Source organism: Clinocottus analis, unplaced genomic scaffold, assembly GCF_023055335.1.
Source record: "Clinocottus analis isolate CAN_PGR_092001 unplaced genomic scaffold, fCliAna1.0.p SCAF_6, whole genome shotgun sequence".
In the NCBI taxonomy this organism is placed as follows: Eukaryota; Metazoa; Chordata; class Actinopteri; order Perciformes; family Cottidae; genus Clinocottus; species Clinocottus analis.
The window spans coordinates 6,305,244-6,590,090 of NW_027176218.1; the positions used below are offsets into that span (position 1 = coordinate 6,305,244).

General features: G+C 42.5%; 18 protein-coding genes and 1 non-coding gene across 32 annotated transcripts; 13 read left to right on the top strand and 6 right to left on the bottom strand.

Annotated features, from left to right (window-relative positions):
- Positions 1-1,948: 1,948 nt before the first annotated feature.
- ucmab (upper zone of growth plate and cartilage matrix associated b) lies at positions 1,949-5,322 on the bottom strand. Its single transcript, XM_068603806.1, has 5 exons — positions 5,265-5,322; positions 5,081-5,143; positions 4,890-4,985; positions 2,111-2,209; positions 1,949-2,028 (listed from the first exon to the last, which is right to left on the bottom strand). The coding sequence occupies exons 1-5, from the start codon at positions 5,320-5,322 to the stop codon at positions 1,949-1,951; spliced, it is 396 nt and encodes a 131-aa protein (XP_068459907.1).
- Positions 5,323-6,809: 1,487 nt separating this feature from the next.
- On the top strand, positions 6,810-33,794 carry LOC137803875 (cyclin-dependent kinase 17-like). Its single transcript, XM_068602694.1, has 17 exons — positions 6,810-7,197; positions 16,849-16,997; positions 21,619-21,783; positions 22,539-22,672; positions 26,202-26,327; positions 27,979-28,035; positions 28,166-28,280; positions 28,928-29,022; positions 29,214-29,276; positions 29,673-29,796; positions 30,045-30,165; positions 31,221-31,318; positions 31,479-31,584; positions 32,035-32,077; positions 32,270-32,360; positions 32,539-32,616; positions 33,359-33,794. The coding sequence occupies exons 2-17, from the start codon at positions 16,871-16,873 to the stop codon at positions 33,394-33,396; spliced, it is 1,581 nt and encodes a 526-aa protein (XP_068458795.1). The 5' UTR covers positions 6,810-7,197; positions 16,849-16,870; the 3' UTR covers positions 33,397-33,794.
- A 2,751-nt stretch (positions 33,795-36,545) lies between these two features.
- Positions 36,546-45,537, bottom strand: LOC137804000 (ETS domain-containing protein Elk-3-like). Its single transcript, XM_068602920.1, has 5 exons — positions 45,169-45,537; positions 41,370-41,578; positions 40,252-41,052; positions 38,266-38,388; positions 36,546-37,462 (listed from the first exon to the last, which is right to left on the bottom strand). The coding sequence occupies exons 2-5, from the start codon at positions 41,574-41,576 to the stop codon at positions 37,364-37,366; spliced, it is 1,230 nt and encodes a 409-aa protein (XP_068459021.1). The 5' UTR covers positions 41,577-41,578; positions 45,169-45,537; the 3' UTR covers positions 36,546-37,363.
- Positions 45,538-47,385: 1,848 nt separating this feature from the next.
- Positions 47,386-53,705, top strand: hal (histidine ammonia-lyase). The gene is made up of 20 exons (XM_068603499.1): positions 47,386-47,632; positions 47,826-47,886; positions 48,136-48,163; positions 48,247-48,321; positions 48,427-48,499; positions 48,613-48,679; positions 48,779-48,816; positions 48,945-49,070; positions 49,220-49,359; positions 49,536-49,583; positions 49,801-49,948; positions 50,045-50,140; positions 50,551-50,609; positions 50,847-50,927; positions 51,092-51,157; positions 51,251-51,416; positions 51,664-51,798; positions 53,031-53,139; positions 53,259-53,328; positions 53,467-53,705. Exons 1-20 carry the CDS (start codon positions 47,386-47,388, stop codon positions 53,596-53,598), a joined length of 1,965 nt encoding a protein of 654 aa, XP_068459600.1. The 3' UTR covers positions 53,599-53,705.
- A 1,959-nt stretch (positions 53,706-55,664) lies between these two features.
- trnay-gua (transfer RNA tyrosine (anticodon GUA)) lies at positions 55,665-55,752 on the bottom strand. The gene is given in 2 exon segments: positions 55,665-55,700; positions 55,716-55,752. It is a non-coding gene; the product is annotated as a tRNA-Tyr (tRNA).
- Positions 55,753-61,268: 5,516 nt separating this feature from the next.
- LOC137804431 (netrin-4-like) lies at positions 61,269-70,752 on the top strand. The gene is made up of 10 exons (XM_068603653.1): positions 61,269-61,360; positions 61,567-62,117; positions 64,262-64,534; positions 65,360-65,486; positions 65,746-65,934; positions 66,743-66,950; positions 67,089-67,201; positions 67,351-67,419; positions 68,131-68,304; positions 68,670-70,752. The coding sequence occupies exons 1-10, from the start codon at positions 61,300-61,302 to the stop codon at positions 68,810-68,812; spliced, it is 1,908 nt and encodes a 635-aa protein (XP_068459754.1). The 5' UTR covers positions 61,269-61,299; the 3' UTR covers positions 68,813-70,752.
- On the bottom strand, positions 70,504-76,674 carry LOC137804433 (methionine aminopeptidase 2-like). 2 transcript variants are annotated; one of them, XM_068603654.1, is made up of 11 exons: positions 76,506-76,674; positions 75,639-75,752; positions 75,358-75,420; positions 74,619-74,721; positions 74,170-74,331; positions 73,770-73,951; positions 73,434-73,528; positions 72,706-72,802; positions 72,508-72,611; positions 71,304-71,419; positions 70,504-71,183 (listed from the first exon to the last, which is right to left on the bottom strand). In XM_068603654.1, exons 1-11 carry the CDS (start codon positions 76,672-76,674, stop codon positions 70,931-70,933), a joined length of 1,458 nt encoding a protein of 485 aa, XP_068459755.1. In that variant the 3' UTR covers positions 70,504-70,930. The 2 variants fall into 2 exon arrangements, with proteins under 2 accessions (XP_068459755.1, XP_068459756.1); XM_068603655.1 differs by having other exon boundaries at positions 75,639-75,749; positions 76,506-76,644.
- A 375-nt stretch (positions 76,675-77,049) lies between these two features.
- LOC137803615 (uncharacterized protein C3orf20-like) lies at positions 77,050-85,682 on the top strand. 2 transcript variants are annotated; one of them, XM_068602247.1, is made up of 21 exons: positions 77,050-77,382; positions 77,464-77,540; positions 77,646-78,103; positions 78,946-79,002; positions 79,083-79,182; positions 79,490-79,699; positions 79,824-79,973; positions 80,280-80,397; positions 80,870-80,995; positions 81,084-81,203; positions 81,347-81,391; positions 81,541-81,594; positions 81,740-81,814; positions 82,060-82,201; positions 82,524-82,743; positions 83,085-83,165; positions 83,288-83,645; positions 83,981-84,100; positions 84,511-84,653; positions 85,270-85,374; positions 85,509-85,682. In XM_068602247.1, exons 1-21 carry the CDS (start codon positions 77,332-77,334, stop codon positions 85,609-85,611), a joined length of 2,913 nt encoding a protein of 970 aa, XP_068458348.1. In that variant the 5' UTR covers positions 77,050-77,331; the 3' UTR covers positions 85,612-85,682. The 2 variants fall into 2 exon arrangements, with proteins under 2 accessions (XP_068458348.1, XP_068458349.1); XM_068602248.1 differs by having other exon boundaries at positions 77,050-77,349.
- A 666-nt stretch (positions 85,683-86,348) lies between these two features.
- LOC137804095 (FYVE, RhoGEF and PH domain-containing protein 6-like) lies at positions 86,349-100,800 on the top strand. The gene is made up of 21 exons (XM_068603081.1): positions 86,349-86,548; positions 87,656-89,645; positions 91,662-91,794; positions 91,988-92,049; positions 92,404-92,434; positions 94,898-95,049; positions 95,475-95,631; positions 95,776-95,863; positions 96,389-96,439; positions 96,546-96,604; positions 96,694-96,765; positions 97,479-97,547; positions 98,001-98,084; positions 98,215-98,294; positions 98,419-98,521; positions 98,670-98,816; positions 98,943-99,048; positions 99,428-99,522; positions 99,603-99,731; positions 99,843-99,982; positions 100,079-100,800. Exons 1-21 carry the CDS (start codon positions 86,536-86,538, stop codon positions 100,113-100,115), a joined length of 3,798 nt encoding a protein of 1,265 aa, XP_068459182.1. The 5' UTR covers positions 86,349-86,535; the 3' UTR covers positions 100,116-100,800.
- A 654-nt stretch (positions 100,801-101,454) lies between these two features.
- On the top strand, positions 101,455-108,641 carry nr2c1 (nuclear receptor subfamily 2, group C, member 1). Of its 2 annotated transcripts, none has more exons than XM_068602857.1 (14): positions 101,455-101,608; positions 103,389-103,523; positions 103,911-104,144; positions 104,307-104,385; positions 104,474-104,653; positions 104,744-104,894; positions 105,329-105,425; positions 105,702-105,886; positions 106,251-106,404; positions 106,529-106,650; positions 106,819-106,961; positions 107,161-107,298; positions 107,478-107,583; positions 107,745-108,641. In XM_068602857.1, the coding sequence occupies exons 2-14, from the start codon at positions 103,452-103,454 to the stop codon at positions 107,914-107,916; spliced, it is 1,833 nt and encodes a 610-aa protein (XP_068458958.1). In that variant the 5' UTR covers positions 101,455-101,608; positions 103,389-103,451; the 3' UTR covers positions 107,917-108,641. The 2 variants fall into 2 exon arrangements, with proteins under 2 accessions (XP_068458958.1, XP_068458959.1); XM_068602858.1 differs by lacking the exon at positions 101,455-101,608 and adding an exon at positions 101,615-101,796.
- Positions 108,642-110,956: 2,315 nt separating this feature from the next.
- On the top strand, positions 110,957-122,675 carry LOC137803962 (transmembrane and coiled-coil domain protein 3-like). The gene is made up of 4 exons (XM_068602859.1): positions 110,957-111,153; positions 118,955-119,922; positions 120,014-120,149; positions 120,345-122,675. Exons 1-4 carry the CDS (start codon positions 111,088-111,090, stop codon positions 120,648-120,650), a joined length of 1,476 nt encoding a protein of 491 aa, XP_068458960.1. The 5' UTR covers positions 110,957-111,087; the 3' UTR covers positions 120,651-122,675.
- A 6,528-nt stretch (positions 122,676-129,203) lies between these two features.
- LOC137804184 (coiled-coil domain-containing protein 136-like) lies at positions 129,204-148,613 on the top strand. 6 transcript variants are annotated; one of them, XR_011080122.1, is made up of 10 exons: positions 129,204-129,301; positions 129,514-129,650; positions 136,242-136,553; positions 138,947-139,021; positions 139,988-140,290; positions 141,322-141,439; positions 143,109-143,385; positions 143,553-143,684; positions 145,376-145,439; positions 146,308-146,333. XR_011080122.1 is itself a non-coding variant. In XM_068603261.1 (10 exons), exons 2-10 carry the CDS (start codon positions 129,599-129,601, stop codon positions 146,318-146,320), a joined length of 1,395 nt encoding a protein of 464 aa, XP_068459362.1. In that variant the 5' UTR covers positions 129,204-129,301; positions 129,514-129,598; the 3' UTR covers positions 146,321-148,613. The 6 variants fall into 6 exon arrangements, 5 of the variants coding, with proteins under 5 accessions (XP_068459362.1, XP_068459363.1, XP_068459360.1 ...); XM_068603261.1 differs by having other exon boundaries at positions 145,327-145,439; positions 146,308-148,613; XM_068603262.1 differs by lacking the exon at positions 145,376-145,439 and having other exon boundaries at positions 146,308-148,613.
- A 2,790-nt stretch (positions 148,614-151,403) lies between these two features.
- Positions 151,404-174,181, top strand: LOC137803788 (filamin-C-like). 4 transcript variants are annotated; one of them, XM_068602516.1, is made up of 47 exons: positions 151,404-152,202; positions 154,884-155,132; positions 156,597-156,694; positions 157,798-157,948; positions 158,096-158,214; positions 158,357-158,434; positions 158,531-158,693; positions 158,814-159,014; positions 159,179-159,295; positions 159,938-160,075; positions 160,249-160,375; positions 160,471-160,607; positions 160,710-160,903; positions 161,015-161,128; positions 161,237-161,380; positions 161,532-161,655; positions 161,906-162,066; positions 162,187-162,277; positions 162,445-162,614; positions 162,730-162,847; positions 162,932-163,194; positions 163,325-163,922; positions 164,280-164,453; positions 165,311-165,473; positions 165,555-165,883; positions 165,980-166,103; positions 166,292-166,448; positions 166,537-166,726; positions 166,838-166,861; positions 166,977-167,218; positions 167,325-167,424; positions 167,530-167,670; positions 167,827-167,955; positions 168,076-168,249; positions 168,348-168,512; positions 168,654-168,857; positions 168,951-169,103; positions 169,201-169,323; positions 169,413-169,661; positions 169,793-170,062; positions 170,166-170,303; positions 170,461-170,576; positions 171,410-171,542; positions 171,641-171,817; positions 172,184-172,402; positions 172,768-172,995; positions 173,575-174,181. In XM_068602516.1, the coding sequence occupies exons 1-47, from the start codon at positions 151,827-151,829 to the stop codon at positions 173,760-173,762; spliced, it is 8,241 nt and encodes a 2,746-aa protein (XP_068458617.1). In that variant the 5' UTR covers positions 151,404-151,826; the 3' UTR covers positions 173,763-174,181. The 4 variants fall into 4 exon arrangements, with proteins under 4 accessions (XP_068458617.1, XP_068458616.1, XP_068458620.1 ...); XM_068602515.1 differs by having other exon boundaries at positions 165,555-166,103; XM_068602519.1 differs by lacking the exon at positions 159,179-159,295.
- An 18,056-nt stretch (positions 174,182-192,237) lies between these two features.
- On the top strand, positions 192,238-225,761 carry LOC137804154 (A-type voltage-gated potassium channel KCND2-like). Of its 2 annotated transcripts, XM_068603212.1 has the most exons (7): positions 192,238-192,697; positions 192,959-194,140; positions 219,399-219,561; positions 220,015-220,113; positions 221,049-221,147; positions 222,159-222,379; positions 223,837-225,761. In XM_068603212.1, exons 2-7 carry the CDS (start codon positions 193,029-193,031, stop codon positions 224,012-224,014), a joined length of 1,872 nt encoding a protein of 623 aa, XP_068459313.1. In that variant the 5' UTR covers positions 192,238-192,697; positions 192,959-193,028; the 3' UTR covers positions 224,015-225,761. The 2 variants fall into 2 exon arrangements, with proteins under 2 accessions (XP_068459313.1, XP_068459314.1); XM_068603213.1 differs by lacking the exon at positions 220,015-220,113.
- Positions 225,762-230,186: 4,425 nt separating this feature from the next.
- On the bottom strand, positions 230,187-233,015 carry parietopsin. The gene is made up of 4 exons (XM_068603451.1): positions 232,151-233,015; positions 231,429-231,757; positions 231,031-231,276; positions 230,187-230,870 (listed from the first exon to the last, which is right to left on the bottom strand). The coding sequence occupies exons 1-4, from the start codon at positions 232,497-232,499 to the stop codon at positions 230,715-230,717; spliced, it is 1,080 nt and encodes a 359-aa protein (XP_068459552.1). The 5' UTR covers positions 232,500-233,015; the 3' UTR covers positions 230,187-230,714.
- Positions 233,016-233,097: 82 nt separating this feature from the next.
- Positions 233,098-241,593, bottom strand: nt5dc3 (5'-nucleotidase domain containing 3). 2 transcript variants are annotated; one of them, XM_068603448.1, is made up of 14 exons: positions 241,221-241,593; positions 240,164-240,348; positions 239,498-239,572; positions 239,330-239,385; positions 239,035-239,125; positions 238,811-238,948; positions 237,901-237,961; positions 237,590-237,692; positions 236,767-236,868; positions 236,529-236,610; positions 236,348-236,434; positions 234,996-235,136; positions 234,837-234,901; positions 233,098-234,731 (listed from the first exon to the last, which is right to left on the bottom strand). In XM_068603448.1, exons 1-14 carry the CDS (start codon positions 241,504-241,506, stop codon positions 234,467-234,469), a joined length of 1,737 nt encoding a protein of 578 aa, XP_068459549.1. In that variant the 5' UTR covers positions 241,507-241,593; the 3' UTR covers positions 233,098-234,466. The 2 variants fall into 2 exon arrangements, with proteins under 2 accessions (XP_068459549.1, XP_068459550.1); XM_068603449.1 differs by having other exon boundaries at positions 241,149-241,232.
- Positions 241,594-243,621: 2,028 nt separating this feature from the next.
- On the top strand, positions 243,622-250,674 carry hsp90b1 (heat shock protein 90, beta (grp94), member 1). The gene is made up of 18 exons (XM_068603434.1): positions 243,622-243,765; positions 244,287-244,389; positions 244,729-244,870; positions 245,444-245,560; positions 245,648-245,979; positions 246,214-246,325; positions 246,437-246,565; positions 247,343-247,459; positions 247,563-247,700; positions 247,812-247,889; positions 247,992-248,057; positions 248,362-248,631; positions 248,755-249,000; positions 249,138-249,274; positions 249,413-249,491; positions 249,724-249,879; positions 250,172-250,282; positions 250,400-250,674. Exons 1-18 carry the CDS (start codon positions 243,717-243,719, stop codon positions 250,424-250,426), a joined length of 2,409 nt encoding a protein of 802 aa, XP_068459535.1. The 5' UTR covers positions 243,622-243,716; the 3' UTR covers positions 250,427-250,674.
- Positions 250,675-254,287: 3,613 nt separating this feature from the next.
- On the top strand, positions 254,288-261,716 carry LOC137804294 (cAMP-dependent protein kinase type II-beta regulatory subunit). The gene is made up of 11 exons (XM_068603435.1): positions 254,288-254,823; positions 255,949-255,984; positions 256,828-256,880; positions 256,966-257,049; positions 257,291-257,397; positions 257,555-257,708; positions 259,479-259,580; positions 259,665-259,739; positions 259,846-259,914; positions 260,015-260,150; positions 260,290-261,716. Exons 1-11 carry the CDS (start codon positions 254,559-254,561, stop codon positions 260,421-260,423), a joined length of 1,215 nt encoding a protein of 404 aa, XP_068459536.1. The 5' UTR covers positions 254,288-254,558; the 3' UTR covers positions 260,424-261,716.
- Positions 261,717-262,180: 464 nt separating this feature from the next.
- Positions 262,181-269,993, top strand: hbp1 (HMG-box transcription factor 1). The gene is made up of 11 exons (XM_068603901.1): positions 262,181-262,223; positions 263,439-263,587; positions 263,689-263,869; positions 264,176-264,296; positions 264,456-264,570; positions 265,151-265,269; positions 265,616-265,772; positions 266,018-266,162; positions 266,731-267,009; positions 268,740-268,881; positions 269,043-269,993. Exons 2-11 carry the CDS (start codon positions 263,509-263,511, stop codon positions 269,058-269,060), a joined length of 1,356 nt encoding a protein of 451 aa, XP_068460002.1. The 5' UTR covers positions 262,181-262,223; positions 263,439-263,508; the 3' UTR covers positions 269,061-269,993.
- The last annotated feature ends 14,854 nt before the right edge of the window (positions 269,994-284,847 follow it).

The window sequence follows — 284,847 nt, forward strand, 5'->3', positions numbered from 1 at the left end:
AAAAAACCTTGAATCATATTTGGATTTAAAGAATGTTGTGTTCATCAGTGAAGTGAGCGTAAAAATGTAAACTGACCAATGAATGCAGGCGTATCTTCATAACAATTTGCTCCCGCTGCAGAATTAATCAGTAGTGTTCAGTTCAGTCGTCGTGATATCGTGCGCTGCTTCCGCTCATGGAGCGGCTGGTTCTGAGAACAGCTCAGTCGCTCTGTGTTTAATCACTGTGCTTTCATACCAGCCTGTTGAATTTAGCGGAAAGACTCTCTTTCTCGCTCGAGAGACTTCCACACACAGAGAAAAGAAGGAATCTTTGTAGAATCTCCGTGGTACCTCTATTTAATTTTAAATCCCTCAACATGAACGGTAAAAAAAAAGAAGAAAGAAAAGACTCCATCAGAATATGCCCAATATCGAGGGCTGTGCCATCTTGATTTATCTAACGTTGTGGTGAATATTGACATCTACTTACCGGTACTGTAAATACAAAGCTCAACAACACAGTTAGCTTGGGTCTTGAGTGTTCATTTTTGTCTTCCCCTATTATTCCCGCCTCTCAGAAAAAACATCAGCAGAAAGCAGAATTCTGACTCCTTGCAAGCCGCTCAGTTTGCATGTATAACATATTGTTGCAGAAATGTGCTGTGGCGTTGTAGAGATTCATGTATTAAAAAGAAATGCATGCATGAGTTGTTGCTTCTTGAAGAGGGAGTAAATGGTCAACTTAGTTCTGTTTGTACATATTTATTACAATAAAAATACAGATTTTTCAAGGAATGTTTAAAGGCGTAATTTCATCACAAGGGACTAAATATAGAGTAAAAACTGTATATTCACAATTCATCTGGTCGTATCAAACCATTGCACATCTATTTAACCCAGGCCCTCCTTCACACCTAAAAAAACATACTCAATATTGTTTTATCATCTTGATACTTAATGACTTTTGAGAATTGCGTATAAACATGATGTTGAACTGATGGCGTGTGTGCTGCAGAAAATGGTGCATACTTCTGGTCAGGATTTAGAGGCCCCAGCTGTTAAACACAACGGATTTCCATCTGCTCTATAATTATGATTGGTGTTGACAGAACTCTTTATGCAGCACTCGCCCTCCGTAATCCTGAACAAGTCTGTTTGGATTTCTGTAATTGGACTTATATAACAGTTTGTTCCAACGGATATCTTTATGGTCCCTAAATGACCCTAAACACAAATGACTTCACTGTTCAGGACAGCATGCTGTTCAATTGTTTGTCTGTAAATTACGATATATTTTTTTTGCAAATCCTACTGTACGGTTGTTTATATTTTCTCATTCCACAATAATATTTAATAGACTATAATTGTTTTTTTGGCTGCTGGTTGGACAATGCAAGCAATTTCAATAGCTTTGGGTTTTGGGACAGTGGCTTTTCCCCACTGTTTTCTGATATTTTATACGGCAAATTGAAAATGGGTCAAAAATTGTATATATTCAATAGATTGATCAATGAATGTAATCCTTATGTACAGACCTAAATAAAGTAGATTAATTTTTTTATTAGTTTTTCTCTAAGCCATTACATAGACATCCCTTATGAGTAAAGACGATGTTTCATTGTCATTTCTGCCCAGTTTGTTGCAAAGATAAAGGCACTTCAATATTCTAAATATACATACTACATAGTGTGTTTTAATTCAAAAGTTCAAAAGAAAAGACAAAAAAAAGGGTGCGAGAAATTGAAAAATGTTTTGCAATCATTACTATTACTGTTACTTGAACAAACATCAGTCGGGTCTGTGATCCCAAACATGGAGGAAGTAAAAATCAATATCATCAACTGAAGGGTAAAAAACAAGCTGAAAGTAGCTGATATCTCTACAATACAAATGTCACGGTCAGGGGAGAAAGGTCTCACCGTGCACTTAAAGAGCATCACCTCTCTCCTCAGTTGGACTGGCGGTTTTACTCGTGAGGAGGATACATCCCGTCGTAGTGAAACTTCCTCCACTGCTCGGTGCTCTCTCTGCTCCTCTCGTCTTGTTCTGGAAGGATTATGAGAATTTGAGTGGATGAATGAGCTAGCAGATTGAATGAAATCATCCCTCTCAGCTACATCGGGTATACCATCGTGCTCCTCTTCAGCGAAGCTCTCAAATTCGTTCCTCTTTTCCTCGTGAAACTCTCTCTTCCGCTTATCTGCAGCCAGAATCTGCCTCTGCTCAGCTGCAAGCACAGAGGAGAAGGATGATGATGATGCGTTAACGGAGTGTAACATGATAAACATATTTGACTCTGTGTTTTTTTTTTGTGTGAGTAACTCATGAGGAGGATTTGATGATTTGAAATTCCTAAATACATTTTCTATGAAAACCTTAATCAGGTCAAGAGGGATTCTGCAGCAACTTTTGTAAGGCCCAACACACTTTAATCGACTCACTAAGGTTGAGTTAAGTACAAATAACTTTCCAACAAAATAGCACAACTCACAATACTCAATATGAAATACCATTGATATGGCATTGTTCTGGGAATAAACTGGATCATCAAAAAACAAAAGCAGTTTCCATTGAAAGCTCATCGACAAGTACAGACACACACACACACACTCAACACGATGACTGTTTGACATCTGAAAACTACAACCACATAAACGAATGAATCACTGTACGAGAACAAAAGCTGCTCTTTGCTTATAAAGCCGGTATTTGTGGTGAAGCTGTGACTCACAGGAGCTGATGGTTACCAAGGCCGACACTGCAAAACACAAAAACCTGGACCCCAACGTGGCAAAAGAAGTCTTATGTTGTCTTTTCTTCAGATACAAAAAGGTACATCTTCATACAAAACTCCCAAACACTCTGGCAATTGACAAATCAAGTGAGTATTTTGGAATATTACAATCTCTTAAATCAAGGATGGGTTCCACTTTGGATCTATTTCCAAGTCTGTCCTGATGTAGACTCAGAGAAGTGAGCTCGAGTGCGCATTCAAATACTCCTCTGTTATTGTCGGTGAAACTCAGATACTCACTGCTGCAACATCAGAAAGAGCCATTAGCTAAGATAAGAGAGGTTTGGGATAGCAATGCTAACCTTTACAAAGTAAGGTCACAACCTTTGACCTTTTAACTGGATTCCCAGCACAAGTCAGTGCCTGAATTTGGAGCTGGAGCGAATGCTGGGAATTCAAGTCACTTAGTTTTGTGTTACAGAGTTCATTGTTTTAAACTGGGACTCGATGATTTCTCAATGACCTGCAGATGAAAACATCTCAGGGCAACAACATATTACTTCACGTTGCACAGCAGCGTATAGTATCATCCATCATTTTTTTTACCCGACATACCACAGCAGACCTGCTTCTTACGGCGCACCAACTCTCACAAAAGGTCAAACAGCATCATTTAGACGAGAGACTGGCGTCTACGTTGTGATGCTCTTTGCTTCAGAAAATCACTGTACCCACCAGCTGAAACATGCAATACATTCATCAAATATTCACCTTTGCAGACTGAATCCACCTGCCAGCGAATTGTTGTTCTTTTGTGTCATCGTGCAGCAGGGGAGGCTCTTCAAAGTGAGCACAGTTTATTCGTCTCACTTTTTTTACTTGTTTTTTCTCTGACCCCTTTCTGCCTGTGTGTCAGCACATTCCACGTCCAACCGTGAGCCAACCGCTCACCCACTCGCTCTCCGTCCATCTCAGTCTTTTCACTGTGTTTTGTGTTCACTTTATCCCAGCTTCTAACGGCACAAAGTGTCTTGTTGTTACACACACACAGACCTCACGGCGCGTTACACAACTCCAGTTCAGAGCGTCGATCTAAGTGTGTGCTCTCACCTTCCTGTTGGCAGAACTGCACATGACAGGGCCGTTAAATCACTCGGGAATGTCAAACATTGTACAGTATGTGAATTTTCACAACACTTGCAAGGAGAATATTCACTGATTTACTTGTATGATGAGTGTGTGTGTGTGTGTGTGTGTGTGTGTGTGTGTGTGTGTGTGTGTGTGAGTCTGAGCTCCATGCTGCCCTGTGGCTCCTTTTGCAGCATCCAGCAGAGGTGGGAGAGCTGCTGTGTGACCAGACAGGTCTGAGGTTGTCTCCGGTCAAGCGGTTCACAAGACAGTTAACAGCTGCTAAATGCCATAAAAACATTCAGATGGTCATTAACGCGTTGGCTCATGGTTCATTTAAACTGGAAAAAAAGGGGCGGAAAGACTGTTCTTGTGCAACTTCTTCTCAGAGGAAGTAAATGTCTCATTCACATCAATTCAATCGAATGAAATCAACTTTTAGAATAAAGTATTGTTAATGCTCGTGCAGCAGTCGGCCCTCTCCTATCTTGTTTTCAAGGGAATTACAAATTCCTCAAGTATGTAAACCATCACTGGGTTTATCTACAGTCTTTAGCCGAATGTATTTAATTTTTGAACAGGTGACAATTGCAAAGCTTTTGGCACATTGTGCAGTTTTAAATACAAGTATGAAGGAAAGGCTTTTGACTGTGTGCAAACCAAAGACGCCCACATGGTGTTGATCACATATTAAATGATAATATTCACGTATAATAACGTGAGGACAATGAGTAAGGTATCCGTAGTGTGCAGTTTTTTTTTTTTAATATTTCAAATATTCAACGCTGACAATTAAAAGGAATTTTCTCAAAGGATGTTTTTCTATAATAAATTGTCAGTAATATTATCACCAATTGCAACGTGACAACTCGCATCGCAGCACGACAGTGGAGAAATTAGTACGAGTGAACCTCTGCTGACAAAATATCCTGTGTAATAAAACACAGATGCCTACAACTACCACAAACGCACAATCACACACACCACCTTGGCTGATCAGACCTCCGGTCAAACTGCCACAAACAAACCCAGTGAGTGAACTCACCGTTAATCTCATCCTGAGACTTTGCACCCCGTCTGCTGCGTTTACTGAAGAAGTTTAAGGCGTCTGCCTCCTTCATGAAGATCTTTTTCAACGGACCTGCAGTGGGGAGCAGGTGGAGGTTCAGCTTACAACATAAAGGGATAAAAAAAAAGAGGGGATGAAGAAGAGAAGCAGCTGATGCAGCTCCTCACCTTGTGGATCTTTAGCGCTGCCTGTGCTGCTGGGCACAGCTGCAGACTCGGCCTCTGGAGACCCTAGGACAAAATGTGAAGGCTCTAAATCAAAACACTTGTATTCTAGGCCGCATGGACACACACACACAAAAAAAAATAATAATCAAAAAACATCACATGAATGATTCTGCATTGGACTCACAGGAAAGTGCCAGAAGCACAGTGAGGAGAGCCAGCAGGGTTGCATACGTCCAGGCCATCTTCAGCTCTGTGTCTGAATTTGTTGCGCGATACGAGTGATGTGGAAGACCAGGAGGGAGAGGTGAGTATGTGAGAGGTGGGGTGGGAGCCTGCAGGAATATTGACTGCTCGTCAGAGTCGAGGTAGGGAGAGGCGGTAGAGATCTGATAGGAGGCTGAATCCAATAAACAGCAGGAAGGGTTTCCAAGTGACCGGACCGGAAGCTGATGATGATTTCATGAACCTGTGAGGGCTTGTTTCTTCAGTCATCGAGAAGGAAACGTATCGGCCTCACTGTAGAAAGTACACTCCGGGGCTGAATATACCCCACTTGCCCAGTTAATACCCGCACTTACTAGAGAAAATAGATCACAGACAACAAAAACACTTGATGTTTCTGGGGGGGAAAATGACCTGGAGCCAAGTTTTTCTTGCCAAATGTCTCCTTTCCAGGTGCAGTTGAAAGAGGCCCCTGGATAGGGCTGCTTTTTTGGGTTCTTGCATAAAGTCCTGTCGGAAAGTATGCAACCTTCTGTTTGCTTGAGTTTTTTTTTCTCCCTCCTGAATTCTGTTCATGCCCCAGAAAAGACTGAATGAGTTTAAATAAGTTTTGTGGGCCAATCCAAAGTGGAGGGATTGTTGCTCAGAAGTGAGAAGAAATTTAAGATAATGTTTCGGAATATGAGTATTATGTTTGTTCAGATAAACAAGGAAAACATGTAGAAGGGAACATTATAGTTACAGTGAAATATTACACATTACAAAATGCGAGTTGCATTGTTTGTTACTTAACAGGTTACATCAAATTTGGTGGGATGTAAAAGTGTTTATGTTTATGGAGCGCACTGTCTTTAAAAACTTTTGAGCAAATATTTTGTGGGATAACCTATTTCAGAATCACATATCAGAATCAGAGTCAGAGTGATTTATTGACCAATAACGTTGCACATACAAGGAATTTGACTCGTTGAAAGGTAGACAAACGTAGACAAAGAAAAAAGTGCAATAATAGATCAATATGATAAACAACAAACACATAGCAGCATTTTAGAACATGTATATATTAGAAAATATAAGATGTGCAAGGGTGTTTGAAATTCTGCCGAGTATATAAGACTCAGATAAAAATATTGAATTATATATGTTGATACATTAATGTGTACATATGTTGCAGCTGGTAAAGGTAGGGCTAATTTTGCCTGATCTGAAACCTGAAAATAATACATTTCATTTGTTGATTTATACTTAATATTATTAATCTGAAGTAACTGACGTGGAGTGGGGTAGATGTTTAAAGTAGTATATAAGTACCACAGAATTGTACTTCAGGACAGTTACTTTACGCCCCTGACTTTCATGATACTTTCACTTGAATGAAACGTTGTTTTTTTTACTCGCAACAGAGTGAAGCATTTCCTCCACTCGGGGCCGCTGTGAGGCCACTATGACAGTCACGCTGCAGTTCCCAGCACCAACAGTAAGGCGGCGCTGTTTCCCCGCTGACATTTTGATGACACGGCTGTGTGGCGGCTGCAGGCGGCGTCAGCAGGCAGAGAGGACACACTCAGATCAACCAGTAATCACCATCGTCTCTCACACTGCCATGGTCGAAAAAAACGACAACAGCGCTTCCTATTTTCGACCGGGAGTGAAACTTTAAAGCCTACCAAAAAAAAAAGAAAGAACTAGCCATGCAGCTGACCGTCACAACACCGCGGATGTAAGCGACATTGAAGAGCAGAAAGTAGTACCACCACACCGAAACCACAAAGAAGAAGAAGAAGAAGAATAACCAGCAGTCTTTTTTTTTCACGCTCGGAGGGAAAGACGGCATCCGGCCTGAGAAGAAGCTCCGAGGTCGGGGACTCCGGTCGGAGCAACGTTCGTCGTTTCTGGTGAGAGTCACTCTTTATTTTCGGGGTAGTTTCTGCGAATCCACCGACGGTTGGTCCGCCGGTGTGGCGCGAGACGCATTCACACCGCACTGCGTTGACATACGTCGGGCTTAACAATGTTTACTTCGCTGCCCCTTTCGGCGTGAACGCAGCCGGGGGTTGTTGTGCGAGCTGTTCAGTTCGTGCCATTCACAGGTGAATGGCCGCGTTTACGGAAAACACAACAACTAACTGCGAGGTGAGCTGCACGCAGCATAAATGAATGGCGAAGTAAGTTTAGACTGGTTAACGCAGCCCTCGCGGGGAAGCGTTTGAGTCAGCTTTGTTGTTGCATACAGAGGTCGGTTGGTGAGTTGTCGCTACATTGTGTCAAGGTTTGGTGGTACAAAGGAAAGTCTGCATGTATCGTCTTGCCTAGTTGCCACCAAAACATCCACTGACCCACATTTCAGAGGTGGACGGTCTTATGATCCATTTTTTTTCTTCTTCCCTCCAAACTATTTGGAAGCTTCGTGCAAACTGTACCAGCCTCTGATCTCTCACACAGTCAGTATTAACTGCTTTAAGCCGCCTCAGCTGTTTGTGGGGAAGGCAAGGCTCAGCAGACAGAAGCCTGCATGGGACACAGTTTGAGAAACACTCCAGGAATCTCAACCCCGAGAGGCAGCTTTCAATGAAATCCTGTTCGTATGTCTTCTTCCTGACCGAACTGGTTGTTAGCTTTGTGTTTGTGGGTGGGAGATAGACGTGAAGTTAGCAGGATGTCCAAAAGGAAGACATCATTGTTGTGTATGGGGGGAGGGGGGGGAGTGATGCTAATGGTAAACTCATGAGGAAGTTCATTTGGTGTGAATACACCCAGGAGCCTATGTGGTTACATTTTTATTGACACATTTATTGTTCTTATGTTGTCGACTGACTGATGCGATGTTCTTCTGTGTTACACTTTTCTCATGTGTAAAACAGAATTTTAAAATACCTTTTGTCAGCTTTTAATTATAGCATGCTCAGAAGATACAATAATAATGTGGATTATAATTAATGTATATATTTTGCTTATTGATTCATTGCTGTAATACAAATACTGGGAAATGCCCATAAGAACTCCCTAAAAAGCCTGTTTTTTTCTGATTAATAGTCAAAAATACCAAATATTCAATTAACCATCACAGAGGACCAAGAAAACTATGAAATGTTAACATTTGAGAAGTTGGAACTTTAACTTAAAAACAGTAGTTGGACAATTATCAACAAATTATGATTATAATACATTTTTGTTTGTATTCTACTGATAGTCAGTTATTGGTAATTTTTTAATTATCTCCCTGCATATTCTTTATATCATATAAAAAGTTATAGTACAGATAAAATGAAATGTTTTAGTACTTTTGCCAAAAATAAAAATAAGCAAGCTTTCAGTGAAAGCTTTTGACACTTTGTTTCCCCCAAACTTAATTTATTTGGTTTCCAGACAAATAACATGTAACAGAAGTGTACCAAGTTTCAAATTAGGCTTTAAGTACTTACGAAACGAAGATCAAGAAATAAAACAAAACCCATGTGATGCATAATAAAGTAAACAAACAAAACAAGACATACAATATAGCCTTTAATGCTTTTGATACTGTGCTATGGACACATTGTGGTCAATACTCCCCTCCCAGCCCTCATTCCCTCCTCCCAAAAAAAAAGTGTTGTGGTTCAATACCTACCTGTCACTCGCTCCAGTTTATACTGTTTTGCTGAATGAAAGAGTTGCCGAAGCACTTCCGCTCATTTCCTGTGAGCAGCTTTCAGTTTGACTGCCGAGCTTCCTTGAGAGATTTGCATCATTCAGAAGCTTCAGGAGGCGTGTCGACTATTATTATTTTAGGGCTTTAAATACCTTGTGTTGAGCCTGGTACCTGCAGGAAGGCAGGGAGCTGTCGGGGGACGCTGTCCCCGTGTGTGTTGGTTTGACGTGGGGTCGTTCCCTTGGTGAAGGCCTTGGGCACGGTGGTGGCGGTGCAACCCGACCCGCTGTGAAACAGCTGTAGCCATGCGGTGCTGATCCCTCGAGTCCCAGTGCGGATCAGATGATGGTCCAGTATGTGTATGGGTGTGTGTGTCTGTCTGTGTGAGAGCATACACATTAATAGATGTGTTTTAGCCAGAGATTCATTCTCTGCTTTTGGGCATCTAATTATACACAGAAGGACTTCAAAACAAAACTTCATAGACATCATAGATTTTTAATTAGTTTCACTAGGTTTTGCGTATTAAATGTGAGTTCCGAGTGTGGTTGTGTGCACATGTTCAAGCGGCAGTCCAAGACAGCTGGCTGAAGGTTAACGTGTCACCGCTCTCTGGGGAGCAGCTGCTATGTCACAGGCACCACACTCCTGTCTATAGATAGCCATGAATACAAACTCTTCCTTTTTTTTGCTGCATTAAAACAAGAACTCTGGCTCCGGCATGCAGCTCAGGCCCCTCGAATGCAGTTGCACCTCAAGACAAATGCTGCTGCTTGCAAGTTTGGCCGCCATCCACTCCCTCCGCTCTATCTCAGTCTGAATCTTGGAGTGTCTGGTGGTCGTAATGACCCCACTGCAGCTAGTGAGCCAGCTGGCTGAGAACCTGTTTGATCGAGTTTTCATGCAATACCTCACGCCACATATCTGGGTGGTCATCTGAAGTATTAATGTCTGAAACAGGTGAGGGACAAATATTGCCTTTTTTCCCTGTCCCTCTTGGCAGGATTTGCAGGAGCTGTCTGAACACTTGTCTGGTCTTTATTTGGAAACACACACACCCACACAGACCCCCACATACACACACTAACGTAATTACAGCCAGCATAGCTTCACATATTTGAGATGTGCTGAGTTGTTCATAATTAAGTTCTCACTGGTTTAATAAAAGACCACGTTAAATCCATGTGTTTGTTCTTTTAATTAGCTGATTAAAAAAAAAACAGGCCCCCTCTACCTTGGCGCAGTAGGGTTTCTCTAATCAGGGATTGAGAAAGTAGACCAATGTTTAGCTAAAAACAAGTTGTTTCCTCATAACATTATCAATTTTCTATTTGTTTCAAAGCTTTGTGAGTTTCTCACCACTTGCAAGCGGGGGGTAAAAAGGAGCACGAGGGAACAAAGTTTTTCCACATTTTTATTTTTTAATTCAAAAGCAGACAATTAATAAAAGATGAGACAACAAAGAGTTTTTATAATCATTCTTCAGACTAAAATCCCATCAGTTGATTGATTTATCACCAATAGTGTTGGTGTTGTTGTTCAACCAAATGAATAAAAAGATCATCTTGTGTTAAATGAAGACACAGACAAATACAATATAAACAAAGATACCACCTTTTGGTGATTTTCTCCGGCACATGACTGCATGCCGGCTGTCTGAAAGGACTACAAAGGCTGCTTGCTGGGAGCTGTTCGTGTTTGCAGTTTGATAGTGAAACTGATATTCTGATAACCTCGTACTGCCGTCTGCCCTTAGTTAGATAGCAGTTTGGCCTGTTGTTGCCTTTTAACTTCCATGAAAGGCTATCAAGACCTGCTGTGGCATCGATGAGCGCAGACGACCGGGGAGGGGAGGCTAATTGTCGCTCTCTCTGATGCTAATGTTCTGCTCACAAACGGACGCCAGGTGACTTAACTCAAGCTCAGATCAGATGAGTCCACGCCTGGGCGATTATCTCCATAATGAGTCAGACAGGAGTCAGTGATAATCATGCTGCCTTTTTATCTGGAATTAATGAAGGCTCTCAATATATTTAAATGGATATTATGGTGAGAAATAAACATAAATTCATTTTAGCCCGACCACTTTCAGGTTCCAGTCTGGAAAATCGTTTTATTTTACTTCCACAAAGGATTCTAACCACAACACTTGTGATGGAGGTTTTTTAAAGAATTAGAAGAAGAAAAAAACAATGTTTTACATTAGAGTGACACACACGTCTGCCACGGACCAAATGCTATCGGACCATATCCGTTGATCTCAGCTGGGTCCACAAGGCTTATCTGTCACGATTCATGCAGTCCTTTCATCTCATTCATAAACTGTTATCAGTTGAAGTGTGAGTGGCTCTTTAGATGTATCGTTTCCATATAAATGATGCGTTAAATTTTAAACTCATAGTTATTCATGACATATTTATAAAGGGCAGTTAATCAACTTATGTGAAGCCATGGGTTAGGCGCTGCTGCTTAGAGAGGAGCAGACCTGTCACTCAGGCCGCGTAACCATAGCAGCAGTGTTAATCAGCGAGGGTTGAATCTTGTCTGTGAGATCTGTGCCTGTGTGCGTCACTGGTTTGGCTTGGCCTCCTCCTTCGACCACTGGCTTCTGTTGTATTTCCCACACACACTGACACCCACACACACACACACGCACACCAGCACAGACCTGTCTGGCAGCACCAAACTTGCCCCGCGAACACAGGTGACACGTGTGACAAGTGGGAAAGCAGGGCGGGGAAAGCGTGTGCATGTCATTAAGTATGGGAAAAAAAAGAACAACTTTTTTTCATGAGCCTGGCTTTGGTTAAGTTAAGTAACGCATCTCACAGATAAATGAAATCCTCTCCCGCTGCAGTGCGTGGGGGAAGCATGCCGACCTGGTTGTCAAGCTCAGCTCATCTCGGCAACACGCAGCACTCCGCGTCCACCGAAAAAAAAAAAAGCCTACTTATTTTTTTTACTGTGCACAATGTAGCCTTTATGTTGGGCCCCCATAATGGAGCCAGCTCCTTCACTCATGTCCTCATTGTCTTGGCCAGGATGAGAAAAGGCTGCTCTTTAGAAACGCAAAGGCTGAGCTCACCCGTGAATCATGCCAACAGTCACACTTGTTCTTTGTCGTCTTCAATGTGCAAAAGCAGTCAGAGGAGGAGGAGGAGAGGCGGGCATTTTCTAGGACCCCTGTTCTCCAGAAGGCAGTGCTGTGAGGTGGTTTACTGAACCCTATCGGGGGGGTCACGGAGAGGTTTCAACCTTTCTTTTCCGGTTCCTGTGGGTGGCACAGAAAGCAGCTATCCTGTGGCAGTAATGGTGGCTGTGATGGTGGCTGTGATCTGGCAGATCTGGGACATTTGTACAGACTTCTGCGGTAATTGTGGCTTGTTGAGCATTAGTCTGTTATCACAGGGCTGCCGTGGGGGTTGGGGGTTTCTCACAGTAGGACCTCTTACACTTTTAGTAGCCCTCTGTTCATCCCCAACACAGTCTCTGTCTGCTCGCGGCTGCAGTGGGGAAAAAGGACAGAATCCATATGAAGCATATGTGTATTGTCATCACTGCAGCATCCAGAATGCTCCTCCTCTCTCCCTTGTTTCCCTGCATCCCCACCCTGCTGCCTCTTGCCTACCGAACTGCCAGGAAACCAGAGGTGGAAAATGCAATTTAACATACAGCAGGAGACGATCAATGAGGCGTGCGTTGTGTAATGTTGGGTTTTGATGGCTGGTTTAGGGGATAAAAATGCAGACGTAGTGGAGGGGGGTGAGAAGGTGCAGAAGAAGAGGGGGTGCTGGGGTTGCTATAGGTTGTGAGATGGAGGGAGACGGAAAATCAGCATGCATGCCGTCTCCTGTCGTGCTCTGCATTTTCAACATGGAAAAAGCAGTTGGGTTGCTGTGGTAACAAATCCAGAATCACGAACCTCGGGCCCCTCCACCCCACGTATCTCCCCCCTCCTGCTCCCTGGCCACCTCCCAGCAGATCTGGAGCTCAGACCTCAGACCGGCCTACTTAGGGGAGCAGGGATAAGGCTCGGAACAGGGATCATGTCCAAAGCGCCACACTCGATCCCACAGCAGGAACGTGGGCCAGCGGATACGGGGGCACGCAGACGGTTCTCTCTTCCTCCTCCCTACTGCTCTCTTAACTTTCCGTTGAACACTCAGAAAGTGATTTGTATCCATAAAGTCTGCAGGATAGTAGGTCAAATCCTTGTTATTTATGAGATGTTAATGCGCTCCCTCTTACACATTCATAAATTCATGGGGATTCTGCACGTCACCATGGAAACTTAAGACAGATTTACTGAAAAAAACAAACAGGGAATGGCCCGTCAATTTATCCCAATTTTGGTGCCGGATAATCCTTGTGTTTATCCCAATGATTCTAAACACAACACACTGATTTCAGTGCTATGACCAATGATTGTGTTTATTGTATATTAATCCGTCCGTTCTTTTTTCCATTACTCCTATACATTCATGAAAAGTTCACAAAATGGCGTGAATTGTCAATTTCAGGGTCCTAGATCCTGAAGTGAGTTCTTAAAATGTCTAATTTGTCAAATCAATAGTCCAAAAGCTTTAATAAGCTGGAACGAGGAAATATTTGGCATTTTTTATTTATTTAATGACTGGAGAATTGTTGCATTCACGTACATATTTTGAAGTATCATAAAGCTGTTTGTAAACGGCAAAATTAGATGGCACTGTCTCAATTGAAAACCTTTTTAAACTTGCTTGCCTTTGTCATAATAAAAGGTTAATGTTCTGAATGAGATATGGAAACATCTTTGCGGAATAAGTTGTGATGTGGCAAACATTTAACGCAATGGACTGATCAGCTGTTTCAACGCTGTCGTCTTACTGTATATTCTCATAACATGAGGATCCTTGTTTTTGTCTCCAGACAGCATGAAACATGGCCAATGCTAGCTGACCTGAAAAAATAATTATAATTTGCCTACTTGAAACAAATTCAGACCTCACCACTTTCCATCATGGGGTCGATGCCCAAGGCGACTTATTTAGTTTTTTTGGTTTGTAACCTCTTTATTCTTAACCTCTTAATAATAATTAGATTAAAGATTAAAACTGTGCCAAAAAGTAGATTATGGCTCCAACTCCTGATAAAGCTGCGCTGTAGTCTAGACTAATTGGTTTGTTGTGGGAAGAAAGACAGGAAATGGTCACTGCAAACTGTGAACTCTGATGAAGTTTGTCTGATGAGGGCACCCTTCAATAGCGGTTAATACAAAAGAAATTCCATTGGTATAATGAGTGTACTTATTCTATGTAGCGCGCATGTTGTAGGCTGAGTGTGATTCTGCAGCAGGAGAGTGGGTAATGCAGTGAGCTGTCAGGGAGATGACAGACTGCTCGCCCGTGCTGGAGCTGACGTGAAGCTGTTATGACAGTCAAGTTGACATTCTGCCTCATCTTGGATCCTGGAATAATTAGATTGATTGCTGCTTGACTGAGAGCACAGTAGGGCAGAGTGTGTATGTAGACAAGATGAGTATGTAAAATAAATACTTTAACCAGTCTGAATTGGACAACATCAAAGAAGAGCGCTCCCACCCCTTGTACGTATGACCCGGTAGATTTGCTCTATCTGCCAAAATGTAACTTTGATGTTGTGACAAAGATTGCTGACCAGAATCGAACCAGGAAGCAAGTACTCATCCCAAACTACTTAACAACAGGACGCCCATGGATGCATTTTACTGTTGCGCTACATGTTTTTTTTAGGTATTCAAGTTTTCAGCTAGTCCACCCGACTGCTATCAGAAGCAGTGGTTATATAAAGTTTCCTCGTGTAGTCGAGGTGCTCACGATCTACCGTTTAATATTTCGTCTTTGCACTGTCCCAGTTTGCTTTGGCCTGACGCCCAGTCAGTCCAGAGAGTTGTTGCTGCTGTGTAGAGGAAATGGGGGCAGGCTCTCTGCCTCTTTAAAACTCTATGTCCAAACTTTTTAAACCGGCCACTAACTTCCAGTTTGTCGGCTGCTAAATAGGCTACGTAGCTGCTGAATCGTCTATATCTTAAAGTTTTAAATCAAGGCATCATGTTTCTTTCCTTCACTGTTTCGCTGCCAATCTGTCAATCATTTAAGTCGGTTATCGAGCACAAATGCCAAACATTCTTTGTTAATGTTATTCTTGAATATGCTTGGATAAAACAAAGAATTTGGCAACGTGAGCCTGGATTCATGGAACTTATAATAATTTAAAAAAAAAATATTTTTAAAATTTTACACTAACTGCCAAAAGAAGAAATAACCAAAGATTGTTTAAGAAATGTTGTCGTCTGTCTTCCTCTTGTCCTCTGTTCTTCTGCATTCAATGAAACTGCCTAAATTCATTGCAAACTGTGGCTTTTTAAACGATTGGTTTACAGTTTTTCTAGTACGACTTAAAACATTGTAAAATATATATTAATATTATATAATATTCACATGCCGAGATTTACTATGCCGCTGTTGAGATCCCATTGCCATTCAAATGAACGTGCCCGCAAACAGCCCTCGTTCACTTCTTCTGTGAAGCATTACGTTCTAAAGCGTAGCCGTAGCTAACAGTAATGAGATTACACAAATCAACTGGGTCAAATTTGTCAAAAATATGTAGCTTTTAAGTATGAAAAAAATGGCGCTGCAGTGACAAATCCCCGCTTGAATCACTTGAAATCCCTGCAAAAGCCTCATATTTCCTTTTGCTGAACTTTTAATGTACTCCTTTCACATATTGAGGATTTGAGATTTCTTCTCCATGGCTTACATTGAAATCTTTTTGTGGTCAGAAGAATTACACTTAACAGAAACTGCACGTACAGCTTTGTGAGTATTGTTTTCAAGAAAGAGTCTGACCTTTTTAACTGATGATTCAAAGCATCAACACTTAAGACGGCAGCTTTAGTTTCAGCCGTACTCTGATTCACTACCATGTTCTCCTTATTTGGCTCCGGCTGTGTGAGTAAAATGTTACATCTCTGGACAGAAATCCGGTTGTGAGTGATATTTGGGAGACACAAGGCTGTCAGTGGGGAATCGCTGACAGGCGGCGAGCCCTGAGGGGCTCTACTACTACTCATGTTTTCATGTCTGGATTTACTCATCTCCGTCACAGACAGACACACACTTGTTCGTATCTGCAGTAGTAGTGGAGTCATGATCTCTGCATTTAGGTCACAGGGAGAGGCTGCTTGTAATCCGCTCCTGCCAAACATTCCTAAATATCTTGATGTCTTGATTTTGATCTCGTTTTCCTCTCCCACAGATTCTCTCGCTGATTTCCTCTGACACAAACACACACACACACAGACACACATATATACTGTCTCTAGCTCTCACAATCAGTTACTCTCATGTACACAGAAAGTGCAGCTGGAATGTGTGATGTGGACTTGATGCAGCCCAGGCTAGTCCGCCTCCATTCAGGAGCAAATCCCCCTGGTTTAGGATTTGCTTTTACAGTCCGGTAAGCCGGGGACCGTACTCCAAACTCACCCGTAAGAATCTCTCACCAACTTGTCATGTTTTTCCAGGATGAGGAATGCAAAGTAGTGTGCCTGAATGAGCTGAGTCATAATTAACGCCAGAGTGCTGGTCCGTGTCATTGTTCGCCCAGTGAGATACGTGGTGATTCAGCAACGTCTTTAATTTCAGTTTGACTCTTGATGTGGGATTGTGAAACTTGGCTGCAGGCGGATGAGGTGTATTCTTTTTCTTTTAAAGACAGTTTACAGACAGTACAGTTTTGTCTGTGAAATGTCAAGACCTGCGACAACAATACAGCTCACAGATAGTGCTGGCAGAGGACTCTTGTGTAAAAAAACCCAACATAACAAGCTGTATCTATTCATATCATTGTGTAACATGGGTTACCACCAACCACTGCTAAATTTTGTCATCCTCAGGCCTCCCCTTCCCGAGAGCTCCATGGAGAAAATGAAGCGGTTCAAGCGGCGTCTCTCACAGACGTTACGAGGCAGCCACACCATCGACGAGTCACTGTCTGAGCTGGCAGAGCAGATGACCATCGAGGAGAACGGCCTGAAGGACAGCGGTGAGGTTTAGGAGCACTTTCTAAAAGTTGATGCGGTACTTTATACGGTATCGAGTTGCAGAGTGGGAGGAGTCACTGTATCCAGAAGTGTTGTTCGCCTCAATTTCTCAATGTTCTTCAACATAACACAATGTAATCTAACAGTTGTGGGGTTATATATGTTCTGACCATTACTTTTTTCTTTCTATCAAATTGACAAATGGCTGCAACAATATTACAACAATCATTTGCCTCCGCTTTGTCATTCCTCTGCGCCATTATCGCTTCATATTTTGTGACATGCTGCTTCAGATTCTTTTCTCCGAAATGGCACCAAGTTACAGGAATTTTATCACTTAAACAAATCTATAAATAGAAGTATTCCAGGTTAAATCCAACTGGAAATTAATTGCACAATTTTGCACGTCTGACTTTTTTTTGAAGGATGAAGAACTTCCACATCGACGACCTGATTTGTGTGTGTCTGTACTGTGCTACAGCATTTTGTTTTGAAATGTATATACAGTAGGCATACCAATAGAAAGTAACACATGTAATGATGGACAATTGTATACATATCATCCATAACTACAGTTTATTATGCAAAGACGATTATTTTGGATTATCATGGCTCTATCATGGTTACATAAAGGGAGTGTTGGTGCTGGTGGAGAACAGTGGTGAGGTGGAAAATTATATGGAAAAAAAGGAAAAGTGTTCAGACCGGTTACATCAGTAAAGGATTTTAAAAATGTTTACTGCAGTTGAATAACTTTTTGTTTTCCATCACTAAGTAAATAAGAAACACTGTCGTGGTCTAACCATAACCAAGCCTCAGAGGTTTACTCAAACCAGATTGACTTGTTAAATTTCCATCATGTTTACGTAATGAAGTGCATGTCTGCAATGGGATTTAGCTGCTCTATTTAAATGGACTACTTTTACATAGCACATTTATCCAAAGCCAAATCCAATTATTATCCAACACTTATCAGAATCTGAAAGCCGACTGGGTTAAACTGCTGAATATGTCATCAGGTTTCTGCAAAGTCTAATCTACGCATCAGTTGCAGTTGGTGATTCTCCGACATAATTTTTAGCTCGATGTGTGGATATTTCTTACTGAAATGCCACTTGGTAGTTGTGGTTTACTTTTTGAAGACAGGTTGTATTCAATTCAGTATATTTTGTATCGCCCAAAATCAAAAATTACACACTTACCACAAAGGGCTTTACAATCTGAGCATGGACACTTTTTAGCCACCTTAAAATAATCTGTATTGGTCAAAGTGTATGCTATATGTAGAATATTTCCCATTTTTCTTTCCAACGGGGAACTGAAGCAGTTATCTACGCTCCCTTTAAAACCCCCAGACTATGGATTAAAAACAGTCATTTTACCCCAAACAACACGCACATTGCTTGTCTCCCGCTGCTTCGATTGGTTAGTGCATTTTGTGTTGTTAATAATAATAATAAGTACCTCCATACTAACCCACACAATCCAAACTATCCCTTCAAACTTTCATGTGTGTTGAAGAGTTAGAAATCCATTTTACTGCCACTCCCTTAACATTGATTACATCCAGAAATAATCTAATATTTACAATAACAATAACTCTGACATGACTTTTTGTTTATGTTACTGCAGACACACACTGCAGTCGCACAGCCGTAGATACTGTAGTCCGTCACCTCGTTCATCTGGATGCTGCTGAAGGTTGCGGCCTCAAAGGCGTCATAATAAAAGCAGAGCAGCATAGCAGCTTATCTCTGCTGATATTCACAAAACCTGCAGGGAGCGAGGGAGGGAGCATGACTCGGCGTGCTACCGTATCGTTGCTATGGTGCTCGGGATCTGGAAACATTCTAGAGTTCCCATGACATCGCCACGGCAACTTGGATGACTTGGTGAAAGCAGCCAGGCATCTTGATGCATTTTCCCCTTTTTTTCTTCAACCCTTCTTCCTCTCTTTCGGCCACCCAGAGGTCCTCTCCACCCCCCTCAAGCCTCTTTCAGCCCCGTCCTCAGTTTTCCTCTGTTGTCTTTTTGTCCAATTGGCAAGTTTTTTTTTTTCTCTCGCTCCCCTTCAATTAATCAGATCGTCCAAGTCCGACACCCCTTCCTTCCCCCGCTCCCCACCTTCCTCTGAGAACTAACTGGGCTTTGCAAAGAGTTTTTGTATAGTGATTAACACCAGGTTTGGCCAGAGTGGTGTGTGTGAGAGAGAGAGTGAGAAAACAGCCTGTCTAACAGTAAGTAGGGTAGAGAGGAGACAGAATGGAGTAGCCAGATGAGATGGGATCTGAAATCTGCGATTGGGAAAAGCGTTCTGGTCCTGATCTGATTATGTAACACTTATAACTCAGGCCAGCAGCTGCAGGGAGATAAGAGAGAGGTGGCATAAGGGCCGGGATGTTACATGTGGTGTTTGTTTTTTCAGTTTTCATAGGACATCTAGGAAATGCCTCATTGGTGTACAAGCGGAAACATAACAAATTGTGTACGTGGCTTGTAATATAGGACACACCAAAGTTTTGAAATTTGTGCTTACAAAACTGTTACGTGGTGAAATCTTTTTTTTTTGTATTGCTTTACACAATCTGCAAGTCCACAGTGCTCTGAACCCTGTGAGCTCAATTCTGTCAATGAGATTTGAGTCAAAAAATAGGCTGAGGATTGATTGACCCTGGAAACCAGAACCCAGACAAATGAGAAAACATCAATGACGTGGATTGCTAACCCCCAAACCACTCAAATCTTGTTCATTTTTTATTGTTATGCATCGATGATACAATATGAGTCATGACTCTCCAACGACATGTCTTATTTCCTTGGATTTTATTATGTTGAAGATAAATTTGACAGAACAATCACCTTGTTTTTCCAGCTTGAAAATCAGAGCCAATGGTTGATGACAGCCCAGTCAGGGGTGCATTTATCTAATCGGGTGTGGGAAGGGTTGCTATGACGTCTCAGTGAAGTGGAGTACATTCAGTCGTCTGTTATACAGCCCAAAGAAAATACACATTGAGGCCAGCAAGAATACTGTGACTAAATCAAACATCAGTGTTGGCTATGTAATTCCAACTCTATTAAATCATATTATTTTATTATGACCTTCGACCTTCAACACTTCCAACGTATGTAAATGAGAATACATTTGTCCTTTAATAAAAATGCAAATAAATCGATCATCTCAAGGACTGCTCTTTACACTAACTCGAACCACCCCGCCTCTGTTTGCATGTTTGGGTGGAGGGTTCATTATATTAAGGGCCAACCAAAACCAGTGATGAGTAAAAACATAAACTGTAAAACTGTCATGTAGATAAAACTTCATGAACACCTCACAACTTTCTCCCTGACCCTGTTTTCAGAGAAAAAAAACAATGTGTGTGTGTGTGTGTGTGTGAACTCCATAACAATCCTTCCTCTGTGTTGCTCGTAAACTGTTGTGTTTTGTCCTAATTGTCACTGCACTTGTTGCTCAAGTCCTACAGTATCCGTCTGTCTGAGGTCTGTTGGCCTGCAAAACAGCTTCTCTGGGGCTCCACAGTCTCCCCACTTCCACAGTTGGTGTTTTAGTTATTCCTCCTCTCTGCCCTATAAATCTTTCACCTCCGTCAGCTCCATTCTTGCGTTTGGACAAATGCTCCTCTGTAAGGCAGTTTTAGACCGTCCAGCCAAAATACACCGCCGTTGACATCACAAGACGTTTTGTTTATGTACTAGAGTTTCTCTTGTACACTGGTTACACTGGAGGAGACAGCAGACCACATTGTAACTGCCCCAGCTCTGGCTATGAAGTAACACAAGTTTCAAACTTTCAATGTGATATTCTGGAAACATCAAAGCTCATTAAACTGCACCAAATGGCAGTTTTTTTTTATTATCGTCAGGACCGTTACGTTTAAGCTGCATTGTGTATTTTTAAGATGTTTTCAGGTGTGCTGAAATCACAAATTATCCTGCTTATGTAACACATGAAAATACCCTGTAGTGTTACTATACACGACTAAATCTCCTGTGTAATATCCATTGTAATGGTGTTTAATTTTCTTTCATCAGTCCTTTGCTTTTTTTAATCCCAGTTTCTCTCTGTTTCTCTCTTTTTTCCTCGATGTTGGCAGCTTTATTCTCTCAAACGGCCTGTTTTCTTCGGTTTATTTTCAGATTTGTTTTTCTGTTTTTAAAGCTGTGGAAAAGATGGTTCAGTATTCTTGTTTCATTGTGGAAACATGTTCTATGTGGAATATCATTTATTCAGCATGTATTTGACAATCTTACTTAGTCACAGAAGTTAACTGATATTACATGCACATTGAATTATCAGTAGATTACGAGTTGCAACCTCTTATGTAACTTATGTAACTTTTCATACAGTCTGGTGTTATGCTATGTAATAAGTAATCTATAGTTTAGTGCTTCAGAAAGCTTTTAGTCTGTGGCCCAGCAAACGCCTGAAATCGTCACCACCTTACAAAAGTTCAGCCAGCTAGATTCACTCTGAATTCTATGAAAAACATTTTTTCTCTGTTTTCGTTCGTGTTTATGCTACCAGTGGCATTGATTTAAATTCTTGTTCGGACGTTTTATTTATTCTCATATTTAAACAACATGTTGTTTCTTCTTCTGCAGAGCCGATAGTGAGGAATGGTCGTCCTCCGTCGGCCCACAGTGTCCACTCCTTCCTCCACCAGTACACAGGCTCATTTAAAAAGCCGCCGCTGAGACGGCCCCAGAGCGTCATCGGAGGCGGCCTGGGCTCTCTCATGGTCATGCCTCGCAACGGCAGTCGTCTTGGTGAGAGAGAGAGAGAGAGAGAGACACAAACAGACACACACGCACACACTTACACACTGTAAGATTTAATTTAAATTTGGACGAAGGCTGCTTTTATAAATGTCCACATGTAGAATGCATTTCTACAGAGTCAGCTTAGCCTACACACACACACACACACACAGCCAGATATATTATGTGCTCAAACAAACCACAGCTTGAGGCTAATGTTGCAGACACACACATAAATATCAGTACAATCACTCCAGTATTGCGTTCAGTCTCACAATAAGCCATTTGTTAAAAAAAAGAGCCTAAAAATAATGACTTTGGACACTTCCAGCAAACCAGCTTGGATTCCTAACCCAGATACAATATTTAAAATATTCAGAACACTCCCTAATATAAACATGGAGCCTGGAGGAAATGGCAATGTGCTTCATATCAATGAAACCAGAGTTTGTTTAGGCATGGGAAGATTACAGTGATCATGATGTATGGGTTGGTCCTGTAAGGCCCCGTGGTAATGAAATCAATTAAATCTATCAGTCAGACTTATTAAACCTGATATACGTCTTGTGTAGCTCTTCACATATACACATCTGACAATGGCAGAAGATTTATAAGAACAGAGGGGCTCATAAAAGTGTCAAAAGTGTTTTTCTTTCCTGTTGAAGTCGTCAGTCGGCGTCGCGCACTGGTCTGTTTCCACTGACCTGCTTCATCTGTCAAACGCAACCTCTTATCCTATTTTTTGCTGTCTTTCTCTACTTCAGATATCGTCCATGAGAACCTGAAGATGGGGTCGGACGGGGAGAGCGACCAGGCGTCTGGGACTTCCTCCGATGAGGTGCAGTCGCCCACGGGTGTTTGTCTGCGGAACAGAGGGAACAGACGCATCTCTGCAGAGGTGGGGGTTATTTCTTTCAGATTTGATCCATCTTTACATAGCCTTTCTACTTTTTTTCTTCTTTTTTTTTGGTGAATACGTTGTGGGCGACATGAATCACTGCAACCTACACTACAACATTTGTTTTTTTAGCCTCTGCATTGTTTCAGAAGGTATGTTTTGATTAATTTACTGAAAAGTAAAGAAAACTGAGTGTTCGATTGCTGAATGAGTGTTGAATGAGGAGTTGGTGATTAATGATGTGTGCATCACTGCACCATGCTGTAAGTCGTAGGCGAATTCTCGCAGTGTGTCATTAAGACGCCAAAGTCTTCAGCTGCCCACAAAATCTCAGCAAGGGACACACATGCATACACACACATAGCACACAGCGACTCGGGATACTCTATTGCTGAAGTAAACATACTTTCAAAATCTGTTTTTAAAAAGGCTTCACGGCTGCGGCTGCTGCTGCTGCTGCTGCTGCTGCTGCTACCATCACCACCCGACCCCCTTACTCACTTTCAGCCTCTCTCTTTTAACACACTGTCAGTAAAGGACAGGCCAATTATGATCTTCCTCTGTCGACCAGTCACATAATGTCACTTAATGTCAACACATTATGGAAAGGCTGTGATTATTATTGTTATATATTTTTTTTTGTCGTCAGAGGGATTTCATTTTCATCAGCAGCATCTTTTCAATCAAGCGAGGTGATTTTCTTTTGTTGCACTTATTAAAATAAGTGCAGCATTGTTATTATCTCAAATTCATAAAGCATCCACTGTAGAGCCACAGTTGGCATGGCTTGATCCAAGCTAAGCACTTTTATTCAGCACAGCATATGGAAAGATGTGCACACGAAATGTAGAACGAGATCAAGAGTGAAAGCTTTAATCCAACCGGCTCGTTGGGACACACGAGATGGAATGTGAAGTGAAATCCTGCTGCTTTAGGTCACAGATAGTGTCTCATTGGGGATTTCCTGATTTCTGTATTTTTCCGAACATTTACTTGCATCATATTATTGTGAAGGTTTCAGTAGCAATTGAAGAGAAACATTTGGGGCTTTTTTCATTTGTTAAGTGTTCAACATTTTTAGTCAATACTTTTTGACATGTTTGTATTGTATTGAGGACTTTAAACAATATCTGAAACTATCTTTAAATCCACCTTAATAGCCATCAATAGGATTTTAGGGTGGATATTACATTACAAAACAAATGCATCAATAGGATTTAAGGATGTACAATTTACTGTTGAGCTTCATAGTGAAAGTGAACAAGGAAATTACTTCTCGACCTCTGCATTTCTATTTTCATTAGGTTTCATATTCTCAAACGAAGCACACCAACGATTTGTATTGGAAAGAAACTTTTCATAAACCTGTAATGATTTTGACAGTTTTGTTACTTCTCGTTCCATCATGGCTGCTTGAGCCTTGTATAATCACCGCTCTTTCGTCACCTCCATCTTCACATAGGCAGGTGAAGACGGAGTACTTAAATGTCCAGAGACTGTTCTCAAAATACTCGTTGAGATGAAGACATCTGGGTTTGGCTTTGTACTCTCTCTCACGCACACAATCACAGTTACATTAAATGTGGTCTAAAACTATTAAAACATGACAACCGACAAAGTAAAGATAAAAAGTTCATAAAAACATTTCTTAACAACAATTTACATTTCACAAAAAGAGCAGTTATCTCCTCCTTTTGCCCTTTTCTGTGTCTGTATTTCGCCGTGTGGTTGATGTCGACATCTTGCCGGTGAACCACATGTTGCACAGTACCTGCTGGGTGTTTATGCGAGCAAACGTCTGATTGAAGAACACACGCTTCCCTCTTTCCGACAGCGTTTATTAGTTGGTTTGATTGCAATCCTGGATATTTAGGAAAAGATACAAGTAGCTACACAGACAAACCCAACATGCAAGACTGCAATTAAAGAAAAAACATAAATGCGTAGTGAAGTAGCTTACTCCATTTGGGGCTACCCACACACATGGACGTGGCACACCATCTCTCGCTGTGCATCGACGACATGTGCAAGCAGCGCACCCCACACTTCCTGTGACTGTTCCACAACCTGAAGAGGTTTATTTGGACAGAAGCAAAACTGTTTCATACTTTCTCGCAGACCAACAAAGACTGTGTATTATTTTTGCTGGTATGACCAGTGTGATTGTTGTTGATGAACTGACACCAACTGCAAAATCACTGTGTGGTCGCCTTCTCTGCCTTTTTGCTGGTGTGACCCTTGGAAGGGGAGGGGGGGGGGGGGCAAGAGGAGGAGGAGGGAGGAGGAGGAAGAGTAAGGAAATCTCTGTCTGTGGTCAGGTAGAGGATTGTCCGTCTCTCACTGGAAGCAGTGCTGTTTTGGGATTACATCACAAGGATTAATTTAATACGGTCCAGATGGGCCCCTGTTGTAACAGATTAGGGCGGGTTGATTGGACAACTGGAGGAGAGGGGGCTAGCGGTGCAAAGGTCAGGTGATGGATGGCATCGTTTGCTCTTGGGACAAAGCAGCAAGACGAAACCAGACATAACAAAACCGGAAATGTTATTCAGAAATACAGATAAAGCAAAGAACATCTAGAACTTTATTTGGAGATTTATTCAAACACATTTGAGTATAGTACATTAATAAAATATACTTTACACAATTTTCTGAAATTTTAGTTTTGTTTGTTGATACATTGACTCTAATAATTTTATGAAAGAATACAAATACAATGTAAAATCTGTCCTGTTGTACATCAGAGTAACAATTCTGATAAACATGTTGCATGCTAACACATTTATTAACTTCCTATACAACTCAGCACGTCTGAATTCATCAGGTGGCGTCAACAGCAAAATCAAAAAGCTGAGTCACTGTTGCGGTTTGAATGCGAAGCTGACGGGGCGGTTCACTCGTTCACAAGTCAAGGCAACGTCAGTTACAGATTCATCAATGCGCTTGTTGTTGAAATGTGGAAAGTTCAAGTTCCATGTTGTTATATGCTGAAGAGGGGGGAGTGGTGTTACTAAGTGTCCAATGTTACCTCAGAGGGAGTGAAAGATTTAAAACGGCTAGAGAGAGAGGCCGGATTAACAGTAATCTAACAAATAGAGGAAATGCATGATGGGAAGGATCCAGACGTTGCATTGTGAGCGTGTGTTAGATTTTATATAACAAGTCGATAGGATCATGCTTTAATACTTTGTTTCTCTGGGAAAGACTTTACCTCGAACTCTTAAAGGCCTCCACGGGCCACAAAAAACCATAGCCCCATGCTGCTGCATGTGTATTTACACACAAACACACACACGCTCTCTCTCACACACACACACAGACACACACCTCTCTTTGTTGAGCAAGCTGGTTTGTCTATATTCTACTTGTTTACTTTGAGTTTTCACCTTTTTGTTGTCAATTGCTGGTATTTATTCAGAGCTTACGCTGTTTACTGAAGGCTTACTCCGTTTTTTTAAATGGTTTTACGTCTTGTTGACACAGTTTTTAAATTAGGTTTTCTGTTGTTTTTATCCGTGTGTGTGTGTAGGACCTGAACAAACGTCTGTCCCTGCCGGCTGACATCCGGATACCTGACGGTTACCTGGAGAAGCTGCAGCTGAGCAGCCCGCCCTTCGACCAGCCGCTAAGCCGGCGCTCCCGCAGAGCTTCACTGGTGAGCCAGAGAGAGAAATGAGCAAAAATCGATAGACGGAGTGATAGGAGGACAAGACAGAAAAGACATTGTGGTCTTAAAAAAAAAAAGGACAATTAGAAATTGTCTGTGAGTAGTCAGATGGATAGTTAACCTCACGATTGCGCCCAAATGCTGTGCCAACGATGTGTGAATGTGAATTAGTTTAGAGTCCTTTTGGGATCCAAGTTTTCGGAAAACAAATACAAAATTTCAGTTTGTTACAGTTTGGGCGACAACTTAATCTCCCTTTTTTTTGCCCTATATTTGTTTAAATGTGCCCTTATTAAGCATTATACCCATGGAAGTACAGACAACAATCACTGAATGCATCTTCTCTCTCTCTCCATCATTTTCTATGATTTCCAAGTGGATTTAATTCACTGACTCTAAAGATGTGTGTCATGTCTCTGTGTTCAGATTTGAGTCATGACATGGCGGAAATTAAAGCAGTCTTGCTCCTTGCTTTTCAATGTTGCCCGCAATTATCTAATACACCAAAAGACGATTGACACATTTAAAAAAAAAAAAATGTTTCAATTCATGGCTTTGAATCACTCTTACCCTTTTGTTATCTAACATTTTGCAGATATAATTGGGATCATGCAGGTAGCTCAAATCCATAATTGTCAGGTCAAGGGAGTGAAATAGAAACTAAAATGTTGCATTTGAAAACGAGACTAAAGTGCTGATGCCTCCAAACTGCTTATGTAAATGCAGAGTTCTTACTGCCCACGCCTGAGAGCGAGCAGGTCTGATGTGAGAATAAGCAGCAGAGTAGAATCGGGCCGAGGAAACAGAAAGGCTGTCAAGGACCCTGCAGAACGTAAAGATAGCTGTGAGAGTTATGTTTTATTTTAAGGCGGCGAGAAACAGAAGTGAGAGAGTGAGAACTCACACTTTGCCTTGTCTAATCTCATCCTCTCAGAGTTGTGTTTTTATTTTTCACCACAGCATTCACTTTGTCAGCAGCCTCAATAATTGGCTTGTGGGTTTACTTTGACTGTGCATCTGTCAAAAGTAGAACACAGAGCCTCACCAAGTCCGCTCTATTTGCATGCACGCTCCCCTGCACAGTTGGTTCTTTTCTCAATATGTATTGCACATTAGTTTTTTAAAGTTTGCATTTGTACTTTTTCAATTTGCATTCTGACGCCCTTAGAGATGCACCTAATGATTGTTTACATTATCAGTGAATCTGCTGATTATTTTCATTAATTGTTGTTTTTGTAAAATGTCAGAAAATAAGCAAAATGTTTCCATTCATACAAATTTATATAAAAAATTAGAAAGAAAAAAATAAATGAACAAAAGCCAGTACATTTTCTGTTCATTGACTTATTTATTAATTGACTAATTGTTACTGCCCTGAGTTTTCCAGTGTGTATGTAAACATGCATGTTAAATAAAGTTTACCTTCCCTTCCCTCTAAACAAACACATTGTAAAAGCCAAAAGCCAACAGTCAGTTGTCACAAGAGATTAGCTATGATAGCGCAGGCTGTGTGACCTCCTTACATCCCCCTCTGTTGCTGCGAGGCCGTCATAAGGATTTGTCGTAGTGTCTCTAAGCTTGTCAGTGCAAATAAAGACGCTACCCTTATTAATGCTGTTTGTCCTTTGCTCTTCTCCAGTCAGAAATTGGATTTGGGAAGCTGGAGACCTACATCAAGCTGGACAAACTGGGGGAGGTACGTCAGAGTGTTTACCTTTTGACTTGTTCACAGGTGCTGATGTTCTCAAAGAGAAATAACCCATGATGACACGGTTTAACCCCTGACAGTCTTGTCTCACCGCTACCCTCATCTTCCCGTCCTCCAGGGCACTTACGCTACAGTCTTCAAGGGTAGAAGTAAGCTGACGGACAACCTTGTGGCGCTGAAGGAGATCAGACTGGAGCACGAGGAGGGGGCTCCATGCACAGCTATCAGAGAAGGTAATAAAGGTTCAGTGTTGCACCATTAACCTCATACATTACCCACTGTTGCCTCCCAGTTAGTCCAGTTTTAAAATGAGAATTTACCAGGAATAGATCACTCCTGGGATTTCTCTTTGATTTCATAAATAGAACCCAAGATAATCATGAATCTTTATTGGATTTTTTTAATCGTTTCATATTCATTAGATGTTGTGGTGTTAGAATTCTTAAAAGTCTTTTAAAAGGAAAATAAATTGTACCCCAATCATACAGAATAATTTCATCAACTGTTTGAGGGATTTTCTCACAACAGTTTGGTTCAATGGGATTGTTTGACCATGTTAGTAGTGCTGGTCTGAAGTTATGACTACGTGCAATGATGGGGAAGAAAAATATATCGCATTCAGCTAATTTGTCGTTCTGTTTTGGTAGGTTGATGGAACGTTGTTCTTTCAGAGGTAGAAAGAGGTTATGTAAGGAGAGTTGTGCTCGTGCCTTGTGTTCTTATGTTTTGTTTTTTCTTTTGTTTTTGGTATTTTATCGGTTTGTAGTTTGAATTCGTTGATCATTTGTCTATGACGAGGCCTGGTGAATAAACCTCTCCTGGCTTAATAATTGTAAATTCATCCAGTCGTTACATCCGTGTTCTCTTTCTTTTCATCTAGTGTCGTTACTGAAGGACCTGAAACACTCCAACATTGTGACTCTGCACGACATCATCCACACCGAAAAGTCGCTCACACTGGTCTTCGAGTACCTGGTGAGACCAACTAAACCTTGACTCTCACTTCTGACTCACGGGTTTATTCTCTGCACGGACGCTAAAATGAATATATTTCACTTCATTATTATTCATGACCCGCTGCAGAGCGGAGGACAATAACACAAGAGCACAACTGTTGATGTGCCTGTAGCTTTTTCAACCCTTTTAATGCCCTTTCTCTCGTCCAGGACAAAGACCTCAAGCAGTACATGGACGACTGCGGGAACATCCTGAGCATGCAGAATGTCAAGGTGAGCCTCAGCAGGCACCATGCTGGCCATGACAACTTACCAACTGCCATGACTTTGTGGTTGCTGCTTGTGTCAATAGAGAAACACTATCAGCGTGCCCCCTGGTGGTGGAAAGTAGGCAATGAAATTGGTTTCCTGAGCCCTTCTTTTTTTTGTTTGTGTGCATTTTGTAGAAATTTGATGAAATGTCAATTAAGAAAAATGTGTTTTTGCAAATTGAAACTCAGCTTTTGTTGTTTGGAAGAAGAACGTAAATGTTTTCAGTCAGTCCAGAATGTAATGATTTTATTGTTGGGGATGTAAATGTAATGTAGCAACAGCATTTATCCAGCACCACTATTTGAAAAAGATTTTGCTAATATGATAGTTGCTGATCTAAAATATGTCTTTCCCTAGATTTTTCTGTACCAGATCCTGCGAGGATTGGCGTACTGTCACAGGAGGAAAGTTCTCCACAGAGACCTGAAGCCCCAGAATCTGCTCATCAACGACAGAGGAGAACTCAAACTTGCAGACTTTGGTAAAAAAAACAACAACTACAAACAGTATTTGCATCAATTATTAATCTGTGCAAGATTATAATTATTTTGTGACATTTGGTTGAAAAGGGACTCCTGTTTTTACAGTTCTCAAGCTGAAGCCAACATATATCATCTCTATTATTTCCATATTTAAAGGATGAATATTTGGTATTTTGGAATTAAACACATTTAAAGTTTCTACTAAATATACGATCAGTTTTTCATGTCTCACGTTTGTGCTCCACAGGCCTGGCGAGGGCCAAGTCGGTGCCCACTAAAACATACTCTAACGAGGTGGTCACACTTTGGTATCGGCCTCCCGATGTGCTGCTGGGCTCCTCCGAGTACTCCACTCAGATAGACATGTGGTGAGTGGGCCTCACTCGACAGGGATGATTACAACCGTTAGAACGTACTGATTAGTCTCCCGGCTTCAAACGCTTTATGTTCTTACGACTGCAGTGAAGGTGAGAGAAAGAATTTAGTCTCGGGCCGCTTCAATGATTGAGGGCATGAGCGCAGCTGTTTGGAGCTCCTTTCATTTAATTGATGCTTTTATGTTGAGCAACGTATGAAGTGCAGCAGGAGAACTGTGTCGTAATCTACAGTACCGAGACTTTGATGTGGAACACGGTCGTTGATATGGAATTTAAGTATTGGGCTTCGTGGGAAACCCCATGTCCCGCTGCTTGCTTTAAATGCCTCTTCCTTTGAGTTTTCTGCCTCAGCAAAAATATTTGCAGGTTGTCATTCGGTCCCATTCTCTGAAATGGGATAGTCCGGGAATGCCTGGAGGGAACTTCTACAAATTTGGCACAAACGTCCACTTAAAATACAGAACATCTATTTCTCTTTTATAGTATGTCAATAAAAATGTAGTCAAATATTCTAAACATAGTTTGCTATATAGTTAGTACACCATTTTTTTATGACATGCTCTAGTCTCTTTTATTTACGACATAATATACTGACATATTTATGACTTTTTAATGAGTTATTGCGTATTTTTCACTTTCAGGAAGTATCTTTTTATCGCAACGCCTTGAGAGAATTTTCCCACAAATGGATTCCACTTTGACCTCCAAACTGTAAATAATTTAGTTAATCTTTAAGTCAAAGGTCCGTGACCTCACAAAATCCAGAATGAATGTGTTAATTGTAACAATTTAACTCAGAAAGTGTTGGCGTTGTGGACAGACATGGATTTAAACTTGGCAGGCATTCAACTGCAGGGTGGAGTTTCTAGTTCCTTTATGGGACAGATTGAACCTGGCCAGTGACTCTACAATTAAGGGAGCTTGATCAAAATATTTTAGCGGGAGTATGAATACAGATGACTTGTCAATTTGAATCTTTGTTTCAGCCTCAGTCAGACATCTAACTATTTATGACTTGATCCCTCCTCTCTGTGTTGTTTTGTCAGGGGTGTGGGCTGCATATTCTACGAGATGGCTGCCGGCAGGCCTCTGTTCCCCGGCTCCACAGTGGAGGACGAGCTGCATCTCATCTTCAGGCTGCTAGGTCAGTGCTGCCCCCTGCTGACAGGGGACCACTCAAACTTTTTAGTATGAGCCTTTAATCGCATAAACCCTGGCATGTCGCCCCTGTGGCAGCGTGAAAAGTCCCTCCAGCTGCCATGGACACGCCTCACTAATAAGGTCGATTGAATGTCCCTCCACAGGCACTCCCACAGAAGACAGCTGGCCCGGAATATCCTCTATGGACGAGTTCAAGTCCTACAAGTTTCCCAAGTACAAAATTCAGCCGCTCATAAACCACGCGCCGAGGTAAGACTGGGACCCTTGTTGGATACTGAACGCCTGCTTTTACATGTGGATTGTCTTTTTATATTCCATCAGATCTAGTGCGCTGCGTCACCTGGGATTATTCCAGATGTTTAGAGAGCAATTTCTTAACACTGCCCCCCCCACACCTTTCTCGTTAGCCCTCTAATCACTGAAGACGGAAATGAGCACATGTTTCTCGTCCGACCCAGGTATTGGAGAAGTTACTGTGTACGGTTGTTGTTGTTTTTAGATTTGAGAGTGAGGCGTTCGTATCATTGGTTTGTTTAGTTAGGAGTGTGTGCTCTTTGTCACTTCCTGTAAGGAAATCCTGTGGAATATTTCACAGTTTCCTTCCTTACATTCGCCAGGATCTGTGAGTCACCCCACCTCTACTGACCTCTCTCTCTCTTTCTCTCACTCACTCTACCCCCCCCCCCCCCATCCTCGTAGGTTGGACACTGATGGCATCGACCTGCTGCTGTCATTCCTAAAAGTGAGTCTCACTTCATCTGCCGGGCATAACTGGGATGTTGAAAGCAGTGTGACACATCTTGTGTCAGGACTGCATTTTTTTTTTCTTTTTTTTTTTTTATAGAGAGAAGTGGCACAATCACACTTTGTTGATGCCATTTTGTTGCCGTTCTTTAATAACCAGCTTTCTTTTTTTTCCTGCCCTCAATTTCAGTACGAGTCGAAGAAGAGGATATCTGCTGATGAAGCAATGAGACAGCCGTACTTCAGGAGCCTGGGGCCACGTGTGCTCACACTGCCAGAGAGTGAGTAATGAAATGGCAATGCAGTAATGCAGACTTGGCAGACTCTGCTCGGTACAAGTTGGAGGATATTGCAGTGTACAGTGAGGATCAGTTACGGCCTCATAACAAAGACACTATTAACACTATTCTCCTGGCAAGATGGGATTTATGTTGCACTAACTGACTCTCTGTCTTGAAGGCATATCCATATTCACACTGAAGGAGGTTCAGATGCAGAGAGATCCCGGTTACCGGAACTCATCGTACCCAGAGTCAGGTGAGAGATGATGCAAGTATAAATACTTTGATTGCTTGTGTTTTTCCCTCATACCCTAAGGTATTCAAACTGTGAGATGCTCCTCCCTAGGGGGACACTTTTTTATTTTAAGTATTTTTATTGACATACTATTATAATATTTTTTATGGCATTTTTAATGACAAACCAAACTTGTCAGACAATCTTTTTTACCGACTTGCATGAATTTTATGGCATTTTTGTCGTATATACTATTGACTTTTAATAAACATTTTTAGGATTGTTTTTGTAAAAGATAATGAGGGACTATACTTTGACTTTTTAAATGAATACAATTTTTTTTAAAAATTAAAAATGTAAATCTCATTTTAAAGTATGATATTTAAGGGATATTTTTTTTTACTATAATATGACAGTCATTTTTAGTGCTTTTCAACTTTTACTGAAAATAAATAGTAACATTGCAAAAAAGAGCTGCTAATGCACACTTTGAATGTGCCAATTTTCCAAAAATGTGAACAAATATAGGCTTAAAGACGGGGGCTCGGGTTGTAGCCATAACATAACTCACAGAATCCGTTGTACTTCCTGTTTACAACCCTCAATGCATTATGGGAATTCTTCTTCCAAAACCTTCTGCCAGACTATCCCTCTATTTTGATGTTGTCCTTAAATTAAGGGCCCAGAGACTCTGGCTTTAACATCCATTGCTGTCAACTATATAAAAAAACTAAATTAATGCCTTTTCTTTTTCTCCCCGCAGGCAACGGAAAGAGCAGAAGACAAAGCATGCTGTTTTAGATTCTCTGGACTGTTTTTTTTATTTGAGAAGAGTCTAGCTGTACAGTCTCACCGATGGATCAGTAACCAGGAAAGGATGTCGGCGTGGAGCATCACCATCATCACTCCTCTCCCCAAGCTACTTGGGAAACTTGTCCACAGTGCCACCTACCCCCCTTTCCAGGTCTGGCCTGAACCTGGCCCAAAAGAGACATTTATATACTGTACATCTATATTTATTGAGAAGAGAATTTGCTGCTAAATCCAACTACTGTCTAGAATTCTAACTGGCTCAGTCACTTTAATGAATACATGCAATGTGTATAGATTGTTCTTTTTTTTTGAAGTGGTGGTATTTTCAGAGACCTTTTTTGTTATTTTCATTTTCATACATAAAAAATAAAAACCTCCATCTTAAAGCTCCTCGGTTTGTGTGTGTGTGGGTGTGTGTGTGTGTACGCCACACAGACAAACAGAGGGATGTTTCTGTAGCAACTCAAAAAGGTTTTGGATTTTCTGTCTCTGGTGGAGCGGTTCTCAGCTGCACCCATCATTTGTGACCGTTTACTCTGAAGGTTTTTCGAGGCCAGCTTTGATATAACTGATAATTTTATCCTAACTGGAGGCCAATATGAGAGCAGTCCTGCCAAGCTCTGTGCACAAAGATCAAATTCTAGTCAGATGCTGGCATAACATTCCAGGATGCTGCTGTCCCTGTCGGCACCAATGAACAAATAAATACAGGAGAAAAAGAAGGAAAAAAAAAAAAGAAGCAGCATGGAAGCAAATATGAGGGCATTACAGGATTAGCTACGCCTCCTAAATTCTTCAGAAAACCTACATATTTACCGACGGTGAACAATCCTCTCACCACCTCCAGTCTGTTACAAAGAGGTGGTGCAAAGTGAATCCCCAGGGTTGGAATCTGCTGCATTACAGATGTGTTCTCCTCTCTGCCATTCTCATCTCCATGAACCGTAGAACCTATCCTCTTTCTTTCTGGTTTGCCTCCCTCATTGTATTGCATGTCTGCTCTGTTGCACGAGGAAGCACACAGCAACCGGCCTCCTCCTGCAGAGAGCACGAGCTATAGTCCTCCCCCAGTGAAGATACCGAGTCACCGTCTATTTAACAGTGTTATAAGAGATGTTTTGTATGATATTCTTTGACTTTCTTTGTTGATGATTGTTATTGGTATGGGATTCATTGCAGATGCCCTCCCATGTGAGCTTCTTTTTCCAGGGTAAAGAAAATTAAATCTAAAGTTGAAACTAAAGTCATGTGATCTGTTTTTTGTTTTTTTTTGCCTCATAACATTTTGGTTTTAGTGACCGTTGATGCTCAAGCATTACATGATTTGCTGTTCATCACAATACTAAATTATACAGAATATAGATGTTTTTTAAAAAAAGATTTTCAAGTTTTTAAAGATATTTATGAATGACATACCCCATACTATGACTTTTTATGACATTTTTAATGTCACAGACGTATTATACAGTGACTTAAGACATTTTATCATGTGCTTATGTTTTTCACATTTTAATTGACATGACCTTTTTTTCTTGAAATTATACAATTTCTTTACTATGAATTTGTTATGACATTTTAAATGTCATTTTATACTATAACCTTTTTCTTGATGGACATTTGAATAACTTTTCACAAAAAACTTCACTGACATGATGTTCTGACATACTATGATTTTATATTTTAATGGAATTGTATCCTATTTCTTTGATAGCAATTTACACTATGACTTATGACTTTATTACTACATATACTATAACAGTTTGACCTTTTTATGACATTTTAATGACACTGGTGTTTTGTGAGACAGTGTGTCATTTTTATATACTGTACAATGAATTCTTAAATATCATTTCTAATGACATACTATTCCAGTATGACTTTCTTTTATTCTATACTATGTGGGATGGCTCCCTTTATTTCCATTTAGCCATATTTCCGTCACAATGAAACGTGCTCAGCAAGGTTTGGCTGGACTTACTCACGGCCTGTTGTCCAGCGGTGCTCAGGTAGAAGAAGCGTTTGGACGAATTAACAACATGAACTAAATACCGGATGTGACGCAGCAACCTAAAGCAAATAAACAGTTAACACACACACTGATGAACAAGTAGCTTAATTTATACAAACCAGTTGAAAAACTATTTTCGGCTCGTGGTGTGCACGCCCTGCGCACAGCTGGCACAGACGAGGCAATGACGCCATCAACAGGTGCCCATTCTTTAACAGTGTAATGCCATGGTTTACCACACGGGGCAGTGACACCAACCACAGTAAAGGATCCTGTTTCAACAAAACATTTCACTTTTCCTTTTACACTATGGTATGACGTTTTAACGATATTTTCAATCACATACTATTCTAAGTCTTTTTCTGAATGCTAATTTCATAATCTTCTCATTCTATGACTTCTTGTGGCATTTTTAATGACATGCATAGCATGTATTTTGTTTATTACATTGTTATGAAATACTAAATTCTGACCATAATATACTATGATGTTTTTAATTACATGCTAAACGTAATTTGTAAATGTTATTTCTATGACCTTTTTATTACATGAATTACCTACTATACTGATTTTTTTTTCACAACATACTATACTATGACACTAAAATTTGTATTATATACTATATTATGACATTTTGATGAAAATTGAACGACAGTATCATTTAATGATGAGATACAATCATTTATTTCTGACATTTTAAATTAAAAACTTTTATGACTTTTTCTTTTACTTTATTACTATATATTTACTATATTATGACTTATTGTGAAGTTCATCACAACATACTGTACTTTGACATTTTAGAGCTTTCTTTTGACTTTTTGGCATATACCATTACTTTTGTTGACATGCTATACTATACAATTACATTTTTTAACATATTATATTGAAATCTGCTGCATTACAGATGTGTTCTCCTCTGCTATTCTCAACTCCATGAACTTTAAAATCTATCAATTTTCTGGTTTACCTCCCTCATTGTATTGCATGTCTGCTCTGTTGTACGAGGAAGCACACAGCAACCGACCTCCTCCTGCAGAGAGCACGAGCAATATCCTCCCCCAGTGAAAATACAGTCACCGTCTATTTAAGTGTTATAAGAGATGTTTTGTATGATATTCTTCGACTTTATTTGCTGCCAATCGTCATTAGGTTTTCATTGCAGATGTGATCGTTTCTCCCAGAGTAAAGAACATTAAATCTACAGTTCAAACATGAATCACATGAACCGGTTTGTCTTCTAACATTTGGTTTGAGCTACTATGAAATCCTTAATTTAAAAAGGCAAGCATTCAATGCTTTGTTTATTGAAAATGACAAGACATTCTTCACAATACAAAATGATACAGAATACAAACTGTATACCAAGTCCAGTATAAAAAAAAAAAGAACATTACAAGTGTTAAAGGGTTTTCATTGATTTGAAATCTCGTCTTCATTAAAAGATTTAGGAAAAAGAAAAATAGGACAACAAGGCACAGCCGGTACTATCTGAGAAGCATAGTGCATACAATACCCCACAAGTGAAACAACTAGTTTCGCATTGTGATGAACACTGAAGGAAAAAAAAAAAAGTTTTTTTTTGTTGTTTTTTTTAACATGATGAAAACAAACAAGCTCTCTGCACAGAATTAGCGGCTGGCTAGCATGTTGCAGCTAGCTACACGTCACTACTGTCCATCGTGGAAAGGGTCATGTGGAAATGTGCTGTACTTCATCACAGAGAGCCAGACGTCTCACAGACATCGCGGCGTATGGCTTTAACCAAGTGCTTTCAACCACTGGAATCTGAAGCAACTCAAGTGCAAAAAAAAACAAGTGAGGTCACAAACCGTCTTGTGGGACTTTACTGAAGCAAAAATGAACAAGACGGGCAAGAGATTGCTGCTGAAAATGACGGTGAGGAGAAGAGATGGATGAAGATCGGAGGGGTCACCAGATCCTGGATCAGGATTTGTGAGCGGCGTGGGACAGGAGCAGGGAGGAGGGTGTTCCTTCCAGGTTTGGCAGGGGGACAGGCATGTGTCCGTTGATTAGGCTGGGGAACTGTGGCGGGGAGAGAAAGGAGCCGAGAGTTAGCGAGAAGGGGACGGAGGCTTCATGAAAGCGGCTTTCCGGTGAGGAACTGCAGCATTGTCACTGCTCTAGTTTCCTGTTTTTTTTTCTCATTTTTTTTTTCATTGTGCCTCTTCCTTTTCGCCTCTGTCCCCTGCACCTCCACAGCAGAGGGAGAAGTCGACGTTATTTGTGCACAAAGAATCCGGGATGGTGTGTGTGTTTTTGGCTGTGGCGTGTGTGTGTGTGTGTGTTTCACAAATGAGGAGCAGCCTTAAACCAGTCCACCCTGTTCAGACTGGCTCCCCTGGGCTCAAACAGGAAGTATTCACAGGATTTCCTCTCCCTCTCTGAAACAAGACACCTCTGCTGGACCTGCTTACCAAGTCTCAACTAGTTTCACAACTGTCTGCAATTTTTTAGTTCTCAAAACATATTGTCGTTAGGTTTTTATACATACTTCCTGTAAATACCGACATGAAAAATCTAGCAGGTCGAGGGTGGCACTTGCTTTACACATGAACTTCATTTTAGGACACAGAGGAGTAATGTTAATGTCTATGATTGGTATAAAAACAAATGATCCCAAATAGGATTCAAGTAGAGATAATAGTTCAGCATCGAGTAAACATTATGACAGAAGATTAATACCTGCTGGGAGAAATGGGTGCTTTGCACAGCCTCACAACTTCCTCCTCACCCACATTAAACAATAATCGTTTCGAGAACACCTTCCCTTTCCTTACTCTGCTAGTTTGTCACCTATGTGTCTACACCTGCGTGTGTTTTCTTACCTGGAAGAGGGAGCTGTGGCCCTGCAGACGGGCGGGGCTGAGCGGAGCTACGGGACTCAAACTGCTCCAGAAATGGATGCCTGACAACAGCGGACTGTGAGCCAACAGCAAACCAGAGGGAGTCTGTGAGGGGACACACACACACACACACACACACACACACACAGAGGGAGGGAGGCTTCATGTAAATAAGAGGAACCAGGAAAGTCAAAATAAAAACACAGATACCCACTGGTTGGAGAGCATTGCTCTGAGGCCTTCGGTAATGCGAAACATGCTGAAATGGTAAATGGACGTGTACTGGCGTTTGGAAAAACAAACTGACGGAGCAGGAAGGAAGTCTGTGGTTTCTCCCCAGAATACAGGGGTGAGGCGGGGAGGAGAGAAGGAGGTGGACAGTGGGGGTTGATGCTGAAGGAGGCGTGGGGGGGGGTTTGTGGGAGGGGGGTTGGGGTCCTCAAGCACTTGGAACGGCAACTCGAGAAAAAAACATGTGAAATCAATTTCTGCCTCTCTCCCCCGGTCTCGTCTCTCCCCCTCCCCCCCTCCTTTCCCCTGTGTCACCTCAGAGAAGTGAGCCAGTGTTGCGGAGGGACCCAGCCCTGCTCCCATTATTAATGGAATTATTGGAGCATATGGCATCACTTAGGGCCTCTTCCCCCCCCCTCTCATAGGTTGGACTTGCAGAAGATTCCTGTAAATTGCTTGTTTTCCTCTGATCTCACTCTTTGCCCCCTCGTAAACAGACAGTGTGAGTGTGGTAATAATGGCGCTCTCAACGTGCGGACACAACCTCTGATGTGGCACGTTCCTTTGGCTTTGTCACAACTCCAACGGACACGTTATTAACTGCAGTAGATTATTGAACAGCGGTTGGCGCTCGGAGCAGAGCATTTGGAGTTATCACAAAGAAACAAAATGTCACAGCTGGATTAATTTGGCTGAACACGCAGACATTGTGTTATCAAACCAGAATCCACCTTCGAGCAGTCGTGTCCTGTAAGACTGCACAACCAAAAGAGGTCAAAAGCAGCTCCTGGATTCACCAATCAAATGTGCATTTGCTTGTGTACTTTCATTTCTCTTGTATTTTTAGTATAGCCATACTTCGATAAGCCCTGTTATTTGCAGCACATAAACATTCTGGCAGTAATTTGGGCTTTTACCCCACAGAGCTGTTTACCGAAAGGATTTCGACGGTTTAAGCTCTAACCAAACACAGACAATGACTCATTAAATGTGTTTGAATTTGCATTTGTTCAAAAGTATGTCTAATTTCTATCTGACATGAAAGTGCCCTACGCACATAATACCCTAAAATCATGCCAATTTACCCTTTTCATACCTTTTCGCTGTCTGTTTCAAGTGACCATTTAAATAAATATAGCAGTAGTCTTTCCACCAACACATGCCAGACTGTGTCAGATGTCTCTTGCTGCTCTCGGACCGCTTTAGGGACACTGACATCATGCTCTGGATGGATCCATCCTCTCTCTGTGGCCACAGAGGGGACAGCAACAGATAGTGATGCTAAGATTTGATTATTATTGGCGCTTTAAATGTGGCTGGCTCAGAGGCACACGATCTCGAATATATCTTAAATTATTGAGAGCAGAAATAAACAGAGCTTGTAAACATGTGTCAAATGGTAGCGTTGGGTGTGCAAACATGTCTGGACGAGATACAGATGAGGCAGCTTCTAGAGGAGCCTCAGGGGCTTGCGGAGTGTGTCACGCTAACCTGGATTAACCCCATTCATCCCACTCCATCATTGAGCAATATGTTGGGTGACACCTTGAATAGTCTCCCAGCCTCAAAGGTGCTGACAATTATGACTTTGAGTCTCACACCACCGGCCTTCTCTCAGGACACACACACACACACACACACACACTCACACACTTCCCACACAAAGTGACATCATCATCTGTCGTGGCAGCGCTGCCGAGCGATATAGTTGCGCATCGTTCGGCGTAATCGTCTCACCTGTGCAGTGAAAAAAGCCGGAGTGAGGGAGCCAGATGGCAGAGCCGGACTGTTGAGGGCGATGGAGCCGATGTCGCTCCCCGCGAGCAGCAGGGACGGGGATGAGATCTCCAGAGCTTTGGGCTTTTTGTATTTCGGTGGGAGTCTGTCTCCTTGATAACTACTACTACTACTACTACTAGTCGAGCTACTTCTACCACTGCCGCTGCTCCTCTTCTCGGGAGGTTGCAGGGCTCGCTCCCTGTACCCGGAGGAGAGGTTGAGGGGCTGCGCGCTCTGGTCAGACTCCTCCTCTTCCTCCTTGACCGCGGGGCTCCAGCTCCGGCCGCGATGGGAGGGTTGGGTGAGGGGAGAAGACGGGGAGCGCAGCTTGGACGACCTGGGGGAGACGTAGGACTCGGGCTTGGCAGAGGGAGGGGAGCTCCTTTCGCCGGAGTTGGCGCCGAAGCGGATGACGGAGCGCGGCTCCTCCCGGTGCTCCCGCAGGGCGCGCAGCAGCTCGGGCTGGTTCTGCAGGGAGCTGATGCTGAAGGACGAGTAGAGTCCAGAGCGGAGGTAGTCGTTGCGGCACTGCTGCGCACCCAAGGCCGCCAGGGTCCTCCTCTGGGCCTCCTCCTCGACTTCCTCTTCCTCCTCCTCCTCCTCTTCCTCTACCTCCAGCTCGGACGCCTCTCCGTCCTGGAGGGGAAACCTTCCAGAAGCCAGGCCCATCTCTACCGCCTGAGGGTCCATCTTCAGGATCTCGGGGAAGGACACAAACTTATAGACGAATTTCTGGCCAATGACCTTCTTGATGATGTTCTGTAAAACAGATAAACAAGATAAATGAGGAGGAGGAGGAGGAGAACTCTTATGTTCAGCAAATGGATACTAAGCTGGAAAATATTAAAAGGACAAATGTTGATTAAAACCGGGACGATGACAGCATTGCAGCCCAGCGAAGATGCATTAACACAACTTTGCGTTCGAGTGCTACATTGCGGCCAGATTTCCATTGTGCGATTGCCAAGAAAGCGGAAGTGCACGTGTCTATCAGAGGGGATTGTGGTTGTAAGAGAACGTGACTACACTCCTCTCACATGCCAACAGGACTGTGCCACATAGCCAGTGAAAGGCACCTTGTCATAGTAGTAGCGCAGGGCTCTGCTCAGCTTGTCGTAGTTCATGTTGGTCTTGTTCTTGCGCAGCCCCCAAAGCTTGGCCACTTCCTCGGACTTGAGGAGCTTGAACTCTCCGTCGGTGGACGTCCAACATATCAGATGCTTGTGGCTTTGGTCAAGCAGCAGCTGCAGCAGGAACTGCCAGAGGGTGATGGCACTGTCCATACCTGCAAGAAGACACGGTCAGAGTGAGGGAAGTGGACATGGAGGGAGCAAAGTCATCATCAAAGCTCCCATTGGTTGTTTTTAAACTCACATCATAAGGGACGAGGTCGTCTTCTTAAATACTATACTATGACTTTCATGAGTTTTTTTGGCAGACCTTTTTTTTGACAATACTGTACTATGACATTTTCATGACATACTAAACTATGACTTTATATGAAATCTTTTTTTGGTATTCTATAATAATCACGATTAGGACATGCTATACTCTTATATCATTTTTGGTATACTATGGTTTTTTAAATGGCATTTGTAATGCTTTTTATACAAACAATGACATTCAATCCTTCATTCAATATTCATCACTATGCCATTTTTCTATGCAATATTATAATGCAACTCATGACATTTCTTTTCATACCATACAATGTCATTTTTTTGGATTTCATACTTTGACCTTTTTTTGCATGTTTTGTTTTATCATGACATACCCAACTATGGTTTTATTACCTTTTTCGGCATGCTATGCCATGACTTTACCACATTTTGTATCAAATATTGTACTATTCCATTTGTTATGGCATAATATATTTTGACTTTCCATGAAATTTAGACATTTTATATAAAATACATAATATACCAAGAATGTCTCATGGACATACTATTCTATGACTTTTGATAAGGTCGGGGTGTTCGATTTGACCTAAAATGTTTATATATTTTGTTTTGCTAACTATTATATCAGGATATGACAATAATTCAAATGGATACTCCATTAAAAAACACGATTCTCACAATTGTCAGTCTATTGGCCATGAGAGGGAACAAATCTTGTGAAAGGGGGAGAACTTTTTTAAAGAGGGATGTGTGTGTTTATTGGCTCCAAATAAGGTAAAATATAGGAGGTATAGACCTGCATGTGTTTTGGGAGGAGTAGCCGGCCCCTTTATGTAAACGTGATGTGATTTATTCAAAGTTAACAGGAACGACCATCCTGTTGTTAGGAGTCAATGCATTGCTGAGCAACCTGGATCTCAGCAATAGTTTTCTGTTCACCTCTTTTCACTCCTGCCAAAAAAAGATAACCCACATTATCATCATCATCGATCTGCGTAGGGGCAAACGTTATTTCTTATTTAGTTGTTTTTTGTGACTTGACATAAATGCAACTGATTGTATTAAATGGCCGTATGATATTGTGTCGTATAGCTTACAGGCCGCTGTATTGCTGTATTGAATTGACCTTCTGATATGAGCAACTATCTTTGTTTGTCCAAAGAATCAATATAATATCGTGTCATAATAAAGCCCGTGATTTACAGCACTAGTGCATAAAGACTTTATTAGGTTGAAGAGGAAGAGCCTGTAACACGTGTTATAAGGAAGAGTAGCCCGGTGATGAATAGAACAGTGTGTTTTAAAGAGTGTAGAGTAATGTGGCAGCACAAGAGAAAAAAAAATGTTAGGAGGAACAACAGCTCAAGCCAGAAATATGCTGCGGTTCAACCTGGCCCTCTCTCCACAGGAAGTATGACGGGCCCAGGGTGGGTTATTCCTTTAATAGAGGAATGTGCAGCCTCAAAACTTCTGTCTGCCTTCTAGGAGCTCACATATTAAAACTCTGTGTGTGTGTGTGTGTGTGTGTGTGTGTGTGTGTGTGTTGTTTCTGTCATAGACAGTCACACCAAAGTAGTAAAATGATTTCTCAATGAGTTAAAAGACATGATAAAGGTGCAAAAAAGTTGATGATTGGTTAATTGTTGAGTTATTTAATAAGCTATAATGACAAGAACCTTTGCTGTTGTCTACATCTCAAATCACTTTGTAATTCCAGAGACTTTGATGACCAATTAGGAGAGAAAAATGTGATCAATGATGAAAATAGTATTTGCAGACAGACACGCGTATGAATAGCCTCAAACGTAAATCCTTTTTTGTTTGAGACTGTAATTTGTCTGTTGCATTAAACAACTGTCAAGTAAAGCAAGTGGGCATTACATGCATGAGTAGGTTCAAATGTATATTCTTGACATATTCTTCAATCAGGTGTTTTTCACTTTTGAAATCAGAGTTTTGCAAATGTTACTTTTTCCCTCCAGCATAGTTCTTAGCTGCTTGTGTGAGCAGTTTTACTTCTTTAAAATACATCAAATGAAACATAAAGTAACCAAGTAATGAATACATGTATAACTAAGTTGTTTGGAATCACGCAGTCGCACATGCTGATGGACCTGACTGAGCCTCATCTCGTATACTTTGCCGTCTTATCCGTGGATGTGAGGAGCAATAGGTGTCTGATGCTAAAACACAATGATGACAGGCTGGCCTCTTGACCGCCGCATCTCTGTCCAGAGAGGAGGGAGGGAGGGCTGAAGTCATTTCCGATAAAAGCTATCCCCTGAGTTTTCTTACTGCCATGTGAAACTACAAACCTGTCAAAGTCAGGACTTCCTCCTATTCTACTTCCAAGGACAAATGTTGAGGAAAGGGGATCCCACAGCAGGGGAGAATTTCCCCAGTCCTGCCACACTTCCGACCAAAATCCCAGAGGGAGAGAGGGTCAAAAGATGAAATCAGTGTCCCCTTTTTCCACGGCTACACCCTTTAAAGTTCAAACCAATCTGAACCCAGACCCCGGCTCGGCTTTTAAACACAAAGGTAAACCTATACAGGGCCACTGAGCTGACAGGTCTACAATTAGGCCAGTGAGACTTATAAACATTAAACTTTGCAAGATGCTGCAAATAGCTCAGAGGGACTTTGAAGCGTGGAACAGAAATACCTCCAATAGAAATGAGCAGATTTTACAGCACAATCTAGCTATAACCCTACTACTGGTACTTTATTTGCATATTAGATTGATATGCCGACCGCACAGAGATGGAAGCCACAACCACGGACAGTTGCTGTCTGACCCACAGACATGGCATAAATCTTCCAAGGAATATTACATTATTATGATGGTTTCAGTCGGGGATCAGGAGCCCTGGTGCGGATGCTCGGACTGAGAAGTCTCGCTGTGCGCACAAAGCCATCCAGTGTTGGCTGAACGGAAACTGCTAATGAGATTAGATGGTGTGTGCAGACATTACTTAGCCATGACTAAATCTGCTCTCTTCCTGTTCGCAGACGGTGGAAAATGCAACAAGGGGCCCATAAAGAGCAGCATCTCCAACAAACAGCAGCCACGCGCCGTTGTTGCATTGCTCGTCTTTTGTTTGCCTCCCTTTTCTCGGGGAAGGCTACGTTTGTGTCCCGCGACTTGAAAGTTGCCGGAGCCTCACTGTTACGCACAGAGGGGTTTGGATCCCCATTCTGCCCCACTGACTCATTTTCAAGATGTTGCTTGGACCGGAAGACGGCACAATTGTGTCCTCATCTAAAAATCGGTAACGCTATTGTCCTGACTTTAAACTTTAACGAACACACCGGATTCCGACAAGTTCAACCAACACACGGCGGAAAAACTTCACGGCCAGGATCCTTCACGTGAATCCCGTCGCTTATAACCGCTAATCGTGCATTATTACGCGCTCTCTACGAGCCAACAAAGCGCTGTTCATAGAAAGATGTCCGTTTATTTCTACGTTACCTGCGATCTCCGACTCGGGGTGTTTTCCCTTCCGCGAAACTTTACGGCGAAGCCCGTGTGATTCCTTGTTTTTCCATGCTTACTTCTGGTCTACACAGTTGTGCTGGACTGAAATAGGATCCTGTGCTTTTTCTTCTTCTGAGCAGGAAGTTGGAGCAGGCAGACACAGAGCCGGCTGACTTCCTCTCCCCGACGGTTCCCCAGGCAGTTTGCCGTCTGTGTAAACACACTTTTCCTCCCCTCCTCTCCTCTCCTCTCCTCTCCTCTTCTCTTCTCCTCGGCTTGCCCGCTGACGGCCAGCAGTAGGCCTACTCCGACTCCGCGTCGGCACACATGGCGGTACAGAAACTCCTACAGCCCATAAACTGACATCATCCCGTTCCGCAGGCTATAGAGTGATGCTTTCAGGTTCGCCTCGTTAGTTAGAACACTTCCATTTACAGGCCAACGGTCACGTGATTTGAGGTCTTATCCCATGTCGTTTTCGTTTTAGGCCGTGACGGAAGATGTATTCAGGGTTCTACTTCGTGAAAGTGGTAGTATTACATTGTAAATATACTCTGTTGCAAGTTAAAGTATTGCATTCAAAATTACACTCAAGTAAAAGTACAAAAGTATGAGGCAACAAAACATATTTAAAGTAGTGAAAGTAAAATGACCCATTTCAGATTCATATTGAAATTGTGTGTATACCTTTAACAATGTAGCTGGTGAAGGTAAGGATGATCTTAACTACTTTATAGTGCTAAATAGTTAGTTATCCTGCAGCAACAGCTGATCGACTCAGACTGAAGGAGTAGGTATCAAATCCACGCCTGCCACCGACTGACAGTTATAACAAAACATGTCAAAACAATCCAACAAAACTGCAGCACTCAAACACTTCACACACAAGAGCACAAGCCGATCAGAACAAATGGTACTATACCTACCGTAAAATTCAACAACTTTGTTTTTCTTTTTTTCTCAACTTTGACTGGTGCAGCCGATATTTGGATTTTTCCGATTTTTCCGATTTTAAATTTAGCAGTAGTTGCATAGACGCCCCTGGCGGCCTGCCACCGCTTGGACCACTTGGCCCTGTGTGGGAAAGAAACTAAAACTTTTATGCAAATCAATTTAAATAGTTTTGGTAGCATTGTAGAACCCATAAGCTGTATTTATTAAATATGAGCCTTTGACATTAAACATATTTGAACTGAATAATTACAGTCTTTGATCGTCAGTTTGTAATGTGAGAGTATAGGATTCAGGAGACCAGCGGTAATACACAGATGATCTGATCTTATAAGACGTTACAGACATCTGACCAAATCATATCCAATCTAAAAAGAATAATTTGCATTACTTCAAAGTTTGGTATGTTACGGTCACGATTACATTGTTGATATTTTTACTAAATTAAGTGGATCCTCGAGAAAGCTGCTCAGGTTTTATTGACCCATGTAAGCCTTCAATTGCTATGAAAGCAATGTACAAAACACTGTCGGTTTGAGGTAAACTGCATCAAATTACAAAGTTTGAATAAATGAACACAAATGAAAAATTAAGGAACTGCATTGAGAGCTTGATTCTGCAAAGCTTAATAAAAGGAACTATTGCACCATAAATTGTTGCAAAATTATAAACTGTAAATAAGTGCCATTATTTGAGCACCATAGTGTAAGAACTGCATTAATAACTTATCCAAAAATATTTAGTTTTTTTTGTTGTTGAGCACTTTTTTGGAAGAATTCCTTTTACTACAATCCAGTTAAATTAAACTAAATTGTGTAGATTATGAGATTTAAAAATAAATAAATCATCATATAGGATTAAACTGTTGCACAACTACCAACTAACATCATGTTGAATCAACAAACTGACTTACACACGTTGATAGTATCATGTTACAAATTAGGAACATATTGGCTACCACCAGTCAACTTATAGATAAACAGCAGCACATACGTCACGTTTGCAAACACATGAAAGCAGCTCGCTTTTCGCCGCCAGTCCGTTCCTGTGGTTAAATCACGTGAGCGCGTTTGGGTCAAAGTGTCGTAACATCGATGTGACCAACCTGTGGAGGTCAATGGTCCTCAGAGGTGTGACACCGGCGAGGCGTGGCCCCTGGACGCACCGTCTGATTGGCGGCTGAGCTTTCGGTGGCTGAAAGTTGTACCTTGGGGATCAGCGAGCAGCGCGCAGTGCACCAAGAGACCCGCTGAAGCAGCAATGCCAGGTTTTACTGTCCATATCCGAGATGAGTGGCTGGCAGTGCCCTGCCGGGATGCCACCAACAACATCCAGTGGCTCGGACACGAGGCGCTCAAACGTTACATGAAGAACAAACCAGACAACGGCGGCATCACGGCTCTAAAGGACACGAGGTTTGTCGTGCGCAGGTGCCAGGGTTTGGGTTTGTTGGACGCGGATGACACAATCGAGGATGTACTGGAGGATAATGACTTTGTCGAGCTTGGTAAAGACCATCTGCATTTACAAGAAATAAGTTATTAAGATTATCATGTGACAGTTTGGGCACTTATTGTGCGTAATTGTGCATGGATTGTTATGTACCGACGATACGATACATTCAATTAAGCCTAGATGTTACATTCATTTACCAAGAGAAAATGTGTCCAATGTGTGTAATTATTGTCCTTTACTTACAGCCATTGAAGGCGACACCATGTCTCCTGACTTCATCCCCTATGAGCCTGGAGTTTCTCACCTGTATCCGAAAACTTGGGCATTGAAGTTGTTACTAAATAATATATTTTCTTCATCAGATTTGTATTTCGTTTATGCAAGTACATGGTCTTAAACTGTGGGCAGCACTGACCTTTTGAAAGAGTCAAATAAATATCAGTTTAACATTTAAAAAGATAAGACGTATTTTTGCTTCTATAATTTCTGTAATATGATAATACAGTAATGTGCAACATTGTATTGGACGTTATCCTTAATTGTTATGTGAACTAGCACCGCATTATACAAAGAACCCAGAGAGGTAAGTCTTTATATTACTCATTTTCTACTACTAAAAGAGATATGCTTTTTAACTGACTATTGTAACTTGTTCTACTTGTGCAGTATATTGACTTGGACGGTAACAGCCTGACATCGACAGATCTGGTCAATTTAGGAAAGGGACTCTACAAGATAAAGGTAATGATCAACAAATATTTTTTTCCACCACTGCGAGTCAGTGTAATCTTTGACTTTTTAAAAACTTTGACGTAACGCAACAATTTCCTTGACCAACATTTGCAGGTGACTCCAGAGGCAGAACAGAACGTTGTGAAATCCAGAGAGCTTTTGGACCGCATTGTCAAGGAAAACAAAGGTAGACTGACCACTTTAAACGCATTGATCCAACTGTTAATCAGCTGATAGAATCATGAAGTCAATGATCTCATGTATTGAGTTCTCTGTATCTCTCTCTCTCTGTTCCTCCAGTTGTCTATGGAATCACAACAGGTTTTGGCAAGTTTGCCCGAACAGTCATTCCTGTCAGCAAGCTCAAGTAAAGACAACATTTTACAGTTTGTTTATTTTGACAATGGTAGATCTTCTGTTGGAGAATAAGAGGTTTTTTTTATGCTGACATGTGCTTGTTCCTCAGGGAGCTGCAGGAAAACTTGGTTCGATCACACTCGGCAGGTAATAAAGCTCTCTGTAAAGCTTAATTATTAGTCTAGAACTTAAAATCTCAACACATTCAGTGCTCCTGACAAAGTGTTTCAGGTTTTGCTGTATTTATACCACCAATGCTATGCTGTGGTGTTTAGGTGTGGGAAACCCGCTAAGCCCAGAGAGGACCCGCATGCTTCTCGCTCTGAGGATCAATGTTCTGGCCAAAGGGTACAGTGGAATTTCTCCCGAAACCCTTCATGCCATGATCCAAGCCTTCAACGGTAAGCTGCCAGCCTCACTACAGATTCACAGACGTGGATATCAGCTGCAGCTGATTGCTGATACCATTATTTTTTTTTCCGGGATCAGTATTGGGGAAGCGGACAATCAAATGACTAATCTTCATCTCTAACTCTCTCCGACCCTGCAGCCTCCTGCCTCTCCTTTGTCCCAGAGAAGGGAACTGTGGGTGCAAGTGGAGACCTAGCACCACTTTCTCACCTGGCCCTGGGGCTGATGGGAGAAGGGAAAATGTGGTCCCCCAAGAGCGGATGGGCAGATGCCAAATATGTAAGATCGCACAGATAGAACTGTCATAATTACTTTTCCACGGTTGTACAACATGACTCGGGAGCCTCTGCTTGTAAAAGTGACAGGTAGCAAGGTCCAATAGGAAAACATGTTTGCATGACCCTTGAACTTTTACATGTTTTTTTTTTTATTCTTATCCTTTCATCACTGGCCAGGTCCTAGAGGCCCATGGACTAAAGCCAATATCACTAAAGCCTAAAGAGGTAACGTTTGAAACCAACCACGCTCTTATATTTAATTTGCCTGCACTAAAGAACCTGGATGTATTCCTTTGTGGTTTCTCCTCAGGTACAGACAAACAATAATAATAATGTTTATAATATAATTTAAACACAAGAGTGCAGACTGCATTGCTCTCCCAGTGGCTTCTTAAAGTGGAAAATATGGAAATATATCTCACTCCCAGTCTTTCCCTCACAGGGTCTTGCTTTGATCAACGGGACCCAAATGATCACCTCTCTGGGGGCCGAGGCCGTGGAACGGGCCCAGGCGATCGCTCGGCAGGCGGACATCATTGCTGCTCTGACTCTCGAGGTGCTGAAGGGAACCACCAATGCCTTTGACAGCGGTGAGCAGACACAGTAGCGAAGAATACATACTTAACTCAAGCTCCAAGATGCTGTGTCTGTTCCATCCTTCCTCATTTGCTTGTCTCATCCTGCAGACATTCATAAACTGCGGCCTCACCCCGGACAGATTGAGGTGGCCCAGCGCTTCCGCTCGCTGCTGGACTCTGATCACCACCCATCCCAGATTGCAGGTGAGAGAACAGGACCATATATTCAAACGGCCAAGTAGCACGTTATATCATCATCACACCAAGTTATTGTAATACACCTAACATCTGGCCTGAACCGTTGCCTCGCAGCGAGGCGTGTGTCCGGTGTTCAACCCTATCTATGGCTTACAGAGCTGAAGGGAGTAGAGTTTTATGTGACAGTAACGCCATATTGGTGGGGGTTTCCTCCCAACCAAAATATAATCTGTAAGGAGTATTTTCTACCACTCCACTGTGGCAGCCCACAGCTCCTAAATATTTAAAACGGTTCAAATGGAGAGGGTGTATCTCCTCATATGGATTAATAAAGTATAGCTTTTGGTACTATGGCTGCATTGACCTCTAAAACATGTAGTACTTTATGTTATCTGGTGTCGGTGTGTTTTTTGCAGAGAGCCACAGGTTCTGTGACCGAGTCCAGGATGCCTACACCATGCGATGCTGTCCTCAGGTAACCTCAAGTTTATTTACACATCCCAAAATCACAAGGTTCTCCCTGAGGGCTTTACAGTCAGTACGCCCTTAATCCTTACACGCTCAATTTGGAAAAAGAAAAAAGTGGATTCTCTTGTGGTGGAGCCAATGAGTACAGCAGGGCATGCAGGATTTTCTCTAAATTGGAGTAGGACTGTGCTTAAAGTGTTGTGTTGAGTTTTTACTGAGCATACCTTTACGTTTCTGTTCACAGGTTCATGGAATCACCAATGACACAATAACATTTGTCCAGAACATCATCAATACAGAAATCAACAGCGCCACTGACAATCCTGTATCCATCTCTGGCACTAAAAAGATGAACAAACTACACATGTTCCTTTAGTCTCTGTACTCAAAACTGTAAAGTGGTTAAACCACACATTTTAGCTTCTACTACAAAGTTGGATTTGTTATTTGATATCAGGGGAGATTTATTTTTCTTAACGGCCATACAAGATGGTATTTGCAGAAAGAGGTGAGACCATTTCAGGTGGGAATTTCCATGGTGAATACCCAGCTAAGGTAAGTATGTTTGTGACTCATGACATTGTTTTATTTTGGTATTTGTTGTACTTTCTGTTGTCATCTCTTTTATTGCCTCTACCTTTCTTTAAGGCTCTAGACTTTCTAGCCATTGGAGTCCACGAGCTGGCCTCCATCAGTGAGAGGAGGATCGAAAGGTTGTGCAACCCTTCACTGAGCGAGCTGCCCGCCTTCCTCGTCAATGAGGGAGGACTCAACTCGGGCTTCATGATTGCTCATTGCACCGCTGCTGCCTTGGGTTAGTGCGCAAAAAGATACAGTAAAATTAAGCATTAACATCAGTGAATGTGAGTTATTTGTTACTTTAAGTTGATTAAAACAGATGTTGGTTGAATTAATTGGGTTTTAATATTGACTGATGGATTGCAGGTAGAATATTTCACAAAAATATAACTGCTTTTATCACGTTTATTTTGTATTTACGTCCCGTTTTACACCGTTTTAGCATGAACTTTAACACTAATCTCTGTTTTTATACCGTCTAGTTTCAGAGAATAAAGTTTTGTGTCATCCATCGTCTGTGGACTCTTTGTCCACCAGCGCTGCCACAGAGGACCATGTGTCCATGGGAGGCTGGGCTGCGAGGAAGGCCCTGAGGGTTGTGGAGAATGTGGAGCAAGGTAACACAAATGTATTGCTGTTAGTATTTTGAACATCCTATTAAAGTAATCATAAGGCTCAGATAAGGGAAACATGCTAAACACAGCGAATACATTATCAAAATACAAGTAAATATATTGTATACCCTGTACTTTCTGCTGACATCAAATAAACTAAACGGTCAAATGGAAAAACAGGAAAAATGACTAACTTTAAAGGGATGACAAGATAAGTTACTCAAGCTGCTACATAGTTCAGTTATATAAAGTTCAATGGTCAATCGCTGTTTTTAAAAATAAATCTGATGACGACTTAACTTTTAAGTAAGATTAAAAAGTAACAAGCAGCTACGTCCAGTTTCTGGTGCCTCTGCCACAAATAAAGTTAAAAAGTTAACGGCTTTAAAAAACCCTGCAGTCTTCACCAACTAAGCATGACCACATTTCATCATGATTGTAAATCAAAGCTCATCAAGTGATTTTCCTGATTAACTGCAAACCTACAGGTTAAATCAATACCTCTCTTGATATAATTATCTTCATGTTTGTTGAGTACAATTATATAAACACAAGAAAACGATAAGATACAGTTACATTATGTGTTGGAATAGACTGAAAAGATGAAATCCAAAGCTAATTCTGAATTTTAACAAAAGTTTATTTTAGTGTATTCTGAGTTTTTAGTTCAGTGGCTAATATACATGGGCATATGACTTACATTATATTCCCTTATGATTTAAAATATATGACAGCTGGGATGGGCTCCAGCGCCCCGCGACCCTCATGAGGATAAGCGGTTAAGATAATGGATGGATGGATGCTGCGGAACAAATTGAAGGACTGAAGGATTCAACAGGCTCCACAATCTCTTCTTAAGGAAGACATAGATCAGAACATTCAGAACTGAATCCAAAGGAGCGGTGGAGTCTTTTCTAAATCCCCAATTGTAGAATGATAGTTCGACACAATTCAATGTCATACCTAAGATCTGGTCCAGTCCCTCACGCTGTATGATCCACTCCACTGTATTCAGCATGCAAAGCTGGCTCCAGCAACCTCACTGCAAACACAGGATCGTCATTCAACATACCAAAAGTACTGACATTCGATGTTGTGTCATGTTTACATTTAATGACTGAAATAGTTACCACAAAAAGATGACCTACTTAAAAAGACATTTTATAAAAACTATTTTTTTTGTAAATGAACTGTGCGATTATGCGATTGTCAAACCTACGTTTGGTTTTTATCAGTTCTCGCTATAGAGCTGTTGGCCGCCTGTCAGGGTATCGAGTTCCTCCGCCCACTCCGTACCACAACTCCACTGGAGAAGGTCTATGAACTTGTGCGCAGTGTGGTCAAGTAAGTCAAACAGTTGTGGCCAAGGTTCACAACTTTCAGTCCACTGAAATGATGTACAGGATAGTTAATATTTATCCACTGTTCCACTTCTGACCTCTTAACTTTTCTGCCATGAACAGACCATGGATTAAAGACAGATTCATGTCTCCGGACATTGAAGCTGTTCACCGTCTTCTACTTGACCAGAAGGCAAGTGACACACTTTATATGACGTATTATACAGCCACAGATAAAATGAACATCGCTTCCTATGCATGTACACGCAAGCTCCACATGGAAATGGAGAACATTTGATTTTCAATTAACATGTTTATATTTTCAACTCAGGTGTGGAATGTGGCCAAACCCTATATTGACAAGTATAAGACAGAGGTCATCCCCAGGTCCCGTCCCGTCTCCCCTACGGCCTTCTCTCTGGACACCCCTGCATCACCGAGGAAACGTGTTCGCCATGAGTGAAAACATGGCCGATTTTTGGTTATTTTTGAAATAATTATAATTAACAGCACCAATTACGGAGACGTTTGTTGCTTTTAATGAAAACGACAAAGATCACATATTTTTGAGGAGCCAATGTTGTTTTGACCCTTTTAAACTAAACTCATATTTGATAACCAACATTTTTAATCCTTCATTATATTTTGGTAATTTAAGAATTGGCTATTTCTCTAGTAATTATTGGATGTTTAACTTGCATATAGCTTTCCCCACACCACTGTGCACTAGAGTTGTGTTTATATAAACCTTTGTTGTTGTTTCAAATGTGCCTAATTGAGTTATTGCCACATGACTACCTCATCCAAAGGCTTTTTTTTCCTCGTGGAATTATGTGTAATTTTAAATGATTGTCATCTGTACATTTCCAGTTTAGAATACACAACAATAAAAGTTAAAAAAAAAAAAAAAATCAAATTCTTTCTGCACACTATATTGGCATTGAGGACTTATTTCTGGTTTGTTATTACAGAATGTCAAGATTACTTTTAGTTGTAGTCGTGGGTGAAGTACTGAAAGTATTAGTTGCAATAACAGTATATCTTTTATCATTTGTCATTTAAATGTTAATTTCCAACGCTGATATTATCTTTATATGTTCTATAACTGTACTGCACTTCAGTATAACTTTATGGTACTATCACAATTCTATTTTATGCTTTTTTATACTTCTACTCTAATTTGACTTATTTCAATACTCCCTAAAAGACACCATTCCCACCCGCAACTACTTTTACTTTAAGTATATTTCAACATATTTTTTTAAATATTTGTAACAATATTTTCACAAAGCAGTAATGCCTCTTTTAATTAAGTAAAACATACAAATACTTTCCACCACTGGGTAATTTTATCATATAAAACCTATGATCATAGATTACAGTAGACCTATAAAAGGGATTAACAATAGATCAAAGTGTAATGTAAAACATCATGATGATACATAATATGAAGAGGGATTGCAAACAAAACGCCATAGAATCAAAACAAGTAATTATATACATCTATTTCTAATTTAGGTGAGCATGAACAAACCGGTAAACAAACAGGATTGTGTCTTTGGGTTTACAGTCACACTGCTTTTGTTCTCTGTGTGCTGAACCTGAAGGAAGTATGTTTAACAGAAGCTTCCTAGTCCAGATAAACAACGCCTACCTGACTGAGAAGCCACTCTGCCACCTTGAGGTACTGTGATGAAAAACCAGAGGAAGATAACGTCAGGTGTCACAGACCTGCAAACGCAGCTTTGGTAAACATATTCAAATGTTACACAACCAACTCTTCACAGATAGTAGCACAGAGGCAGAAGTCTGTTGTGCCCAGAAATAGCCAGATTTTACAATAAATTGACATGACAGGTATGCTTAGTCTAACTGAACAAGTTAATGTGTTGCAATCTCAGCCTTTTCCAAACATATCCTCAAACTTAACAGCTGAAATTAGGTTTTAGACTTTTCTAATTAACAAATGCTTGACATTGAATTAACAGCAAAAATGTGTTCTACAGGCTACAAAACATACAAAAGGTTAAAGGTAACACAACATATTGCCAATATTTTATGTTAAGACCTGTATTCAAAATGTTGAATAAAACTTGAAAATTTACAGTAATTTACATTGAAATGCTCTCAGACGGAATACCAAAGCTGAGATTGTGGAAAAACATTAATTTGTCTATATAATCAATATAAATAAACCAATGATCATATTTAAAATGGTCACAGATCATAGAGGAGCACAATACACACTTTATAAAACATGTATAGTGGTCGTAGTTATGATATAACAAATTATCAATATGTGATGTTCATATAATGTTACAAACCGCATTAGGCTTTATAATTATCAGTTAGCCCTGCTTCGCTACGGGTAACGTGACTTACAAAACAATATAAAATCCCTTTCCAGCTACCGTAACTTTTAGCAGAAAGGGCAAGACGAAAAAGAAGCTAACATGAGGAACTAGGAGTAGTTGCAGAAACAACTTACATTTGTTACAAATTAAAGACTGGAGAAAAAAAAAAAAGGTCTCCTTCGAGCCGGATTTGAACCAGCGACCTAAGGATTTCAGCTATTAGCCACTACAGTCCTCCGCTCTACCAACTGAGCTATCGAAGGGACACTTCAAATGGAAAAACATTGAATTCTAATACTTAACTAGATTTTATCTAATTATTATACGCCACGGTGTTGACTGAAAGCCTCTTGGAAGAAATAAACTGAGTATAAATCATCTGTTTCCAGTATTTTAACTAAAGCCTTCAAATTGCACACAGACATTATTGCTACTCAAGTAACGTTTGAATTGGCGGCTAACGTCACACTGTGTTTAGTTTCGTTCATTTTATGGTACGAATGTGCACTTGTTTGCAACAAAAAGTAAGGAAAGCAATATATATGTATATAAACTGGTAGGATAGATATCGGAGTCATTTGAGGTGGGTTAATATGACGTCATCTGTCACACTCCGGAGGAGTTTGGGAATAGGAGCTTTTTCAAGCTGCAACGCAGCAGCGGTCATGAGAAGGGTTGCTTACTTCTCTTAACCTGCCGGGTGCAGGTACAACACCCTGTTTAATACTAATTGTATTGAGAGCTACTGTTCAACAAATACTTATGCACATGGCCATATTGCTGCATTGGTCCGAAATAGAGTATATTCGTTTAAAAAGCTATTTGTACCACTAGGTGGCAACATTCCCCTATTTTATCCTTTGATCACTGCACCTACCAGGCTGAGATATATAATTACTTTCTTGAGAAAATTAAAATGTGGGGTTAGTTCAAATAATGAACTTCACTTCATTTGATAGCACGAGTGTGTGTTTCACATTGGGACCTTGTCAAGGGTTTAAGTATTAGTTGAGAATCAGGACAGATGATTGCGTGTAATGTTGTATCACAATCCTCCTATGTTTTGGTCAAATTGACAAATCATGATTGCTGTTAGTTTAACTATGTTTCTCTGAATTCATTAACTGAAACAAAAAGAAAGTAATAATGGATACTTTAATCCTGAAGGGGACATTCAAACAAGTTTAAACTGCATTTACCCACATTGTTACATGACAGCACCAAGCCAGGGTGCATAATTAGCGTCACTAAACTCATTGTACGTTCACAAGAGGGGGAGAGGTACAATCTCAGAAGATATTAGTATCAGTAACAGAAGGAAACTGCACATTTACTTTATGTGATTATTTCTATTTCCTTCTACTTCCTGCTTCTACTTTACTATATTTCAGAAGAAAATATAGTTTACTCCAGGGGATTTATTTGAGTGCTTGAGTAGCTTGTTACATTGCAGACTTTGTTAGTAATGAGTCCTCCATTACAATTTTTCTTACACATTGATAATCAAATAATCTAGTACAATATTAAAACATTTTAAAGGAACATAGGACTGAAAGGACCATTTTGTATTATGATTTCTTTTACTTTTTATACTTAATAAATCAATTTTCTGATAAAATATGCAAATTTGTGTCTTGGTATTTCTACTTTCCCTAAAGGATTCTACTGCCGAGGATCATTGAGATGTAAACTGAAACGCAATGAGCGTTGAGCTAAAAAGTGACACTGATAATTGCTTTCAGCGAAGGTTTATTAAAGGCTTGTAATGTTAAACAGAAATGGTTGCTGTCAGCCAAAATGAAAACATAGTCATCTTGCCCTGACCTGTCAGACAGTGTGTTACATGTGTAGCTGCTTCAACATACAGTGCATTACAACAACATGGGGACAGACATGCAGCCGAAAGCAGATTAGTGAGGCGGCCGACATTCCTCTCATAGCGCAGGCAGGTTTGAATCTTCTCCATCCCTGACTGAGATTATCATCCTGTCTGCTCCTCAGCGGAGAATCATCTGGGAGCTACTTAACCTGACCCGCCTGAGGTAAAGAAAAGTGTAAAAGGTGGGTCTTTAAGACATGTTGCCATCAATCATAATCGCTAATAGACGCCTTCGCGAGACAAACTTCATGGTTATCCTTAATCTAGCACCAATTTTCCAATGTTTTACTGCTATTTTCTTTGTTAAAGTGTGTTTCAGAGCAGTAAATACTGGAAGAAAATGGAACAGTCGGTGGAATTTTCTCTCCATAATGGCGGTATTTTCTCCGAGCAAAGTTAAAGCTGGGAACAGCCCAAAGGCATCCTCATGATTAACAACTGCCAGCGGTCTTCAATCTGCTTCCCAAGGTCGCCATGTCTGTCACATCCTCATGAGCCAACCCATGTGACCCATGAGGCCCTGTGAAAGATTTACACCCTCAGTCTTTTTCATTGCCCCATACTGTGTACAATGGGAAACCGTTTCTTATGGGCTGTCTTGCACGGGCATTTCCTAATGAGCCCTGCACAATGAAGATCAAACAGTCACAACACTGACTTGTGCCAGCCGCATCTCTGTGTCCCATTTTAATACTGCATGCTAACGCTATAAAGTAAACTTTGAAGTATACACTATGAAGTATTTTTGAAAAGGTTAGTGTACAGAAGTTGTTTTTCTTGTGCACTTTTGAACCGACAGGAAATGACAGAACCTTGTGTGTGCTAATGAATGCCAATGTATTTGACTGAACTGCACTGTGTTGGTGGGGCTCGCACCACCAATAGCATGAGTGATGATACAAGTGATATCGCGAACAAATACAAAATAAGATAGGAAAATAAACACAATTTTGTTTAAACATGTTTAAAATGTCAACCACATTTGAAAGGTGAAATAAAGGCTAACTTTGCATTTGGTTATCTTCCTGTGTAACCTTCAAAATGTTCAAATAGTATTCAATACGCATCAGGGATACAGTGAGGACTTAACATATGTCCCATCCTCTATATAATATCATGTTATATGGAAACATGATCTGTAATATTCATAATTTCACCTTGTTTGACTGCAACTCTACTTTTTCAGCCATCACCTGTCGGATACAGGAACTCACACCTGCGTGTCTGTTTCCTCTCCCACTGTTCGTAATGCTGTATATTTAATTTGTCCTTTTTTTCATATCATGAGGCAGATGACATTAGACAGGTTCACTTTAACCCCCTGTGGCTTTTCCGTTCCGCTCCCATAACACTACTAAATAAACTGGGACACATCCGCCTGCCTGTCTTTTATGAAGGTGAAACTCACACATTTCCCCTATTTCTGTGTCCACTCTCAAAACTAGGCTGGTGCTCGGTCATCTGTTGAGTCTGTTCTGTGCGAGTGCGTCGAAAGGTGACGTGAAACGTAGAGCATAAACTTCCTGAAGTGTCTGGACGGAGTATAGGGTTGAGGTGGTGAGGGGAATGTCTGTGGAGGGCTAGTGGAGGCCTTTTGCTGTGCTACGAAGAATCAAAGGGCCTTTCAACTGTTATTGTATAAATAAATAACACTGCCATTGCCAAATGATCTCATCATGGGAAGAGTTGCATTTCAGGACTAATATTTACTGAACAAAGACCCTGTTTCATTTTTATGTCATTTCAGATCAAACCATCTGATAAAAGGAGGGGGGCGGGGGGAGGAGGGAGAATGTTATGGCTAGGAACAGAGCAGAGCAGGCAGACAGATAGCGGCGATAAACGTCGTAAAAATGGAATGAAGCGCAAGGAAAAGCAGTGACAGAAGGTGTTTGGAGCCTGTGGGCAAGGCACCGACCCTTCTGGCCTGGAGCATGTCTGGCTTTTTGTCTGGCTTTTACAGGAGAGTAGACAGATTACTTGCAAGGGTTGAGACGGTTCAGTGAGCTGAAGGTACTAGGTGACATGGCAGCTTGAGGAGAGGGGGGGGGCCATATCCTTTTACAGTCTGGAAATAAAGCAGGCCAGCGGCGGTGGAACGGCTCCACGTCTATCATCTTATTGGGCAATTAGATGACAATGTCACAGCAGCTCTGCTGATGTGGAGGTCCTGCACCAGACTGTTGCAGGCAGGAAGGTATTTTAGCACCAGAGGAGCATTTCTTCCCAATATTTCATGTGTTATTGAACTAACCCCTGCCTACCGTTATCATAACTTCCCTATTCTGCAGTATTCCCACATAGAAACATGAGCCAGTGGCTGTTCCATTGTAAAACACAAATAGGGTGAATTGGCACCGTCGAATTCAAGTTGTGTAATAACGAGAACAAAAAAGGAGAGAGTAAAGGGATTTCTTCTGTCACATGAGTTGCTTTCACCCTGCCAGGGGAATACATCACACGCTGGCCGACATTAGACATCCTTCCTCTGCAGCATTCTTCGCGGTGACTCCTGGGATTTGAGGATCGAAAAACATGCAAGTGACGTACAAAGAGAACAGCTCAAGGTGCATCACCCCTTGCCCCGGCGGATAATCGGGAGACAACCAAAATAACCCATGCAAATCTATAAACACCCGAGCATGAACCCTGTCCCCTTTAAACAGAGAAGACCCGTCACTGTGACGAGAGTAGCAGTATTCAAGGAATGTCCTGATCTGGGATGCCTTAGGGAAGAGACTGAGAATGCCCATGACTCCCCTTGTTGTGCTTTAACATATACACTCAATGAGTGGATGATTCATAAGACGGATAATATTCACAGTGAGGACAGATCACTCCTGACCTCATGCATTCACAGGTATGATGCAGATTCTCAATGACACTGTTCCCTTTTCATCCTCATCAGCCTGTCTTCAACCTGTCCTGTCTTTAGCAGTCTGCGTCCACATGTTAAGCTTTTACATGGTATCAAATCACAAAGTTACCTGTAGTGTCATATGAACATTACTGTTTTCTTCTTCTTGAAATGTGTCCATGGACTCAATGAGGTGACATCACTGTTGTAAGTTTTTTTTCTCTTCTTTTTAAATGGCATGCAACGGGATGATTATTGGGGTCAAGGGTTGTGTGACCCCCTCTCAAGGCCAAGGGCTGTTCTCTGTCTGACGGCGAGGCAGGTAAAGCGTGGTTAGTGAGCGGCAGTTAGAAATAAGTGGTGATATGTGGCAGGAATGCAACACAATGACGTGTTTGACGGCCAGCGCTCCAGTGCCTGGGTGGTTTGTCGAGGCAATCTAAATATCTCATTGTTTTGGACCACTGCTTTAAGACTCCACATCTGATGACAGCCAACTGCTTTCATCTGAGTGCAGAGGAAAAAAAGTGAACGCTTCCCAAAAAAAAAGAAAGAAATATGCAACTATTTCTTTAGAGGCTGATAAGAAATAGTCCGATGGTAAATGATGACAAAGTGTCACAGTCATAATCTTCATCATAATCACAACATTCCATTTAAAGCACTAGTAAACAAGTCTTCCAGGGTTTTGGTCTAGCTCTTTTTGAAAAGTCTGATTTTCGGTACCAGCGTGGGCGGGGACTGTGAGAAGACAAGAAGAGGAGGGCGGTGCTAACCTCTTCATATTCCCAAATGTCAATGAACTCACAGCAGATTGAACCCTGACGTGCGTGGGCTGGAATAATTCAGGGATGATGAGCGATCAGATAATATGAGTTAAATCTAGCGCGGCATTTCGACACCATGACCGACAGGATTAAGCTCACGTTGGAGTGTCTTGACTTTCTAAATAATTAGAACACTTTTCAAGATGTTGGATTATTAACTACTGGATATCCTTGGATAAAGCTGTTGAGGGCGCGTTCCAACTTTTATACCGGACAGGTAACTTCATAAGATAACAACTCCTTCAGGATGAGACTGTGGACTTTGCTCGTCATCATCCCGGTGTGCGCATCATCTCCTCTGCCAGCCGGTGAGTTTGAACTGTTACGCACGAACTTCATGAAGATCGGAATGAATAAAACGTTATATCCACGTGACGAGTGCACACCTTCATAGAAAGCAGGTTGGGGAAGCGGGACCTGAACTCACCACCTGTGTAGTAGTCTAACGGTTTGAACTCGTCTTCTCGCTTTCACTGACTTTATACTAACATGAACGCACCTGTTTTCTTACCAGAAACGACTAAATCCAAAGGTCCAGCTGTGGAGAGCCGCTGCTCAGGCCGAGCCTGCAACCCCCGCATGGGCAACCTGGCCCAGGGCAGATTGCTGAGCACCCAGTCGGTCTGCGGCTCCAACCTTTCGGAGCCCTACTGCGTCTTCAGAGAGACGGCATCGCCCCGCAGCAAGGAGTCCTGCCCTGCAGCCAAATGCAACAAGTGCAACTCTGCGAGCCCCGTCCAGGCGCACCCTCCCTCCTCCATGAGCGACTCTTCTTTCCGCTACCCGCACACGTGGTGGCAGTCCGCAGAGGGGGTGAAGGAGGAACTGCTCCAGCTCGACCTGGAGACGGAGTTCCTCCTCACCCACCTCATCCTGGTGTTCCGCTCCCCCCGCCCGGCTGCCATGGTGCTGGAGCGCTCCCAGGATCGAGGGCGCACGTGGAAAGCCCTCCGGTATTTTGCCGGAGACTGCGAGGAGCTGTTTGGCCTGGCAGAGGGGTCGCCAGTCGGGGGAGCAACGTGCACCTCCAAGTATTCAGGAGCTTCCCCTTGTACCAGAGGAGAGGTGAGTCCAGTGCCTTTGTTTTTGATAGTGTGTCTTTGGGGGCCACATGGAAATGCATATGTCACCACTTTTGCAGGTAAATGACAAAGAGAAGAAAGCTATCAACTAAAAACCTGTTTTACTTTTGACAGCTTTTACCCCCTTGTAGTTCCAACCTGAGTTTATCATTGTACAACAACACTGCAGGTGTAAATTCAACCCCCACCATCATCAGTTTGAATGAAACGTAACACATTTTCAGATGGACAGGACCTTGGTCCTGCAAGTCAAATGTAAAAGTTGGCACATCATTTTTAGGGAGCGAAGTACACTTAAACAGACAAGGATTTAAGTGTCTTCTCCTTGAAAATCTGTTGGCTGACATTTGAAAAGTGGTTTCTATATGATTTGATCGAAAATGGAAATTACAGGCAATACGATCATAGTGATGTTCTTCTGTGCAATACATCAGACAAACTTTAAGGTTTCCCGATGCGAAGGCCCAAGGTCAGAGGATGTGGTAGAATGTAAAGGTCCTACGAGGAAACTTTTTAATTTGTGATATTGGGCTATACAGATACATTTAATGGAAATTCAACATGATTTCACAGGAAGTTTGCGGACAATAATTACCATCCATCCCTAATCTTCATAAAATGGGAACTCTGTTATAGATGCACTTGTGTCAAGAGCCAATGACCAGTCCTCTTTGAGGTTGCTGTCGTTCATAGAAAAGGTTTAAATACTGGATGTGATTGTATTTCTCAGATCTGAGAGTGAGCACATCCAAACACACTGCCAGCACTTCACAGCAAAGTACGTTTCTTGGCACCGGTATGCACTATAAGCTGATATCACACAGCCAACTGAACACACAGCGGCTTTGTAAACTGACCTCCTCTGATGGGCCACGGAGACCTTTTTTTGTTAGGCCAGCCCTCTAAGCTGCAAACTGCTTTGACATGCACGGCTAGAATATCAATGTTTTACCTCTGATGTTCCCTCAAAGCATTTCTTTTTTTGAGCTGCTGCATCTTCACAGGGAGGTCTGAGCCAGATAACCAGCTATGATTAATTCATGAGCAGGCCATCCATTCACACAGATGGTGTGCGGACCACATTGGGAGGTTCTGGTTGAACGTCTTGAATGAATATGTGGCTTTGACTGATCTCATAATTGCAGTGTATTTGGAACAAGTATGTGTCAGCGCTCTTGTATGAGCCTGTCACCCTTTATAATTAGTGTATCTGTTGCTCAACATGCAAAAGACCCAAAATGTAGAGTTTCAATAAAGTACACGACAGGCATCATATACTTAGTTTAAACTCTCGGCTTGCTGTCATGAGACTGCAAATCAGAACGAGCTTGCAAGCTAGCTTTCGATCTGTCGAGTCGTTGTTGACTCATGACACTCAACAGATTATGTTTTAGTACAAAATATAGTATATTTATTTTGATACAGCATATGTCTCTCTTGTGTACTGAACAAATAATAAAGGATTTATTAAGGGTCGGTTGTACATGAAGCCAATTATAGTTTATCCCTTTACTGACACAACGAACTGCGAGATTTTAATTAAAAATGAAAACAAAGTGTATTTAGGATTTATAGTTTGTTTTTGTCCACATCTCATCCACTCCTTTTCTTTATGACAGATTTAATTCCAGATTTTTCCTGATATTTCTCATACTCGTATGTGGGAAAAAGTAGTATGTCAAAAAGAGTCATAATATAGTATGTCAAAAATAAGTAAAGAAAAATCATAGTTTCAAACAAAATCATAGCTTGTCAAAAAAAACAAAAGTCATAGAATAGTACTTTAGAAGAAACTAGCATGAAGCTCAAAAACAATAAAACTCAATCACTTCATCTTGCACCTGAAATGATTTCCTTGTTTTTCATCCCAACAGAGAGGCTATATCTGAAAGATCAACACAGACTTAGTGTCCATGTTTATATTGGAGCTAGTCAGATTTTCCAGGAGCTGCAGCTATTTGAGGCGCACAAAAGGCGAACCAGATTGATGCCTGTTTTTCATTCGGCAGACCGAGGAAAAAGAGAAACTGATATAATTTATGTTTGCGTCATGGTCTGTCAGATTCTCAAAGGTCCGTTTTCTTCCGCTTGTTATAGACACATATTTGAAGACATGTTCTCCTCCAGGTGATCTATCGAGCTTTGTCACCCTGGAACTCAGTGGATCCATATGGACCAGCCGCCCAGGACCAGCTCATGATCACCAACCTCAGAGTGCGTCTGCTGCAGCGCCAGCAGTGTCCCTGCCAGGCCAAACACCCTGAGGCTGCCGGCCTCCCCACAGACCACTACGCCATCTATGATTTTATTGTCAAGGGCAGTTGCCTTTGCAATGGACACGCTGACCACTGCGTCCCAGCCGGGGGCTACCGACCCGGCCAACAGAAGACCAGCAACATGGTGAGGGATTCTGAGCTGGATTTTGTGAGTTTACAGCTCGCAGGTGCACAATACTCCACGAAGAAAAAGCTCTTGTTCTTCTGTTGTGAAAACTTACTGAGATGTTGTGTCACGCTGAAGTCTGCCCGGTGGCTTTATTTCGTCTCCATCGCGATTTGTTTATGTGGTGAGATTGGGAGTAGAGGGTTCGGGGTTTTGTTCCCACCACTCCTTTGTTACTCAGCTGTGCGCTGGTATGTGCCGCTGAAGGCTGCAGTGAAGACTGGATATTAGGCCACGGCTTTACCTACCATTACAGGGATTTGAGTGTGTGGAAACCTTAATTATGGTATTCAGCCCGATGCGTTACCAGCCCATAGTCTCTGTTGGGTTACTCTCTTTACTGTAAATGGAGACAAGAAGAGCTTGTTTGATTTCAACATGGTCTAAAGAGGTGTAGACATGCTACACAGGCGGGAACACGCTGCACTGTGTGTACCCGCCGTGATTGTGCATGTAGATGTTAGTATGTTGCAATGCTTAAGAAGTGTTACACACATCACAGGCTCACTCAGCCTCAATGAACAGTGCACATTCACAACAGGCCCCACATTTATTTAAAAGGCTGAAGTTTCGATCTCAGTTGGACTATCTTTAGGCCCAAATGGTTTCAAATGGTTAACAAATCCACATTACATCAACGGGCTGGTTTAAAAGGAACACAATGAAAATGTACTACTCGCTCACTTTCCTCTCAGCATTGTTCTCGAGCCAATTGAAGACACGTACAGTCATTGAAAGAAGCATGCAGATACAATGATGTGAACATGTTTCTTTGCCTGGCAGGTCCACGGCAAGTGTGTTTGCAGACACAACACTGGCGGTGAGCACTGCGAGCGCTGTGCCCCTCTCTACAATGACCAACCATGGCAGGCTGCCAACGGCATCACAGGGACGCCACATGAGTGCCAGAGTGAGTGATGGAGCAAGAGAGTCAAATGCAGAGTAGGACACACAGCATGTCGACGTATCTTGAAAATGAATTTAGTTTCATAAATCACATGACCTTTCAGATGCTCAAGCGAGATTAATAATAGAGCAGTTCCTCTTTTTTTTATGTCAGCTATATGCTGTAAGAGTTATCACTGCTATCTCCAGGGCTTTGAGAGTTCATCGGAGCAAAGAACAAAACGCCTCAGTGTGTTTGATTGTGCATGTCCTTCCAAACACAGAGTGCAAGTGTAATGGGCACGCCAAGAGCTGTCACTTCAGCCGTGGGTTGTGGCTAGCGACCGGACGGCGGAGTGGTGGCGTGTGTGACGACTGCCACCACAAGACAGAGGGCCGTCACTGCCAGAACTGTGAGAGGGGCTTCTTCAGAGACCCCAGCCGACCAAAAACTGCCCCTGACTCCTGCAAAGGTAAATCTTTTTTTCTGCACAGTGGAGCTCTTTTCTTCTTCTTCTTCCTCAAACCATAACTCTGTATGGATGAATGCCAGCAGAGAATTCCAATTAAGAGAGAGAGTCTTTGGTATTTTTAAGACAGTAATGGAGATTAGATTTTTCTTTGGACTCTCCAGGCTAAAGCAGATTGAGTTATAATTTTCCCTCAGCACCTTTCTGAGTCATTGCCTCCCCAGCGAAGAGATAGTGGGACGACTGTAGTCCGCTCCTTAGCAGGAATGACGGAGACCGCACTGTTGTTGGAATGTGACTGTAATTGCAAACAATGGAGGAATTTCCCATGGACCATGCGAGCACATTTTTCTCATTCTTGCCCTTTCACCCCACAAGGTATGCTGAAGCATTTTTAAGACCAAACATGCCGTTTTTGGAAACAGATGAAGCAAGTCTGTAACAAAAAGTCCATCTGTCATCACGAGGGACCATCAGGCGGCAGGTCTGACAGCGTAGAGCGGGAGTGATTCACTGTTTGTTTTTTGCTGCAGCCGCTCAGAGCATGTTGCGGACAGACTCCCGGTGTGTTGCTTGTTAAAGGAGGATGATACAATACAGTACACTTTTTATATTGCCACCGGAGTTCACTGTGTGCAACTCTAAATGTGTTTGTTTGTGCTTCTACAAGTGTGTTTGTCCTTTGCATACATGCAGGCTCAAAATGTAAACTGAGTTCGTATAGCTCTGAGCCAGAGAAGCAGACATGTCTTTTGACCTACAAACAGAGATGTTAACACGCAGCCCTATTGCTCTGCTCTCTCCTCTGCAGCCTGTTCCTGCCACCCTGTAGGCTCCGTCCTCTCAGGAGGGAGCGCTCTCTGTAACCCCAGCAGTGGGGAGTGCACTTGCAAGCCCGGTGTCGGAGGTCCCCGCTGTGACAGCTGCATGCTGGGATACTGGGGGCTTCACGAATACGGCTGCCGTCCATGTGACTGCACGGGGGACTGTGACCCCTACACCGGTGACTGCATTTCTGAGTGAGAGCCAAGACTTCATACCATATCCATAAGTATTTTTCTACTTGAATCAAGTGATATATGGCTTAGAGGTGGAGTGCATTCTGGATGATTAACCGTAGAGCGCTGCCTCTGACTGGTTTTACCTCTGCGGCACAGCTCAGATGTGGAGGTCTTCTATACAGCCACTGGCCACATGGGACACAGCAGCAATACGAGGGAGACGGCACTCTTTAGGCTAGAGGAGCTTTTCTCTGCACTGCACCACTCTGGTAAGTCACAGGTCATATCACACAAAATACACTGCACACTCATCAGCCCACACAGAGGAAATGCAGCTGTTTTGATGGTGAAATCTATACATCATGAAGAAGTGATTGATCTGATTCATATTCATTACGTTTCATTTTTTTTTTTGCAGAGAAATGTGAGTGTGTAGAAGTTACACTTGGCAGCCCTAAACTCTTCTGTGCTGCAGAGTATGACTATGGTAAGTGCTATTGACAGAGGGAATGCATTCACTACGGTGTGAGCCTGTCATGGTGATGTCTATGATACAACTCAAAACGTTAGTTCCACTTCTATCTTGTCTAGTGATTCCATAAAGTTTTCTTCCAATAACATGTTCTTCTTACATTTGCTCTCCCTCACTAAAATACATCACGTTCATCACTGAGAGAGATCTATCAAATGCGTTGAACGCTTTTTCTTCCACATAAAAACATTGCGAAACCAATTGAAATTTCAATTGTTTACGTCCATGTTCACTTGCTATAAGTCTTCTTCTGGTGCATTGCTGCAGTTCTTGGCACTCAAATGCCACTTGTAGATCAGTGAGAAACCGTTGGCATCAGGACAAACAAAACAGGGACCCACTCACAAAAACATTGCTCAATAGCGCTTCCAGTGGTCAGAAACTCCACAAGGTATCTTTAAAAGAAATGTTGGATTGCACCTCAAGGTCAAAATTGATGCAGCAGAGGCAAAGATTTTTATCCTGACGTTTTATCCTGACGTCAACACTGGTTATTTTCTTCGACTTAAAAAGCCGATCCAGGACCAAAGAAGACTTTTACACAACTGTTTACAGAACATTAACTCGTCCTCTTCATGGCTACTAAACTGTAGTAAAAGTTTGAGAAGTGCAAATGTTATGTGGTAGTTTTCTTTTGTTGAAGATCTGTTTGTGTTCCCTCGGCAGTGCTGGTGGTGAAGGTAATGTCAGCTCACGATAAGGGCTCCCATGCAGAGGTAGAGGTCAAGGTCAAGAAAGTCTTGTACCAGAACCCCCAGATGAAGATACAGAGAGGAAGCGTTACCCTTTACCCGGAGTCCTGGACCACCCATGGCTGTACCTGTCCCGTCCTCAACCCAGGTCAGCTGCAGCCCCTTCCAGTGGGCAACGTTGAGAGAACAATCTGCCATCTTTGTGCTGAATAGAGGATCTTTGTTGCTGCTCATGCAGGCTTAGAGTCGATTCCCACGTCCCAGCATCACTCATTGAGATTGGACATTTACAGTTTAAAGATTAGAGCCAGCTCTCTGTTATGAGACTGTTTCACATCAAACACATTTACAATAATCATTTCTGGCAACACTCTTTCAAACCGACTATAACAGCACAGAAGTTAGCTGATTGATTATAGTTACATAATCTCCTTTTACATGAGGGGATTTTCTGTGGCATTCTTAGCAGACTTGAGATTCAGTAGGGTTTATGCTCTGCTCCTTCTTTTCCAGGATCTGAATATGTTGTGGCTGGTCATGAGGACTGGAAGACCGGCCGGCTGATGATCAACACCAAGAGCCTGATTAAATCATGGAAGTCAACCCTGGGGCGTAAAATTCTCCACATCCTCAGAAATGACTGTGGCCGCCGGTAGGGCAACGATAATGATCTGTGACAGAATGAACAGAGGGACTGATCGAATTAGGCATTGCTTTGACACTTAAATGAAAGCCGAATCTAATGCCCACTACAAGGATTTTACTGTTTCTTTTGTGTCTCAAGTGGAGTGCACATCCTCAGGAAACAGATTCAATGCCACAGTACTGCGGTTGTTAGCCTGAGGTAGAAGTAAGCACATACCTCACCAGACTCCAGTCACTTAAGAGTAGAAAAAGAACAAAGCCCTTCATCTGAACAAAGACAAAGCTTATGGTGAACCTTCATTCCTGTGTACAGTATCATATTATCCAGGTTATTTATAAAGAATAAGCGACGCATGTTTAAAAACTCCATTACACTTTATTTCCTGGCCAAACGTTCTGTCTGCGTTGACGAGCCAGTCACGTCCCACTGCATCAATTTCACTGAGAGCTGTTTACTTTGAAATCCTGAAAAAGGCGCAGAGTAAATTATCCTTGTCGTCTCACAGATATTGACGATAAATCATGAATGAAGTCAACATCCGAATGTGTGCGAGTGTGGATGTGTGCGTTCGCTTGATGTCCTTGGCAGGGAGTCGGGGACTGTGCAGGTCACAACAAGCAACTCCTGGTTGAGGGGAGAGGATGAAAAAAAACATTAAAGGAATCAGACAGCTTAATCTGAACAGCTCTGCTCAGCGCCGGCGAACTCGGCAGCCTGCTGTCTGACGAGAGCAAAGCACACACTCTGCTCCGCCATCTCAGGCCTGTCGAACAATTTACCGGCTCTAACACTTGGGATTGAGTTTGCTCTCCCAGCTGGTTCAGCTGCAAGAGTGGACCATTGTCAGCTCGCGCCAGTCAGATTCTGTGAGGATTTTCGGCTGTCCTCGTTCGAACCTGCTTCCTTGTGAGGAGAATTTACTTAACAAGGCCTCTCCAAACCCGACCCTGTGGGAGCCAGTGTCTGTATGTGTTTGTGTGTGTGTTTGTGTGTGTGTGTGTGCGTGAGAACGAGCACATTCCCTTCAACATATGCTCCTCTTTTTGGCCTGTGACTCGTGCCGCTCCAAAATAAACATGTATTAAAAGCGATTGACATCACAGTATATCAGCAGGTCCAGAGTCCACGGGTCCAGTTAAGAATAGGTCTGGCGCGCTGTCTCCAAGGAGAAGGACATACTCAGTGAGGAGACATAATGCATTCCTCCAACATGACATCAACGCTCATGTCCTTGTCCCAAAGACTTTACCAAAAATAAGAGAAATGGGCTGGAGATTTTCTAGTAAAAGACAAAGTCTTGATGTATTTAGCGTACATGAATGTATTCTGCCATCAATGTGATATTTATATTGCTATTTCTGTGTGTCCTATGTGGGGTTTTCTTTCATCTAAACTACAAACACAACAAATTAGTGTGCTCATTCTTGATGCTACAAAGGAAATCTGCTTCTTTCCGTGGTGACATGATGCTGAAGCACAAGTCTATGAATAGCTTGATATGTCTACCGGTAATATCTTCACTAGCGACTGATGTTTGACCCGTGTTTTAGTACCGCCCTCCTTTGGTTAAAGAAGAGAAATACACTTTCTTATCATCAGCTATTTGTCATGTAATTAAGTACTGGGAGCTCTTTTGCAAATATGCACACAGTAATTGATGCAAGATTTATAACAATTTATTTCTTACAAAACTGCTTCAAATTAAAATAGAGCAAAGAACTGTAGAAATATAAATATTTCATTTCAGTTTCCTCTCAAGGTCTTAACAAGGCATGAAGCTCAGCAACTTTAGGCGAGGTGGTCGACAAAACCTTTTTTGCATGTTTCTTTTGCATATATTTGTTTCGCATATTTCCTAAAAGCGGCACATACAAATGTGACTAAAATGGCAACACTACCTTTGTTACAGATATACCCTTTGTCTACTGGCTCGATCCTTTGGAAAATAAATACTAGTAAGCTACTGCCATGACACAAGTCTTTTGCTTTTGCCAGAATAATTACCTAATGGTATTTAAGCAGTGGACATTTAGGTCGGAGAATTATTGCATAATTGCTATCAGTCCGCAGAGGTTCGTTGTCTTTGAGCCGATGCTCCCCCTTGCTCGCCTTGAGTTTATGCGCATGATTAGAAGTCGTCTCCCCGGCTCACGACCTCCTTGTAGGTGGGCCTGAGTAGGATGGTGTGCTCGTATTGGGCGGTGTAGCTGCCCTTGATGTCACAGAGAGGCGGGTACGGGTCCATGATGCCAAGGTCACACAGATTCTTCAACGCCATCAGGTACTTGCTCTCACCCAGGCGGTCCAGCCAGCGCCGGCAGAATGCCAAAGTGCCAAAGTTCTCATTGATCACATTCAGCAGATGTTTAGCCCTTGGAAGTCTGCAGCACAGTGACAACAAAAAGTCCACATGCAGTGAGACAAACTGGAGATTAACTCTATAGATGTACACGATCATTCAGTGACGCTGTAGTCGCAATGATGGAAACAGCAGCGCCAACCTTATTGGTACGTGTCCAACGTTGAAGTTTTTCATGTAATGTGAGCACTCCATGTCATCGTGGACTGCACCTCTTCCCGTGCTGCCAAATGTCTCAATGGCGTAAGCTTCACCTTCCTGAGAGGCAACAAAAACAGATGGACCAATAACTTAATTTGCTGGTTGATGTAAAATGAAGAATAACTATGAAAATCTATGCACCATTATGCAGAGCTGAGTGGGTGTGACGTTACTGAAAGGACAGAAACACTCCAGGGGGACTCAGAGTAAATTTAATAAAAAAAAACCTCAGGATGTCAGCAGCTGACATATTCATGTGCAGTCTATTAAGGGCAGCAGTGTCCTTTGCAGGGCAGCGCCTTGTGCGAGTTGATTGGCTGGGTTTCATTGGCGTTTTGTGTCTCTACCAGCGCGTGGCTGTTGTTCGAGTCCCTGTGGCATTAGCTGATAACACTGCGACACCCCCTCTCACTGCACCGATAATCAGTCAAAGTGCGAGCAGCTCCGTGGCACGCCCAGCTGCCACTCTCTGATCACAAAGAGGGTAATGGCCCTGTTACGGCAACACACTTGAGCTAAAAATACAACACACAAATCTGCAACCTCAGCAGCGACCCCTCCCCACCCCCTAACCCTCCTGCAACCATCAAGTAGAATGCTCGACTCAGCAACTTGCCAATTAAAATGCTCAGTTCTGTCCAAATACAGTTGTGTGCCGCAGCTGTGCAGGTGCGAGGCGGGCGTGGATCTCAGCGGAGTCCTCGACAAACGCGAGGCAGTGCGGAGCCATGTTTATCCTTGGTGAAGGGCCAGCCTGTTAATGAGCTCTGGATGCCCACAAATCAGTACTCGTACGACGAAATGAGGAGCTGGAGTTTTAACAAGTGTTGCTACTCGATGCGGCTGGTAATTCCATTAAAGGTGTAATTAAAGTGCTGACGAAGGGTGACGAAGAAGCTGATAAAGCAGTGAATGGGAACACTTCTCTACACCCCGTCGTAACCCTAACCAAGCACATGTTCTCCCAATTACACTTAAGATTTAAAAGCGTTTATTTATATACAAGGTCAAGCAGCTATTATGACAAAAAGACAATACAAAATTTCAAAAAAAAGTCTTGTTTTGTGCTCCAGAATCTCATCACATCCACATTTGACAAAGATCAAATGACATTTTGAGTAAGCTACAGTCGCTGCTGTACAAACCTCCATCCGTGTGGCTTCTCCGCCTTTAACAATGGGGACTGTCTTCCCTGAGTGTATCCTGTACTGTCCAATAGAGTGGCCGTTGAGATTCCTGATTGGCTTCACTATAAAGAGAACACCACGAAGAGGTTGAATGAATCGAAAGAAGCACTGAACCTGTGCATGAAAGAAAAGAGACGACTCATGACCGCCTATTACCTTGATATGTTTTCCCATCTATCTCCACTTCATAAGACTCCATGACTTCCTGAATGGTCTCACCAACATCGCACAGGCGCACATCAATTCCTGCAAACTGAGGCAGAGAGGCATACGCATGCATCATATGCGTCATAACTTGAGAAGTAGCTGCCATGTGAGTTTATCTTATGCTTGCGTCTAAATATTAGTTCCTCGGATGTGAATCCGTGAACACTTTAATGAGTTGTTTCTAAAGTCTGAACAAGAAACAAAACCTAAACCTTTTTGTACTTTATCGATTATTACAACTTCCTTATCTCCTGATTATTTAAGTCTCTGTGGTTATATAAGCTGTACATTGTACCTGTTATACTTGTCTTTCATTTTCCATATATTGTATACAGTATTTTAGTTTTTGAGCCACTGATTTTAAAGACCATGAAGGATATTTTCTTTGTTTTTCATGCCATTGAGTGACACAGTGTGCACATTGATTTGTGCACATTTGCAGCATTTGACTTATCTGTTAGTTTTTTTAATTGCTGTGACACTTCTTTATTTTCCAATGTTTCTTATATTATCATTACTTCCTCATTGTGTACATATTCTGTAAAGTTATTTGGGTTATATTAATATAAATGACCGTATCATGTCTTTTTATGTCACATTTAGCCACAGATTGTTTACTGGGAAGCAATTATTGCTTCCCAGTGTGGTGGTGGTGGTGGTGGGGGGGTCTGTATTACCTTGATGCCGGTGTCAGTTGCGTCTCTCACAGCCTCCAGCAGCCTGTCGTACTTTGGATTGAAAGTGACAGTGAAGGCACAGTCTATTATTCGACCTAAAACACCAAAAACTTGGGTTACTCACAACAGCTTCTGTGAGTTTGTCATTTAGAAGAAATTGTCCATGTTGTAATAATCAAAAAAAAAGTCTAAGTTAATTAACTTGCGAGAACAGATTATTCCAGGCAGTGAGAATTATAATGTGATTATCATTTTACCGTGTCATAATAAATGCCAAGTGTCAAAAGGCATAGCCGAACTCAAAAAGCACTTAAAAAGTTATTAGCGAGCTCGAACCGTTGACGTGTGTTCCAAAGTCAATTTTGCAGACGTCGTCGTAGCGCAGCACCGTGAGGTCTCCTGCGTTCGGGGTGTAGTGGGCAGCACAGTGGTTGATGGAGCAGCCGGTGGGGAAGGCCAGGCCGGCCTTTAACCCGTTTTCTTTGATGAGCCTCCTGGAGCAGTCCTCCAGCTTCTCACTGCCAGAAACAGAAAGCAGCACAAAGGGTGACGATGGAGGGCCGGAAAACAATGAGAGTATTGTTTGATGATTTTAAAACGGTGCATTGCAGGCGAGGACCGAGAGGTGCAGAAACCATGCCAATGTCGGTCACAAATCAAACCGGACAGGTAAGAGCAGCCGAGATTTAAGTCCATTAAAGAGTGCTCAGGGACAATATTTCTGTGCATGTCTCACCAGATGTCAATCATGGTCATCCCTGGTTTGATCCAGCTCTTGACATACGAGCGGACCTGCCGATGTGCCTCAGCTGCTTCCCTGAAATCACTCCACATCTCGTCGTTGGCCCCGTCCAGCGCCCGCTTCTCTTCACTGGTGGTCCGCCACGCTGCGCTGCGCCTAGCGGGAGGCAGGCACACAAAGAGGAGAAACTCATTATTTTCTCATTATTCAAATATTTGTCACGAGTATATGACACGCTGCACAAACCCTGCACAGGTGAGTGTTGCGTTGTTAAACCTGCCGACATTAATTTGCTCCTCAACAGGAAATTAACCCACACACTAAACGTTGCACCTCGTCACGTTATCCATGTGCTCAGCAGAGAGACAGAGAGACCTGGATAAAAATACGTCACACAGTGGAGGACTACTGCTGAGTGTGAGGGACGATGTGAGGTCACATACCCGTCTTTTGATGGTGGATATTCACACTCCTCTCCCTTTGGAAAGTCTCCGCTGGGATAGAGCTCACAAATAGGGACTGAGGGAGGGTCAGTCTGCCCCTTCACTGTGACCCAGATAGTGAGAAGGAGAAACAGAGGAAAGCAGCCGGAGAGAAAAAAGAATACATAAGTTATCCTCCTCATGTCCATGACATTAGCATTTCAACATATAGCCAGGGAATACAGGACAGTTCCTGACTTACATATCTAATAAAGCAAGACGTCCCCATGAGTAAAAGAAGTCCATTAAGTAATATTGAAGGACATATTGGAGGCAATATAAAAGCACACACATATATATATATATATAGTTGGTTATAACGATATAAGACGTACTGAGTATGATGTCATGAATGTTGACCTGTCTGTCCGACTTGCACGGTCCTGAAGTATATTGTCCTACATCATTATTACAGTCATGACACTAATACACTAAGTCAACCTGATCTGTGCACCTGTTGTATGTACCTGTGATTCAAATTGAATCTGAAGCAGTCCATTTAAACACTGAGAGGTTTTTTTTCTAAAGGGTTTTTAGAGCGCTGTCAGTCCATCAATAAAATCTGATGTGCCATTGAAACGATACATTTTCTGGATGTGAAATGCAGTTTCTGTTCAAATTCAAACTTGAGTAAATGTGAGTGTGGTCCATGTAATCTGCAGACTTTGATACATTTGCTGCACTGAGACAAACGGCTTACATCCTTTCTTTTTTTTCTTCTTCTTCTTCTTTTTTCCAGCTGGGTTCTCTCCTTCTTCCCCATCTATTGAAAGCATCATTAGTTTCAATACATTTTGTAAAGTGAGACATATATTATATAGCTTGGGCACAATTCCCAGTGTGCTACTTAAAATCAGATATCACATTGCAGATATGGCTGAATTTTCCTGTGCACCTTCAGGAGCTTAAAGTTCAACGCAGTCGCCACTGCAGATGATGATGATGATGATGATGATGACGCTGGTGGTGGTGAGACCTTACCTTCTTCTCCATCCTCCTCCCTCTCCTTGTCCTCCAGTGTTTGCTGCTCCAACTGTTTTATCACATCACCAACACCTCCGGTTTCTCCATCGCCCTCAGCTTCATTTGTCCCTGCTGCAAAGTCACACACACACATGGATGCATGTGCAGGTGAACATGCACGTGTGCATCGATGGCATGCATGCATACATGCATGCATGGACACACACACACACACACACACATAGAGTGAGTACATTATTTGTGGTCAGCCATTTCAAAAAAGTGCATCGACTACGATCTCAACTTGGCAATGCCTGTGCATACATTTTCTTTCAGAGCCAATATCCTCAAGGGCACATGTACCTTGCAGCATTGTGACATGTAGCCGTTCAAAGACAGAGCAGTGTGGAAAAAATACTTTACCTATGGCAGGTTGAAAAAGTCAGGCTTTTCAGGATTTTATTTTTTTATGTTATGAGGCAGTATATGGCTTGATGTTTGTGGTTTTTTTAATAAATATCACAGTGTTTGTCATCTTATTGCACTAAAACTGTGGATACTTTCATTACATAATTTCATGCAGCTTAGAGGGGGATTTATGAAACATATTTAATCTGAAGTAAAATTAAATTGTATTCCACCCATATCTTCAAATGGCAGCTTTTAATCAGTTTTTGATAAATTCCTATTTTTCAGAGATTGTCCCGTTTCCAAATGAGCTCAGCTCCAGCCGCTCAGAGTTGGGACAGCTGGACAGGAATGCCATCTGACAGGTTGGAAAGTCTCCTGTCCCGCATGATGCTCGTGCTCTACATCGAGTGGCACTAAAGAGGAGACACATTTGCGCTATATTTTCCAAACCAATTCTCTAGGGATGCCTCTTACCTGCTGCGGTGGTCTTATTCTTCTTCTTCTTTCTTCTCTTTTTCTTTACTGACTCTGGGGCTTCCGGGTCTTCTCTCTCCTTGTTCAAGTCGTCCCCATTGAGAAGTTGAGGCTCCACATCCCGCTGTAGCTCCGCCATGATCAGCGACTGAGAGATGAAGTGACGCATAAGCTGCTGAGAGCCTCCAGTGGTCAAAACAGAAAAGTGTGCTGGAGGAATCTGAGCCAATAATGAGCCATTAGTGTGCAACATCTTGACCTTATAGCCTCCAGGAAGACGATCTTTCACTGTCCTGAGGAGCAAAACTTTTATTCATCATCACATTTTCTCCTCAAAGGGGGAAGTACATTTTGGCACAAACACAGGACAGAAAAAAAAAAAACACAGGTTGTTCTGTTGAGGCTGAGATGCTTAGTTATGTGACCATCAGGTCCTGATGTAGAAAAAAAAAAGAAAAGCTGCACTGCCTGATAGTATCATCACTTCGTCTGAACGTCGCTATAGTTTCAGGTTACTGTGCGCAAATGGGACTGCGTCTCCTCAGTCAGGCTTGTGTGTCACTTCTCCCGCGTGCACACACGAGAAAGCACCGCATCCATTATTGTTTATTACTCTTTTGTTGTTCGTGTAGTTTGATGCTCGGAGTCGATCGCTGCTGGTGGGTGTCGCGAGTATTTGGACACGAGTGTATCCAAGCAACCAGCCACTGAGCGGAGAGAGCCGTGAAGGGTGGATTTGAAAGCGTATTTTGTTGCAAGGACATCAAGTTAACGGCGTGTTTTTCTGCGTGTGGCGGCTCTCAGGAGGCGATTCAAGCTTGTCTTCATGGAAATGACGTCAGAAGTCAGAACTGGCCCTTTGTATTTCTTTGACCAGGTGGTCTAATGATTCATTTCCACTGACTTTAGTTTAAACGAAACAACACGCTATTAATCCTGTAACTGCATCTCTTTGCAGCCAACACAGAAACATCGAACCAAACGGGCGCGACGCAACCTCGCTTTGGGAGCCAAGTCGAAAGACACGACACAAAGGTAACTCAATTCCCTCCATCGCTCCAAACCATTCTACATTTTCCTCGTGCGACTCATACTTGTTTCTCATATTTTTTTGTCTCCCCCCCCCCACCCGCCTCATAGTAACCGAGAGAAGGACAACACCGATGATGGTCTCGCTCAGGGGCTGTCGGTGGAAACACGTGGCGATGTTGAACCTGATACCCCCGCAGTCAACACAATGGACAACGAGCCGCTGGCTGCGTACAAGCGAGAAGCCCCTCAGCTATTAAACGAAGTGGCTCGACTCCTTTCACAACACAAGTGGACCAAGGTTGGGCGCATCCCTCGCGGGATTGTGAACATCCTGAATTACTCCCGGAGAGGTCTGACCCCGGGGTCGATGCCCTTGAAGAGTTTGGAGTGGACTGACGGAGGTTTCGGGAAGTTGGATGAAGAGGAAGGTGCATCGCGTCAGGTGTCGGCCAAAGACAAAAGGGAGGCAGGAGAGAGGGACTCTCGTGTTGTGGGGGATGCTGGTCCCTCTGGGAGAAAACCACACGTCGGCTCGAACACGAAAAAGAGAAAACTCCCTTCTACAGGTGAATGAATCGAGGTGACACATTTTCATGGTAACCAACTTCCACTAGGGAAAGAAACAAAACTAAATGTAAAGTTGTGTTAGTTACTGGTATTGAATACAATTACAACTCATTTATGAAAGCCTTCAAGAGGACAACTTTTGCTAGATTGTGTCAAAAAAAGACACATCTCCCTTATACATAACCTTTCTTTTTCTTCTTACCTTTCTGAGAAAGTGTTGCAACACACCTGACCCTAAATCAAGAGCCTCTTGATTCACTGAACACTTGATGATTTATGATCGTATGATTTGCTTGTTAGAAAGTTATGTGCTCACTTTAGAAGTCATCAGGACTGCTGATCAAAAATATGTCAATAATTACGGGTTCTTCCACTTTAATAAAGCATCAGGTTGTAAAAGGGAATGCGTTGTTCAAATATAAGTACAGGTATACAATATGTTTTACAACTTGCATTAAAAAAAAATTAAAATTAAAATTAAGAATAAGATAAGTTTTAGTTATTAATGTAAAGGAGATAATAACAATGAGAGTGATGAAAGTGAAAAACCATTAAGTAATTTCTCCTGACATTTGAAGACTGAACGTGAGGACGGCTTTAGTTGCAAAGTTGTGGAAGTGAGAGGATTAGTTTACCAGACAGGACAATGTATGGTGTACTGCTGTCTGTTAATCTGCTGTCTGTTAATCAGCTACAGAGCTATTGAGTTACATTATTAAGTGTCCCATGCCACTGTTAGTGACTGATATATGGCCAATATTGTCGCTACAGACTCAATAAAAAGGTGAATTTTAGACTTTAGATGATAATTTGACTGTTTCTTATTCTCACTCCCCAACAGCTCAAAGCTCCATCACCGCCAGGTTCTCTATTTCTTCCGACAGCTGCAGTAATCCAGGTAAAACATGGAGCAGAAGCATGGTGGCCACGGCGTCTGTGGTTACCCTGCGGCCTCAGCTGAATGTGATGTGTGTCCAGGTTGGATCTTCCAGCTCAAGCGGCCCTCCTGTGACGAGCCTCAGCAGATCAGTTTGTGTCAGTGGGTGTTGGCGCGACTCCAGGCGGCCAGAAGTCCTGAGTGCGTTGCTGCAGTTGGTCTAAACATATTTGTCAAATCCGGGGTTACATTACACAATTTCCTATCCAATCAGCTGATCAGATTTAGCTAGGGATGATAATGTCTTTGTAGACTCTCTTATATTTTTAATGAGACATTTAAATGAATCTCCCAGGTTTGGAGAACAATGTTTTCCCTACTAAATTTTACATTCGGCTATCTGCTATTGAAACTTGTAGATGCTTCATTTTGCCGTGTAACTCTTCATGAATACTAAATGAGAGATCAGTTATTCAAGCATAAAAGTTGATTTCATCTCCGCGTATAGGACACTGCAAACATCTGCACAGGACCTGTGCAAGTCCCTCATACTGCGTCACTACGGCGATGCGAAGACCAAACTGAAGGACAGGAGAGTGAGAACAGGCCGACCTGCCACTTTAGTCAATGGGATGCCCCGGATCCCAGAAGTGAAGCAGCAGGATCCAGAACGGAGGAAACTACACTACAGGATGGAAGACGGCTCCTCGTTCATATAGTACCCTACTCGCGTCCTTTTTATTCATAAATATTTTAATTCTAGAAGTTCTCCCAGAAGCGTAGGACACATGGATAGCGTGTCACGGCAGCTGACCTTTTGACCTTTGACTCTGCTCTCTCAGCTACCCGTCTGGTTGCATTGCAGTATGCCAGAGCCACTCAGGCCTGCCCTGTGGAGGCTTCTATACCAACATGTTCAGCGACAGCAAGTGTCCGGCTGTTCTGGCGACTGTCACAGCGTCTGGGCACGGGGCCGTGACACATCCTCACAGGTGAGCTCAGTGTTGATATGTATGAACCTGTTTAACACACAGCAGTATGCCAAAGCAACTCAGGTCTGCCCCGTGGAGGTCAACTCTCGGGGTGGCTGAAATTGTATGACATGATTCTTCTAGGCATTAAAAATGGAAAAGAATATTGTACTATGTTCATTAAATTACAAGTAGGGTGTGTGTGGGGGGGTGGAGGGGATATAATTGTCTTATTAAAGTCTTAATTAGAGGGTTCAGACCCCCTTAGCCCACCCTGTAATTGAAACCCTGATGACAGCTTTAATGATGTGTAAAATATCCCTGCAGCTCTGCCATTACAGCAGTGTGGGACCAGGCCGGTGGATTCATACGTGACCATCATGGGAACATAACTGAGGGATGGAGCTGGCAGACTGACCGCTCACCGAGGGAGAAGATTATACAGGTGAAGCCACAGTGCTATAGTGAGACGAACACAACCTTTTTCTACCAATGACATACCTACTGTTGTAAAAGTAATCCATGTTCTTTGAGCCATATACAGACAGAGTCAGTAACAGGTTACATATAGAGACCAGGGCGGTGGTAATCACCAATCAAGACATATATTTAGTGACAAGGGTAAAACAAGGGGGTAATAGTCTGGAGAGGACCTGCCATGTGAGATAATTGTGAGATGTGCATATGGGAAATGTCACATTTAGGGGAAACAAAGCAGGGCATGTGAGGTATGACCCATTGACGAACGAACACTAACTGCCTCTGACAGGGCCGAGACGGGTTTTATAACAGGGTACAGTGTGGAGATTAGATAACACGGGATGAATTCGTCACAGTTTCTGAGTGCTGATCATACTGATAGCTGTTTATTGTCTCCATTTTATAGAAATCTGTGAATGTGTTTTTGTCTCCTATAGTTGTCAGATGTCATCTCTGTGAAGCTGCTCAGTGGCACGTCTGGCGTGATCAGCTTCAGGTGTAACAGCGAACGCGTTCAACTTCCCCTTTTGGCTCTGTCCAACATTAAACAACCAGAGGAAACGGTGAGATGGCCAAATAAAACAAGAGGACAAAAAGTATTCGAATGATGGTAACAAATTCAAATCTATAACGTCTACTCGGAATTGACAGGTGTGTTTGCGGACTGAAGGAACGTCGACTTCTGAATCTGCTCATGACCTCATGCTGGTGAGGAAGACAGCATGCCCTGCTGTGATCCGAGGGAGCAGAACAAACCTGTTCACAACACCTGTAGGTGGAAGGCTTGATCTATATTTGTGGACTCAACACTTTGTATAAAACAGCTCTAGAAATGCCTTTTATTTATCTATATTTCATATAATTTACCATGCAAGTAATGATTGAACGTCTACTCTGAATTGACGTGTTTGCAGACTGAATCAACGTCTACTTCTGATTCTGGTCAAGACCCCTTGCTGGTGAGGAATATGTTCATATATGTTTTACTGTGCTGATTGTTGTTGTTGTTTGTCTAATGTATGCACCACCCACTGAGACTAACTCATCGTATGTGCAACATACCTGGCAAATAAATGGTTCTGATTCTGATTCTCATTTGATTCTGAAGACAGACCCCTACGCTGGGATCCCAGGGAGCAGAATGAACCTGTTCTCAACACCCGTAGGTGGAAGGCTTGATATATATATTTATGGACTCTATAATTTGTATAAAACAGCTCTCGAAATGCCTTTTATTTATCTACATTTCATATAACCTACCATGCAAATAATGATTGAATGTCGACTCTGAATTGACGTGTTTGCAGACTGAATCAACGTCTACCTCTGATTCTGGTCAAGACCTCCTGCTGTTGAGGAAGCCAGACCTTCTCCCAACACCCGTAAGATACTGTCTTATCACCACATGAAAGCATGATGTACATTTATGGACTCAATACCGAATCTCAAAACAACAGCCCAGGCTAAAAAATATGTCCCAACAATACATTTGAAGAGGTCTTCACTGAGTCCCTTTGTATAAAACAGCTCATGAAATGCCTTTTGTTGTTCTATATCACATAATCTACCATGCACTAATGATGGATGGCATGTGTGTGTGTGTGTGTGCTCCCTGTCCGTCCTCAAGATGGTTCAAGAGGTGGAGGGGCTGAAGGTGTCATTAGCACAGTGGAGAAAAAGAGGCCATGTTAGCAGGGATCTGAGGAGGCTTCAGCAGAGAGCCCGAAACATCCTGGACGGCTGGATGGATTATTACCACGTTGCCGTCGGTACGTTCACACGACCGTCTGAAATAAATTGAATTCCAGCTTTTCTGAAATGTGCTTTGTGTGTTCACGCTTCCCAGCTGGGATGTACTGAACATTTTGAGGTATTAAAAGTGTACCATTCAGACAAAAAAAAAAGTTACTTTGAGCCAATTTGACCCAGAAAGGTTGTTTCAGAGTGATTCATTGAAGCAACAAAAGTTACAGTATCACCTCACCCTGCAAACTCAACATTATTGAATAGTTCTGTCAGGATCTTGTTCACGGTCACTTGTGTCACTCGGTGTCTGCGTGCATTTCTGAATGACCTCTTCCTCTCCTTCAGGTATCAAGTGTCCTGACATGGAGCGGATGTCAGATGCCCCACGGAGGACCAGGCTGAGGAGAGAGGTACAGGCAGCTGCTCTGCCCTCTCTGAACCCACCTGAGCAGGCAGATGCTCAACCAGTCCAGGTTGGAGAGGGCGGGACTAAGTTACTGGAGCAACACAGCTATCTGTCAGCACCAGAGAAAAAACCTCTGGCCTCCTCTGCCCAACTGCCAAGGTGTCTTCACCTACCTACCTGCCTGCCTACTTACCTACCTGCCTACCATCCTGCCTAACTAACTAACTACCTACATATCTACCTACCTGCCTACCATCCTGCCTAATACCTTTCTACCTACCTACCTACCCACCTACCTACCTACCTACCTACCTACCTACCTACCTACCTACCTACCTACCTGCCTACCTACCTACTTAAACAGAAGCCAGTAATTGTTTTAGTAGTCAGATAAACACATTGTTTATTGATCAGTTTCAAGTGCTACAGCTCTGCTAGACATTGCCCAGATGTACTATGCAATGTATAACATTTCACTGTCTTTACATCTATGTTGCTAGGACACCAAAAAAGCAAACAAAGGAGGAGCCCTGTGTCACATGGATAGGACCCGTTCGAATTCATGGCAACTTCCCACTCGAGTAAGACCCACTTGTATGACTGACGGGCACAGAAACAGATTCAAGTGTTATTTACTGCAGTTTAGAAGAGCAAGAGTATATTTACGATGCTTCACTATCATCCCCCTCTCACACCCTGGCAGGTCAGTGATTATTCCAAGCAGTGAAGATTTGCAGCCCCCTGCCGTCGCCCGCAGTCCGCCCCCCCCGGCGTTCCCTCCGTCCACCCGCCTCACAGTGTGCCCTGCTCTGTTAAGAGCTGCCCTGTTGGGGGAGGGGGGGCACAGGCGGTGCTGCTGCAGCGTTGCACTGATGCCAGTGGTCACGGACCTGGAGTACGATGCCTTCGTGGTGGGCCAGCCGCCGCACAGTCAACAGATCCTGGTGGTGTGCACGACTGCGCTTCTCCGACACGTCAACGCCCCTGCGCTGTGCAAACAGGACGTCCTGGAGAAGCTTTACAGGAGGATGAACAAGCACAGAACCATGCCGTGCACTCAGGTGTGAACGTGTCTTACAAACAGGGCGTTGACAAAATATTAAAAACACAATATGTGGCCATTTTTATTTTGATCACCTGTTATATAGTGTATGCACACCACGCATCATTACAGTCTCTGATTTCAATTGCTGCATCATTTGTTCATTGTATCACTGGCGGTAAAATAACATCCAGATTACATCATCAGCAAGTACGCTAAACGTGTACTTAAGATATATACAGCTTTGCTCAGACTACAAAACAACGGGTCAGTGAAAGACAAACTACAGTCCGCAGGATATTTCAGAGAATGTATTTTTCTGCAAACTTCGTAACAAGTTTCTTTACAATCTAGTGCCAGATGGATTCTTTTCGCCTGGTGAGGTATGAGATGTCCTCCGGGAGGCCCAGCTGTGAAGGGGACAACAACGTGCTGCTGCGGCGGCGGCACAGCGCTGCTCCTGGAATGGCCCTGGTCAGTAAAGCCGCTGCAGGCCTGAGTACAGGCTGCAGGCTCTGCTCGGTGCAGGACTTCATGGTTGCCACTGGGTGGCAGCAGCAGTACTTGCCTTAAGCAGAGGAGATAATGTGGAAGGGATGGGCTGACCCTGTGGTAAGGTGCTGTCTTTTCCAAGAAACAGGACATTTATTATAAAATGACTGTAGGCGAAGCAGTGAGGGTTTCGTAATTACGAAATGCAAAGTCCAGACAGATGCTCCACTGATTTTTTTCTGTAAGATGAAAATGTCTCCATTAGTCTATTAATCAAACAGACATCGTATACACACACTGTAAGGACCCTCTGTTGTGAAATAGCCACATATCCACATGACTGATCTCCATTTCCACACATCTAAAGTGAATTCTCTGTGTTCTTGCGATAGATGTACATCAGAGGGAAGCTGCTGTTTGTGGGCCACACATTCAGTGGACACAGCTGCTCCATCAGGGACCTTCAGAAGCAAATCTCCCAAATCAGAGCAGACTACAGATCAGGTTTAAGCCTCTCTTCAGACTACAAGATCAGGTACTACTAAATGGGAATCTGATGTACTGGAACCTGAATCATAGCCGTAATGCAGTGTCAAGGCGACAGGATTTAACTTAAAACAGTTGTCAGTGATTATTGTGAAATTTAAAGCGTGTTCAGGGTGAATCATTTCATTAAAAAACATTTAAGTAATTAACAATTTGATTTCCTGAATTATGTTCATCGGAGGTGGAAGAAGTAGCGGCACCATACTGTTAATGACTCCATTAAGGAAAAGCATTTGAATCTTTAAAAATGTAAAAGTATGAATGTATTAGGAACAAAATGTTCTTCAATTATCTAAAGTAAAAGTACTCATTTGGCAGAATGGCCCCTGTGAGTTTGATATCATTGGATCAGTAATAATTTCGTATAAATATGCAAGTGATACTTCAATTTTGTAGTTGGTTGATGTGAAGCTAATTATATCTGCTTTATGTACTTTTGGGTAGCTTAACATAAAGTATAGCTGGTCCAACAAAGTCCACAAGTTCTGTTAGTAAAATATGAAATACCCTAAAATATTCAATACTCAAGTGAAGCACAAGTATCTTAAAATTGTATGTTTTACTTTCCACCGCAAGTGTTTCTAGTTTTCTGTTATTTTTTGCAGCGATACAGTTAACACACCTGCAGCCACGGATGCACACGAGTCACAAGATGCAGCACTAAAAGCAGCACTGACTGCTCCAGTGGAAGAGGAAAAGGTCAATGAGAGGTTTGTGACTGAATTCATATTTTGTATAACTGCCTGCAAATTCGTGACATGTAATGTGATGTGTTTGCATTCTTGTTCACAGCCAACACAGTGCTAATATTGAATAACCTGCCCGGTGTCTTCTTCCTGCACAGAAAACACCATAAACCTCCTGGTGTGTCACATGGGCCGAAAGACTCTTTTACCAAACCACAGAAGACTCCAGCACCCAGCCGTGTTCCTGTAAACACACACTGAATATGCTCCGCGGTGACGGGATTATATCCACATTGGCCCATTCGTGGTTATTAAAAAGTCTCCAAACTGCATCAACTGTGGGTTCATGCTTTTAGTTTATGGTGCAATCAAACTGTACATTTTCTTTTACAAATGTTTTTGCTTACAATGCAACTCGGAGTCACAGATGAGTCTCTTCTGTTCAATGCAAATTATATTTTTAACTTTTAGGCTTAACAGGCAACTCTTAGAGATATCTTATGTCTCAGGATCTTGACAAGCTGCCAGTCACGTCCCTCCCAGAGCTTTTTCCTAAGAATGACCGATTAATGAACCCTCTGACATGGCAACAGCATAATGAAAGCACAATGCAGCAGCACAATGGCTTTACTTCCTCAGCTATACATAAAACATAGCTTACGAAGCAGCAGCTGCCTCCCACTCATAAGTCCGGTTCTTTAATAATAGTGGTGATAATTTTAGCAAAGATGATGATGATGTATGTGGAAACTGCGTGGGAGGAAACTACTGCGTAATGATCAGCAAGTCCTTATGCAATTGTGTAGACTTGTTGATTGGACGGAGGAGAGCGTGTACAACAATCCTTCAAAGCTCATGTTGCACGTTTTACTTTACAGCCGCGAACATTTGTGTTGTTGTTGTTGTTGTTGTTGTTGTTGTTGTTGTTGTTGACCGATCTGGCAACCTGTGGCCCCCGAGGACCCCTAGTGGATTGTTTAAAGAAACAAAGAGGAAGCTCTTCGTGTCGCTGGCAGCCAGTCGGTGCGGCTGCGGTGAGAATGGACCGCGCGCCGCGGGATCGACATGTGTTGCTCTAAATGTCGATTTTAAGCAGATGACTTATTTGGCATCGACGGCTTGCGATGGATCCGGACGCCCGCGATGGTTGCTGATCGTTGAGCATTGACAAAACAGAGTGAAGCCATGATGAACTCAGGTAAGTGACGGACACTCGATGATTGCTCTGCTCAAACATTTGTTGGTGACCGCGCCGTCATCTATTAAAACAAACAGGAAGTGCAATGGCGACAGAACCGTGTGTGTATTTATGTTATTTCATTTCTTCGGGACATTCAGATACATTGTTACACACGCAGAAGAAGTGCAGCAGAAGTCGTGGGCGTCTCGCTAAAGCTACTTTATCACATCTGTATCCGTATTGCAAAGTCCGTGAAGTAGAAGTTGATACAGCGAATCAAATGTATGAAAGTATTCCAGATTTAAAAAAACACACACCAGAAGACAGACTGTGTGGATGTGCATATATGTATTGGACAGGTACGTGACTGTCAGACATGTGATTTTAATTTTATTTTTAGAAAAGTATTCTCAGTTCTTGTGACACATCCCAGCCATGTCCCTGTCTATGTCCAAATCCCCAAATTTAAAAATCACGAGGGTTCTCGTGGACTTGTAGATGTGTTTGGTGTCAAACCTGTGGCTGGTTAAATCAGAAAATATGTGCTGAGGGAAGGAAAACAAACAAACATTTCCCCTCCTGCCAGCAGGTCAGTGTTATTGTTTGGCCAACCACATAAAGTTTTAAGGACAGATGTACCTGGTTGCACGACTCATTGTCAGTCCCTGCATCCCCTCCACCATTTCTCTCCCACTCTTCATGTACCATCTGCTCCTCCTCCTCCTCCTCCTCCTCCATCTCTGTCTGTTGACCATGAGCCGGATTACTGTGCTGTTGTGTGTTTTGAGTGGCAAATATAAGCCATGTGATATTTGAACCCCCCGGAGAGGTAGTTTAGTACTTTACAGCATTTTTACACTAAGCTGTCACTAGGTTAGGATCAGTGTGTCAGGGCCGAAAAGTTAAAGAGTGAACCGTGATTAGGGCAACATCTGTCAGACGAGTGAAATGCATCAAATTCACCATCTGGATATTCAGAATGAGCTTTTTATTGTGTCACATTGGAGCCATAATCTTTTTGATGCCTTTCAGATTTGAATATGTTTCCGAGCAAGAGGCTGTCATTCAGGGGAGAAAACTTTGCATCAAATCCTAAGTGCATATCTCTTGTTTTTCTGTCCCCAGGGATGCAAAAGCCACCGTTGGCCCCGAAACCAAAGCTGGCCCAGCCACAGAGGCCGTCTCCCTCAACCCCTCGAAGAGACCCCGTCGCACTTCCGTCCCCTGGCACACCGAGGAAGGTCAAACCGGTACTGGCCCCCAAACCATGCCTCACCAAAGTCACCTCTGCTGTAGGATCCAAACCGCTCTCTTTAAAGAGCCTGCTCCAAACATCTGCAACAGAAACCCCACACATCAACGGCCTTATCAACTCCCAAAATGGAATACAGCAAGAGAACAAAAAGCCAGATTGGGATTATATTATTCCTATTTGTCTGTGTAGCCAGGAACACTGCAGGTGCATCAGGAACACATCAGCGAACGGAAGGCTTCCCCCTCCATCTCGAGGAACTGCGGACAACAGAGGAGAGAAAACAGACAATGCTAAATGCAAAGTGATGAACGCGTCCACCAACGCTCGCCTCACAAATCATAAACATCTCCAAGAATCGTTTACTTTAGATACACTTCTCAACACTGACATCGACACCAGCAGTCCTGAGGTGACTGTTCGGCCGTCCTTTCCTCACAGAACATGGAGCGATGAGGCAAACGGTAACGTAATAACCCAGAGTGCACCTGGGCGCGAACCAGAGGAAGACACTCTCGGCTCAGAGCAGACATCTTGTGTCTCCCAGCCCACACCAGTCCCAGTAGCGTCTAGGAAGCCCATCCCTGTCCCTGTGCCACGGAAAGCCAGGACCGCTGTGCTGGCCCATCAGGAAAAGGTGGAGGAGGAGGGTGGAGAGATGGTAAGCCAGGAAGGGAGGGAAATGAATGTCAAAGAGGTGAAGGTGTCACCAGAGGGGAAAGGTAACTCATCACTGCCTGTCAGTGTACTTGTTGGAAACAAGCTGCCTATATGTCCGTCTGCGAGAAAAGCCTCCGCCCAGCCAGCTCCTCCGCCCAGGAAGAAGCCTTTACTGTCTGCACCTGAGAAAGCAGCGACCTCTGCTCGCAACACCCCGCCGAAGGATGTGGAGGAGGAAGACCTGGGTTGGGACAGCAGCATCCAGGAGATGGAGGTATCGGTTGATAAGGAGGATGACGACGAGGCGGCGAAGGAAGGAACGCTTGACGAGGAGGCGGTCTACAGTGACTTCACACAAAGTGCTGCTTCTGGCAGTTCGCGCAATCACCCGGAGCTGAGCCGGCCGTCTGCCGTCACTGTGGCAGCGGAGGACGAGGTTGTCAAGGTGGCTCCCAAGAAGCCCCAGAGAAACAGCATCCCGATGGCACAGGTGCTGGGGAAGGAGTCTTTTGAGGAGAAAGAAGAGTGTACACCAGGGGAGGATGAAAAAAGTCAGGGCCTTCCCATAGAGGACAGCGTTTTGAAGGACAGAGTGATGAGGGAGCTGCCTTCGCCTCCGGTCGAGAAAACGAGCAAAAAAATCCTAACGGCTGGAATCAACAAGCCTACTCGGTCCAGCCTGAGCAAGCAGAAAGCCAAGTCGTTCTCTGGCGCCGACGTCCTTCGCGCCGACGGACAGAAGAGGATCTCTTTCCGTAAACTGCTGGACTTGAAGCTCTCCGTGAAGATGCTTCCCAAGCTGATAGCGAAAGGAGGCCACAGCTCCGACTGCGGCGCGAACGACGTTGGACAAAACGTGGACAGGGACCAAGACGGGTGTCAGAACCTCCACAACAATCCCGCGGCTCAGCGTAAATTCTCCTGCCCGCTGATTGGAGTAGAGCAAAGCGTGGACGGAGATGAGTTCTCTTCTGGAACAGAACAAGATGTTTACTACGAGAACGTGCCGCACTACGAGGAGATACCAGACTACATGAACGTGCCTGTAGGAGCAGGGGCCGTTGCGTCTCCTTGGAGCCCCATCTCAAAGCCCGCAAACTGGCAGTATGATGATGAGGGCATTTATGAGGAGCAGGAGCCATATATGTCCTTTGAGAAAACCACTGCACAGCAACAATGTCCGACGCCAACAGACGATGACAGGTATAGATTGTGGTGGCTTTCGTTTCATGCGTCTTTGTCCTCACGTCTGGGATTTACCTTGTTTTCTAAAAGGAGTGCATTAAACCCTGTAGGCCTCACGAAAACATTCATCAGTAAAATATCTAGTTAATTGCAGCAAGTGTTTGTGTGTCATTTGTAAAAAGGGAAGGACACAGAGAAGCATGACACATTGTGTCCTTTGGAGCAGATTCCTGTCAGGGGAGTTTGACAAGTGTAATGACACGCATATTTTTAAAAATATCTTCATGCCATGCATTTTTATCGGCGACAACTCAAACACAACATAACTTTTGACCTAGAGGACAAGAGTTGTGTTTGTTCAAAAGCAGTTTGCAACTAAATACTCTCAGCCTTTAAATAAAACAATGTAAGGAACATTTTCAGTATTTTCTAGCGACACAGACAGTTGTGTGTGTGTGTGTGTGTGTGTGTGTGTGTGTGTGTGTGTGTCATCACGGCACAAACTTGTCTGTGAGACACTTTAATATAAACTACCACAGAAGTGTGGTTTGAGCACTTTTATGTCTGGCTGCGGACCAATTGTGTCAATGTGGGAGTGTCACAACAATGCAGAAAGTCATAACGAAACTTTAGAGGTGTGTAGTTGAGATCAAAATGAAGACACGAGCATGATGATGGGTCTGGTCTGAGCAAGGGTGTTGGAAGTAAGGAGGTAGGAAGTTGGGAAGGGACCATATTATGGACTCAGAGGTCTGTTCCTGGGATTCTTGCCTCCACTTGATTACAGTGGAGTTGATTGAGTTCCATTTGTGATGCTGAAAGCAATGAAAAAGTATATTAAGAAAGCACGTCAATGTTACTTTGCATTATTCACTGAGCTCGCTGTCAACGGTTTAAATTGAAATGCATTTTTTTAATCAAAGAAACGCTCTCTATAAAACAGGGAGATTGATGAATAAAAACACTTCTGAAGATTTATAAATGCTCAAAACCAGATGTAGAAAAGTGTGCCGATCGATAAAAACTCTTTGGAAGGTGAGCAACTATGTTTTGAAGTGAATCAATTCTCACACCACATGCACAATCCTGAGCCTAACGCTCAATTAGCTGAATTAGCTCAAAAAGCTTAATTAGCTCAATTAGCTTAATTAGCTCAATTGAACTTAGCATCTATACATTCTTGGTAGTATTTTTCTCTAATTATCCCTTTATGCAGAGAACTCCCATTTCGGTCGTGAATGAGCAGTGAGCAGAAGTCAGTCGGAAGAAATCGGATTACAGTTTGTGTAACTGTGCGCTCGGCATTGCACAGCTTAGTGTTTCGCCCCTCTTTAGCTCCAACTGTGCAACAATCACATGTCAAAAAGACGTTGAGCAGCTCACAAACGGAGACCAACATACCACAGTGTGAAGGACTCACAGAGTCCGGCTTATTTTGTTTGCTGCTCAGCCTCGGCCTGTTTCTTTCCCTGCAGTTTTGTTCAGGGAGGGGCCGTTGTTGCAGATGCAGCGCTCCCTTCGGGAATTGTGGCATTTTAGATATGTAGTTTCTTTTTGCTGCAACTCCCCGTTCGCTGTTCAAATGTTGTCATTTTAAAGCTGTGCGTGTCTAGAATCATGCGAGCGTGTTGATGGTTATCATGAAATGTTTCTTCTTTTTTTTTTCCAGTTGTGTCAAATGTTCCTTTTTCCTGTGTGCCCTTTGTTTTATGACTCCCACTTGATCAGATCAGGAAATGTTTGACTCGACTGACTGATTACATGCTGACCAAGGTGTTTTTTCTTACAAGCCTCATATCTTTCTTCCTCTTCTATATATAGCACACACTCTCTTCCTTGTGCTTTTTTTTTGTGCTCATCATGCTGGCACGTGAATGATGTGGTCATCATGTGCTGCCTTCAGGGTTTTTTTTTTTAAATAAAGGCCCGTGGCGACTTCTTACTGTCCAAAACACACCTTTTAGTGTGTTTGCTTCATGCTCTGGCGTCTGCTTCTATTCTTCTGTGACCCTAACATCCCGCCCATGTTGACAGAAGCTCCGTTGATGAAGAGGTGACCCCCCTGGATAATGGCCCGTCGGATGAGGAGCTCTTGAACAACACCTCAGAGGATGACAACAGCTCCACCTCGAGTAAAGGAGACCCTGAGCAGACAGAGGAGAGTCCGGTGAGAAGCCGACAGGTCTATGAATTCAGTCCCTGGAGGTGCTCAGAAATACTTCCTGCAATCTTATACGCAATATTATGGTGCACAGCGGGTATCTGCTGTGAGTAGTTTTGCCCTGAACGACACCGTGGTTTTATTATATTGCATTGTAATTCTAAGTCTGTGTTTTTTGCACCTTTTTTGTTCGACGCAGAGTGCACAGAAGAAGAGCAAGATTCACCACATCGCCACAGAAATTATGAGCTCTGAGAGTGTGTAAGAGTCTTAATTTGTTTTTCTTTAAGTGTAGGTGAACTCAAATTATGATTTGATCGCTAACATTAACAGGTGAGCCACCAGGATTGTTTGGTTTTTAAGTGCCCAGGTTTTGAGGTTTTCGGCCTCCACCCCAGTTTAATCAATGGGTAGAGTTGTATTAATGTTATGAGCACCACCGATTCAACACTATTCACGTGTAGCTCAAAATCTTGGCAAATAATACAAAATAATCAGCCACCACTAGATAATTGAGTTTCTTTGTCTTAGGTGGAAGCGTCTCTTTGCTTCCTGGATAATTATAATCAATCATAACTTAACTTTCACCTTCTGTGTTTTTTTGTTTTTTTTTAGGTTTGTTGATGTCCTGAAGCTGCTTAATGTCGTAAGTTGTAACACACATCAACCTGTGAAGTTGGAGGAAAATTCTGTCTTTACTAAAATTATACATCAAAAGATATTTTAAACTTCCCAAGTGGGGAAAAAAAACACCATTAATATTGAACAAATGATAATATCAAATGGGTTTTTTATACAAATCTACCAACGTTATCTAAACGCATGAAGTGAGCCACACGTCATAGTGTTAAAAAACGTTTTACTTTGACTCTCTTTATGTTTTATCTTTCGCTAGTCTACAGTGTGAGCTCACATTCTCCATATGCGTTTGATTATGCTGGCCACGGGGCACACCCCATGCAGGATAAGACCTCACTCCCTTCAGTCTCGACCGCACAGCTCACATTACTTGCGGTTCCCCCCGGCTTTTTTGATAATAGTGGGATCTGACGCTAACACCATACACTTCTGGACTTCAGTGTTTTTCATGTTACCTCCTCGAGATGTTGTCAGATATTTAATTTGTAACCGATTCAGCCAACGGAATTATATGATGACCAGGTGTCTGTGCTGTACTGCCCTCAAAAGTCTGGTTAAGAATATAAGTGTTTGTATTGTCGGATCCGTTTAACTCCAAGCAACTTTGAACTATTGCTCTCTTGTAATCTTACAACAGAAACCCTCCACTGTGCAACAAAGTTGCTTTGCATGTAATGTAACTAAATGAATGAAGGACCACAACCACACTCTCTCAGACAAATAACAAACAAAGGGAGTTTATTAAAATGTTTGATCTTTTACGCAATTTCATTACAGCTAAACACAGCCACAATAGTGGCTCGTGTTAGCCCTGAATGAAGGACTGTATATCAAGCGCAGACGAGCCTAAAGAGGAACCAGCACAAGTTGCATTGTAGCAACTGACGTATTAGACATATTTAATACCTAGAGGGCCGACATGCAACCAAATGTAACCCTGGCTACTCTTAGCGTTAACTATATGATTGTAGTTTCTGAATTAAAACTATTGGGTGTGAGTGACGCTGCACCGCAGAGACAGTGTCTTCAGGATAACTTGGCCCACTTTAATGAAAGAACACTGATAGCCAACATAAAAAACATCCCCTCCTAATTCTTTCAATCTGCTAACCTTTGACCGCTACTAAAATGACAGGCAAGGTGCGGCATGTTAACAAAGTGCCTTGTCGAATTTAGGAAACATAATCGAATATACAAATGTAGTAGTCATTAATTTAATTATGTAAATGATTTAAATAAATCAGAGATGGTCATTTTCAAAACAAATCTTTAAAACATTGTATTTCACCTAATTTAACCTATGTGCTTGTGTTCAGTGTTGGTTTACCTCAAAGTCCTTCATGGTATTTTCTCATTTTATTTCACAAAAAAAGGATGTTTAGAAAGACAAAGGTTTTGAAACAACAAGATTGTTGTGGGGCTGAGTCACAAACCTTGACTCCTCACTGCACAGCGCAGACAGGAAATGTTTTGGTTTCTGCAGACTGTAGAGGAATGGAGTCCAGTCATGAGCATCAGTCATAGCAAGTTCAAAAGAATGTATAGGTGACTTGGTATTTGTTCATTCTCCATCCGTGCTAGGCACGCTGATTGATGATCACAACACATGCAAATGTGTTGTGTGTTTGTTTTAATTTTTTTTATCGGAGTTAGAAGCTCAGCAGTAACAAAGGAACTGCAGGGCTCTGTGTACTGTCCTCTATGGGAACAGAAAGATAAGAAACGGCTTGATTTTGAACTTAATTAAAATGAATGACCAGCTTTCAAAGGGCTTCACAAACTAAGTTTGGAGAATAACTTCAATTGACATAGAAGTGTGTAACCTTTTTGAAGTAAAAACCACAGCTTCTTTGCCTCCCTCTTGTTGTCTAATTAAATATTATAAAACACACATATTCACTTACTGCTGATTCAGTCACATCTAAGTTGTAATCTATTCTTATCTTGTGAATCATCCAGATTTTGTTCTAATTCCTTGCCAAATCTTTTTCCACATGACGCATCTCCTTCGCTGTCAGATCACACGTTAACCACAGCAGCTCTCTACTGGGTGCTCAGTCTGCAAGTAGTTTTATTTGCCATGTGTCCTCATAAACCACCACCAAACAAAAAACCTCCACATCATCAGAAAAAGGAAGCAGAGACGTCACCCTCAGGCTCTCTTGTTCTCCTTTTTGGTTTGGATTCATGAAATACTGGAAATTCAAAAATGATAAATGCGATTCAGGTAAATGTGTAGGTCACGGGTCAGTACTCTTTATCTTTTACATTGAAGGTTTCTGGAGCTTATCTGGTTTATAGTGTTTCATGGGAGCATATCACATGATCTACAGCGCAGACAGTTGTTGTATCAGCTCTTTATGTTTCTTCTAAAGTACTTCAGTGAGATTCACCTCTGGGGTTTCCCCCTGTGTGCCTTTTGTATTTGACCATCTGATTCTTGGTCTGTCTGACTCCATTTGATCCACAGGACTTCCGTGACGCCGCGTCCACAGTGTCTCGTCAGAGTGGGAAGCCCGTGATCGAGGAGCGTCTTCTCAATCAGATTCTGTACTACCTCCCGCAGCTCTATGAACTCAACCAAGACCTGCTGAAAGAGCTGAAGCAGAGAGTAGCCAAATGGTACAACAGAATCCTGAAAAACACCTGAGCAACGCATACAGCTACAAGATATGGCCAAAGGTGTATGAAAACACCTGTCACGTAAATGTGTTTTGGTCTAGGGCTGGTCGACATAGTTCCATTTAAGAGGAATCTTAACATTACTGCCATTATATGGCATTATATATTTAATTATAACGATATCTATGTCTTTAACTAGATATCGTCTTTGATATTGGAATATTGTAATATGGGGTTAAAAGGCTGCATTAGAGTAAAATGACTTAATTTTCTGAACTTACTAGACATATTTTATTTGCTGCATATTGTCCACCCCCCAGTTTATATACTGTATATGTGTACATTTATTATTATTACTACAGGAAGACATCTTATGCATTCATGAAGTGTCCCATCTCATTCCCCTTTTATTCTATGCCTATAAGGGATGAGAATGCACAGCTAGCAGACATTTTCCTGAAGAAAGGGCCCTATCTGAAGATGTACTCCACATACATCCGTGAGTTTGACAAAAATGTGGCTCTACTGGAAGAGCAGAGCAAGAAGAACCCGGCATTTGGCGCAGTGGTCCGGGAATTTGAGGTAACGAGGCTCGCTTGGCCGGTTTTACCCGTCTAAGGGGCGTGTCTGTTGGGTCACTGAGGTTTCATTGTTAATGCTTGTGTATGTGAGGTTGTTCCTGAAACTTGTGTTATCTATAATATGTGTCTTTTTTTTTCGTCTCAGGCTAGTCCGCGCTGTGCTAATTTGGCTCTGAAGCATTACCTACTGAAACCTGTCCAGAGGATTCCTCAGTATCGGCTGTTGCTCACAGGTACATCTGCATTTTCCGAACATTAATCGCTCTTTACGTTCATTCACTATGTGTTCGTCAAAGTCGAGCTTTATTTCATTCCCAAATCCCTTCATTGTGTAGTTGTGGACTCCTCAACGTTGCATGTCAGACCAGCCTGTAATGTCTCATTATTGGCATCCTGCTGCCCTCTGGTGTCCAGATAAACGAAAATTGCTTGGAATTTGCTCCTTCAATCCCCGTAAAATAAGATTTTTGAAGTGCAGCCCAAATGAGATTAGGTGACATAACACAAGCTTTAACATGAGTGAGCTTAGTGTTTCAGGAGTCTAATGGATGAGGGTCGCTCCCTCGGGAGCAAAATGTGAAGAATGTTCCTCACGTCGCTCTTGTATAATTGTATTACGTGAGCACCTGCAGACCTTTTTTTTTATCCTGGATTTTAATCTCCGATTACGTTTCAGGAATTTGCTGTACAACACTGAGCACTTGTAAACCAGTGAACAAAGTAGTTTCTACGGTTGAACCTCTCTTATTGTGTTCCAGACTATCTAAAAAACCTGTCTGAAGACTCACTTGATTTCAAGGACACACAAGGTAAACCAACGGTCTTTGAACATCTGTATACTGTTAACTGAACCGCATGGTCATGCATGTATGTCATGTATGTGATGTACACCTTTTCAAATTTCTATCCACTCAGCTGCTCTTGAGATCATGAAAGAGGTGGCCAATCATGCCAACGACACCATGAAACAAGGGGTGAGAACCAAAAATAAATCAGTCATGTTTAATTATGTGGAGATACAATGCTCCATACGGGTTACTGACGTCCACTTTGTGTCTCACAGGATAATTTCCAGAAGCTGATCCAGGTGCAGTGCAGCCTTAACGGCCACCATGAGATAGTCCAACCTGGACGGGTAAGGCCATAAAGATATTTTTGTTTGTGTGTGTTGCTCTTTTTAAATATATAGATAAACCATTTGTATATAAACCTTCATTATTTTGTAACATTAATAAAATATGTTAATTTGTTTAACTTGTCTCATTTACATGGATTCCCAAAGCCCTCATCCATAAATATTCACACGTTGTTTTCATACAAGATAAAGAAAGTTGAGAACGCACTTTGAGGCCCATTTAGTAGCACATGATCTTCCTCAGCAGATGGAGTTTGCCCAGTTGCCATGAAATAGAACATGTGTTTAATATTTAAATTTCTATTTTTTCTTCTACTTGAAGTACTTCTAGTTTATTTTGGCTTAAAAGATAAGAATTGGAGTTCAGGCTTGAATTTGAAAGTAGCAGTTTACAGAAAAGTCTCACCTCAAGGTTAAAAATTAACTCAAAACTCATTGATTTCACTAATTGATAAAATGTATGTATGAATGAATGAATGAATGACAGTTGTGTAATACATGTTTACATATGTATATATTATCAATTATTACATTTTAAGCCATAAAAAGTAGGGCTTCATCTAGTAATTACTATCATTTTACTATCATTAGCAAAACGGCATGCTTTTTTTAAACCTGATATAGTGCTCCATTTTAACACCGACATTTTTCAGCTTGAGTCCAAAAATAACCGTCATGACTTCATGTGATCTTGTGACATTGTTATGCTCCAGATCTTCCTGAAAGAGGGCACCCTGAAGAAGCTGTCAAGGAAGGGCATGCAGCCTCGGACGTTCTTCCTGGTACAGTAAAAAAACACATCTCTTCCTCCTCTAATTTCATTTGTACACATTATCATGGTAGTACTGCAAGAAGTCAATCTACTGCTCACATTTTTACCTTTTAGTCTAAAAAGTGTGTCCTGTGAAGCTGTTTTTTTTTTTCTAAGTGAGGCGTTATTTATATTCATACATTATAGTATTTATTTTCCTTTTAAGCTGCTGTAAAGCTCCTGAGGGAATTTAGATCAGAGACTATTTGACTGTCCTGAGATTAGGGCTCAAACGAGATTGTGCCCTTTGATCATATGACGTCAAACCTGCTAACTTCTCGTATAAAAGCATTATGGAGCCTCGTGGAGCCGAACGCATTTAAATCAATTTGTGTTGACCAGTGTTTCCGAGCTCCTCTGTGGTGTATTTAAAATGACAGAAATAGCAAGAGGTAAATGATGTTTTTTGTCATGTCTTCTTTAGTTTAACGACACATTGCTGTACACCACTCCTGTCCAGTCGAACCAGTACAAGTTCAACAACCTGTTTTCTCTGGCTGGGATGAAGGCGAGAACTTCACTCTTTATTCCTTCGCACTATTCATCTTTTCATATATAGTGTGTGTGTATATGTATATGTGTGTGTGTATATATGTATATGTGTGTGTGTATATATACACTAAATGAAATAATTGCAGGTGAGCAAACCAAGCCAGGAGGCCTACCAGAATGAGCTGAACATTGAGAGCGTGGAGCGCTCCTTCATTCTCTCAGCGAGGTAATGATCAGGAACAAAATACATTCTCTTGGTAGAAAATGTGTTTCATAACCGTTTTGCACACAGTGCATAGGTCTGTAGATACTATGTAGGTGTGTAGTAACACACTGTTTTCTCTCTGCAGTTCGGCCTCAGAGCGAGATGAATGGCTTGAGGCCATCTCCACAGCGATCAGTGACTACACTAAGAAGAAGATCAGCTTTATATCTGGCAAACCTCCAGAAGAGGTAAAAAAAGAAAAGAAAGAAAAACACAATTTCAAGTGAACCTCATACGTCTACTGTTTGCAGTGTGTAATCTGTTATAGTAATTCATACAAAGTCTATTTTGTAGTGTATATATGAGCGATGAGAGTTACCGCCTTCATATTTTCAGGTAGGGCTGAGAGACTGTGGTGATGGTGCTCCTTTGGGATCCAAAGCCCCGATATGGATCCCTGACCCACGGACCACCATGTGTATGATCTGCACCTGTGAGTTCACCATGACATGGAGGCGCCATCATTGTCGTGCATGTGGAAAGGTAAGAAAGAAAAAGTCTCTCTCATCAAAAACAAGATTTGCAAATAAAGATGGCTTACACAACTGCACATGTTATAAAATAAGGAAGGAAGAAAGAAACACATTCAATGCTTTATCATCCCATCAGGTGGTGTGCCAATCATGTTCCTCCAACAAATGCTGTCTTGAATACCTAAAGAACCAGTTAGCACGAGTGTGTGACCAGTGTTTTCCTGTTCTTCAGCTACAGAAAAGTAAGTCTCTTATTTGGTTTATCTCTTTTTCATTGAGATAATTATACTATTTAAAAAAAAATCATTGAGATTATTATACTATCTATCTATCTATCTATCTATCTATCTATCTATCTATCTATCTATCTATCTATCTATCTATATATATATATATATATATATATATATATATATATATATATATATATATATATATATATATATATATATATATATATATATATATATATATATATAGGGAATTTTTTTGTTTTTATAAAAACATGTTTTTCTCTCAAACCCCCGGCACTACTCCAAAGCACCCCTAGGGGCACTAGCACCCCATCTGAGAAACACTATAAAATTAAACAACTGCATGTTCCACATCTGTGTGCATCAGGTGAACGAGCCCGCTCAGCAGCTGTATCCCCTGGAAGCAGAGCAACCTTTGCTTTCAGCAGGAAGCACAAGAAGATTCCTAAAGCACTTAAAGAGGTGCTGATTGTTTTACCGTGATCAAGCTGCACTGTTGGTGATAATGATCTGATATCTCATCAAATGTTTTATTTTTCCAGGTTACGGCAAGCACAGATAACTCCTCCATGAGTGGGTATCTGCAGAGGTCAAAGAGCAATAAGAAGCAGGGGAAGAGACTGTGGTTTGTTATCAAAGACAAGGTCCTGTATACATACGCTGCAAGTGAGGTAAGATCTCCTTCTTACACCAATGAAAGCCCAGTGTCATGTTATAATTTAACCAAGCAGGATTGGTTTCATGTTCATTTAACAACAGTCTTGTATTGTGTCTTTCTGCAGGATGTTGCAGCCTTAGAGAGTCAGCCCCTGTTGGGGTTTATGTTGAAAGTTGATTCATCACAGAAGTTACAGTTTAAGCTTTACCACAAAAACACACTTCACTACATTTATAAGGCCGACGACCTCCAAACAGCACAGAGGTAAGGTACAAAGAAGAGTGCTACTTATTGTTGCATAAAGTGACGGCAATGATAATACAAATAATACATACTTCTTCTTTTTTTTTTTTTCAACAGATGGATCGACTCATTTGAAGACGCCACAGTGCTTTAATATTGGTTGACAGTGTGTGGAGCTGATCGACATACTGTTTTACCTCAGTGTTCTCTGAAAAAGCATCTGGAGACACCATAATAGTTGCATTGAAACATAATCCAAATATAGTATTGTATTGCTTGTATCAGTGTAGTTACTTTTTACATAGTTTTAAAATGTGGGAATTAGCTGTTGGTTTTGTATATTAAATGTAATGTTTAAACTCATGCAGTTTTGGCTGCAGTTTAAGAATAATTTGCCCAAATCATCTGTAGCTATTTTAGACCTTTTATGGTTACATTGGACATTTCCATGTTTTTTTTAGTAACGATCTTCACAGCACAAATTTGTTAATAAAAGCTTATCGTCAATAAATTTGTCATAAATGTCATAACATTTTTTATAACATTAATTTTTAGAGGTCAAAACAAATATTACATTTTTCTTGTAGTAAGAGAATGATCACTTCTTTTTTTACACCAGTGTGTCTTGTTGTATAACACACAAAATGTGCATGTGTCATGCTTGTGTTCAAGACTTTCCCCTATCACTAAAGTTTTCTGTAACTCTGAGTCTAACCTAAGAGTCTTAATGGTGTAACAAAGTATATTCACTGTTTGGATCTAAACTGTACAATAATGGGTAATGCACTTATGTAATTCAACCGGCTGTAAATATTATGTGCCTACACACACTGATGTAAATAAAAAGGAATCAAATGAAATTTATCAAATTTCCATGAATCTTGCTTTTATTATTTACTTATGTGACTGTATTACATTCTTGTTTTACTGTTATTTTTCCCCTGGTCAACTGTAGAAAGAACAAATAAATTGCACATTAAATGGTGGAAATGCAAATCATAAGCAAAAAGGGAAGTAATTACATTACTACACATACTGTAACTGAAAGGCATTTTGAGTAGATGATAGTTCACTGGACTTTAAAGTTATATTAATAATGTGAATGTGGTTTCTATTGCAGAAATGCAAGTAATAAAATAACTGATGTATTAACTAGTCAATGGAGAGCAGTAGGTTGATTTGCATTGTTCACTGTATTATTGATCTTAAAACAATGAAGCCTAAACTCCTCTGGTATCTAAATGCATAACATTACATCAACTGACGGTCAACCATTTGTAAAAAAAAATAAATTAAATAAATAAATAAAAATGAATTTCTATGCAAACTGTTCTACTTCAGGACACAATTGTGTGTTTGCTCTGACTAATGTGCCATGCAGGATTGTTAATAAAAAATAATCAGTCATATGTATGATGGATATGCCATTACTCCTGTGACAAAACTCAAACCAATTTAAAAAAAAATACTTTTCGACAGGTTGACATCACACACTCTGGGGACAGGCTAACAAACTGCGCATGTGCGTAAATCGTTTATTGATGAAGAAAGGTCACGAACTCTGACCCTCCCACCAACTGCAACAAACAGTTAAAATAGTAATATATAGAAGACTACACACTAACTGACTCAACAACTCATTGTCAGGTAAGATACAGCGACTAACGCGGACGAATGAGGGGTTCAAGAAGGAGACACGAGTTGCCAGTAACGCAGGAAGAGAGGGAGTGTTCAGTAACGACCACGGCAGGGAAGCGACCGTTACCAGCTAGCAAACAGCTAGGACAGCTCGTTAGCGCTGTCGTCAGGAGCTCCGCGGTTAAAACTCAAATTAGGCAAGTATGCAATCAAATTGGTGTGTGCACGCGCGACTGTACAGATGGCACTGTGAATCGCATTAACGTTGGATGTTAACGTGTGCGCAACAGAAATATTAGTAACGTACATGCTAGTGCTAGCTAGCTTAGCCGCGTCAGCTAGCAATGTTAGCTGAGTTTAGCTGCGCTGCTAACAATGCTAACCAGCCGTCCGCAAATTAGACAGCCACAACGTTAAATTAAGTCCGATTGTGAGAACGGTACGTCGTAGTGTTGATCGTAATTTGTCTCGTTGAATTCCCGATTAAAAGGGAAGTCCAGTGCAAATAATGTATGCGATTTTTTGCTCGGTTGTCAAAACCCCGAAGTCCCGCCGTTTGACTGAGCGAGTCTGCGTCCTGGGCCCTGAACCCTAGCGTGCTTTAACCCTTCAATGTTGACCTTTCACCCACAGGAAAAGAAATACCTTTATCTTCCGTATCGATTTGAAACGGCCGGCTGTCAAGAGCTTGTTTGTGTCACTGCTGCAGCTTTGCCGCTCATCCTTTGAAACTCAACAATGATATTCAACCGTATTTTATTTGGTACATTACAGTTTCAAGCTAGCGCCGGCTAGATTGGTTAGCGTAGGCCACACACTAACCTAAGTTAGGGGCACGCAATATCATGTATTATATGTTCTACATTACCTGTTAACACGCATCGTTCAGAGCTATGGTGACGCTCGCCCTTGAATGTTTAGAAATATAATTCACGTCTTGGTCAGAAATCTATTATTGCTGAAGGAAAGGTGACGTTAAACTAGAAAACAGGATTGATACGGGTTAGTTATAACGTAAGTTAGCTAATTAGTGGTTTGCAGGACCGACTCGTTCCTCGTGGTCACTTAAATAACATCTCTGAGCTGTGAAACTGTATCAAATTGAAAATAATTTAAATCCGATCTCTGGGTGACTCGACACGCACCGATATATAAAACATGTTATTTACACATGTGGAAAAGGTGCAATTAACTGCTTTTTTGGGGAGGGGGGCGGGGGGTCTAAATTACACACATAGCTCAGACATTTATAAAAGGATAAGGCTGGTAATGCTCTATAGCTATCTTTTGGTCAACAAGCTTCCATGAAAGGCCAAACAAATAAGTATTGTCATTCTAGCGTGATGCACCTTATTCCTCAGTATCATAGACCTCTACTGTTGCCCAAAAGCATTACAAAACAACAATTGAGCTGCACCATTGCACTGGGTGTGTTTTTTTCTGCATTAGCTTGAACATGGGACACTGCAGTTTATTTTGTGCCAATCCTACATACACTGAGCTACTGTAAATACCTGCTAGAAAACCTCATCTCCTCAAATTTGCTAACAAATCCTGTTGAACATTTTCTAAAACTATAGTGCCCTGCTAATTTAGGAAATTGCTCATCTTTTCTAAAATGGAACTACATAATTGATGTTTTTAAAAAAAAAATATTTTGGCAAGTATTATACATGGAATTTGATGGTAGGAAGATAATAATACTTTCTTCCTTATCCTTGAAGGTGTTCTTTACCCGACCCAAATTTTGCTTTGTTAAGACATGAAGTAAAACACATCCTCTCTACAGGTGTGCATGCCTCATGGGACACTGATGTAAAGACCAGTACAAGAAGGTGCATGCAGTATCAGAATGGATGGACAGACTCAAAGGATTCAACTTGTGTCAGCAGACGGCAACATGGCATTAGGACACAGAATCCAGGTGATGTGAGAGCCTGTCAACCACGAGAACATGCTTTTCTTGTAATTTGTGTGTGAATAAACACATTTGCACATTGTTTTGGCATGATTTAATCCAAGGATAGCTGATGTTTTAATCTAGCACGGTTTTGTATTTGCACAATTCAACTTAAAAATGTAAACTTTATTACGTTCTCATATTACATACATTTTTACATACATACATGGAATTTGCTCTCTGCATTGAACCCATTCATAGCAATTTTAGGAGCAGTGGTCTTTCAATTACTGTTTTTGTATTTTTATTTGATTCATCTAACATATCATTAGCCAAACTACTCCTGCATTTCTTTTACAGCCAGTCAGCACTCTCATGATTTGCTTTTTAATTTTTTTTTATTTCTACTAGATTGTAACTGATCAGCAGACTGGCCAGAAGATCCAGATCGTCACAGCACTTGAGCCATCTTCCCCTGGAAAGCAACAGTATATCCTAGCAAATGCTGACTACTCCTCTGGTGGGAAGGTGATCCTGGCCAAGCAGGAAGGTTCACCCAACAAGGTCATCCTCACAAGTCCAGACTGCTCTGGGGTTAACCAGCTGTTATTTGCCTCCCACGATCTGGCTGGGCAGCAGATTCAGGTATTACTGGAGGATATTAATGGCCTCTTTTAGTCTGTGGTTATAAACAAATAATTGAAAGTTTTTATGACCAAAGCATGAACATGTTTAGTGTCAGTCTTAACTTATTGTAATGTTTGCTGTGTTCAATTATTTTGCGGTCTCTGGTTGTTTTTTTTTCAGTTTGTGACGGACGGTTCAGACCAGTCCATTGTGAAGCCGGTTGTGGAGTACTGCGTTGTCTGTGGGGACAAGGCCTCAGGTATGAGTTAAGTTTGATTTGCTTAAACATTATGCTTTTTATGTAACAGATATGCTAACCTGATCCTGTTTCCTCTTTTCTCTCTCAGGGCGTCATTACGGAGCAGTCAGCTGTGAGGGCTGTAAGGGTTTCTTCAAACGCAGCATTAGAAAGAACCTAGTGTACACATGCAGGGGCTCCGGAGAATGTGCTATCAACAAACTCCACCGAAACCGCTGCCAGTACTGTAGACTGCAGCGGTGCATGCATCTGGGCATGAAACAGGATTGTAAGAGAGTGTGATATTCTATATAGTTGTCGATTTGTCATTTAGGACTTGCTTACATGAGGTCTGATGTCTTTGTTTTGTCTTATCTAGCTGTGCAGTGTGAAAGGAAGCCCGTTGAAGTGACAACAAGGGAGAAATCTGTCAACTGTGCAGCCTCCACTGAGAAAATCTACATCCGCAAAAACCTGTGTAGTCCTCTGGCTGCCACACCCACTTTTATGTCTGACAAAGAATCTGCTAGGTACAACCACTTACACTAATTCACCAGTTTATTAGATGCACCTGTACAGTTGAATACAACACAATAAATAGCCCTGATGCAAATACTATCTTTGTGTAATACTTTTGTTGAATTATAGTAACTCTATGATGTTCTATTGGACTGCATCATATTAAAACTTGTTTCTTATTTACATCTTTTTCCTCACTTCATGGAAACTAAAAAACACCTCAACATAATGTAGTCCAATAAAACGTCATCCTCTCTAAAACATTCATGTCTTTTTCTGACCAGTGTAAGATTCAAATGGAAGAAAGAGGTTTTGTTGGATTTAATTCAATTAGATTGCACATGTGTAACTTGTATACTGACAAGAGTTTGAGTAATGACTTAATCACATTGCATGGTTTTATGTTACATATTGCAATGTAAAAATGTGAAATATCTACATTCAGGTCTACAAGTTTGCTTGACTCAAGCATGTTGCTCAACATCCAACAACCCTTCACTAAGATGGAAAACACCATTTTGATTCCACTATCCCCTGACAAGGTAATGCTACTGCAGTCAAATGTCATTTTACTAAAATCCTACCTAGCCGTTCTTCAATAATACAACCCCTAAGCATATTGGATGTTTTAAATACATCAGCTTTGTACCTTATAATTAGGAAAGGATTAATTGCTTGTTCATTTAAGGTGCATGTGTCCCCTCATATATTTTGTTATTCTTTCCTGAAATAGTTTAGTGATGAGCACAAATGTTTTGTCAACTCCAGATAGAGCAGTGCAAAAAATGACTTCTTAATGACTGCTACCCGTTCACCAGATCGACCCATCTCACGGTGACCTCGGCACTCTGGCAAATGTCGTGACGTCCCTCGCCCACCTCAACAAGGCCAGAGAGGCGAGTGACTGCGGCAATGACATGATGGGAGATGAAACGCTTAGCAACGGGGACAGCTCGATGACAGACATCCAAGGAGAAGAGCAAAGTGCAAGTGATATCACTCGGTGAGGGAGATGTCATAAAGAATCAAGAGGCTTTGATACTAACCAGTAGTTGCTTTTGAATACTTTGATACATGACATTGGCACTAGAAAGAAACCCAGGGGCTATTTTTTTTTTGTCTCTCACAAACCTTTAATAGAATTTCCTGCAGGGCCATGTGGTTTCTGACTCCAATCTAAAGGACTTAATTAGATTCAACCACAGTCAATCAAAAAATTAACTGTATGTCAAGGGTGCACTATTGTGCTGCTTTGAGTTGTAAGATATTTTTCCCGGTTTCTGTGTAAGCTCCATTATATTAGATGACAAACAAAAAGTGGATCTTTTAACGTTAACTTTTTGTTTTCATAATTTGTGTACAATTAGAGCTTTTGACACTCTGGCCAAAGTCCTGCACCCTGGTGATGGCCCAGCGGCAGATTCCTTAGAGGCCACAATGCAGCTGATGTCGGGGGACCAGTCCGGTCCTGTGGTGGAGTTGGAGGGATCTATACTCTCTGACAGTCATATCCCTTTCAAGGTAAGAGCACAGCCACTAACGTCTCCACTCAGGATAAAATCTAACAGAGCCCAAAACCCTTGTTTACACATTTTAAACTCTGCAGTAATGTATTCTTTATTTACTTTAAAATTTGTTCCTGCAGCTTATGATGCCTTTGCCTGTGCCAGAGTACCTTAATGTCAACTACATCTGTGAGTCGGCTTCCCGGCTACTTTTTCTCTCCATGCACTGGGCACGCTCCATTCCTGCCTTTCAGGCACTTGGGTAAGCTTTTGTCACAAGATCTTTCATAGTTTCATCCCAACTTTTCTAATAATTGCATTGGAATTTATCAGAACATGTCATTTTATAAGATGACAATTGAGCATGTGTTCCCTAAAACGGCCACACAGTTCTCTGGAGCAAAAAGTAACTTTTACTTTATTTTCACAGTGGTCAAGACAATGACATTAACTTAATGAAAGCCTGCTGGAATGAGCTGTTTGCCCTCGGTCTGGCACAGTGCTCCAACGTCATGAATGTTGGTACAATCCTAAGTGCCATTATCAATCATCTGCAGACCAGCCTCCAAGAAGGTAGGAGCACTCTGCTGTTGAATACAATTCCAGAAGCACAAACGATGTTTATGTATGACCATTTATGCCATGCAGACCGCAAGATCTGTCATGTTTACCTTTGTGGCACAATGTGTCTCAACTTTGCAAAAATGTAAACTGATGCTTTAACCATTTCATCCATGACTCCTCTTTTTAATTATTTTTTTTTATCTGACAGATAAGTTGTCCCCAGATCGAGTAAAACTAGTAATGGAGCACATCTGGAGAATGCAGGAGTTCTGTAACAGCATGACCAACCTGTCCCCAGACTCTTATGAATATGCCTACCTCAAAGCCATCGTTCTCTTCAGTCCTGGTGCGTAGACAAGTGAAATGTACTTTTACTAAATGTACTTTTCAACTGAAATGTATTTTAGTTATTGTCCTCCTGTTGAGGCTGAATCCTCAGTGGGAAATCCTGAGCATAAGTTGTACATAGGGCCAAATATAGTGTCACCATTATCTGACTGTGTGCATGTGTTGATTTTCTACAAGATCACCCGGGCATCGATAACACACCACAGATAGAGCGGTTTCAGGAGAAGGCGTACATGGAGCTGCAGGACTACGTGACCACGTCCTACCCAGAAGACTCCTATCGGTCAGTAGGCTTTAGCTTTGTAGTACCTGCTCATTGACAGAAAGGTGATGTTGTACCAATACAGTATGGCTCTACATTTGTCAGTACAGATTTGTGATCATATCGCTGTGATGGAGTGCGCATTAAATTTGACGTCTCATTTCCCCCCTCATTGCTCTCAGGTTATCCAAGCTGTTGCTGCGTCTTCCTGCCCTCAGGCTGATAAGTGCAGCTGTCACCGAGGAGCTGTTTTTCGCTGGGCTCATCGGCAATGTGCAGATTGACAGCATCATCCCTTACATCCTGAAAATGGAGTCCACTGATTATAATAGCCAGGCCGTCTCTGGGGTCTGACACACTGTGCCATTTGTAGTTGCAACTTTGGACTGTTAAAATTGGACAGCCTGCCAATCGGAGTGCTCCGCAGAGCGATCACCAAGTGGTCGCAACATACTGTAGTTATGACACGGCATCCAATGGGAATACGGTTTTTACTCTTCCCTGGCTCTTCCCTCTGGCTCCTCAGTAACCAGTCGGTAGAGAACAACTCTAAAAGAGGACAAACACAAATCAACTCCAGTGGGCCAGTGAGACTGCCAGTATCTTCCCATTCAGGAACGAACCCCTGAAACCTGCATAGTAGACTGCGCTTTTTATTGTACATAGTATTTTATGCTTCATCGCCTCCGGGACTCTTCTTTTTTCTGCATATTTTCCACTTTGAAGGAATCAGGGTGGTTTGATTTTTCACTGCTTTCCTGCAAGATCATGCTTTATTTTTATTTTTTCGACTAATTATAAGGAGAAACAAATTTAATAATGTGAATTGATTTGTGAGATGTCTTTATCGCAAAGGTTAAAACCTTTATTTCTTATTTGTTTGCTAATCCAAAGGATCAGGCAGCATCTCTTGACAAATATTTGACAGCTTGAAGTCATTGTGTATATATATTTGTATATAGAATGCACCAAGATGGCTAAAATGGACGGCACTTGGTAATTTGTGAATTCCATCTTTTGGACAAATTAGTGTGGCTGGAAAATGGTATCCTAATTTGGAAAATAAAAATACCTTTCAACCTTGTTTCTTTATTATTCACACAATTGAGCTCTCAGTTTGATTGGATATAAGTAGGATAGATAAAGCTGACTCATGATAACTGACTCGCAAAAGTATTTTTTAAAGCAACTGAGGGCTATAATGTACCCCAAAAATAAGAACCCATCTGCATTCATATTGGGATCAATTTGGAGGTCAACCATTTGCATTATAATTAACTTTCTGTATGGGAGATGTATTTTATAGCATAGTGTTTTTCTTGTGCACGTCCTTACGGCAAAAACAGGCTTCAATGCCAGGTCACCCGTTAGTTAGGCACTCAGACAGAAAGACAATGGAGTATTTAAACTATTAAAAGTGATAAACATTATTTAGTTAACAATTATACGTACCAAGCCAATCAACCTTTGACCATTGTTCATCAAAGTCCCCGAGAGAGAGAGTAGGTTTTAAGTGTACTGTTCCAGTAAATCAGACCCTATAGAGACAAACACTTGAACACGGGCTGAGTGCTGGAGTATGTTAAACACATCTCCTCAACTGTTAATCCACTATTTGACTGTTGGCTCGCAGGTGTTAATCCGCCCATGTTTGGGCTGTCTGAAAGTTGTCTGGACAAACTTTGAAAAGAAAACCTGCAATAGTTGTTCCCGACGAGTCTCTGAGTTTAAATAAACGTCTTAGAAAACTGTAACTTCTTGGAACTTGCCCGTGTTTCTGTTTACATGTTCCCTCTGAATTAATAATGCAAAATCTATATCCTACCCCAGTGATGTTGTTGGGTTTTGTGTGTCAGGTTTTGTGTGTCGAGTGACGTGAAGGTGGAAGATCTCGCAGGCTACTGTGCAAAAGGACTGTCAGTGTGTGTTATTGGTGCATCAATTTTTCATTAGTGCTCTGCGGATATGGATGAACAGAGGACAGCACCGGTATGCTGTAGTTGCCCGGTGGATGTGTCTGGCTAATTAAAGGCCCTGATAGGACCATTAAAACGTGATGATAGATATGGTATGCTGCCATTCTTAGAAGTCCATTGTCCGGTGTAGCCTGTTTAATGTGATTCCTCACAGCCCGAAGTCATCGCTTCATCACCTGCATTAGTCTATGTCAGTATCTGAAGCACTCACTGTACATTATGTACATACAGATAAGAGCATGGACAATTTGTAACCACAAAGCAAACACTTGTTGTGTGTAACTGGAAGGGTGAAGCGAGTTGTGATGCAACATGGGCTTTTGTGTTCCAAGCTCGGTGGATTAGCTCATTCCAAACTGAATGAATGTGAGTGAGACGGCCATTTGGACTGTTCCCATGGCCTCTTGGGGCTTTGGGGAAAGTGCTGCAAAACATGGTGTCTCTTATGTTGAATTTAATATTTTCTAATCTATTAAGAATTCTTAAGATGAATTAAAAACACAGGCAAACAACAGCTCGGCTTTGTTCATTATTATTGGTGATTAGAATAAATACAATAAAGTAAAGACATTGTGAGTAATTACCCAACCAAAAAAAACAAACACTAACAGTAAAATAACACTGCTCAATATACCACACAATAACACAACATTTCTCAAAATAGTGAAAATGTGTAGGCTGAAGCGTATGACTCTCCCTACAGCATACATACGCTGGAGTGTGATAAGCAACACGCGGATATGCCCACACAGCAAATGTGCTTAACGTGGGCATTTAATAACACTGATTTAGTTAAATTCTACTGAACCACATGAGGGAAATATTGTACATATGTTTGACAGTGAGGAATTAGATTTCACATGCAGCCCATATAATCCATAATGAACATATTGTGCATTCTTCCATGTAAAGTACCTTGCAGTTCATTAACCAGCTGCATCAAAATGCAGCTGACTAATGCATCAATCATTTTTTAAAAGTTATACTTTTTAAAAAAAATGGAAATAGTACCACTGATGAATTAACTTGTAAAATGGCCTTAATCTTATACAGTATTGCAACATACTTGTTTTCCTTGATGAAGTGTTCACTCCCAGACAAATGTACAATTGTATAATTGATTATAACACACCTTAAAGTAAAAAAAAACCAACACACACACACACATACAACAACAACACACATGTAGGACATTGTGGGAATGTCGTTAAACTCTTCTTGGTCCCAAACACACCCAAATACTTGTTACGAAGCGTTTTTTTAAATGATTTTTAATTTAACAGAGAGAAGCACGTGTGTTGAAAGAGTTAACCCCTCCTCGCGCAGCCACCACGCAGAAGAGAGAAGTGGGCGGAGTTTGTGTTCACACATAGTTTTTGTATGTTGAAGGGGCAGTCACAGTGTGTGTGTATGTGTTTGTGAGGGAGAGCAAGAGAGATAGAGAGAAGGGGCTCAACATGGAAACAAGATTACGCGTACATTGAGAACTAGTCGCGATGTTGAGTTGAAGAACCAGCAGCTCCTAACCGACTACCAACACGGGATTATTATGCCCAGCGCCAACGTGTCCGTGCGAAGTTTATCCGAAGTGGAGAAATACCTCAGCAGCCGGATGGTGAGTATCATGTGAGTGTATTTTACAGCATTGGCGTGTCACTAAGCCAGACTCCCTTACTGTACCGGCGCTACATTGTTGTCTGTGTATCTCCGCGTCATGTTTGTGAAACCAACAGCTGCGCCGTTTTGAAGCTGCACATCTCCCCGAGACAAAGAGCCTGTAGCCCGGTGGTGCGTTCAGGTATACAGTGAAGAATGTCAGGATTTATTAATGGTTGAAAAAAAAAAAAACCGCTGGTCGGGACATAATGCATTATGGGATCGTCCTCATATTTCACGGTGTATCCAAACGGGACAATACTCGTTCTGTGCGGCCATCGAAATGAAGGATTATTTCACATATCGATTAATCTAATCCTGTTGATTGTTCTATGAAATCTCATGAAATAGTGAAGAAAGCCCACCACATGTCTCAAAGCCCAATGCAATGATGTCCAGTTCAAGAAATATGTCGTTTGCCCTTAAAAATACTTAAATAAGTGATTTTCTGGTGATATTATTATGTTCTGCCAATCAACTGATTAATCAACTCAATGTTTACATGTTACACAGAAGAGTGTTGTTGGTAATTGTTATGTTACAAGATGGTAGCTTCGTGAACATATGTTATATGAACAGTTCAGTTCCTCAGCATAGCAAGTAGGCCAACCGGCAACAAGTACAATGGCTTACCAGAGCAAACAAGTCCAGTTCAGTTTCAGCTCTAATTAAAATCTGTGGGCATTGTTAGACTGTTGAAGCACCAGAATGACCAAGTACAGTAACCCCGTCCTGTAACGAATACTTGTTCTGTTTTAAACTGAAACTGGTTATTTTTATGGATGTTAATTCGTCCATATGGTAACTCATTTCTATATGGTGGTGATGTATAGCTCTGCAGGTGTTTCTAATAAGAATGTCTCTTCCAACTAAATGTGACGATAGACACAGCTTTTCACTCCCAGTGCAAAACAGTCAATTACAATAGAAGCCAAGGTACTTATTGCAGTTGTTTTGTGTTTTTGTTTTTGTGACTACTCGATGAGTCAATGCCTAACCTTGTTTTTCAAGAATAAAAATTAAAGCTGACCCCACCTTTTCATAGTGGTGGCTCATGTACCAGTTTGTACTTCCTGACATTTAGAATATTTGGTATCTGAGCAGATGAAGAAATATCTTCTCTGAAATAAAACACAATTTAATCTTTATACTGACAAAGAGGGGCAAAGAGGGGCTTGAAATCACACAGAAAAATGTCCTGACCTCATTTCATGTCTGCAGTGCATTTTATTTCATTACAAAGTCGCCTGAAAGTGCTTTAAAATATGTACAGCGTAAGGCATAATAACCATTGACTTAGAAAACAACCTTCAAAACACATTCGGCACGACATTGACAGGTTTTTGGGGAAAACCACCGAACCACTTGGCATTGCTAATGAATGATGTTCAGAAAAATCCCCTCAGATGCATTTAAAGACAGGTGCTTTCAGGAAGAGTGACACCGAGGAGAGGAATGCTCCGTCAAGCGAGAGTCTTGTGCAACCAGAAAGTTTGCCAGGTATCGTGCAGCAGGTTGTTTCTCTTCCTAGTGTTGTTTCTCTTCCTAGTGTTTGCATGAGCCCTCAGGCTTGCCACTCCTGTCACCTGTCTTCAAAAGGAAAGGGAGCTCAAGCAGCTTTTCCTCAGCTTTTCTTCAGCCTGTTTAGCTCGTTAATACAATATGTCCTCTGGAGTAGAGCTTGAGAGATTCACACATACAAATAATTCAAGTAAACAATGACTGAAACAACATAATGGAACAACATAACTGACGATTTGGCTTGTTTATTACCACTGGGCTGTGTGATTATGCTTTTCCTTCTTTTGTTGGCTGTGAATGCCATTCCAGTTTTGTTCCTCAAAAAAGCCATTGTGCGGCAGATATAGTGGGTTAGAGGCCAAAGATGATGCAACACCTCAGTTTGAGTCTTTAACCCTCGCTGGACGTTGACTCTGTCATGATGTGTGTGTCATTTCTCAGTCTTTCCTCAACCGTATATGGAGTGGTTCTTGAAGATAGTGTCACCAGACAAAATGCACACGCATCAGCTAACATATCAGTATAAATAGGAACTTTTTAATATGCTATGTTCCGTATGTCTGGCAAATATTTCCTTCTTTTTTTGTTCTCTCTTTTTTTTAAGGTCTATTATGTTTTTTTTTGGCTAATGAGCTGCTTGACTCTTCCCCAACCCCACGTCATTGGAGCTATTCACTCCCTCACTTTGAATGAGTGCATTGACTATAACTGCATATTTATCTTAATTGAATCCCATTCAATACTTTCCCAGTCCACGGGGGCAAGCAGACGCTGGGAGTGTTAATGGGCTATTGATTTAGTGGGGGACCGACTTCCCTATGAGATAAAAGCGAATTACGTCTTCAGAAATTCTCTCGACTGAATTCACAGGGATTAGTCATTCAGGAAACTCAAGACTTCAAACTCTCCGACTATTATTTCCGCGGTTATTTTGAGGAGGCTGACTGTTTGGCCTCTAAAGAGAGGTTTTGCAATCAAAGTTTTGCCGCGAAGGCAGCTGTGGGATGCAGATGAGAGGAAGAGGAGGAGGAGGAGGAGGAGGAGGAGGAGGAGAAGCTGGGTCCGCTTTCAGACTACAATCAAAGATGTGCTCCCTGTCGCTTTCCCTCTCTGGTTTTCTTCCCGTTTCCCTGTGTGAGCTCTGAGTGGGAGAGTGTCTGTATCCATGAGGATCAGCTGGAGGGAATACCAATAAGCACCGCAGGCTTCTTCCCCTCTGTGGCTCTGTTCTCTGCTGAAGGGACAGTTTTGTTCCATCTCAATGAGTGTGCCAGCTCTATTGCTGTGTGTGTGTGTGTGTGTGTGTGTGTGTGTGTGTGATGAGAGAATAAGCGCCACTCTTTGCACAGCACACCATGGCCTCATCATTCTGGAGAAACTTCCTCAGATCTCTGCAGACACCTGTGTTCGTAGGTTCACTTGTTTGAATGCCAGCGTGACTGATAATGTCAGCTGATGGTTTCACCAGATTATAGCTGCGACTGTGAGCTCTTGCAAACATGACTTCCTCGTAACGGGGACAATGCCTTCCTGTTTGCGCAAGAAAATGTATGTGGCGTTAAAAACGGTTCCATTTAATGGGCAGGGACAGCGAGTTTAGCAAGAAACAGGCTCAGTCTATGCTAATCTGAGCCAATATTTATTCCACCAATACCGCAGTGGGCAAGATGAGTGGAAGGCCTGCTTTTACATGAAACATTAAACCATTGATCCAAGGGAAAGCAAGATAAGCAGCATCTGCAATTTCTCTTTTGACTACCCCCCCCCCCCCCCCCCCCCCTCCTCTCCAATCCCTTCCCCCCCAAAGATCTGTTGCTAAGATTTGGATGGATTTACCAGGCAGAAGGGCACTCAGCTCTCCCTTGTTGGGCTAAGATTGAGGCTAATGCAGTTGGATCTTTATGGTGTGCTGTCTAGCGAGGTTGTTCAGAGCGCATTAAATGGGTCATGGTGTTGGACAGACGCTGTTTGCTATGTAGGGCAGCATGGGGGACAGGGGGCTCAAACAGGGCTGAGGTGCGAGGGGGGCACACAGGGCCCCAGTGTAGATCCTGTTGCTGGAAGTGATGATGAGAATGATGATTGGGATGATGATTGCTACGGTTTGGGAGCATCCTCCCTTTTGCTCTATCTATTTCTGTCTTCTGATATGTTTCTTCCTCTTTGTCTCCCTCTTCATGTCTTCTGCTCTACTGACATACTAATACCAATGGGTGAGCCAAACGGCAGTGGGCGTACGCCTGGCTCCATCATTTCAAAGACAACATTTTCTCACATTGATAGTGATAAACCAGATTCTCAGCATATGACAGATGGGGCTCTCATACAGCTCAGCTTATATATATATATATATATATATATAGATATAGATATAGATATAGATATATAGATATAGATATAGATATAGATATAGATATAGATATGCATGCATAGATATAGATATAGATATGCATGCATACATACATACATACATACATACATACATACACTATATCTCTCTCAGAAGAAGGATCACAGGTCAAGTAGGAGTTCATTGTGTCGCTAAACGACAACCGTGCAGGTCACCTGGCTGGAGATGGAAAACGCCATCTCATCAAACTCAATCTTTGACCTCTCAGTGAAGGACTGTCTACTTAACTGTCAAATCTAACAGCTGCCGTCTGCCGTGTGGCGAGAGCAGATTTTCTCCTCGTTACCATTCACCCCCTTCCTGTCGTCTCCGGCCATCCCCAAAGACCTTGTGTCACCCTCAACAACCCCTGGAGAACGCCTGCATGAGTGTTTGGGAGGCAGGGAGTGAAAAGCAGGGCGGCGCAGCAGATTCGGGAGGACATTCTCATCAGCAAGAGTCTAATTCATTTAGCCGGGTCACTCATCCAGAGACACCCACAGATTTCTCAAGCAGTCGGTAGAAATCTTGAATAGCAGCAGCGGGCGGAAGAGCTTGGCTTATTCAATTTCTTATTAAAAAATAGTCCGACGTCGTACTTGTTTTGCGATCCGAGTGTGTGTAAATCATCTGGGCCGGGTTATCTGAGCTGCTCGTGAATCACGCTTTATCTTGCCAAGAGCCATCTTGCTTTTAGAAGCGAAAGCTTACGCCCTTCATTCCAGCTGTGTTTCTAGTTTTGGCTTGACATCGACTACTCCAGGTGCCTTCGCTTCAGGCCTCAGCAGTGATCCACCAACTGCTGCCAGGTCACAATTGGATCTGGTTTACGCTCATCCTGTAGCTATGATATCACAGCGCCTTGAGGGAATAAACGTCCCCGTGCTGTGTGTTTTAAGAAAACATTGAACATTGAGTTACGTTAATGTTGGCGGTGGAAGAGCGCCCGAGGAGCTCGCTCCGTTCCAGTACTGCATAAATCGCATAGAGTCTAAGCTGATCTGGTCGAACAGGCAGCTCTTTGTGTTTGTTGTTTGTCAACTAAAAAGACGGGAGTAATATGTGCATTGTACACACAAGCTTGCGCCACACTCTGAAGCAGGAGGATATTAGGCTCAGCTTTTCTCTTGTGGGACAAACAGGTTTGACAAAAGGCTTGTGTGTGAAACTTACTGTTGAGATATTGCGTGCACTTGGAAGGAGCAGGATTGTTATTGAACGCAGGGCTCCTCGGGCTATACGTCAGGCCTGCGAATCCATATGCAGTAGCTCGCTCATCATAGTCCTGGACCGAGCAGAGGTAGGACATGACAAAGTGTGCTTTTTTCTCCTCAGACAAAGAGTCCTGTGTTCAAGAAGGACAGATGCCAGAGAGGGGGGAGAGAGTGGGATGAGGACAGAGAAATACCCAAGGCATGCTTGTAGAAAGCAGCATAGCGTTCTCTGGTTACAACATAAATATGTATGATTATGGGCACCGTAATAATACAATTAAAATGTTTCCTTGCTTTAAGGCAAATGCTAGTGCTAGCATTAACATGCTGTTTAGCAGCCATATTGTTTACCACGTTGCCATCCTAGTTTCCAGCGTTATCATACTAACATTTACTTCTATGTCGTGAGATGAGGTCACCTTTCTTATGAAGTTATTTTTTGGTGAAATGCCTTTAATAATGTCTCTGGTTAGTTTAACAGATTCTAACGCTTTGTTCTACGACAGAAATCCGGCGATACATATTTCATGCGTGTGCTTTTTTCAGCTTGTCAGTTGCTGTAACGTTCACTTTTTACGTAGACTAGATAGAGCAGCTTGCATTAATGCTTAAAAAATATCATAAAAGTGATCATTATTGAAAATGATCTTGCTGAACAAAACTTATATATTAGAAATGCTTGTTTGTCACAAAGTTTATTCCAGTAATCCAAATTTAAACCTGCGACGGTTTCTTTTCTCATCCCCATGAGCGACAGCTGCTCATGTTAGCATAGATAACAACAAATACAGAGCCGTTTTTGAGTTGCACAATGTGATGTGAAACCACATTTTGGTAATTAATGGTTACGTCAGTGTTGATGCACCAAATTCTTGCTCATTGGTATCAGCGTCACAAACAAGTTTGACTAGTTGATTGAGCACACAGTAACAACAACAAGTAAATGGGACCGGACAATTGGATAACTTAAATCCAGCTGGTTTCAAAGAGCAATAGTCCTCCCTGAGTGAGAACGTGTTTTTGTTTTGTCATCTGTTACTTCATGTTTGCAGACCAGTGTACGTCTTAATTTATCACCCTTTTCTTGGTAAACCCCGTCTTGAGTTCCACGTGACAGTCCTGTGTCACTGTGCGGTAAACCATAGATGCGTTGGTCAATTATAAGGACTTAGCTTGCAGTATGTAACCATTGCGTGGTGACGGGGAAATGCTAAGCAGGATTCAGCCCTAAGTCTGTCTGTGTTAGCTGTTTAGTTACTTAAAACTAGTCGAATTACATTCGTTAAGGATTAGTGCAGCTTTGTATAGCCCATATTGCTTGTTGTACAACACTTTTTGTGTGTGCTTGAGTGGCTTACACCTACAGTCTTTACGCGAGTGTTTAACAGTATCAACTTGCAAGATTTAGTGGCTGGTTGGGCCTCCGGGACATTGCAGTGCTATTACACGTGAAGTCTTAAAACGCTGCCCCGAAACCAAATTCAATTCTGTCTTCACAGCACTCCTCAGTTTCCTCTTTATGTGAGCTTGTTAGGTTTCCTGCCATAGTTTATCTTGCCATATTTATTCTGTTTCACTTCCTCACGTCTACAGCAGATTGTGCCCGAAAGACATCAGTCCCAAACAGGCTGTAATTTTGAGCCATTATTAGGTAAATGATAATTTACTGTAAAACGAGGGGAGTATGTCTCGTAAAGGCGTTTCCTGAGCCTTGTGGCCTTGTGCGACATTATTTCTGACCTACATTAAATGTGCACGCTCCACTTCTTTCACACACACTAATAGCTGTTATCTGAATTTCGTCATCTGTGTCATCTGTGTGCTATACTGTAAATACACAGGATTACATTCTGGGTCCTAAAACATAACAGATGTGTCAAATAAGAGCATTACATACACACCCAGATGGTCTCACTGTGGCAATAGCAGGAAAGCCGATTAGAGCAGATGTAAGGACTTGTTGTGAAGAATGAAGCCGTATGAGAAGAGGAAGCTCAGAAACGGCAACAAAAAAGAAGCATTAAATAAAAACTTGAGAGTAAAAATAAAATGTTTGTTGTAAATGTCCATTTGACAACAAACATTTTTTGTTGCAGAGCTACTCAGCAGTGGCCACAGTCTGCAGTTGTACACACATATTTTGTTATGCAATTGCAACAGATGGTAATGGACAGTTGATGATGTTCACCTTCATTTTACCTTTTTTAATAGGTTTGCTTCTATTAAATCACCTGTCCCTATAAGCATCTAGTGATTCTGTGAGATAAAAAAACAAAACAAAGTCTGATAAGCAATAGAAGTGGTTGTCAAAACTAGCAATGTAAGACGGACAATTTTCTTTCGGCATTCACAGCAAGAAGGTTTGGGATTTGATGATGAAGCTTGTAAGTTCGTGTTTGTGTTTCCCTTTGGGTACTAAGGTTTCCTTCCGCCACCAAAACATGTGTACCCTCCCTGGGTGCTGTGAATGCGGGGTTGCGTAAGGAAGTGCATCCTATATATGCCAAATCAAATATGTGGATCCTAAAATCTGATTCTCACACTGGATTTCCACAGTGCAAGATCACTGCAAATGCTCATATCTTGATCTGTTTAGTCTAAAATGGTTTTTTGATTGTTGTTTCTCCTCCTTGTAGAACCGGAGCACTGAGGGCAGTTCCCTGAGCATCTCCGGGTCGATGCGTCGGGGCTCTTCAGAGAACAATCTGGACCTGGATCTGGGTGAAGGAAGTCCTGGTGCTGCTCTGGGCTTCGAGGTCCAGCGTAGTCGCTCCGGCTTGGACAACCTCCAGCAAAAGATACTGAAAGTCACGGAGCAGCTGAAGATAGAGCAGACGGCCCGGGACGAGAACGTGGCCGAGTACCTGCAGCTGGTGAACAGTGCGGACAAGCTGCAAGTAGGGCGCATCAAGCAGGTGTTTGAGAAGAAGAACCAGAAGTCGGCTCAAAACATTGCCCAGATGCAAAAGAAGCTGGAGCAGTACCATCGAAAGATGAAAGACAGTGAAGTCCAGAACAGCCCCTCGCCTCGCCCGTCCACTGTAAAACACAGCACCTTACCCAGGGAGTCTCCCAGAGAGCTGCTGAAGGACATGACCGGCAGTGGCCGCCACCCGACCATGGACAAGATCAAGACCATCGGCCCGGGTGTTTCGCTCTCCCCTCCTTTCTTCTTCAGCAAGCCCAGAGAGTTCGCCAACCTCATCAGGAACAAGTTTGGCAGTGCCGACAACATCGCCCACCTCAAGACCACCCTGGATGCGTCCTCGCCGCTGCCCACCGACAGTGCAGGGAAGGGGCTGAGCAGCAGCATCTCTATGATGGCCAAGCCCAAGTATCCCAGTGACGACGAGTGCTCCTCGGGGAGCGCCTCCATTTCGGCAGACAGCAACGGGAACCCGGCGGGAGGAAGCATGTCGGCGGGGCAGGTGCCGGGCCAGCAGGCCCGAAGAGACAGCCATAGCAGACTGGCTCTGAGCCTGGAGGAGGTGAGGGAGATCAAAGATGCCCAGAGCCAGCTGGAGGAAGACATAGAGGAGATAAAGGTTCAGTTCAAGAGAGAGTATGTCATTATCAGCCAATCACTGAATGAAGAGAGATTCAGGTATGTTTATTATTATTATTACCACCAAATAATTACATTTACAGTTAATAAATGATTATTTAGACTAATATTTTTGCACTCTATATACTAGGTGCGAGCGTTTAGAAGATCAACTAAACGACCTGACAGAGCTTCACCAACACGAGATGACTAATCTGAAGCAGGAGCTGGCCAGCATCGAGGAGAGGGTAGCCTACCAGGCTCATGAAAGGGCCAGAGACATTCAGGTATATCATATGTAATCTATTGCTGAAACTCGCCTAATATCTCATAATAAGGCCATTGTCTCTGGGCATTACCATATGTTTGAATGTATCGCCTGTGATACATGTGAAGGTAATCTTACTGTAAATTAAAATGTCAGAAAAAGGCCCTTTTAGCCACGCAGGAAGGCGCTCAAAGTCTCTCTCTGTCTTTGGTAGGAGGCTCTGGAGTCGTGTCAGACGCGAGTATCCAAGCTGGAGCTCCAGCACCAGCAGCAGCAGACGGTCCAGCTCGAGAGCCGTGACGCCCGAGTCCTGCTGGTGAAGTGCATCAACATCATGCTGGCCATCATCACCGTCATCCTGGTGTGCGTCTCCACCGCGGCCAAGTTTTTAGCTCCAATGATGAGGAGCCGGCACCACATAGTAGCTACCTTCCTGGGAGTTTGTTTTTTGACCATTTTCTGGAAGAACTGGGACCGTTTACAGTATGCCATAGACAGGTTGCTGGTGCCTGCCGGATAGTGGAGAGTGCACACTGATAATAATAATACTGCAGAAACATGGACGCTGTCTGTTGTCAGGATAGGACTGTCTGAGAGGATTGGTTGTACAATCGTCAGGAGACACGATCGCCACACATTTACAGAGGTCATTGTTTTTTAAAGTCAGACTGAAATTTTTTGTTTTTTTTAGAACTTGAATGTCTGTTTCTAACAATTTCCATTTAACCTTTAAAATAATATTTATAAATATACATACATTCATTTTGTTACATCTCCATGCATTACTATGAATCTTCACAAAACATTAACAGTCAATTCAAGGATCAACAAGGGTGGAGAGGAGTGCACATGAGACTCACTCTTGATTATTCTTTCTTATTTGGCTTCAGGTCAATTTTAACTTCTCTTAAACTGTTACACAGACACACACAGACACACACACAGACACACACACACACACACACACACACACACACACACACACACACACACACACACACACAAAACCTCACGCTGGGTATCTTGTTTGCCACAGCTATGAAATGCTAATGACACCCTTTGGCGGTATAGTCGGACGTTTCGGGAAATAAGTTTATTCGCTTCCTTGCGAAAAGGTTAGATGAGAAGATCAATACTGTTCATATGTGTACAGCAAATGTGAAGCTACTGTCAGCTGCCAGTTAGCTTAGCTTAGCATAACACTAAAAACAAGGAAGCCAGCTGTCCAAAGGTCACAAAATCCACCTATTAGCACCTACGAAGCTCACGAAGTCACATGTCATCTAAACATCTAGTGTTTTTAATCTTCACATAAACCAAAGGGGAGAAAATGACATGGTGTAAGTTATGTGCCGACCTATTTCTTCTGACTCCAGGATGCTCAAGGAATAGTTTGGCACATGAACCTCAAGGTGTTGCTTTTAAATTCTAGTTTTTTGGTTTGTTTTTAGAGGTTCGGGGGTAAAAAAAGATGGATTTGTTACTTTTGCACAGAGACAGGCGAGCTATTACCCCCCTGTTTTAGTCTTTATGCTAAGCTAAGCTACCTGGCAACTGATTGCAGCTTCATATAGCTTTTATATTTAGCATCGAGACATGAGAGTGGTATCAAAAGGCATATTTCCCCAAACGTTGAACTATTCTTTTAAATGAAGAATCTACAGGCAGAAGCACAGAGGCAATAGAAAACCTTTTTTATTATGATTTTGTATTATTCCTTATTGCCTGAAAGTTGTTTCTCTGTTTACTGTTCCTGATGTTTAAAGTGCAATATATTTGATTTCTAAGAGCTCTGTTTTTTCGGAGTGAACGTTTTTACGCCGGTGTTTTACAGCGACGGTGCTGCTGCTGTTGGGGTCGGGTGAGGAAGTGCCATTAATGTTGGCACGGGAGATTCATAACCACTGAAGCTGCTGCTGGCCTCTTCTGAGACCAGCTGTCTTCTCTCTGAGGGGCCAAAAATCAATCCCTCTGCATTACCGCGCTGGTAGCAAGGAAATATCAACGGCATCTTCCCAGTGCAGGCACACACACACGCGCGCACACACACCCAAACAACACACAACAGAGACCAGAAGCTCTCTTTATGTCTTAAGAGTCTGATTTTTGTCTTTTACTAATAATGTGATGGAGAGGCTATGGGTTATACTGTGAAACAGGGCCTTTTTTTTTGAAGAAGCTACAGAGAGCCTTCAGTACTCATGTCAGATGACAGAGGAGTACGAGACTCCAAGTGATGATCTACGAGCCAATTTTTGACTGATTTGACGTGTTTTTTCATGTTTGTCTGACGAACATTGCCTATGATGATCTCAAGTGAAGCTACGGAACACTTTTCAATGTTTGTCTGCCATAATTACACGTTTGTGTTGTTTGTCGTCTACTGACTGTATCATATTGTTTTTGTCGTTCATGTTTCGACTTATTTGATGAAGTTTTACCTACACACATCTGGTTTACATTCTCACCTTTGGTGCACTACGTGATCAATCAGTTGTATGTTCATGCATTACGTGCCTTTGTCTGATACTTTCTGTTAAATTAAACATTACTTTTTAATCAACTTGTGACTAATGGTTGGCATGGAGTTGTTTGAAGTCTTGCCGTTGTGTTTGTCATGGGATTCCTTAGTTTCATACACAGCCTCAGTAGAGTGCAGACAACCGCCCAAAAAAATCATAGATCACTTCACCCGTTTCCAATTAGTGTGAATAAGGACAACAGTTCAACTCATTGAAACTTACTCAACGTAACCTTCTATTCACAGTAGATGTCTGTGTTTTCCTTTCAGACATTTGCACCAGAAGAACTGACCTCATAAAAACTTAACACGCATCCAATTTATAATAAGTTACACTCAACTTGAGTACCACAAATACGTGCTGTCCTTTTACTGCTCAGCGCTCTCTCCTTCGCCACCACCAGAGGGTGCAGGCGCTGCACTGTTGTCCCGTTAGAGACCAGGAAAACACACTGGAAGGCTGCAGCATAGCACACACCCAGGATGGGACCAACCAGAATGTATGCACGTCTTATGAGTAAATTATAAATTGTAATTCTGTCGATATAAATCCCACTACTTCACACAAACCATACACATAACATCCCAGAGGACGAGAGAAAACAGCCATGTGAAACATCACAAGCAACGTCAAAGATGAGCGCCCTCTGCTGAAGCTCCGGTTTGTCAACACATTTCCACAATTCTCTAGAGTGCACGGCTCCATTGCAGCATGCTTCTGTATATTTCCATGAACAATAAATCGAGGTTATATTGTATTCCATGCTGTGGAGATAAACGATTTCCCTTGACTGTAACTGTGACTGGTGTGCGTCCCATCAGGGTGGATTTTGGTACCAAGGATGCTGATGATTAGAGAGAGAGGTAAAATTCAATTACAGTGCCTTTAATGATCCCTCATCCAAGCTGGCACAACAGGCAACAGCACAGCTCCAACAATATACCACGGATACAATGATAAATAATGACCTTCAAATAACAGAAAGTATCTCACACACACGCTCGACAACGCAGCAGCACCAACAGCACTGACGGGGAGCACGTAGACACACATAGCCAGACAAAATGAAGCCCATGCGCTGTTAAACCCAGCAGCACTGCAATATGGGTCACCTGGCACAGCGGTGTGCACGGCTCATTCTGCCTGACTAGTGCCGGCCTGCATGCCAATGAGAGGTTCAGACGCACACTGAGATACAGGAACAGGGTGTGTGGATGACAGACAGATCACTTAACTGAGGATCTCTGGCACTCACACAGTGTTCCTGTACTTTATGAGAGCTTAAGTTTAAGATTGGAATTGTGAGCTCTGTCCAAATATCTGTGTGTGTGTGTGTGTGTGTGATAGGTGTGTGTGTGCGAACGGGTGGTGTTTCGTGCATTTGTGGAGCAACTAAGGGCCTCTGGGGAAAAGAAATACTCTGATTGGTGTGACGCAGAGATCCTGACTAACACACACAGACACCCACCCACACAAACACACACACGCACACACACACACAGGCTTAAAAATGGGGATTATGAGCTATATTTGTACGCGTGAACTGAGAGCATTATTTCCTTTCCCGATGTCGCTCTCCTCTTCATTATGTGAGCTGAAAAGTGAGCGCTTGCCTTTGATGTGTGCTCCGATCCGCTGTGTTTTCCATTGAGCTTTCTCTCGTGGCTCCCGGAGCTTGTTGGCCCATTCACCGGGCTCCATAATGAGCTGCTAATTATCCCAGGACCTCATCAAATCTCTTTGGGCTCCGCAGCTAAGCCTCCTCCTCGCATAGGTTGGCATGGCGACCGTTAGGGATGGGACCTGCATGAAGGAGGCCACCAAAAGGACCGCCGCAGCTTCCCGCCCGCTCTCCTCCTCCGAGGGGGCGTAAAAGGGACATATTGTTATTCAAAAGAGAACGTGGGAAATGTGTGGATGGATCAGCTATAAGCATGGATGGTTTTTAACAAAAAATGTATGCGTGTGTTTATGAATATGTGGGGGTTTGTTTTTGTGTTTCAGTCGCAGAGTCCCTGAACTCACATGATGGGAACGGTTTGACCTCTCTGGTGGCTTCCACGTTGATTTAGCCTCCTCATGGCAGCAGTGGGCCCTTCCCATTTCCTGTTTATGGTGTCATGGAAACGGGCCACGTTCCCTTCCTGGGCTTTTGCGCTATAACATAAAAGCACGCGCTGCATCCAGCAGCGAGCCGCCCGCTCGTCCCTCAGCGGGCACGAGAGCCGCAGCTGTGACGCCGCGACGTCTGCGAACCAGAATCAGAACCTCCAGTAACGAATACATAGAAAACTGCCCGGTGGGAAAAAAAAAAAATCCAGATTCATGGCACAGCATTTATCACCAAGGTCGTCATATGAATCACCTCTTAAAATGCCCTAAATCAAATGCACCTTCAATTTCCTTTAGTTGCTAGGCAACCACAGAGCGATGCCTGGAGTTGAAGGCTGGCATCCTCGTGGTGTGAAGAGGCTTGTGGGGTGAATCACTGTCTTTTATGGCTTTGAGGTTCCATTACATGGTCAGCTGACGGTGACAATGATACACTGTCACTAGAGAGTAATTATACGGTTGTTTCCTCGTGTCCACAAAGCAAATGGTGTGAGCCCAGCGGGTGTACAAACAGCTGCAGTTGCCAGCATCAGCATCGATGATTTCAGATATTTCACTATATAGGATACTTTTGCTTTGAGCGCTGGTGATTTGGTTTTTGGAGAAACACTATTGCATTTTTCCCTGTCGATCAATGTCTATGAATTATTTTTCGGTGCTTCTCAAATGGGGGACTAGTAACCCTGGTGTAAAGATCTAAAAATATATACATTTAAAATTAGCATGAATTCAAAAATCCTTTAATTATTGTTATTAGATAAACATTCAATAACTTAAGTGGAGGTTTTACACAGACACTGATAGGCACAGCGCTGTGTATTCCTTTTTTTTTTTTAAACAAAAATGCTTTGCGTTGGTTGGGGGTCACTTGGCTGATTAAAAAAGCCACAGGGGGTACATCACTGAAAAAACCTGAGGGCCACTGTTGTATTCTATTTTAGGTTTTCACGCCATGTGAGGTCCGCCACTCGTCTGTTTGTGACTGCGTTTAGCCTGAACTCTTCTCAGAGCTGCGGACAACGTTCTTTCTCCCTTAAAGACGCAGTAAACGACCAGTTCTACCTGTCCCAAGTTTGTCGCAATTTCCTAGACGACAAAAAACATACAAATAGGGCATTTAGCGCCCTGAGGCAACTGTACCTGATCGATAATCCAGCTGAATTATATGTGTTCTGAAGTTGTTTGCCTGCTGTTTGCTGTTTTTCTTTCAATTATTTACAAACCTGCCCAGGTCCTGCAGATGGACATTAGCATTTAAAAGAAAAGAAAGATGAACAAACGAGAGTCTGCAGCTCGCTGCGCTGGGAGGATGTCCTGAGGTGCAACAATGCTGCAGAACGGAGGTGATGGGAATAACATTAGTTTTTCAGGTCTTTGCCTATGAACCAAAGAAAATTAAGCATTTGACCTGATGATGGTGCAGGAGGAAAAGTGAGAGGATCGCATATTTTATTCATCTTGAATATCTGGTCCGAAAAAAGTGTCCGTGGATCATTAATGTCCGATCCATCCTCTGGGGATTCTCAATGTCTGCATGTACGAAATTGTTGTTAGTTGTTGAGATACTTCAATCTGGACCAACTGAACTCGTGCCAACTGAACTCGGCTCATCCATCTGGAACAAAAACTATCAGACACACGTATTCAACACATAATCATATTCATGTTCCACGTTTTTGTGCAAATCCATTTGAAACACCCACATCAAATCCACAACTTCCACTCAAGATTACGTGAATGGAAGATGGTGAATGTAAAACCACAGCATTGCAAATATGTTAAGAAACTGTTGGCCCTTTGTGTGCGTGTGTGTGTGTGTGTGTCCATTTGAGTTACTTGTCAATTGCAGCCACACATTCCTGAGGTCTGTACTGGAGCTGTGGGCGTGTGACTCGTTGAATCTGGACAAAACAAAGTCCACAGTATGAGCGGAGCGATTCCCTGCGTATGACCTCACACTCGTGGGACAGCGCTGCGTTGTGAAGAAACGGCTGATCTCTTCCACTCTCTTGGTCGAATGGCACTTGTAGATACTTTGCAAAAGGAAAGCTTAAGAATGGGTGGGGTTTGTCGTCGTACAAAAATGTACCAAGCATTCAAACATCACCTCGGTGTACTTTGTCAAATAGCAGCGAAACAGCAGTTTGAACCAAACAGTGAGGATCATTTGAATGTTCGACCACCATGGGCTCTAATCCGGTATCTGCTCTTCTGGGCACGTTCTGCCCTGCAACCAGGATCCTGCCACACCAGAGTGACACGGGTGGATTGAAGCCAGACATTGTCAGCTCATTATCAACACCTTGTCAGCCAACTCTCTTCACAGCTCTCCCTTCCTGTGTGTGTGTGTGTGTGTGTGTGTGTGTGTGTGTGTGTGTGTGTGTGGGCTGTCATTGTGTGTGTTGAGGAGACTGTGGGATGACATCAAGTTGAAAGATGCCACCATGCTCAGCCTTGTTGTCGGGATTATAGCAGCCTGAGGAAAAGCTGAGCTGAGCCGCACCAAAGTGAAAGAAGTGTTTATGAGAGGACATCGATTCCTTTTAATCCATTGTTACTTGCTGTCCCTGAGCAATCACTTTCTGTTTATCACAGGTACAAACAACCACATGTAGAGAGACTCAGACTCTCTGCTTCTTTCTATTTCCGTTAACTTCTGTTTTTTGTTTTTTTTACATTTCCTCTTTAGGTGTCAGCTGGTTCAATGGGAGCATGTGTGTGACTGTATTGTGTGTGTGTGTGTGTGTGTGTGTGTGTGTGTGTGTGTGTGTGTGTGTGTACACATCTGTGTTCACTTCCTGCTCTCTGACAGTGCTGTAGTAGTAATATCCTCCGACTTGGGCCAGCGAACGGTTAAGCCTGGCCTACCTCTCTCCTCTCTCTCTCTCTCTCTCTCTCTCTCTCTCTCTCTCTCTCTCTTTCCCTCTCTCTGCGCTGGCATATTTTCAGACTGTTTCACGGCACACGTCACATCTCTGGCTCCTTAAGCAGGCCCACTCTGCACAGACGTTGCCAGATGTGATAGCGGCTGAGAGAGAAAGAGGTGAGAGACAGAAAGACATGTGTCTGAAAGGATGTGAAGAAAATGGAGGCTGTGTGTGTGAGTGTGTTTCAGATGCTGTTTATAGTGTAAGAGCCACTGTGCATTAGCAGTAAACAGAGAGGGAGAAAGCGAGGAGAGGAAATGAACAACGGAGGGGAAGTGATCAGTAATCTTCCGCGCTAGCTTTCAGCCTCCATTACAACAGCTTGTCTGGACCTCATTATAGGTAAATTAATTTGGCTTAGGGGCCAAACATACATGAATGTTAGAGGAAGCGTGTGTGTGTGTGTGTGTGTGTGTGTGTGTGTGTGTGTGTGTGTGTGTGTGCAGCAGGAAGCAAATACAGCAGGGTTTGCATCTGTTTTGGTCCTCTGAACTCTTTTTGGAAACCGGTTTGTTGTTTGTTGCAGAAATGCTCACAAGTCAAGTCTCAAGTCTCTTTTGGTTGTTATCAGCGTTCTGTCATCAGGTCTGCTTGGAACACTGCACAGCTACCTCTTAATGAATCCAATGCATGAACTGCATCCTTTATCTAATATACAGCATGCGTTATGTTTGGTATGCTCACTTTAAAAAGGCTCTTGAAAAGCAACATACGACAACACCATAACTGGAAATATTGGTAACCGTACAACCGTGTACTTATAATTACACTGGGACTCCAACTAATCACATTTTATAATGTACTCTTTCAGAATGTTATTTATTATCTCTTATAAGTTATTGTGTATATGGGAAATGGTCAAATATTGTTGTTCATTGCCAGACTTTAATGTGTAATGTAGCCTTACACATTAAAGGCTCTCAAACACATAGAAATTCAGTATTTCTTTGCAAGTCCAAGTCAAGTCTTCAATCACGGTGTGCGACTAAGCGTCCAAGTCCCCATCACTGTTTTGTCGTCATATATATTCAAATCCTCATCTTTGTTTATTAGGAAGTGAGAAAGCCAGCTGGACTCTGCATGATAAAATATTTATGGATTTAGCATTTGGCAGCTAAAGGCATAGCCATCCACTGGAGATCTGCTGTTTTGCCAACTCTGTCACACTGGAGCTTTAACACTTGATAAGGTCTGTGACATCGAAGGGAAACGATTTTCATATTCAATTTGATTTCTGGAAACTACTCGGAAACTAGATTTAAAAAAAGAAGAAATGATCAGGCATTGTGTTGATTTAAGTGGGGGAGAAAGAGGCACTTCAAGAGAGAAGAAGTTGAAACAGGAGTGCTAAAAAAAGAGTATAAAGCAGGCAGGCAGGTAGAGAGAGAGAGAGAGAGAGAGAGAGAGAAAGAGAGAGAGAGAGAGAGAGAGAGAGAGAGAGAGAGAGAGAGAGAGAGAGAGAGAGAGAGAGAGAGAGGTCTGCGCAGGGAGACGTCTGGAAAACAGCATCTCTCCCTCCACTTTGCTCCTCCCCTCTTCCCTCTCGGCATCTCTCCCACGCTCCAGAGCTCAGCCTTCAGCTCCCCGGATCCTCCCTGAAATCTCCCGAGGTACAGCCTGTTTTTGTGTGTAAAAAGTGTGTGTGTGTGTGCGTGTATACATGTGCATTGAAGCCTGCGTGTGTGCGCGAGTACTCGACGCTGTGCTCAGTACTCTCTCTCTCTCTCTCTCTCTCTCTCTCTCTCTCTCTCTCTCTCTCTCTCTCTCTCTCTCTCTCTCTCTCTCTCTCTCTCTCTGTCTCTGTCTCTCTCTCCCCCTGCAGCTGAGGTGGGCGCGTGGAGCCTCTGACCCTCTCTCGCCCACTCTCCTTCCCCGTCTCTCCCTCTCCGCTGCAGCCACAGGGGGCGATGGATGGACTGCGTTTACCTCCACTCATCGAGGAGGCTTTGGACTCTACAGGTCTGTGCAGCTGTTTTGTCTGTTTACGATTCAATGCAGTCGGATATGTGTGTGTGTGTGTGTGTGTGTGTGATGTGTGTGTGTTTTAGCACCACGCTATCAGATCAACATCCGCGAGAAAAAGGTAGTCGAGGGGTCGATGCTGATCTCTGCTGAGGAAGCGTGTTGCTACTCCTGAAGTGAGGGATGGGGCGGTGAACTGAGGAGGCGGAGGAGACGAGGAGAGATGGTCAGGTGGTAGGAAGCGGGAGGGGAGGGTCTTTATTAGGAGCTGTGGTGGCGCTGACAGGCTTCACTGTCGGCTGTGGCATCTGTGGACGTTTGATGGAGGCGACATGCTGCCAGGTAATAATATATGACTGGCAACTAGAAGCAGGAAATAACGGAGCCATTAGTGAGCTGTGCTGCACATGTTATTCTGAGGACGATTAAGAATGAATGCAATGTGTCATGCAGTGCTGGCTGTTATTTTTACTTTAAACTTTCAATTCAGATGGCTCTCGGCTCTCACGCTGCTTAGTGTGCATACTCACTTTGCATATAACTGCTGTGTGTTGAACAGCCCACGTTGAGATTGTTTGGTGACTTCATGCCACTGAATGTGGGTCGATACGATTATTTGATTACGCACTTTCACATAATCAGTTATGTGTATTAACTGATTTCAGGGAGGAATGTGTGGAATGTTTTCTGGTGTCTGTGTGTCCCAACAAGGGAGACGAGTGTGTTTCCTTCATGTTTTGAATGGGCGCGCAGACAGAGCTGCTCTCTGTGGGACGCTGGGAGGAGGATGTTTATTGGTGAGCAGAGGCTCAGAGAGAACCACAGGTCAACAACCCTACGACCGGCCGGACAGGTTGCCCGAATGTGGCTTCCTTTTCCTGTACTGTCCTAAAGTTGAACTCTCAATAACAAGTATTTGGCGGAGCCCCCCTACACCTCCCTGCAGACTTGTTAAACCACTTTTGTTCGCAGTGGTAATTTCCTTTTGTTACTTTATTATATACAGTATAATGCTGAAGCTTGCATATTGACCAGCATCACGTGGGTGTCTCAGGAGACACTTCTTCCTCCCTAACAAGCTCGTTCCTGTTATCTTGACTCTGGAGACTTATTTTCTTTCATCACAGCCTGAGATGTGCTTTTGCAGCTGGAACTTCAGCGTGTCGTGATGGCGAGTGTCTGGTTTGTAGCGTGGATCCTGATCATAAAAAGAATAGACACACAGCTAAACAAAAAATGTGATTTAGTATAGTATTAACTTGTATCTCATTGAATCCACAAAAAATGATTGAACCGCATGTATTCTGTCCTGGCTGAGGTCATGTGTTTTTTTTAGAAAAAGGTGACTTTGCACTAAACAGATTCATTTGAGGCTTTTATTATTAATGCTTTTTTCAGTCCTGCTGAGAATAAATTCCACTCTGCACTGAAAAGAAAATGCCTCTAAAAGCTCTTGCCAATTTAACCAACAGGTTATACAGATGCTCTCACACAGAAATCAGTAAAACACCATCGGAGGCCGATTTGACAATCGCAAGCTGTCTCTGTGTCTTCCAACCATCCGCCACCATATTGTTCCTCCCACTTGCACGAGTCGCGAGCCATATCGCTCTCCATCCTTCTCTCTGCTTGCACTCAATATCTCATCCCCCTCTTTCAAACGCCATCCTCTGCTCTCTTCAGCGCCCACACATCCTCCAACACACACACACACACACATACACACGAACACACTCCCTCCAACACGCACACACTCATGCATAGAAACACAAACCTTTGCACCTGCCAGGGCCTGAGCCCACGCAGCATTCTTTCCTCCAGTGTCGTGCCCTCACGTTGTGAGATTCACATCAGCTGTGTTATTCCCAAAGGCTGCACAAACAGGATTTCTCTCAGCTCTCTGGAACTAATAAATAGCAAAGTTGCTACTGTAGACAAACTTTGTGGGTCTGGGAGCTGCAGAGATCTGTGAGAAAAACGACAGAGCGAGATTCTAACATCCGTGTTTAATATAGCTCGTCAAATGAAAACAAATATTGCATGTTTTTCCACCCTCGGGCATCCCAGCATCCCCCCGCAACCTCTGCACCACCGTATCCCTGTTTCCCCCCATAAGATTCTGGGGCTTTTTTTAAAGCTCTCTCTTTTTAAAGCAGGCTTTCAAGGCACTCTGCAGGCCCCTCACCAAAGTGAGTGTGCCACATGTTATTGTGTTCTCTCTTGGTTGCATAATGGGAAAAAAAGAAAATCCTAAAACTGACTAGAGAAGGTTTACGAAGTCATGCGGCTTCTTCCTGCGGGTTATTCTCAGGATTTCTAAAAACATTGCTTCTCCCTGGCCGAAAATCATCATCTGTCAACCTATTTTTAGGGTACACTCTTTCTCCCTCTGTGGCTTCATCCATTTCACTTTTGGCTGCTACTCCCTCTTCCCTCTGTGATTTGAGTGATGTGAAACCTTCCACGGAGATTGCTTTCAGGTGGGAGGCAATGATTTGTGTGATCAAATGGATTGTTACCACATCACTTGTTTTCATGCTTTGTTTTCTGCCACCATTCATATCCCTGAACGGAATAACTACGCACCAAGCACATGTACACACAAACACCTCACAACCACACAAACACTTTTATTCCCATAAAAAAAAAAAGCATCTTTTCTGAATCAACCATCGACGACAAAGATTTTGTGCACACGCTCCTCTAATGAGGCCAAATATTATTCATTGTACAACGAATCTCTATTCCGGTGACCCACTTTCTCTTATCTCACTTAGAAAGTGCAAACATGGATTTTCCATTTAAATAACAGAGCGGCTCATTAAGTCAGCCCAACTCTTCGGTGCTCGTGATTCCTGTTTCTTTTCTTGTCGCCCCCTGCTGCTGCTCTTCCTCCGTTTTCAAAGTACCGCGAGAGCGGCAGAGATGACCTCGCATTAACCTCTAGAGACCTCCTGCCCCGCAGCTCGCTCCTCGTCTCACGCTGTTGAGTCTCACGCCGTTCGATGTCGGAAAACCTCATTCGATGCATCGCCATATGGACACCTGATAAAATCACTCGGGGCTCCTCTGTGGTGAGAAGCAAAAAGCAGACAGAAAGATTTCCGAGCTTAGAAAAGTACCAAAACAGCTTAATCACCATGGAGACTTTCCGCACGGTGAAGCCCCTGGTTGTTGGTGTGAAGAGGTCACCATGGAGATGAAATAATCTGCAGCTTCACCTGAGTCCTTCTACTTCATTTCATGAGGAAGAGAGCAGCTCGAGTGCCCTGGGGCACTTCATAACTCCTCCTTCTTTGCGGCTCTTTCATTGTCTTCTCCTCCTTCCCTCTTTTGCTCTCTCGCAGTCTCTCCGTCTTTTCCGACGCGCCCTCCCTGCCGTGAATTATGTGTCGCTGAGGAAGTGGGCCAGTTTCAGGGGAAACACTACAGCATCGGTGCTGCGCTGGCTTCAAAGCTGGGGTAGAGGAGGTGCATTATGCATGGCCTCCTACACAGCTGCCCCCATCCTCGGCATATGCAACCCTGTGTGATCGTATATGTGAATATAAACTAATCAGATGTGGGCCGAAGACATCATGCAACATAATGTGCCACAAGCCTGCACATCACTGTAGTGTTTATATTCACACACAAACAAGGACAAGCGCATGCTGTACGCATATTCGTTTACATTTGATGATGAATTATAAAAATGCTGCACACATAAACAACTAACATCTCCAGAACCACCTGTCTCCCCGGTCCCATTTTCACGCTTGGTTCAGCACAAGACAACCGTCACGCCACACCTGTCGACAGCCTCCGGCTTTCAGTGGGCCTTTATTTCTCTTCACAGCTGATTTGACTCCAGATGTTCCTCTCAATACAGTGAAATCAGATATTTAACGATGGAGAATGGAGATGTGCTGCATTGAGAAGTTCACATTTGAAATCACATAGCACCTGATTCCATAAAGCAGTATGGAAATAACGCTTGTGGAAACGCGTTAAGGTAAAATTACACCTCCTTTTGTTGACATTTCTTGCTCAGTAAATTGATCTATGCTATCACGCTATACGATTTTTTTTTCTGCATGTATATATTATGCAGAAGTGTCAGTGCAACTGCAGTGTTTTATGAAGAAAGGCCTGCCTGTGGTGCCAGGTAAACGCAGCTCTGCTCCTCCTCTGTCTGCTGCAATCCTCACTCTGCTCCTCAATTTTTCAAATTCCAAATTTCATTTCACTCCATCACTGAACACTAAATCAGCAGCAAAACAAAAGGGCTTGTGTTGCCACATTAAGTGCTCACATTTAATCTCAGACAGCTATTCTGAGATGCTGACAAAGAACAGTCAGTCTCGCTCGTTGTCTCCTCTCGAAAGTGGCACGACGTTTTGCGGTGACATGCTCAATGTGTTTTGCTGCAATGTGATTACAAAGGAATGTGCCGTGGCTAGATAAAGCTGTAACACGGCTCTTGAGAGGACTCCCCTGCCCGGCCCTGCTCTCGTATGCAAGCAGTGTCCATGTCTAATGCGGGCCCTGCGTGACTAAAGACCCGCGCTGAGCCAAGTATGCGGTGAAGTGATCACAGGTGTCACTGCAGCCCATTCTGCTGCACAATGCATTTGACATTCACTCACAATGTGAGGTGATGAAACTTCCTTCAGGCCTGAAAGGATGAACAAGCTGTTGGGAATAGCAGGCGGAACACCGAACCGATAGTTGGGGGTGGACACAGAATAATATGTTGCAAGAGGTTAATTGCTTTGCGAAGATGTCGCCAAAGGATAGTTGAAGACAATTGAGAGGAATTTTCAGAATGCTATACAGAAAGTGTGAACAAAAAAGTGTGTACAAAACTAAACCCTGGCCAAATTCTCAATCACAGTTGGTTTCTGATCAGCTGTAGTTTGTAGTTAGTGCCCATCTGGGGTCAGTCTGAATGCTACATCTATGGAACAAATGGATTTTGTGAAGAAAAGAAAATAGCTCTCAGAGTTATGACGCCCCGAGCTAGAAATCCTGAAGGATTCAGATGTGAGTAACATTCATTCGGGGGCCTTTTTGTCTCTGGAGGGCCGCTGGCCATGCAAGTAGCTCTCTCCCATCCACACAGCTTCCTCCAGCTCTCTTCTTTATGACTAACTCATTACAGCAACATCAAAGTTTAATGACAAAATAGCCCAGTGCTCATGAAACCGCTCACATGCCTCTCAGGGGTTGCATTGTTTAAATTAACATTATTATGAGACTTGAAGAAAGCGACCCGCTGCTAATGCCGCACAGATATAATACGAATATGCTGCAACTGCTTGGTTGTGATGGAAAGAGTTACATCTAGTTAGAGGAACAACAAGGCAGAAAAATAATTACCACAAGAGATGGAGGCATCCCCTGAGCCAAGATTACACCGCTGAGCATCACTCCTAATTAGGTAGATCTTTAGTTAATACTTTACTGTGTCCCCTGCTGCACTATCTCCCTGTCACATCTGCCCATTCTTGTCTCTGTGCAAGCACCATTCCCCTCTCCCGTCCTCACACTGCTTTCTGAGCACAAACAGCAATTTTGAGGCAGTCTGAGATCACTCAAACACGAATGCGTGATGCTACACATCCATTTATTTCTGAGATTGGACTTGACCCCGCAGGCCGTGTTATTAAGAGAGAAATGCAGGTCGGTCTGTGATGTAAGCCGAATTTCCAGGAATGAGGCAGTAACTGATGCACAATCTCTGAACCCCTAACTGCACCTGTGAACAAACTAACAGTGTGGATATAATCTCTTCGCTCAGGTCTTTCCCGCCTGTCAGCGAATCTCATCCGACTAATGGGAAAAAGCTTTTTTTCTTCCTCGTCAAATGGGAATTTACCGCCATGATGGCCTTCCTTCTGGTTTTCTAACCTGCTCTGGATTCGTCTTCGCAGAACTAACATCAGCAGTTAGTATCAAAGTGTATTCGTATGGCTCTTCATCATACACAATGTCTCCCTGGGCTTTACAGGCCCACAACAACAATAGCTCAGTCTGGGCTGTCTGCAAGGACGAGGAAAACTAACAATAAAAGGAAAAAAGAAAAATGTAATGTGACACAGTGTAGTACCGGAGAGAGACGTTTGTTTGTCACATCTCTTACTATGATTGGTCGCTGGCGTTATTATGGACTTGGAGGCGCATTGCTGAGTGGTGAGTCATAGTGATTGCTTCAGCATACAGGCCCACCGCCCCCCTTCTCTCACCGCATCGTGTCAGCTAACTCACTCCACCTACTGGTCAGACATTTAAATTCAATAGACGAACGTAAAACATACGTGACCTGACGTTTTAATTAATTGTCAGCTCTAATTTCATACAAGGGCTATCAGTCATTTTGTACATTTAAATCAGAGTTAAATTGAGGTAGATGAGTAGAATATATGTTGGGGTTCAATAAACTCAATGCCGCTTCAATCACAAGATGGTGCTGTTGATTCAAAAGAAAAACGCAGCCTGCGCTGCGTTTAAAGCTGATGACAGAGCGGCCTGTGAATCTCCTCTCCTTCCCTTCCGCCACTCATCAGGCATCCCTTTCCTAATATCGCGGTCATTTCTTTTCACCAGATGACCCGTGCGATCTGAAAGCAGAGTGCAGCCCCACCATGGACAACGACATCACAGCGAAGGAGAGAGGCGTGCTGGAGGAGAACAATGAGAAAGAGGAGATGGACCAGGAGAGAGCTCGGGAGGAAGAGGGGGAAGAGAGGAAGCTGAAGGAGGAGGAAGCCGAGGAGAAGATGAAGAGCGATGAGGAGCCGCTGACAGAGGAGCAGGAGCTGGAGGAGCTGAGGGCCCAGGTGCTGCAGCTGCTGCTGGAGCTGGACGATGCCAGAGAGACCTCCAACCAACACCAGGAGAGCTTCCACGAGCTGCAAGGTGAGACTTGCAGCCTTGGAAATAACTGTATACCATTTATTCATAATTTAATGCCTTGAATAATTAATCTTCCCTTTATTCAACAGTCGTCTGACACGAAATCCAAATCTATGGAAGCAAATGCAAACATATTCCACGTACCCCAAACCCTGTCATCCTGGGCACGTTTGCTTTCCTGTGGGACTATTAGTCATAATAATATTTTACTCAACACCTCCGCCATGGAGATTTGTGATATGGGAACTTAAAAACAAATATAAAATCACAGCTATTGGGGCAAGGAGCCAAAGAAGCTAAAGCTTCCCCAGAAACACTTAGTATACAGAGACTTACTCATGATCTAATTGAAATGCTCGATGGGCCTCATTTCACTGCATCTGATCGATATTGATCGTGCATTTGCATTTCTTGAGTCCCAGTTTATCAAATCTCTGCAATGGAGGCGGTGGGGGAAATGTTCTGGAGACCAATAAACAAAGTGGACAAAATGTGAGATCCAGAATATTGTAAAATAAGCAGAGTGGAGGTTTCTGGCATGACTTCCCCTCCTGCCACGGTGCACAGAGGCTTATTGATTAAACCTCGACCATAAATAAGACAAATATGACAACATTTGGAGATAAACACTTCACTTCTATGTCAAAATAAACTCTGCAATCAAAACCCTACAGTGCTTTTTTTTTCCAAATGGCACACATACAGAATTTTAATTACTCTTTCATCGAATAATTAGCTCACAATATACACTTAGGCAATATACACCTTTTTTTATTAGCCACTGCGGATTTTTTTTCAAAAACAAAACCCAGAAAATAAAATTACAGTAAATTAATCTAAAGAATATTGTACAGTAATCTGTAAAAACAAAAACGTAAAATGGCAATAAAGCGGTAAAAAAGAAGAACTAACGTGAGGGTTGGAGGATGGTTTGGCTCCCGCCTTCTCTTCTGGTCTCAGCGTCACCTCATCCACATCAAAAGTAAAGTCTCCATGTTTGAAAGTCAACATGAAAGAAGTGACCTTACCTGAGGTCTGTTTGTAGTGCGAAGGCTCAGACTGATTCAATATGTGGAAGTGTTTTCATGTGTGTGTGTGTGTGTGTGTGTGTGTGTGTGTGAGAGTACCCGTTATGCTTTTCAATGATTGCGAGATATTTCACCTTTTGAACGCGTGTGTCTAATGTTGCTTTATAAAAAGTACAAAGCAGAACACGTGTCTCACTTTCAGTGCCTTGGTTTAAGACATGAGACATCTCTGTCAGCAATTGCAAAATATATTTTACTGAAAATGAAATGAACATAGCTACTATATTGTACTTATATATATAGAAATGAAAGTCCTCCAACATTGGTCTCCATTGTTGCACACACAAAGATTTCCAAGTCGTCTAATTGTGTTTCTGATCATGAGTTCTGGGTGCAGGTGATGGATAAATTGTTGTCTTGTTTCGGTGGCAGTGTTACACAAACAGGATTTTAGTTTTTTAAATAAATGTATCAAATGAAGAGAACCTCTCTCTGGAAAGCTTAACTTTCCACCGGAGACCTCTCCTGTTCATCACCATGCAGTCGAACACGTAAAAGCGTAAATGTTTATATGCGGTCACTGACACAGTTCATCGTCATGAGCGCTAAATGAAGCATCACTTCATAGCTTAGAAATGATGAGCTTACCGTTCAGGGACAGCAGCAATGAGTAAGGCCTTGGGTATGGCGCTACAGTGAACTCAGTGTGTGTGTGTGTGTGTGTGTGTGTTTGCGTATTGATGAGTGCGTGTTTATGACCGTCTGTCACACTAAAAGACATGGCGTGGTGAGCTCAGATGTTTGTTTGGCAGCAGCAGAGGCATTCCTCAGACAACTGCGCGCACGCTGAAGGAAGCTTCCAGACTGGGTGTCCAGCTCCAACACAACGAGAAATCTCTTTCGCTCGACTCCCACTGGGAACAGTCAGCTGCCCGCGCTGCTGGCAGCTGTTGGGGGGGGGATGGCGGCCCCGAGTGTAAATGGTCAGAGAATGAAGTCAGAGAGGCGTCATGATTATCATTATCATGATCGTTATTAATACAATCTTTGTCTCTTGTCTTTTTTTTGTTGCGAAGGTATATTGTAATGTCATCTTATTTGTGTATATATATATATATTGGGTAATTATAAAATTGATAAACCAACAAATCTTTCACTAAACAGGGCTTGTGTTGTATTGTGACACGCAGGCAGACACACAGAACTGCTTGTGTCATTCAGTCATGCCTCAAGGTTGAACCGCTTATCCAGTTGTCATCTTTCTATTGGCCTGCTGAACTGACATTTCCTCTTATCTATCTACCCACTCCCCTCGCCTCCCATCTCTCCTCCTCTCCTCCTCTCCTCCTCTCCTCTCCTCGCCACCAGGTCTGTTGGAGGATGAGCGTCTGGCAAGCGCCCATCAAGCTGAAGCCTTCACGCGACAGATTCAGAATCTACAAGGTATCGACATCATAAAACACTCCGAAGTGAAGTCCTGTCCTTTTGAAAAACACACACGATATAATGCTATTTCCCGGAAACAGGAAAAATCAATACCAAAAAAATCAAATTGGCCTTTACATTTATCATGTTTGTCGAGGGGAAGGCGAACGCCGATTTTACACCGTCGTCTGCCAGTGAAGAACAATTTCTTCGCATTAGTCAACAGGATCTCCATTTTGTTTGTCACTGGATGGTCTCAGACAGAAAGTGCTGCATAAGTATGTCGGGATGGGACTGACTTAAAAATAGTAAATGCTCGCAATCATTTGGCTTATTGATGTAGGGGCATTGAATTTCTTGTGACAATTCTTTTTAATTACATTTTACGCGAAGAAATCATTCACACTGAGACACAATTATTCCTCAGAAATCCTTATTGAGACTTGAACTCGATTATGATGATCAATAAGATGCACCTCAGAACCAACACGATACCAAAACAACAAGGATGATGGCTGTGAGTAAGAAAAAAGACAGACAGGCAACAAAATCCCTATTCAAAAAGAGACAAAAGAAAATATAGAAAGGAAAGAGCTGAGCATAGTTTTTAGAGTTAGGACGTATTCTTCAGTCGGTTGGGGAACTGACAAACTATTTCATGAAGCCTCTGCATGCAAGAATTATGTTGCAACTCTTTAATTGAGCAATTACTGGTTTTATTGCCATTACCTTTTATTATTGCTCTTGTTTTTGTGAGAGGTACAGAACATTTTCCTGAAAATACTAAGCTAACAATCTGAATCTCACCATTTAGAAAAAGGCCTGTTACCATCAGTTACATCAGCTCCTCTTTCAAACATTACACACACGCACACACCACCCACACACCCACACACACACTCACACACTCGTACACCCCTACTGCAGTCTCACCCGCTCGTCCAGCTTAAAGAACACACTGTCCTCCTCCTCCTCTCCCCGCAGCCCAGCTGCGTTCAGTGCAGGAGGAGATGGACAGCCTGGAGGAGGAGAAGGAGAGCGAGCTGGCCGAGGCCCAGGAGGAGCTGCGTGTCGCTCATGAGGAGGTGATCCTGCTCCAACAGGCGGCAGAGGAGGCGGCCGCGGAACGGGAGAACGACATCGCCACGCTGCAGGAGGAGCTGTGCCGCCGGCGGGTCGAGCTGCAGCACCTCAGCGAGGAGACCCAGGAGTACGAGCTGGAGATCACCACGCTGAGGGCCGAGATCAGCATGAAGAGCCAGCGCAGGGAGGCCGAGAGGAGAGAGGGTGAGGGACGAGGAGGGTCGTAACAGAAGGAAAAGACACGGAGGAGATGGCTATAGATGGATTCAAGGGAGTAAGGATGAAAGGATGTAGGCCTGTTGTTTTATTGCAGTAGGCCGCCATTAAACACGAGAAGTCTTTGTGGTGCACTTCATCTTCACATCTTGTGTAAACAGCCTTCACGCCCTTAGCCCATGATCAATCTCTGCGGCTGATGTTATGAAAACAAAGCCCGATGTTATGGATGTTCTTATTCCATGCTCACATCAGGTTAGCGTTCCACAGTCAAGCACATAAATCATTTGTGGGGTTTAATAAATAATACAAATTACAAATGTGGCTGCTGAGTGCTGCAAGGGGAGTGGTGTGTGTGCAGATGTGTGTCTGTGTCTGTGTGTGGATGTGCATTTCGGATACCAGGGACATGAAGTCATGAGGGGGAGGGACACACACTTTTAACACATGATATCATCGCTGGACTCCGCAGCTGATCCTCTGGTGGGACCGAGGGAGGGGAGCTCATATTATATAATTGTCGGGCTCTTTAATGAAAAAAGAAACCATCAACCTAAATGTATTTCATAATGCAAGTACAATCTGACACACAGTTGGTATTCATTTTAAAGGAATAGCTTGATATTTGGACCAAGCTTGTTGGAGTTTAGCAACCGGTCCCAGCCAAGAAGTAGCACTTCAAACTAAACATTCAAACAAAACAATGCTTTGTGTAAGGATTAATCCAACAAGATGTGTTATTTTGATCAGTGGGCATTAGAGCCAGGCTAGCTGTTAACCCCCATGTCCGGTACCTATGTTAAGCTAAGCTAACCAGCTGCTGCCGGTCGCTTCATATTGAACGGGTCAACTCGAGAGTGGTACCAAGCCTCTCATCGAATTCTCGTCAAGAAAGCGCCAACGCAAGCTCTTCCTGAAATCTATTCCCGACATGTCGCAATGCCGCTAAAGCCTCACTCTGTGACATTAAAGATGAGCTCAACTGACCTCTCCCTCCCTGACCTTCCTTGTCCCGTCAGGTGACATGGACCTGCTGAAGGAGGAGTGCCGTACACTGAGGGAGGAGTGTCAGACCCTGAAGGAGGACAACAGACGCCTCTCTGAGCGGCTGCAGCTGCTGCAGAGACAGAGGACATGGTGAGAGGTCAATGACTGCTCACTCATCAGCTGTGCTTACTGGTTCAGCTGGAGGGGATACCCTCTGGAGTACAACCCGAACCACAGGCTTTCACGTCATGTCTCATTTAGAAAAGACGACTGGGCCACCTGTTTAATCACTTCACAACATCTTGCAAGGGATTACACATACGTTTATTAATCGCTAAGTAGACTGACAGAGAATTAATCAAAGGCAATTTTGAGATTGAAAGTTAATTCTTGACGTTGAAAAAACGTTAAGCCGTTAAAACCCACTTAGGCAGCGCTCATTCACTGGTGTTTGCATATTTAGGATTTGTTCTTTGGTAAGAGCACACACAGGCTAAAGAGCAGGCTTACACACATTTTTAAGTGCTGATATGTTTGTTCTGCGTTTTCATCAACTCTACATTTAAATAATGGCCTATTATTGGATTTAAATTACAATAATATGTTGACTTAATGAGTAATAGCATCACGTGCATTTTTTATTTTCTTACTTTACTTTGTTACGACCGGCGCTACTAAACACGACAGCTTGTAGAGTCTCCACTTCAGGTTATTTTTTTACCTTTGGAGTTTTGCACCCCGCCTTCTTTAAACTTTCGTTTTGGCATTCTTGACTAAATTATTTCACGCGGCCCTGCTGCCTCATGCCCTTTCATAGGGATTGGCGGGGTGTTCACCTCTTGCAAATCGGATGAACTGGCATTTGCTTTTCATTTACGCTGACTATGGGATTAATTATTATAAGAACAGAAATGCAAAAAAAAAACAACCATTATGAATCTGACGTAGAAGTTTCTTTGGATCTTTTTCAAGAACAAGTATAAATAAAACATAGGAAGATATTAAGGATGAAGCCCAATCTCCACACAGGATCTATTTAGTAGCTGTTATGTTTTTTTTCTTCCTCAGCAGATGGGGAACTGGGCATGGTCCACCTGTTGAGAAAGATCTTGTGATACATCGAACGCAAAAGCCAAGTATATTTATAGAACAGAAGCTACACAGTGCTTCACAAGAAGAAGGGAAAAGGGGAGTCAGATGAGAAAGAGAAGACAATACGTACTTGATGGAAAAATAACTTCAATAAATAACAAAGTCCCGACAGCATGAGCACGATGACCATAACAGTTACTGGACCATGTCCAACAATTTAAAACGATGAATAATCAAATTGAATTAATCAAGCAAAAATGCCAAACGTTGTTACATAGTTCCATGCTTTTCTCTGTTTAGCATATTTTGGAATGTAATAATAAAAAAGGAGATTTGGGCTGTTGGTCAGAAAAAACAAGCAATTATACTGTGATAGGCCTTTTTCATTGTTTTCTGACATTTTATAAACTAAACAATTAACTGACAATGAAAACAAACTTAATCATTTGATTAGTCAATTTGAAAATAATCTTCTTGTCCTATTACAAGGATGGCGTGATACAGTTATTGGCACGTCTGTAACAGAAAGACAAATAATAGAAAAACTGTCTTCATCAGTTATCAGACTAAGCGTACGCCAGCAAATCTCTGCACGCATCAAGCTCTCTGGTTATCACATCAAATAGAATAACAACCACATTCAGCCTTTGATCGGGGAGATTTCTGAGCTCTCAGTTGAAAAGAGAAAGTTAATGCTGCATTTTTCACCATCACTCCTCTCGTCCAGCTCCAGCGTCTACCTGTCACTGAAGGAGGAAGACGCAGAGGAAGGCACAGAGGGGAAGGAGATGGAGACCGGCTCGGATGAGGTCATGACAGAGAGTTACATGACCATGGCCAAGTCGGGGAACTGTCGCCTGGTGGACGCCTCCATCCAGAAGAATATCTCGTTTGATGGGAAGTCCGTGGCACCAACCGGCTGGAACGGAGGCATCGGGGAGATTTTCTCCCTGAGGGAGCAGCTCAAACAGGCAGAGGAGAAGGCCTCACAGGTTCAGAGTCAGGTATGACGCACAGCAGTGGCCGTGGCATTGTGAGTTGCTTAGAAATATGAATAAAACGTGGTCAGATTTGGCCAATTGATTTCAATCAAATACACGAAAACGTGTTTCATAAAATGCTCATCAGTCAAAAAAACAAGACTGAGGACGTGACCTCTTGTGTCCTCCAGTGTACCGGTCTGAAGGTGGAGCTGCAGGAGCTGCAGGTACTGTATGACAGCAGTCAGAGGGAGAGAGCAGAGCTGGAGGAGGAGCTGCAGCGCTGCAAGGCAGAGCTGGAGAAGCTGTCAGGGGGGGCTCAGGTGAGGGACACACATGAATAATAAAGTCATATACAGTTGCTTCCAGAAGAAGGGAAAGTGGTGTGATTAATGTAGGTTTGTGCGGTTTGCTTTGCATCCCCCACTTTAGATTCCAAAAGCATCCATAGAGCAGGTTGTCTGCCAATTTCTTTTATTTCAAAATGAACGTGAACTTGTCCTCGAAGTGGTTTTGAGAATTCACAGGCTATCATTACGACAAGGTTAAAGACACTTTTTTGCACCCACACTGTCAACAAACACACAACACGCCTCACATCACACTGTATCCTGTGTCTGTTGAGCCCACTTTCTCTGTGTCTCATACTGTAGCACTGTATGTTTGGATATGAACTGACCTGGCCTGTCAGCCCATATCGAGTGTGTGCTTTGGGCTGGGAAACCTTCCCCACCACTGTTTCTGTGTTCTAACTTCTCTGTGACAGCAATTATTTTGTACTGTTGTTGGACTAAAACACAAGATCTGGTGAAAAATATTCAGGCATTCAGGCCAAGAATGCCCATTGCTCTTGTTCTAGAAAAAATACTTAAAAGGACCTGTAACTTTTTTGTGTAATTTATACCTTAAGGCTCCTGTCTCTTCATTTCAATAAGGTGCTGTGTGAATGTCAACTTGTTGTGAAATGAAACGTGTCTGAAATAGCTAATTGAAACAGCTACTAAAGTCACAGTTACACTAATGTTGCATGATAAATGTCTGAAAGCATGGACAGTTTTAATGTGTTTTTAAGTTCTCATGGGAAAATCCAAAAGGCAAGCCGCTAAAGTACCAAATTATTTTTTCTTTAATGTCGTAGTCCTCTGGGTTTGAATTTTCGACAACACCGTTTGTGTACGCAGCACAGTGTGACGCTTGAATGCACCAACCAGAGGACAATCTGTGGATTTAACTGACTCAATATTCTGCAAGTTGATTTTCACACAGTCAAAAGAAATGAAAGGAATGAATACCAATGGCTACCTCTAAGGAACGAAAATACGCATACAAAAAAGAAAGAAAAGACAAATCTATTGTCTGGAAGCCATGCAAAGCCCTCTCCTGTAATGCGGTCCTTTGATGTAGTGAGAAACAAACAGGACTAAACCTCTGTGTTTTGTCTACAACAGCCGTGATGAGATGTCTGCGTTGTGTCAAACTGTCTACCCGTGCCTGTCTCTGACGCTGTCCTTGTGCTCTGAATGTCCATGACCTCTGCGCCTGTACGATAACAAATTTAGCAAAACATCAAAAACAAAACTATGAGGATAGAGAGACAAAAAAAACAAAAACACCATATGCAAGTCATGCATGTCTTTCTTTCTTTGTCACCATAACATCACGCGCAGCCAATACATGCCACACAGGACTGCTCACACATACTCAAGTTGAGTTGATGTGTATGTCACCTTAAAGTTATGCATTGTTTATTTCACAGGAAATGTAAATCACTCCATCACAACCTTTCCCCTTATTTCACAGCCATAGACCATGTCTCACTTTTCTTTTAGCGATGTGTAGTGGTGGTCCATTTGTGTTGTTGTCACACCCTGTTTTTTATGTGTGTTTTATATCCTTTGGGTACTCCATCCGTTCATTCATTTCCTTTCATTCCCATGGTCCTTGTTGTTTTTACTCCCTCCTCAGAGACTCATCCATCCGTCTGAGCACCCTGTTCTCTCCATCCCCTTCATAGGAATGATTGTAATATTGGCTGTGGTCTGGTGCTGGTTGTCGGAGCTGGTGTCCCAGAGGGCAAGGTATGGGAGGAGCTTATCTCTATCTGATGCATACTGCTACATATGGTTCTTAAACACTGATTAAAGAGTCAGTTCACCCAAATTACATCACATTTTCTAGCATCCTGTTTCTAGCGACGCAAATAGTTTTGGGTCATATTTGCTTTCAGGTTACTGTTTGGGAGAAATCGGTCTATTCCGATACAATAGGTGTCGTTTCCTCTGGATAATTCACAGAAACTATCAAAAGTTTTCACAAGTGCTCTCGATGTGTCTTGTGTGGATTATTAAGAGTAATCAGGGCACATTTTCTGAAAAGAAATGTTTTCTAAAAAATCATCGCCGTTGTATTTGGCTGGAGACAGAAATATATCACAGCTTGGTTATTGGTATCTGCATGGCTCAAGACTGCAAGATGTTAGGGAGAAAATATGTGACCTACATAAACTGACCTTGCCCATAAATTATTGATTACAATTAATTTACAGTGGTGGATGTGATGGGATGGTCTAAACTGCAGAAGTGCAAAATGTTGCTGATAAAATCTACGGCGAATGAAGGTAGATAATGATATTATACATTTATGGAAGGTGGACGTGGGACGGGTGGGCAGTTTGGCAATGTAGAACAAGATATTACCTTGAATGGAACTGAATAAGTAATTTCCAGGAATAGTTCAACATTTTGACAAATGTGCTTTCTTGCCAAGAGTTAGACGAGATGATTGAATTCACGAGGTGGTAAAAAAAAGCTCCTCGTCTAACTGTCTGCAAGGAAGCGAATAAAATAATGTTCCTAAAATGTCAAACTATTTCTTTAAAAGCCCAATACTGGCTGATGGATAGCCTGTGCTGGCGCTTAACACCACTCTTTCCCTCTCTTCCCTCAGGGGAGTGAGTTAGGTTGGAACTCCATTTTGACTATCACTGCAGCCGCGGCAGTGCTACTGATGATGACGAGCTTGTTGAGAGCTCTCGTCCGATGTTGATTGGATGGGCAACAACTGCACAGGGACAGAGGTCTGCTTCACACTGGCCTTTGTTCTTCTCCTGCCGTGTCTACAGACTGAACTGTAATTCTCTAAATGTGCTCGAGCTGACAGCTGCGTGGTAGAAAATGTATGGGAAGGGATGCCGCGAATGAGGAGGTACGACACGGACCGGGAACGACCGTGCTCAGTCTCATTGGAGATGGAAGATGAGGATGACTTGAGCTGCAGAGAGCCCACACGAGGACTGATCCCACTCCACTCGTCGTACGCTAGTGCTGTGTCACTCCTCCTCTGTGTCTGTGCATATCATTTGTTCTCGCTGTGATAACAAACAAAAAAAAGAATTACGGTTTTAATTATTAATTATGAATGTGCACCTAATGGTTTTCTATTTATTTAACCATTATTTATTTATTTGTTTGTTGACGTATTGTTCATAGTTGTCTCTGATAATATTGGCAAACATGGAGTCTGGACATGTAATGCACTGAAATGTACACGTGCCCTTTAAATGTCAATGTTTTTTTTGTGTGTGAATAAGTTGACTATTAATTATTTGTTGCTTTCCCTCCTAATTACTCAATGCAATAAATTCTACATTCAGCAAAGCTGGATGAAATGTCACAAAATATCCATGACTGAACATCATCGTACCATTACCCCTTGCCTCTGTATAGCTGACCCACACATGGAATATGTGAGCATCAATGATCTGCTCTTGCAATGAGAACGAGTATGTTTAACCCTCGGTTGGCTCTTCTCCACAGTGTGCCGGCTACAATCAATTGTCTCGTGTCTGTCTCTGAAATCAAACGACTCCCACTTCCCTCTAATTATCAGTTGGATCACGAAGCCAGAAAGTCCGTGCAGTATTTCTGATTCATCTTACCTGCCCACAGCTCCTTTTGAAATTCTGAAATATTACACCCACAGCGACGCTGTTACACACACGTTATGGTTTGCTGAAGTTTTGTTACAGTGGGGGTGCTCGGAAAGATATCTCAGCAACTTTTGGGAGCCAATTGTAGAACGATCGAGCGATGGGATTATGTTTTATGTCTAACATTTCAGCGTGCAGAAGCTTTTGTTCCTCTCCAGCAGGATTTAAATGGCTAGCGCTGTAGTATTGTTGTTTAGATTTATGGTGATCGCAGGTTGTTCCAGGTACTCAAGTGTGAGATTGTTGACTGCCAGGCGTTTCCTTGTTTGCCGACGACACGCTTTATGTAACACACTGCAGATCTGATAAACACATCCGGTCACACTTATATTGAAACACTGATGCATCTGAAGTGAAGGTTCAGGGTTTAGTAGTTGTGGGGGCATTTTAGAAATTGATGTGGTTCCAAAATATGTAAATAGGAAGACGTTAGAAAAAGATTTAGCATTAATTTAAAAAAAAAAAAATGTATATGTGGAAGGATTTATGTTTACATATGTGAAACGTTTTTTTTGTGTGAAAAAATTTTAGGACTGTAAAAAAAGCATGTTTGAAAACCTATAGAAGCAAAGTATACGTTGATTATGTTACTTTGTATTTCATGTAAATAGTTGACATATAAGTACTCTGGGAGAGATGTTTCTTAAGTCCATTTGTACTAGCTTTGTAGAAAGTGTATTCTATTTTGAAAGAGCATCGTATATTTGATAGCCAAATGATATATGCTTTGTAAATGTTTATTTATGGTGACATGACGTTACTCAGAAGAACTGCTAGCATCGCTAATAATGTTCAGTACCTCTCTGTCCGAAGGTGGCGTAATCATTGCATGCATTTAGATTGCATTTGACCAGTTCCAATGAGCAATATGACTCGTAATTTTAGATATTAATTTCTAAAACAATTTGTCATTAAACAGAGCCTTGATAAGCAATGCCTGACCTCCTATGTCTGCATCTGAAAATATACTGAGGAAATTATGTATCGCTGGACTGTTGTTACTGACTATCACAAAAATGATTAGTTTGCAATAGACATTAGATTACCATTGACCGCAACGGTACATATGACTCATCTGATTTTAATTATTCTTCTTTATGTCATGACTATCCATGACATCATAGTTCCACAGGCTTCTATATTGCTCAGTGCTTTTCAGGTTGTTGTTGCTTGTTGGTTGTTTTCAATATAGTTGTGGCTATTTTGTTACCTGGAGGTCTATTTTGTACCGCAAATGACTTGAGAAAATAAATATATATATATCCACCCCACATGATGTCTGAGAGTTTCCTTTTCCTGGATGGTGGCCTCACCGTCGGTCACAGGGTTTAAGGTGTCACGGAGTCCCATTCATGAAATCACCGGCAGTCAACCTGAGTGAGAACTGTCTCTGCCGGGATTACATTACACAGCTTGTATGGATATTAATAACCGTCACTCCAGAGGCCTGACATAGGCTCACAGATATCTTACGGATGGCAGTAACCGGTGTGTCATCGTCGTTGACGAGGCCCATAAACTACACTCATTACTCGGTTTCCACGACTCATGGTTCTCTAAGTTCAAGAGCGTTGAATGATCTGTGGAGGTGCGGGCCCGGTCCCGGGTTGGTACAGTTAGCCGATCCCTCACCGAGCAACCTCCTGTCACTTTAAGGTTTAAGTTAAATTGGTTTCCGGAGTCTGCACATAATTCCCAACAGTTTCTGAATCAGGTTTCTGTCTCATTCTGTCAGAGTTGTGGCTGAGGGAAAAATTAAAAGTGCCTTAACGGTCGAAATGTCAGATCCAGATCACCCGTGGGACGTGTTCAAGGGGGCCTCGGCCTCGGGCCTATCCGTCGAATAAATTAGTCCCAAATCCCTTTTTCAATATTTAATATGTTCACCTGACAGACTAAAAGGGAAAGGCTAATTAAAAAAGGTGGGATGCTGACTGTGAGAGCAGCCATGGGCAGTCTCTGGGGATATAGTGTCAAGTGAGCGGTGTCCAGGTCAACAGTAGCTCTGATTAGCTTTTTGGTTTTGTTCACACATACTCTATCCTTCCTATTAAGGGTGGCATTGTAGTGCATGATTATTATTATTGTTATGAGACAAGTATACCAAAATAGTCAAAATAACATTTTAAAACTTGAGTCAAATGTGTTTTTCTTTTGTTTGTATTAATGCAACATTATCATTTTACTTTTGTAATTCAACTTTTCTAGCGTTCATTTACACACAGTGGTGTTCACTCAAATACTAAGTACATTTTAAGGTTCTTGTATTGTGATGGAATATTTGCATTTTATGCTTTTTAATAAATAACTCTGCTGCATTTTAGACTTATTTGACATATATGTAATACAAAAACTACTGAAAATCAACGGTGTAAAGTTAACTGTGTGACAGAAGTATGAAAGTATGACAATAAACCCATCTCATATATGAAGTGAAAATTAGCTTTACTTTGCCTTGTTACAATATACAATGTCTAATACATTGATAATAAGGATTCAATTTCATAACATAACACTGAATCAAAAGTAGATAAACTCTTCTTGAAGTACATTTTGCCGGCGTTAACTTTGGGCTTGTACCTGAGTCACATTTCCCAGACAGAACACAGGACTTTGACTCTGAGTGGAATGTTTCACAGTAAAATATTCATTTCTATTGCAAACTAATCACCTTCTACTTCACGTAAATGTGTGAATACTTCTTCCATCACTGTTTCCACACGAGAACGAGGGACCATGACATGTCAATATTATCACAATACATATTTACAAAGAGATGATAAAAGGTATTATTAAACTATTGCCAGATCAGCCTTTCAATCTCCTTGAGATAACAACATGATTGGAAAAAAAAAACAGCATTAAAGTTAAACCCCATGCATTTATTATTATTGTTTGAATATTCTGGCTGATGAGTCAAGTGAGCAGAACATTTCTAAAATGATTGAAGAAGAAAGAAAAGCTCTTATGTGTTGTGAGATAAACCTGGCTGTGTCTAGACAGCGTACCCTAATAGAGCCATAAGTCAGGGATATTCTTACCTCCCACTACTTTGTTAACGATTGGGTCCTGGTGTCACTGCATGTCCCTGGCTGCTGAGTCACAACAGCATGACATCCCCTGCACCTGCAGCGAACACAACGCTTATTGGAAATGACTTGTTTTGCTTATAGAGGATCAATTTCAATATGTGCACGCAGTGTCAACCGTCTCAGTGTATTTCTGTTCACGGCCTCAGCTTCAATCAATGAATGCTGTCATGTTGGCAAAGTTGGAGATGACACTAATTGGCTGTCTGACAATTCAAGAAGTTAGTTTGTCCTTTCATGTTTAGTATGAAAACGGTTCTTACGTAGCTTCATTCAAAAGACCAAATTGGGCTAATCATTTTGAAGTTAGTGAGTTGAAAGGCAATTACTTTCAGTTCTTATAGGTGAAACAAATTAATACATTTTCTAGAACATATGTGTCAGAAACATGACTTATTGTAAGGGCCTTTCAAAATCTAAGATTAAGCATCTTTCCCTGACCTTCCCTGAGCTTCTATTGACCTTTGCTTGTCTACATAGAAGTGCATTTCACTCATGGGTGGCAGATAGCCGTGAAACACACGTAATGGCGGCTTCACTCTTCGGCAGCGTGACCTCATCCTTTAAAATGTCTCATCTCCAAAGCCTCAGCGATAGAATCTAACGTGCACAATCCTGACAGGTATCTCCAATACAACGTATATCAAGACAGAGAGGACTCGCTCCACGTTCTCACTTTCTTTTCTTAGCTCAATTGTTCAGCCATTTGGATCCTGAGCATGACACACATTCGCAACAATCGTTAAGTGCCAACCCCCCCCCCCCCCCCCCCAAGCCTCTCAAAAAAGGAGCGCCTAAAAATAAAGAGCATGCCGCAACTGTTGCGCTGCCTGGTGTTCTGACCAATCACGACCCCATCCTCCCCGTAAACCGACCCCGACTCACGTTATCCTTATGGATAAGCAAATAGACTATGATCACAGTGGGTGAGTGACGCGGCCCCGGGGTGCTTTATAAACCAAACCCTTTCCTCTCTCGACAGTCAAGTTAAACACGCTCTGTGTCAACTTTAACAACGCTGCTCTCAGCTCGGCGGCCACGAAACGCCATTCTTCAGAAAGGCGACATTCTTCTCGGGGCCGTAATAGAGAAGGACTACTTGTCAAGAGGGTGTCAATTTAAAAAAAAAAAAAAAAAAAGAGAAGACAGTCGGACGACCAGCTGCCCTTGCACGTTGTAAATCGGATATTTTAATCCATCACTGTCCTGACTTAAGTGGTTTCTTCGCAAGTACATCTGAAAAATCTCCAGGCTGCTTTTTAAACTCCCTCAAGTTTGAACTTTCCTCCGCGGGAGCGCGCTTGCCATCGACCCGTTAAAGTTTTCGAGCGCACAATTCAACACACAAGTGTCACCGAGGTATAAAACTGGACCCGGAAAACGCCAACATGATGAGCAACAACTACGGCGACGACCAGCTGCCTCCACAGTACTACCAGGCCACCGACTTCGGGGAAGAGGACGACGACGAGATGCCAGCCACGGAGAAGGACCTGGCCGAGGACGCGCCCTGGAAGAAGATCCAGCAGAACACCTTCACCAGGTGGTGCAACGAGCACCTCAAGTGCGTCAACAAGAACGTCACCGACCTGCAGAGGGATTTTACTGATGGGCTCAAGCTAATTTCCCTCCTGGAGGTTTTGAGCCAGAAGAAAATGTACAGAAAGCACCACGTCAGACCCAACTTCCGTCAGATGAAACTGGAGAACGTGTCTGTGGCACTCGAGTTCTTGGACAGAGAGCACATCAAGCTGGTCTCGATAGGTAAGACTTCTGGAAACAAGACAAGTGGTAAAATGTAGCCTAAACATAAAACAACAACAAGTGCCATGCTATTATTAGATGGTTATAAAAAGGATGCATTTATGACAGCTGACAGTGTGACTAATAATAAGCTGTGCTTTGACATTTAACAGATGAATCATGACAGCATCAACATTTAATATACTTTTTTTTATAATTGTAAAGGAGTTGTACAAACTATTCAGAGCAAAAATATAGCAGGAAAAACTATTTTAAATCAATAGATATGGCGAGGTCCAATCTACCAGAGCTCTCTCTCTCTCTCTCTCTCTCTCTCTCTCTCTCTCTCTCTCTCTCTCTCTCTCTCTCTCTCTCTCTCTCTCTCCGTTATTATGATTGGTTGACAGAACCGGGCCAGCCGCGCGTGCTAGAACATATTAATGCACGTGAGCGTGCCCCACTGCTTAGCTCGCGGCTGCTGCTTCCATGCTGCTCGTGCATGGCGGTTCCGGCTGATAGCGCCGTCCCGACCGACAGCATCCGTTGCAGAAGCGTAGCCGCCACCTGGTTCCTCCTCAGGTAGAGGGTTAGCTCAGTCAGCACCTTCGCCTCCGGAAAGCCGCAATGAGCTGAGGTCAACAGCTTATTGGAAAGTTAGTGCAGACCGGGTGCCATCGAGGTCATTGACTTGTGTCAGGGCCAAGGACTCGAGGCTTCAGAGGCGTATGTTGCAGCTGCAGCAATGTGGCAAACTATGGGCTGGAAATTCACGAGGCCTGTGCTAATGAGAATGACACGTTTTATACGTACATGTGGACAGCACTCACATTTGTACACAAACCGGCACACACACACTCATCTGTGTCAGGTCAGAGGTCAGATCACTAGGGCTCTTTGCTGACAGCCCACTGCTGTCGATAGCCATCAGCTGCTCCTGGGAGGTGAGGATTAACTCCGGAGGGATTTAGGGATCAAACTGGGGTGCACATAGCTGAAGTAAACTGTTGTGGATATGTGTCACATCCCACAATGTCACCAGAAGACTTGACTCCACCAGAGTGAACAGAATGTTACCTCTTAGACAGGTTTATTAATATCTGAGGATAACGCAGCCGCCTAATAGGAAAAGCACATATATTGCAAGATGAAGAGTTACGGCTTAATTATACACCTGTAGACAACCCCACAATTCATGCAGGAGAAAAGTTATTAAAACTCTGACAGAGCATTTTTCTGTTTTGGTGACTAATGATCCTGCCACACTCTTGAGTGAAATTCCCTGCGTGGCTGAAGCTTTGGCCGGTGGACTGTGAAGGCCACAGTGTGTCCACCTGGATAGACACTGAGTGTGTTAGTTTGAGTGTGTGTGTGATGATATTAGGGAGGGGGGGGCGTAAGGGATTACAGCAAACTCAAATCTCCTGGTGATCGCTGGAGGACAAAGGTCACTATCTCAAATATCAACTCAGAGTCTGCAGGGTGTGTGTCTAGGACAGCGCGTCTAGGACTTAATATGTCAGTGTGAGGCTGGCACCGATGTCCCAGCTGTACAGACACACACCATGTCAGACTGTTTTGACAGAAACAGGGCGTGATAATAGAAGTCCTGGCATTTCCATTCCTAGTCCCCTCTCCCTCCGAGCAGCTCTATTGGGTCAATGCAGCGCTCTTAAGATAATGTCTCAGTCTCATTACAGTGATCTGAGAGACACAAAAAAAAATCACCACAGGCTTAGTACCACATGTGTCACAGTGTGTAAATAGATACCATTTGATGGATGTCTCTTTAAGCACACAGTTGCCCTTAAATCCACACACGGCAGGATCAAAACCACACTGTGCCGTGCCGCGCCACCTGCCTGTGCCAGTCAAACGGCGACACATCAAACATTACCCTCTGATAGGAGGCCCTTGTCTATGAAAAGATAAATAGTCTCAATAAAACAGTCTTGTGATAAACAGTTGGCATCAAAGTACCTTCGTTATTAAAGTCTTACTGAATTAAGTGGAGTGTATCACACGAGATTAGTCGATGAAACATTAAAGTCAAGCGCTCCTCAGAGGTTCTTTTAAATGGCTGAATTTCTAAATTGAGCTGGATTTGAAAGGGCTTATTTGGCAAACTTTTCCTCAGAGAACTTCGGGAAATGAGCTGCATGCTCGCTGTCAATGACTCTAAACCCCACCGATTTGATTTATCGCGCTCTGGCGCTACAAGTTTTGGACGTAATGGAAATCCAAGGAGTGTGTATGCAGAGTGGGATCCACTTCCACAAGTCCTCAGCTGTCACTGTCTTCAGAGTGCCATTGTGACTGGATGACAGATTGTCAGGGGTCCTCCGCCAGACAGCTGTCTCAGAGAAAGGGGCTCGGGGGAAGCAGCAGGGAGCATTAGATTCTTGTCTCCTCAGCAGTCAATCACCATTGTTTATATTTCTAGTCAACTCTTCAGAACAGCAAGGAGCTACTGTTGTAAAATAATACACTTATGTACAGATCTTAGGTCTTGATTTCTAGTATACAGAATAAAAAACAATAACTTGTAGATTGCACAAATCTCCTCACAGTTGACAATGGAAATACAGCTGAAAGATGCAGTTAGCTAGTAAACTGTCAAATGCTGTAGGACATGGCGCATTATCTCAACTCTTTGGAAGTTCTAAATCCTCATCAACACTTTTGTCTCTACTGTCTCACTACAGATAGCAAAGCCATCGTGGATGGGAATCTAAAGCTGATCCTGGGTCTTATCTGGACCCTCATCCTCCACTACTCTATCTCCATGCCCATGTGGGACGACGAGGATGAAGAGGAGTCTAAAAAGCTGACCCCCAAACAGCGCCTGTTGGGCTGGATCCAGAACAAGGTGCCCCAACTGCCCATCCACAACTTCAACCGTGACTGGCGGGATGGCAAAGCTCTGGGAGCTCTGGTTGACAACTGTGCGCCTGGTAAGAAGTGTGTCGTAGCATCAGCTGAGTCCACAGGCAGGGCAGAGTAAGTGCTGAGTCAGACTTCGTGCTGTGGCTGTATTGTGTTGTATATAGCAGTTTTCCTTAGTTGCTATGGAGGTTGGGGGTCAGACATGTGTCAGTCAGTGTATTTTCAACAGTATCACCTTCTCAGGAGATTTTGTCTCCTTTGCTCCTCATCTAGAAATGAGGGCTGCATATCTCGCACACACACACTTGCACACACAGACACACACACAAACACACATCGAGATTCAGATTTCAGCCAGTGTAATCTGTCTCTGTAGAGCAGGTGGGGTCACTGGGTGGAAGAGGGTTGCTGATGGCTGGGGGCGGAGTGGGGGGGATGTCCCTGCCAGCTGTCCCACAATGACTGAAGCTTTCACTCTCTCTGTCTCGAGCCCTGAGGCCCAGGACCGGCTTTAGTGTTTATAGCCTTGCTGCTACACAACACTCCCAAATTTGGGCACCATTCCTCCTCTTCTGTCAAGGGGGATGCTTGGCTCTGCATCAAAATGCAGAGTTATCTGTCACAGGGAGGTGCCTATGAGCCACAGATCCATGGACCACAAGGCCACAGTTTGAGTCACTGCCAGTTCAGGCTGCAGCTTCCAGCAATGAACATGCGAGTCCTCTCCTTGCTGTGCTTCACAGAGCGAAAGGTGGAGGAGTAGCAACCGTGTTTAACTGTGTTTATATGAGCCATTGATCTACAGAGACGTGCCTTTCAAACACTGCGCTGCAGCACGAGCCTTACAAGGTTCTGTTGTTTTTAATCAGCTGATACCAAACAGCAGGGTTACTGACGAAACTCACTCGGTGCTGAAACACAGAAGCTCCGCTTTTTAGAACAGATACAAATGTACAAAAGAAGTTTCTATGCCAGAAAAGGAAGAAACCTTGTATATCGCATACGTCCGTCTCCTTTGGTATGACAGTGATGTTGTATTCTGAACCACGTTGTTGTGGTTTTACAGTGCAGACATACGATGGAAGAGCACTGTTTTCCTTTAGAAACATCATGGAAGGCCCACCCAAGTACCTCCCAACTGACAGTAAACTCTAACACTAAACGCCGTGGGCCTGTGTCTATTTTAATTGGATGATAGTATTCTGTGGTGTGCCTGTATGGGCTGTTTGAACGAGTTGTCACTCCATCACCAACACTAATCCAATTTAGGCATTAGCAGCACGGAAGCGTTTAGCTTTAGCCACAGTGAAAGCGTCAGAGCGTCTCGAGCCTTTAAACAGTTGAGACACCTTCATTGTCGAACATTGCGGGTTCACAGGAGCAGAGCAGCGTGGGTAAGGTCATGCAATGTTGTAGCTGGAGGTGTTAGGCAGATAGTGGTGGCATCCTAAGTGGCCTTATCGTAGCAGCAGCAGCAGCATACAATTGCATTTGCCTGTTATTGTCTAACTGTGCCGTTTGCTTTCTGTCAGGTTTGTGTCCTGATTGGTCTGAGTGGGATCCCAACAAGCCCGTGGAAAATGCCAAAGAAGCCATGCAACAGGCTGACGACTGGCTGGGTGTGCCTCAGGTAAGATGTGTGATAGATGTCACTCACAACGTGCTCTTTAGCTTGCTTTAGCTCAGCTGGGTGTCAGATCGGTGGGGCTGATCTCAGAAGACAATACAACAAAATAAGGAGGTGTGTTTGTTGTTCTTTCGTATGGCAACATAGTTTCTACTCAGTGGATAGACATTCAGTAAGCACAAATCATTTCCAAGCAAGCACCAAGACACATGCAAATGAAAACATGCCTCACCACATGGACACACTCCTGTGAGGCAAGCCTGAATTGAAAAAAAGCCAGCACTCTGTATGCGATGGAGCTCAGTGTTTTTTTTCAAGGCGATCATGCTGGAGGGTGTCATGAAATATTTATTACCCATCTCACTTCTGATATTTCCATTTACTTTATTGTAGCTCTCAGTAAGTGAGTTTGCAAGTGTTTTTTTTAGTAGATCCGTGAATTTGTGGAGGTGTGAGATTTCTGAATACCTTCCGAGCCACCCTCCTGGAACAGAGGTGCAAATATGCACACGCTGATCAGAATAACAATGTGAACCGAGCCAGAGTGCAATATTTCCAGTCCTGTTTGTAAGACTGTCTCAGTATTGTAATGTGCTCTATGCAAGTTGTTTACTTGTTTGTCTCAGGCATGGGGTTAGCTGTTTTCCATGAGGCTTAGCATTGGTGAGATAGACAGGGGGTATATGTCATGGCTCTGCAGCCCCGGGGGCTGGAGTACAGTGTGGTGGTGTTAAGGAGATGTGGGAAAGGTCTGGCTCAGGATAAATCCCCCTGGCTCGCTTATTGAGGGCAACAATCCTTAACCCTGCTGTCCCGGGGTTAAATATAACCAACATGCTTTGTGCCACAACGTGATAGACAGACAAACAAATGCTGGAAGGGAGAAAGGACTTAGAGTTGGGGGAATAAATAAGTTGTTAAATTACATTACACTATGCTTAAAAAGGGAAATATGTATAAAGAGTCAACCACATCCTTCTTACAAATGATAATGAAATCAATATAAACATGGAAACATAAATTAGGTTATGGTGTCTGTGATGCTCATACAAACTATATTACACACATTTACCTTTCTTTTTGCTGCTTGTCTTTCTGTGCTGTAGGTTATTGCCCCTGAGGAAATCGTGGACCCAGATGTGGACGAGCACTCAGTGATGACCTATCTGTCTCAGTTCCCCAAGGCGAAGCTGAAGCCTGGTGCTTCTCTCAAGCCCAAACAACTTTTCCCAAACAAGGCCAAAGCCTATGGGCCTGGTGGGTAGCCCAACAGTAGCCATGAACACCTGCACGGTCTACAACAGTTCATATGAACAGTATCAATGTGTTAGCCTGTTGCTAATGATGTTACATTTCTCCAAACCGTGCAGAGTATATCACCATGCTCCTTGTCTTACTTTACAGGTATTGAGCCTCATGGCAACAAAGTGCTGCAACCAGCTGTGTTCACTGTGGAAACTCTGGAAGCTGGTAGTGGTGAGGTCCTGGTCTATGTGGAGGATCCTGAGGGACACAAAGAGGAGGCAAGCTATACCTGATACAAGTGATCTCAGCGTGGTCACAAGCTCGCTGGCTCGCGCAGATAATCCTGTTCAGCATCTGTTTGGCAAAGTGCAGCATCTCCCTTAATCTAACCCTCATTTACTTTGTCATCTTATCCTCCAGGCTAAGGTCAAACCCAACAAGGACAAAAACAAAACCTACACTGTCACCTATGTTCCTAAAGTTGAAGGCGTTCACAAGGTAAAACATGAAGTCCACACGTCACTCAGTACAACAGGAGCAAACCAAATCTATTTAGAGGATCCTAACTTTTTCTTGCATTTCTTTTCTCTTTAGGTGAAAGTGCTGTTTGCTGGTCAGGACATTGACAAAAGCCCCTACACAGTAAATGTGGCGAGGGATATGGGCGACCCCAGCAAAGTCCATGCCAGGGGACCAGGTCTGGATCCTACAGGGAATGTTGCTAACAAACCCACCTACTTTGACATCTACACAGCTGGTTAGTACGGAAAATTCAAACATACAACAGTACTATGATCGGATGACAGGCTGGCAGTCACTGGAAGACCAAAGCTGCAGTATCTGCTGCGATAACTGATCATTTTCCTGTCACACTTAGGTGCTGGTAATGGCGACGTCAGTGTGGTAATCGTTGATCCTCAGGGAAAAAAGGACACAGTGGAGCTCATCCTGGAGAATAAGGGCGATAGTGTTTTCCGTTGCACCTATCGTCCCATGCTGGAAGGGCCTCACACCATCCACGTGCTGTTTGCAGGCCAGGAGATACCCAAGAGTCCTTTCACTGTCAACATTGCAGAGGGTGAGCCATCTGTCTCTGTTGTAAATTACTGTCAGACAAATCTGATTTCCTCTGATGCTGTTAGTGTCAGGGTGATCTATCCATCACCATCTACAGTCATCTTTATATTCCCTGGGAACAGCCACCCAGTATAGACCATAACCCTTCCTATCTGTCATTTCTAGCTCCACCCATTGCTCCTCCCTCTGGAGCTCCACGGCAGATAGTCCCTCAGTCAGTACGCACTCTTCCTGGAGCAAAGGGTGGACAGGGGGCACCCCCCCAAAAACCTGGCCGCCCAAGTTAGTATGTAGCTTGCTGGGCGGAGCCTGTGCCCATTGCTCCGCCAGATCGCCCCAAAACCTTTCCTATGCCGTGCCCTGCAGATGCCCCTCTCTGCTTTCTTTAAGATTAGGGTGCCGCGGCTCCATGCCGTGCTTGGTCGCCTGCGCCATCTTCTTGTCGCATCCTGCAGCTTGATGATTTCGTTATGTTCAGAGAGCGAGGAGATGCAATGTTGTACAAATCGCGTACAGATTGGCCCACTTTGCATTTCTGTCTACTTTGTTCTTCTTTTTTAAATATCTTTGCTTGTGCTGTTGACATGTTTGTTTTCGTCACATCTAAATTTGCATCAGCCAGCATTCAGTTTAAGCCTGCAGTCAACATTTTTGACTGACTGAAATGTTGTTGGAAGGTCGCTTGATGCTCTCAAATGTGTCAATATCCAATAACCTTCAACATTTTGCACTTTGTGTTATCTGTGCTGCAAAAAGCATCATTTCCATTTGCAGGTCCTGTCAGTCAAGCTTTAAGGAATCCGTCTTGAAATTGATATTTTAATGTCTTTGCTACTAACATTGCTGTCAACTGCTGGCTACTCTCTGCTCCTGTTTGCTTTGCTAAATATGTCCCTCTTTCACACTTGATGTTATTCCTTTCAGCAATAAATCCAAATGCCTGCAGAGCTACAGGCAGAGGTCTTCAGCCTAAAGGCGTGAGAGTAAAGGAGGTTGCAGACTTCAAAGTTTTCACCAAGGGAGCTGGCAGTGGATCTCTGAGCGTCTCAGTCAAAGGACCAAGTGAGTCAGACAGCTCTCTCTTCTATGCATCCCTCCTCGCTGCTCATACATTTTTAGGATTATTCACTTTGGGTTTTGTCTGAAAGGTATTCACATAACCAAATGATAAACAAAATGCATAATGTCTGGCCGATTTGATAAGAATGCATACTGACTTTATAATTATTCCTTAGCTGGAGCAGAGGAGCAAGTGAAAGTGCGAGATGCAGGAAACGGTGTGTATGAATGTGAATATTACCCCCTTAAGCCGGGTAAATACACAGTCAGCATCGCCTGGGGAGGCCAAGCCATCCCACGCAGGTAGGGCTCAATTACTGCCTTTAGCTATTAATTAACAATGCACTTTCACATTGACGCAAGTTAATAGTATATTTAATTAAACTTCTTCGCCACAGCCCCTTCGAAGTGGAGGTGGGCAAGGAGGCAGGTTTTCAGAAGGTGAGGGCCTGGGGTCCTGGTCTGAAGACTGGCATGGTGGGAAAATCTGCTGACTTTGTGGTAGAAGCCATCGGCACTGAAGTTGGAACTCTAGGTAAGTAATGTTCAAGTAATACGACTTTTTACAGAGGTAAAGTGACTTCAAAATAGTATTTTGTGGGTGAAATTTGAATGTTTTCATTTTTTGGATGTTTAGGCTTCTCCATCGAAGGCCCATCACAGGCTAAAATTGAGTGTGATGATAAGGGTGATGGGTCCTGTGATGTGCGCTACTGGCCCACTGAGGCCGGTGACTATGCTGTCCATGTGGTCTGTGATGACGAGGACATCAAGGACAGCCCCTTCATGGCTCACATCCTTCCAGCCGCCAATGATGTCTTCCCTGAGAAGGTTATTCCCACTCACTGTATATAACAGTATATGCAAGTATATGAAGGCAGACTGACATGGTAAATACATTATAATCTCAACAAAATGCATTAAAATGACAACATGTTGCAGGTGAAAGCACATGGTCCGGGCCTGCGACCAACTGGCGTCATTGTGAACAAAGCAACTGAATTCACCATTGATGCTCACTTGGCTGGGAAGGGTCAACTCAAGATTTACGCACAGGTATGGAGAGCTCCAGTTTGTGAAACCTTCATTGTTTATTTACAGCAGCACACCACTGATATTGCACGCAGACACTCAAGCTGACATGCTTTTTTTTTATCCACTAAGGACGCTGAAGGCTGCACCATCGACATCAAGATCACTGACAAGGGAGACGGCACATTTCTGTGTGTGTACACCCCTGTCAAGCCCATTAAACACACCATCATCATCACCTGGGGGGACGTCAATGTGCCCAACAGCCCCTTCAGGGTAAGACACATGACGATGTACACACACACACGTAACCGTGCTGCACTTAAAATTCAATTAATTTAATATAATGATACTTCATCAAATATGGATGAAGTAAGAGGACTGCGGCAGTTGTACTTTTGACTCAAGCACACTGTGAATTCATTAGGTGCTGGTTGGAGAGGGTTGTCATCCAGACAAAGTGAAGGTCTACGGGCCTGGAGTGGAGAAGACGGGGCTTAAGGCTAATGAGCCAACATACTTCACAGTGGACTGTGGTGAAGCCGGTCAAGGTGAGCACGGCGTGGGTGCTTTCAAAAACTCTCCTAAATTGTGGTGACACTTAATGAAATAAGTGCTTCATCATGTGGATGTTGAACAATATGAAGCACAGAATGAACAGAATAAGTAAAGCTGTGCAGCTTCAGGCCAAGTTGAATTTGAAATGTACTTCAGATAATGCTCTTGACAGTGGAACATTTATTCAGATCATCTATTTTTGAATGACCTTCTTGAACTGTGCTCATTGCTATGCACAATTAGGGGACATCAGCATTGGAATCAAGTGTGCCCCAGGGGTGGTTGGCCCGGCCGAGGCAGACATTGAATTTGACATCATCAAGAATGACAATGACACCTTCACTGTCAAGTACACTCCCCCCGGTGCAGGCCGGTATACCATCATGGTGCTGTTTGCTGATCAGGTGAGAACACCAATTCCAGTAGTGCAAGAGGGACGGATGAGTTTTGTAAAATTGTTTTTGTTTTCATTTTATTCAGTCTTATGTAATTTAATATGATAACTTCATGATTGGCTTTGTCAGGAAATCCCCATCAGTCCTTTCAAAGTCAAAGTGGATCCTTCCCATGATGCCGGTAAGGTGAGAGCAGAAGGCCCTGGACTCAACAAGACAGGTGAGATCCACCAACGAGAAGAACTATAATTAGTAGACATACCAAGCTCAACAACTGTATAGGTATTTTAATTAGTAAAAGACAGCCACGACAATATTTTAATGTCATAGACATTATTTCATTTGACTTGGATTCTTAAAAGTGACAAAAAAAAACCTATATTTCAGGAGTGGAGGTGGGAACTCCAACCCACTTCACCATCTACACAAAGGGAGCAGGCAAAGCTAAGCCTGAGGTGAATTTCGCACCATCAGGCCCAGGAGAGGCAGTTCGTGACTTTGAGATCATTGACAACCACGATTACTCCTACACTGTCAAGTACACGGCTGTTCAACAGGTACAGCGCAGCAGGCTTCTGCTTGAAGCACATCAACATTAGAACAAGATGTAGAAATTATTCACAACAACGCATCAGTCAATCAACATGAATTCTTCCTCTTGGGTTTTTACAGGGTAACATGGCTATTTCAGTCACTCACGGAGGAGATCCTATTCCCAAGAGCCCGTTCCACATCACAGTGGCGCCAACTCTGGATATTGGAAAGGTGAAAGTGGATGGATTAGACACCAGTAAGTTACAAACACAAAATACTATTTTCTTGCATGTACCATGGAATAATAGGTAACTGCAACATCTGTTAATCTCGCTTGCAGAAGTGGAGGTTGGGAAGGATCAGGAGTTCTCGGTTAACACAAAGGGTGCTGGTGGGCAGGGTAATGTTGGCGTGAAGATGACCTCACCCTCTGGCCGACCAATTCCATGCAAGCTGGAATCAGACAAAGCCAAAGGCACACACAGCGTGAAGTATATTCCCCCAGAGGAGGGGCAGTACAAGGTTGATGTCAGCTACGATGGCAACCCGGTGATGGGAAGCCCCTTTGGGGTTGAAGCAGTGATGCCTGCTGATCCTTCAAAGGTAAAAGTTCATAAAAGTTGCATGCAGTTCCACACTTGTTTATTTACTCGAGGCTCATGAAACAGAACATACAAATATTTGATGTTTTGTATACCACATCTCAAAAACTGATCAGGCCGTTGCTCCACAGGTGCGAGCCTTTGGCCCAGGGCTGAAGGGTGGCATTGTGGGTAAACCAGCTCCATTCACTATTGACACAAAGGGAGCTGGTGCAGGTGGACTGGGCCTGACTGTGGAGGGTCCGTGTGAGGCAAAGATTGAGTGCCAGGACAATGGTGACGGCACATGCTCAGTGTTCTACCTGCCCACCGAGCCCGGGGAGTACGCCATCAACATCTTGTTTGCCGAGCAGCACATCCCGGGCTCTCCCTTCAAGGCGGCAGTGCGCGCAGCATTGGACCCCAGCAAGGTGACCGCTAGCGGGCCGGGCCTAGAGAAGGCCAAGGCAGGCGAGCCAGCGACCTTCACTGTGGACTGCACCCGGGCAGGCGACGCTGAGCTCACCATTGAGATTGTGTCAGAGACCGGGGCAAAGGCTGAAGTGCACATCCAGAAAACGGCAGAGGGGACCTTCTCTGTTACATACATCCCACCCTTCCATGGCACACACACCATCACGATCAAGTACGGTGGCCAGATGATTCCCCAGTTTCCCAAAGCCCTGCAGGTCGAGCCCTCTGTGGACACCAGCGGGGTGCATGTCTATGGGCCCGGAGTGGAGGCCAGAGGTAACCAAACCAACAACCTCAGCTTATAACAAGCAATCCATGTTAGGTTTTTTAATACACCAAGCATATGTACCAGTGCTGGAAAGAATAGTCAATCATGTATTTGTTAATTATTAGAAAAGCATTTAAAGTCATTTATTAAGAAAGATGTACAACATTTGCAGGTTACTTTTCTATGTCTGAATATCATTATAAGTCCAATTTTCCCCTTGAACTGTGGATCTTAAGACACAAGCTTGTAGGATTTTTTCAACAGCGCACAAATCTCTTATAAGGATTTGCAATGTCTTCAGTCTTTAAATGACTGAGCCCACTCTCATCAGTAACACATCACCTGAAGTGCTTTTCTGTTTCTAGGAGTCCTCAGAGAAGTGACAACCCACTTCATTGTTGATGCTCGCGCCCTCAACAAGGTTGGAGGAAATCATGTGAAGGTTCACATTACCAGCCCTTCCAACACCGCCACGGAGACCTACATAACTGACAAGGGAGATGGCACCTACAGAGTGGAATACACAGCATTCGAGGATGGTAGGGGGACAAAATATGACTTTCTTTCATTTAACAGTGTCAATTCACACAATTAAAGGATCATGAGGTGGAGAGGCTTCAAACGGCAATGATGGAAGTAAGATCCATGTCAAATTTGTGACATTAACAAACCTAACCTGCTGCAGATAGATAGAGGATATATCAAAAGCAGGCTGTCTGAGAGAGAGAGAGAGAGAGAGAGAGAGAGAGCATAAAGACAGACTGAGGAATCACTAACAGGTGCTCGTGTTGGGCGCCATTTGGGAATAAAGAAGGAGAGCGGGAAAAGAAAGAAAGAGAAAGAGAGGGGTATAAATACAAAATGATGCAGCGGAGCAATGATGTGAGGGGCAGAGAGCAGGGAGGCAGAGAGGCAGACAGACTCTGTTTTATAAATAGTGTGCTCGGGAACAGAAGCTCTTAACAAGGCAGGTATGTGTGCTGAAGGCTGCCTGCACACAGCTATACAGCAGGGGAATGACAGGGGATATTAATAGAGCCCTATAACACAAAGCAAAGAGATCACAGTGCACTTCTCCACCACCAGACATGCTCTAATATCATAGCCGTGCTGCTGGGAATCTGGCATATAGTCCTACTGAGAGAGCTCTGTCAGAAAAATGTTGTAACAGAATAATGAAGAGGGAACAGATGTAACGCCTTGTACGTTCACCGGAGCGTCTGCGCTCTCGATGGCATCTTTTATAAATAAACAGATGTTTATCTCCCTAAAAGGGAAATTGTCTGACTCATAATTAAAAGCAAGCGGCAATAACAGACAACATTTGCTTGCCTGAAGACCATTCAGGCAGAGAGGTGTGACGTCAGACGTTGAACTGACATCTGGTTGTGTGCAGGAATGCATATGATTGAGGTGCAATATGATGACGCGCCAGTGCCCAAGAGTCCCTTCAGAGTGTCTGTGGTGGAGGGATGTGATCCCACCCGGGTCCGTGCCTTTGGACCAGGTCTGGAGGGAGGAATCACCAACAAGCCCAACTGCTTCACTGTGGAGACCAGGTAGAGTTCAATCACATCTAGAGGAGATTTTTGTGGGAACGTATCTCAAATGAGAACTAAAATGAAAGTGTTTTCTCTCAGGGGGGCTGGTACGGGAGGCCTGGGCCTGACCATCGAGGGAGCCTCAGAGGCAAAAATATCCTGCAAGGACAATAAAGACGGCAGCTGCAGTGTGGAGTACATCCCCTTCACGACTGGAGACTATGACGTCAACATCAACTACGGAGGTCACCCGATCCCTGGCAGTCCGTTCCGTGTTCCAGTGAAGGACCCCGTGGACCCCAGCAAGGTCAAGTGCTCAGGTCCAGGTCTGGGCACCGGAGTGAGAGCCCACGTGCCTCAGGCTTTCACGGTAGATTGTACCCAGGCCGGACAAGCCGCGCTGGATGTCAAACTCTACGGCCCAACAGGTGAGGACATGTTGTTTGAGCCCCTCGCCTGCTCAAAGCTGACAAATAACAGCAAGTTGGCGGTGTGTGATTGTTTCCATATTGTCTCATTTACAGGTACCGTGGAGCCAGTTGGTGTAAAGAATAACGGCGACGGCACCCACACAGTTCATTACACCCCAGCCCAGGACGGCCCTTACACTGTAGCTGTCAAATACGCAGACCAGGAAGTCCCACACAGGTACAGAATGTGTTGGGGGAAAATATATCGAAGCACAGCGTGTGGAAAAATGTGTTAATTAAAGTTCTGCTCTGCCCGGCTGGATTTAAAGAAGAATAGTGCTGTTCTGCAAATTTCATGTTCCCATTTCTGTCTTTTATGGGTCTGGGTTTAGTAATTACGCATGATATTCTCTCCTTCTTCCACAGTCCATTCAAGGTAATGTCTCAGCCTGGGCACGACGCCAGCAAGGTACGCGCTAGTGGTCCTGGTCTAGACACAAAAGGTGTGCCTGCGAGCCTGCCAGTTGAGTTCACCATTGATGCTCGTGACGCTGGCGAGGGACTGCTTACTGTGCAGATTCTGGTGGGTTCAGCTCTCTTTCAGACAAAATGTTTTAATTATAAGCCACCATGCCACCATTTAAAATAATAATAATATTGTCTATTGACAGGACCCCGAGGGCAAGCCAAAGAATGCAACCATCCAGGACAACAGAGACGGCACCTATACTGTCTCCTATGTACCAGACTCCACAGGCCCCTACACTATCACCATTAAATATGGAGGAGATGAGATCCCTTACTCCCCTTACCGCATCCAGTCCCTGCCCACAGGAGATGCCAGCAAATGTCACCTCACAGGTAAAAGAAAAACACTGTGGATTCATATATTTAAAAAAAAAAATACAAATACTATATTATAGTTGTGGCATTTATATATTTATATTCAAAATCTGCATTTTTCTCTTCCAGTTTCTATTGGAGGACATGGCGTTTGTGAGTAACAGAGGATTTCTTTTTACTTATTTGACATTGCTTGAAAATCCTGGAATCTGTGAATTTATGCAGCAGCTCTCTCTCTCTATTTGTATTCCCTCTCTGTCCCGAACAGCAAATCTGCAGAAGCTGCAAACCTCTGAGGATACGGTAATCACAGTGGATGCTAAAGCTGCTGGGAAAGGCAAGGTGACCTGTAAGGTGCAGACCCCACAAGGGATGGAGCTGGACATGGATGTGGTGGAAAATCGTGATGGGACCTTTGACATTTACTACACCGCCCCTGAACCTGGAAAATATGTTATTACTATCCGATTTGGGGGACAGAACATCCCGAAGAGCCCCTTCCATGTGGTGGTGAGTAAAGGAGTATTCAAACAGCTGCTGCAATTGTGTGCTAGATGCACTCTTGTTTGGATGTTTTGTATGTATGCAAACTATTTTCTGCTCTGTGTATCGGCAGGCCTCAAATGAGCCAGTTGTTCCTCGCGATACTGTGGATCCTCTCTTCCGTCCTGTTAACTTCCTCGTCCCCTTCATGCCACAGCAAGGGGAAATCACAGGTGTGACAAACACCACTCAAACAGAATCAAAAGTCCTGCTCACACACACCTGAAGAACATCTCCTTTAAGGCACTGACATTTCACCAAACTGCTGTCATTTCTAGGTGAGGTGCGGATGCCCTCAGGAAAGACTGGCCGCCCGCATATCACTGACAATAAGGATGGCACCATCACGATAAAGTACCAGCCCACAGAGAGAGGTCTTCACGAGATGGACATCAAATATGACGGAAACCACATTCCAGGTCAGAAACACGGCACATTAGCGCGATGGGAAGCAGTTGTCAGCTTCTAAAGTAACCTTGATTTATTTAAGGATTTGTTTGCTCTCATATTTAAATGCAATAGATACATTTCACAGTTCTCCGTCTCATCGTTTGGCGACCATTATGTCCCTTTAGGAAGCCCTCTGCAGTTCTTTGTGGATGCTGTGAACAGTGGAGTGGTGACGGCTTATGGCCCAGGTCTGAGTTTCGGCATGGTCAACAAGGCCGCCACTTTTACTGTGGTCACCAAGAACGCAGGAGAAGGTACGACACACTACTTACCCGGTGCTATTTCCTATTTCACAGTGGAGCTGTGGTAATACAGTAAACCATTGCTGCACTGCCGAAAAGTGAAAAGCTGGGTGTTGCTTTTCTCCCGCTCAGGTGGTCTGTCTCTGGCAGTGGAGGGTCCCTCCAAGGCCGAGATCACGTGTAAGGACAACAAAGATGGCACCTGCACTGTGTCCTACCTGCCCACAGCTCCTGGAGACTACAACATCATTGTCAAGTTTGACAACAAACACATCTCTGGGAGTCCCTTTACTGCGAAGATCACTGGTGAGGAAATTCATAATTCCTCTTTAGTGGATGTCGACATTACAAATCAGGTTTAGAGGGGTTGACAAATATCTCAACCACTTTTCTCTATATCAAAGGGGATGACGCCATAACCAGGACATCACAGCTGAATGTCGGCACAGCGGCTGACGTGTCCTTGAAGATCGCAGAGACTGATCTGAGCTCTCTGACTGCCAGTATCAGAGCACCATCAGGCAATGAGGAGCCCTGCCTGCTGAAGAGGCTGCCCAACAGACACCTCGGTGAGATATGCACTTGCAAGATACAGAAAGTAACAGGAAGGGTGGAACATAGATAAGATGTTGTCGGATATACTGAATGCATTTAGATTTCATAATTCTGCTTCTCTGTCTTGATTTTTCACACATTTCTTATCTTTGCAGGTATTTCTTTCACACCTAAGGAGGTCGGCGAGCATGAAGTGAGTGTGAGGAAGAATGGGGTGCACGTGGCCAACAGCCCTTTCAAAATCATGGTTGGACAGTCAGAGATTGGCGAGGCCAGCAGAGTGAAGGCTTTCGGTAAAGGCCTGATGGAGGCACACACTCTAGAAATGGCTGAATTCTTTGTGGATACAAGGAACGCAGGTAAGATTTAGAGACGGTTGGTTTCAGCTTGTCGGCGAATACTAATGCAACGCATCCATTTTCAACTTCTCTCTACTTGTCTTCTTCCTTTAGGTTATGGAGGTCTAGCATTGTCCATTGAGGGTCCGAGCAAAGTGGACATCAACTGTGAAGATGTGGAGGACGGGACGTGCAGAGTCACCTACTGTCCCACCGAACCTGGGAGTTACGTTGTGAACATCAAGTTTGCTGAAAAACACATCCCAGGTTAGAATCTTTCATGAAATCTTACAATCCAAAACGTCTCGAAATGAAATAAATATGCTAATATCTTGTTCACTCTAAATGCGTTTGTGCCCTCCAGGAAGTCCTTTCACAGTGAAGGTGACCGGAGAAGGAAGGATGAAGGAGAGCATTACTAGAAAGAGACAGGCCTCTTCCATTGCCTCAGTCGGCAGCACCTGTGGTCTTAACCTCAAGATCCCAGGTGAGTACAGGAGGCAGTTAACGGTGGTAAGAGGGCAGCGGTCAACCGTCTTAAAATGAATGCCCTCACGTTTATATTCTCCCTGGTAGGAAACTGGTTCCAGATGGTTTCAGCTCAGGAGAGGCTGACCAGGACTTTCACCCGCAGCAGCCACACCTACACCCGCACTGAGCGCACAGAGATCAGCAAAACCCGTGGTGGAGAGACCAAGCGGGAGGTACGAGTGGAGGAGAGCACCCAGATGGGCGGAGGAGGAAGCCCCTTCAGAGATGTTTTTGGAGACTTTTTGGGCAGAGAAAGCCTCAGCAGCTTTGCTGGCATCACTGCTAGACCCGAAGGTGAAACGTGAAAACTTGATTTGACTTTAACTGTCCTTTCAATAATGTTTGTGTCTAGTATTTTTTTTCCTCTTACATCATATGCAAGTGTCTTGGTTGTATCTAAACATGTCGTGCTCTGCCGCACCCAGTTGAGAGTGGCTCTCAGGCCATGACGGCTCAGGTGACCAGCCCCAGTGGGAAGACAGTGGATGCTGACATCGTGGATGGAGGGAGCAGCACCTACAGTGTTCGCTTCATCCCCCAGGAGATGGGACCCCACACTGTCAACGTCAAGTACAGAGAACAACATGTCCCCGGAAGCCCTTTCCAGTTCACTGTGGGGCCCATGGGGGAGGGAGGCTCACACAAGGTCCGTGCAGGAGGACCTGGTCTGGAAAGAGGCGTGGCTGCAGCGCCTTGTAAGTTCACCTTGTGGATTTGAACCTGTTTCTCCAGATTATATCCAAGACATGGTTTGAAATGTTTCATTCCATGTTGAACCATTTGTTTCACCCACTCTAGCTGAATTTAGCATCTGGACAAGAGAGGCAGGTGCTGGCGGTCTGTCTATCGCGGTAGAGGGCCCCAGCAAGGCGGAAATCTCCTTTGAAGACAGGAAAGACGGATCCTGTGGCGTCTCCTACATAGTGAAAGAACCAGGTAAAACTTTTGTCATCCACAAATGCAGAATTTCCTTCATGTTCAGGTTTTCTCAGAGGGTTTTTTTGTCTTTAAATTGCTCTACATTCCAGTAATTTTTCCGCACTTCCCCCAGTTTATTTGATGGTGAAAGTAAATAACCTGTCTGGTTCCCCAGGTGACTACGAGGTGTCAATCAAGTTTAACAACGAGCACGTCCCCGACAGCCCGTTCATTGTTCCCATTGCTACACTGTCAGACGAAGCCCGCAGGCTCACTGTAACAAGCCTTCAGGTGAGCTCACACACACACACACACACACACATTCACACACAGTGCTGACAAAAGCCACATTCATGTGTTGCACCAAACAATCGCAGACACAACATATATGCACAGCCACAAAATATCAAGGTTGAATAACAGATTGCATGAAAGATAATGTTGGAGTGGCTTCAGATATTGCTGTCTAATAGCACTTTGCCCTTGACGTGTAATTGAATGCCAGTGTTGGAGCAGTATCTACGACTTTAATACTGTGATGCTGGCCAGTGATGAAGGGCTGGATTAACTGTCCCTTGCTAAAGTGGTACAACACAAGCTGTGCTATGTGTGGGCACTCAGCACGTCTGTGAGATTGTGTTTCTGTCTGATAGGACAAACGCAAGAAAACATCGAGCGGAATATAAAGACTCCTTTAAAGATACCTGCGACAGCTCACAATATTGCTCTCCTCACTTTGCAGATGCCGCTTCAATTTGCTTTCGCAGTTTCCATCACAACTGCCAACAATGCTAAAAACATGTATTTGGAGTTGACTGAAATGCCACTTCACAGTGCTTTTCTACCACTAGAAACCAGATGAAGTGCAATATCAGACCAACGTTTAAAATGTCACACTGCCTCTTATGTGCGGCAGGACCGCTCGTCCGCCCGTAGGGCAAAAACACTAAACGCCTCGCTGTAAACTCTGACCTTCTCTGCCTCTCACAGTAAAACGCTCAGTCTATTCTCGTTCAGGCGTGATGAGTCACACACTTTGTGTCCCTCGAGGTGCGGGCACACACACACACACACAGACACACACGTACTCCTATTCTGATCAAATTCTTCCCTGTCGTTTACAGGAGAAGGACTTGAAAGTAAACCAAGAGGCATCCTTTATGGTGCAGCGCAATGGGGCTCGAGGTGTGGTTGACGCCAAAGTCCACACGCCCGCTGGCTCCTCGGAGGAATGCTACGTCACCGAGCTTGACAGCGGTACGCACCGACCTCCCTTTGTGTCACAAAGTAGACTCCGTAAAACATTTTGTAAGCGCCGTTCAGAAGTAATAAATCATTTTGTGTTTTGTGTTCAGACAAGAATGCAATCCGCTTCATTCCACGAGAGAATGGAGTTCACGCCATAGATGTCAAGTTCAACGGATGCCACATCCCTGGAAGCCCCTTTAACGTGCGGGTGGGTGACCCGGGGCTGGCTGGAGACCCGGGCATGGTGACGGCACATGGCCCTGGACTGCTGGGAGGAATCACAGGTAGATGTCACCACTACCATTACTAATATGTACCATATTTGAAGATAATTCAGAATGGATTGCTTGTGATCGTAATTACTTTTTATTTTAAATAGTTCTCCAGTCTTTTAGATAAGATAACAAAATCCTGTTAGTTCCGCAGTGGGACATTTATGGGATTACAGCAGCATGGGGTAAAGTGCAAACAAGACATAGTCAAAGAGAAACACGATCAAAAACAAGTATTATAAAAAAAGCAATTGATGAATACAGACAGAATAAATCATTGCACAGTGTATTTATATTGCACCGGTTTGAAGTGTGTTGGGAGCAGAGCTGGTTGTGCAGCCTGACATTTTTTTTTCTGCATTTCTCTCGTCCTTCCAGGTGCACCCTCAGAGTTTGTGGTCAACACGTGTAACGCTGGCTCTGCCACTCTGTCAGTCAACATCGACGGGCCATCCAAGGTCAAGATGGACTGTCGGGAGTGTCCCGAAGGATACAAGATCAACTACACACCCATGGCACCCGGCAACTATCTCATCACCATTAAATACGGAGGACCGCAGCACATAGTGGGCAGCCCGTTCAAAGCTAAAATCACAGGTCTGCTTCACAGTCACTCTCCCATCTGATCTGTGGATCTCACATGACAAGTGTCTCGATTATGTAACAAACGTTCCAATGAAAAAAGTGTGGAAGTCAGGAAAATGTTATGTCATCTTCGTTCATGCCGCTCAGTGTACATCTTACATAAAAGCTGCCTCTTTCTGGCACGACAGCGATACATTCCTGCTGTCACTACCTGGTGGTTACAAATTCCTCTATTTAAATGAATGTGACATACAAGTGCTTTCAAGAATGAGAAGAACTCCCAAGAGTCCTGGAAGGTTATTTTATTTGAAAGTGGTCTTACATATTTTCCTGTTAAAAGTAACTTTTGATAACCTCTCACTCTGCCTCGCCTACAGGAGCCCGGCTGTCAGGGGGACACAGCCTCCATGAGACCTCATCCGTCTTGGTCGAAACGGTTACCAAGACCTCCAAAGTGGGTGGTGCCTACAGCTCCAGCTCATCCTCTTCCACCACCTCAACAAAACTGACATCGGACGCCAGCATGGTGGTTTGTCTGGGAACAGGGCTGTCCAAGGCTGCTGTCGGACAGAAAAACAATTTTACAGTTGACTGCAGCAAAGCAGGTGAGATGGTCCTCTGGATGAAGAAAAAAAGACACAGACAGTAAAAACACAAGATTATCAGCCACGTTTTGGCAGAGGGACAACACTAACATAACACCACTAACATATTAGCACCATATAAAGTTATAGTGAATGCGTTAGCAAACACTTGCCAGCAGCAAACACGGAAAGAAATGTAACACTCGTTCAATTGAGTTATGGCTCTGGAAACCCGACCAAATCCAATATTCAGTTCTCTTTGGCCTACAAGTCCTGAGGGAAATATCTGGCTCTGAATTTGGTGCTGGGCAGGTAGCAGACTTTTATGAGAGCTGTTTTTTTATTTATTTATTTTTGACTGAAAACGATGTTGATGAGTGAACAACATATTAAAATTGAACCACAAAAAAAAGGTCTACACTAAAATGTTGAGGAAAAGCTGAGGAGAACTGCAGAACTGGATGATAATTCTCTCTTACATTATAATTCATCATTGCATCCATTGGTTGTAGATAGATTTTGATTAGTGCCATTTAAAACCAATACACCTATGCATATTTCATACACCACATTAAATCCCCCTCTTACTTGTCCTTTCAGGTACCAACATGCTAATGGTGGGCGTGCATGGACCCCATACTCCTTGCGAGGAGGTGTATGTCAAGCACATGGGCAATAAGCTCTATAACGTCACCTACACCATTAAGGACAAGGGCAACTACACCGTCATCGTCAAATGGGGCGACGACAACATCCCCGGCAGTCCTTACAAGGTGGTTGTGTCCTAAAACCAGCTTCCCCTCCACCGACTCTCCACCTTCTTCTCGCTGTTCCTCGCTCTTCAGCGGATTACAATACTCAACATGCACTAAAACCTGCCCGGACATTTGCTTACAGTTTTTCGTGAATCTATTGTGCCAAAGTTTTGCATTAACTCCAGGAATGACATTTTCAAGTTTGCGTCCACATTCAGAGCAAACGGTGTGGTTTACGAGTCGTTGAGTGATGTTTCAGTCGGTCCATAAAAATCAGCTCTGTTGTGTTGTAAAAGAATGGCGTCAATGTTCAGAGATGCTGGAGAAATCAACAGTATTAAAGTGTGATGCAATATGGTTTTGTATGGTTTAAGAATGAAATACTTGTTTTTGTTATATTAACCTATTTTTGGTAAGTCTTTGCAGACCTAATAAAGATTTAATGGCTAACTTTCCAGACAAAAGTGATTGAATTTCTTTGATTTATCACCGTGCTGGCAGACCCTCGCAACTTCAGCACAGAGGTTCCTTCGATTTTCCGGGTTTCATAATGCAGCTATTTTCTGACCGCTGTTGGTTCTTCCGTCTGAGCAGCCGTCAGAATATTGTCGCTTGATCACAGAGTCTATCAACCGAGTATCCGGCCAGTATCCAACAGATAGTAGACATCAAGGCTTTTAATCTTGGCCACACATTTGGGGATCGCAGAATACCTTTGACATGAATTCAACGTTCCTGAGTGGTGCATTGAAAAAGCAATCAAGGATGTTCATCCACTCCTCTCATTTACATCCTGTACTTGTCCAGATGCAATCACAAGATGGCAGCATAGTCAAGCGCTCCTCTACATCTAAGTCTCCACCAAATGCACCAGAGCAGAAATCTCCATTGTTCCCAGTGAAGATTAACTACTCCATCCTGAACACAAGGGAGCCCGCGGAGCATGGAAACCAGAGGCATCAGCTTCCATTGTGTGTGTAATTAATCCTGTTGGATCAGAGATAGATGGAACACAAGTGGTTTCTGTTGTGGCATCATTGTGGGGGTAGAAGGAGACCCTGCTGTGGCACAAATCAACCAGAACGAAGGGAGTTTCAGTCTTTTGCTTGTGTGCGTTCTCAGTGCATATGTGTGTGTGTGTGTGTGTGTCATCAACTGTGTCCGCCGTGGCCTCTGCATGTGTTCTGTGTGTCCTCTGCGTGGTCTACAAGCCACACAGTCCCCACAGTGAGTCAACCACCCAGCCTCCACACGCTGACACACACCACCAGCACCAGTACCATTCTTCACAGAGAGGAGCCTATAATTAGGTGCTAATTTTCTCTGGTTCCACTGTGACATGATGCTGGGGGCCATGGTGAAGCAAGACAGAGCGGCCGCGTGCATTTGATGAACAGTGGCGAGAGCTCGACTCCGGACCATCTGGCCAAGTGGCTGGCGCTGCTGCCCGTGCTGACGTTGGGACCTGGGCTGGGCCCACCCACGTCAGCCTGCTCCTCCGGACCGGGACCCAGGCGTCTGTCCACCACAACATGTTTATCTCAAGTAGCTGCCAAGTGAATCACAACCGCGTGGAAGATACAGTTCCTCGCTATGCAGACGGCGGCGATCAAGTAAGCAGAGCGATAGAGAGAGAGGTGGAGATAGTGGGGTGGGAAGAGGAGGGAGGAGAGGGCAAAGAGAGTGTGGGAGGAAGAGAGGGAGAAAGATGGATTAGAGGAAGAGAATGGGATTAAAAGAATCCTGATGGAAGAAAGCGAGACAGACAGGCACACAGACGCTCACAAAAACACAGAAACAAACAAGCAAAGAATCCCATTTGAGACAACCTAAAAACACACACACTGAGTCAATTCCTGCCCCAGATTTATTTAGAACACGCTAATGCAGTGTATAGCTTAACCTTCAAAGCAATCATAAATGTTGGACTTAGTGAAATGGGTGATGACTTATTAATTCTGCTCAAAGGAGGATCAATGGGGGGGGTTCCAAGGAGATGCTTCTGTCTCTCTTACATCTTTCTCATCCCCATCTGCCTTCTCTCTCTCTGTCTCGCACACACACACACACACACACACACACACACACACACACACACACACACACACACACACGCACACACACACACACACACACACATTCTCAGAAATTGGGATTATGTTAAGAGTAAAATTGTGTTAAGGCATGCCCCCAAAAGCTTTTGAAGTTGGTGCTCTCAGGGCAAAAATCTCATTCTCTGGCTTGCCCCCCTATCATGCTGACTCCTGCTCTTCCATCTACTCTGATCCAGCCCCTCCCTCCGTCCCTCCCTCCCTCACTCCCATCCTTCAATTTAATTTTTCCTCCCTCTCTCTAAACTCCAATCAATCCAAGCCTCTGCAGTGGTTTATTTCTCGTCTCACTTCTTCTGTCATCACAAGCCTCGTTCCCCGACCTGCTTCTTCTACCGTTGACCTTTTTATTTATCAATGCAGCCGGTCTCTTCAACTCCCCGTGGAAAGCGTCTTGGTACTGAGAGTGGAGACAAACAAACAACTGAACAAATGTTTGCATAAACAAACTGATGGATTAATGAATGGACATGTGGAAGGAGTGAAGGGAGGAAACGCTGTAGGAATTCATCCATTCGGTTTCCACCCGAGCCCCAAGGCCCTGGTATGTAATTGCTTCATGCATAGTTGATACACTGCATAATCAACCGAATACACTAGATTTCTTTTCTGTGTTTATGTAGAAGGCTGCACATGCAGGCCGTTGATAAAGTTGAGATTCAATGGAAGGTGTCTTGTAATGGAAAAGCTCATATCTGTTGCTCATCTCTTCCCTTAAGAATAGACAGATACACACGGGACCAGTGCGAGGAACGCTGTCCCGCGATTGAATCATATCGAACAAAGATGAAATATTCATACCAGAGTGATGTTGCTACGCTTTCTTCTGTGTCTCTTACCTCTCATGTGCACAAATTCTCATTGGGTTTCAGACGGACTATGACCACAAATTGGTTTACTTTGCGTAGGAGCGTAAAAACAATGCAAATGGTCAGAGGGAGGTCCCACTGCGCGCCAGCAGATTGTGTTCATGCAGCATGCAAATGCATGAAGCATGAAGCTGGTTCAACCTATTTCAACACAGTCCAGGCAGGCTGAACATGCTGCATTATATAGACGGATGGATTTCTGTTGATGAAAGCTCAGACGAGAGGCGCATGCCAAAGAACACCCCAAGATAGCATTTTCAGCCTCGTGCCAAAGAGTGAGCACACATACACCAGCTCTGACACAGTTTATAGACATATACACACACACACACACACTTGAGCTTGACCAGCCATTCATACTTACAACCACACCCCGGCAGCACCACACATAAAAAGAAAACAGCATGATGCGAAATGTTTTTTGGCTTCATGTTGTGAATGAACAGCAACTGCCTAAAGCGGGGGACATGACAGGGAAGGAAAACCTTTCTCTCTATGAGAAAGGTGTGCACGCACTTCTTTTGTGGAGCAGCAGGGACGTGTCAGGGCCAAAGTCCCCATGTCTCCATCTCTAATTGGAGCATATCCTTCTGCCCTGTCCCTATCACACTATGGTGGAAGCAGGATGCTGTGCTAATGGATACCCCCCCTGTGGAGTGCTTGTCCTTGATGTGCTCGGAGGACGGTGGCCCACACTGAGGGGAGACTGCAGATTAGAAGGCAAATCAGAAGATTTGTTTGTCCCCTCCAAGTGGGGTGGGACATTCAAGGAGAGAGAGACCAGCCATGGCTGTGATGGAGTGGGTGGACCGGTGCGACAGATGTGTGTTAGTGTGACTGATGTGTTCTGGGTGAGCGGGCTGCACTGGGTCACCGACACCTGGAGAAAGAACACAAGCCGTCCGAGAAACGCATACTGATGCTGTGTTTGTTTCGATCAGTGTCCAAAAGGCAAACAGCTGAGCCAAAGGTAGCTTTTTTTGGGGGGATAGCACCTCTGGTGAAGATTTAGGAGAAGATAACGATGTTGTAATTACCTGTGCGAGATCGGAACCGTGGATGCTCAATGAGCTATAAACAAGGTTACTCTGGTCCCCTTGGGGTAATTGTTTCAAAAGCCCGCAACAGCCTGGTCCAGTGATGGCGAAATTGGAAAGGGTGGTATCCTGTAATTTTTCAGATCACTGAAGCTTATCCTCTGTGTGGGCTGAAACTCGGGCTGATTTAAAATGGAGGCATAACTTTTTGTTCCCTCTTACTGTAAGAGTCAAAGTCATCGGTCTCAATCAGCTTTTAACCTCGAGATGGCAGGGCCCTTTGGGTCACTGCGCGCCAAATGCACTGCTTTTTACATTTCAGTGAATATGCCAAATCCTATTACAGAGTATTTCTCCCGTCGTGGCCACGGCGCTTCTATAAAAAAAAAAAAATCGTGTCGTATTAAAATATGCAGACAGGTGGTTAAAATTGTGTTCGGCTGGATAGAAATAGCTCCGTTGAACAGAAATACATCCCATTTGATGCTCCTTGCAGATGGGCCGTGTGTTTAATTTGCATAATGTAATTCAGGGAACACTCTGAGATTTGCTAATTCAGCACAGCATCAGGCCAAGCTAAACAATGCGGTGGCCCTTGAGCTTTGAAAGGGCAACGTGTTTCCAAATATTAGAGCAGATTGATTGTTTACAGCCTAAACAAGTCCTGTAGCTAATTGATGAATCTTAATACGAGCCGGCAGCGTTGCATGGTTGGATGTCGTGTCCTTCCTCCCGGCTTGACTGCTGGAAAGCTGCGAATGGACGGGTGATCCCTCTGATCTTCGCAGCTTACTTCACAGCCGCAACCTGATGCTGTGATCTGCCTCTGATTACATTCCTTCTCTGCCTTTTGTCCTTTGTGTCGGACACACTAGCAGGGCTCACTATAAAGCATGCATCTGTGGGAGATCCCCAGCTCGTTTGATCAAACTTTGATACGGTCACCCCCTTTTGAACATACCAACCACACTGTCTGTAGGATCGAAAGATGAGAGGCATAGTATCACATTTGCCGCAGTAAATTGATGTCTTTTTTTGACTGCTGTAAGAGAAAATGTAATGTGATGCATCACTGCCGTACGCGAAAGTCGCGAGGTGTACATAGATTAAAACACCCACACAGATGGACGCACACATACATGTACAGGCTCACAAGTTATTTCATCAGGATTGCTTCAAAATGTATGCATTGCAGGCACTCTGTCTTCTAGACGCTCCCTTACCCAGTGATTAATAATGAGTTACTTACATTACTTAGATTCTTCAAACTAGATGCCTCTTTATAAACATGCATATTACATTATCATAGGTTCAGACCACATTAGTGTCATGTATCCATCTCGGGCCCCATGAATTTGATTAAGCATGTTCTCTTTAGTGTGTGTGTGGGTTTGCTGCAGGTTACTCATGAGGACATGATGTCCAGGAATATCATTAACATTTTATGTGCGTAAGACGTCCCATATCGCCATCAGATACATAAAGTTGACTTGCATTCCTCAAGAGTGGATAGATAAAGGTGGAAGGATGTAATGTTTGACTTACTGGAAAGATTGGAGGACAAATGTGGTGACAGAAATGATCATGACTGATCATCACAGGAAATCAATCTGTGACCATCTAATGAAAGCCAGCTCTGCTCCTCTAACGGATCCTATAGTTATTGCATCACGCGGTAACATTGGCATACAGCTGTGAAAACAAGCTGTCCACGTCTCAGGCTGTCATTTTTTTGTCCAGAAAAAAAATGCATTTTTGCAAATGTAATTCAAGATTCAAACCTATTTTTTAAATGACGTTTGTTTGTATCTTAATAAAAGGCATCTGGAGACCACGTGATGGGATCACAGGAGCCGCGACGGTCCAGGGGCGTAAAGTGCTCTTCCCAACCCTCTACATTTCCAGTCCTTGCTCAAACCTCATCTTTGAACTCTGCCTTTATTTTTTTTTAATCTCAACTACACACCTGCAAAGTTGTGTGACTGCATCTCGCACGGTGTTGATCAAAGCCACAACACCTCTCCACAGACAGACCGACATAAACATCCAGAAAAGAGCACAGGGCTTCGCCTTGGGTAGTTTACACAACAGTAGGTTTCTCTCAGACCACATTTTCCCATGATGACACACACAGACTCACAAGGTGAAATCAATACCATACACATGCTGTAGCGGATGATAATTGGTTTTACGCAGCGTTTAGTGCCCTTTGGCTCCTTGCTTTGGTTTTACGACTATTCTGATACTAATAGCTAACTGCTCAGCGCCAAATAACCAACAGTAGCTGATATGAACATGGTGGAGCATTTGGTAGCTAAAGAGCCCAAAATAAAACCACAAAGGAAGGAAATATTGGAATTACATTCAGATAACCACAGAAACAACGTCAATGTTGCTCTGCTGGATTTATAAACAGACTGTTTATAAACTGTTTGCTTACACATTTGCTATATTCACATAATACGGTGAAAATATGTCAGTGGTGTGATTATAGCTTGTTCTGCAGCCCCCAAGTGACAAAACCCACATCCATTAATTCCCCTTCATATATCAGTATTAATGACAGAATAGTCGGAATAGAGCGAGGTCTCCATTTTGTCTTACAGATACCAACTCCTCCTGTTCCTCCTGACTCTGCAGCCAGCTTTATACGGCATAAAAACATGTGTCAAGGTGGCAACGTGATGTGGAACAACCTTGAATTTCATTCATGACATCAGAAGCATCATTGTCATGTGAATACATTGGCTCCGTACCCAACAACCCACATTTAGAGGAGGAGGGGTTCGAGAGAGCTTACAATTATGCTATTATTCCCAGTGTGTCCTGTTAGGCTAAACACTTCAAATCCAGCAGAAAAGACATGAATTAATCTGGTTCATGTGAATGGGATAATAAACCCTGTGTAATAAGCATTATATATAAGTGAGTGGCAGCTTGTCTAGTGGCCTCTAGGTGTGTGTTAGAAATTTAAAAAAAAGAAAGGCGCGAGGGAGGTAGCATATGTGCTCGCGTGCTGATGTGAATGCCCATGTGTGCATTTGTTGTGCGTTTATGTGTTTATGGATTCGTTACTCCAAGTGGGGGGAAGAGAGGAGAAGGGTGGAGGGGGTGGAGGGGGTTGAGGGGGTTAGAGAGGGAGGGGGTGGGGGGGGGGTACAATTTTGTCTGTTGTGATCCAGTCCCAGCTGTGTCTCATTAACTGCTGTCATTTTAATCCTCTTAGTCAAATCCCATAATTTTGTCCATCAACAAAAACATAAGCAACAGGGCAACGAGCTAAGCTACCCAGTTTCAGCCGTTCAAAATGGAGGAAGTCGAGATAGAGTCAACACTCGTTCAGCCACAGCCACCCTGGTGTTGTGTAAAACAATCGGGAAGGCTTGCCTTTACATTTTCTTCAGCTACATGGTGCAAAGCTACTGCTAATGTGCTTTGAAATCTACAGAATTCTGGGAGCTGAAAGGATTGTTTGTGGCTTTACTCTGCTCATCTGCAGACTATCTGGGGAGGATGAGCAGTTTGTTACCGTTACGTACTGTTCTGGATTCCTGCAGTCAAATTCTAGTTTACCCATGTGCATTTATTTCAAAATGTACGACTGATTCAGTCTCGGCCTCCCCGTGGCCGACAATCCTCTCCCCTTCCTGATGAAAGCTATTTTCCTTTCTCTCCCCGCACTGACAGCTGGTATGTGCTCCTCACCAGCAACACTTCAGCTAAGACCAGCTCTATGTATAGATTGCGTCATTGAAAAAGCCTATTTTCGTGGCTCTTGCTGCTATGAATATATGTGCAACATTCTGCAGCGCTTTATCTCCAATGCAATTACCTCTTTCTCTCCAAATGAGTTCAATAATGCTGCAATGCGCAAGCTCTTCAGGGTACATAAAATCCAACTTCTTTCATGATGAGAAACTCAACATGATTGTCCAAATGTCAAGCTGTCCCCCGAGACACATTGTAATGTACACAGAGCTTGTGGTTGGTTTTAATTGTGACATTTATGAGATGTGGGAGAGCAACAATTGTGCTCCTTTTCTCCTGTGCCAAAGAGGCCCAGGGGATTCTTTTTTTTTTTCTGATGAGAGTGAATCGTCCATTAATTGAGGGTACAACTGGTGAATCGATCTGTCAGGTAGTTTTTTCCCTGGCTGCAAATTAGTTTCCCTGGAAGCTGTTAGACTAGCTAAGAGAAGGTTGCAGTATGTCTGCTCAGTGTATGGTAATACTACAGTGTTGCCTTAGCTTCCCATGATGCCTATAAAGTTCAAATCAACACATTGTAATTACCATCTATTCTTCAGTGTATGGCTGCCCGTCGTGGCTGCTTCTACCAGGAGAGTTAGGACAAGCTTCACTGCTTTATTCTCCCGCATGTCATCCTGGGCTGAAAAACAAGATTAAATTGGTTCTGCTCAACTATTTGCTGTCAGCTAAAAGTAGATGGTTCAGCCTCAGAGAAAAAAAAGGTATCCTGCGAATCTGTGACCAAACACTCACTCAAACAGACAATAGAAGCGTGTATGCCCATATGCACGAAGATGCACACGCACGACCTCACACTCGCACTCGCACACAAACAAGCCAAAGGAAATTCAAAGGCAGATTCAGAAAGCGCGAACGGAGAGAAGCTTCCACGCGGCCGTAGACACAAACACGTAAACCGCCAGTGAACACACAGGACCATGCATTAGTGGCGTGTCAGAAGTCTGTCATTTCTTGTTTAGAAGACGTGAAGGCGTAGGCCGGATTTGTGACCTTTGTTGTGACTGTGAGGCGTGTTTCCCCCTCTTTGGAGAAGATGATTAATTTCTGTTATTTACATTACTAGCCCTGAAGGCTCCTCAATAGGCCTCATACATTTGTCATTTCCACTGCACTGTTTTTCAAATGGAAAAGAAATAGAATGTACAGCCTCCTGGGTTTGCCTCACCGAGGCTCTTTTAAGCAGAGAAAGCCCAGGAATATTTTTTATTTGCTCATAATAAAACAGCCGTGTCAACATGGTGCTGTAGCAGTCATGCAGTGCAAAGTCTTTTGGCTCTAGTAAACAACAAAATAATCTTGAGGGCTATTAGATACTACTCTCATACCATTCCCACACTGCTCTTGCTTAATTAGAGCTCTGATTGGATGGGCACAGTCCATAAACCAGCCATAACACTGGTTCGATCCAGCTGCGGATCTGCGCTGCTTTTTGAACATTGGTTTATAGCCTGCAGGAACCATGACATCCCCAGATGTCTGTCCGTGTATTCCCACAACAATGCAGCAAACACACACACGCACACACACACCGACACAGACACGCGCACACACACACACACGTGTTTCTCAATGAAACACCTAGTGAATATATGTTCACCCGCTTCTCACGTCCTCCTCCTCCTCCTCCTCCTCCCGTCTTCCAACATTTCAGGGCTTATTTCTTTCACCTCCTGGGAGTGTGGCAGTGGAGTAAAAGAAAAGTGAGAGGAAGAAACAGGGAGTTAAAGGGAAAGTGAGAAAGACTTGAAGGTGTCCTTAGAGCGCTTCTGCTTTATGGAAAACGCTGCGGCTAATCCTCAGAGTGTCACTGCACTCTCCGCATCCTAAATGAGAACCTTTTTGTACGGTAAGTACCGACACTTCCCGAGACGTGACTCTCCCTGTCCCTCCTCTTGCCGTTGCTCAGTCTTGGGAAAAGCTAAAAACTGTAACAATCAACTGCATGAAGTATATTGTGACCATCATTAGCGTTCCCGAACACAATTATACTTTGTATGCAAAAGCACAAAGTCACAGTTGTCTTCATTAGAGCCTGCTGTGCTCAGCTTTGTTGGAATGGTCTGAGCGGGAAACAGCAGCCACTGATGAGCTATAAATGAGTTATGGTCATTTATGCTAATCAAAGCAACTGCACACACCTCGCTCTATGCTAAACACACGCTTCATTTTCCCAATGAGAAAGGCTGACGTTTGTTCTCCAGGGTTGTATTACTACAGCTGGCCTACAGCTGAGATCATAACTTAACGTCTCCATAATGGGCTTGGCCCTCTAAGCAAGCTGACCTGTTAGGTCTGGGACTGCTTGACGGGGATAATTACACATGTGAGCTATTTAAATGAGCATGATTAGCCAGTAACAAGCTGAAAGACTGAAAGGAGGTGATTACACAACTGCGTGCTGATTCATCCGCCAGTGGGAAAAAAATCAAACCGCTGCAGGTGAATATTTGTGTTGCTTTATGCGGTAATAGTTTCTCTAACGATGTTTATACACGTGGTGGTAAGCCCAACCATAATGACAATCTTAAATTGTAATAAAATGTGATTTTACTACTATAATTCAGGCTGAAGGCACACCAAGGCACAATGAAATGGAGGGGCTTTTATGTAGCTGTGTGTGCTCAGAAAGCCAAAATCTGTTTAATATCAGCAGTTCAGTTTGGGTTGCTCACCTTGTGTTTATTTCAGTCTCTTGTTTAATTTAACCACAAGCTTGTGTTGTCAGCGTAGCCCCTGAGCTGTGCTCAAAGCCCCAGCATTGCCCTCTGGATTGTTTTTCCCTTTGCAGATAAAGAAACCCCTGCCTTAGCTGATCAAACAATTGCACTTTAATGTGGCAGGTTTATTTATAGAATGAAGTATTCATAATTATTTTAGCTTCAAAAGATATGCTGGATTGTGTAATTCTAAAGCTTGTATGTGCGACTCGCCATCATAATATCTGACGAGCAGCTCCAGGCCATTGACTGTGTGCTGTGAGCAAGAGCCCAATTTCGACAGTGGTTAATTGTCAGATATCAATAACGCTCCTACACCTTTTCCAATTAGATACTCACGAGTTTAAAAACATACCTTTGCAATCACCAGCCACTGCAGTTGTTCCTCGGGGTGCACACACTTTTAATTACCCGTGAAACAGGAAGTTTTACAGCATTCCTCTGATCCTTTTAAAGGGGGGGGGTTGACTGCATCACAGCAGCAGAACCAAAAGATAAAAAGAGCCAGAGAAAACCAGCCAAAATGACATCTTGAGTGCTTTGGGTGACTGATCTTCACTCGAGATGGAGTGAACTGCAGAGTGTGACTCTGATGTTCTCTTGCAGGCCAACAAACACAATCAAGTGTTGCATTAAGTAGAACATGACATCAAATTACAGTGATTAGGAGCCTTAGTATAGGTTCGAAATAAAGCAGGACACGCTCACCACGCTCACAAATGCACACAGCCATACCCAAACATACGTTCGATAATGATCCTTCACTCAAGTTGAAAAACTTCTATGGCAGCAGGCCAGTACCAGCAGCCATCGCCATTAATAACATATTAACGATGTATGTCTGCTTTGAAATTATAATATTTTTGCAGGGGCTCAATTTTAAATCCATCACGGGTGTGGGGGGCTCATTACTAGTATGTAGCCCAGGAATTATCGGTACAAGGCCCTTTGCTGCCTGTCTGTCATTACAACACTGTCAGATGTGATTTTGCTAGGGGGGCTGTTAAAAAGGAGCACGGGGACTTATCTGCTCAGCTGTAAAATGATTTTCTGTCTCCTCAAGAGATACCAGCAGTGTGTGTGGGGGGGTATCAGTGATCTGAGAGTAATTAAGATATGGGCTCACATCACACAAGGGCTTTGCACGTGGGAGACGAGCAGATAAAATTGAACGTGAAATAGTTGAGTTTAAAGGGGGACTTTGATTAATTACAAAACTCTCAAAGGACAGTCCACCCTCTCTTAAATTGAACTGCCATCCAATAGTAGCTGCTCAGGAGCTGATGACCTCGACCCCTCCCCTTCATCTAATAGGCAGGTTATCTCGTTATTCATTGCAGCTCACCCGCTCATTTACTATATTGCTCGTTCTGCAAGACTGAAATACATCATTACCTTCGTATCAAGCTGTTCCATGTAAAGATTTTCTTTAAAGGGTAATACAATTGTGTGCTCAATGGAATATCAATTGGGTTTATGACACATAACATATCGGCACCGGTCTTTTTCCCCTTTATAATTCACACATTATGCTGATTACAAGATATTATCATTTAGATATTACTCTGAAAATAGCTATTGATGTGAAATGTATGTAAAGATCAATACATTTAAAGGAATAGTTTGACACTTTGGGAGATACATGAGAGGGTCTCATATTTGCTGATTACATATGCTACAGACAGCGGCGTGTTAGCTTATCTTTGCACATCTGGAAATGGGTGGAAACAGCTAGCATGGCTCTCTGCGACGCGAACAAAATGACTTTTCCTTGTTTCACGTGGCCAACTATTTCTTGTCTCTCAGCAGTTGCTAGGCAACCAACCGGGACGACAGGAAGTGATTGCTCCCAGCCAAGAAACAGCTACATGATCTATGTTTAACACTGTCTTTGTTTAAGATTAAACAAACAGATAGTGAGTTAATTAAAAAGTTTAGAAATGCTGATTTTAGACAGAGCCAGGCTAGCCGTTCCCCTTTGTGTCTGGTCTTTATGCTAAGCTAAGCTAAACAGCTGCTGGCTGCAGCCCTATTTTCAATCAGACAGAAATGAGAGTGGTATTGATCTTTTATCTAATACAATGTATTCTGCAAAAATGGAAACTATTCCTTTAGCTGTCAGCTCACTATGTGATGCCGCTTTCATATGGTCAAATTCAGAATTGCTCAGTTCCCCATAGAAAATAATTGTCCATTTATAGTCTGGTGATTTACACAACAGAAGCAGCAGGAAGTGAATGTGAAAATAATGAAATATGCTCAGAGAAGCATATTTCCTTATAGATTGATCACCATGTGCATGCCCTGTCAGGGCTCCGCTGTCCATATCACTTCCTCTGACTTTGTGGCTTGTGTGCTTTCTAGTAAAGCAGATACAAAGTTAAAAAAAAGCAGCTCAAAGACACTTTAGATTAAAATGCTGATGCTATTCTTAGTTTACTGATATGATGCATTTAGAGAGAGCCCTACTTCATTTAGTCTTCCTCCAAGCTGCGATGCTTATGATTGATAAAACTTTCAAAGGGAGTAAATTGATTTGCCTCCTCCATAGCAAGATTAATAGGCCACACTTATATTCACCTACACAGTATTCAGTTTGCTTTCCAGCCCTCGTCTCCCTGGGCCTCTGGTCTACATCACAAGATATCTGGTTCAATGACAAATCTCAGTTCCCGGGTCGTTCCACTGAATACTGTTCAAAGAAGACTGACCGTTCCTTCATTTGGGAGCAAGGAACACAAGCAAAAAGAAAGGTTGAGACAGGGAAAAGACAAGAAACAAATGTTGCAGTCCAGCGAAAGGGGGAGGTGGTAGTGCTATGTGTTGTGCCTTCATGATGATATTTCACCCTGAACAAACAAGCTGAGCCTCACAGAGAGAGGGAAGCATCGATCTACCCAGCTACAATCATAATACATCCACTTTTCCCCAAGTTTACTTTCTGGCATTCTATCAGGACTTTATACTTTTTTTTTTTTTGGGTGACAAATCGATGTATAGCTTTGCCCCCCTCTCTGCTGAGTGAAGGGGAACTTGATTGCGAACAGTGTGTGTCTGAGCTTATGTAGACGTGTCAGTGAGTGTGTGTGCGGGTGTGTGTGTGTGTGTGTGTGTGTGTGTGCGCGCGTGTGTGTGTGTGGATACATTTGTATGAGGGTTTGTGTGTCGTCTGCTTTGGAGGCATCATCTGCCATCTGGCCCCAAAGTACAGGGGCCACATGGTGAGAAAGCAAATGTCACTGGCCAGGCCAACCAATGCCAAGTACCGACAAATGACGTCAGGAGAAGCCCACACTGACACTGGCCAAACAAACAACCCTGCCATCAAGTCCGAAATACTCTTGACCCCCTTGCCTCCCTGTCGTTTGCTTCGAATGATCGTGACGGTGATCTACTGTAGAAATTGAAGCCTATCCCAGCTAGAAAGACAACCAAAAGCAAATTCTAAACAATGGATTGAATTACTGAGCCAACTGTAAAAAAAAAAAAAAAAAACCCAGCTGAAATGGCAATGGAATTCTGAGCACGATCCAATGAAACGTTATCTCACTGCTAAACTAATACGATTTCAATGCTGAAGCAGATTAGATCGTATTTTTCTATCTATCCAACACGCAAATTTGTTTGCGCCAATGATGGGCAATGAACTCTGAATATATTGGAGCTGAACTTTGCAGCTAATTTATGTTCTTCGAACCATAACTTCAGCGCAGGGAAGCAGCAGGAACATGAAGGTTTCAACACTTTATATAGAAGCTTCCTCTCACTTTGGAGCTGCGGCTGCTCAGACAGTGTGAACCTGTTAAAAGGTTTAGAAGATCACATAGCATCTGCTCAACACCTCTGCAGTGGGAACTGTGTGCAACAGATGAGGCGGGTAAACAATACAATGTCCTTGGAAAAAGACTATTTCAAAGAGGGTTTGCCAGTCAGGCGTTGTGCTGTCTTTGATTTTTAATTACACACCGTGAGATAAATGCACATCTGTATTTTTCTGCACAGCTGAAAGGCCAAAATAAAATCTACAAGGTTGAACTGACAAGGCAAGGTGAGTAAAAGTATGGTACTGTTTAGTTTCATGGCCGCACTTTACATTTTCGAGCCGATGTGCCCCTGTGCAGTGGCAGTTAAGGGACTCGAGGCTGATCGCGCAGTGATGTACTGTACTCGAGGAGTTCTCAAAGCCCCAGACACATACTGCGGTGTATGTGCTTTAGCTATAGGCACAAGTACTCACAGTGACAGACACCCCCCTTTCTGTTCTAATCCCTTCTACACCTCTTCACCAGATGACAAGAGCTACTTTCCCTATAGACACAGTGAGAAAGAGCTAGGTGAAAAACAATTAAAAAGGCGCTAGTGGGTGGAACACTTGTCCCCATCTCATTGTTCGGCATCCAGGATGAATTGTGTGTAAATGATAGAATGATTAAATGAGTAAGGCCATATAAAAAAAAGGGCTTTTGTGAATTTGCCAGCCTATAAGGGTGCTCGTAACATTCGTAGGCTTTAGGGTATTTGGTTACAATAATGAATATCCGATTACGGCTAAGAACAAACACAAACACAGGTAGAATTACAGGTGCTGTGAACCATGTTGCATACCCATATGGCCCATTTGCAGCTTTTTGACAAGCAGCGTGTTGTTAAATTGCAGATTATCCCAGCAATCCTGACGGGGATAAAAACTAGTCATACAGTCCTCAAGCACAAACATCATCCTCCCACTCCCGGCAACTCCCTTCTCTGCAGTACATAGCGTGCGCACACACACTCACACACACACACACACACACACACACACACACACACACACACACACACACAAACACATTTATATAAATAGCTTCACACATGAATGTACGGATGGACACAGAGATGATGCAGACACACAAACACGCCAGCTGCCATGCACAATAAAGAACCAGGAGGACCTATACTCTATTTTACACATCCGCAGGGGGGTCAATAACTCATTAGAGTCGAGGAAAGGCAGAGGCAGCTGAGGAAGATGACGTGGTGGGAGATGGGCTGTTCACCTGAGGATATCAGCATGCCGTTGTGCCCAGAGGTCGCAAGGACGATTCATGACTTCATTAGCAACATGTCATAAAACATGCCAGGGTGTTCCCAGGCCCGTAATAGGGTACTATGTGTAATTTGCCTGTTTTATTCGTCTCTAACCTTTTTCTGCCTTTCTGGGATTTTAACTGCTCATCCTCTTGGCTTTTTTATTTATTACCCTTTTATGTCCTGTCATGAACTTTGCATCTCGTTGAAATGCTCCATAAAAAGAAAGTTTATTATGGGGTTAAACTAGACCTCTGTCCCACTACAAACACAGTGCAGCGCATTGGCCTATGTGATTGTCTTCAAAGGCGTTGAAGGCATTCAAGCAAATATTTATACTGTGGAAGAGTCACTCTGCTCTCTTGTTATTTCTGGCTAACATTTACAAGATTGTAAGTAGTTTCAAATATTTTGAGTTACTTTATTGATGATCGCTATGAAATGGTGGCTGCACTTCTTCCTTACCAAGCCCTGGCACGTCTCCAGCGAAGGGGACTCATCTGTTTAATCATCTCAATCACTGAGCTCGACCTGGCTATATATAGAATACAGAAAACATGCAGCAATGTGGGCTGCACAATGTACTACAGTGGACAGACTGTTACTGCCGATTGATCGAATGCAAAAAAAGAAAAAAAAGAAAAGGTGACTGTGTGCGTGTGCGTGTGTGTGTGTGTGTGTGTGTGTGCGTGTGTGCGTGTGTGTGTGTGAGCCTACATGAAAGACTGAGGGTTTATCAGACAGTCTGTGTGTTTGTTTTGGGTGCATGCTTTTGACTTACAACACTGAGCACACGTAAGGACCTGTTTACAAAATGTATCCTGTTACACAACCTAATCCCAAAGGCTTCAGTACAAGTTCAAAATCTGGCTGGACAGTACATGAGTCTGATTAGGCATCATTACTACTGGAAGCCACTGAAAATCAGATTTGTGTGTTGGTTGAGATTAATGCTTTTATTGAATATATTAAGCTCAACGGTTTCCATCTTTGAACTGATATTCACAGAATAGCGCAAAAAATGTGACATGAATTGTTCAACCTTGTTGAGGACACACGCTAATTACTTGATCCAAAGAGTAAATCCATAAACACACAGACGATGTAATTAAATCATCTGCACAGCTCCGTGTCAACACCAATCATCTGAAATGACCTTGGAACTTCTTGGAAAGGAACGTGTTCATTAATTATGTCAGCACCTTGGATGGTGTCATTCTGACCATCGCACCGCACCACAGACAACCACCACGACTCGTCCTGTATCAGTCATGCTGTGAAAAGCAGGATAACTGTGGTTTCACTTGCAGAAAGATCGAATAAGGAATAAAGGAATTGACAAACTAAATGCTAAAGGAAACACAACCATACTGATTTCCCATGTTTTGGAAAAAAATATCATGAATTCATACCGTTTTTGACAAATTGCTTTGATTTGCTTAAATTACAGGATATGTAAATGCTAAATAACCACTCTGAGTACCTTCTAAATTAAAACACTGTGGCTATCTGTGCTCTGACGAGCTTGCAGTATCCAGCTCAGCTGGGATGCCTGTGTTTGGTGCCATTTGGCAACCGCTGGAATATTTAAATGCCCTGATGAATACATAGCCCCTGGGCCTGACTGCTCAAACTGAACACTGAGTGTGCTCTGACATGCTCAGCATACACTAATGGGACTTCTGACAGTCCTGTGCATTCATCCTACAAAAAAACTAGCCCCCTCTGGCATTACGCCAAAGGGGACCATGGATGGGTGTGAATGCGTTGCACTGGCTGGAGATCTGGAGAACAAAAGGCCACAGATCTGACTAGTGTGTCCATCAGTGCCCACTTATACTGTCAAACTGTCCTTGAGCAAGACACTGGGCCACTTCCTTCTCTCGTGTTGCAAATTACAGCGCTTTCAATAAGCAACAGCTGTGCTATCTTTTTAAGAGAGTGAATCTACACCTCATTTCGAGGTCAGGAGTCTGGGTCAAAGAGTCTATTCATTTTCCAGAAGCTCTGCAGCTGTGTGTACTTAACCATGATTCTGATCCCATGTGTGCTGAACTGAAGCTAGAGAACATGTAAAGCAAAGTGACGACACTGTGAAATATACCACGAAACTGAAAGTGACGTCTGAAAGCCGTGGAGCTGTCCGTGGTGCTGAAAAAAAAAGAGAAAAGGGTACAGAAATCTGTTCAAGGCTCAGTGGTAACGTGCTCTTTATGATCTAATATGTAGAACTGAAGCCAAATATGGCCCCGCCGCAACACATGCTCCACAGTGGACGCAGCTGTCTGGATTCCCCTCGGAGATGGCTGTGTTGTGTTATGGAACACGAGAGACATTTCATTGATTATGGTTATTTTGGAAAATGTCAGAAGAGCAGCGTAGCCCAATGATGTTGACCTTTAAAGCCCTGTTACTCTGTCGAGTAGCATCAAAAAAACGATGCAATTCAAGAAACAATATTGATCACGATTTGTTGCAGATCTTAGATTTATAAAAAAAAAAAAAAAGACAAAATAATAAGCCGAGCTGTTGAAATCCATATGCCGTGGCATCTTGCGAGAGTTTTGATAGTAAAACAAACAACGATATCGCTCTTAACTCACCAAACTGAGTGGTATCAGACTTATTGTATTTTTTTCACTGTATGAATGATTTTTCGAAAGAAAGAAAGAAGGAAGACTTCAAAGGACTTTGCGCATCAATGTAGCCCAAAAATTAATCACGACCTCCACAGAAAACCAGCTACCTTAGGCAAGATATTTCATGATTGTAATCAAACACAATAACAGAGGCTACATTTGGACCAAGTCGAATTGTGAGCCTTCTCGATTTGCAGCGAGGGGAGAAAAAAAAAAACACACAAACAAGAGCGTTAACTTGAGCTTTTGGAGATGCCGCCTACTTGGACCATTACGCATTGATTATTCCCCACAGAGAAGCAGCAGAGGAATTTCTGGGTGCAGATAGGACCACTCCTCTCTCTGCATACGATTGTCTCTCCTCTCTCCACGGTACGGGCTCGGTGGTGAGGAGGGGGGAGGGTGGTCTTGCAGTCGACGAGAGGAACAGGAGTTTATTGAGGAGTAGCTGCAACGCGAGGAAAAACGCATGCAACCGAGCGCCGTTGCCTTGCGGCTGAGAAGAGGAGAGAGAGAGAAAAAAAGAGAAAAGATCGCGCTTGGACGACTGACCACTCTGTGCGGAGAAACTGCTGCTCGAATTGTTTAACTTGTTGATGCGACGTTATTCTACTGTTTTTCCTCTCTCGTCTGGCTGCAGTGAACGATAGATGGGTGGCGGAATCGCAAGTGTTCCCTTCCGAGGATAGCTGTATTTTTATTTTTCTAAATTAAACTCACCGTGGATGCAATTTAAAGAGCAGCCTTCCCTAAGGTGGGTGGATTTCTTTTCACTTTCATTCCTGCTTATTGATTGGTGACGTTTCCGAAAAATCCAATTCATATTCTGCCGCAAAGTAGGCTACCATAACTGAACAGTTAGAACGGGGAAAAGGCTTGAGAGTGATACTCCACAGTGCTATGCGCAGTGCCAGTACAAGTAAATGGGTTTGTTTGTTTCCTCATCACATTCTGTTTAGCCGAGGTGCCTCAGAAGCCTAACCACCAGTTTCTCTATCTGCCGTTCTTCCTGCAGATGCAATACATCTCTGAACCATAGCACTGTGATAACCGGAGCAGGGTTGTATTAAACACTATAGGCCAGCATGGCAGCAGGTGTAGCGGCATGGCTCCCATTCGCCCGAGCGGCGGCCATAGGATGGATGCCCGTGGCGAGCACCCCGATGCCCATCCCTCCGCAAGACAAGAAGAAAGGCAAGGACGGACTCATCATCCTCAACGTGAGTGGGACCAAGTTTCAGACGTGGCGGACCACTTTGGAGAGGTACCCGGACACTTTGCTGGGGAGCACGGAGAGAGACTTCTTTTTCCACGAGGAGACAAACGAGTACTTTTTCGACCGTGACCCTGACATCTTTCGGCACATCCTCAATTTTTACCGCACGGGGAAACTACACTATCCGCGCCAAGAGTGCATAGCGGCATACGACGAGGAGCTCGCTTTCTTTGGTATAATCCCCGAGATCATCGGGGACTGCTGTTATGAGGAGTACAAGGACCGGAGGCGCGAGAATGCAGAGAGGCTTCAAGACGACGAGGAGATGGACATGAGCAATGACGCCCCGCCGGTTAACCTGACGTCCCGGGAGTTCCTGTGGCGGGCTTTTGAAAACCCTCACACCAGCACCTTGGCGCTGGTCTTCTACTATGTCACAGGCTTCTTCATTGCCATATCAGTGATGGCCAACGTGGTGGAGACGGTTCCGTGCGGGCTTATGCCCAACAGGTCAAAGGAGTTGTCCTGTGGAGACCGTTACGCGCTGGCCTTCTTTTGTTTAGACACTGCGTGCGTCATGATATTCACGGTTGAGTATCTCCTCCGTTTGATAGCAGCGCCCAGCCGGTACAAGTTCATGAAAAGTGTGATGAGCGTCATCGACGTGGTCGCCATCATGCCTTACTACATTGGCCTGGTCATGACCGACAATGACCAGGTGAGCGGTGCTTTCGTCACGCTGAGAGTCTTCCGGGTCTTTCGGATTTTCAAGTTCTCCCGACACTCCGCGGGGCTGCGCATCCTCGGTTACACCTTGAAGAGCTGCGCCTCCGAGCTGGGCTTCCTACTATTCTCCCTCACCATGGCCATCATTATCTTTGCAACGGTCATGTTTTATGCAGAAAAGGGATCCACGGCCAGCAAGTTCACCAGTATCCCCGCAGCGTTTTGGTACACCATTGTCACCATGACAACACTGGGGTAGGTGGCTGCATACAAGTCCATAAAATCCTTTCAGCTGTTCCAACAAAACACAATTCACCGGTTCAACAAGCTCACAGCCTCAATGACACGTCCGCATTAATGGCGACACATGGTACATACCAAATCTATGATTGCTTATTTATAGTTGGCCCATCTATGTGTCACCATTCTATTATTGAAGAGGTACATTAGTCTACAGAGAGAAACTAACACACATTTCGGCCAACATTTGAAGTAATTGTCGTGCAGCCACAGGTGTGCATTTAGTGGGCATATTAACAGCCTCGAGCGCTGCTCAGCCAATATGAGAGCAGGGACGGTCTGCTTTATAAAGGCTTCTGTGCGCCATTCACTGCCTATCAATGAGCCCGCACCTCACAAACAGCCCTTATCCGAAGGTTATGCCTCGTCCCTGCCTCTATTCAATGGCTTTTATTGGAAGCGCTCGTTTTGAAAGGTTACCGCAGTGAACACAGGCACTGTGGCCAATAAAGCGAGCGTGGAGGTGTGTTTTGGTTTAATTCCACGTTACAGGAGGAGAGCTCTTATAGGAGAGCAGATATAGGCTCCAAGATCCTGCATAGCGCATTCATAGTGGAAACTGAGGCACGGGGTGCAGTGATCGAATTAAAGGCAAAGTAGTTTAAAAAATGTATAGATTATGCGCGCGCGCGCGCGCACACACACACACACACACACACACACACACACACACCTCCTCTCTCTCTCTCTCTCTCTCTCTCTCTCTCTCTCTCTCTCTCTCTCTCTCTTCCTTTAACGAGGTAGTACATGTTTGAATGCTAATTTCATGGTCATGAACAACGCCAGCTCTACTATGTGCTGATGTTGCATAAAATAATTAAAAGCGGTTAAAACGATTATACTACAAATTAATTTGTATTGATGTGTGCACTGAACCGCCCAGATTCCTACGTGGGTTATTATTATTATTATTAATATTAATATTTATAATATTATTTAGATCTCAGCTGTTGTGGTGTTGCGCTTTCCAACGTGCTGAAAAGTTGTTGTCAATGAGTGAGTGTGTACTGGCGGCCATTTGTTTTTATCTGCTGAAATGATAAAAAGTGAATGTGACGTTTGAGTGCCTGAAGCACGATTATTAAGTTATGCAGTGGGAAATAATAACCGGACCGTTTCTAATTTGCGTGTAAAAATACCCCCGTTGCTTCTCTACTCGCTGCTGCACGTACGAGGTTGAACAGACTCCGCCAATGTTAGTGCTCACGCGCTGCTCTCCACTGATGACACACAAATGAGGTCTTGTTGAAATCATGTTGTCTTTTAATTTCAAAGCCATAACATCGCAGATCAAACATTGCAAAAACAAATTGCCACTGGCTGTGTACTTGTGTGAGTGTGCCTGTGTGTGTGTGTGTGTGGCTATATGTGTGCTTGAGATGTGTCAGGCATGAATACAGTGTTCAGATGTGCAGTTTTCTGTTTTATTTGTGGTTTATCAGATACATAAATGTTCATGCTCCATGCCAGCAAACTGCATTGTATGCTTGGCTTTTTATGTTTGATATGGATCCTTCTTGATCCTCATATCTGCATTGATGCAGGCACTCTGCACCTGGTTACCCTTCAGTTCTGCAGGCTACATATCTTATCATTATTATTGCTATAATTATTAGTATTTAATGTCACTTCGCCAACCTCTCTCTATCTTTTCTCATGCAGCAGTTGACACTTAGTTAGTGGATTTCTTGTCTTCTTAATGGCATACAAAGCTTCCCCCTGCACTCGCTCAATACCAGTCGAACTACCACTCACCCTCGAAATGACCAATGAGAACATAATTAGCAATATGCACGATTCGGTGATTGAAGCTGCCAGCCCAGACGTAATGCTGCATTGGCCATGCGTTGCATTGAGATTGAAAGCGCAGATGAGAGATGAGTTGTGTAAGACGGTACATTATTTATCTTTGGGGAGCAACAAATATATTGCTGCATTCAGCACGGAATCCCCTTTGTGTTGCTTAAGATGGATTTGAAAAAGATGTTCTGCCGTGCGAGGAACACAACTGAAATGTCCTTGGTAATGGGGACATTTCTGTCACTCCATTGTGAACCATGACAGCCTGGCTGACAGATTTGCAACCTCAACTGAAGCCTTGCAGTGGTGCAATATGCTGCATAGTGGACCACCGGTGGAGAGGCTGAATACCCATCACTGAAAGACAAAGTCGGCTCCGTCTCATGATCCATCATTGTCTTGAGGTGTGCTTTAAAAAAATAAAAAAAAGACCCTACAATCGTACAGTGGAGCTGACTTGTGCTTGTCATTGTCTGCGGAATATACTGAAGTGAGGAAAAATATCTGTTGTCGTCCTCTCGTCCAGTCAGCTTCAATTTCTTATCTGATCCGGGGAAATTAACTATTTTGATGGTTTGTTTCAGATCCCAGAATGCAGAAAAATTGAGCCACGCCTATCAAATAGTTATTTAAGTTCGATATGAATGGGGTATATTCTTTTCATTCGGTGGCAAATAAGCTTTTTAAAGACTAGCGGGGGCGCTGCTGACTGTAACCTCCATTTGAGGCATTTGATTTCATGCTGATAGTCAAAGATGCTTTATGCCTGCATGGTATCATGATGCCTTTCCACTACATATATTTTCAATTTCCCTGACTCTCGCCCTGTGGAAGTAAAGACAGTGGCGTGCGTTCTCTCCCCCGCTGATGGCCCATTGATTGTGCTTAAGCAGACGTGCAGACATTGGGAGAGCAGGGGCTCCTGTTCAGAGACACTTGGCAGGCAGCCTGAATGAAAGAGAAGGGTGCCTGGAGACTAGCGGAGAATCAATAGCACTGTGCAGCTGCGTGTCACGCCTCTGTGTGTCTACTGCTCTGTGCCACCAAACACAGGACAAGACCCACTTATCCCACCTTATTTATTGAGCCTAATCTCTGTGTCTACTTTCGGATATCTAGCAAAGAGGAATCTGCCTTTGTCGAAATCCTCCTGCCGAGATCTACAAAAATTGGGTGACCGTGTGTGTTTGAGATATGCGAGTATAGCATCTGTGGATGTTGTGTTTTGCAATATCTTTGAAAAAGTGCACTGAGGTCTAATTTAGTGACTTCATTTACTATTCTCCATTTAAGGCAGCGATAGATTGCGACATAAGATCGTATTTTCTTTTATTAGGCCGGGATCAGATGTTGCAGTGTTTTTCTTGCTCTTGCTTTCTCGAGATGATCCACACAGTCAGGGTGAATTAGCTGCAGTGGGACTTTTTGGTGCTTCAGATCTTTTAAGTGATTTAAGGTGTAATGGAGTGCACTGCTGAGAGCAGCTGTGAAAACGGTGGAAGTCAAGCGCAACCCACAAGGGAAGCGGAGTGGGGAGGACAGGGTTTAGTGTGGCACAGAGGCACACTCGTTGCTTTGGACACAAACAGACATTACCTTTGATAGACGTAATGGCCCCGAGCATCCGACAACAAGCGTTTTTTTTCTTCTTCTCCCATATCAATATCTTTCGTTCAGCCACTTCCTCTGATGCTGAGCGGACTGATTGTTCTAATTTGTGATTTGTTGTCACATTTACGAGGTGCATTGTCCAATGGTGCGAGAAACACGGCTTTACATTGGAGTCACTCAACAGATGCAAAATTTATCACCATGTCGCTAGACTGTGCTGCAGCTCCACCCACCAAATACGACTGGAAAGGCTTGACAAGTGAGCCCTATAAACCTCTCGGGATAGAATTTATAAGACAGAGGGGGAAAGGTTAACAGACATGAGGGTCACTGTTGGAACCATAAACCACCAGAAGTATAGCCATTATCATGCTCGCCATTTTTGACACCTCAACCCCATTGCGATCAAAACCGACAATGCAACGCATTAACTTCAGCTTTGATATGGTGCAATGCGAAGCTTTCTGAAGTCCAAACCCCTCTGTTACATGTCACGTGTAATAGAAATATGCAGGAACAATCTGTAGGGCCTTTTACTGTAACCCATGAGATTAAAAAAAAAACATTCTTGGTGATATAGCACTCATGTGATTGGGTGCAGAGGATTTTCACTCTCTTGACAGTCAGCGAGAACATTTGGTGTGTTTGATTATGTGCCGCAAAGGGTGCAATTTCTGTGTTCAGTGGAATACATTACACCACTTGGCATTGTGTATGTTATGCACATTATGAAAATCAGCAATCCATTATGAGCGATGTGGTGTATTACTGTATAAAGCAGAAGTGGCTGATGTGAGATGTGTAGGCTGCCATTAGCCTGTAGGCTCATAGTGCCTCTCCAGGTGCTTTATTGGGGAGGAGAGGTGATGCTAATATGAGGCTGGTATAATGGTGCTGAAGTGACAGGTGACTTAATGAGGGGGACCTGGCAGTGAAATGTGTTCTGTGCCAGCTCCTTTCTGCCCATGCAAATGACTGTGAAATGGAGGAGTGAGAGCGAGGGGCGGGGACAGGAAGCCAGAAAGAGGAGATTAGGATCATTGTGGAAGACGGAATCAAGGGAAACAGACAACAGAGCTGCTCTTTTTCTGCTAAATTGAAAATACGCAGGCCCCTGCATCTTCTTCAGTCTCTTTGTTTTCATCACACTGAAACAGTTTCACACTGGGAGCTCGAGATTTAAAAGGCTGCTGAAGAGGTGTGAGTTGAATGATTGATTAGCATTTTATAGGGATTCATACATTACAGATTTATGACATCATATTTATGTACTGTAATAGGTAGAAACTTCAAAGACTTTCATCCGCAGCATAAATTACATTTTAATGACAGTGTACACGGTATATTTTTACTGAATAATAAAATGTCAAAAAGAAAATGTTTTTTTGGTCAGTCAAGGCGGAACTGAAAACAGATTCTGGTCACTTGGTAGGTTGATGTGAGGCTACTGTGTATGTGAACTGACTCTAAAAGCAGGCATGCGTCACTGCGGACGGTCAGATTGATAAATAATCTATATAGCAAGGACAAAATGGCTATCCCTCTATTTGATTTGATTTCTTTGACAACCCGTATTCGAGGCTGCACCAATAACATTCATTTCATGCGGGGGGTTTTCATTAATTCACTTTGAATGTGCTGCATTAAGCAGGGAAATAGACTAGCATGTTCTGCTCTTGGGCCTGGGTAACGTAGTGTGAGGACATAAAATATGGCATCAGTGTTTTTTCCCACTGCTCAGCATTTTTATCTACTTCTTTGTATTGCAAGCCACGTCAAAGATTAATGGAATTTTCCAGAACGAGATTAAAGTTGCTCTGAATGAATGCAGCATCACTGCATTAGGAAATAAGGAGATATGTGAGAAAACACATCACCTCAATTTCATTGTTGTTAGAAAGCATTTGCTCTGTCTGGCTCCACTTCCATCCAATCTAACAGCCAAGAAACCCTGACATAACTTGAGAGAATGAATGAAATGGGGAAATATTGCCTATTATGTGACTGTGTCCTATCTTGAAAGTTGATATGTCCTCGAATATATCAGATTCAAAGTGTACGCCACGAGATCAGATGATCAAATGGCGTGAAAATTATAAACCACAGCTATCTTCTCCTCTGTATGCTGCATGGCTTATTTACATACTCAGCATTTACATACAGATGAAAATAGCTGTTCTGCTCATGGAGATTGGTATGCAGACACACATAATGCATCCTCATCACTTTGTTGCGATGTACAACTTTATTCTAAACGATGTACTCTGTGCTTAGCATTAGATCCATATAATTATCATGTCAGCATCACAATAAACGTATCACCAGGCTATATGTGTGGAGCTCATTATTCTAAACATGTCCCCCCCATTTATTACTAGCCTATCGTATGTGTCCAGATTGTAAAGCCCTCTGAGATAAATTTGTAATTTGTGATTTTCGGCTCTACAACATAAATTGAATTATGGAGGCCGAGAGAAAACGGGGCTGAGCAATACCACAAAAATTGGTTTCAATCCAAGTAATACCAGGGCCAGACTCACACCACTCTTTCACTATTAAAGCCAGTGATGCAATGTGATGTAGAGGAGGCGCACGTGTCATAGTTTTAGGTGAATATGATCATCTCATCATCATTAATAGGCTACTTCTGAATGTATTTTTCATTGTTTTTTAAAGGTAAAGTACAAACGATGTGTGCAGTCTATGAGCTAACGAAATGTTCGCCATGTGCACGTACGCAACAGCAAAGAAGCAAAGAGTCCATGCATTACTGTAATAAGAGTGTTTATTCCATTTTCTTTTGGTATCAATCTTATTGATGCAACCATCGATACCCAAAACAAGACTTAGTGCCGGTTGTCTCAATCCATTAGGTATTGATTCACCAACCCCTACAGTACAATGCAACTCTGGAGAACGCAAGCCAATGAAGACAATATCTTCCCCAGACGACAAACAGAAATAGACAATTCTAATAAACACAACAGCATGGAGTGGCAATAAGGAAAAACACATTTAAAAGGCGAACAATGTTTTTCTTTTATTGATGTCGTGATTCCAATATTATTGGAGAATTGCTGTACACTTCACCCTTCACTGATAGTTTTGTTTATCAGTTTTTGAGGTGGCTTTCTTTTCTTGTCACATGTGTCAAGCTGGTGAATGAGTTTCTTGACTTTATTGTGTTCATTTGTTGTTGTTTTTTTTACTTATAGCCACAATCGTGTTGCCAATATACTGACAATCCTTTATTTCCTTTGTTTGTGTTTTGCTCTAAAGAAAAAAAACCTTCCCACTGTGAAAGCGATCGTTTCCTAAACTTAAAGCAGTATTCATTTGAACCAAAACCTTAACGAGAATGCTCACAAATTCTTAAGCTAACTTTTATGATTAATTTGAATGACTCCTTGTCAAAGCAAATACATCTATTCCCCAAAATGTTGAACTATACCTTGAAATGCATTGAGTTCTCTTCATCTCACTCTGAAAGGATTTTTCTATTATTGTAAAGTTTATTCTATATTCATGAGTCAATTTCAGCCCTATTATGTGATTCATTTCCACATACTGCAGAAACTCTTTTTATAAGTTTGAGTCCAGCCACTCAACTCACAGTTCCCTTGTAGAGACATACTGTAGTCACTGCCACTCACTTGTTTAAATTTTCATGATCAGGGTCTCGCTGTAAGGCCAAAAAACTAATTATCAACTCAACGTGGTGTTGAAACAATGGAGAAATGAATTGATATGAATAATTCCCACATGGTCGCATTAGCATTGTGAAAAAAAAAGAAAATGACTGCCATAAATCGTAGAGTTTAACATATGCGAGTCACTGGCCTCGCATTTGTTACTTTTGTGTCATACTGGAGCTAAACGCTATTAAAAGAACAGACTGCGGTTTGTTTTTCACAGAGAGCCGTAATATTTTTAATGGCCGCTATGCCTGTCTGAACATTTCACTACTCCCTGCATTGACAAGTAACAAGGAAGAAACAGTGGTTCGTATTTTTAGATGCCACTGTCACTATGGTAAACATTGAACTAACATTCATTATGCTGCATTTCCCAGAACAAATCAGGTCTTTGCCCCTTTTCTGACCTCACAATCACTCTCTGCAGAACAGATGCGGGGACAAAAACGTATGAGGGCGGTGATGATAGTCGCACCCGTCACGATGAGGAGTTTGGGAGGAGTGAATTGCACTTTACACCGATTTTTCCCCCCTCTCAGGCGCATGGGGCCGCATAGCAAACACAATATCTTGAAACGGTGCCAGCTTTTGTAATGCCAGACTGTGAGTATCCCTCCCCCTGACATTTGTCTCTTTATCAAAAACGCCCCTCAGCCAACAAGCCAACATCTGTGATGAGCAGAGATTCAGAGATTATGGCTAAAAGCAATCACCAGTCTGCTGTGTGAAAGAAACAGAATTTAAAAAGTGATGTAACTTCTGCTGGTCCAACACCACGTATGAAGAGTGATAGGATATCACGAGATAAGGTTTTAAAATGAAAGTTATGCTCTTTTCAAAGCCTCTCGGCAAAACAAGAGCTGGGGTGAAATGAGAGAAATCCATTACCTCGACAGTTACCTCAGTTTTAAAGTGCCGACACTTAGATGCTGTGTAGCATGCATTTGACGATGTCACACTTTCATTGGATAACAGTGTGCGATGTTAACACTAGTCCCGTATCCTGCGAGACCGTCGGAATCGATGGAGACCTTCATGTCGCGAAGACAAACAGGCTTGTCCTCAGTTTCAGAGAGAGCGGTGAAACTTTGATGCTCACACATTAATTGAAACTTGGTTTGCAGCCCATTCATAACATGTGAACGTGAGCCGCTTCAGAGCAAAGTCATGAATATTGATTCAGCCTGTTTGTCGGCTTAAAGCACTGTTTCACTACTGATGAATCGTCTCATTTTTGTCAGCGCTGAGGCATCTTGTGCCAGTTTACAGTGCCAGAATACCACAATAAAAGCTCCTCATGATCAATACTGATCCTCCTTGAATGAAATCCACAGTTTGCTGTAAAGGCAGAATACACATCTCAGTAAAGCGCAAAAATGCAGCTTTGAATGGAGCTGCCCATACAGTACTCGCCACTGCTAACCCAGTTACGTTGTTGAGTCTTGGCCACAGGCTCTATAGATTATTAGTTTCTGTATGCAGTATGAACGATAAAGCTATGTCCCATTTCAGATAAGGTATAAAGAGCTTCCTTCTGTCCGCCTGGCAGGGAGGTCCTGCTGAGATGAGGGATGTCAGCCTGTCACCCTGACGCATGGCAGCTGTTTCCTGCCTGCCCCAGCTTCTATAAATAGCTAAATATATCACCTAATGTAGGTCATTTGGTCAAACAGAAACTAAACAGGGCATGTGCCCTCCAGGGATATATTTTTCTCTTTCACCCCAAACTAATTTCTCATGTCTGTGACTATTTTCCATTTCTTTACCTGTCTTCTTGCAGTCGCAGATGGATTGGAGACATATTAAGTGGCGATCATATAATGTTATTATTTTATGTCAAGTTCAGACTTTCAGACACCTCCAGGTTATTGCGAGTGGGGTAGATCTTAGAAAGAGAAATATTATGAGTTTATCTTTTTTTTCCTGCTATCTACCATTATGGCAACTTCCAGTTGCTATTATTAGAGTTGATATTTAGGTTACTGTCTGTCGGTGATTGAAGCAATAACGCCTGTAGAATATAAAGTATTTCAACACAATAGCAATGTAATAACTACCAGCAATCCTTTTTTAGATTGTTCTATTTAGGTGTTGTTTTTTGTTACTGACGTAGTCAAAATTGCAATCATACAGAACAATGCGAAGCAATTGAATTACCACAACTGATGGTCTTCAGGAACAACCACAAAATATGGTCTTAAAGAATTACCTCAGTATTAAATCAACACTTTACTGCCGCAGTCTCAACAGGGATTGAGCATTAAATCTTCACAAAGGGAAATGGTGATGATGCTTTTATTGTGCCCTGCACCTGTAAATTCAGAGCACTCACATGGCAGGTTGAAGGCATCACATATCAGTGTCTGTCTTTTGTCTGCATTTCAGCATAATTTACTCTCCCATGGTGCATAAAGCACAGTGTTTTTCGGGGTTTCCACATAAATAGACGGTAGTTTTCTTCTTGCGACACGAGCAGCGTCGTTCTGTCGGCTGGTTGATCCACCACTTTGGTGCAGACTGATGTATCTCCACAACTATTGAATACATTTCCATAAAATTTGAATTAAAAATTAATGACACCCAGAGAATGGGTAACATTATTGGGTATCATGAAAATGGCCTACTGACTTCGGTGATCCACTGACATTTCCTCTAGCGCCAACATGAGGTTGACATTTAAAGTTTTAAGTGACATGTCTCTCTGGGGCGGCTTGCCTTAAAAGTTAGTGCAGGAAGCCTTCTTCTCTTCCGAATGAATCGTAATTATTTTCCTCAGGAGGAACACTTCACAACCAGGTCAGGTAATGGAGTGGAGTGGCCACGCCCACTTAGGAGGCAGGAAGTGCATACCAATTGAAACACCATTGGCGCTGCTTGGAATGCGGCGTCTTTGCTCCAGAGTCGTTTCAATGACAGTTAGTTAGTCAATGACAGAATGAAAAAAGCTCCCCTTTAATTTATTTTATTTTATCACATAATGATCGTGGAAGACACACATGCCAGATATCGGGGCCCTGTACCAGAAAGCCGGTTTAGTAAAAACTCCGAGTTAGTTAACCTTGAGATGATGGGAGGGGAAGAAAAAACTCAGATTTCAGTCCCTGAAAGGGAGGTAACGGAGGCGGTTACCATGGTAACTGACTCTGTGGACCTAACCTGCCCGCTGGCACGTTTCCTTTAACAACCCCTGCTAACCCTTTCCCTTTGTCTCCTCCCTCTCACCGAGCCAGACACGCTGTTTTACTTCCTCATTGATTCAGTCTGTGGCAAAGCGCGTATCGAAGAGCATTAATTAAAAGAGCTTCCCTGCACGTCCAGATCGAAGTCCTGGTGGCACATAAGTTTGTTATTAAAAAAGTTTCTGCTTTCATGTGCTGTCACTCACTTCTCTGACCAGCGGTGTTGTTTTTTTTTACTGCTCCCATTCAAATATTGCACAGCGCCAAGGCCCCCCCCCCACCCACCCCTCCACCCCCAGCTCAGAATATACTTTCTCTTTTATATAAATATATAACACGGTGACTCTGAGCAGGCGGTTGATGTCGGCAGTCACTGATGGAACATAATTCCTGTAATATTGGAGATTATATGTTAATATTTTCGGAGAGAGCAGGACGTGATGCAGCTGCAAAATAGTTTGAAATTGAGTTGTTAAACAGGCTGAGTGTAGTCTGAATGAGTTCTAACAGCATTTCAGTGCCTGTGTTTCACATTTGTTGAAGTAGCTGAAATAAAGCAAAAAAAGAGGTCTGATTTATTTGAAATCCACGGCATTTTAACCTTTAAATCATCAAACACATTATCACTGGATCAGATTGTGCGCTTGCAGTCAGTTCTCTTTGGTCTATTGATATGTATATTTTTTAATCTTCTGTTATATGTTTCATCTTCAGCTGCTCTCTCCTGTGTTTTCTCCCCGTTAGATTAAAGCTGAACAAATACCTTTAAAATGTAATTCAGAGCCTAATACCCACTCTGACTATTTCTTTTTAAGATAAATGTGCACAGTCCATATCTATATCTTTCGCGTGCATTCATATCTCTACTTCTACTCAGGCTACGCCTTTTATATACCTGTTGGCGTGGTGAATCGTGGCATCGGCGTGACATTGATGATGTCTTTTTTCATTCATCACGCACAGTTAACTCAGAGCTCGGGGTTCGGCTCAGACGTTGTTAAATCTGCTTTTCGCAACAGACCCTGCACTCTAGCGAGTGCACCTTTCCGGTTACTGACGGTTCATTTATTTTTCATCCCGTGCCATCATCAGGTCAAAATTCCAATTTGTCCAATTCTTCGGGATATGACCACATACCCGCTGTAGTTTATGTTCCCATCAGCCCTCAGCAATGATCGCTGCTGCTGTCTCTGTTGGAGCCAAAGCTGTGCCTTTATGTATTTATTGCAAATTAGCAGTTATTTACAGGGTAACGCAGTAGACTTAGAAGGCTGAACAGGGTGAACATGATACCTGCAACAATCAGCATGTTAACATTGTGACCCCGTTGGAATGCTGACAATTATATTTGACTCAAAGCGCCCCTGTGCATACAATACGTACAGACTGACAGGGCTGCAGGTTTAACTACTGTCAGTATCGTTGTCTGCCAGGGCAACTGTACTAGGAAGTCTTAAAATGATAAGACTTGCTTTTTGATTGCTCTATCACAGCTCATTTTTAAATCCCGGCTGAAAGATATCACGTCAGAGCTCAGTTCAGGACAGTTTGCTGTCATTGTGTTGTAGCTTCACATCATGTTTTACCATTTTGTCACAGTGCATCATGAAGTGGAAACTAACGGGGTGTATATAAACTCAATTGCTGTATTTAAGTACAATTTTATTTGAGTATTTTTCACTTCAGGCTGCTTTATAATTTCACCTCACTACATTTCAGAAAGAAAAGGACGTATTTGATTTAGATTTTTTACTCCACTGCAATTATTTGACAGCTGTAAGTGTTTAGGAAATATACAATGTTTGATTAAAAATAAAATATGATGCACCGGTCTACTTGAAACTACCCAGCAGTATATAAACTAGTTTTTACATGAACCAGCGTTCTTAAAATGCTGCGTATAATGCATCAATAATGACAATATGAATTTGAAAGAGGACCTTCTGAATTATTGGCAGTTATTTTGATGTTTTAAAGTACATTTGGCTGACAGAAAGTTTTGAATAAACTATTTGAATGTGTATTTATATTAAGTAGTTTTTCCTCCACCAAAGGACAGATCATCCCAATCCGTTTATGAAAAAATTCCAAAACAAAATCCTTGGCGTTTTCAGCTCAGGTACATTTTTAAAGCCCATTTTTAAAGCCCACATGCAAGCAGTGAATACACACTTCAAGGGGTAAGTTAGGCAACCAACGGACAAGTTCAGACCAGGTAAGCATAATGAAATGAAGCATTAAAATGACAAATCCTGTCAATGCCTTCTAATACAGTAATGGTTGGATTTGATTGACTTAAAAATGACAACAATTTAGAAGCTTTATTCAGAATAAAATGGACAATAGTTCCTGTCGATTGATATGTTCGCCGAGGTGTTATTGAAGTGTGGGTTCTGCTCCCACCTCAAGGCTTTCCTGCCTGTGTGTCTCTCTGCAGGCATCCTACTCAGGAGTATCTCAAATGCTTAAGGATTGCATTTCCATGCGGGGATTTCCGCTTATTTTCCAAGGTATTAGTGCAAAACCGTAAACAGTTGATTATTATTTGTATTTTTCCCCTTAGCCAATTGTCCATAATCCCTGTGGAGGAGCTTTAGAGTTAGATTTCTGGCATGCATGGCCTTATCTTTACATAACGGCCACAGACAAACGGAGTGTGTCTCATTATGACGACGCCACACGATTGGGCCGAAAGGCAAAGACAAGCGAGTGAGTTGGACACAGAAGAAAGTAGCTCAGACAGTTAGAATTATTAAATCCGGACACAGCAATTAGTTTTGGGCCCAGTTTAGTCTCATTTACCTGCACATGCAGACCTGCTCTGACGTACAGGGAAACGCACACGACGAGCTGTCCTGATGGGAATGCTGTTAGCTTGCGTGGTCATGTTTGATCCTCGGGATCCCAGGGGACAGATCCACCGTCAGCCTCGCTCATGTGACATTCAATTACCTCCAAAGGTAAAGTGGTCTCATTCGGATCCAAAAATCAATTCTGGCATGGACTTTGCAAGGTTTTACACCTCAGGACTCTTCTCCACACCTTTGTATACACATGTCGGTGGCAGAAAAACAAACTGTGTCTCTGCCTTTCCTACGACTCTTCTCATCTCTATGAAATGGCATCCATCAAAGTTAATGGGCCGTAATCATCACCACAAATACACTGTCACACATCACACAGCTTCGCTCCTGAGTATTCAACTCCCAGTCAATGGGATGAGAAGACTGGAAAGCGCATGGAATGCAATTTTCTATATCATTAACGACTCCAAGTAGGAATTGGAAGAAAATCATAAACATTTTCCACTTTTCAGGATCTAAAAATCTCGTCTTTGGGAACCGCAGAGGAGAAACATTTATCAGATGTGCATGTGACATTCAGTCGATAATACTGACACTGTATTTCGAGAACTTATCAACATTGTCATCTTGCGAAATAATTCTTATTAAACTATGTCACTCACTACCGACAGATCTGCTGTGTGGTAGATTTATTTCCCATGCAGCCAATCTTGCCAGCTTCAAATCAGGGTTCAGCAGGGTTCTACTTATCTTCACCACGTACACCGCTGGACATCTGATAGTACATCCCAACACACAGCAAAACACACACAGACCCAAACTACTCTTATAGTGATATGGCAGCACTCCAAGGAGACTTTAACTGAAGTATTTGTGTGTTTGATAGGATGTTTTAGCTGTAGCATCCCCAGAAGACAATTTGTAGACCCCAACAGATGGAATGGTCCAATTAGAAAGCGGGCAAATGAATGGGAAAGATGGGTTGCAAACGTTTCAACTCTTTCCCTCTCCCCTAGGACAGACTGCTAATCTTAGAGTACAGGTACAAAACCAACATCACTTCTGTTTTAGAGGGGAAACATTTTTAAAAATAAAGAAGAGAATTAAAAGCAAACGCAGGCACGCAGGCATAAAAAGTGCCTGTGATTTGATTTCTGAACACTACACAGTCAATTTGCTACAGCTCCTTGCTCTCGCTCCACATCTACAGTATGTAAAAATATCTCCTTCTGTTGTCTGATTCTTCAAGGGCAGACGTCCCACAAAGCAATTGCCTTGCCATCAGCCAAGACCAAAAAAAGGAGAAGAAATGAAGAAGTGCTTAAATATAGAAACCCCATGGGATAGTGGGAGGGAGGGCGTGCTGTAGTGTGATTAAAATGAATAACCTTAATTCAGTCACGATGGTTAACGGTACACTCAAATGTGCTGCCTCTGTTGGAGCCAAAGCTGTGCCTTTACGCCGCCCGTCCTCCGTGTTAACATCATTATTCATCAAGAGGCCTGTCCTCTGCGGTGACGAAGATGTTGAAGTTAAAAATAATGGGGAGTTGTGTCATTAAGTACACAGGCTTTCTCCCACTGGCCCAGGGTCAGTTTAATTCAGGCTTCAGCCACCCCCCTGCTATGAAAGCAGACACACACAATACACGGCTTGATGACTGATAGATTGTGTGGACGCAAGGCCAATTTTCATCTGCAAAATGACCTTTCGCTTGCGTTGTTGTTGTTCCACCCATGGCCCCGAGTTATTATTTTTCATGTCAATTTTTGATTCGACAGGAGAAGTCTCGTGAAGTGAAATGGAAAAAGTAATGATGTCCCCAACGCGCGTGAAGAAGCGCGGTGCAGTTGGGGAGATGGTGGATATGGCTGCGGCTAGCAGCTCTGCTCTGCCCTAGGGGCCAGTCAGCAGCTGTTAGAAGAGATGTAGCTCTATCCAATACTTCCCCACAGGTTCTTGCTGGTTCCTGGTACTCGCTGTTATCTGGGCTCGCTGCTGTCGCCGGTCTGGCTGCTGTCCACACTCTCTGAGAGACCGCTCAGTACATTTCTACGCTTCACCACTCTTTCTGTCTCATCCCAGCCTCCGCTATTCCCCTCAGCGTCACTGTGAGAGTTTAAAAATGTTCCTTTGAACTTGCAGCTGTTTTTTTTTTTTGTTTTTTTAAACGGCTGGAATTTGTACCTTGATGTTTGTTTCAAAGACACCCTGAGGAATTTGAAATGCTTTTCTTTTCTTTTTTTTTTACTGGTGTGACAAGTAATCTGAGGCCATTTATGCATTGAGCTTCTATCTACTTGCAGTATCCCATATGAGGCATAACTATCCAGCATTAGAGTGTTGTTTTGCATGTACAGAAAGCAAGTGTGAAGATAAGAGGCTGCAGCTGTTTGGTGTAAAAAGCTGATCTCGACAATTTAAAGTTGCAACTCAAACAGAATCTAAGAAGTTTTCTGGTGTTGAGCAGAAAGAAAATCGATCATTTACCCCCAACATTTATTATCCCAAAACTTTCTCCGTTCCTCCAAATTCTGGAATATTTATATATAAAGTTATATTTGTTCTGCTGAGCATTACTTTAACTAGAATACTGACATTAAAAATAGTCACACTATCACTAACATATATATCACCTGATATAATGTACCTGATAAAATATACTTCTCATCAAAATATATGAAAATACAACAATACAAGGCAAATTGTACTCTTCCTTTATTTGACCCTGTAGAACTTCTCTTAAAACCCCAAACAGGTATCATGGGGGGGGGGACACTGAAAAAAGGTTCAAACTTGCGTGCAAAATGTGGGAATCGTCAATAAAATATGATTAAAAATATAAATAATGTAGTTATGAACTTGTTCTTTGGTCAGGTCGTTCCGGGGACATGTGAGTCTTGTTCTTTGAAGAAACAATGTTAAAACCCATCTGAAATGTTTTTTCCCTCTATCAATAACGTTGGGTGAAAATCACCCGACGTTGGTGTTCTAGGGTTAAAAAAATATCTTTTACAGTAATATTGATCTGCCCAGAGACTGCAGAATGTTAGTAAATCAATCAATTCATTCTTGACTTAGATAGAATAGGGGTTTGACTGGCAATTCCAATATAAAGTCAACGGACTAGCTCATTTTTCTTCATCAGTAGATGGTGTTTGCTCATCTGTCAGAGAGATGGATCTGTTGACCTGAAAGCTCAGTTTTGATATCAAAGTATTCACATGTTCTATATTCTCAAATGAGAGGAAGTGCTGCCTTTCTTTGCCTTCTATAATTGGCAATTAAATAAACTTTCGGTTTTGAACTGTTGGTCAAAAAATCTGACTTCAGGTCTGATGGGCATTTTCAATTATTATTTTTTTTTACATTTATATGTAAAACTGTAGACAGTTAACAGATTTAATGGGTACTTTAGAAATTCATAATTTCATTTCCATGAAATGTGGGCATGTGAGAGACAATTTAAAAAATAGAGTTGTCAAAAAGACACAGAAGCTGAGATGTCCTGACTTTTTTCTATAGTATGATGAATTACTAAATTCCTACTATCAAAGCGTTTTTTACTCAAACCTCCCGGAGTGTTAAATGTCTTCTTTTCTTTCAAGCTCTCCACTTTTAGTTTGTAGCTGAGACCTTATGCTTTAATTTGACAGACTGCACGCACAGATGACTCTGACACCACGATGATAGCGTCATGTTTTTTCTTCTTCGTTTTGACAAAGCTTTTCCAGAAGACATCATACATCTGTTTTTACAAGCTGGATGCTCGTCACGATGAGGAAACTAATCTGTATGTGTAAAATTGGTGGCGAGCCCAATAGATGAAGTGATACCCAAAATAATCAGTAAATTCAGCTTACACATGTTTCTTTACGGCAGGTGTAATATTACCAGGAGCACAATTTCCCTGAGTCCAAAATCTGGTGACTGTTCTGCCGTTTAAAGTGCAGATTTTTAGATACTGTAACTCATGAATGCACACGCTGCAAACTCAGAGTTAAGGGGCCATTTGGTGGAGGGAGCTGATATCCAGCGGCTGCTCTGTGTGGAATCGCACATCAAAGTTAATCTTGCACCGTCTGCTCTGGTGCCGCGCAGCACTAATCTGCTGTCAGTGTAATGAGGCTCCTGGACCAGTTCTCCTTTCCAACACAGAGGCGCTAATCCGCAAGACCTTTCACATTTTTCGTCATCTCCGTCACCTGAACACACAACAAAGGTCACCGGGGTCACTTTGAATGTCATCTGGTCAATATTTGACCATTTGCATCGGTGCAGCATGCAGCAGTAAGAGGCCGGTACAGCCCACTGCGTCTTTGTGAGGAGGAATTTGCCATCGCACTACATAATAAAGCAACAACACATGAATACTTATCCATACTGTATATGTGTGTGTTTTCACCTTCAACCCCACCGTAGGCCTTTACCAGAGGTGCGGTATCTTGCCACCTGCTTGATCAAAAGCTTTCTGTGAAAATGCCACCACTCTCGCCCGCATGCCGATTAACCTACGATGAATACTGAATGAGTTCATTAGCATAATCGCTTGAGTGTCTGATGATTTCATTTTATTATCACGTTCTCTCATAATCCATAGCTCCGGCACCCCTTCGTGCTTCCAACCCCTCTTTCATGTTCCTTTGCCCTCCCCGTTCAGCCACGAAGCAGTGTAATTGCATTATCAAAGCATTATACTGACGTGGTGGGAATATAATTTTTGTCCCTGGCGCTCGAAAGTATTGTGAGCAGAGTGGGCAAAAATTTAAACATGGAATGTCAAATTAGACTTCTAGCAATGTTTGAGTCAGTTTACGTCGTTTTATCTTGTCCTGACTGATGGAAGATTGCTTCATGCAGACCTCCCCTGATACATATTACCACTCTCACATTTTCTGTTTGTAGGATAGCAAGCTATTTTGATGGGTCCATGTGGACACTTAACCCTCGTAAAAATTCTATTAATACAGAACAGCCATTCATCTTGTAATTAAAAGAAATCGCCGTAAGGAATTGGTTGTAATCATGACCACGAGGAGCTGAAGTAGAGGTGACTTGGCACATAATAACAGTAGAATAGGGCTGTTTTTTTTGCATAGGCCAGCAGTTGTTTCTCAAGTGTCAGCAGGTGTGGACTGGAGAAGAAGAAACGAAAAATGTCAAGCAGGGCTGTGCTATAGCAGTGAAAGATAATAGAAAAGCAGGAGAAAAAGAAAGAGAATGAAGCGTTTCATCTCCATCTCATAGTTAGAGACGGGCAGGTCCAGGCAGAGGAAGGGTGAGTCAAAGTCAGGAATGGAAGAGCGGTAGAGAGGAAAGCTTTTTATCATCCCTGACTCTTAAGAAGATCTCCCAAATGAGGGAGGGCGTGCATGCTAATGTCAAAGCCGCGATGATAACTAGCCGCCTGGTTTCGCGGGGTGAGGGTTAAGCTGGGATTTGGAGGGCTGAGGGAATACATGTTTGATATGTGAGCGAGAGAGCGAGAGACAGAGAGACAGAGAGAGAGAAAGAGAGAGAGAGAGAGAGAGAGAGAGAGAGAGAGAGAGAGAGAGAGATGCGGTGTCTTTGCCAGAGCTATACGTGGGGGATTATTCTATATGGTTTATCAGTGTCTGCGTGGTTAGGAAAAGAAGAGGAATTTCACCAGCTTTTATTGGTTTTGTGTAGTTCCTGCGTCTTCACAGAGAACCTTGAGTTGGAAGATCAGAGCTATATTGACATTGCTGCGTCACAAAGTCTTCACTTACAATACATTAACGCCCACCGGCATGCAGTCATGCGTGCTGTGGCCGTTTCCTTGAACTACACATGCTAACCTTCAGCTCTATCCATCGCCTTTCACAAATCTGCAGAGACTGGATCTCAGCCATATTGTGGAAAGCATTAAACACAATCTCCCACATCTGCTGCGCACTTCGATTATACTGCATCTCAACATCCAGTCGGAGCGATGGAGTTTGTGCATTTTTGCCCGCAGAGTTGACAACGTTCACCTATCTCAAAGTTGTCCTTCCCTGTAGCTATTGTTTGCAGTTACTCCGACTCGAGTGCTCAGTTTTTCCTTGCACATGTATTACACCAGGCAGTGCAGTCTTCTGGCTCCATGCTATCTGTGCTTTCCCATCTCGCCATTATGTTATGTAGTTCTGCCAGCCTCTCCTTCCCCTTATCACCTGCAGTGAAAATCCAGCAGGCTAATCCGAGAGCCTGTGGGATTTCCCCCCTTTATAATGATGTATATCTGAGGGATAGCATCAGAGCAGAGTCCTATCGGCCCACACACTCTTAATCCCATCAGTCTTTGGTGTCCAAGCCCAAGAGAGGCAACCCTTTGGATGTTGTGCTCCCGGACTGCAGCCAGAGCTGCGGTGCTGAACATCAGGAATGATACGTGGTGTTTAGGGATCATGTTGGAGATCATGTTCATTTATTGTGCTCCTGCTTCTTGAAACCTTGTGGTGTATCTTCCCCCTAAGGATTGCATTGCAGTGGTACATACTGCAGCTGTGCCACTGCATTGAAACATTCCTGCAGGGCGATAGCCAGCAGTGATGCTTCCAGTTTCTCTGGCATGACAAAGACTTTATGTTTCCAGTCTGTTCGTTGGTGCCCATGGATAAATACAGAATATGCTTAATATTTTTAACATGCTGACCAAACCATAAAACTGATTCACATTTGCTTTATCAATAATATAGATTTATGCTACATAAGAGAGAGTTTTCCTTTATTCAACTAGCTCCACTTACACTGGTTTATTTGTAACTGCAGAAGTGTGTTTGCTGAATTTCACTTTTCTTACTACGTGGTCAGATTAACGATGCCTATCGGCACAAAAAAGAACGATCATATAGCCTTTGCTGTCTTGTTTTTACACACTCAATTTTTTATGAGAGCTCTTAATATGACATAACCACCCTCAAGACCTCTCCTGCAGTACTCGATAAATCTTGCGGTCTTCACAAATACACCCCAGAAAATTTATATCTCCCTGTCACTCATGTTAGTATGCCTCGATGACATGGAGGCAGCATAATCAATTTCTTGAGATTCTGGATTCGTAGTTGTGTGAGCATGATGGAGTTCAGGATGAAAATTACTTTTTTTTTTTTTGGTACATCTATTATTTAACTGTCAGCAGGGATGAATATTGTGCTCTTTCAGCCTTGCGGAGAAGGAACAGAGAACCGTATTGTCATGGAGCGATGCTCCATTTGCTCCTTGTCATGACTTGTAAAATATGGAGCATATCTCGGTTGGTCAGTGTAAGACTTCATCACTTCGGTGTCAGGTCCTCGGATAACATTTAATGTTGTGCCCACTCTGGCAGTCTCTGGGCCTCTGCTGTAGCTTTACATTTCACATCACGGCCGCAGGACATGTCACCACTTTAGGGACATCCGTTACGTCCCGACCTTGCCACTATCCCGGTGTCCCCTCGCTGTTTTAATGCCTTTCTCTGTCATTATCAACTTTTGATTGGTACAGTCAGTGACAGTATTGGCGTTTCAGGGTAATTGACAGGTTTTGGTCTCACAGGTTTGGAGGGCTTGTCTGTGCGGTAGAAACCATTGAACTGTGAAACTGAGCGAGTGAATTACCTCAGGAAGCACCGATAGGGAGGGATGGGATGGTCGGTGAAGGTCAGATAGAAAATCACGCATTCACCGAATCATCAAAGACATGCTGAATAAACTCGATGCAGAGAGCATGTGTGGAATATACCAGTCTCCTCTTTTTGATATAATAACAAAAAAACTAAAAGCGGTTAACCTTGACGTTCTTTTTGTAATAAAGTGTGTTTTCAAACGACGGACTTGTTTGAGCATCTCAAAGAGCATTTCATAGTAAGTTCACAGTGACTCAACACCCACAACAGATGCCTGGGGGGCGATTGCTTGCGGAAAACATGAAGCAAGCGCAGAGTGTGATGTGAATTCATAACAGATCTCATGGAAGAAGGTGAGATTTAAATTAATTTGAGATTTAGATTATCAGATTGCAGGGCCCTCAGAAATTACTGGCATGAAACAACGGGCGTAGATCATGCATGAGATAGGACAGTGTGCTTAATTCAGTTTCATTCTAATCAGCCGACGAATCAAAATGCTTAATGTATTAATCAAATTAGTTTAATTCTTTGGCTTCTCATTGAAATATCAAAGTGGAGTAGATCAAAGTGCGGTTTGAAGAGTTTCAGTGTCCCTACCATGACGGATTTATTAGAACAGTGTGCAGCAGCTCCAGGATCTCTATCACATGTTTTCTTCATCTGAACACTTTGACCTTCATTGCTCACATCAGTGGAATCAAATGCTGTGATGCCATTCATTCCCTTTGCTTTCATTGTTGCCTTTTACTACGGTCACTTCTGCAGGAGGCAAGTTAGTTTCACCGTAAAGCCCAAGAAGTGGAAGCCAGAAGTACCACGACCAAGGTGCCAGTGAATGATTGGATTTTAACGCTGCACAAAGCCCTCTCAGCCGAAAGATCTGCCACAATCCTTCTTAGATCCTAATTGTCAGCCCTGCTAAGCTGTTGGCAGTGAACTCAGCTGGCGTGCAAGTCGGTGGGACCTCTATGATTACATCAGAAACTTAAGCCCGCTTGCTCAAACAAGAGGGGTTTTCATGTAAGTGTCGCCTTTCTCCTGCCAACCCCAAACTCTTTGATAGGTCACTTCATTGCTGCACAGCAGACGCGGAGGTGCAGCCGATCCGAACGGCCTGTTTTACCTGAATTTTTTAAAATTGAATTCCCTTTGATTTTAGAAGAGGAAGAAAAAAAGCCCTGCCCCCGTCTCTGAGAACCGAAATAAACAAACGACGTGTCTGTAAAGTCATCCATATATCTTGTGTTTTCTTTCTTTTTTTTCTCTCGCTTCCCACTAACCAGATGGCAGTCAGATTTCAGACACAGGGATCTGGAAGACAATCAAGGAACAAGATTGCTTTTTTAGGAAGTGGGATTGGTTTAACTAGATGTCAAATTAAAGGCCTTTTCACACACATACACACACCCAAACAAACAAGTGCATAATCTTGTGGGGGGGTATGCATGTGTGTGTGCGTTTCCTTATCCAAGTGTGTTTGGGTTTTGGGCTGCTGGCGCTTTTTCTGCGACGGTGAGGTCAGAAATCTGTCTCCGAGCACCCCCTGATGGAATACCACACACTCTTAAGGTCAACCGCACAAACGCTGCCACGCAGGTTGATACAGGGACTCATGAATGTTTGATTGGTCTATTATCCAAGCCGGGCGAGGACATTCATCCCCCCGTTTACTGGAATTCAAATAGTCCTTTTAGTCTGACATTTCTCCCACACCGTCTGAGGCGAATCCTCAGTTTCTCCCTCTCTCTCTCAGGGCCGCTGAGCTTCATCTGCAATGCTGTCATCTCACTGTAGGACAATTCTACACAATGCGCTGTTTTTAAGACCGGTGCTGGTGCGAGCGCAGTATGGTTTCAGGTGGGTGGAACTGGGGAATTGATACTCAGTCATTCCGACACTCCTCTTCCTCCTCTGCGGGGTGGATAAAGATCTGGCCATCCATCTTCATGTCTCATCCATGTCTGCTTGGGGTAGCAAACGTGGCTACCTGGTAGTCGGAGACAACAAGAACAAAGCAGGAACATTACTTTAATCTCTCTTTGCTGCTAATTCCTGCCTCTGCCGTCATCCAGGAGGCAGAGCTTTGTGTATCTCAGCTTCCCCCATATGAACAATCCATCACTGTTAGTGTTTCTCTCCAGAGTGCGCTTGCTGCTTTCTGTTTTTTTCACCCGCCTCACTACTATGCTTGGCTTTCGAGAGAAAGGAGCTCAATGTATTGTATCCCACGGATTGGACTTATTTTCACATCCAGCAGCATATTGCGGCTCTTCCCATTGGAATACAACACACTTGAGCAATCGCGTTTACGTGAGAGAAGGCGCTTCACGTGGATCTCTTAATAGGCTTTTAACAGTACATCCGGAATACATAATTGACACCTGCTGTCAAGCTTTGTCTGTGATTACATAGGAAAATGACTTGACCTGTAATGAACTGTAAAGCTAATGACATCTGTGTAAGATTACTCAACTTGAAAGCAAACTGTTGTACATGAAGTCCCATCAAGCGTGATATTAAAATGTCCACTTTTACATCTTTCCGCCCAAGCTCTGTATAAGCCCAGGCTGCTGGGCCCAACGTGATGGAAACCTGAGGCTAATGACTCAAGCAGACGGCCGTGGACATTAGACAACTTCATTTATGAAATAGTCAACCTCCCGTGTAGCGATACATTCACATTACCCTGCCTCACTTGAGAGACGCGCGGCTGTCACAGCCACTGAGCAATGCTGATGTCCTTTCCTACCTGCATTCATCTTCCTCTCAGGAGGTAATGGTCTTCTCAGGTCATTTGCGCATTAGGGTCTCGATCATTCATCTCACCCACGTGCAATCCTCTGGATCCGCTGGCCGTCTGCAGCACATAGCGGGTTGTTTAGAAGACAAGGAAAACCTACATGCTCTGAATCATTCATTTGCTCTCTTTTCCTAAAGTCCCAGTGCTGCCTAAAGTGTCTGCAGAGGACAATTCATGAACATGCAGGTAATGTTCAAATGATTTGCGGGTGTAATTTGCTGGTTTGTGCCTTGGAGAAATCAGGGTTTGTTCCCTTTTTTATTTCACGATGTTAAATGATAATTACCTCTCTATGCGGCAACAAGATGTCAAAATGTGGGTTAACTTGCTAGTCTTGGAAGCAAGCAAGAGTTTGAGCTGTTTAGTGCATCGAAACTTAACCGGCTTTTTACGATCGTCACAAACAAATCAGTATCTGCACTCTGTGCTGCTAAACAAATGTATGTTGTTTTCTCATCAAATAAAGATTCAATGCCTCAGAAACAATCATGATACGATAGCTTTGTCTCACACGGTTGGCTTCAGAGCCAGTAACCTTACGTAAACACTCTGCAGAGTCTAGTTTTGTGCTGAACTGAAGGTAACAGTTTGAACCAGCAGGTCAGGTATATGAAAATACTATGAATATGCAGAATATGAGGCTACTCCTGAACACAACGCGTGCTGAACGTTGGTGTGAAGTGCATTGAACGGCGACTCAAACGTTTATCTTGGGAAAAAAAGTGAGCGAACTGTATAAAAGTATCGTAAAAAATGAATCAAAGTGGTGAAATGAATCGAGCAAAACAATTGAAATCAGCGAAGTGTTAAGTACGGAGCACCAGACGTGTCGCCAAATGTAAAGAAAGTGAAATCGTGAAGACAGTTTGATTTTAGCTTTACCTTGAGCCCAGACAGGTCTGACTGCCTGATAGAAGACAGGCACATTAATCTCTTTAATGGGGATGATTCATTCCCATCTGACGTATGCACAACCATTAATCTGTTCGTGCTGAATGTAGCCTGTTCAACATTTGTACAATGTTGTAATATTGCATGCTTGTGCTTCAACAGTGTCGCGTACATTTCCAAAGAGCTGCTTTTCTCTTTATCCCAACTACAAAGTCTTAATCTGATATATCTGCATTCAATGTTCAAGGTATTGAATGTGGGAAGAAGGACAAAACACACATGTGGCTATCGGGGTACACACACACACACACACACACACACACACACACACACACACACACACACACACTTAAACCGTTTCTCCAGGGCTCGACATCACACTGTTCCTTTCCCCTTTTGCTTTTACTTGATGGGATACAACTCCCTGTATCTTTTGCAAGCTGTTTGCGGCTAACAGAGGTCACGGGGGATGTGTAGCGCATTTGGTCATGATGTGAAAGCATTAGCCGGTACCAGCAGGTGTGTAATTATATATGAAACAGGGCTTTAAAAGAGGAACATCACGATGCCATGTCGAAAGTAGGCCAAGAAGAAGAGGCGTCACAAAAGTCCTATTTATTCCTCACCCACTTCAAATGTGTGACTTCGCTTTTGAAGTTGTGAAATATTCCAAGGTCACTCTGACTATTTCAGGACGATTAAAAATAACATTAGACACACAAATATTTAACTTGATGAAACACGCCTCCGGGGCAGATTCGTTCAAAATAATATTTTCCTACCCAGTGCTCACTGTCGTCTGTTTTCTGTGTTGCAGGTATGGTGACATGGTGCCAAAAACCATCGTGGGGAAGGTGTTTGGGTCCATATGCTCTCTGAGTGGGGTGCTGGTCATCGCCTTGCCTGTCCCTGTCATCGTGTCAAACTTCAGCCGTATCTACCACCAAAGCCAGCGGGCAGAGAAACGGCGAGCCCAGAGGGTACAGACTCTCCCCCGCCCTTTGCCTCTCTTCCTTTTTCCTCTCTATCCCTCTCTATTTTGCTTCTATCTGCCTCTCTCCTCTTTCTCTGTCTTATCCGCACGTAACAGAATGACAGGGCAAACACTATCTTCCAGAATATTAATCTTTTACTGTGTTTCTGCATATGTGTGTATTGGATGGGCTCAATTCCTTGAGTATATTTCAGTGGGAGAAAGAAATAAGCGAAGGAATAACAATGACTGAACAAATGATCTTCACAGTTTTGTGTCAGCAGCTTTTCAATAGCAATATATGCATTTCTTCCCTAAAACTGTTTGCTAAGGCAGAATTTCTTAATCGTAGGGTTAAGCATGGCCTCTCCCTACTAGATACTGTGGCTGCCAGAGGGAGTCGATTAGTGTGACAGACAAACCGTCAAAGGCTAAAACAGAGGTCTGTTTGTTCAAACAGAAATCTCGACTTGCTAGAATCCGTGCTGCGAAGATTCGAGGCACTAATGTCTATATGCGCTACAAACAAAATGGGCTCCTGATCAACCCACTGGAGGAGGTAACGAGACCAAGCAGCGGCTTGGGGGCTGACTGACTGGGGCCTCGCTGACACTTGCATGCCGCTCTGCTCGGGGGGCCATGCCACCACACACGGGAGGGGGGGTGGGCTTCTCATGCTGTAACACAGGGGCTGCTGTCATTCCAGTGCTTCAGTGTGATCGTCGTCTCTCTTACATCACACCTCTCAGCTGCAGCATTGACATGCTTCCTCAACACTCTCTCTCTCTCTCTCTCTATCCATACAGCAGGAGGGCCAGGCAGGCACACTTGCCTTCTGGTGGAGCACGGCCATTACCGTCACACTGACTCATGACCAAGCTCTGCATGTCTGTCCAACAGGGTTTGGAGGGGAAGGAGGAAACCAAAGGCTTACTGCTATGGAGGCTGTCTGCTCGGCCTGCATCTCCTCTAAACTCTGTTTTTTGATCTGCCGTGCAGTTCCGTGTGTTATTTCTAGAGCATCCAGGTTGTAGTGCAAACTAACACAACATACCTTCCATCCCAGAGCCGTGCAGAGCTCCATCAAAGCGTGCAGTGTTGTTGTGGTCCAGAATCTGTGGTGTGTTTGGTGCAATCTGTTCGATCTGTGTTTAGGTGTACCACTGCTGTTGCACTGAAATGACCTCTAATTTGACGTTTTTGATCCTTATTACCAAATCAGCTAAAGAATGGCAAAAATACAATTTCATCAGTGAAACATGTTGTGGTCAGCCACCGTCTCTACGCATCTCTAAAACATCCACACCTCACTAGGATCTTAGTAGATTGGCTGCCGTGCTACAGATCAGCATTTCAACCCTCAATGCTTTGTGTACTCTCCACTACATCACCGACCAAGCTGTTGCCTGAGACTTTGTGTCCATGCAGAATCTTAACCTGCTCATCTACACTGTTTTTTTTTTTGTTTTGTTTTTTTACTCTGTATGTTCGAAGGCCTCCAAGGAGGCAGGACAAGCCCTGGTGGCGAAGGCCCCCAGCCCTCCTTTTGAGAGCCAACACAATCACCTGCTGCACTGCCTGGAGAAGACCACGGTAAGAAACCTTTTCTTTCTCAAACTTAAAAGCTAAGTCCACTGGAAAAAAAACAAAAAAAACACAATCCCTTTGGCATCTTTCAATTCTTGCTATCTTGGTAACACTGTTTAGATAGCTCGCTCTAAAAACAGATCTTGTATGAAACATTGCATCACTTCTGTCTGTATTGTCAGCGCTCGCCTTTTACAGTGTGTTGCAAACAGAAACAAAGTGAGTTTTGTCATCCATGCTCTGACATGTACAATCTTTTTTTTATACGCAGCACAAGTTAAAAATAGCTGTAAATGGAGCTGGGAAATGTTACATCCCCTCACTAGCGACATGCTAAAGATAACATGACTCAAGCGGCCAGTAACATTAGTCCCTCCAAACAAACCAGCATACTTCATTTTACACTATCTATAATTTAGAGCTGTGTGGGTTTTACACAAGCAGCTGTAAATCCTGTACAGAGATACAGACTGTCAGTAAATCAGTGTCCTTCCACAGAGACAATCCCCCCCCCCCCTTCCCCCCTCAGTGAAAGGCTTGATGGTTGTCAGGGAGAAGCTTCATAAGGGCGATATGCCACTCAGATGGCAGCGCACATATTTACATCAGGCCTCTCATGGTGTGCATTATAGATGGCAGGATACGTGAGTGACAGAGGGATGGTATAAAACAAGAGGTGATTCAAGCCATGGCGTCAGATCCTGTGTGGTGTCACTCTGCCACCTGCTGGCTGGGCCTGAAACCCTCGTGGAGCCTGACCTTCAAGTCATGCTCATTTGTCACAGGGATAACAGTTGTGAATGTTTTCACAGATGGCACTTAATATGGACATCTGGGCCAATGTATTTCTATTCCCTTAATGATTCATTCTCCAATTATCAAACAATTTTATTGTGAATTCTGTTCAGTCTGTTTAGTCTTTACTGTGAAACATCTTCACTTATTATTTCGCAGAGCCAATCAGCAATGTAATAGAGTGATTCATGAGCAACATTGAATCCAAATCTCCCTCTGCAGAATCATGAGTTTGTGGACGAGCAGACGTTTCAGGCCAACTGCATGGAGATCTCTGTGATGAACAAGTCGGGGTCCTGTGGGTCCTCGCTGTCCTCGTCCCCACACGGCCTCAGCTCGTGCTGCTCTCGACGCCACCGGAAGAAGAGCAGCTTCAGTCTGCCCAGCACAAACAACCAGGAGCTCAGCACCATACAGATAAGAGAGAGGCCGGTCGCCAACAGGTAGTCTCTTTGTCGTTGTCTCCCTCGACTCACTCACACCAAACACACAGCTCATCCTGTATTATATGACAAGAAAAAACTGTGTGGATGCAACGCCATCCAACGTGATGGATCCAGTTTCATTGATAGACAATTATCAATTCTAAGAAAGTAACAAAAACATTGTTGCTCCCAAGTGAGAACCACTGAGTCTTGATCAGCATGTTAAGTGTTTGGTTAGCTCTTGTTTCTTCTAGTTTTGAAACACTTGAAAACTCAGGCTCATTGCATCCACTGCTGAGTTGTAAATGATCATTTTGCTACTCTGCATGCATAATTCATGTGTTTACTTCCTCCCCTGACTACTGTACCTCTCTGTTCACTTACCTTAGCAGCAAGACTTCCCTAAACTGCCTATCAGTAGTCCAAAATGCTGCTGCCCAGCTTTCGACCAGTCCTTCAAAAGGCCTCATTTGACTGCCATTTTGTTTTCAATGGCTTTCCATTAAATTTAGAATCCAGTTCAAGTTACTTGTGATCATTGTGAGAGCCTTTCATGGTCAGGCATTGAGGAGCTACTGCAGCAGCAGGTCTCTGATGTCCTCTAATCAGTGTTTGTTAGTTGTTGATCCAGGCTGCAGGCTCACGAGTCACAACATAAGGACACTGTGATTTTTTTGAGGTGGTAGCTCTTCGACTGTGGAATTCTCTCCCAATGGAGTTAACATCACTTGTTTAGAATTGCGCTTGTTTAGTTTCTTCTATTTTATGGCGGGCATTTTGTCTTTCGCTATGAAGCATTTTAAGCCACCTGCTCTTGAAAGGTGCTTTATAAATACACATATTAATATCTCCATATTTAGTTTTTAGAGTTTTAGACAAACTCAGGGCTATTTTTTGATTCAGACAAGTCTCTTATGTGTGAGGTTGAGTGATCTAAAACTGTATTGTCATGAAGCTTCAGACATTTTTTTTTTTATTCATTGAAAAAAATTTGCATTTTGGTTATACGTGGTTTTTGTTGGACAGCAACAACAGCTCAATGTGGGATTTTTGAACACAGCAAAGTTTTCCCAAATTAGGATTTGCCAAGATCTTAAAACATAGGCAAGTGCTGTAAAACCTAAACTGTATTTATTGATACCACACATTTTAAGAGAGACAACATGCTATTTCATAAATTGAGTGAAATGACACCCATTCATTTTGCTGTGAAACATGTAATACACATTAAATACAATGTTTGAAACAGGACAGTAGGCATACAGCAAATGAGAAGTTGAATGTCTAAAAACCCACACTAATGGCTGAGATTTGTATACCTAATAATATCGTTATATAGTCGGCACAAAGAACGTTTCTGGATCATGGCTTTCATACTGTTCCGTATAATAATAAATAACCCTGTATAGGCTTTGTGTTAGACAATCACAAGGTCAAGCCTCTCACCCTCTTTCATCCCTGTGTTTCCTTTGCAGCCGCTCCTGCCTGAATGCCAAACTCGATGAGACTGTGCCCTTGAAATGTGACAGACCTTACATCACTCCTTCCATGGTCAGCCTATCTGCACCGGTGGTGACCTCATCGGACGGACACGGCTCCACCACCACCACCGCATACTCTCAGAGCAACATTGTCCGAGTATCTGCCTTGTAGATGTCATGCTTATCTGATCAGCTAACTGGTCTCAAGAAGCGCCAGATGCTGAGGAGAGGGACCACCGAGCATCAACCTGCCATAATCTAGAGGGATTATAAGATTAGCAGAAATCTGGGTTTTTGAAATAGTGATCTCATCTGATGTCAAACTCTGCATGGTATTAAAATGATGTGGACAGCTGCCTTGGAGGTAAAAAGCAAACCAGCAGATCTTGCACCATTAAGCACAGCAGAGCAAGGAAGCGTTTGGAATTGCGTGGTTATCGTCGTTGCCTAAAAATACTGAGAAAAAAAACTTTATTTTTGAATATGTATTGTAGTTGTATTTGTTGTCTTCTGATTCAAAGGAGTAAAGGCAGATGTTAAAAAGTCATTCTTGATGGCCTCTGATGACAAAGCACACATATTCATTAACTGAAGGCCGTCTTTGTGAATATTCAATCATCTACTTACACATTAGAAACATCCACTTCACTCACCAACCGGATGATTAGATTGTTTTGAAATCCCTCAATTAACTGCTTTCTGATAGTCCCCTCACTGTTGTAAATTTAGAAAACATACATCCACCGGAACGGATAACTGTTGTGAATATTCATGAACTGACTCATTAACTGGTTGATATCATCGCTTGATGAGTAAAGTATACTACGCATCCTGACATGTTTGTGAAATGTGCAAGTGAAAGTCAAAAATGACAAAATCTGTGTTAGCTTACATATTTGACATTCTGATATGGATCTTTGTGAAAGCCACTGTCATTGATTAACAATCTATATTGAACTATACAGGGTACATATTAGTTAGGTCACAAGGTAGAAGCATAAGTGAATGTTCTGCGCAACACTTAACTAATACTAACCCTAATGTGGACACATAGTATTGACCTGGAAAACCATATGAAAGCCTGTTGAACATCAATTCCATTGAGTTGCTCTTAAATTATAATATTCGTTATAATAAGCGAGACTTGGTAGATTTCACTGTGTTTAAGGGCCATTTTGTACATTTTTCATATTGTAAATATCTCAGTTAGATCTTTATCGACTGCATTTGAAGTTGGCTCCTCTTATTTCTAGATTTAGTTTACAGTTGTTGGCATACTATTTCTGTCTGTTTACTGGTTGAATTAAGGATTTGCATGCTGTCATTGCAGAATTCTGTTTTATTAAAAGTATGTCTTCTTGTTGGAGGTTTGTCAGTAAAATTGAGATTTATGGAAGGAAACACAATGCGACTGGTATGTTATGATGTAAATTCCGCAACACTTTGCTTTTAATTAATGAAATGCAAATCTTGTCATATATTGAGTACATATATATGGAGTAAGGCAAAGGGACAAATGGTCACACATTGTGCATTTGGTGCAGTGGATAGAATAAATACTGTAGCTCTACTGAAACATCCATTGAATGAGCCATGTCTTTTGTTGTTTTTTTTACCAGAGCACAGTTAGATGGATTTCAGAACATTTTGCCTGATTACTCAAAGAGCATCACTAATAAGCAGATGGGTATAATAATTAGGGACATGTGAAGACCTGACTGTCCCAGTGGTTGGTCCTGCCTGCAGGGTCTCTGGAGACGGACACGCAGGCCTCAGTGATTGTTTGACAGAGAACTCCCGGGACAGCATCCCTCTGCCGTGCTGATTGCTTCAGTCCAGGCCGCTTCTGGCAGCATGCAGCGCCTCTGCTCTGCAGTGTTACGCTACTGCTGCAAAGTCATCCCGCATAAAATCTAAGATAACGCAGCAGCGTATAGAATAATATACCCAAATAAAAATTCACACTTTGTCTTCTGTGGTTTAATTCAGTTCATATTTGAACAATGACTCGACAAGCGTTCACCATTTTAACACTCAGGTACACAGAGTGAATGTTCAATTTGGTCATTTGTGCAACTCAAAAGTAGAAATAAGTGTCAATATGATCATTTATTATTGAACGAGGACACCAACTTGTTTTTAATCCGATAAAACTCGGTCTGAAACTGAGGGTTGACTGCAGCATATATGATAGGGTCGCTCAGAGACGTGACGCAGGCGACAGAGACTGACAGAATGGCCATGTCCAGACCGATCTGAAAAACATCCGAGAAAATATGAAAGATAACTTGGATAGCTTTTAAACCGTTGGTTCAATTTGATACACAAAAGATAAGCATGTATGCACACAAAATGGGAGAAAAAGTGAACATCCTCACCTGATAAATATTTACCTTTGTATTCTTGTTCTCGTGAACAACCCAATTCACCAGAATAGTTGTGATCAATGGGAACCAGAATAAGAGGAAGGATAAAATGATGTAGCCAGCTCGCTTCGCCAGTTGACTTTCCTTCTTTTTGTGCACTCTTTCTTTACTTGCTTTGGAAGGCATCATGCAAACAGCACCTTCTACCTGCACAGTTTGCTTTGGAGCTTCTGTTTCGGGGGGATGACTTGAGACGGGGGGTAATGAAGACACTTGATCTACTGTGGCAACAGTCAGTGTTTCTCCTCCATTGCTGTTCTTAGCTTGTTTTAGTTGAATCAGTGAAACAGAAGAGGATTGGGGGTTTTCTAACTGTGAAAATGAGGGAGCATGGGGGGTGGATTCTTTCATTTCAGAGGGCGCTTTGACCATTTCCACTCTCTCTTCGGGCTCCTTTTCTGCCTCGAAATTGCTTGACACCTGCGGCATTGTGGTCTTGCTTTTAACACTGGCAGCAGCACCTCCATTTGAAGGTTTCTCCTCAACTTTTGTGCCACAGGAGTTGGACTGCTCTGTCTTAAAAGCAGTCTGCATGTCAAGCTGCATTGCAGGAGGGTGAGGTTGTTCTGTTTTCATCTCAGATGCAACACTTTTGCTCAGGGTCTGGTTTTGCTCGGATTTTCCGGGTCCATTTTCCACAGCTGTGGTTTCTTCTTTCTTCTGCTCATCTATAGTCGAATGACGAAAAGTACCTTTGTCAAATATTTTTAGATTGTGTGATCTCACAGTGGCAAATATGCGAGCGTAGAATAAAATGATTATGGTAAAGCAAACTGCCCACAGTGGGAATAACATGTAAAGTCCAAAGGTGTCATAGGAGGATGACGTTTCATATAATCCTTTGCATTTGACGTGCACGGGCGAGTCCTTCATCAACTTTAGACAAACAAACGCCACTAGAATAGCCAAAATCCATGTGAGAGGAATCTGCACCATAATCCGTCTTCGCCTTTGACTATTTTTAAAAGGTTGTGCAATTGCCTGGTACCTCTCTGCACTTATGCAGGTCAGCGTCAACAGTTGGATGCAGCAGCTGAAAGAGAACGAGGCCACTTGCGTATCACAGAGCAACTCGTCCACATGTCCTCTTTGATACACGGTCACGACGATGGTGAAGAGAATGGGGCAGTCAATCACACACCTCAGAATGTCGATAACAGCGAGATTCACCACCAACGCATTCATCGCAGTTTGAAGGGATTTTTGGTGGCAAACTGCCAGTATGACAAAAACATTTGCTGCAATCCCCACCGCGGAAGTGATCAAAAGAATTAAGCCGTTTGCCACTACAAAGGCGACGTCAGCGTAGTCCTCCCGAACGGTGTTGTTCCCAAAGTCCCATGCAGGTGTAGGCTCGCCTCTCATCTCTGGGTTCAAAAAGCCAACATGTTTAGTTCTGTATCTTCATTCTCTGGCCTGATCTGCTTGTTGGCAAAGAGTTCTGCACTGAGTGAATGATATTAATGGGTGAACCTTTTGCTTGGACAAGTATCCACCCTTTTCATTATCACTCCACTGCAGCAGCAGGTCACCTGGGAGTCCACACTGCTCACAATCATTAAAGACTGTGCTGTGTATCCACAGCGCAGACAACAGCGGGTAAAATAAAAGCATGGCTGGTAATTGAAAACGTTTTTACGTCACTATTGTCTAAATCCCGATTAAAACTTTAAAAAGCCAACCAGGGGCTCAAAACAGCAACGCAATAAGGATGATGCTGTAATGCATATGCTGTTCGTACAGTATATGAGTGAGGGGAACAGATGTCCAATTGACTTAATCTCACAAAGGTTACAAGCTTTGCATTAAACAAGCCAGATGGATGAGTTGGGAGTTCTTGAATTGGCTCAGGAAATAAAGGGAGCCATGCAGCTGGATTATAGCATGACATTGTGTAATCCTGTTTGGAGATAAAGTGTGAAATGCTCTTTCCTTTAAATGTGCAAGCTTATGGACTTCACAAATCTGGGATTAGATCAACACAATACATTTTTCTCCTGACCATCCTACATATTAGAGCGAACAAATGTCGATCAAATTCACATAGTTAAAAAGTTCTGGAAAATTACAACGTGATGATTCACAAAACCATGTAGCAAATGCCTTAATGCTGTAAACAAATAATGTAAATATTTCAGACAACTTGCTCAAATATAAATGAAAAGACAAGTTAAGCACACTTTAGTTTATTCACATTTATTCAATATTTACATCAAACTAAAGTGGGGAAGCGGGAAGGAACAGGGCAAAATAAGCATCAAAATAAATAAAAAAGGAGCCAGACTATTTCTTTTAGCATGAAAACGAATCAAAAGCATCCTGACATATTTACAAAAGACTTTTCAAAATCATTACATTGGTGCAGCCTCCACTAAAGAAAAGAAACTTGAAATATTGCCCCGCCCCTTTCTTTCGATCTTCTTTGGGACGTTTCAGCGCCTTGATTGGAGTCCACCTGTGCTCAATTAGACTGATTGGACAGGACTGATTGTCACTCACAGCTGACGCTGCTCATCAGCACAAAAAGTGATCCAAGAGGTCAAAAGAAAAGCTTGCAAAACTCCGAGACCGGATGATGTCGAGGCACAGCAACGAGGAAGGCTGCAAAAAAACATTCTGCCGCATTGAACATTCTCATGAGCACATTTCATTTTCTACCAGGACTCTTCGCTGCCTGGCCAAACCGATCAATCTGGAGAGAAGGGCCCTGTTAAGAGCGGTAACCAAGAAGTCAATGGTTCTACTGGCGGAGCTCCAGATGGAAGAAAGTACCAGAAGGACAGCCATCACTGCAACACTTCACTGATCTGGACTTTATGGCCGAGCGTCCAGATGGAAGCCAGTGAGAGACACATGAAGATGTTGGAGTGAAGGACTCGCAGACTGAGAAACAAGATGCTGGTTGTTTGGAATCAATTCCAAGGGTCGTGTCTGGAGGAAATCAGGACCATGAGATATCTTTTTATCTGTTATATCACGGAAGTGTATTGTGAAACACTACTAATGCAAATTATGGTGTAATTTATATAATCAAGTCATCGCTCTCAAAAACAAAAGAAAAAACAAACGTGCAATGAATGTTTACTCCCCTAAGATCAATAAAATAATTGCCCTTGTTACTCACAATAAATTTAAGACTCTCTTTTAATGGTTTCAAATCAAAGTTTGACGTTATTAATCTTAATTTCTGGGGACTCAGTTTTGTTTCAGGCTTGTGCCACGTAAATTTGAATCGGGCTCAGAGGTTTTGTCACGTCATCGCTTTAAGAACTGTTTAATTCTTCTGAACTGTTCAAAAATAAACACAAATACTACAACCGACTTGAACAGAATGGGCCAGGTAAGAAAAAGAAAGTACCTCACTGCCTGACTGGCTTCCCACAGTTAAAACATGCACTAGGTGAGCTGTGCAGCAGGCCGGCTTAAGTGCACCCAAACCTCATGCATTTTGTGGGTATTGCAGAACTGATTTATATTCATTGTTGTTCTTACATACACCAGCCGTACAATCTGAGCAAGAGCACATTGTGTTGCTTTTGCAGAGACCCTGCAATTGATAAATAATTGAACAGAGTAAATCTTGAATTCACACAGGTGCTCATGAGTGAATCTATGCCTGTATACACTGCAGCAACCTAATCGTGTGTAAGGCGTGTGCTGCAGACTTCTAGGTGGTGTGAGAGGTCAACTCGACTATGATGGAGCTGCTTATTGTTGACATTGATTTTTTTTTTTTTTTTTTACATATATGGGAAGAGGTGATGTGCAGTATGATAAAATCTAACATAGAATCTCAGTATTTGTTTCCACACATATGCCACACAAAATGCTTTTGATAAACAAATAACTGACTTTCAGAATGAAAGAAGCATCTTTTCACACAAGGGAACATGTTAAGTGCATTTTATTTATGAACAGAAATTCAGGGGTCAAAGGTTTCCCTTCCTCACAGTCTCTCTCTCTCTCGCTTTTCATTCCGGCTGTAATTGACTTCCCATAGTCTTGTTAAAAATGCAGGATCTCCTTTTTTTTTGTTTGGCTCGTGTCCCACATGCATACAGAAGACACACACAAGCATCAGTATGAAAGAGGTAACAGTTTACTGATCTAAACAAATCACATAAATAAAACCGTCTTGCTGAGTAATCTACAGGAACACCTTGCATTTGAATAAATTACCAAAACAAATTACTTTCAGATGAATCAACTCATCTCTTATCATCTAACAAGGGAACTCAATACGCACTATTTGGGTGGATTGGATGGCATTTACACGTTTCACAAGGTTTTCCGTTTGTTTTGTCCACTTCCTCAAATTCAGTTACTGAGCTGATTCTGTTCCCTCTGAGCTGCAGTGAAGACTCTTCCGAGACGAAGGCCTGGAGATGTGCAGGTCCTTGATGAGGCACCGATAAACACCCGACAGTGTGTTTTTGCTGGACAAGGTCACAGAGGCAACACCTTGCTGTGCGTGTTGATGTTCCTGCCTAAGGAAGTCATTCGGCTCCTCTTGTTCAAGGAGCGCATGTTGATGCTGACGGTGGTGGGCATATGGGAAATGTAGCGGCCGCACGACAGCATCTCCAGGGTGGCATCGCGGAACTGTTGGACGTAAAAGATTCCAAAAAAAAGAAAAGAAAATTCAGAAAAATATGTGAGCATCAAGTTCACGGGACATTCAAATAATGTGTGTATACGTATCTGTGCACACTCAGCCGTTGCATCTTAATTTTAGAAGCATATATATTCTTGAGCTGCTTACCTGCTTGTTGGTAAGGAAGTAGATAATGGGGTTATAGACGGGGCTGGTCTTGGCAAAGTACATGGGCATGGTGGCGACCAGTGGAGGGATGTAGAGTGTTGGATCCACGACAACCACCACTGACAGAGCCGTGTAGGGCAGCCAGCAAACGAAAAAAGCTATGATCATAGAGAGGACCATACTGATGGCATGCTCGTTCTCCTTCTGGCTGGAACGCCCACCCTGGAGCTCCACACTCCTGTTCAGCTACAAGTAGTAAGAACATTTCACACCCATTAAGAGCTATTTAAAGCTTGTTTTAGTCCGTAGGCGGCAAATTGCAAACAGACGAGGAATTTTAAATCTAGCTCTAATGGTGTAAAAGTGTAATAAATACACAGACGCCATCATGAGCCCACCTTATTCATGGATGTGAGCATTTTGGAGTAGCAGTAGATGATGACTGCGACGGGCAAGATGAAGCAGAGGAGCGTGTAGAAGATGAGGTAGCTGTAGTTGCTCCACGATCTCTCCTCCCAGGCCAGTGAGCAGGAGGTCTGGACTCCCTCGGGTCCGTAGGAGCTCCAGCCAAATAACGGAGCCACCGCCCAAAACAAGCAGAAGATCCAGACAAATAGCAGCCCGTTGATGCTTCTCCGCATGCTCAGCTTGAGGCCATTTCTCGGTAAGCACACCACGTTGTAACGCTCGTAGGCAAGCAGGGTCAAAGTGCAGAGTGACACCAGACCTGGGAAAGAGAGATAAGATGCAAAGCTCACGTTGCGCTTACTTTCGCTGGACGTTCAACTCATTGTGCCACTCTGGGATTAAACATCAATATCTCCATCACAAATAAACTGAGGATTTGTTGTATTACAGTTTGAGTCCAAAGTCAAGAATGAACTTTAGTCAGATGAATAAATATATAAATAAACATGACATTTGCAAGATCTGATTACAACAGAGGGGCATTCAAACAAAAACAAGCAGAAAACAGAGGCCTAAAACAAGTTTGTAAAGCCACAACACATTATGAGGTGAAGCAAAACAAAAAGATAGATATTCTAGCTTTAAGATTGTTTCACAAAAAAAAAAACACACCTATACAACACGCAAACTGTTCTACCGCAACTCCACTCACCAAAATAATTGACTGCAAATCCTTGAAACACGCAGGCTGTGTGGCCGATAAAGTAGGATCCTTGGTAGTTGGTGATGGTGACGATCAGGGAGCCGCACAGGCCTATCATGAGGTCCGACACCGCCAGGCTGAGGATGAAAATGTTCATGGGCTGGAGGAGCGACGGATTCCTCAGCAACACGGTTATGGCGAGAACATTGTTAAAAACTGATAAGACTGTGTTGATGAACATGAGGAAGGAGAGAATATTGTAGCCCACCCGAGGGAAGATGGTTGGCGTGGAAGTCGCCATCTCGGGGTGGATGGATGGAGGAGAGCCGGAGCTCAACAGCGTGCTGTTGCTGTCCATGGCGCCTAAGTCAACTGTGAGGTCAGAGACCGAACCCGCGGGCACTCAGCTCCGCTCGGGACACAGCATCGTCGATCTTATCATTTCTGATCCCTCTAAAACCACTTGGCTTTGCTTTATTTTCTAAGAACTCTGATTGTGCACCTGTCTGATGGAGAAATCCTCAAATGCAATATGCCAAATTGGTCCGTAACACGATTTGAATGGATTAGTCTCAATAAACCCACTGCAATAATGGTAATTAGAAAGTCAAAGGATATTTAAGGAGAGATGAATTAGCCCTGAAATTGAATTTTCAAATTATGAATTACTTCTTCCTTTTGTTGTTTGAACAGTTAATAGAAAAGGACAAAAAGAGCGTAGTACAAATGGATTACACATTGAATAAACACATACCTGCTAATGTAATTGCATAACAAGTATGCAACCATATCAATTTGCTTTTCATTCATGACTCGGATCATTAGGACTAATCCATTTTAATAAACAGTGAAATAAATACATTTCATATGTTAAACTACAGAAATATACCATGAGGTTTTGGTTGTGGCCACAGATATTTAAGAGTTCCCATTTCCAAAATTATATATCAAATACATTCTTCTCAAGCCTTTATTGCAGCACATGTAAGAACATGTCAGGCATTTTCTGCAGAAGTGTGAAACTCAATGCTGCCTGAACAGATCAAATAGCAACACTCCTGCTAAATATAGCAAAAAACGCTCCATTTCTTCCTGACAAATTTCTCACGTGCTAAAATTAGACTGGATGTGTGAACCCGTTCAGACAATTAGATACAAAGATCTCAGACCATAAATGTGCAGCGTGTATCACATTACAATGTGCAGTTCAAAATGAGATGAACTAAGATGCAACAATCGAGAGGCTTCATTACCACATATTACATTAGACTATTGCAAAAACACACACGTTAATGTACTCAGTAATGTGACAAAGTAGATTAAGGCAACAGCGTTTGCAACGTAAAGATCCCATCTGAGTATTCCCATTTCACTGACCGTCCAGTGCAGTGTCTTTAGCTTTACAGACGCAAAGGACAGGAAAAAAAGCAAAGGCAATCTTCAATTTATCCTAGAGACACATAATTGACGTGGCACGTGACTGCCCCCTGCTGTTTAGACTGTGTAAATACAACATCTTTGCATAATTTCTTACTATACCACTCTCTCTCACACACACACACACAGACACACACACACATACATGTAACCCTTAAACAATCAGTGCATTCAATGTTTAAAAATCTGTGTGATTAAAATGTAAAGTGTCCATTTCTGAAATTCTAATCAAAATGTGTCACGGGCTTTTTTTTTGCTTAAATAGCACTAATCCACCGATCCTCTTCAAGACCGACTTTAACATTTGTAACTAACTAGTTTAAAGCTCAATTAACAACAGTCTACTTGAGTGTCACCAGTTACCAGCTGTACATTTCTTAACATGTGGCATGCATCTTCTAAAAATTCCCTATCTCTAAAATTGATAAATGAATTAAGGCCCCGTTTACACGAGGGGAAAACGCATATATATATTCATGCGGTTTGGCCTTTCATTTACACGAAAACGGAGATCTTATCACGGAAAACGGTCATTTCTAAAAGCCCCGGCCAAAGCGGAAATCTATGAAAACTCTGTTTGCGTGTTTGCGTGTGCTCTCAGTCAAACGGAGTTTTAGGTCCTCAAACGTCACCGTACGCGACTAAAAAAGGCATCACGTCATATATGAGCGTCCTCTGTTTACAGTTTGCTTACTGATCACGGCGCTCGGTGGCGTATTCGTGCGGGTTCATGTAAACAGAAACTTGAAAACGGAGGGGCAGAAATATTCGTTTCCGTCAATACCCGGCGACGTGTGAATGTGGACTAAGTCAGCAATGGAGATCTCTCTCGCCCTCCCTCCCCCTCTCCCTCTCCCCTCCCCTCTCTCTTCCTCTCTCTCCCTCGCTCTAATCAGAGTCCGCCTTTGTCCTGCTGAGCTGTGAGGAGACGCTAATGCCAGCAGGACTGTGCTCTGGCCAGAAGGGGGCCTCGTGCTGCAGGGGAGTGCGCCGCGGGAAAAAGGTGTGCTGGAAGTCATAGTTGAGCAGGCAGCTGATGGACGCCATGTAGATGTCAGCGAAGCGTGAGAGTCGGCGCGAGAAGTAGGTGGGGTTGTGGTACGTCCGGAAGAGACTCCCGAACCGAGAGTTGAAGATGTCCTTCGTCTGCGACCTGCCACGAAAAACACATTCGTGCCGTCGAGATGAGGTCACATCAGTTCTCCGAGATCTCAATAAATGATCGACTCTTGACCGCCAGAGTAATTATCGCCCCTACCTCATGGCTTCTCGCTCTTTGATCCACTCCTCCACGACAGCTTGAGATGCTGCATCCCTGTGTACCTGTTTGGGAGCAGCGCAGAGACGTTAAGCTCACGCATTTGAGGATAGAGGAGGCACAGACGGGAGAACACATGTTTTCATCAAGTCTCCTGACCTGCATCTGCTCAATAAGACCAGTCAGCGCCTGTAACCAGGCCATCATGTGCATGTACTGCTCCGTGTTCATGATCTTGATCTCCTTCCTCAGCTCGGGGATGATGGCGCCCGTCCTCCAGCCGTGTTTCAGCGTCAAATCCTGCCAAACAAAAGGACCGGAATTGTCAATATTTCAGGACTTCATCAGCTCGTGTTTGTGTGCTTTCAGTACATTTTAAACAGTACAGCCATAATTTGAGCGTCTTGCTGCTGTTACACCACAGTGTCACACTCACATTTATGATTACCTGCTGAGACAACTACGACATAAAAACACCACGCCAGCAGCACAACTGAGATGCCGCACTGGGTCTGCTTGACTCAACAGTCTCAGTGGACCTAATGTTTCGTCCTCAGATGAAAATGACCATGTTCACAACCCAAAAACTAAAAATGGAACATGAATACATTGGGGGGAAAAAAAACCCTCTGGTTGTACATTATTCCCTTAAAGCTCATTAGCTGACGAGTGCAAACAAATTAAAACGGAAGTGTAAGTCAGAAGCAAGACGGACGACTGAAGCGCTGAGCGCAAATGAAGAGAAGAGATCTTTGGGGGGATTCTTCTGTGTACTTGGATAATCTAATAAAACTGCATGAAAGCGGATTAAAACATAGCCTCATACCTCCCTCCCGCCTCTGTAACTCCGTACTAACTGAGAGATGCTTCTCCTCTGTGACCATGGTTGGTGTAAAATACAAACACCATGTTCCATCTTCCTAAACAAGCGAGATGTTTGACAGCTGGCTGCCCGCCACCAGCAAGGCATTACGCCAACGGTGAAAACTCTGCGTTTCATTACCACCATTTGCAGCGGATCAGACACAATAATATATCCAAGTCGTTGCAGAGCTCATCGGGACTCAGCGTCACTTTGTTTAGCGCAGGTGAAGGGAATGTTGCCAGGTTACGGACATAAAAAGATGCATTTTCTGCAGTGATACTCACGACTGTACACTTGGTAGATTGTTATACATCTGGAGGAACTGACACTAAAACACTTGTCAACCAAACCCACTGCAATGCGACGGTAACTGTGTTATAATGCGTGAAGAATTACTTTCTCGGCCCATTTATTTCACAGTCTTTGTCAAGCATTCGCTAAGTATCTCATTATAGGCTTCTTCTGACAGTTACGATTTAGGCTGTTGGACCTACAAATTAACTCATTTCAGGCAACGCATACTCATCTGAAATGGAGCGCGGTCCTGGCCGGGGTCCGCTCTTTGTTTATAATGTCGTGATTTTTCACAACACATTGTTTGTGTGGTTGTAATGGGACCTTTGTAGTAAACAGGGATGCTGCTTACTGCTAAGTCACTGTAGATGTGATCACCGAAGTAGAGCACTTTGGATCCCCTCCAGCCGGTGAGTCTCAGGAACTCATAAAGGTTTCCCTACAGTGACCAAACACACACGTTTCAAAAACAGATAAACCATGTATTTAAACAGGCGTATCCAGAGGACAATTTTAAGGCGTTGTGAGAACACCTGTTTGTAGATCTTCCCTTTTTCCAACTTGTGAATCCTGTCCCAGAGCAATGCCCCTTTGTCCGTCACTCGCCTGAAAGGTCTAGTGGAAAAAAAAACACATTTGATCAAATATTGGCAGCTCCAAAACAAACATACTTTATCTGTCCAAGTAATGAACAAGGTGACTGCTGGAAACGTGGCCCAGTGGCGTGAAGGAGGCACCGCAGGGGCCGCAGACACACACTTGGACACTCACTTCCTCCTGTCATTGAAGAAACCAGGTTTGTCAGCCTGAACGATCACGACATCAAACAGGTCTCTCCAGTCCTTCCCCACGATGTAGTTCATTCCTCGGTCCCTGAGGACAAAGATTCAAGACATAAGATTGTGTGGTCCTTACACAAAGCAACACGCCACCGATAGAATGTCCATCTTGACCGCGTTAGCCCCAGTTTCAATCAAACTCAATGAAACTGCCATGCTACTTTCATATATGTCAATATGATTGAATACAAAGAAGATCAATTATTATATTGAATTATTGCCCAGACCAATTTCAAAAAGGGAATAGTGCACATCCAAACCCACTTAGGTACAGATGCTGGACAAAAAAAATACCAACAAAGTAAAAAGACAGGCTGGGGAGGACAAAACCATGAATCGGTTGCACAGATGTTTGAATATGGATCTGAGAGGACGTCAAGGTCGAAATACTGCATTGGTAAAAACTTAGAAACTTCAGTGTGTGTACAGCCTCTCCTTTTCCTTTGGTCCATGTTTAGTGGTGCCAAAGCTGAATGTAATCCACCATTAAATCAAGGACACGGGTTGGATGTTTTGGGGCTCTGAGCTTGTAAATGCATCGCGAGTCATTTTGTGTAATCAAACCTGACTTCAAAAGCAGGTCATACAGACTTACAATGAATTACAAACACTTGCGGATGGAAAGCCCTTTGAAGTGTGCTCGCCTAACGACAAAAGTCGAGGCATTAAACAATGCCATCAATTAAATATTAGTACAAGGCGGCGTTAATTAATCACGGCAACGCCCCCCTTGCGCTCCGTTTGCTTCCACTTACACAAAGTCAAATGGGCTATTGGTAATGAGGAACATCTTTTTCCCATGCTCTGCCAGCTTCTTCAGCACGGCGTGGCTTTGCTCGCCATAGCAAATGTATTTCTCTAGAAAAATGAGAAAAACAGAGAGGTGGGTGATGCTGATCTAATCAGCACAGACACAATTATGCTTTTTTAAATTTGTACTGTATATTACAATCTCATTATATCTGAATTTCATTGATTACGTCTTGGCACCAACTTAAATGTGGCCATATATTGGATTGAATCCTGGCTAAAACAAAGTAAAAGGCTATAAATCACAGGACATTACCAATATCGGCCTCCACGGCTCGGTACATGATGCCCTTGACGTGAACGTCTCTAATGGCTTCCTGTGAAGAGCAAAAAGCCAGGAAGTCAGCACTTCAGAGACACAATGTTAACATTCGGCTCCAGGAGCTTTACTCTGTGTATAAACAGTCGACTTGGAAGCACAAAGACAGCGCGTCTATGAATACAAATGAAATATAAAGAAAGCAGACCCTGGAGTTCAGTTGCTTTGCTCTCAGTGAGAGTTTCCAAAGAAATTTCAAAAGTCTAACCTGCGCTTTTGAATCAGTAAATGAGTAAATAGAGTCTCCCTTGAGATACTACACATATAAGGGCAAACATAAAGGAGGTTTATCATTTTCAGAAGGCTATTTCATGTACGCAAAAGTCAAGAGGGAAAGCAATAGAAAGAGTTCATGTTGAATAATAAACCAGGCTTTGCAGGGGGAAAAGAAGCGATTAGGCGGGGTGTCCTTGAAAAGATATAAGAGCCACTTGTGGAACTGAGAGCGCGTTTGAGGGCTTTTAATGACAGCGATCTGTCAAAAATGCGACACTGTCGCAGAGAATAGACAGGGCCAGCACGACAGCTGCCCTCAGAGGGAGGAGGCAGCGCTGGTTCCTCTCCGCTGTCCCTCTGAAGCGGCAGAGCCACCAGAGAACAGAAGCAGATGGCCGAGGCGGGCTCGCCCGACTAAAATTAGACTCCGGTTTTCACGGCTAAAATTAAGACTGGATTGAATGGCTGGAGTAGCACAGCACACCGCAAACATGAGCGCACTAACATTTACGGATATGTGGCTGGATCTTATGTCCTTACACACGTTGACCCATGGGAGAAACAGGAAGTGGGAGCAAATATTGTATGCTGACATGGCTCAGATTCACAAAACAATCACAAGGGAGTTCACCTTCACGTCTTTGTAGAGATGCACTGGCTCATAGTCGATGTTGTGCCTCATGAAGAAGTCATTGACACAAGACAGGAGAGTCATCTCGGGCAGGGAGAAGATGTCCATGAACTGTTTCATGGTGTGGCCATGAGAACTCTGCGGGACAACGATTAATGTCATTACGTTGAGTTTGTATTTCTGTAGCGTTGACCACGTCACAAAGAAGGATATATGCTCATCACCTTGCCGTAGAAGTCGCTCATGTTCTCGAGAGGCACATGACAGCCTTCATACATGGCAATCACTTCCTCGGCAGGGACTGGATCAAGACCCCTGCACAAGAAACACAAAGTATTAAGTCCATCAACAGTAGTGTTTGAATTGATATCGTGCGACAGAGAAGCTGTAAGATGTGCAGCGTCTAGATCTGTGGCCTGATGACGGCATGTCATACTCACACAGTGCTGTGTTTCTCAGTGTATTGTGTATTACCCCCTACACTGAGAGACATAACACAGTGCACACACACACACACACCTGTACACAGTTCCCAACTGGATGTAGTGAAACGCGTCTATCTTCATCAGCAGTGCCTGTTTCAAATCATTAAATATTTCCTTCTTAAACACTGAGTGTGCGGTACAATTAATGCAAAATATCAAACAACGGCCTGTTTTTTAGTTAGAAAAGCAAAGAGGTTCTCACCTTCTGAACATCATAGTGAAGTCCTCTTACAGCAAAATTCGGAATATACTCGTACTTTCTCAGACCCTCTGGATACTAATATAAAAAAGATCAAATATTTTAGTGACAACAAAACCGGTCACTACAGCTCCTTAATCTTAAAAATGTTGTACAATGAATGTGAACACATGGACGGACTTCACAACGGACATTTACAACATGGAGAAGATAACAGCCTCTGTCAACTACAAACTAGGACAATTTGTGGCATATTGGGAAAAATGAGTTCCATACGTAGCACCCCATCGACCTGATTTTATGTTCATAAATCAATGAATGTAAAATAGAGTATTCGTACTAGTTATGCATTTGTTTTCCTTTTCTTTATTGCTTTCCTTCTGTTTCGTTTCTTGTTGTTTACTCTATGTTGTTCACCCCTTGTTATATATGTGTACAACTAAAATGAGCATCATCTAAAAATCTGTAAATGTCTAATCGTTGCCTACTACCAAAAAAAAAAGAATTAAAAAAAATAAACAAAACGTTTGAAGAACAAAGTGTCCAAGCCTTACCCAAAAACCCCCCCTGTGTAGGTAAAAATGGTGCTTGCTGGTGCAACACAGCTATAGCTCAGTTTAAACCTTACAAATGCATGTCTGGAGTGCCAAGTAAACCCTGTGAACACACCCTGTGGTTGGTGATGAGAATGTCCCGAGCTATGTTGAAGATGAGGGTGTGCAGGTGCCGGGAGTAGAACGCCAGCGTGTAGTCGTAATCGAAGCCGTAGATCTCCGTGTCCCGTAGGCTCATCTCATTGTTTGTAAAAATGGTGTCGGGGTCGATTGAGTTGGTGAAAATGTCCGGCATCAAAGCTAAGAGGAGAGAATCACACGGGGTTGTTTTACAGTTTCCTTCGGGTTCAGAATAGCATGTGTTGCTGTGACAGAAAGGCATATATGAGGACAGATGTACATATATGGATTAAAAGTGCTGGATAAATGATTTGGTGGAACAAGTCCAGTACACACCCAAATAAAGTACCTGCACACTCTATATCTGTCCACGTATGTTTCTCCTGTCACCTTCCTAATAAATAACAGTGTGCATGGTGTACTTGTGACGCGTCTGGAGTTTAGTCACTTCCTACTATCCACTAAACTGCTGCAAAACGTTACTAGATACATGCATTAATCATGCAGAATCCAGGAAAGGACAATTTATTGGGATATATACTAGAGCTAAAGTAAAGTAGGGTTTTTTTCTTTCTTGAGCAATACAAGACTGAAATATTATCTCAGAAATGTTGCCACTTAAGGAAGCCAAAAACAGATCAAATGTTAGGAATGACAACAGTACAAAAAAAAAGTTATGGTAATAACACTTGTGAGATGATTTCTGTTCAACTACAGTTCTTTCTTTCTTTCTTTTTATACCTATTTTCCTCCAAAAATCTGTGTCCATCAACATCTGTGCAGAGCAAGCACATGCAGAAGGTAATAATGCTTGAATTTCAGTATATTTTACAAGTGTTAGTGTTGTTTTATCCAATCCCTTGTACTGTATGTGTGACACAAATGTGCACATTAGCAATACATAATTTCCACCCCATGTGGAGGTTTGGGAAGCTGCAGAACTGGTTGGTGCAGAAGTCTGCTGTAAACATTCGTCATACCAGCTTAAGAAGACAACAACAGCGTTGTGCCCTCAGTGCCGTGTCTCGTTGAACGCACGCTGCTGTCCATACCTTCAGTCTGCTTTTTGGTCTCATTGTAAACAGCCCACAGCCGCTCGGTCATGTCCTGACCGCCCGAAGAGCCGCGACACGCAGACGCTGCGTAGTTGGGGGATCTGGGTCGGTGTGACAGTAACTGACGGTGCCCATGGGCCCCCGCACCGAAACTCCGTTTCCATAAGCGCGATGTGCACGGCCGGTGGTGTAATCGCTGTAGTACATTACAAAAAACGTTCGCCCTCTGCAGACAGTCCTTGTGCTTCAGGAGCGACGACAGGGGCAAAGACAAGGGCGCCATGACTCTTCGGGTTGCAGCCCGGGTGGAGGTCGCGGTGGGCTTCCGCACGAGCGCATGCGGTTCAGCAGCTCTTCTGTAAATACCGAAAGTGTCTCCTGGATGGTTGCTGGTTACGTCACTTCCCGGTTTAGCGACGTCCCAGCGAAGCAGCGAATCAGAGGCCGGTGCGTCTGGAGATCCGTCGCTTGGTAATGTCCACACGACAGCAGCGATACAACCGGATACATGTATGTTTCTCTTTGGTCGAGCATTACAATACTGGCGATTTAGAATATGTCAGGTATAATGGCAGCTGAGGAAGCGCCAACAAGGAATGACACACATACATATAAACATATAATGAATACATTCAAATAAACATAATTATGAGGAGTCAAAATGTATACCTTTTAGGGCAAACTAGGGTAATTATTATTTTTGTAATTTGTTTTAGTTTTGAAATAACATTTTGATTTACAATCTCATTATTCTGACACAGTATCTCACTGTTGTTTTGATGGGCTTATCGCACAAGTTTGATTTAGAAGATATACATGATGACTTAGTGAGTCATAATTATAGTATATTAAGTGATAATAAAGGCCCGTAATAATATGTTATAGTAACGTATTTATTCATTAAAAGATGTTTTTTAAAGCACATTTTCCACATTTTAACTCAAGATTTTGTCTCATTATTGTGAATAAGTAAACTAAACAGTTTTCTTCTCATATAGTTTTTCTCGAATTATTTACTTTGTTATTCATTATGGTAAGTCCAAATGTAGGCTTTTTAGGACACACTTATGTGTATTATGTATTTCTGTGATATATAATACGTACATTCGATGTTTCACAGGAATCTAAAGCTGCTAAGTCATAACTTAAGCTTTTTAGGCCACAATTGGTGAAAGGGCTAGTCCTAATTGTCTAAATAGTGCATGCATTGACTTTTGACTGTTAATGTTTAACTGAGTATCTCACTTTTGTCTTGACAAGTCAAAATATATGACAACGGATTTGGGGTTATTTTACGGGAGATATTATGCTTTGTTAATTTATCCATTAAAATCTTGTAATCGCAGCTGTCATTGTGTTTAATCAGAGTCCATAAAGCCAAAGATGTATGCACTGATTTAAAAATGATTACTAAAAATCCCATAAGGATTTAAATTGTCTGTGTGTTTTAGTTCAATAACTTACATACTAGATTAAATGTTCTCTTCCTCCCTCGCTCTCTCACGCTTACTCTACTCACACACACACACACACACACACACACACACACACACACACACACGCACACACACACACACGCACACACACACACACACACACACTTACACACACAAATGCACACACACATCACATACCTGTAACTGCTATTTGACATCTGTATCCACACAACCAAGCACACACACGCCAGGCAGGTTGAGAATAATACTGCATATTTGTATGATAATACAACACACTATTCATTCAACCATTAATGATTCCAATTTAACTCAATCTCCGTATTTCAGTAGTTGTTCATAGTGTGTATGAGGAAAAACTTTCACGTTACCGCATTTCCTTTTCAACTCACTGACTTAACAGCGACACCATGTGGACAAAGATTAGTAGTGCATATACTGTGTCGTCATCCCTAAATGTATTCTTAAACAACAGGGTATCTAAGTACAATGACTACACACGATCTAGTCTAAATACGCTACCTGATACACGTGCGTGGATAAACATGGTTAAATTTACACTATGATCGACTTTTACAGACACATTTATAATGCTGCAGTCAGTGACATATTGAGCAATAAACACAATATTCAGCATCATCCAGCCTCAGAGTAACTTGTCTGTAACATTGCGTAAGACAATCAAAGTTTAACTAAACGTGTTGACAGAGATTTTTTTTTCTCCATATCGAGAGGCAAATTTTAGGAAGTGATGTGCTGATTGTTCATTCTTGGCCAATGGTGTCTAGCCACGATTTTCGAGTATTGACTTATGTTGAAGAATCTGATTGGACAACATGTACCAGGTATTCTGCTGTGATTGGTCGAATGTTGTGCGTGGTGCGCAGCCATTGGTCGGTGGTCACGGGATTAATAAAGTGGGCTCTTTCGGTGGGAGAGGTGTCTTGTCAGTCTTTCTTGTTAAGGCTGTGCTGCGTGCACTTATCTCCCGGCTTTTGTTGCAGGAGCTGAAGATACTCATCGTCCTTCGAGCAGTAAAATGAAGCGAGTTTGGGCGATAGGTCTTCTTTTTGCCCTCTGTGCCTTTGGTGAGTAGCGGCAATGTATTTGCTATCTTGTCTCACTTTTAACGACCCAACGTTTTAGCTAACATTAGCCACCGAGCTAACGATAGTCTCCGTAGACTTGCTTCTTCTCTGCTCGTTCATGACCAGAGTCTTTCATAGATTGTGTCGGTATGAGGCTTATTTTTGGCCCAATTGTTAATGATAAACACCATAATATGTCGGGCTTCAACACACCTTGTAAAAACGGCAGTATTCATAATCTTCTTTCCAGAAGGGTCTAATAGAAACGCAATGTAACGTTGTGTTAAAGCAGGTTGATAATCGCTATCCTTCCCATTAAATCGTTGCTTTTGTTTCCTCGAGGTTACATCTGTATGGTAGCTCAATAAAAGCCTTCCTTCTTAACATCGCACATTACTTATTTGGTGATTTCGACCACGGCCTCTCACAGCTCATTCTAAATGAAATGATCTCAAGTGCTATACATTTGCTGTATATTCTTCTCATGATAATACAACAAAAATGTTATTCCTCTTTGGCAGCTGCTGTAAAGGCAGAGGATGAACTTGACGTCGATGGGGTGGTAGAGGAGGACTTTGGTAAAAGCAGAGATGCCTCCAGAACAGATGATGAGGTGGTGCAGAGGTAGGTGTCATTTTGAATACATGTTTTTGATGTGTCTGTTGAGTGAACTGTGGTTGTCCTTTATCGGGAAAGGTCGACTAAACCTAGAGTTAACAGCACAAGGTCAACATGACCAAGCTTATGCACACAAACGCTCATAGCAACTCTTGAATTGCAGTGGTGGTAAAGCTCTGCAACCTTCACTGCACATCCGTCATTAAGACTAGGCAATCCTGTGTCTTTTGCTTTAACTAATCACTTGAGGCAAGAGGTTTTTGTTTTTCTGCCTGAAGCTATGATTTGTTGTGTACTTTCCTCACGTACGTGTGTGTGTGTGTGTGTGTGTCTGTCTTTCCCCAGAGAGGAGGAGGCTATCCAGCTGGATGGCTTGAACGCAGCTCAGATCAAGGAAATCAGAGACAAGTCTGAAAAACATGTCTTTCAGGCCGAAGTCAACCGTATGATGAAGCTGATTATCAACTCTCTCTACAAGAACAAAGAGGTGAGCAGGAATAATTAGCATCTTGATGTACATTCACTGACTTTGCAGGAAGATTCTGTTGATTTACTTGAATCAGTGAGGTGTAAATTCAGCAATATATTTATTGTTGAGGTCATATTTAGTTTTAGGTTACATTTTATTTCTAGTTGTAATATTCTCTCAGGTTTGAAAATGGGAGTTGGTGTAATATTAACACCTCAATAAAGAAAGGTCCAGTATAATTCTACTACAAACTACCACCTCAATAATGTACATACTTAATTCATGAATCTTTGACCGGATTGATCAAAACTAATCATTATCTTTCATCTAAGGAAAATTTATGGCTGTTTTGGATTGCATTCGATTTTACAGATGCTCCTCATAAAGTGGCAACTGTGTATGAAACTAATTAAAACAACCATATTTTGAAACTGATCCTATACTGTAATTTGACTGAATTGTAATTTTTTTCACTCAAGGCAGTGTGTAGCAACAACCAAAAAATGAAAACCAACATAATATATATATATTTTTTTAAAGCTATTAAAACACTAATCATGTTTTTGCCGTCAATGTTTGCTTCTGTTTCAGATCTTCCTTAGGGAGCTGATTTCCAACGCCTCGGATGCTCTGGATAAGATCCGCTTGATGTCTCTAACCAATGAGGACGCAATGGCCGCCAACGAGGAGCTGACCATCAAAATAAAAGTATGCACAAGAACAACTTTCTGATTATTAATACTGTTAATAGTTCTTGCTCTGTTGGTAAATTAATTGTGTTGTTCTCATCTCCAGTCTGATAAGGAGAAGAACATGCTCCACATCACAGACACTGGTATTGGAATGACCAAAGAGGATCTGGTGAAGAACTTGGGCACCATCGCCAAGTCTGGCACCAGCGAGTTCCTCAACAAGATGAACGACTTGCAGACTGAGGACCAGTCAACCTCGGAGCTTATCGGCCAGTTTGGTGTGGGTTTCTACTCCGCCTTCCTGATTGCCGACAAAGTCATCGTGACATCCAAACACAACAATGACACCCAGCACATTTGGGAATCCGACTCCAATCAGTTCTCTGTCATTGAAGACCCTCGTGGGGACACACTCGGCAGAGGAAGCACCATCTCGTGAGTTTTTAATTTAGTTTTAGTTCTCAAAATCACCTAGCAGTTTGTGCTACTTTCTTTACAATAATAATCATCTGCTGTTAGTTGTAGTGGTCTTCACAGACTCTTTCTGTCTCCTGAATACTATAACGCTCACTTAATTACACCTTGACTGCTGTTTTCCTGTTACAATTCTACTCTCACTACTTAGAATAGTATGATAATTAAACCATCCCCATGATTTTCTAACACCAGACTGGTCCTGAAAGAAGAGGCCTCAGACTATCTGGAGCTGGAGACCATCAAGAACCTCGTCAAGAAATACTCCCAGTTCATCAACTTCCCCATATACGTTTGGGCCAGTAAGGTGATTACTTGAGTGACTTCCTCCCACACTGTGACTCAGACTTCATCCCAGCACAGTGTGTTGTGAAACTGATGTGTGAAATTATATAATTTCTTTCCTTCAACATGGCAGACTGAGACGGTTGAGGAGCCCATTGAGGAAGATGCTGAAGCAGCAGAGGAGCCAGAGAAAGAGGCTGCTGAAGAGGAGGCAGAGGTAGAGGAGGAAGAGGAGGACAAAGAGAAGCCTAAGACAAAGAAGGTAGGAAGTGAATTTAAGTTATATGATGAATATCATGTCTATCTTAAACTCGGGACTGTCCCCGACTGAGAATTTACATAGTCAAATCTGATTGGCCAATTGAATTTCTGCCTTCTCTTTGTAAGCTTTATCTACCTAGAGTATAAACGACATCCTTATTGGCTGAGATACATGATACTATCGCTTAGCAGTTTCAGAATAATGGATACTCTGTGTGGTGTCTAGCTGTGGCGCTTTCTGTAGTACTCTCACAGCGCGTAGATCAATAGACGGGACAGTTTCTTATCCTGCTTGTGTTCGTGTTCATAAATAGAATTTCTGGTTCTCATTTCATTTTAACTATTGGCGCAGTCGAGACAGAAAGTAACCGACAGGGAGGCAAGATGGCAGTCAACGAGGGAGAAACACAAGCCACAAACTGTTTCTGTCTACATCCCCGCTTGATTTTGAGAGACCATTCAAAAATATATCTAGTGCACTGATGGTATGTTCTTATGAGAGAGGTTTTTTTTTGTTTTTTTAAATGTAGGCCTATTATTTTTGAGACAGGTTTTTATGAATGACCATTTTTTATTTCACTACTACTATTGCCCGTTACCAACTATTCAGCGGAGGAATTTGAATCAAGCCCCTTAGCTCTACAAATACTCATATTCATCTTTCTTTCTGAAAGGGTTTGGTCAAATCTTTTTCCTACACATATTGGACTTCAAATGGTGGCAGAAGAACATATATGATTATGGCGTTTAAAAAGTATTTTTTGTATTATCTTTGTAGGTTGAGAAGACTGTGTGGGACTGGGAACTGATGAATGATATCAAGCCCATCTGGCAGAGACCAGCTAAGGAGGTCGAGGAGGAAGAGTACAAGGCCTTCTACAAGACGTTCTCTAAGGTAGGCACCAGAACGGCAGCGCTTTGTCAAACATCCACATAGATTGTGTGCCCTCCTTGTAGGCTCAACATGTTTAATCAAATTCTGTTTTGCGCTTCAACAGGACAATGACGACCCTCTGGCCCACATCCACTTCACAGCTGAGGGAGAGGTTACCTTCAGATCCATCCTGTTTGTGCCCACTTCAGCTCCCCGCGGCCTGTTTGACGAGTATGGCTCCAAGAAGAACGACTACATCAAGGTATTTCCCTCGACTGTCTCCATTTTTGAGGCATTTTATGATCTTTTTATAGAGGGATAATCGGCATGTCCCTTAACTCTGTTTCTAATCGATTGTTTCTTTCTGTCGCAGCTGTTTGTGAGGAGAGTTTTCATCACTGACGACTTCAACGACATGATGCCCAAGTACCTGAACTTCGTCAAGGGAATGGTGAGTGATGCTAACTCTACCTGAAACACAGGCATGAGCTAATATATACCATTTGGTCTTTACCTAAATATCAATGTGATTAATGAACTTGTATTTTTCTAGGTTGACTCTGATGACCTTCCCCTGAATGTGTCAAGAGAGACTCTGCAGCAACACAAACTGCTCAAGGTGAGTTTCACATCTGATATTTATAAAACACCATCTAAATACCAATTGTTTCCTCCTTAAAATGTTAAAACACTGCTTTTTCAACAATGTACATGGTCTTTGACTCTTAACTGACAAAAAAATGATAAGCAGGCAGGAAATTAACAGCACATTTCTTTGTACAGCACATTTTAAAACAAAGGTCAAAGTGTTTCACAGGAAGGTACAGACAGTGGATGAAAAAACGTTATGAAATACAATGGTAATATGAAACAAAATGTGAAGGAGAAACTGACACAATATGGCGTCCTTTCTGTCTCTTCAGGTTATCCGCAAGAAGCTGGTGCGTAAGTCTTTGGACATGATCAAGAAGATCGCAGAGGAGCATTACAACGAAAAGTTCTGGAAGGAGTTTGGAACCAACATCAAGCTGGGTGTCATTGAGGATCACTCCAACAGGACCCGTCTGGCCAAGCTACTGCGCTTCCAGACCTCCAACAGCGATAAAGAGGTGTCCAGCCTGGAGCAATATGTGGAGCGCATGAAGGAGAAGCAGGACAAGATCTACTTTATGGCTGGAACCAGCAGGAAGGAGGTGAGTGGGTTTATTTCCATTGTTTTTAGATCAAGTCGAATACAAGGCGGGTTGAAATTACACTTGGACGATTGTGAGTTTGATAGGCTGGCACTGATCATCTGTCCTGTTTTCCCTCTGCAGGCTGAGTCTTCTCCCTTCGTGGAGAATCTGCTGAAGAAGGGCTACGAGGTGGTCTACCTGACGGAGCCGGTGGATGAGTACTGCATCCAGGCACTGCCCGAGTTTGACGGCAAACGCTTCCAGAACGTCGCAAAGGAGGGTGTCAAATTTGACGAGAGTGAAAAGACCAAGGACAAGAGGGAGGCCCTGGAGAAGGAGTATGAACCTCTCACCACCTGGCTGAAGGAAAAGCCCCTAAAGGACATGGTAGATAACTATTTTATAATATTCATCACCATGGCAAATTAACACCAGCCACATGGGCAATACACATTTGTCCACAGCTGCTAAACTATGTCTGCTCCATCAGTCACATTTTTTAATACAATGCTGTCATCCAACAGATCGAGAAGGCTGTCCTCTCTCAGAGGCTAACAAACTCCCCCTGCGCTTTGGTAGCCAGTCAATACGGCTGGTCAGGAAACATGGAGAGGATCATGAAGGCACAGGCCTACCAGACAGGAAAAGACATTTCCACTAAGTGAGTTATGATCCTTGTGCTTTTCAGAAATGTTGCTGCTCATTATCACGATTGTTAATTGCAAATGTGGAACATGTTGTGGCGTGCCTTGCTGTTTACTTGGCTTGTATGCTAATTTCTCTCTCTCGCTCTCTTTAGCTATTATGCTAGCCAGAAGAAAACATTAGAAATCAACCCCAAACATCCTCTCATCAAGCAGATGCTTAACAAAGTCAATGTAAGTCTGGCCACTGTCACTTCACTGTTTGTACTAACTTTAATGATGCCAATAAATCTAATTCATAAAAGAATTAGACTGCTTTTTTAAAATGAAGCGAGATTTGCTGTTTGTTTTTTTTTACTCCCAGAAATACATGTCAGTAATGGGTTTCAGTGCAGTACTTTTTTAACATGAAATGGACCAATTGGAGCTGACAACTGATCAGTTTCTTTCCCTTCGTGTTCGTCAGGGTGACGCCGAGGACCAGACCGCGTCAGATCTGGCCGTGGTTCTGTTTGAGACGGCCACGCTGCGCTCCGGCTACCATCTGGCTGACACAAAGGCTTATGGAGAGAGGATAGAGCGCATGCTCCGACTCAGCATGAATGTACCTCTGGACGAACAGGCAAGTTGATGCCAGCTGCCACATTTCTGAGTTACTTCGCCTGTGACAAAGGAATTTTAACATGACATGTACACTTAAAGTGAAAAAAAACCTTTTTCCAGAGGACACATTCTTATATCTGGCTTGTTCAAACATGGTTATTTTATTTTTTTCTTGTGTAGAATTTTCTGCTAACAGTTTAGCCATCCCAAGCTCCTTTTTTAGGGTTCCCAGTTGGTTAATTCTAAGTGCACTCAGTGATGGTTAAAGATTGTTGAGGAGCTGTGTGAAAAATGATGTGACTATTTTGCAGATTGAAGAAGAGCCAGAGGAGGAGCCGGAGGAGCCAGAGGAGGAGCAAGCGGAGGATGACGACTTTGAAGATAAAGAAGAAATTGTTGATGAAGAAGAAGATGAGGAAACGGTAAGAACTCTTTCAATTCTTCAGCATGGTGGCGATTTTTAAACTAAAGCATTCAGATGCCGGTGTATTTATTCTTTTGGCAGTTTTGTTCATAACTTAAATGTTGTTTTCCCGCAGACAAAATTGGACAAAGATGAACTGTAAAGCACTGAATGAAGAGCATGAAACAATGGAGCTGGACTTGGATTTGAGTCTCGTTCCAGCGCCAGCGTGGTCAACATCACGGGTGGGGTCCCTGGGTTGGGTTTTTTAAGGCGAGCATTGTTTGTTTTTGTTGGTTTATTTTTTATTACATTCCTCATGACTGTAAATTTGTTAATATTTAACTGACCTGTTTATGGAAAGAAGCGATCCTGTCTCTTGATCGAAATAAATGTTTCCTGGAAAAAGGACACGTGGTGTTTGTTTGGTAATAATACACAAAGGAAAACAATATTATGTTGTGGATGAAGGTGACCGATTGTTTGTCATTCACACACACAATAAAGGGTGCAACGAGCTATGTTGAATACAAATGTCGTTCCATGAGCCCTTGAGTTTGTAAATCATGAAATCAAATTGCAAAATGAATTTATATGCCAAGGTAAAGCAATAAAACACTGAACCATACAAGAGCTTAAACAGAAAAGCAGGTTTTATCAACTCGGTCAAAAGGAGAAATTCAATTTCTTGCGTGACCTAAAGCGATTTACAGATCACCTGAGGTGAAAACCTTGAATCAACCCGATGCCACGGAGTTGTGTTCCAACATTTAATAACCTTGGAAGTTTTCCCCATCTGCACTAAGCGATTCATCCGGAACCTCCACTCAGTCCGTTAATCCATCCACTGTATTCAACCTGAACACGAGAAGCATTCATCCTTGATGTCTCCTCCTGTATATAATCTATTACCCATGGTGCCATGCTGCCGACTGTCCCGCCTCCCTGCTGGACCATCGACGTGAGTCACTTGATGCTCCCAGCCAGGGAGAAAAAGTAGAGCAGTAACGTTCATGACTAGAAATCACGCAGTGACACTTTTTTAAATATTTGAGTTCATCACTACATTTAGTTTAGCTGTGAAATGTTTTCTTTATTCTGTGTCTGCGTTGCAGATTCATGGAAGACTGTTGTGGAAGCAGCACTGTGGTCTTTTCTAAAGAAAGCTAATATGTCTCTGGAGTACCTGAGCTTACACATGATACTGGGAGCAGGAAACTGATCACACACCAGGCAGAAAGGAAAGGTTGAGGCCTCAGAAATTTTCGAAGTAATTCATTGTTTCAATAGTACGTGATTATGTTTCGATGGCATCATTTTCAGGCAATAACGCATCAAAGTCAGGCCAAGCTGAATGAGTTTCATCTCACTCAGGAAATTGCATATTTTTTATTAACACATTTGTGATAATGCTCGTCATTTCAGCCAACTTTATCATCTCTGCTGTTATAATACTAAAAAGTAAGATACGAAAACAAATTATTGTTATACCGCAAATAAACTGAGATACAGACGTGAACCCTCTTTGGCATTTCGATAGTAAAGATGTCGCCCGCTTCACCAATGATGCTGTGAATTGCTCGTTTCACTCGATCTCAGCTCTCGTGCGATGCCGTGATTTGACTGCAGGAATCTGGTGTGAAACCGATCACCTGTCAAACACCAGAAAGATTCTTTAGCATACATCTATCTAATGCTACAATCAATAAAACATGATATGTTTATCATGTTTTATTTATTGGAGCATTGTATTACAACACCATGCCCAGTAGGTGGCCCAGTCACCCACATCTTGGAAATATATGGCACCATTGTGTGTTTATAAGAAAGAAGATAAAAGTGTTAAGGTATGACCACCTGCAGCCACACGCATTGCCCCTTCATTATGTACAACTAATGCAACAATTCTGCAATAAATCCTCCATTCATGAAGGTTAGAAATGTCTATTCTCTTCCAATTTCAGTTTATTTTAGTCAAACAATTCTAAGACCTAGGGTAGTTTTTACAGTTTCTGACTGAATGCTACGTTAAATAAACAAGCTGAGAAACGTGCACGTCCTAGGTTAAGATGTATTCAAAGAGGGAAGTTTTAAAAGCTACTGTAGCAGTTTTAGCTTGTACTGCACATTCATTATAAGTGATCAGTCTTTGTTGAAAGAGTTTCAGAATGGTGTTTATTCACCTAATGACTGAATATTTAACTCTGAATAAATATTCCTACATCCTAAACATGTTGAACTGTGTAAATTACAGAGCCTGATTCCAAATGTCAACAGAGGCCAATTCCTTCTTGTATATACAGTAAACCACACACTTAACGATTCATTCGTTCCTTATTACATTTTTTCAAAATGACATTGACAATATTGACTATTCAGATTTCATAGCCGCAAGCTCCATTGGGCTGTTGAGAAGCATTCAACAGTAACAATCTTCAGGATGTGCGCTTCAGAGGACATTGCTGATTGGTGCTTGCTCTCTAACAACTGTCTCTGATGTCTTCTACCATGATGCACTGCACACATCCAAAGAAAAGGTTGTGAATGGTGAGTTTGGGAGCTAGCAGCTAAGCAGCAGCTCTCGCTCCGCCGGCTCCCATATGTTCGCCTGAGTGAGAAAACGCTGTGCTTTCTTAATAAAGAGTGACAGATATGGGCCAAAGCAGGGGGAAGGGTCTCGTAGCCGAGCCGCAGAGGGCCCGGCGACCATGGCAGATAATATCTGTGCTCTTTTGGTAGATCGCTTCCATAAAGTAATGCTCTGCTGCTAACCTGTAGAATTATTTATTTATCTCCTTTGGCCCTTTGCTCTTTTACAAATTCCGACACAGGATGATACTCCATCCAACGTGGCGCATGATTTATTTTTCTTCTTTTTTCTCGCTTACTTTTTAAATATGGCTTAATCTGCTCCACTATTTCTTCGAAAGATACATATTTGTTAATTTGGTGTTCACCATCATCTTATATGCTGTATATTTAATCTTTCTCTCTCCTCATGTGTCTGTTTTCCCAGATCAGCTGAATCATGTTGAAAGTTGAGGAGTAACAGTTGTGAGTTAGCAGTTGTACAGGTTTACATTACGGGACATGAATGACAGAAATGGCTCTACTGTGAAAAAGTGTAAAAGAAGGACTAAAAGTGTTCTGCTTAACTCATAATTACTCAGTATTTCTGAAGGCTAAATGACGGTATCACTTGGCACAGCGTTTCCATGTAAAACTCTCACTCCAGATGTCCGTATGAAGTGTGTTGACTGTTTATTGAAAAAGGTTTTCACATACAAAGGAATCGTCTCGGTGGAATTGGAGCTTTCTTGCAGTATACAATATTTGTCTGGGAGTCACAATGTTCTCAAAGGTCCCATGACATCAGGATATGCATCAGATGTATTAATTTATCTTCCTCTGGAACAAGAAACCAGGCCTAAACTGTTGGTGCTATTAAAGGGACAGTCCCTCTACAATGCACCTTTGTCTTATGGCTGCTATAGTTTATCAATGTAATGAGGAATTAAGATGGATATACCAGAAATACTAGACTGATTTTCACTGTACATTGCACTGATGTAATATGGAAATGTTTGATCTTATTGTAAATTAATTATATTTATGAATCTAGAATGGCACCTTTTTATATTAAACAAATACTATTTTGCTGTATGTTTTCAAACATTTACATGATATATAAATATATATATATATATATGCCTATTTAATTCATCAGATTGTTGTATATTGAGCTATAATTGCACCTCTTGTATTTTGTTTTGCTGTATTTTTTAGATTTGTCTATATTCATCCAGTCAATGCGGCATTATCTGTGAAAAATCAGCGTAGACACACAAAAAAGATCATACTGGACACCAGACATGATACGGACGGACATCTGAGATCTCATCTCTCAGTGAAAATCGATCTCTGACTGATGCACCCGAGGGTTTCTCTCTCCCATCATTTGTATTTTGCGACTGACTGCAGCTTCTGCTGCTGCTGCTCATACGCAATCCCTGGATAGGTGGTTGCCATGGATTCCTGGGTCACATGCGTGGGTTTCCTGTAGCCAGAAGCAGCAGAAGAAGAAGATGCTTGGACGAGAAATCCAGAGCCATTTTCATTCAAGAAAAATAGAGGTTTCGCTGTGGATGCTGACTGGGTGGACCGACTACACCCGTCTGCGGATTTAAGCTTTTTTTTTCCAGCCCCCCACCCCGTCATCTCAGCTGTGTGCTTTTTTGATTATTTCAAATTCGCAGCAAACCGGTTTCGTTCACATTCATAGACTGATAATAGGAATGAGTATAGAAATTCCTGAAGGACTGACGGAGCTGTTACAGAGCTTTACCGTGGAAGTGTTGAGGAATCAGCCCAGGGATTTGCTCGAGTTTGCGTTACAGTACTTCACCCAGCTGAAGGAAAGTGAGACCAGAGAGGCCTCATTTGGCAATGACCAAAATTCGGCACCAAGACCCGGAAAAGCGGTCAATTTCATTGACGAAGCCATGCAGATCGATTCGGAAAACGGAGAGGAGGACGACGACGATGACGAGGAATTCATAGGTAGGCAAAACAGATTTTTTTTGTGTTGCTGTGTGGCCATGCGCCGCGTGTCGGGAGGACAAAGTGACTGCGGAATGTGCTTTAATTTGTTTCGAACAATGAGCATGTGTGCACGGATTCAGTCCAGAGGGAGAGAAAGAGACGCTCATTGAGCGCAGTGATGCTCCAGCGCTCTCCACCTTGCATCCACCACCGCGCTGTCATTTACCATATATGGTCACGGAGGCTCGAACGCTGCTTTAATGATGGAGGTGTCTTGATGTCTTCCTCTGAGCAGACATGTTTTCCATGGGATAGGGATAGCATTAAGACACAGCAGCTGCAGATCAAAAGGACTGCTGTGTGTTTAGTGGATGACCCCCCCCCCCCCCTCCCTCCTCCTTGCATCTCTATAGGTCATTTGAACATTTTCAGTCTCAGGTGCAGGCCTGATGGGCCTACCACTGATTATGTGTCAAAGCAGATAAATGGAGGAGATCCATCCTCGGCGATGATGCAAGCAATGCAAAATGTGACTACCGCCGGCTCTAGACTCGTTTGTGCTTCCTTGCTGTGGTCATATTTCACAGAATGGCCGGGTGCAGTGCATGGTGCCATACGGTGCAGCAAAGTAGCATAGCAACCCAGAGGTCTGACACAGCATCCCAATGAGTGGTGGGGTCTGCAGACTGTCTGCATTGGTTACATAAGTATAAGTACACCATATGCAGTCATTTCAATGAACTGTTGTTGCATTTTTGGGTGAAGATTGGGCCCCATCACACCTCCAGTGCCTTCATGCTATTCCACTGAGCCTCCTCGGACAACCCTGGATGGACGCTGTTCACGGAGGAGGCCTATCTAATCACTGTTATGCTGGAGCTTAGTTTTGTGTTTTACATTTGAATGTTTTTGTCGTGCAAATTTGATTCAAGCCCACTTCAAAGCAGATGTCCTTATTCAGGTTTTACCTGAATGAATATGACTTTTTAATGAGCACAGGACTACTCTACCACACATGCAGGCCTACTACATGTAGAGCACGGTGCTTTGACATAACCCAATCCAGTAATGACTCGGTGACTGTCACATATATTTATGTTTTAATAGATTCTAACCTGTTGTATACATTTTATGCTTCTGCAGCCCCGGTAATAAACAGATTCATCAGAAGAGCATCAGGTGAGTTGTCATCCTGGCTGTTTTAAGTCTCTTCTGCCAAGAGGAAAGCTCTGGACAATGTCAATGCTGGAAACATGTCAAACTTCTCTGACACCTGAATACTGAGGCAACGTCAGATTTGATCCACTTCAAATGTTTTTTTGTCCGTCTGTCTGTCCTCCGTCCTTTGCTTTCAATAAAAGAGTGTTGATTTATTCGAGATTGTGAAACCACTTGTCTCAAGCCTGGTTAATAATGCCAGTGAGTGACGTGGGTGGGGAGATGAGGAGAAGTGCTACTCCTATTAATAATAATATGTTGCTAGTAATAATAGTAACATGAGAGCATCGGACTGGTTTATCTGCATGTTTGACAATCTGAATGGAAAGTATGAGCAAGTGAAAGTATTTAGTAACGCTTGTTCTACCTTTGATTACTTTGTTTGGGAAATCATTCTCAACATATATCAAACGAAACACCAAACCAAAGGCAAGGCCAGGCAAATTTATGTGGTGCATTTCATACACAGAGGCACCCAATGTGCAATACAGATTACACAATAACACATGATATACAATGAAAGCAAGCAAACAAAAGCACACAGAATAAAAACAATGGAACGAAATAGATTGATATGATTAAAAAAAAATGTATTTAACGTAATGGTAAAAAGGTATAGGTCTTCAGCTTAGATTTTGAAGTGTAACCACCATTTAAAACCAGAACATGAAACCGTTGATTCTTTCTTAGGATTTGGCTTTTGTTGTTTGACTGGAATGAAAGTTTTCTTGCTGAATATGAAGCTGTATTCTTCTTCTTCTCTTGTACTGAGTGCTCATTAATTTGTTCATCTCTGTCACGCAGTCTGTGCTGAAGCATTCAACCCTGATGAAGATGATGAGGATAAAGAGCCATGGGTAAACCGTGCTTCCTAAGATTCAATCTCAACAATGGAAGTAGATTTTTTTGTATGAATTGTAAGACCTGCGCTTCAACTCGCAGGTCACTCACCCAAAAACCGATGAGCAGAGACGGAGACTACAGGAAGCATGTTGGGACATTCTCCTGTTCAAGAATTTGGAACAGGTGAGCGGATCATTCCATAAGCGCTCTGTACTCCTCTGGTTTGTGCTCTGCCATCTCTGAAATTACACAAAGGGGGAACTTGGCCCGTGGCCAGCACCTTTTGGCCACAGCTCAGTACACTATGCATGATTTGGAAATATGGTTGTTTTCAAGTAGCTGAAACGGCACAGTGTGTGGATTCTGCATGATTGTTTCAACACTTGAAATTCACATATTTGACTGATATTTCACACCATCGCAGGAAGAGATGTCTCAGGTGTTGGATGCAATGTTTGAGAAGTTCTGCACTGAAGGGGAGCACATCATTGATCAAGATGATGATGGGGACAACTTTTATGTTCTTGAAAGGTGATCTTTCATGTGGCTTCCACGACATGGCTTTACTCATCTTTTTATTTTGTGTGTGTGAAATACTGCTGACATAATATTTCAGGACACACCATTATTGCTGGCATGTGTATCTATTTTCTCTGATTGTATGTTTTTCCTTTGTCTTTTTATTCAGTGGAACGTTTAACATTTTCGTGAAGGTTGACGGCACAGACAAGCTGGTAGGCTGCTATGACAACCGAGGCAGCTTTGGAGAACTGGCGCTGATGTACAACACCCCCAGGGCCGCCACAATAATCGCCACCTCGCCTGGAGCCCTTTGGTGCCTAGTGAGTGAACCATTCAATCTCCATGTGAGAGACAGCGTGCGCAGGTTTTCATGACACGCTGTGTCATCTGTCGTCAGGATTTACAGTAAATATCCAGGTTTTCTGGAGAAGTGTTGGCACGATGGGTGAGATCATGTTGTCTGACTGAAATAACATACTGTATGAAACCCACGGAAAGCAACAAAAAAAAAAGCGAGAGAGTGCTAATTGTGCCCCTGGATAGGATTTTTTTTCCCATTTTGTTTTATTGATGCAAAAAAAAGAAAACTCATGAATGTGAAAAAATACAATCCAATGGAAAAGTGGCGTCCCATTCGGATCATATCAGACAAACGTGGCTCAATAGTTGTGTCTGTTTCAGCACGTATGCCCCTCAGAGGAACTTGGGTAACTGAGTACTGGAGTATAAATGATCAATTTGTGAAAATTGGGGATGTCAACACCATCATGTACATGACAATGGTCAAGGTGAAAGCAATGCAAGGTGTATTCCTGCACTACTTCTTTATTTGTATAATAATTACATCCAACTAAGCTATTTCCAATATCCAGTAGCTACTTGATCTGTGAAGCAGCTTGTTTATTAATGACTCAGCTGCCAGGGTCGTGTCCTTAAACCGTGGGTAACAGCTTTGCTATGTCATCTGTGAGCGGGCCGGGCAGGTTGCAGCTGTATCCACTTGCGTACTTGTTGTGCGTGTTTGACTCAGTGAACAAGCAGCCTGTCCTGCTCAGGCGGCAGTCCCCCGAGGTCGAGGAGGGACGGTGAACCTGAAATGCCACTGAACAAAACGGCAGTTTTAATTAGTCTCATTTAAGTCTGAACTTTAAGTTGTATGCAGTTAACTTTGTGGCAGCCTGGTCGGATGTATTAAAGCTCCAGTACGCTATGTCCTAGGGCCTGGGACGGACGCTACTGACCACGTTACCCCGATAGAGCTTTGTTGAGGGAGCTTTCTCCCCCGCTGGACGGTGCTGGAGTCACCTGCCTTTGTTTCCCACAGCAGCTTTTCTCAAACACCGTGTCAGAACGCCACCTAGTGGGCCGCAGAGGGAGTGCCAAATGTTTTGATTGAATGTAAAACTTGTTATTGTTTTATATACTGGAATGTATCTATTGAAATGCAAATAATTCACATGGGTAAAAAAAATGTGAATATCATTATCCAAATCATAACTCATATCAGTTTTTTTCCAATATCGTTCCCTTGGATGCAGTGACAAAAACAAAGTGGGTATTGATGTGGGTATTAATCCCAGATCAGTCAAATCTCCAAGGTGTGCGGTGAGGATATAGGACCCTTAATACATTACATTTAGCTTCATAATGGCAGGCGGGGGATGGGTGCGGGTGAGCAGGATATTTATTTTGGTCATTACAGCTGACAATGGCACAACACCCATTTTTGTTTTTCTTAAGAGCAACATGACGGCATGAGCACATGCTTGATTTTTCCTATTATTTTATTTATCATTTGGTTAAAGGATGAAAGAGAATTGCAGGGAGTTTTACTACCCAGCCAGCTCGCCTTTTAAAGAGGGCAGGGCCAATGAGCACACCATTAAAATGTATGGCAATGCCAGACTTTCTGCTCATCTGGGATTCTTTCTCCATCATGTGTATTAGGAGTCAACGAAAAATAAATAACATCTAACAGGAAGGAGAGAAAGAAGAGAGGCATTTAATGTACAAAGAAAAAGAAGGTCAACACAGGGAGGCCTTTAAACGTGAACCTGAATGTTTTCCTGTTCTTTAAATCTGTGTTTCAGGATCGTCTGACATTCAGGAGGATTATAGTGAAGAACAATGCCAAGAAGCGGAGGCTGTATGAGGCATTCATGGAAACACTACCACTGCTTACATCTTTAGAGGTAAGATTAGCTTTGTCTTCCAGTGTGATGAAAGTGCAGTGTGCATATAAAGCCACTGTTAACCAAACATCCTTTCATCCACAGCTCTCAGAGAGGATGAAGGTAGTGGACGTAATATCCACCAAGATTTACAACGATTCACAGCAGATTATTGCTCAGGTGACCAAGCTCTTCATGATCTGTTCGTGAATTGATCATTTCATTTTCTGCTGAAATGGAGCATTTATAAACGCTGAGTTGCATGTTTTGGTGCCTTCATTTACAGGGTGATTTAGCAGATTGCTTCTACATTGTTGAGTCTGGCCAAGTTAGAATCACCATGAAAAGAAGCAGGGTATGTTTGCCCAGTTGACCTTTGAATTGTTAAGTTGAACAAAACAAAAGCAAAACTGTGCTTGTGTGTATATTAATAGTGTGCATTTCTTTTTTTCCAGACGAAAAAAGACCAGGAGGATGAGGAGGTGGAGATCGCCACATGCACCAGGGGCCAGTATTTTGGGGAGCTGGCGCTGGTCACAAACAAGCCCAGAGCCGCATCAGCATATGCTGTGGGAAGCGTCAAATGCTTAGGTATATTTTGAGCATTTTTATGATCATTTCTATATATTACATCTGACACATACACTTTTCAGTACATCACTTACTATTCTACAGTATTGTCTTAAACTCTCCTGATGTGATGTCCTCTTTTTATTTATTTTTTGCTCAGCCATGGACGTCCAAGCCTTTGAGAGATTGCTGGGCCCTTGCATGGACATCATGAAGAGAAACATAGCTAACTATGAGGAGCAGCTGGTGACCCTGTTTGGAAGTAGCACTGAGATTGAGCAACAAAGTGCATGAGACAGCTCCAATGGACCATGAATCGGTGAATAAAAAAAAAAAAACGAGGCTTGTATGGATGTTTGTCCCCATAATCACATAAACAGATTTTTCTTAACAAATGTGAATATCCACTATAACATTTGTCTGTCAGATAAATACAAACAGACTACGCCAGAATCCCATATGAGACTAGTGGTTCATTTTAGCAGACTTGAAAGTAAAGTAAGCTGAAGCAGAGTTGCTTCAAGCTGGTTTGAATTAGATTAGTCACGACTCTCACCTTAAAAATGTAAGTGTACATTTTACTCGTCAGTGTCCGATGCATTAATTGTTTGTATATTGAACACTTTTGTTAACGCTCACCTTTTCTTCACAGTGTTAGTTAGACCTACAGTATAATATAGTTTGTACATTTCTAAACATTGTTTGTTAAAATCAGATGCCAAAGCTCATTTCTTACTGGATAATCGTGAGCCAATATGTCACAATCTCTTGTCATTTTGGCAAGAACACTAGCATTGGCAGCATGGGTACAAAGGTACCCAACATGAAAAGGATTAACAATTTGTAAAATAAGTTGATTTGATAACATATTTCAGATATTGATCACAACAGAATGTAGACTTGGCAGTACTTTGACATTTTTACAAAATGCATTTCTGTTCATCATAAGATTTAGTTCCTTGAACGAACGTTCATATACTATATATCATTGGTAAGTGTGTGTGTGGCTGTTAGCCTAATACTATGCTTTTGCAAAAAACAAACTTCAGAGAGATAGCTGATAGTTTTGTATGAATATACCACACATTGCTGTACAATTTGAAACTGAATATTTACTGTTATTATATAGGCCCAGCTTTTATTTAATAAGTTGCCCCATTAGACTGTAGTCATTATAGGCAGTGTCTTGAAACTATTGATTTTCCTGTGTTTTAATGTAAAATTTAAGTCAAATTGTTTTTGTGTCAGTGAAACATACATTATAATTATGACACCCATTATTGCTGTCTACCTCTGCCAACAACGTATACTGTTTGGATACACATATTCTGATGTTTCCTCTAAACAGGAATCTAAAGTGGGTCTTCTCTGTATCTCTTCTCTATCTTTTTAAGATTAATAATTGAAGTCTTCTGTATTTTGTCTGTGGTTTACTGCAGTTTACACTGGTAGAGCTGGTTTAACATTTAAACACTCTTCATTTACCCCACCCCTTGTGCAGGTAGTGCTGGTAATTTTTTGAAGGCAAACCCATAATACTGGATGAAAGTACTGTATGTTTCACTTTTCATGTCAATAAAGAACATTTTTATATCCGTGTGCCACATTGTTATTTGTGACAATAATGGAATAGCACACTTTTGAAGCTTTCTATTTACTCATTCACCATTCATTTATTATTCATACAGTCGTTCGTTCATTCACAAGATTTTGTAGTAAAGCGTTAAACTCATCATTTATTGACAAAGGACAAGACAAATAATCAATGCATTATCTAGAAAGCAGTGTGATATAGATAGACAACGTGAGTGTAGCTGTAGTGGCAACATTGCAGATGAAAAATAACCATGTATTGTTCCTGTTATTGCCAATCAGCTGTTACTGGGTAGTAACAGGCATGTACTTTCATCCAACCATACGATGATCAACAAACTAGACCCCGCCTTCAATATTTTCCTCAACACCCTCGACCAATGGAATGACCGGATTCTTATGATTGACGTTCTCCTCCACCAACAGGAGGCTTTCTCTGGGAAACATTCATCCCCGCCCCTCGAGTGAATGCCAGAGAGTTTCTTGATGGCGACATGTTTGGTAAGTGGGAAGTTGACTTCGGTTTTATTCGAATAAACAAAAGGTTCAAGCACATATTTAACTTGGGCGTCGTGTCATCCGTGTCTTTGCCGGGCTAACGTGGCGTTTTAGCGGGGCTGTCACGCGTTTTATTCGAAGTCCAACGCCAGTGTGCTCGACAATGTTTTTTTCGCTGTGACGCTTGTTGTTTTGGTGATAACGAGCCCGTCCGACCGCAGTTTTTGTGCATCGAATAATGTCTTTCATTTGGTCAAATTTGCTTTTGAAATGCCGTGGAAAAAAAGGCCTCTCTGGGGTTCAGTGTCATTCATTTTCAACGGGCAGAGAGGTTGCGTCATGCCTCAACTTGTTGACATTCTTTTGTTTACAGTGTTGAAACCGACAGCCTCTTGGATTCAACCGAGGACACTGCTGCTACTTTTGAGGAGTGGGGGGGACATTACTGTTAGGCCCGAGTATGCAAAACTGTCTTTGGGGCATGATGGTACTTTCGAAACGGTTATTAACCGTTATGTCATTGGTATACATCCGCGTTTACGAAGTCAAAACATCGGTTTAATAGCGCATGCAGCGAGTGGTGCTAAGCGCTAATCACCATTAAGCAGTCTTCGTTATTCCTCGTAAACTGATTGATTTGATTAATTCAGTTTCATTTCTATTTTTAATTAAATACAAAATAAGGACGTTGCATGTCCTCAAGCACCGAGTTATGTTCACATCTGGATACATTATTTGACTATCAGTTTCAACTTCGTGGTTTCGAGTCTCCATATGGCACTTTACAAAACGAATTCCAGCTATTTTTTTCACTTTTGCTACGCAGTCGAATGAATGGGCTCTGGTACGCATGCGCCAAAGTTAAGTTTATAAACAAGAGGCCTCCACGCAGCGGGTCACATGACTAGTCACTGAGGTATCCTGTCGGTTCAGAGACAAAGGATTCCCTCTATGCTGCCTACCTATTCCATCTTATCGATGTCAAGCGTGACACGTCTTGATGTTATTACATACTATCCTGGGTATGTTTTTATTTCCAGCAGGCAGAATCATTTTACCGATTTTGAGTATAATTTAAGGCTCATAATGTCTTAATAAAACTACTTTATTACTTTAAATGAAATGCATACCACCGCTCACACTCACCCCTATGTATGCAATTACAAAAGATCTGTTTTAATTTAAATGAGTTTCACTTTTTGTTTGTGAAACCAGCAGATGTGGCAGCGGAAACATAAAGCCTGTTTTTGAAGAAAGAAAAAAAAGGAAATAGCAGAACATTGTGAAAATGGATGAGAAAATGTCTTTTGATCTACTCAAATGCAACGAGGACTTGCCTTCCTCACCTGGGTGCCACATGGATTATGGTAAAAAAAAAAATCCTACACCAGCAATCACATTATATATTTCAGTAAACTGCACTTTTTCCACATTCTGATTATGGATATTACTGTTGACTTCTCCTCAGATGACATGCCAGAGCTACAGGAGGTGGAGGAGGACCAGAGGTCTTCAGGGTTATTTCAGGTTGGAGCAGGAGTATCTCACCAGCAGCTCAGCTGCTCCCCACGCACCAACTGGCTCACGGAGCTGGCCAACATCGCCACCAGTCCTCAGAGCTCCCTGCTGAAGAGCGCCCCACATAAGAGGTTTGTACCAAGACGGACTAACATGAAAATAAACAACGTCCGATGAGTTCATATAAGGATAGGAATTTAGTAAGAATATGGCACTCTAGTACCACTGGGGGCGTATTCCACAAAGCAGGGAAGGCAGGTTTGCCAGTATCACTACATAATTTGTATCATGAATTATCTTCATGATATCACCAAAATCAATTCACCCTAAACCTGGCTAATATTCAGCTAAATATCACTTCTACTTTACTAAATATATCACCAATGACCATTATATGACCTTGAAATATATTTATGACATTACCTTTCTTCTTCCAGATCATCTCCAGTCCACATCTTTGGCACCAATAATAGTTTACACTCTTACGCCCGTCCCCCATTAGCCAGTAGCGCACCCAGCCCGTCCAGAGGCCACCTCAGGGAGCGCCGGCGTACCAGGGTAACCTTTCATTTATAACCTCAACATTTGGAAAAGCTAAGAATCACCCATTCTTTGAGACTCAGTTATTATTTCCTAGTACGTTCTGTTTGACATGTATACTGAAGTGATTTTTTTTACTGATGCCATTGTAAGATGTGTATTTATTATTTACAACAGGCCAGCAGTGAATCAGAGTCTGGAGTTTTCTCAATGTCCTCATCTTTTTCTGACGACGAAGACATGGCCTGGTCTCACTCATGGCCCTCCACAGCCTGGCATTGCTTCCTTAAAGGTGCATACATACACACTCATGTACATGCTTTATGTATCCACCGGTGCACATGCAGACACGTGCACCTCGCTCACACACGTTGAACTGAAACCTGAGCTTTCCGAAGAATGTCCTAAAAAGAAAACATGATCCTTAAAATGATGCCTCATAGTTTCAAGGCAACATCTGCAGTCTATGTAAAGTTAGTCATTCATGTTTCCTTGAATCTTTAAATGTTCATCAGTAATGTGGAAATAAAAATATGAAATGGACTACATTATTATCAACAAATATGAATTGAGAAACACTTTTTAAAAAAAGAAGAAGAAGCATATCTGAAATGTTTTTGAATAGCCCTGTATTAAAATGGTCAAAGCAATTCTGATTGGCTGCTTAATTACAAACAAGACTCCTAAGGTGCTGACACTGTTTACACTTTTCTGAAAGGATCCTCCGTTTCCTAGCAGGGTGAGCAGGAGTTACAAACATTTTTGAAGAAATTCTGACCTCGGGTGTCCAAACGGCAGTATTGCATCCCAGCGTATTCTTCTCAATAACAACACATATCTGCATAATGTCACACGGTTGTGTTTATATCCAGGAACCCGCCTGCGCTTCCATCGAGGTCCTAATGTGGAGTGGCAGGAAGCTGATGAACTTGGAGATTCTGATGATGAGTCAGACGATGAAACCATGATGCCGTCCACCTTCTCTCTTAAGGTAGGCGACACATATTTGAATATTTAATACACGTTATATTTAGTGTTGCTGCATTGCCGACTAGATGGGTGCATGATTCAGTGTAATGTCAATAGTCATAACAGTTGCATGTAATGGCCACCAAGTGGCAGCCAGGCTAACAGAAGAGGTACAGAAAGTGAGAAACTGAGTGCATGAATGAAACATACAGTTCAACATCCTTGGTGACTCATTAGTGGTCTCATTTAGTGTCTTAGAAACCACATTTTCAGGCAATCAGACTCCAAGTTGTTTTTGGTAGTGTATTCATCGACCTCATCTTGCTGGAGGAAAGACTCCTCTTATCGGTCTTTTGCTTCATTTACAGAGATTCGGTTCAGAGGGTCTGAAGTTGGTGAGCCATGAAGAGACTGTATCTTTTGGCCAGGCAGTTCTTAAACTGACCTTTGACCCTGGCTCAACCGATGACGGCTTTTTAACAGCCGAATGCCGATTGGATCACCCATTCTTTGTCAAAAATAAAGGTAAAACAAAACATTTCTTTGTTTAATTTTGTTCAAAATATCAACTGTAGTTTGTGTTCTCTCTTGAAAAACACAACATGACAACATGTCAGCTTTGATGGCAAAAAACTAAAGCAACATGAAAGTGGTATTTGCCACTGAGCAAATGTTGTTTGCCCAATCCAAAATGCTGAAACTTTCTATTTTTTTCTTTATTTAAACAGCTTCATGACAATAATCTGTCATTTACCATCTGTGTTTTTCAGGTTGGTCTTCCTTTTATCCGAGCCTTACCGTGGTGCACCATGGGATCCCTTGCTATGAGATGCAGTTGGGGAATGTGTGCCTGCCACCGAGCCACCCAGAAGCCATAAACTGTGACGACTCTGTCGTCTTTGACACTTTCAGAAGGTACACGCCTGTAACTACATCGATCTCGCTTTGTGTAATGAAGAGACTTAAAGTGTCTAAAAGTAATATTTAATATAGCAATTTATCAGAGGACAATGTGAAAGAGGTCGCTTGTTGTGATAAATCTACATGTACACAGAATGGTCACCCAGCTCTGCAGCTCCACTCGGCTTTACTCCATCGAAAGCTTCGAGCTGAAGGATCTGTAGAGTCGGATACATTTTTGTGGCACTCTGAGGCAAAATTAGGATTTTGGGCAATACAAAATACATGTCATTTAATTGTTGAGCATACACAGATGCTCCAAAGATGCAGCCCAAGCTTTTTTTTTAATGTTTAATAATATTAAGCACATGTCCTTGTACACTGCACTAAAGACAGGTATTTCTAATCTCATCCCCCTAATCATCATCTTGTACAAAGACTTTCATTAGATTTGCATAACTAAATCATACTGCACACAAAAAGTGAAATTGTCGTATCTTGATCTATATATTACCGTTTAAATATATAATATTCATTCGAAACAAAAGAATGCTAAAGTCTGTGTCTCTTTTCCTTTTTGCAGTTATGACTTCACCCCGCTCGACTCCTCTGCAGTGTATGTTCTCAGCAGCATGGCTCGTCAGCGCAAGACCTCCCTGTCTAGCGCCGGTCCAGATTGTGATAAACTTGAGCGCTCCGGCTCACCACAATCCTCTACTGGCAAATCCAGCAGGAGCCAAACCTCAGGGACAGCCATTGTTGCCACACCTACAAAATGCAAGCGGCCAATGAATGCCTTCATGCTCTTCGCCAAGAAGTACCGAGTAGAGTACACACACATGTATCCTGGGAAGGACAACAGGTATGCAGAAGTCAATGAGATCCAGTCATGGCAGTCATTCATACTGTTTTGCCATGTAGGATTATCTAATTTAGGTTCATTATTTTTGTATCTTACTGTGTCACGTCTTAAAGTACGGTCACATTGACCTTCCGCTTTAGTCTGGATGTGTAAAGTCCATAGTAGCATGATGGCACACACGATAGTAGCATGATGCTCTGAATGAACTAAGGCGGAAGTGTAATGTGGCCGCACCATTTCCAACACTTTTGTGATGACACGTCTTCTTATGAAGCAGAGTCACTGTTATAGAATGAGGGTAGAGACCGTATGGCGTGCATTGTTTGAAAACAGAGACACTCTTAGCGTTAAATGTTACTTAGTCGACCTGGATAGAGTGGTCGAGGCCAGAGCTGCAGATAAAAAGTCCACAACATAATATATGCAGCTTTGGAGTTTGAGGCCAAGGCAATGCCGTATGATCTCGTAAGACTTCTTATAAGTGTAAGGATAACGTTACACAGTCACTCTTGTTATGTGCGGTAATAAAACTGAATGGATAATACTTTCTCCTCCTGAAAACCCACCATTAATAGTCCACGAGCAATGCATCCATCTCCAAAAGAGAACTGGACCTGAACTTATTCAGCCATGGTTCTTAGCCGGTGTAGTTTCCACTGCACGACAGATTAAATACCTCTGTTGCTAAATCTAAATCTAGATCATATTTAATATTTAATAGTTATTTTTCTTTCAAATAAAATCACTCTTGCATCAGAGCATCATTCAGCTACGCCTCAGTTTAATTATATTTTCTTGGACCATTAAACAAGTTTTTTTCATGTCAATTCATCATTTAAAGCCACAGATCCCAGTTTCAGCTCCTGAGGTTGTCTTTAAGGAGCCAGCGCCTAAACTGATCAAATGTTTCACAATATACTTTGGCACTTTTTATAACCTAATAATGTTTTTTATGACGTTTTGATGGTATGCTGTACAATGTAATATGACAAAAACAAATTATGCCTATTTATGATATTTTTCATTTACGTGGGAAATACTTTGACATGTTTTTATGGAATACACTAATTTCTTGCACTTTGTTTTGCCAGACCATACTATAACATTTAATGGCATATTATTCTAAACATATGTTTTTGAGGCGCACTATAATATAACTGTCGGACATTTTCATTACTTTTGTGACATTTTTTATAATAAAATATACTGTGATGTTTTTTTATAGCCCACTATCGCAACGCTTACTAAAAGTTTAATGAAACTGTTTTAAAGCATACTATACAATATCCTTTTATGACATTTTGCATTACATACTATGAAGAATTGTGTGACTTTTTAACGTTTTAATAATACAATACTATTACTTTTTCATTACTTGTTTTAATTACTTTATTGTATTCTATACTATGACAAGTTGTATGACTTTTAATGGCATACTATAACATTATTTTCTTCAGGAATTATTTCACGACATAATATACTGACTTTCAATTACATATTTTTTAACACACTGACATTTCTTCTGACTTCATGGCATATATACTATGACTTTCTTTTTTACGTTTATTAAGACGCTTTGATCGCATGTTACATAATGACATTTTTATGTTTTACTGTTACCTTTTATTGAATACTATAGTATGACACGGACATTTGTATGACATAATATGACTTTTAAAACAATATTGTGAAAAGGGCAAGTCCTTCATGCTTTGTCTTTCACCTGGTAGAGCCATAAGTGTCATCCTGGGGGACAAGTGGAAGAAGATGAAGAATGAGGAGAGGAGGCTGTACACCATGGAGGCCAAGGCTCTGGCTGAGGAGCAGAAACGAATCAATCCAGACTGCTGGAAGCGTAAAAGAACCAACTCAGTAAGAACCAAACTCACTGAACAATAACATCCAGCTGCTTTTCTTGTATAATATCCAAATTGTACGCTGACATTGCATGTTAAATTATATTTACCCAGTCTTTGGCGCCAATCACGTGTCAACCCCCCTGTAGACTAACAGCATATGTTATCCTTCGACAGGGTTCCCAGCAGACCTAGATAAACTCCCAGAAAGCCCATCCGTTGGTTGTTTTGACATGGAGAAGCGCTGGACCGAGTCTGATGGACCGCTTGATGCCTCTTTGCTCTCCTGTATTCTTGAGACTCAACTGTGATGCTGAAATCATTGCTTTTTGTAACCTTGACACATTAGAGACAAACAAGAATTATGAACTATAAACAAATCATGTAATCTAGTCACTAACGGTGCATATATTTTCGTATATCTTTAATGTCAAAGACATCTTATACCCCTGACGTAAGAATGAACCTTCTCATTTATTTCAGGTGATTTCACATTCAAGGTTGAAAAGTGAGAGCATGTGGTGCTACGCCTCTGTCGATGGAGCAGAAAACAACATGTGTCTGTTTATAATTGTAAAAAGGGGAATTTTAGCTAACTTTTTTTCACAACTGTTCAAATTATTGCTATTTGTAAGATTCAATATACTGCACAGAGTATACACATTTTGTAATACAGTATATAATCTGCAGGTGAACTATTGCCAACAGTTGATGCTGCCCTGCCAAGTTTTGAAACGTTCAACCACCTGTAGCCATATGATGAGAGGGCTTTCAGCATGTGGTGGTGGGTTCATACTCAGTCACAAAGCACTTCAGGCCTTTGCTTAAAAGTGTGTGTTTGTTCTGCACTTTATATAAATATGTAATCTCCTATACAGTTATTGTATACTGGTGGAAACCATTTGTATAATACAGCTAGTATCTAGACAGTTAGCCGTTGGACACAATCACGGCCCAGTCGCCGTGTTCTGCTTTCAGGTTGCTCTTGAATTGTAAGTGCTTTGTTCATAATGTACAGGTTTCACAGCCCCAACAACCTCTTGCACAAAATATCCTTGTATCATATTATAAATAATTGTTTTTTAAACGGTAAAACTGTTTGGTCCTTTTCATAAACTGTCATCACAACGTTGGTATGCTTGGCTTTGTGTTTTAATGCTTGTGAAGGTGTTCTTTGCTCGTCTTTTGCTTTGAATAATGATCTTTCTCGTGTGAACACGTGTTTTAAGAGACGCGCTGAACCAGGCATGTTTTGTGAAAACCTCAAATATCCTTTAAACTAAACGTATAAAGCCTGATGTTTCCAGGTATTGGGGCGGTTCAAGTGTTTTATTCCTCACATTAAAGCCACGGTGCACATCTGCTCACAAAGCCTCCCAAAGCGCAAACCATACCGAAGCGAGATGATTCACTCGTGGACTCGATGAGGGCAACTTTAAAGGTTTTAATTGAATCTGATACTTTACCCCTTGAGATGAAAAGGGATCTGAAAATGAGAGAACACATTATCACGTACAAAACATCTAATGATGTAGTTAGACGTACCAGATTTGTTGATTTTACCTTGCGGCCTGATGCATGCACAGACATAAAGGCTGTGAAAAAACATGGTAGTAATATGCAGTATTATTGTCAACGTAAAGACATAGTTTACATGTTAGAGAGCCAGAGGGCGCCGTCACTCCATTTCTTTGAAAGCTGTCCTTTCCTTCATGATCATATGAACGCTTCTCTTTGTAAAGCGTAACAATATTATAAGGTCAACAAAAAGAGCCAAGAAAACATTGATGAGACTCTGGTTTATGAAACTAACATGTTGCATACTAACAGCTTTACGTAAAAAAAACAAAAACATCCCTCGAATGATTTATGGACATTGGGTAGTTCCTATTTTCATATATTTCTGAATATCTTGAGGGCCTTGCATGTCTGCAAATAGAAAAGGTCGGACAGGATAAGATTCATAGCACCGTATGCCTCATGAAAAAACAATGATCAACACCCTGCAAGCCTCTCAAGCAAAGGAATCTAATTATAGCATTTTCATAACAGGCCACTCCAAAATGAAACGAGTTGAATACTTTATGGGGTATTTGAGGAAATGGAAAGTTGTGTCGGATATGCTTCTAGCTGAACACTATTGCAAGTTTAAATGGAGAACTAAAGAATACAGTAGTCATTGCAGTGAGAAATTAAAAGCATTTTTCACTGTCATGAGGGAGATTACACAATAGGAAGCCGGCTTGTCCGTGTGTGCGCTACTGTGTGGACATGCTGCTGAAACAAATACACACATCGGCGGAGTCGTCTCACATTTCCTTTATAATGGCTGCTTCGCTGAGTTTTAATTTAATTAATTCAATCACAATACACAAATTACCAGAGAACATAAGGGTATTATTATTTTGTCAATGTGAATTGTGGCAGGTTAAAGTTCAAATATTTGTCTCGAAGAATCAATATTAAGGACTTTAGCACAGCCAAAAATATTGCACCTGGTTCATTTAAAGTCACTGGGTGGCCATTTTGCACAAATGTCTTGCATTTATGCATGAGGTCTTTTAACTGGAACAATTGAAGATGGAATAAATACTAAAGTGAACAATTAGAATGGGGGGAAACTGACACAGGGATCATCACTGCTGGCTTCCTCTTAAATTAGAAGCTGCACCTTAATCAAGGCTTCCTAATTGGGGGCAATTAGTTTTCATAATTCACTGAGAGATAGCAGGCTGTTCGAGCATGGCGTTTGTGTCAGCAAGGAACAAAGATGCTATTTTGTCTCTTTTGCCCGTAAACCAGAAGAGCACGGTGGTTCTGCACAGTCCAGCTGCAACGGGACAACACAAGACCCAAAGAGCCGCGCTCACTGAAGTCGACCTCCAGTCAGGGGTGGGCTGTTGATACAGATCGCACTCCAAAGCGACAGGATGGGGTGGAAATGTGTTTGACGTCGTAGCGCAGATCACACAAAGTAAGATTCAGATGAAGCGAGGGAAAAAACACTTTTTGATTTCACACCATGAATAAATCAACCCCATAAATCACACTTTACATTACCGCATTCTCCAACACATACAACATTATATTGATTGTCGCTAAATGTGTTTTTCCATACAACTATTTTTAGTCACGTCCACACATGAGTACATGACAGTACCGTATCAATTTATAGTTCAAATAATGGATTCATTTGGACGTCTGCTGCTGATTTACTGACGGTAGGTTGATGTGGATTTGACAGCTTCATGCATTAATAAAACCGCTGAAAATATGTTGTTCAGCAACCAATGGTTGTACGTCATTACATAATGTATAACATGTAGAAATTATAGCCAATCTATTCCAGATTTATCAGGACAATACCAACAGAGTTAGACAATTTAAAAAGCATTCTATATAAACACATAACATACACAAACATGTTCTATGATTCAATGACAAGGCTTTGCAGTGCTCTCTGGTATGTAATGGGTGCACTGTTTATAAATTACCTCAAAAAGCATTTTGGCTTTTCCATGAGCAGAAATACACTGATAAAAAATATCTGCAATAAACTCATTTGGACGGATTTATTGGTCTAGCTCAAGTAGATATCATATATAAATGATATACAATGACACATGCTACACAAGCATGTATGATGATATTCAAGTGCACCTAATTCCCTCCTCTTTTGTCTCTTTCCTTCTCTAACTCAATTGTATAACCTGTTACACTACTGTTTGTCTTTTGTCCTTTTCTACCGCCAACATCTCAGCCTGCCGATTGCTCTCTCCCTTGTGTTTCGGCGCTCTAATTGGATGGTGTGTGAACACTGTCAAAGGGGGGGGGGAAATCATTTCATTTTCTTGGTCCACAGGTTTCAGGCAAAGGAGAACTGAATTGAATAAGCCCCCGCTGATAGAATTTGCACTTTGGTCTGACAGCTGAACAACAGAACAGCCAAGACGACAGAAATCACGGTCGAGTAAAACAACAGAAGCTGGGGACACAACCGCCGCGTGGCATACTAATCCACCGTCATGCTACTGCAGCCGCTGCCTGGGTTTACGTAGCCGGTGATGTTAGCACCGACATGGTAAATCGGGTCACTTTCCAGGTGACTGCTTTGGTGGTTCACAGGAGGTTGGGTTGCGACTGTGACATAACTTTTTTAATACCGTGAAGTAATGCTGGATGGATTATTTAATTAATCAGTTGCGCAAAAGACAATTTATCAGCACCAATTTTAAAAATCAATGCATCATTTCAGATATTTCTCAAGGAATATTATGACAATAATAAACATTGTGATGTTAAGCAGTTGTACTATTTGATGATGGCGCTGGATGAAAAAAAATCGGGGGATTAAAAAAGTAATATTACAATTTGTTCAGGAGAAGGAACATGTAGCGTTTCTCTTTTTTTAGTATGACTTTCAAAGTTATAAAATGTCATAAAAAATATAGTATGCCAGAAGAAAAAAATCATACAAATGTCAAAATATAGCATTCCATAAAAAGTAAAAAAAAAAGTGTGCCATAACAATGTTTCAAGTATCACTATGTGATTTTATGAAACAGTCATAAAAAGTCATAGTATCATATGCCATAAAAAAGTAATTCAATGTAACTAAAAAAGACATAGTATAGTATGCAACGAAAAAAGTTTGTAAATTGAAATTGTGTATGACAGGAGAATGTCATACAAATGTATAGTGGGTTATTATAAGCTGTCATGTAAATGTAAAAATGTCAAAGTGCAGTATGTAATGAAAAAGTAATAAATAGTTCAGTACGCAAAGTCATGAGAATTTAAATCATAAACAAGTCACGAAAAAGCCGTAGTATGCCATGAAAAGAAAAAAAGTATAGTTTGAAATATACATGTTATAAACAATGACCATAAAAAGTGATAGTAACAACAAATCATAGAAATCTTATATTATAAATGTGGCATAAAAAAGTCACTAAAAATGTCATAGTAGGGTGTGAAATACAAAAAGTCAAAGTGTAATATGCCATAGGAAATCTCACAAATGTCATAGTATAGTATGCCATAAAAAATAAGTAATGTCATAGTTTAGTATGCCATAAAATGTGCCATTAACTGACAAAACATGTCAATAATCACGTACATATGTGTGTTCCTAATCAGTTCCACACTTTGAGGTTGACAGAGTATAATCTGGTATCAGATCGGTACATAATATCAGTTAATATCCTAAGTTTGGACTTTTTGATCTTGGAAATTTAAGGGAGAAAGAGAGTTGAGAACGAAGATAACTGTTGATTATAACGGAAATAAAAAAGATGTTAGAAGGCAAAAGCTATTGGTTAGAAAATGTGAAATTGGTCAGAAAATGAGATACAATGAGCTCCAATTACTGCCTGTACACTTATCGATTAATACTTACAGAGAAATGATCCTCAGGGTTCAGACAGAGGCTCCAGCAAGTACATGACTGAAAACAGTAAACATAATAAACCTCAGCTCCTCATTTCCTGTGTTTACTATATCGAAAGACACAACTCAATCTTTGATAACGTAATTAACCTCTCCCAGGGATCAATAACCCTAGAGCACACCGCTAATGAGACATGGAGACATGACAGAGAGAGGGAGCGAGAGACACAGAGAGAGAGAGAGAGAGGGAGAGAGAAAGAGAAAGACACCTGGCCTGACTAACATGCTCTAATGATGTACTCATAGTGAATGAATGGGAGCTTAATAAATATATTTTGTTCTATAGTGCACCATAAAATTCTTGTTAGTGAGATCTCAACAGGAAATTATTAATTTATTGTTGACATATTATAGGGTAAATTAAAATCTAATGCCAAACTCTAATGTAATCATCCAATGTTATAGCCTTCTTATTTGCTCAGGAGCCCGTGTGAGTAGTCTGAGCCGCAGTATCAGGAGACCAATAAAGATATTTGAAATCACGCAGTCGACCAATTCATCAAAGCACGACATGTTGTTATGATCATTTTGTGATGCAAGGCCTTTCTTGTGTTTGAGAGTTAGGACCAACTGAGACAACAATAGGTCATGGACTAGTCACAAGCTACTGACTGAATGTTCCAGACAGCCATGGAGAAGCAGCGAGAGTTTGTTATTCAGCTGTGACTGCGCGGTGGGAAATCATTTGAGTTTCAAAGCGTTGTGCTTATGGGCATAACAATGTTAAATGACAACAAAAAAACAACAGAAAAAAACGAAAAACAATACTGTCACTTGAACAGACTATGACATTAATGGTGACAAGAATGACTCAAATTCATATCAACGTATTAATTAAAAAGAGAATACCAGTGGTTATGACTGAGTGAATGCTTTTAAAATGTAATAGATCTTCTATTACAGTATATGCAATTTTAAATAAAATCTGTATGCTGTGATGCATATTAGTGGAGATTCTTTAATACCAATTCAAAACTGCTGATGTATGATAACCAGAGATGAATATATGTTGACTAATCATGCATATTAAATACAATTTTAGTGATTATTATGTGATCCCTCCTAGCCGGAGGGATCACATCTGTCATATATTTATCTCATGTATTTCTGACTTCCCTATTTTTTAAATATTTGTTACTGAGCAGGTGACCACACTAGTTGCCCCCTTCGGGATTAATTAAATGAACTAATCCAACATTGTTCTTTAAATACAATTTTTGTTTTGACTCTGCTGTGAATCTAAGGCTGAAGCTGAAAAAGCCAGAAACATACCTGTAAATTAGTTTCTCAATTAATTATCGGACCAACGGCAGCTTTAATGAAACTATCTTTTTTTGTGTGTGCAAAACTAACGACCTTTTGTTGGGCTTTATCATATTCCAAAACTCGCTAAATTTTACATGCATATCAGGACTGGTATATTATATAAAACTGACCACTGAAAATATGTTCATAATTTTCTGTCAATCGACCCAAATGTTTTAGCTCCACTTGAAGCAATGTGCAGGATGGAAAGTCAGCATGATGTGCCATTAGTGGGTTATTGTGTAGTTCTCGAGGTGCGGAACTCTATAAAACATCCATGATGGTAAAGTTGATCACCCTGTAGGGATTCATGCCCTCATTTAGCTCGGCCATCTGTCTAACGATCCTGTAGATTTATCACACCACAGGCAGATGCCCTGTTATTTCATTCTTCTGACATGTGAACTGGATTGTGTTGGATCACTCTGCAGTTTAGCACGACGCATGACATCAATTCACAAATCCTGTCCACGCAACTATTTGGAGGAATGAATATGGAGCAAACAATCGGATATTGTATAGAACATCTGTTCTGATAGCGAGCCTTGCAGGCAATCATCAAAATGAGCCCATCAATTGAGAAGCATGACTGGTTTCCAGCAGCGTGTCGATGTTGGCATGTCTGGTCGACATCCCTTCTGTTCTCCATCTCCAGTGCAGCAACAGACAGAGAGAAGAGCTTTCACAGACCTCAGATACTATCAATCAAATGTCAAGTCCCTCTTAAACGCTCACCTTTTGATGATATCGCACTTCTACCTTCAAACATGAATAATTTCTCTCCGGGTTATTAAATATTTCACCACGTGCAGCCATTTCATTTTATTACTTAATATGTTAGGGAGAGGCATTTGTGGACTAGGGAGGGGACTCGTTCTAATGTGATAAATTGCACACACAAGGGCACATTAAGGCAATTTAAAACAATGGAACTGAAAAAATACTATGTAAAGACTTTCATGTTTTTTCAGAAAAGTATTGATTGTATCATACAATCAAAGGTCAACCTACAGGAGCTTAATACATTACAATGCAATAAAACAAAAGGATAAACTATGGTCTTGAATACTAGTTGAATTACCATATTTCATACAGTCTTAACAAAGAAAACAGGCTTTACATTTTCTTTATTTCAAGTATGGCTACAAATATAAACAACGTGTTTATATATGTATTGTAAATGTGTAGGTTTTATAGTGTTTTACATGGACACAGACAGAATAAGTCTTCATTTCAGCTTGGCCATTTGACTTATAGAAATTGAATACATGTACGACCTCGGGAAGATGTTCTGCTTCCATTAAAAAAAGCAGCAAAGAGCTCAAGGCCGAGCTCCCCGAGGTGGACGAAGCAGGCAGGCTGCGAGGTTCAAGGCCTGGATAAACCAATGAACACATGGTTTAAAAAATAAAATCCATATTAAGATGTTTACTTACATTACAGAGAGAGGGAAAAGAGGAAGAATCATGTTTTGAGTAGAATATCCCGTTTGATTTTTCATGCAAGACCATCATCGCATAAAGCACAACATTTACTGTAATACAAGAGTAAAGGTCATATTGCCCTTCCCTATCACTGACAGAAGAGAAATGCTGACTGGCAAGAATGTAAATCATCAGATACTGTCAAGTGTCAATGAGGCCACACACACAAACACACACACACACACACACACACACACACACACACACACACACACACACACGCTTTTATTTGCATTCTTAGAGCACAAAAACACCAGTTGCGTTATTTGCAGTGCTGTCCTGTGGAGTGGACAGGGCTTGTCACGCTGACATTCTTTAGATTGATTACAGCAGAGACACTGTGTTGCAGCTGCTGCTACCTGCAGGCCACGGCCCATCGAGCAGAGTCTACGACCTGATCTGAACATGATGGATGGGCATGTCAGCCCATCAGGACCACCCCTAACTCATAAACACACACACACACACACACACACACACACACACACACACACACACACACACACACACACACACACACACACACACACACACACGCACATACATACACAAGCTCCAGTTATGTAAGGTAAGAGGATTCTATTTTCAATGCTTTCCTCCTATTTTCATTCATTTATTTATTTTATTTTTGTTACATGCCAAACATTTGGCCCACCCCACATGGGATTACAAGACACCGCTGTTTTTCTTTTTTTTTTATACATCTTCTGTTCTTGCATATACAAAGCATGTAGGGGAAAAAATACGAAAACAAAAATCATGACGTATTTCCAGATTATCTCGGTGAAGAGCTTTTTCCCCCCTCTGTCCTTTCTCCAAATAACTGGCGAAATGTTTCACATGTAAACAGTCATCTTAATCTTTGTGTACCATCCATATTTACTCAATCAATATCTATTTCTATCATACGAATGACATCATCATCATGCTGTTTGCAGTAAAATGGAATTCATTGTCTATGTTGTTGAGACAACACATCAAACAGATCGGCTTTTCTTCTTCTAGATTAAAATGCCGCACAGTTTCCAAAGTCAAAGGTAAAGCACCAGATCTCAACTGCGTCGTAGAGATATTTGCTTTATTCATTTTTTATTCACACATTTTATTTAACCTAATTCTCCGCACCATATTCTGTTTTTATCATCATACAAATCTGCAATTTAGTCCATATATTACGAGCTCGTTTCCATTTATCCTCAGCAAACATAGATTAACTGACAAACCGATGTTGAGTTTTGTTATGTTTATTTATTTAAAAATGCCTCACTAAATCCAGGGTTGCAGAACAATGGGCATATCTTAAACCAAGGACCAATATTTAGTTTAAAAATATTTGCCTCGTCAACCTACTTTCATCCATATCCAGTAACCTGTTCCATAAACTACAAACAATGTTGGTCCGCATTTGTGTTTTGTTCCAGAAACTAGAAGTAGGTGACACTTACTGAGAAGAAGGAGAGTGCACAGAGAGAGCTGTCATGGTAACGTTCTAAAAATGACAAAGCAACAGTTAATTAGCACCTCCACCCACAGGTATATGCATGCATAACGGCTAAGGTGACAGGACACCTGCTACAAAACTTCTGCTAGTTATCACCTGCAGGTATTTCTGGAGCGCCGTGTGCCAGGAGACTAGCCCAGTTAGATTTTTTTTTTTTTTTTTTACAGATTCAGTAGATAAGAAAAATGTGAAAGTGTGAAGGAAATGCCGAGAGATTTGCTGCTGCCAGAGATACAGCTTGACATGTGGTCTCTGCAGGTTTTGCAAGAGACAATTTCGAAGTTGCTAGTACTATTATTCCTTTCTGGGTGGTTACTACGTTGCAGGATATAGATGCAGTGTATCCCGAAATACCTTTACAACCTAATACAGTGGGAAAGATGACATCCCAGTAAATATCAGCTACAAGCGTAGCTTAAGTATTATTATCACACGGCTGCCACATTGCTACGATGTTGTTTCCAGCCAGGTGTGCTGTCGACTTCTTACTGAGACACTTAGTTAATCAGTCTAGTTCATCTGTTTACTCAATTTGTAAGACTTCAGACTCAAATCAGTCACTACTCAGACAAACTGCAAGTGCATCAGATACGATGTTTGAGCGCTCTGATCTCACGACAATAGCTGAGATAAAACAGCAATTGACTCGACTCCTTAAAGTGACCTTAAGCTGGCAAAATGCAGACAAAGCAACTGTAAAATGGGCAACAGGCTCAAACAGGAAGATTCCCACATCTCTGTTAAAATGACTGTCAGACACTACAGAAAGCAATCATCCTTAATGGCCATGAAATTAAAGGACTTTTTTTTTTGTCTTAGGGCAGCAAAATGTAATTGTACTTCTGCCACCTGCTAATCCTAAAGAAATTACCTCAATAACTATTGACACTGCTGCAGCCATATACTGCTGTGTGCTTCAAAATGAGCTGAATGTGCATTTTGGTCAAACACACACACAACTGATTTCACCCAATATAATACAGTTTTAAGGAGGAGGAAATGAACACGGATCGGTCTTACACACTTGTCACGTTTGTAAGTGGCTCACTCACTTCAGTGCCTGGGAAAGAGAAATGCAATATTTTTCATAATATAAGGTTACTCGATGAGTAACGTCATGGTGAGTGGCATGAGAGAACGTTTCCATCGTGACTCAGAACACTTATCTTTTTCTTTGCTCCCAGGGTCGAGTATGAGCGGTGGCTGCAAGCTGTACTTTACATTAAGAGGGTTTTCCACACTTCCATTAATATGCAGCTAAACGAGTTGCTTCTTTGATCAAACTCCACCACTATGCTTTTTACATATATAAATAAGGGATAGTTTTATGCTATGATTTGTCCTCAGTTAGCTGATTCACGCAGACAGATGTCGCAGGTATAAGATCCACGCTATACCTACCTATAAAAAGTAGCGCACTATAATTTGATTACCAAAATAATCCATTTGCCTCGATTCCAAACCAAACTCAGTAGTTTTGTCACCTAAACAACACAGCGGCTTCCGATCTCTGGACATTCACCGGAAAACGCAAGAAAAATAAACCTTGTTTATGGACAAGGTAGAAAAACTGTTGGTATGTCGACAAAGTGAACACTTCACATAGCTGCAGATGACGTTGCACTGTCTCTACTGCGAGGTCCACGACACAGCAATGTCAAATGGTTGCTTGTAATGACTTTCAGTCGCCACATCATGAGCTCACCTTTTCCCATGTCCTCGTAGCATTATGAGGAGATGATAACCTGCCGCTGCTCTGTGTGCTTGCAAGGTAATGTCAAAGAATATGTCACATGACATTGTCGCTATTATGCTGATACATTTATGATAATGATTCATTTATGTTAGAAATTGCTGATATGCTCCGAACTAGATTATTGTCTGACAGCCTTCAATAAAAGCCTTCTGTCGTTAGCTTAAACAATACATAAACAGTGCTCTCCTTGCTTTTGTAAGAACTGAATCCTCTTTGTTTGATTAAAAGTTCAGTCATTTAACCAATTTATTCAGACAATTTCAATATAGTTATGTTGAATATCTTTAAAAAAAAAGTTTCATTCCAGGCTTTCTGAGGGCCCAATAGGGGTGTGGATAAGTTAATTCCCACCTAACGTAAAGACAGAGGTAAACTCTGACTACTTCTCATTTACCGGTATTTCTCTTAAAAAAAAAAGGTTGTTCAGTTCAGCGCTGCGCAGAGAAAGGCTGAAAGATGAAACACCAGCGGAGCAAGCACTTGGGGAAACGAGAGCTTCACAGCTAAGAAACTGAGCTTAGGCCACGGATGACAGCTCCACTCTCGGGGGACGAGAAAGATGGGAATGAGGAGACTGTATCGGTGCCCTTGCTTGTTATCTGATTCTCACTGCTGCTATTATCAAGCCAACAGGGCCATTGTTATTTCGAGAGCTACTCGGCTTGGTCTGAAGAAAATGGATTTCAAGAGGTTAGCGATCGCTTTATTTGGGATGATGATATCCCTCCTGTTTTTAGAAAGGCACATACGATACTTTGACCTCTTCTCACCTCATACAGGATCATGCATCCTTCCAGCTTGCCGGTTCAGCTTTGAACACATGGAGTCTTGGCCAGCTGAAGCGGCAATAAGAATCCTAAGACTCCACTGTTTCCTCCCAACAGATGGAGAAAAATGTCTGGACTTTCACACTTACAACAGGTGATGATCTAACGATTAGCAATAAGTGGTGGCACTTCAGAAACTCTCCGGTTTAAGACCGTGAAGCTTTTACTGTGTACAGACAGAGAGGCAAACAGCTCTCCCCACAATTGCTGAGGACGTCTCCCCAGATGTACTTTAGAAGTTATTCTTTACAGGCAACCGACGTAGTATCCTCATAAGAGTTTCAAATGTAAAAGCTGGAAGTAAAAGGAGGGCAAAATGTTTATTTCCATCTCTGTAAATCCACACTCTTTAAATCTCCAAAGCAGAAAAATATAACTCTCAAATTCGTCACTCCCTGTTTTTGGGCACTTTAATGTCTTGCAGCAAGTTCCTCATCATAGACTAGACATATCTAAATGTTCACAACAAACAGCCCTATTCTCTGAATAACATCATGTTTGAATTTGTTTACTTTCTTTTCTATTTAAAACATAAAATAATGTAATGAAATACAAGAACAATGTCGTTTCTGTATTTCTGGCATTGTTTCCATTCTAAAGGGCTTAGCAAACAGTCCATTATCAGTCTGTTAAACAAAGGTGAGCAAAGGTCTTTAATGATTTTTGACTAAGTGTCTGTCACTTGTTTTAAATGTCACTTTTTGGATTTACTCTTCAAATGTAGCACGTGGTAGCAATGAAATGTGTACAGCATGATTTGGTTTCTGTGTTCAGCCATGTATGCATTCAACGGTATGGAAGTTAACAGATAACAGTCTTGTGAAATTATTCTATTTCATACCTGATATGACAGAAAACCGTTGAGGAAGTATGTGCAATGATGCCAACGAGAAGTCCTCCGTTGTCACTCTTCACACTGTTAATTCTGGGGGCTGTGGTGTGCCAAATTGACTTGCCATGGAGGTTCCCAGTCGGTCTGGTGGCAAGTGACAAATGTGCGTGATTATCACAAGGGAAACTCTCAGCTTCAATCAGAATTACTGACAGGGCTGCATTTGAACAAATACAGAATAGTCTGAAACAGGTAAGCCTTCCCAAATGATCCAGGCAGAGATAAAGATAATGGGGAAAGAAAATGGAACACAGGACGGTGAGAGATTACCATCCGAAACAACTGGGTTGTGAAGGAAAGTTTAATGCTTTATTTATTTTTCCTATGCGCGGCTGCACACTCTGCCGCTCGTCCTGTGAGCTTTGTGTTGTCTTCATCAGAGGACACACAAGCCTTTTCTCCGGGAAGAGACTCACAAACCTGAAAACACTGTGTGGACAAAGCTGATCACAAACCTCCTTCGTCCACCACAAAATGCTTATATCTTCAAAATCTCATTTCATCACCGAGATGTGTGAGTGTAACTGATGATGGCATGTGTGGGGCGCAGTATTTATTCACTGCAAATTTAAACAGTATTGAAAATCAGTGCCAAGGACAAAATCTGTGATTTGGGCTGAATATTTTACTGCGGACAATGTTTTGGACTGCAAGACTTGATTTAGCCTTTTAGTTTGAACGGTAGATGAAACACATCACTGTCCTAATACTTCCTGACAGCACACAATGTTGCCGTGAGTAGAATATGTAAAATGAAAGTAAAGTAGTACAACACCAGTTGTGTGCCTGAACAGCCTGTTATGTGTTATAACACAGAATATATGTGCAGTTTTGATATTTGGTGTCTAGGTTCTGCATCTTTGCAATGACCCATCACCGCTGTTTGGATCTAATTATGATATGAAGAGTATCATAATTACATCAACAGCGTATGTGGCAACAATCAAAATAAAAAAATAATCAGCTCAGCCACTACATGGAATTAATCACAACACAACAGCTAATAACTGCACAGAGTTGTATAGATGCAACAGCCTAAAAATAGCAGAACTTAGCAGCCACCAGACACGACGACATGGCCTGTACACACAGTGCAGCAAAGCAAACACAACTGTCAAGCGGAAATAGTTCAACATGTTGTCGTCAACTGTTCTGCTTTCACTCCAACACACATGCAACATTTTAATGGCATGCAGGAAAAAATGTTGCATTCAGTAACCGTGAAAAAACACACGAAATAAACAACTTGCCAAAAACATTCAAGTGTTACAGAAACCTGTATATAACTGGAACATGTCAAAACTCTGGGACCTGGTGGATCAAAGGATTCATGAACACATCCTCGCTTTTCCCTTAACGCAATGTGAAGAGCAGTGATGTTGGCAGCTGGTGAGGTCACAAAGAGATGCTCTTAGAAGCTTTGTAAAAAAGGTTAAAAGGCAACAATATATTTCAGGTGTTGTGGAATAGCCTGAGGATCATAACAACAACAATAATTTATGATATGAAGCTATGATATCCTCTAATGTGTGTCTAATAAACTATTACCTGTTTTAAATGATTGTAGTTCTATATTTGTATTGCAAGATATGAGGCCATTACTAATAAATGATATGTTCATTGTTTTTCCAGTGTCACCAACTTTATTACTAAACTCACAAGTAATTTAAGGTTTAACATTAATTCTTTGGGTTTTTCTCACAATTTGGACAATAAACCAACTCCACACTAAGCTAGATCTGGAAAATGTTTGTTTTGTAGTAAAATAATATTTTTTTTATGATCAAAAAGAACTCCCACCTTAACTTGGGAAAGCAAAGAGGAGAAAAACACTGAGTTCTCCCTGAAAACAATCGGACTCTGCACACTATCCCAACAGTAAATACACACACTGCTGCTCCTGCGAAGTCGATATGGGCTACGTGTTATACTACTGCCTTTCAACCTCTTTATAGTTTTATCTTCTAAAAAGGTTAACGTAGCGCTATACCTCAGCACCTCTTTACACCCGACAAATACTAGAAAACCATTTCTCAGCATCAGTAGAAATAGCTACTTTGAGATGGATGTTGTTTGAAGCCAACTTTTGGATTATCATAATGATTAGCCTATGCAGGTAGTCTAACGCTCTCTCTAACGCTCTCTATAATGTTGTGCCATCAATTGCGTTTGCGTCCGTGTCTGTGTGGACCAGCAACAGTTGGCTATATCATCTCTTGTGGCCCACTTTCAGCCTCTCCTCCCCACCCAAGCTATATGCAGCAGGGTTATTAATGAGAAGTGTGAAGCAATGCATCACAACGGAGCCAAGATGGAGGTGTGGGTTTGTAATGGGTTGCAGCAACACTACACTAAGCCCAGAATTAATGACGACAACAGCCTCAAACCTGGAGCACAGTAGGAGGACCATATACACCATTTGCCCCATGAAAAGTAAGGCATGGAGAGACCGCCTCCGATCTGTGAATCCTGGAAAAAGCTAATCTCATTGTAAAGACCATAATTAATTTACATTACAACATATGGCAGTTGTATAACCCTGAGCCCGAAGACATACAGATATCATTAAAAACATCTATAGCCCTGATAAGGAGAACAGAGTTCTGATCGCTTAGATGTAAAAAGGGCTGGGGTTAATCAGATAACCAGGAAGTGCAGCGTAACACCCTGAAGCCACTCATTTCCAATAGAAGAAAAAGTACATCATTGAGCTCAGCAGACAACTTATACTCACCTTATTAAGGTGTATTTTAATCCATACTTCAAGCT

Bases quoted from the DNA above. Each gene is read 5' to 3' on its own strand.
- LOC137803788 (XM_068602515.1), top strand. From the start codon at position 151,827: ATGATGAGCAACAACTACGGCGACGACCAGCTGCCTCCACAGTACTAC. The intron at 169,324-169,412 runs GTGAGTACAGGA...TCTCCCTGGTAG, and splicing joins TCTTAACCTCAAGATCCCAG to GAAACTGGTTCCAGATGGTT. The intron at 171,543-171,640 runs GTACGCACCGAC...TTTTGTGTTCAG, and splicing joins CGTCACCGAGCTTGACAGCG to ACAAGAATGCAATCCGCTTC.
- nr2c1 (XM_068602857.1), top strand. From the start codon at position 103,452: ATGGATGGACAGACTCAAAGGATTCAACTTGTGTCAGCAGACGGCAAC. The intron at 105,426-105,701 runs GTAATGCTACTG...CCCGTTCACCAG, and splicing joins TTCCACTATCCCCTGACAAG to ATCGACCCATCTCACGGTGA. The intron at 106,405-106,528 runs GTAAGAGCACAG...TTGTTCCTGCAG, and splicing joins ACAGTCATATCCCTTTCAAG to CTTATGATGCCTTTGCCTGT.
- parietopsin (XM_068603451.1), bottom strand. From the start codon at position 232,499: ATGGACAGCAACAGCACGCTGTTGAGCTCCGGCTCTCCTCCATCCATC. The intron at 231,758-232,150 runs GTGAGTGGAGTT...TCTCTTTCCCAG, and splicing joins ATTTGCAGTCAATTATTTTG to GTCTGGTGTCACTCTGCACT. The intron at 231,277-231,428 runs GTGGGCTCATGA...TACTACTTGTAG, and splicing joins TGCTCACATCCATGAATAAG to CTGAACAGGAGTGTGGAGCT.
- ucmab (XM_068603806.1), bottom strand. From the start codon at position 5,322: ATGGCCTGGACGTATGCAACCCTGCTGGCTCTCCTCACTGTGCTTCTG. The intron at 4,986-5,080 runs GTGAGGAGCTGC...TCCCCACTGCAG, and splicing joins CAGCGCTAAAGATCCACAAG to GTCCGTTGAAAAAGATCTTC. The intron at 2,029-2,110 runs GTATACCCGATG...TAATCCTTCCAG, and splicing joins CGCTGAAGAGGAGCACGATG to AACAAGACGAGAGGAGCAGA.
- LOC137803875 (XM_068602694.1), top strand. From the start codon at position 16,871: ATGGAGAAAATGAAGCGGTTCAAGCGGCGTCTCTCACAGACGTTACGA. The intron at 22,673-26,201 runs GTGGGGGTTATT...GTGTGTGTGTAG, and splicing joins ACAGACGCATCTCTGCAGAG to GACCTGAACAAACGTCTGTC. The intron at 29,023-29,213 runs GTGAGACCAACT...TCTCTCGTCCAG, and splicing joins CACTGGTCTTCGAGTACCTG to GACAAAGACCTCAAGCAGTA.
- LOC137804431 (XM_068603653.1), top strand. From the start codon at position 61,300: ATGAGACTGTGGACTTTGCTCGTCATCATCCCGGTGTGCGCATCATCT. The intron at 64,535-65,359 runs GTGAGGGATTCT...TTTGCCTGGCAG, and splicing joins AACAGAAGACCAGCAACATG to GTCCACGGCAAGTGTGTTTG. The intron at 66,951-67,088 runs GTGAGAGCCAAG...TCTGCGGCACAG, and splicing joins ACCGGTGACTGCATTTCTGA to CTCAGATGTGGAGGTCTTCT.
- LOC137803962 (XM_068602859.1), top strand. From the start codon at position 111,088: ATGCCCAGCGCCAACGTGTCCGTGCGAAGTTTATCCGAAGTGGAGAAA. The intron at 119,923-120,013 runs GTATGTTTATTA...TCTATATACTAG, and splicing joins CTGAATGAAGAGAGATTCAG to GTGCGAGCGTTTAGAAGATC. The intron at 120,150-120,344 runs GTATATCATATG...TGTCTTTGGTAG, and splicing joins AAAGGGCCAGAGACATTCAG to GAGGCTCTGGAGTCGTGTCA.
- nt5dc3 (XM_068603448.1), bottom strand. From the start codon at position 241,506: ATGGCGCCCTTGTCTTTGCCCCTGTCGTCGCTCCTGAAGCACAAGGAC. The intron at 239,386-239,497 runs GTGAGAACCTCT...GATTTGAAACAG, and splicing joins TTCACTATGATGTTCAGAAG to GCACTGCTGATGAAGATAGA. The intron at 236,869-237,589 runs GTAAGTGGAAGC...CTTTGTCCTCAG, and splicing joins AATAGCCCATTTGACTTTGT to GGACCGAGGAATGAACTACA.
- LOC137804000 (XM_068602920.1), bottom strand. From the start codon at position 41,576: ATGGACAGTGCCATCACCCTCTGGCAGTTCCTGCTGCAGCTGCTGCTT. The intron at 41,053-41,369 runs GTGCCTTTCACT...TCTGTTTTACAG, and splicing joins TGCGCTACTACTATGACAAG to AACATCATCAAGAAGGTCAT. The intron at 38,389-40,251 runs GTGAGACGATTA...GTCCCCTCACAG, and splicing joins CGGCTTTTTTCACTGCACAG to ACTCCCTCTGGTTTGCTGTT.
- hal (XM_068603499.1), top strand. From the start codon at position 47,386: ATGCCAGGTTTTACTGTCCATATCCGAGATGAGTGGCTGGCAGTGCCC. The intron at 51,417-51,663 runs GTTAGTGCGCAA...TATACCGTCTAG, and splicing joins TTGCACCGCTGCTGCCTTGG to TTTCAGAGAATAAAGTTTTG. The intron at 51,799-53,030 runs GTAACACAAATG...GGTTTTTATCAG, and splicing joins TGTGGAGAATGTGGAGCAAG to TTCTCGCTATAGAGCTGTTG.
- LOC137804184 (XM_068603259.1), top strand. From the start codon at position 129,599: ATGGATGGACTGCGTTTACCTCCACTCATCGAGGAGGCTTTGGACTCT. The intron at 140,291-141,321 runs GTGAGGGACGAG...TTGTCCCGTCAG, and splicing joins GGAGGCCGAGAGGAGAGAGG to GTGACATGGACCTGCTGAAG. The intron at 143,386-143,552 runs GTATGACGCACA...TGTGTCCTCCAG, and splicing joins CCTCACAGGTTCAGAGTCAG to TGTACCGGTCTGAAGGTGGA.
- LOC137804433 (XM_068603654.1), bottom strand. From the start codon at position 76,674: ATGCGTCACTTCATCTCTCAGTCGCTGATCATGGCGGAGCTACAGCGG. The intron at 74,332-74,618 runs GTATGTGACCTC...GCCTCCCGCTAG, and splicing joins TATCCACCATCAAAAGACGG to GCGCAGCGCAGCGTGGCGGA. The intron at 72,803-73,433 runs GTAATACAGACC...TCTCTGCCTCAG, and splicing joins CAACTGACACCGGCATCAAG to TTTGCAGGAATTGATGTGCG.
- LOC137803615 (XM_068602247.1), top strand. From the start codon at position 77,332: ATGGAAATGACGTCAGAAGTCAGAACTGGCCCTTTGTATTTCTTTGAC. The intron at 77,541-77,645 runs GTAACTCAATTC...CCCGCCTCATAG, and splicing joins TCGAAAGACACGACACAAAG to TAACCGAGAGAAGGACAACA. The intron at 82,202-82,523 runs GTACGTTCACAC...CCTCTCCTTCAG, and splicing joins TTATTACCACGTTGCCGTCG to GTATCAAGTGTCCTGACATG.
- LOC137804154 (XM_068603212.1), top strand. From the start codon at position 193,029: ATGGCAGCAGGTGTAGCGGCATGGCTCCCATTCGCCCGAGCGGCGGCC. The intron at 219,562-220,014 runs GTACAGACTCTC...TTGTTCAAACAG, and splicing joins AGAAACGGCGAGCCCAGAGG to AAATCTCGACTTGCTAGAAT. The intron at 222,380-223,836 runs GTAGTCTCTTTG...TTTCCTTTGCAG, and splicing joins GAGAGGCCGGTCGCCAACAG to CCGCTCCTGCCTGAATGCCA.
- hsp90b1 (XM_068603434.1), top strand. From the start codon at position 243,717: ATGAAGCGAGTTTGGGCGATAGGTCTTCTTTTTGCCCTCTGTGCCTTT. The intron at 247,701-247,811 runs GTATTTCCCTCG...TTTCTGTCGCAG, and splicing joins AGAAGAACGACTACATCAAG to CTGTTTGTGAGGAGAGTTTT. The intron at 250,283-250,399 runs GTAAGAACTCTT...GTTTTCCCGCAG, and splicing joins AAGAAGAAGATGAGGAAACG to ACAAAATTGGACAAAGATGA.
- LOC137804095 (XM_068603081.1), top strand. The intron at 92,050-92,403 runs GTAAGAGTCTTA...GTTTTTTTTTAG, and splicing joins ATTATGAGCTCTGAGAGTGT to GTTTGTTGATGTCCTGAAGC. The intron at 98,085-98,214 runs GCGAGAACTTCA...AAATAATTGCAG, and splicing joins TTTCTCTGGCTGGGATGAAG to GTGAGCAAACCAAGCCAGGA.
- LOC137804294 (XM_068603435.1), top strand. From the start codon at position 254,559: ATGAGTATAGAAATTCCTGAAGGACTGACGGAGCTGTTACAGAGCTTT. The intron at 255,985-256,827 runs GTGAGTTGTCAT...TCTGTCACGCAG, and splicing joins ATTCATCAGAAGAGCATCAG to TCTGTGCTGAAGCATTCAAC. The intron at 259,915-260,014 runs GTATGTTTGCCC...CTTTTTTTCCAG, and splicing joins TCACCATGAAAAGAAGCAGG to ACGAAAAAAGACCAGGAGGA.
- hbp1 (XM_068603901.1), top strand. From the start codon at position 263,509: ATGGATGAGAAAATGTCTTTTGATCTACTCAAATGCAACGAGGACTTG. The intron at 263,870-264,175 runs GTTTGTACCAAG...TTCTTCTTCCAG, and splicing joins AAGAGCGCCCCACATAAGAG to ATCATCTCCAGTCCACATCT. The intron at 267,010-268,739 runs GTATGCAGAAGT...TTCACCTGGTAG, and splicing joins TATCCTGGGAAGGACAACAG to AGCCATAAGTGTCATCCTGG.